Genomic DNA, 238308 nt, shown 5'->3' with positions numbered 1-238308 from the left:
ACATCTTAGCTGTATTTCATATATATGTCATAGAATCAACCAGGTTGGAAAAGACCTTTAAGATCATGAAGTCTAACCTTTATCCCAGCACTGCCAAGACCACCACCAACCCATGGCACTGAGGCCTCGTCTCCACGGTGTGAACCCTTGCAGGGCCGGTGACTCCAGCCCTGTCCTGGGCAGCCTGTTCCAATGCCTGAGCACCCTCTGGGGCAGGAATTGTTCCTCAGCTCCATCTAAACCTGCCCTGGTGCAGCTTGAGGCTGTTTCCTCTTGTTCCATCCCTTGTTCCTTGGGAGCAGAGCCCAGCACCTCCTGGCTCCATCCTCCTGTCATGCAGTTTGTAGAGACTGGTAAGGATCCCTTGAGCCTTCTCTTCTACAAACAACTGCAGTTCCTGGACCTACTAGTTGGCTTAAAACTCTCCTGAAGCAAAAGCAAGATTGATGAGAGAGGTAAGAAGCGTTTGGAGACTCGTACCATTGTGCCATGCAGTGGAACAGGTTACCTCACCACCACTGCGCTGAGGGAGGGGGATTCGCTGCACTCTTTCATGTGGAAGCATGTCTGAGCTGGAGGCTCGATGGGTACTGCAATATAGGTTTGACAGTGCGGGGTGTGAGAACGTATCTCGCCCTCTCTGGAAATGGAACAGGAGCCACGCTCTGGGAAAGGACTGGAGCCCTGGGGCTCAGCTTACAGCTGAGGTGAGGCAATGCGTCGGTCTCTCCTGAGAGGACAGCGCTGTCTGACCGCTCTATGGAGCTCTGTGTGGGGAGGGCCGGCGCCTGCAGCCGCCATGCTCCGGGGACCTCGGGTTTGTGAAGCGGTGACACCCGGTACCTCACGGCTCCCGGAGCGCTCCCGCCATCCCCCTCACGGCCTGCCCGGCGCATGCGCGGCGGCGGCGGCGGGACGTGCGCAAGTACGGCGAGCGCCATGGTGGGCGGCGCGTGCGCAGAGGCCGGAAGGCGGGAGCGGTGCGCTCCGCGCGTGCGCAGTGCGGGAGAGGCAGGGAGGGGAGGGAGGGGGGGTGGCCGGGCCTGGAGCGGAGTCCGGTGTTGTTGTTGTTGTCCCGGCCCCAGAGGCTCCTCCGCCACCTCAGCCGCCGCTGCCGCCGGTCCTGCGCCGCCATGTCCAGCCCTCAGGAACCACCGCAGCACAACAACAACAACCCGCCCGCTGAGGGCACGCACACCGAGCCGGGCCTCAACAGTGAGTGCTGCCGCCGCTCGCCTGAGGGGAGGGGTGGGGGGGGCCGTGAGGGGCAGCGCTCGGGCCGCGACCCCTTCATCCCCTTGCTTTCTTTCCGGGGCTGCGATTGGCGGAGGACGGGGCTCGAGAGCCGCCGGGGCCAATCGGCGGCGGCGGGACGGGTGTAACTGGTTCGGCTGTGCCCGCCGGGGGGCTGTGAGGAAAAGGCGGGCTGCACTGCCTGAGGGGGCCCTGGGCGGGCGGCACTGCCTGAGGTGTCCCGGCGGAGAGCGGGGCTGGGAGCGGTGTGTCTGCGGAGCTCCGAGCGCTGAGGCAGCGGGAGCGGCTGCCTGCGGGCCTGGGACAGTGGAGGGGGCTCCATAGAGGGGGCTGCGGCCACAGATGAGGTGAGGACCGTGGCTGTGCCGCTCCTCACAGGAGCGGTGGTGACTGAGGCGGCAGCCGGTGTGGCTGAGGTGAAATGGCCACGGCAGCGCAGCCTTAGGAAGGAGCTAGCGCTGTGGCTCGGTGCGAGCTGAGGAGAGCAGGAGCAGGTTTGTTTCGTGGTTAAACTGAGTTTATTCGGTGGCTGGTGTTAACAGCTAAGATGGGGATACAGCAGGGTAGGGGGAGGAGCGTGACTGTGGGAATGAGTTTATTCAGTGGCTGAGTCAATACCACTGACGTGAGCTATTTTCCTCTATATCCGGCATCTATGTCAGCTGCTCTGCTGCATCCTTTTGTTCCTAGGATAACACTGGTAGGGCTGGTTTTTATGTAGGCTCTCGTACTTACTTGGCAGATGCTTTTCTCTCGTTTTAAACAGCTACTTCAGTGTGTCCTTTCATTTGCTTGTAATTATTAAGGATACTGCAGTCGGAGAGGTGAATAAATTGCATTAATGATTAACTGTTACCTTCGTGGTTTACAGTGTAGTTTAACTGACCACGAAATATATTGGCTGGTTGATCTCCAGTAACTCAATGGGAATTGAATTGAAGAAGAATGAAGTGTGCCGATTTCGTAACACTGCTTTTGTGTTATGGTAACCCTACACCTTGTGATAAGGACAGCAGCGTACAACAATGTTAGCCTGAGTCAAATAGGTATTTTAGCAAATTATTCAGGGCTGTTAGTGTACTTAAATATCGATTACACTTAAAGTTGCGACATGCCCAGTGTCTAACTCAATACTTTAGAAATCCTGAGCTTTGATGCTTCTGTGTTTTAGTATTTCCTTTTTGTTAACTTACTCGGTGAGATGTATTGGTCTGCTGTAAGACAGGAGCAACAAGAGATGAGCGCACTGTAAGCCTGTGCTGGATCTGCTCACATAGGTCTTATTGCTGGATTGGCACGTAGAGGCTTAGCTAAATCAATGTGATTACTGAGGGTGATGAGTGCAAAGTATGAGAGGAAATACTTGATAGTCTACGCTCTGAGAACAAAACAAATGCAACCTACCAGCTCCACATAGGCTTAGTGCTTCTTTCAGATGCTTAGCTGCTGCACAGTGCTTTGGTGTTACAGGTATATTTTCTGCCATTACATAAACTTTTCAGTGAACTTTTTTCAAGCTAATGAGCTTAGACAGTCATTTGGTTCTGTATGGTATTTGTGTGTGTTTGGGGCCTTTCTTTCAACGATTCAAAGTACTTGAATCAAAGGTCAGGAGGCCTGGGAATAAAACTGGTAACTGAACCTGTGCTTGGTTGGGTCCTTAAAAAAAGAAGGCTTGTTTGCTTTGGGAATTCTAGATGCTTCCTGTATTTTAATTATTACAAAGCTCTGTTACATATTGACAAAAAGAAGAAATCCCACCTTAGGCAGGAACACATCTAACTCTGTCATGGAAAATGTGTTTAACAATTACTATTATAGGAGTCCAAATAGCTTTCTGTTCTTTCTATTTTATTATTTTTAATGGTGTACTTCATTGTCAAAGTGATATTTCTTAGTTTATTCAAGATGACCAAGGCTTAGACTTTGTGTGAGCTACTAGTTTACCTGGTTCAAACTAGTTTGAAATATGTATATGTATATATATATATATATATATATAATGTATATATAGAATTTGTGTTGGCCTTGATATCTTCACCTCAACCACCCAAGTGAAATGACAGAGTGAATAAACAAAATGAGACTGTTCTTCTTCCACCCTGCCTCCATCCCCCAACCCCTCATCTCCCCCCCCCCCCCCCCCCCCGTTTAGCTACTGTTGTTTAAACAGTCCATCAGTTATGGAAAAACATGTAATTAAAGTCATTGTGTATCAGTTCATAGTGAAATAATTAGCCTTGGAGGATGGCCAAAATTGAAACAATTTTGGAGAAAAATACCATTCATATAAACAGTTGCGGGGTTGGTTTGTTTGTTCTTCCAAAGTGTGTGTGATGTCATTTGTGAAGGGAGGAAAATGCCACCACATCTCTAAATTTTCCCACTCTTAATTCTACTATATTTCCCATTTTACTGTCAAGTAGAAATATAATTATATTTAATATAATCAAGATTTCTCATGTGGGTGGTTAATGTAACTTCCTTAGTTCTAGAAAAAGCTTGGGGCAAAAACCACTGTCTATTACTTGGGCAGTTTATTCTCACATGTATTCCTGTGCATCTTATATTCCTGTGCATCTTTTCAAAGAAGCAGAGACTTCTTCTAATCAGTCTTTGAAACTGCATGGGCTCTCTGGCTCCTTCTTCCAAACCGGTTGTGACTGCCTGTGGGAGTATGTAGCATGTTTTAGCTTGATGTCAGATTACACTTCATTGGATGTATTTTGCCTCATTAAAAGTGAGGTCAGATGGAGAACGTGCCTCTTGCCATGTAAACTGCTGCTCAACTTGCTGAGACTCTTTGCTCACAGTTTGAGTGTTCTTCCTAGTATGACCACCACATGTTTTAGATAAATGTTAAATTTTGTCAGACCAGGTAAACATTAATAAAGATTTTTATTTATTTTATTTAGAAATTAGGCACTGGCGCTTATCATAAATCTGAAATAAGACAGTCTGTGACTCGTGCTGACTGGTCTGAGCAAAGGCTGCCTTCTCCTGGTTAACACTTCGTTATCTGAGAAGTTGTGTAGTTCAGAGTTTGCATCGTGTGATTGTGCACAAGAGCTCTGTGCACACCCTAAATACCTTGTTTGTGAATATAGCTTGGGGAAACCAGACTTGTAAACCACCTGTACTCTTTAAGAGTATGATGCTTGCATGGTCATCAGTATAATGGTGTACTTAATAATTGGTACTAACTCTGTTTCAGCTTCACAAAATCAAGTTGAAAGTAGGTGAACTTGTTGTGACATACATCCCTTTTTGTGTCTCTGTGTTCCCAGACCCAAAACTTTGCTATAAAAAAAAAAGTGCAGGCACTCTAAAGTACATGTCAGAAGTCAAGAAATTACTGTCACAATTTAGAACCTGTGCAAATAATGTTTATAAAGTAGTTTCAACGTTTGTTTTTGTGTCTTTAGGCTTTCTTTTATTTGTTAGATTTTTTTACCTCTCTGGTGAAGATGTCAGAACACCAGAAAATAAACCAGTCAACCCAACACAAAAAACCTGAAAGCTTCATGAGGCATAAATTAAATTACACAGGACTTGTGATGACAATACATTTGACTGATAGTGGAAAATCATGTTGCATTGAAAACAGTATGCTTTTGAGAAGCTGGAGATCTTTCCTTCTGTAGTCATGGCTAGTAAACTGTATGGCCAAATGATTCTTGATACATGTCTTGATGAGAATATTGGAAATTGTAGTTGGATATGAAGGGCATTTAAGTGTTTGGAACAGATAGAGCAGTAGAAGTCTGTTCTATCTTTACCTCATGATATTAAATAACATGTTTACAAATTAATGTTTTTGAAACCTCTTTGTTTCCAATTGCAGCATGTCACTACTGAACATACCAGTAAATGCTGGTTTGCATTTAGTTAATGTGCACATAAAATGCAAGCAAAGACATTTAGAACCCAAAAATCAAAATCTTCAACCTAACCACAGAGTATATGAACTTCTTGGCAGCCATCTTTATCATTCAGGATACACTCTTGCTCTTTGTCAAATCTCAGTGCACACATGGAAATCCCATGGCCATAACTAAAAAAAAAAGAAAGGGTGGGGGGGGACATGCCAGTAAATCTCAACTTGTAGGCTGTAGAGCTGTCCCTGAGGAAATTAAAAGAAGGGAGGTAGGAAGAGGCTGAAGTAATGGCATTGAAATTATTAACTGTTATTGCATGTGAGAGCTCTGCATTTCTCATACTACTCAGTTCTTCATTTTGGCTTCTTAGCAGTGAAATCTTTTAATCCAGCTGTAATGAGATGTACATTAGTATGGTACTTCAGTTCTATAAGGAAACATAATGCCTGCTTCAGGCATCTGATGGTTTGAGCTGTGGTGGGATAGGAGAGGTGGGAGGTGTTTGGTAGAGGGCTGACAAAGTTGAGTGAGGGTTGAGAACGGCAGCCTGCCTGATGTGTATGAAAATCAGGGTTTGATCTGGAGCCTTTGGAAGTGGAAGGAAGAAGGAGAATATGAAATGGCAGATGGGGAGTTGTAGAGTTGGGGACTAGCACTTGAAAATGTCCTTTCAAAAAGGAATGTAGAGCAGGGAAGTGGGTGACTAGTGTCATAGCTAATACATAGCTAATTGAAGCCTCAAACTGCAAAGAGAAACATGGCCTATTGAAGTATTAATATTTGAGGAGAGAGTGGGCATATTTGGCTAGTTTTGGAGGTAAGTAGCAACAAAATACAACTTTTTAGGGGTGTTTTTGTTGATGAAAGAAGAAGAAACATGTTGCTCTTGCCTGCAGTACATGTTTATGAGTTTTCTCCCCAGTAGCAGTGTATGTTATCAGAATTCACCATGTTTGTTTCTGTGTCTAATTGATAAACTTGAGATGGGTTTTTAATTGAAATGGTGTCTGGCTGGCCCAACAGGTTCCTGGGTGGAGTTACAGATGAACGGCAATGGCAATAGCAACGATAATGGCAATGGGAAAAACGGAGGTCTGGAACATGTCCCTTCATCATCCTCCATTCATAATGGAGACATGGAAAAAATTCTCCTGGACGCCCAGCATGAATCAGGACAGAGCAGTTCGAGAGGTAGTTCCCACTGTGACAGGTAAAGAGATGTTTGCTGTCCTGCCTGCAGTTTATAGCAGGATTTTATCCTGTAGATGTTAACGGGGACATACAGCTTTTTCTCGGGTTTAAGTTTGTTATGCTCCAGGATTTGGAGTACTTGCTGGCTTGTGATAACTGGTTATTAAGTAAGACATCTGATTCGGAAAGTTGGTCGTTGCTACACAGAAAGCTGAGGAATCCAGGAGCTGGAAAGTCACCTCAACATGACAGTTAAATTTCACGTTGTCATAAATCACATGTGGTGTAAAAAATACCTAATTTTACTGGCTTTATGTTTAGTCAAATGTACTAAAATGTATCACTGGGTTTAACAGAAAAAGAGATCCTCAGAATTTGTACTCTTTTGATTTCAGTGTTCTGCTTTTTGTCCTGTGAAGGCAAAATATTTTTTACCTAACAGTATAATTCTTCAAGGCATATGTGAGCATTATGACTCTTCTGTGTTCATTATACCTTTTTCTAGGAAGTTTTGGGGCAGTTTGGAAATCCTTGAGCAATTTTTAGATAGAATTTCAGCTGTCCTGCTTGTGCCTGCCTTGGTTTTGCTGGGTGAATGTAGTTTAACTGTAATGTCTACTGGGTAGCCTACGTAAGTAGTTGGTAGATATAAACGCTATATAAAATTGGTTAGGCCCGATTTAATGACTGAATGTAGTACACTGTTTGAAAATAATCCATAGGAGTATTTAAAATAGAATGGTTACATTTATAGAAAACAAAATTTGCTGCATCTATGTTGCTAAGAAACAAGCTGTCAGAGCTGTCGCCAGTAGACTGCTTTCCAGTTCACTCAGGAACGTTGGCTAGATGATGGTTGTATAGCTTCTTTTACTAGCAGAGGATTTTCAATTATTACCCACGTTTTAAGTGAATGAGGCAGATTTCTTTTTTAAACTTATGTTTCCATTTGTTAACTTTTGGGTAATTCTTTTTCCCTTGTGACAGTTGAAGTAACATTCAAGAAATACTTTGTATTCTGTTCAGAGTAAATTGCTCTGAAATGTGGTGGTTTGGGTTCTCTTTTGCATATATCTAAAATACACCTTTTTTGTGAAAGCTTAATTCAGGTTAAAAAGGTGCCTTTATCATTTTAATGAGACACCTTTCATTGGTGCATCATGCTGCATTTTATATTGTTCATTACTTGAGTTCTCTGGGGTTTGGTCACTTGAGGTGCGATAGTTGATTAATTTCTCAAGTAGATTACTGAATGTTTAATACTCAAAGTGAGGCTAACAAGGAATGTGTATTCTTGCCAAGCATTAAAAGTTTTTTTCATGTGTGATATTTCTGCTTGGAGTTGTACAAAAAGAGGTATAATTCACAATGCTAGCAATGTTACCTAAGAGAAATAAGGGATCTGAAGGTTTTGTGTGGCAGTTTTTGGTCAATGCTCTTTGCTTTAGTGGGAGGTTGGTGAAGCTGGTTGAGAAAGGTAGGTTTATAAATGGGGGGAGAAAATGAAAGATCATAGGGTTTGGAAGACTTTATAGTACTGATACATTTGATCTGAAGGGTAGTCTGTACCTTACAGGAATAGTGTGCAAAAGTGCATGTGGAAATGATTCAGATGAGATGCTGTTAATACTAACAATTCTTTAGGTGACAGCATATTATGACAAAATGACATAACAAAATCAATTTCTCTTTAGCCCTTCACCTCAAGAAGATGGACAGATAACTTTTGATGTGGAAATGCACACAAGTAAAGACAGTAGTTCTCAGGTATTTCTTTATTAACCTTTAAAATACATGAATTAAAAATGTTTTCAGTTGTGGATATTGTATACAGATCATGTGTTTGTATAAATCCGCTGTTGTGTCAAAAGTCTTAAAATGTTATATATCTTATGTGTCAAAAAATCATTGAACAGTTTGATAGCAAATTTGTTTTTCATTCTGAGATGCTAAACTTGGCTTATGTTACTTTAAGTTATCTTTTAAGGAGTTACATTAAAACACACTTCAGAATGATTATTTTTAGCCACAGGACAGGGTTAGTAAACTTTATTTAGGCTTACATTTTGTATTGACTTGTAGAGATTAATAGGTTTGAAGTGAGGGGAAAAATGAGGCTCCATCCCTAAAGCTGAGAATTGCCCTGCTTAGTAGCAGTCATATTATTTTCTAGCACTGTTTGCACTGCATGTGTCAAACCTGTTTTCTTTGAAATGTTTATATTTCTGCACAGGATTTTAAAGGGTTCAGTTTATTGCTCTACAGATAGTCAGCTCACATGATAGTGAGTAATTGCCATAATACAAACTGAGAGGAGACTAATGCTGAACTCTTAGTTTTATCATTTAATAGAATTTGCTGTCCTCAGCAGTATAAGTAAAAAGCATTCCTGGAAGAATGAAACCTTGCATTTAATTTTGTCAAAGACCTGGCTGAACAGTAGGACTATTTCAGCTCTGCTCTGTAGAGCCGCAAGGATTTGAGTGAAGTTGATGGTCTTTTGTGACTGTTGTATTTGATGACTTCTGGGTTTGGTATGGTTTTTGCTTTAATGTTAAGCAGTATATTTTACTAGGGGTAGATCAGGAAATTGTTTTAATGCAAAGGAGGAGTTTGTACCAAAGTCAGTGGCGTTTTCTTGTCTATTTTATTTTTACCTATGTGGTAACACTTTAATAATGTAACATTAAATCTTTGGATCAAGACAACTAGTAGTTGTGTTGTGAATGCTTGCCTTTCCCTGCTCCATCTGGGATGCAGCCAGTAGAAGCTGCTAGTTGCAAGTAATATAAATTTTTAAACAGCTAATAACACATTTAAAGTTAAAATACTATTTCTAAATCCTTTTATTTGGCTTTCTGTGCTTTAGCCACACTCTGTATGCTTTAAATCAAATGCCATCAACTGCAAGTTTTTGCCATTTGTGAAAACATGCATACTTTTTACATAATGCTGGTTTATTACATTAAGATTTAAAGAATAATTTTATTTATTTATTTCAAATTTTTGTTAAAACCCAAGTATCTTGCAATGATTTGGAAGTCCTGCATATAGGAGTAACGTTTGTGGTATACTGACTTGTGCAGATTCTCCTGTTAGCATAATAAAATCTTTTCTAAATAATCAGTAGCCCAACACTTGCTCGTTTATCAGGTGCCACCATTTGGTGCTTATCATTTTAGCACTGTTGTTGTTGCTCTCAGTTTAACACCATAAGGAGGAGCTAACTGAATGTTACAAGGCTTGTCCTGTATATATTTTCAGTCTGAAGAAGAAGCAGTAGAAGGAGAGAAAGAATTGGAAGTTTTGAAGAAAAGTGCTGACTGGGTGTCAGACTGGTCAAGTAGGCCTGAAAACATTCCTCCTAAGTAAGTTAAGCACTATTTGAATGAATATTTTTATATGAAAGAGAGAACAATCATAAGTTGCATGGAATTACTCTGACTCTTCAAATAGGATCATATTGGAAAAAGATTTCTCTTTGGGGAGGCTTTACAAAGTCAAAACAATGAAGTGTGGAAATCTTAATAGCAACACAATTATATTTTTATTAAAAGTAATATCAATCCACAGCAAACTGAGTAAACTTTTTGTGAGGGTTTCTTGATAAAATTATAATTACTGGAAGAGCTGGGGACTTGGAGTTGGGATTCATGGCATTTAGTTTGGCTTATTGAATGGAATAGTGTTAAGCAAGTCTCCTAAATTCTTGTACCTTTTTTTCTTTCTATGTAAAATATGTAATGTTCATCCGTGGAAGGGGAAACATTGAGATCCTTGAGTGCAAAGCATTTTTATTAAAATAGAGGATGCTGTCTAAATCGGGCAGACTTCTGTCTCTATTTGGAACAAAAAATGAGGCTCTTGCTAACCAATCACATCCTGAAATTCTCTCCCTCGGACCTACCTCTCTCTCTTCAGTTACTGCTCCCCTTGTCTCTATACTGTCTGTGTAAGTGGTCTCTCCACAATCCCTCCTACTGTTCTCTTTGGTTCCTTACTCCACGTAAGGGATCTTTAGCTATTTGTACTTAAAAAACTGTTCCTACAGAGATCTGTGCTTTTGTGTGCAAAAAAAATAAAGAAACAAAAATCTTACTGGATTTTTTCTCCTTCTTTCCCTCTTCTTTCAGGGAATTTCATTTCAGACATCCCAAACGTTCAGTGTCTTTAAGTATGAGAAAAAGTGGAGCAATGAAAAAAGGTGGCATTTTCTCTGCAGAATTTCTTAAGGTTTTCATTCCATCTCTGTTCATATCTCATGTTTTGGCTTTGGGACTAGGGTAAGTATTAACCTAATTCTCACTTGAACTTTTGCATCTGGCTTTGCTTTGCCACTTGTATGCCAGGTACCTGCTGAAAAGGACTTTAGCTAGAATATTTGTTGTTGCACCTAGCTCAAGATAGACTTAGTACACTTTTTGGAATGCAGGAAAACATTGCAGCAATTAAAACATTTCAGCCCTTAAAATGTTTTATTTCTACAATAGATCAATTTTCTTGTATTGAAAATGCATGGATTATCATGAACTTGAAAATAACCCTTGCAGTTATAACGTGCCTTTTGATTATCCACATGTTCTACTCATATATGCTTCAGGTTATCATGTAGAGAAAGGACAGAGTAAATGGAGCACTGCTGTAACTTCTACTAACCATTGCAAAACCACATTGTATAAATACTAATGCTGAAGTTCTCGTGTGTATGGCACATACTCTGTTATTTTCAATGTATAATGCTGCAATTGTGTGATATTACTCAAAGTTAAGGTTGGGCTACTTAAAGAAAGGTACACGAAATACTGCATGTGTCCTGCAAGATCAGCTACAACTCTGCTCAGCACTGCTTTCGTTGCCTGCATAATCCAACATAATCTCTCTGTTTGCTTAATCCTTGTGTTATGTTCATTCATTTTATGTCCTTCTGTCATGGGGCAAAGACATGTTCTCAAAATGTTTTTGTATAGCTTCTTATTTGTTTTTCAGAGTCTAGTTTCAGTGTCTCTTTAAATTCCTGTAAACGTTTAAATAAATTAGGAAGGTAGAATATATGAGAATATATTGTAAAATATTTGTACTATAGCAAAATTATGTGTTTCCACAGCGAATTAATTCATTTGTTAGAGGTCAGTGTTTGCGTAGCTCCTCAGTGCTTTAAAGCTCACCCCTCCCTTTGTAAGCAGTAGTTTATTGTGTAGATCCTCAGTGCTCAGTGTTGTAAAGCTCACCTCCTCCCTTTATAGGCAGTACTTTATTTGTTTTATTGTAATAATCCAGGAGGGTTGCTCGGCTCCTCAGGAGTCCCTGTGTCAGGTACTCCACAGACACGACACAAACTTTTGGACTGGGGTTTTCAAATGAGCTTGGGACTGGAAGAAACCCGCTTTTACTGAATGTTGATAGCATCAGTGCTTCTAGGCTCATCTGTAAATCTCACTCTTCAGGTAATTTTATAGAAATGATGTCCTTGGAAAAATCTCATCAGACTTAGTGAAAGACACACTAGCTGAGTGCGTGCAAACTGTTTGGAAAACGGGGAATATCTCTGAAATACGATATGCCTTATACTTTTTATTTCAGCATCTACATTGGAAAACGACTGACCACACCTTCAGCCAGCACTTATTGAAAGATGGAGTGCAAAACCTGGAAATCCACGTGACCTGTGAAGGTGTTACTGTCTCATTTAGTACATTTGACTTGAGACCATTTTAAGCATGACCTTGACTTCACCCTTTCCTTACATATCCAGGTTTTTGCTAACTCTGGAATTCAGTATTGTGTTGGAACTCTGTTGAGGTGTTTCGCTATCTACATTCTTTCCCTCTCTTCTCCCATTCCCCTGCCTCTTGGCCTGCAAGACACGTCAGAGTTGCTGAACGGAGTTTACAACTGTCTATATGTTGCAAGGGCTTCTCTCAATGCAAAATGCCACCAGCAAGTTTAATTTTATCAGTGATGCTGTTGCCTCCTTAGTGCAACCTGACTTAAATTGCAGTTGTGCATGGTATAAATGTTGACTGTATAATGGTGATAAAATTAACAGGTTCTTTGGAAGAAAATTATTGATTGGAGTGAGAATGAATTTTTCTTTGGGAAAAGGAACCCAAGCTGGTTGTGAAATAAACTAAGAACTCACTGGCAATAAAAAACAGTTTAAATCAGCTTTTGGGGGAATTTACTTGGCCCTATGTATTGGCTAACATCATTTGATTTGCAGGAGGCAAAGACTGCATAAATTTTAAAGTAGGATAACTAAATCCATCAGCATATTTTAATATTAGGTAACTGTTGTAATCTTGTCTTTTCTATGAAGTCAGCTCCCCGTTCCTTGTAGGAAAACCTGTCTGATGCCTAGAAAATATTAGAGAAATTGCATTGTTTGCATGTGAAGAAGCTTTTCTTTACCTGTTTTCTTAAGGGAAAATCTGAAATGTGAAAATTTTCCTTTTAAAAGTAGTTTTAAATTAAGGAAAAACCCAACAGCTGTAGGTGTAGTTAGACTCTGTGTAAAAGGGTATGATTCTGTTTGTTGTGGAACCATTTACAAGTAGGATGATAGAGCAGTTTCTGAAAGCAAAGCATTTGACTGATCTTTAAGGGGGACAATCTTGCAAGAGTGTGAAGATTCAGAAGTTGTCAAACTCTGAAATGTCTTCTGCAAAGGAGTTTTCAATATTCCTCTCTCTCATTGTTTACTGTACAATCTCCTTTGGGGATACATGGAATCTGAAAGTCACTCGTGGTGTCTCATGTTAGATAGACTCTTCTCACTAATGTTGTTGAACTTTTATCTTAGGGAACATTAAGCCTTGTCCTCCTTCAGTGACACTTCTTTTCAAAATGTGAAGCTTTAGTACCAAATTGTTACAAAGCGTTGGGACAGTCACGTCCTTAAATAGATTTTATTGGATTTCAGAACATGTAGCATGACTCTGAAGGATAGAATACTCTTTTTTTATATATATATGAAATATATTAAAAATATGATATAGACTTTAATACTAAGTAGGGAACCAATGCTAATTGTAAGACTAGCAAAAATCTCATTTAAATAAAAACTTTAATAGGCTGACTTGTAGATGATAAGAAAACATAGTCAGCCAGTTTGGAGAGAACAGCTACATAGAATTATTTGCTTGCATCAGACTATAGAAAGTTGATGATTTGAACTAGCAGTGATGGCTTGAAACAGTTGATGCGTAGAAGTTAAATCCCCATTGAGACTTGGGTTTTAGTTAGCTCTCAGAAAGTAAAAAAAGTGAAGTATAAATCCACTGCTAAACTATTTATTTTTATTCTCTACTTCTGAATGCTGTTACAGAATGCTTTCAGGGTGAAAGGGGGGGCAGCCTAACAACAAATCCTCTTGAAGACATCTGCTTTTCTTCTAAGTGGCACTTGAGTTGCCTACAACTGCATATGGGTTTCAAGTGTGGATATTGGGTTTCACCCAAAGGTGGGGGAGGGAAGGGGGAAGTGGTGAAGGGTGTTTTAGTATTGAGTACATAATTTCACAGACCTAAAACCCAAGGGGATGGGAGAAAGGCTGAAACACTTTTAGTTCTAATTATAGCACCTTGTTTTGTATGGAAATTGGAGTAACAGAAAAATAGATTTTTACCAAATAGGGACTACTTTTTAATAAGAGAAAACTTTACCCCTTTCTAAATTAAAAGATAATTCTTCAGAATTTAGTATTTAGTAAATACTATTGCAAGCTTGTGGCTAGAGTATCAACACAACTTAGGCTATTTGAAGGAGCCATGAAGTCAAATTTGTGAAAACTACAGGTGAGGAATGGATACATGATCACTGTAATACTTGCTATGATACAGTGCAGTATTTATTGATACCCTACTATAAGCTTCAGCTGAAAGTCTACAACTTCTAGTTTTACAATGAACAGAAGCAGATTGCTGTATAATTTGAAAAGGGGTTTCAACTATTGCTAGTTGAAGTTTTGTTAAGACAAGTGTTGTTTAAAAAGCTTTATACCTGTTTACAGTTTTGGAAACACAGACGTAAGCTTCATTTTTCTTACATTCAGTGAAAACTGGCCTAGAATATTTGTAAATAGTATCAAGAAAAACAAATGCATAAACTCGCACATGAAAACCGCAGCAGGCAAGCGTAACTGCAGCAAATGCATCTTTACTTACTGGTTTCAAAAGTGCAAGCTGAAGATTGTTAGAAATTTGACTTTTTTAATTGACGTTTGTTGAACTATTGGAGTTAACTGAGCCAAAGTGATTATGCATTCTTCATAAATTAGTTAGCACTTTGTAACATTATATACAGTTTACAGTACATGTATAAGTTGTAGCTTATAAACATTTTGTGCCATTAAAGCTCTCACAAAACTGGTTGTCTTGAAATTACTTCATACTGCGCCTCTCTTTCTTCTGTTTTCTTGTTTTTACAGGCCTGTTCTGTGTAATGCTTTGTGGAACTGTTGTGTTCTGGGTTAAATGAACATTGAAGCTGCTGTGTATAGGCTGGACTCATTTGTTTGCAAAATTGCTTGGGGTTGGTTTTTAGTGACTCGGGCTGATGTGCTTCTTTTCCTGAAGCACTTCATACAAACATTTCCATTGTCAGCATTGTCCATCTGTGCCGAGTCCTCAGCACCTTATCCAGGAAAACTTCTAAAGCAAAGTAATGTAGCGGCATATGAAATGTAAAGTAGAATTTATGAGATTGTGTGCATAACTAGTCAGCTCTGTTGTACGCCTTGTGTTTCTCTTCTGTTTACTAATTCTGTTGCAGACTAAAGAATAAGGGAGCTCAACCCTAACTGTTAATCTGTCTCCATAGTTTTGGTTCAAGAGCACTGGTCATTTATGGGAGTACCGTGTGGAGAGTTGTTCTAAGTGTAAAATGTGAGCACTCTGATATTGTTACTGCCCATTTTCATTACCTGGTGATTGTTTTTCATGTTTTTAATATAAAAGTCCAGAACTTTATGAAAAATTGTTTTGTTTATTCAGAGACATAAGATAAAATTAGAAATCCTGCTTTTGGAGAGTGTAGATGTCTGGGAGTTACTGTGAGACCTGGGTGTGAAGCTTTGCATTATTACTACTTTGAAACTGCTTTGGGGAACATGGTTGTTGGGATTTGTTTCTCTGCGGCCCTTTGTTTCTCAACACATTTATTTAGTAGGTGTTGTGGGGGGAGAAATCATTGTGTCCTTCAAAACTCTTCTAGTTTTAATGGAATGTTTTATAAAAGAATAAATACAAGATAATATTATGTAAAACAGCATTATCTTTACACGAAGATTATTCTGGTATAAATCACATTTTGAGGACTGTCTTCAAGTTTCTTTTCATTCTTGTACAGGAGTGGTAAGAGAAGTGATTTGTTTTCATACTTACTTTAGAGCAGCTCAGTGATATTGCTTGTCTTTTCAGCTTAATGCAAAGGAACTGGACAGGTGAACTCCATGGTACCTTCCTTTCCTCTGTAATCAGCACCAAGAAATAGAGATTTAGCTAAGTTAGCTATTCACATGAGACTGATGGGAGATGGTGAGTCCTGTGTTCAAGCGTACCTGTATATATATGAAAAGATTAGGATTTACTTTGAATTCTGTATTTTATGAAGAAGTTCTATAAAAATGTTATTTAGACATTTGTGTGTGTACATACATTTAAAATCCTAATTCTGTGCAAGTGTTTGTAGAATCTTTGCCTTGTACTTAGTTATGTATGAAGACTGTGTTTTGTTTGGGTCTTGAAATACAAATAAAATGCTAGGGCTCTTGAGCTGAAACCTTAAGATACTCCTAGAAAAGTCCCTGCTGCAAACAGCATTTCCATGAAAAAAGGAAAAAGTCCATTAATTTCTCTTTCATTAAATCACTTCATGTCCTGTCCTGTTTGTTAGCTTGGCTAAGCACAGCTGACTCAGCCAAACTTCTGCTTGCAGGACCTGGAGTATGATCTGTCTTGACATTAGGGGGAGGGCGAGTGGTGGCTTTCCATTAGGGAAAGTAAACATGACTGAACTTTGAGCTGCTGCCAGAAAATAGAGAGTATGGAAACTGGCATTTTCTGTTTTAAACTCTTTCATAACACTTTTCTGATAGGACTGTTGGTTACTGAAACAAAATACTGCCTTGTTTTGGTGTGTGTTTCCTGGTTTCATGAGATCTGCAGTTTCCTCAGGTAGGGTATGTGGTGACTTACATGAGTTTAGATCTCACACTGTTAGTGTGTAGTTGATCTCTGTAATTGAAGTTGGTAAAGCCCTGGAGGCTGTCTGTTCAAGAGACTGTTTTGCTTTCACCTCAAAGGAAGCAGGTTATAAAGAAAGTATTTTGTCTTGTTTCTAGGTAAAGAGTGTGATGCAGGCTTGGTAAGTCAGCTACATTGGGAATCGGCTCCGAACTGGATTGTTTTCTACCCTTTTGTGTAAGAAGTCCTCCTGAAGACCTGGAGGATGATTGTAACAAGTGTTCACTTCCAGTGCCACTGCATAAAACACGATTGCTTACAGCTTTGAACTGGGTACAGAATGGAGCTCACAGACAGATGTTCTTGCTTGTTGGAGGTGACATAAAGCAGAACCTGCAGCTGGCAATATTTGAGCTTCAGAAAGACTGGTTAGGTGTTGGTGAGAGGGTAGTGAGTCAGGCAGGCACTGACAGATGTCCCTGGTGCTCTGCAGGCTGGTTCAGGTGGGCAGAGGTCTGCAGCAATCCCTACCTGTGCCTAGCAGTGTAGTGGAACAGCCAAGGTCTGAGTGAGCTGTGGAAACTGGCCTGGGACAGGGGCAGGGTTTGGCATGGTTGTGCTGCCACTGGGAAGGAACAGCGTTCCTTCTTCCTGGGGTTATCTGGTTGGCTCTGGTTGCAGGAAGCAGCTTTTAAGAAATACAGCTATTTTTGTAAATACTGATAAGGTAGGAACAAATGTTCTGAATGTAGTCAAAGCAGGATGGATACTGCAGTTGGATTTTTAGTTTTTGCCTTGTAGCCTGTGGGACTGTGCTGTCTGGAAGTGTAGCAGCCCTCAAATAGTTTTGCAGTGAGTGTGACATAAAATCTGTTTGTCCTTGAAGGCTTTTTAGGTTGCTGCTGAATTAGTTGGGTTTAAAGCTGTGTGCCTGGAGTACAACTGACATCTTCAGTTCTTGCAGAGGGCCTGTTTTTACCCTCTTGCATGAGTAGGCTGTACCACTACCAGAAGACTATACAGACTTGCTTACTGTATGTGCCAACTGTTCTATTTCAGAGTGAGAAGCAATGACAATTAGAGCTGCCTCTCTAAGAGCACTGACAGGTAGAAGAGATCTCTGGGGTTCCTAGCAATTATTTTAATAGCTAGCTTCATTTCAGAAGCAATATTATGTGCCCATTTCCGATTTCTTCTCCTAGATGGCAGCTGCAGTGAAGTATCTCTAGTGTACTTTCTAGCCTTAGTTTGCAGCATTGCAGCTTGCCTGGATCTGATGTTGGGCTTTGGCTCTGTGTGCTAAGAATTGGATTCTGTCTAGTTAAATTAACAGCTATCTGGGGAATGGCAGAACATGTCCAGGCCTTAAACTCTGCTATGTTTTCATAGGGTTACAGGCATGTTTGGGCTGGCTGGCTGGAGATGTATTGCTTTTAACATATTTGGGATAGAAACACAAAGAGCTGCACAGTCATAGCAATGAGTTAAAATGATCAGTGACTTAGGAGAGGAAGCTTCTTCCTCCCACTGAAACTGCTGAACAAAAATATGAACCTCCAGGACCAGCATTCTTCTGTGAATCACTGCCAAGAGCCTAATACTCGGAAACAGATTTTTACTGTGCATGGTTATGTTGCCTCCACTGTGTTCTCTGTGTATGTGCATGTGTGTGTGTGCATGCAGGCTGGAGTGGGGAAGGGGAGAGAGGAGGTGTGGCAAGAGAAGCATCCACAATGAAGGCGTGAGTCCTTTCCCAGTGCTGTAACATTTTCCTATAGGCTTCCCTGCTAGGTGAGGAAGCACGGCTGGGTAAGAAACCTCCCCAATTGGCTGGTACTGCGGTGGTACGATAAGTGATGTCACCAGATTGTATTCTGGCACTTTTCAGGCTCAGGCTTTTATTTCCTAGCAGAAATGTGTATATGAGAGAGAGAACAGTGCTAAAAAGTGCTCTGGTCCATTTCCTTCTGCAGAAGTGAGAGTTACTTGTAAATCATTGCTGTTCTTTATAGGAGTGCAGTCAGAGTGAAGTGAATGTGAGATTAGTGTGTGTGTGAATTAGATATCACTGCTTCTGCTCAGGAGTTATGGGTTTTCAAAGAGCAAGCAAAAAGCTGCTGGAAATGTGCTGATGAATGATGTGAGAAAGATGGATGCAGTGGCACTGAAAGCATTATGTTAGTTGTGAGCATTTATGAATAGGAAATCAGATGAGTATAAGAGAAAAGGAGGGGCACAATGGAAGAGATTTTCTCCTAGCCTGTGTCTCTGTCTTTGACACTTGTTTTGTGATGCTGAATTCTACAAACATGGGAAATGTCTTTTTTGCCCCAAAGTGCTTGTATGTTGTTCCTGATGTACATACCTAGTTGAGCATGCACATTTGCATGCATAATTGATAGTGTCCCTGCAATCCAAACCAGCACAAGCTGTGCAACTTACCCATTGACATCTTTCCAGTTTATTTTACTCTTTTTCACTGGGCAATTTGACTGGGTTTATTTTATGTGCAGCTTACTTTGAATTTGTTCTCCAAGCATTAAGTATTTTTATTTTTAATTGAGCTAGAAATATGAAGTGTTTTGTTTTCCAGGATGAGTAGTTGAAGGAACCACCTTCTTTGTGCCACGGACTTAATATTGGCTCTTTGTGACTAGGTCTCCCGTGTAAAATGGAAATACTAACCTACCATAGAAAGGTATTAATGACATAATTTAAAAGGAAAGGATTTCTGTCATCTTTATGTGTAAAGATCTCCAATGACAACCACGACAACCAATGATACATTTTCCAGATTCTCAGCCAGCACAGATGATTTTAGTGCCAGGAAATGGTATGCTGATGTGTGCTCTCTGACCTGTCTTGCCTTGATTAGCTTTTGAATTACATGGTGTGTCTGTCTTTGCTTATAAGGCCAGATGTGATGACCCGTGAAGCAATTACTGAAGTTATATTCCTATGGAAGAATACTCCTGAGAGACTCAAATTTGTGTGGAACTCAGTTATTTTTGGTGAGCTGTTTTTGTGAGGCCTATCTTAGAGAAGTAATGAGATGATGATCTTTAATCTTAAATTACTGAACTGGACTCACACGTTAGCATGCCAAGTCAGTAAGTGTACATTTAATCTCTGCTTTTGATAGTGTAATGTGCATATTTCACATTGATGTACAGTCCAACACTATTTGTTCAGTGTGCTCAAGCAATGTAACTGCTGTATGAGCTTTATGAGGGTCAGGATCTGGTAATTTCTTTCCTTGTTTCTGCAAAGAATGAGTACACGTGGAACCTCACTAGAGAGTGGTGAGTCTCTGTTCAGTGGCTGTGGCCATCAGCTTCTTCGTGTGACCCAAACTAGGGGGCTGTGGCTGATGCTGTGTGCAGCATGGCTGGAGCCTACAGTTGTACTTGTGCATTAGAATGTAGGTGACACAAAGTGGGATGTCATGTTGAGATCCTTTCTCTTTCAGTGTTTGCACAGAGCCTGCTAGATAACTTATTCCCTACCATTTTTTGTCGGCAAGGAAATCTGCATTGTTCCTGAGGCAGAATCCAGTGGCCTTCCCAGACCTCCTGTGGAGAGCGATGAAAACCTCCTTGGTAAGCCTGAAGTGCTTTTAGCACATGCACTGGGGCAGTGAGCCAGAAACCTAATGCTGATCTATCTCTAGAGGTTAGGGAGAGTGATTAGGAGATTGGTTGGACAGAATAATTTAAACCTTTTGAAGGCTTTTGTCCAGTGCACCACTGAATATCTTCTTCTTTTGACTTTTCAGAGGAATGAGGCTTGATTAGTGTTCAGATGTACTGTGCTGACACCACTGGTTTCTTCCTTAGAACTGTAATTATATTCAGCCATCAGCTCCTTTTTTTCTAAGTAAGTTTCTATGTCAAGCTTCTAAAAGCTGGCTAAATATATTTGATTTTATCATTTCTGCCTCGATTTGCTAGCAGCCTGGAACATCAGATCTCTGCTGTCCCATGCTGGCTTTAAGACCTGCTCTCTAGAATCTGTGACACTGCTGGGCTGTCAGAGGGCTCTGTAGGACATGTAATGTACTAGAGCTGGGACGCTCACCTGAGCTACTGGTGGAAGCCGTGGCAAAGAATTCATGTGAGGATTCTGGAGAAGCAGTGGATGCTACCCAGTGTCCTTGCCTCTTGTCAGAAGAGGACTGGTCTAAGTACTGGGAAGAGAGGCCAAGGCTTCTAGGCAGGCTTAGAGTTACAGTAACCCAAGTTTGTGCTGTGCCTTATTCTTCACTGGGAGTTGCAGATTTCAGCAGGGTAAAGCAGAGGCTTATTTTCTGAAGGATGACTGTATGAAATGCAAGCAGCTCTAATTCATCAGCTGTACTGATAAGAGACATGGGTCAAGTTCCCCATGTACAGGCCTTCTTTTGTGGGATGTAAGTGCTACCCAGGCCTTATGCCAGATCTCTGCTCAGAAGTGGACATTGCTTGGACTGCTTGTGAAGGAAATGCCGAGCCCTTTTCCAGCATTGGGACCTCCCAGGCAATTCCAGGTTGCCATGGCCACACAGCCTGATTCAAAGCCAGCTGAGTCCACTGGCTGCTGCAGGCTTCAGTGTGAGGGACAAAACCCAGGAGCCTGCCCTGACAGCTATTCCTTCTGTAATCTTGTTAGTGATCCGCATTCCGCAGCCCAAAGTGGAGGTTCAGTGGTGCTGAGTCTGATGCTCAGGAGCTGCTGTGCTTTTCTCATAGCTCTTCTGCTACACTGAGTTCAGTTCTGTCTGCAGATGCTCCCCACGCAGCACTCAAACGTGCTGTGCTGCAATTAGTCCAGCAGGTGCCAAGCACCAGGGTTTATTATTAGCCATCCCTAATACCGTGCTGCAGATGCATGTGATGCTTTGCAGAGGGAGGGATGGAGATTCCTTGCCCCAAGCACCCATTTGCCTTTTGTTCCTGAAATCCCTACTCCCTAGCAACTCCCAAGGATTTCTTCCCCACCCCATGTGTATTCTGACAGATAATTAACCTTTCAAAGCTTGATTAACCAGCAACTCCTGCAGCCTACCCTTCCCTATACAGCACCAGCTTCCCTAGAAACCCACACTTCCCTCTCCTTCCAGCTTGAGTTTTAAAACATTAAATAATTAAATCAATGGACACCAGTTCTTCATCATAAGACCTTTGTGTGTGTTGATCCTGCGTAATGTGTGAAGTAAACCCAACATCTGGCTTGTGGCTAGAGCCACAAAGGTATTAAAATAAGCCAGGTAGAACTGACAGTGTATTTTCTCACAACTCTAGAGATAATTCATTGTTACTATTTTGAACGTTTAAAAGGAAGTCTGCAGTCTTCTTTTTTTCCTCTTGAGTGTAGGTGGATGCTTCTTTGAGATAAGTTTCTCTGAATGCGTAGCTTACATCGTGTTTCATTTGGAAGGATAAGTACAAGGTTTGGCCTAAGATGAAGGGGAACAAAATGAGTAAAATCTGTATCTGATTGGTCATACAAGCAAAGAAGGTGGTGTGATACACACTGACTGTATTAGGATCATGCAGGGAAATAGGAATAGGATTTGCTTTTGTAAAGCAAGTCTAGACAGCCTTATATTTTACTTGTCAGGTTGTATTTATTCTGTTTGTATATTTTTCCTCTCTAAATGTATAGTGAGGTAACACAAATTTTTATAAGGCCATTTATACACAAGTTGAATCTAAAGCTTGGAACAGCCGTATTCTCTCTCAGAGAACTGTCAGATGCATGGTTTTGAGTGTATCTGCTGGGAAAGCAGTGGTCAGCCTGACCCCAGGCTTCAAAAGAGGTGGGCTTGCTTTAGAAACAGTCTGGTTTGTCAGCTGAATCAGATCTGAGCAGGTTCACAAAGCAGTCTGCAGAGGGAGGGCTAGCAGCTAGGAACCGCCTGGTCTGTAGGGAATGGCTGGTAACCACAGCACAAATGCACTGGAGTTTCTGTCCTGCTTGTCTGTCCACTGCAAAGGCTTTGTTTTCTTCAGGCAGTTCCTTGGTACCCATTTAAATAGAGTGACACATGTTGCCACTGCCCTCCCTTTATTTTTTGCTTGGCCAGGTAGCAATCAAGCAATGTGTTTGTATTGCAAAAGAAATTGCTTGTGTTTCTTGACTTGCAGTTGTATTTATCCTTTCAGTCCCATTGCTCCAAGCACCTGCATTGTTCTGTCCCTTCTAAGAGAGATGGAGACTTCCCCAGGTTTAAGCAATAAGCAGCTCTTCATTTATGTGCTTTCACAGATGCTTGTATCCAGCCTGAACAGCATCTTGTAACTATTTCATGTCAGTTAATGCCCTGATCTGGCTGTTCTGTCACTGGTTAACTACTAAAATATCCCTGATTCAGAAAGACAATTTTATAGAACTTTATAGGAAGAAATATGCATAGATTCCTATAGGTTAGAACCTGCCATGCCCTGGGTAATGACTTTGAGGCAGCTTGGGTTCACTGAAGAAGCTAAACTCTTTAAGGTGGCTGTTCCACAACTAGGATTGCATTGCCAGGGCATAGCCAGCACACAGCTTCCTTCTTCTTTCTGTATTAGCCAAGCAATACAGATTCTCATCACCAGTTCAGGTTGTCTCCAGGGCTTTAAAGCTCCCTGTGCAACTGAGGCCCCTGTTTAGTGCCCATCTCCTTCCTCTTCCAGAGTTTCTGTCTGACAAATGAACGGGATGGGGAAATAAATAGAAATGAAAAAGCAATACCTTCATCCTTCCCAGATTCTCATCTCCTTGTCATCCCACGTGCCAGGTTTGCTGGAGACAGGCACACTTAATAGTCTAGGCTTCTGTAAGACATCTCAAGTTGGGAATCTTAATTGCTAAGCACTTCTGAAATCCTTGCTGTAAACACTTTAGGGTTTTTCCTGTCAGGGTGGGCGTCTGGCCAGTGGATTTCTCTTGTGCATCCTTCCTCTAACATCAGGCTCTTCACAAGAGCTGTTCATGACAATGGTGTTGAGTGCTGGGCTGCTCCCAGCTGTTATTTCTGGGATCAGCTGCCTGACTTCTCTGATTCAGAAAAACAAGCACCATGGCAGGAAGTTGCTGCCCTCCAGCGCTGCAGTCTGGCTGTCAGACCCAGGGTTCCTCAAGTGTTGCACTAGATCCACCCATTCTGGTATGTGGGTGTTTGCATTGGCTCGTTCTGCTCTGCAGTCCTTTGAGCAGACTTGTGTCTGGTGCTGTGCTCTTGTTGAGTTTATTTGCACTTATGTGTTAATTCAGGGGTGAAGGAATTCTTTTGTGCAGCAATACACAGAACCCCTGGGATTACTGAGACCTGCAGGTTTCAATGCCTCTCCATCTCTTGTGGCAGGGATGAGCTGACAGAAGGCCATATCCAGCTGTGAGACTCTCTTGTGCCTTTGCCTGAGTGAGCAAAGGGAAGGAGGGCAGGACAAAATGATTCATGGACTGGATGAAGTGTTCTGGCAGGGCCTGACCCTGATGTATTCAGCTGTATCCAGGTATAGCTGAATGAAATGTAATGGTCTGAAGTTCTGTGATGATCTTTGCCTAAATTAGATGGGGATTTTTAGTGCAAGTCTGGTATTTCAAACTCCCATTTCTCTGTGCAAGGCTTGCTCTCTTCCTGTCTCCAAGTTTTAAGGTTAGATGGCCTTGCAGGAGCTGTCTTGTTCCAGGCAAACCAGATGTACCCCAAGCTGTGGAGTTCAGGAAAGAACAGTGACCCCCCGGAGTGTTTTGGAAATACATTGTAAGGAGTGTAAAGGCCTGAGTTGGCTTGAAAGGTTTGCTTGGGGTTTCTTCCCCACCACTTGAAGCGAACATTTGTTGCTAAGGTTGAAGAAATCCTTTCTTTTCCCCTCACAGATAGAGACTCCTGCAGGAGCACTAGTTTCTGTCAGTTCTATGATAAAGGAAGATACTGCTTTTTCTCAGCTCTTGGGAGTAGATGGCAAAATGTCGCCATTTACAGTAATTGCTTTTTCATGATGACTTCCAAGCCTTTTACTGGTGTGATGCTGTGGGACAGAGAGAGGCAGCTTGTGTTAAAAAGGGAATGTACAAGAAAGTTGAAGGCTTTACAAGGCTGAAGTAGGGAAGACTTGACATCTATCAAGGTCAGCATAGCAGGAGGAGATTGAAGAAAAAGCCAAGTAGAAACAGTGAAACACCTGGAGCTCTGTCAGCAGTGGTCATTTTATGTATTGAAGCAAATGACAGTTCCAGGTGATGAGCTTGGAGCAGGCTCAGTCTGACATTAAGGGTCACCCAGTGCAGGTTTGTACTGCACAACTAGAATATGAACAACTGCAGTGAAAATGTTAATACCAAACTGATAGTAAAACAGACAGTTCCAGAGGGTTCAGCTTTGGTAAAGAAGATCTAAGCTTCGTTATGGAGTGTAGTTGTACAGTTGCTTTCTCCAGCATGGTCCTGGTTGGGACTTCTAAGCAATAGTGCCTGCTTGATGGCGGTGTGGCAGGGTCAAGTGTTTGTCCACACAATAGGAGCAAAGTGTGGCCAGCAGCCGTGTTGCACCACTAGCCTCCAGCTGTCCTGGAGAACAGAGGTCCCTCCGTGTGTCTGTCGTCCAGTAGTCATCCAAAAGTGGTGATTTGTGATGTGGGGGTTGGAAGGACTCTGGCTTGTGTGATAAGTGTGTAAGAATGATCATAAACTGGGCCCTTTTGGACAATTGATTAATTACTCTCATTTTATTAAGCATTTATTAAGTAGGGGTCAGTGCACTAAAAACTCATTAACTAGGGCAATGAGGGACAGGCACAATGAGGACATGCAATTTGATTTCACAAGGGTTGCAAAACACCCTCACATACACACAAAGCCCTTTTGGAGTCCCAGGTCAGCCTGCAACCTCAAGGAGCAGGACAGCTGAACTGCTCCACCTAGTATTGTGCTTTTGAAAGCTATTGGGACTTTTGTTATGGTCAAAACTAAAAGCTTCTTGTACACTTTGCTTTAGAGCTGTAGCGAAAGGAAGCAGATGTGTATGTGAGCAGAGCTGTGAGAAGAGTTCATTGCCTGATGCACCTGCAAACTGAAATGGGAGCTGGCTCTTATTTTCCTCTTGGTAAATCTTGGGCTGTATTGTCAGTAACTGGGTTGACAGTCTCTTACCAACCTTGAATATTTTGTGGAGGTGACCACTTCTCTTACCATAATGGAACTCATAATGAAAATGTAGTTGATTTGCGTGTAGTGTGGCTCAGTGGATCACTTACCCTGGCCTCAAAGACATTAGTGCTCAAAAGTAATTTTGCTGTTATGGTGATGGATACAGTACAGTAACAAGGGTGGAAAGCTGTCTATTTATAGGCTTCTCACTGAGATATATGAACTATAGAATGAAGTATTTTCTTGGTGCAATCTAAAGAACTGTGTGAGAACTGCTGACTGCTTGGACTACAGCCTGTGGTGGTGAGGGACAGAAAAGCAGGAAAGATGGATTCAGCAGCTGCAGTTAAGGCAAAGTCAGTTGACAAATTGGCTGTTTCCTTTTTTCCATTCAGTTAGGAATGACAAATAGTTTAATTTATATTACTTCCCTGCATTAAACTCCAGCATGGCCAACTGCCTGGGGATCAATACAATACAGCCTATGGATCTTGCAGATCACATTTATTTTAATGTATTTTCTTTTTAAAGGTTCATAGGGAATTTTCCTTTGAGTTCTAGTCTGTTAGGCTCCTGAAATGTCATGTTTGCAAGAAACCTAGCTGGAAGGATTACAGTGCAATTAAAATTCCTAGTCCTTTTTCTTTCTCCTTTCTGGCAGTCCTATGTGTGGAGTGGATTGTTTCTGTCTAGAAGACCTAATGAAGCTTGCAGCACAAAGAGATGGGAAAGAGTTAGAGGTGGCCTTTTCAGTTCAATATAGGTGGGGCATGAGAGCTGCTTGATATCTTATGTTCCTATAGAATTTGCACTTGATGTGACAATTTGAAAGACCATATACACAGATTGTATGATTAACGGAGTCACATTAATTTACAGTGCTGAGAATGTTGCTTGTACTTCCCCAAAATGGGATTAACTAAATCTAAATTGCTCTCCACAAAAGAATGCAGAGACCTTGCTCAGTGTGTATTAACAGTTTAGTGGGCTCTGGAGCAGTTCTCCCAGCCAGTGCTAAAAAACAAAATCAGATTCTTTTCTTAATGGTGAAATAATGGATACAGAAAATAATTGGGTTCTAGGAACAGAATAGAAACAGTAACCATTGTTTCTATTGGATTTGGGCTTCATATTCTTCCTTAGGCTTATCCACTGACATGCTTATGCACTGACACATGAAAGTTTTTCTTCATGTATCTGTTTATTCAAAGCAGCCACTGCTTAATCTCTCTGTGTAAATCTTGGTCTGTTCTGTGCTGATGAGTATTCAGCACTAGTTTGAGTATATGTGCCAAAAACACATCCCCAGCCCTTGCCCGGGACCTCTATGTCACATTCACATGTGATTTATATGCTTTTTTGAGTAGGTTATGTCAATGTAGGCCTAAAGGTTGAAATGCATGGGCCTAAAGTCAGCTCCTCTTGAGAGACCAAGTGAGGGGTACAGGCTGTGTGAAGTGACCTGCTGAGGATCAATACCTGGCTGCTGCAGCCTTTCTCCTTCACTTTGCAAACTTTACATCCCCATCTGCTGCACTCTTCAGAAGTCCTTTCTCTGAGCTTCTATTCTTTCTCTGTAGAATGGGTATAACAGGATTTTGTTCCTTGCTTGTCTTCATTCCACTATGAAGATGTGGGCTTTGTGCAGCAGAGACTGCGGGGTACTTCAGGCACACGCAGCACCATGGATGCCCCAGTTTCAGTTCTGTCTTGCCGCTGCTCATTGACAGCAGAGCGAGTGCCAGCTCCTCGGGATGTGGGTTGAGCATAGTTTGCTGTGAAACCTCCTGGTGTAGTCTTTGTGGCTAAACTAATGCAGCAGTGCGTCTTCTGCTTTTGTTGTTTCTTACTGACCATGTGCTTTATACAAGCCCTCATCAATGATGCACATCCAAGGGCATTTACCTCAGGTTTTCTGTGTTCAGTTCATTTACTTCCATCTTGCTACTGTGCTAAGAGCAGAAACCTCTCCGTAGTACAAATACCAAGACAAAACCAAGGTGAAGGTAGATTTCAATAGAGCTTGCAAAGGCCTAGGCTTGATGAATGGTAACCAAGGCAACAAGGCCTCTTTTGAAAGAAGTGCTTGCTGCAGACCCCCATTTTGTGTGGAGAACTGGTCAGCATTTAAAACTTAGAGAAGACAAGGTAAGATCCATGAGGCAGACAAAGCTGTCCCGCAGTCAAGTGCCTGCCATCTCTGAGTAAATTAAATCAGGCACCACGTGGGGATGAATGGTCAGTGCTGGTTTGATCACTGCCTTGTGGATGTTTAAGGAGGCTGATGCTGGTAAGCAAGAAGTGAAAATACAGATTGCAGGGAGACATTTCTGTGTACAAGTGGTTGCAGTGTGCTCTTTTTTTACACTGCGGATCTGTGGCAGAACTCAAGACTGCAACTAGAGTGCAAATGTAGCCCAAAGCCTTTAATGAATGGGAAAATTCCTACAGGGCTGATTTTGGTTGCCTGATTTGACATAGGGATAAATGGGAGGGAGACACAAGTGACTGTTTTAAGCCACTTTTGTGCTCCTGTCATCTGTTAAAACATCCGAGGGTTAACAGGTATTATGGCTGCTTTAATTTACATTCATAATATAATGTTCCTTGGCTGACAGTCTCTTTCTTCTTACTTAATACCCCTTCCATGTGCTCTGCATCTCTCCTGGTCAATATTTAAGTTAGTATTTTAGTCATTCTAGAAAATGATCTGTGGTGTAGGGAAAGGATCTTGTATGGACACATTGGAACCAGACCTCTGTTGCGGGATTGCTTGCAGTTGCAGGGAGCTGGTCTCTGTCCCTGTCAGTCCTTCTGGTCCAGTATTCCCCAGGACTTTACTGTGTTTGTGTCTGGACAACTGGATCTGTTAAGAGATGAGCTTAGTTCTGCCTCAGCGCATACTGCAACTTTGATCTCTAGAGTTGAACCAATAATAATACTGCATTCATTTCAGATGAGCCACATCCAGGACATCCATAAGGCTGAAGCCTTAGTTGTGTCAAATCCCATTGCAGGTGTTAAGTCAGTCCCTTAGTCCAGCTTGGCAGGTAGCCTTATGGCAAGGTTTCGATCTGATCCACAACATCTGTGCTGCAGAATCCTTTGCAATGCACTTGTCACACTGCTGGCCAGTGTGATCACATTCATTCACCAGCAAAACCTCAGTGCATTGGAGGTGGACAGATGTGTTCCAAAGCTAAATGCAGGCTAAACTGTCTGAACAAAAGCATTAGTAGAGAGGTCTGCTTTTACTGCCCAGTGCTTTTTGTCATCTGAAGTGAGCCCAGCCTTTTTATTGTGCAGGCATGGGTTACTTTTTGGCTGCTTCAGCACCTGGTAAGTAAGTAAGTGGGTTGATGGTTGCCTTTTGTTTTCATCCGGGCTTCATTTCAGTGTTGTTTAAGCTGTTGAAGCTAAAACTGAGCTATCTGCAATGAGAATTCTGTAGAGGGGGGATGATGTATTGGTGAACTGGAGCTGATCTGTGTTTAGCAGTCCAGAGGATGAAGAGAAGCAGACCTCTGCATTTCTTGAAGAGCTCTTCCTGCCCTCTGAAGAGCACCCATTCTGCATTCTGTTGCCATTGCTATAGTAACTTTCTGCCTCCTGATTTTGTTATGAATGGCAATGGGAAAAGCCTCCATGCAGGCTCCAGCTGATTCCCTGCTGTTTCAAACATCCTCAAGGCTTGCTTTCTTTTTTAACCCATGAATGGATGGTGCTTTTTAGCTGGGGGTTCTTTGTCAGCCTGTTCTTTCTTCCTTTTGTCTCTGTGTATTCAACAGCGCACCATATGTCCACTGTGCACAAAGAGGAGAAATTTGGATCAGGCAGCTTTGCAGAGGCAAAGGTCTGGCTCTTTGGAGGAGGAGTTTTGGGGAGGTGGCAGTTTCTAGTGGTGATTTTGCAAGATGGATAAGAGCCAGTGCAGTTCAGCAACTACCAGTGCTAGGCTCTGAAGGCTGACTTTGTGTTCCTTTATCAGGATCCAGGCATCCCCTCTCGAGACACAAAGCAGCTCTTTTCCCTCTGCCAGCATGTCGTCCCTCTGGACCTGCTGCTACCATGGAAAACAGCAGAAAGCACGGGTGAATCTATTCTTTAACCAGTTGTGAGCAGCAGGTCAGTATTAGCACTGCCAGTTAATAAAAGTATAGATGGATCCCATAGAAGTGAAGTGATTTGCTCAAGTCAAAAGAATGAACAATGGAATTGGGGAAGTAGCCTCCAGAGTTTGGTGTTGCTGCACATTGACAATTTGTGTTTAGAACAGTACCAAAATGACATGACCTTGTGAATGAGCCTGTCACTAGAGGCTGTACATGTTCAGGTAGCTCCCAAAATGATAATGGAGCAGAGAGACTAAATCACTGTCTCAAATAAGGAAGCAGATTTCTAGAGACAGAGTTCCTTGTGCTCTCATACAGGAATCAAACCCAGCTTTCCAGCATACTGTTCCTAGAGACAGTGGTAACCATTTCCTCCAGTACCTTGCAGTTTATCCTCAGAGCATCTTTTCTGCATGACTGAAAACATCCCCCTGTCCTACTCAAGATACTGTTAAAGTATTTTTCAGGATTAGCCTTAACTTGAATATATTCATTATAGGGTATGAATGTATTTCAGGTTTGAGATACATTTTTGGTCCTATCTTGAGCTGAGAAAGGTCCTTTGAAAAATGGTATGCTTTCAAATCCTGCTCCTCCCAGCTGACTGGATGTAGGTTTCAGATGATGGATATAATTCCTGTGCTAAATACATGTATCTGTTCTTACTAGAAAATAACTGCTTACCTTACCACTAACATTTCTCAACCCTGCTTTTGGAGATGTTAATTGATCAGTATATAATGCAGTGGACCTTGTAAGTAATTGAATTTGTTACTGAGGTTCTTTCATCCCAACATCTGAAATGATTTCTGCTCGCTAAAGAATTTATGAATCTGTGCAGATAATCAGTAGTATTGCCATGAACAGGCACAGGTGAATGAAGTGACATTCCATGGGTCATAAAGTAAGGCAGTTGCAGAGCCAAGCAGAGAGCCTGAGTTTTCATTCCCCCTCTTGTATAGCAGAGAGGGAATACTGCTTCTCTTGACAGGCTTTGGTATGCAGAGCAGAGAAGTAAGCGTGCTAAAGCAGGCTGGTTTGCTTGTGAAGACTTACTCAAGTACATGCATTTATTTCACTGTGGTACCTAGCCAAAAACCCCTTGCAGATGACGGTCCTCTGCCTAACTCCTGCATTTGCACACATTAGCAAAGCAAACAGCAGCCAGTGCATATTTACCACTGTAATGCTAATTTGTTGGCTTCTGTTTGGGGAAAAAAACCCCTCATGAATAATTCAGGGAAAATTGATTGTTTTTCCTCTTTAATATTGGAAAAACTGATACAGATTAAAAACTAATTGGGCACTATTGGACCTGGGGAGAATTCTGCCATATTCTGGGGCTTGGACTTCAAAGTGAGGAGCATTGAATCCTGCAAAATACCTGAATAAAAGATGAAATCTCAGTGGACAAATTGCTCTACCAGTACCGCTGAGGCCATCACATGTTTCTGGAATCTGGACTGGGTTCTTGCAAGGAAAGGCACAGATCAGTTGGGAGATGTAGGTGTGATCACTTTCCCATGTGTATCAGTATTGAAGCTGCTGAAGAGTAGCATGTTTCTTCCTCAGTGTTATTGTCAGATACTGAAACCAAGCTTGCTTATACTTGCAATGGGGCAATGTTAGCAATGCTGGGATCCCAGGGGCATTCCCTGACTGTGTCTTCAAGATGCCAGCTGAGCTGAACTGCCTTGGGTCTGGGCATTGTGCATGCTGGAGATGTGGTTACAGTGTGATACCTCTATGAATAGCCTTTATCCAAATGTGTGAAGTGAATATCAAACCTACCTATTGAGCCAGAATGTTTGAGAGGATTTCTCTTTAAAGGGTTCAAGTACTCATGGGGGCTCTTGAAAAACTGCAGTTCTACGTATTGAAGTCAGAATGTCTTTCTATGCAAACATTTCCTTTGATCCTATGAAATGTACAACTCAAACTTACCAAAACCTTGTTTAGTCCCCAGATGAGGTGTTTCTTGTCAGATGGCAGGTCAGTCTGAGATTTTACATTTTGATTCACCGAAGTTTAACAGATTGTTTCATGTTGATCTCGGATTATTACACTACAGAAATCAAGGGAGAAGAAATCTTGGCATTTGTGCACAGAATGACACAGAGCCTGACCTCTGGGTGCTGCTCTTCTGGAAGAGCTAGTAATACCCTGTGTTTTCACAGGATTACAACAGGCTCTTTGGATGATTTCCCCATACACAGCCCATACTTGAGGTATGCAACTTGTTTTGAAACACGAATACCAAATTGATGTGGATGTTAAAGGAGCATCTTAGATGCTCCCATTCTCCCTTATTGTTTGAGAGTCTGGTGGGGAAAATCACCCTGTATGTTGCTTCTCATTCTGCACAGAGAAATTGGAGTGTGACACTTGTGTATGTTTCTGGCTGTTCAGGGGCACCCTGGGAGAGGAGAATGAGGGGTCTCCATGTGCTGGTGCCACACTACTGTTCCTTTCAGAAGCAGCAGCTGGCAGCTCTGATTAGTACGCTACAGATGGCAGCAAGATGGAAAGGGCCTGTCCCATCCTTTCATCAGAGCACCCTCCATGCTGTCACCTCTGTCCCTAAGTCAAGGGAACCTGCTACTCCTTGCTGGGGTTGCCCATTCTGAAAGCTGCAGTTGCAAAGCACCAAGCTGCATCTAGGGCTTTGGGGGGTGCTCTGAGCCTGCTCTGCTCCTTGGGAGCCATGCATTCGCTAGGGACGATGATGGCTGTGTCAGGATGGCCTTCTGCAAGGCATAGTCTATTCAGGAGTTAATTCTCTGGGTGATCTGGGAAGCACACAGATTTCTGAAATAAAAGCTTGTAATGCAGCTTAATAAGATTAGATTTATTTAATAAGTGCAACATGAGGACATTGGTTCACATTAGTAGCAACTGCAGCGTCCCCAGCCTTAATGGGTTCTACAGTGCAGCACAGAGAGGTCTGGTTTTTGCATTAATGTTTTTTGTCCTCTTTGTTACTACCAGTGTTGTTCCTGGATTCTGCCCCTTGCCTAGAAAGAAGGGCTGAAAACTGAGGGCAGAGTGAACAGAGCAGTGGTGGTGGCTGGGAGTATCCCCAAATAGGGCTGACTGCAGACAAACAAGAGCCTGAACCAGGGTCTTGCTATTGCTCCACATCCCAGGCTGCTTCTGCGATTTGAGGTGTGCCATTTGAATTTCTATGCCTCATTTCCCATGTGTACAGTGAGGCTGATAATGCTGCCTTTGTCTGTCCTGTCTATTCAAAATGCAATGAGATGAGATGTTCAAAAATGACAAATGATTTTCGGTGCCTTGTATGAGCGCTCAGCTGAAGGCGTCTTCAGAAGGGACTGAGCTCTCTCCTGCTGGGCCATGTAGCCTGGTGAGGTTCTCAAGCTGTGAGCAGTACAGAGACAGCCCAGTGCACATTTCTGCTTGAAGCTTTTTCTTGTTAGCTTACCATTTAAATTCACCAACACCAGTGTGTTACCAGGCAGGGTTGCTTCTCCCAGACATCACACTTGGAGAGAAGAGAAAACTTTGAGAAAACAAGAAAAAAAAATCAGAGGTTTTCTTTATTTTATTGCTTTCCAAATTGTGGAGTTTGCTTTTATTTCTGCTTTGAAATTCTCAGCATGAAATTTGTGTTTGTCTATTTGTCCTTCACGTTCTTTCTGCCATTGAATCAAATCCCAGTTCAGCATGTCCCTTGAAACAGTGCTCCTCAAGAAAACCTTTGCTTGAGACCTTTGGAAAAGATGGTTTCTTCAGTGTGTGTTTATTATATAGTGTATGACATAGAATCATAGAATGGTTTGGGTTTGAAGAGGCCTTAAAGATCATCCAGTTCCAGCCCCCTGTCATGGGCAGGGGTATTGCATATTCCATGCTGCAATAGTAATATGGAGTGTATTGGGAAGCTTTAGTTTCTCTTTGTTTCACCTGAGACTGTTGCTTTACTTGGAAATATGTTTGCCATAGTAGGATTATTCCCTTGTTTTGCAGTTGGAAATAGTATCAGCCTTTCATGGTGGCCTTGCTTAGCCCTACTGTTCATTAGCTTTCCAGTGGAGAGATTCTCTCTTCCGTATTTTTGTCTCTGTTTGACATGTTTATTGCAGAGTAAAGCATGACAATCTGTTCACCTTTATGAATGGACTCAAGATACTTTCCCTTTCTCTCCTTAAGTTCAAGCCAGTCACTGCACGTGTGTAAACGTGATTAACAATGCATTCAGAGCTGTTTTCTAACTGTCTGCCTGTGTAGACTGGTGCAGTGTGTTTAAAATAGGCTCTAAAGCCATCACCAAACACAGAGCCCATGAGGTGAAGCTGCTTAATACAGCTTAAGAGTAAGATGCTTTTGTGCTGTGAGCTGGCAGAGCTTTCATCCAGTGAAGCTGATGAACAGAATCAGTAGCATGAATAATATTTTGTGGGTTGTTTTCATCCAGCATCCCTTCTTTACCTGGATGAGCTCTCCCTCTCATTTCTTTTAACTTCTTAGCTTGGATCTCTGTAGTGAAAGATCTTAAGTCTCTGATAAGGGAAACAATTCTGTACTCATGCAGTGTGTGTGCGCACATGTCATGAATGTTGTAAGCATAGTTCTGATACAGCTGTTGATTGCATTGCTACCTGTGAGTGCAGAAAACTGAATTCAGTGCCCAAGAAGTATTTTCTGAGTCCACCATCCTATATTATGAATGTAACAGCAGATGATGTCCCAGGATATTCTGTAGAGTTAAGTATTTCCACTTAATAGGAAGTGCTACAGGAATTGCCATGAAATACCAGGGATGGGAGAGAGCAATTCTAGAACAGTTGAAAGGGAAGGTGAAGCTGGACTTTATATGTGATACAACTGCAGTGTGTTAAGCCAAGTACATTCATCCACAGTCTGGGATACTTCTGAGTTTACTGCTGACTTGTATTTTTTAGTGCTATTGTTTCCTGTCTTAAAGGAAACGAGAGCTCATTGACTCCAAGTCAAATGAGTGAATCATTCATAGAGCATGATGTGTTTTATGACCCTTACTATTATTGTTGTCATCATTATTTATTAACATAGTGCTTAGAAGGTGTGTGAAGCCACGTGGATCACAGCTCTGGCATGCTTGCAATGGAGAAATCTTAGCTGGGGAGATGGAGAGTAGTCAAGATCCCAGTGACAGGACATAAACAGTAACAGTCACCCATTCTCCTCCTTTGCTTTTTGACTGGAGCTCCATGACTGGAAGGTCTCAATTTTAAGCCATGTTGCAATAATAAAGTTTGTCATTGTCCATTTTGGGTCCTTTTGGGGAAATGCTGGCAAAATTTACAGTCATTTCCAGTGCACACATAAATCAATAGCTATTTCCTGTTGAGTCCCAGTTCCATACGGATTGGAGTGCTGGGGAGCCAGTAGCTTTCATATTCTTGGAGAGGTGTTGAGAGGATATGTTAATATTTAATGATGCCTTTTTGTGGTTAGGCGAGTGAGTTCTCTTAATGACACTGTCTAGAAGAAGCACAGCTCAGTCCTCACTGAGGATCCCATCAATCCACACAGCCTATTCACAGTGTACAGGACAGATACAGGCCTCAATGAAATCAATAGTTTTACCGGAACCTTTGTCTTAAATACTTGAATTCTTCAGAGAGATTTCTCTTGCTTCTGTCCATGATGATCATCCTCGGAATAGCTGAGAAATAGCTGGTTTCAGAGCAGGCTGGGACCTTTCACATGCATGTATTTTATAGAGACTGAATTAGTAAGAAGAGATTTTGAAGGCAGTGAGGCTCTCCGCTCCTTCTGGAAGTCAGTGGGAGTTGTGTGCCTAATTTCTATTTGTGCCTTTGGAAAATCCACTTCTAATTGACTAAGTATTTGTACTACTGGCTGTGGGCATGGTGGCACAATGTGGCTTTCAAACCATCTGTTTCCATGGACAAAAACCCACTGGCAACAAACCTTGATTGGCAGAAGCTCGCCAGGGCTGGTTTACATTAGTTGAGGTTGCTGAGGACAAAATGATAGAGGAAAAAGAGAGGTCCAGGATAACCAGAAATAACAAGGACCATGGAAAATAAATGAGCTTTGTTTCAGCACTTGAATGGACTTTACACATTTATCAAAAGACTTTCTTCTGGTCTTTAATGTTCCTGAAATAATGTGTCTCGTCTTCGAGCACTAATGCCAAGAAAAGCTGTCAACCACTCCAGCAATTATCATATCCCAAAGGGATGTTGGTTAATGATTTCTCTGTAGACAACTTGGTCTTTCAGTTTCTGTGCTGAATTCCAATCCAGTGAAGCATTTTAGGATTTGGTTTGATTCTTAATATTCAAGGAATATTCTGGAAATGGAGACCCTAATGTTTCACTTGAATTCACTTCTCAGTGTCAGCTGTGCTTCAGCTAGCCTAAGCCCATGTGTTGGCACATACACCTACTTCATTTGTATGGGTACTGCAGCTTTCTTGGTAAGGTTTTGAGCTTTTGACAGGTAAATCTCCCTGGGCAGAATGCCTCCACTATGTTTGTGATTATCTGCCAGGTATCTCTACAAACATCTAGGCATCACAAAATCCCTGGCCCTGCCTAGATCTCAGGGACCCTGTCCTACTGCAACAGAGATGTCCAGGTTCTGTGAGCCATGCCTTAAGATGTGCTAGGGCTCATACTGGTTTATCTCTTTGCTCATTTTCATTGGAGAATGTAGGTTTTGCAGAGTTCTGCTTTTGCAAATATCCCCATTTCAGTGGGGTCCTGCCTTGCATGATGAATCTCACACCCATTGGAAGGATTAATAAATAATTATTTGCAATAGGAAGAGCCCCAGATCTGGAAGTAGTTGCTGTCATGTATTTTATTAACGGCAATTTAATGGTGGAATATACTGCTGTAATTTCTAGCTGGGTTCTTAATCTCTAAGTAGTGAAGACAGTTCTGGATTGTCTCACCTAAGGATGGTAGGCAAGTAAAGCAACACGGAGCTTATATTGCAAATGAAGTTTGGTTGTTCAGCCTTACACTGCACATGGAAGTAACTATGGCAATGAAATGTAGTAAAGCACCATTCATCACTTTATGTGTGAGAAGTTGGCGTGTCCTGGCCAGATGGAATAGGAGATCAGGAATCACTAGAGCCATTCATACGACACATGTTCGTGAAGGAGTCCTATGTTCCTTGGTTTTTCTAGGGAGGCCACAGATACTAGAGCACTGTAGCCCAGAGAGAGTATTACTATGTAAGCAGAGACCTAATTTTCCACTTACTTGACAAGGAGCTTGCCTCCTTCTTAGCTTTGTTCTCCCATTTGTTCTCTATATCAGTGTCAGTCTTTTTCCTTTTGCTAAAGGATCGTTGTGCTCTCCATGCAGCCCTTTTTTTTGTCTCTGCCAGGGCAAATCCCTAGGCAGGGATTGTCTTTTGTCATGTGGTACTGCAGTGCTTAAGTGACATGAAGTCCTCACTAGCTTAGGACTTTTGTGCAGTAGCATAAAAGAATCCTAAATGAAGTTCTGCCACCACTTTCCTTTGCAGGTTCAGGCAGGCTGTTGCAAGCTCTCTATTCATTACTCTCCTATTTTGTGGTGTTGAGATATTACCACTAGAAGTCACTTGCCCAGAGTGTTAAGGAAAGATGTTAAGAGATGTCAAGAAAACCTGGTGTGTGATTCCACTCAGTTTCCCTTTTATTAGATGGTGTGTGGGTGGCATTAATTGTTAAAATGGACTAATTGGTCATGTATTGCTAACTGGTTTATCTGCAAAGAAGTGTTCAGGCTATTCTGCTCTATCTGTATCATTGTGATATTGCAAGAACCAGTTAATAGTCATTACAGGATCAGAATATGAAATCAGCTGCATGGTGACTGAAGGGTGCCAGTGTAACTCAGTGGCCTGATTCATTGCTCAGGTTGTATTTAAGTACCTTCAGTGTTTCTCCACTCTTGTTTGTCAATAGAGCTAAGTATGAGCTGTTATCTGAGGAATTTCTCTTATTGATTGGTTGATGGAATTCAGATAAGGGTCAGTGTTGTTTTCAATGTAAGGTATGTGGTTCTCAGTGAGAACAGACACCCTTATGGGATTAACAGCAAACAGATTAGCAGCTCCTAGGGATTTTTCAGCAAAATTTGGTTATTTCCATGCTTAGGGCATGGGTGTACCTAGTTGCTGGTTTCATATATTACTACTCAGGAGCTGTGCTATTCTAACTCAAACTGGAATCTTAAGTTGCATCAGTCTGTACTCTTGTTATTCTAAAGTTGGTGAGGAATCTGCTGTATCTGGCTGGGAATTCTGGGATGTTAAACAATACCTGTGTGTCAGACATTATAGAGACTCAATGGGACTCATGCAGGCAAGACATCACTCTGATTTTGGGACTTCAAGTGCCTGTGGAAAGCGGAAATACTCGTAGGTGGCTGTGCAATATGTGACTGTTGTCTGTGTTTTGAGGGTTTATTGGGAAAGAGTCAGATCTGTGTGGCAGAAACTTCAGCTTTTGGGAGTGACCTTTCTCAGGTCTGAAATGGTTGGAAGCTGCAGTGTTTGCAGGATTTCATTCTGGTCTCAGTCACTTCACCACCTCTAGGCTGGCTCATTCTCTTTCCACCCCTCTGCAGAGGCTTGTGGCTGTGGCCATCTGAGCATCTCCCAGGGATGTGCCAAGCGATGAATGAGCTTTATTTAAGGCTGGCCCTGAAAGCCACTGCCGACGTTTCAGCAAACTGCAGGACGTGTCAACACAATCACTTGGAGGCTTTCAGCTTGCAGGAGCCCCTGTCAGCACTCTGCAGCTTCTGTGAACTGCCTGATCAGCAGTGCTAGCACTATTAATATTTATAAACCTTGAATAATACAGGGCTTTGGTGTACCTGAGAGACCATATGTTGGCCTCCAATCCCCACCAAAGCACCTGAGATCAGTGTGCCTACAACCCTGGCTGATCCACTGCTGTGGTCCCAGAAGGGGAAGGAGCTGGAGCTTTTCCCCTGAAGGGCCTCTGTCGTTGGATTTCTCCCTCCTTCATTAGTTACCAGAGCACATCATCTTCATCCTTGAGGGCCAAGCTGTGGGTTTATTTCTTTCCTTTTAGGCTGGAGTCTTTTATTGCTGTGCTGTGCATTTATTACCGGGCTTGTGACCTTGGTTTGGGGTTTTTTTTCCACCCTTTGGTACAGATGCATTGATCTGGGTGTGGTTTGCAGGGAGAAAGGGCTCAGATTTTTTTCCTTTTTAATTTAATTTTTGCTTCTAGCGGTTTTCTTGAATTGTGCAAAGGTGCTTGGGAACCATTTGGACACAGATGCCTCCAAATTAACATTTAATGTATGCGTGTGCAAAGATGCACCCTGATGAATAATGCATAGGAACGAACAGCTTGGTGATTGGGTTCAGTTCAGAGCGATATTGCATATGGGCTAGCCGTGAGGACCCACATCAGCAGTGTTAATAACATGGATCAGGTGGAGACAGCCCAGCCAAACCTATTGTGTGCAGCACCGTTGGGATGAAGACGGCTCTCCATCCCCGTACACGGGCTCAGCTGGACTTGCAGAGCCACGTGAGGTCTTCTATTGAACTCAAGCCCTTTGGTTCGGACACCAGTAAGGTTAGGACACCACTAAGGTTAGGACACCCTTGCTTCACATCACGCGCTGCTGGAGCAGTTCATTTGGGTACAAACCCGAGACAATAAGTCAAAAAGGATCCCAGACACAAGCAGCTCTGGCAGCCGCGAGGAGCTGGAGGGTGTGATAGATCCCAGCAGCTCATGCGAGCCTCGGGGGGGCAGCTTTTTGGGGCTTGGGACGTTGCCCTGAGCCACCCCCCGAACCGGGTGGTGCTGAAGGGACAGCGCCCGCGGCCGGCCCGCCGGTTGGATGGGGGGGTACACCCTATGTCGTGTGTGTGTGTGTGTGTGTCCGCTCCTCTCACTCCAACCCCTCACCTCTTTGCCCCCCTGTCCCCCTGCCGCCCCCCATTCATGGGCGAGAGGGGGGTGGCAGAAGGGCTGCTGCGCTGTCTCCTCCTCTAGAAACCTGCGTTCAGCTGGAGCCGCCTCTGGCTGCCTCCCCTGATCCCCTGCAGGGAGGGCCTGGGGGCTGCTGGCGTTGCAGAGGCTTAATTGACTCCAGAGGTCACTAATTTCAGCTCCTGGAGGTAAGTCCTGGTTATCGGCTCGTTTTCCCGTCTCACTCGGTTCCCACACCCCTCGTCCATCTGCGTCTCTTTCTCATTCTCTCTCCAGTGCCATCAATCAGCCCTTTTCATCCCCCGAAGAGGGTCCACCTGAATCAAGGCACCAGCGATGCCCCGAAACCCAGAAAGATGAGTCAGCAGCTTGCCTCCCACTAGCCCACTGACCCAGCCCTCCAGCTCTGCTGCTCTGAGAAAAGTGAGGAACAAAAGGATTCCCTGAGCACTCCCTGGCTCCACCATTGCGGGGCTGGGGGGAGGAAGAACGAGCTCCTCGCTGCCCTGCTTTGGGAACACGCCTCCAGAGCAGCGGAGGTGAGGGGGGGGCTCTGTCCCCATCAGCCTCTGGGCAACTTGTAGTGATAGCAGCAGCACGCCAGGGAAGGGGAGGGGGAAAGGGAGGGTGTGATGGGCGCTACTGCTCCAACCTGATCGAGTCCATTTGCCAATTCACCACGCGCATCACTTCCGGATCAATCCTCAGCTTCTGCTGCAGAGTGAGGATTTTTTAAATTTTTTATTTTTTTTCCTCTCCTTTTCCCTCCCTCCCCATCTGGATGCTGGGAACTTGAAACCTCCTCCCTTGATTGCAGCAGGATCTGCCCCAACCTCCCCTCAACTTTGCACCGCATCACAGAAAACAGAGCAGCGAGCCACAGGCTACCTTGCACTGATGGGGGCAGGGGACCTGCCAGGCACAGCCCTTTGCAATTGATGCTGCCGTATCTCTAGGACCCTGAACAATCGCTTGCTGCTTTTTTTTTCCTCTCCTTTTTCCGTGTGTGTGCGTGTGTGTGTGTGTGAAGGATCCTCCTGGTTACTGCTGTTATTATTTCCCCTTAGCAGGGAGACCACACAAGCCATGGCTGAGAAGAAGCAGTCCGGGCGGCCGGGTGAGGAGGAAGAAGTGCCAGCCTTCTTCAAAAACCTGGGCTCGGGCAGTCCCAAGCCCCGGCAGAAATTCTGTGGCATGTTCTGCCCCGTGGAAGGCTCCCTGGAGAACAAGACCATCGACTTCGACTCCCTCTCGGTGGGCCGCGGATCTAACAAAGTGGTGGCAATGCAGAAAGATGTTGCCCACCTGGGTCCGGATGCTCAGTCCGTCTATTCCAGGCAGAGCAGGAAGGGAGGGGAACCATCTGTTGATTTTGGGAGAAAGGTGGAGATCAGGAGTGCTACTGGGAAGGAGGCGCTGCAGAACCTGAATGACAAGGTGGGTGCTTATATATATGTGTGTGTGTATGTGTGAGATACCACTTGAGCACACGATAGGCTGCAGAAGGGATCTGTCCTTTCCACCCTGCATTTTCTTGCCTTTATGTCACTTGCATGTATGTGGCTGCCAGTGTCTTCCTCTAAGAAGAAGCATCTCTCCTAGAGCTTTTTCTAATGTCACCCGTGTGCTCTCTGCAGGTGTGTGTGTATGTGCACAGGGAGCAGGGCAGAAGAAAGGAGCTGTGCTCCCACAAACACCCTTCCCTTCCCTGCACTGCTTTCCTGTGTGCTAATAGAGATGGACTTTCTTCTTTCCTAAGCGTTTCCCCATTACCACGGTAGCAGAATGCCCCACCCAGCTCAGTGACTGCAGCTCACGGGAACAGAAATGCAATTGTTAGCAAAGGAGCATCACTGAGCATCCACCTTCAGGGATCAAATCCCTGCAGGCTTCTTCCAGGGGGAACTCCTGCCCTTTCCTCCCAGGGGAGGACAGGCTCCAGAGTGACCCCTGGGAGCTCTATTTCAATACCAATTTCAATCAAGGCCTCTGGCTACAGTGGGGATTTTTGCCTGGGGATTATCTGGAACTTTCACAGGAATGTGGTGTTCTCCTAGAAACCCACTGAACTCCTCCCAGCCTTTTAAGACTCCTGAAGCTATTTTGTCACTTATGTGTCATGGTGTAATAAAGCCTGTCCTCTTCCTGAGGCAAAACCTATTTAACCCACAGGTCTAGCTGACCATGCATGTTTGCTTGCCTCAATAAATAGACTTAAACAAGCTTTATTCACATCTGAGCCTTGAAATACTCCATGGGTTCCTCTGACAATGCTGACTCCCTTGCATAGGCTGGAAGAGCAGAAATGAATGAAGCACTGACAGCAAACTGACAAACTCCCAGCATACAGGGGAAGAGTTTCTGTGAGCAGTCCCCCAGTGGTTTTACAGAGCAGTCCTTTCTTCTGGAATCTGTTTCTAGGATATGCCCCTGATTTTTACTGATGGTCTGGATTGCATGTACAGGGCAGAAATCTACCTGGCATTTAGAATATTGGTTTGTTCACCACTTTCTCCTGCTTTCAGAAATGTGCAATATTACTGAGTGTTACTGGGGGCTCATTCTCCCCAGATCAGATCTTTGCTTTTTCCTATTCTTGCTCCATCCATCTGTATTTACATGTGTGAACAGCTGCTGTTATGGTAAGATCACAAAGGTAGGCCCTGATTTTAGGAAGTGCTACTTACCAACCTTTAACTACAAGTGGGATGAGCTCCACACCACTTCAGACCTGATTTGCCAAATCCAAACACACAAATGCCTGTGGTTTGATTCGAACATGGTCAAGTGTCTACTAACTGAGTAACCTTCCATGCTGAATTAGTCTTGTTGGACTAACCAAGGTGCATCTCAAGGATGAAGGGCACGTGCCTTTTCATCTTGGTGAGTCAAAGGTTTTGCAATTCAGGACACTTTCAGGACTAAGTTGGGCAATTTGAAGCAGTGATGTCCCGCAGGACATAAATCTAAGCAGGTGATAAGTGAATTCTGCAATGATCAATTGTTTTGTGATAAAAGGGTTCTGGTATAATAAACACCTTTGAGTACAATATGGTGGGAAATGACAAGTCCACACATTGGTTTAAAAGTGTGGGGTTTTGGTTTTACTTTAAAGGTTGTCATATAAATATTAACTGAAGGTATGAAGTAATGGGATAGCGCAAACCACTTGAGTTGTTTCTCATGATCTTTTACTTAACTGATGCCAATGGATTGTGTTGTCAGGGGTTCTGGGTAAGTGAGGCCTTTTATTACAAATGCCTTGCTATGGGTTGGCACTTTATTACAAGAGTGGTTGAGCTTCAATGGCTTTTCAGCTGACTGCATCCATGGCTTGAATCAATGGTTAGATCCTCAGCAGATAAAACTGGCTTTACTTGAGTGTAGTTAATAGAAATGTGTTTATAATCAAAGCTCAACGTGTTAAAAGATAAAGAGAAAAAATGTTGCAAGAAGTGGTGTTAAAGGAAACTGCATTAAAATAATTTCAGATGGGAGTTAAAAGGCTTCTGAAGTTTTGCAGCTGAATTTGGCACCTTACTTGCAAACCTCTGTCTTAAGCATTTAATAGCACATCTGAAATAGGTTTTCCCTGGGTAGAAGGTTCACTCTTTCCTTGTGATAGGAATCTAAATTATATGCTAAATATATGCTAATTTACATGATTGTGAATTATTTCACAATAGGCTGGGAACCTTACTGCTGCTTTTTCTTTAGCCTGAGACTGACAATAGTTGCAATTTTTAGCAATGAGGTGGAACAAACAACAGCAACCAGAAGACTGTATCATGAGCTAATGGGAATGGGTGCCCGTCCACTGGAGGCAGTGGAGACAAGTTGGAAGTATTGGTGGCCATGACTGAATCCAAAGTGGGTTTAGAACCACAGCCATCCTTTCTGTCACTGTATAGAAAGGTCTTGTACTAATCTCCACTGAAGTAATTAACAAATGAAGATGGACAAGCTCTGTTTTATTTTTCTGAGGTCTTCACTGGCCAGAGGATTAAAAAAAAAGGAATGTAATTATTCCACATTAAATTGCAATGTATTGTTCTGTAGGTGAAGATAAGAGTAATAGCATCTCTTTGTGTCTATCCTGTCTAGGGTAATGTGTAGCATCTATAATGGCCACACTGTATTGCCTCTGGGCCATGCTGCCTCATCATTCAGGGTTAAGATCATCTCTAGAGGCACCAGAAAGGCTCTGTTAGCTTCTTTGAAGCAGCGCTTTGCAGTTAGGCCTCTGGAGGCAGTGTGACCTATTCAACAGGTCTGTAGCTCAGCACAGCTGAGGGAAGCTCTGACTCTTCCCAGCTGTCAGGCCTTGGAGAATTCCCTGTGCTTCTCCTTCCCATGTTAAACTTGGTCATCTTCCCTGTTTAGACCATTAATGGCCAAAACCCCTTGGTGACTGCTTGTTTGACCTAAGTCATTTCTCTGTATTTCCCATGTGCATAATTGGTGTTCCTTCTGCCTTGCTCAACTCTTTGGGAAAGAGATGGTCTCTTAGGGAACATCTGCAGGAAAGAGCAAGGTTTGATTGCAAGAGGGATCAGCAAGCCTAGGACTTGTTTTAATTGAGTTTGCATAGAGAGCCTGAGGACGTGCCAGCACTCTTCAGCACAAGTACAAGGCCTGGGATCACACATCTCTTCTGAAGTTGGTAGCTGAAGTTCCTATTGCCATTTTGTTACTGCAGTGATAAGGTGGTTCCCCTGTGCAAGTCCCAACTTTTGGACCTTTAGGAAGTGCAGAGCACTGGATGTCAACTACTATCTAAACCAACAAAGCTATGCCCTATTGTAATAAGATAAGTAACAGATATTATCAGAGACTAGGAAAATACTGTTCTTTTAGAATTGACAGGAGAGGGATCACTTGCAAAACAGTGTCGAGAAGCTTTTGACATGACTGGACTTCTTCCTAAATCTTCAGACCTCTCAGGATCATGGTTATTCATTCCTGGAGAGAAATAATGTGTAACGGGACACTGTTGAGATCTCAAAATCATAATGTTCATTCTGGAACATTAATGGAACTGTTGTGTAAAAGAAAGAAGGTGTTTGACAGCTGGAAATGCAGTTCTGAGTTTAACTTGTTACAATGTCTGCCATTTTTCTAGCTTTGCTTTAGTAATCATTGCTTGCAAAATAATCCTGCAGCAATCCCTGTCAGATCCCTTCAGAAGCCTGAAGAGGACTGTCTCTTTCCAAAGAACATGATGTGGTGGTAAATGAACTGTGGAGCAGTGGCTTGGGCTTGGTTAAGGACAGTGAAGATTGTAGTGCAGCTGAAATGCTCCGTTACTCTAACAAACACTCTATGTCAAGAACTCTGTTCTTAAAAGGTTATTCCTGAACCTTCTCAAGGTTTCCTGGGATTTTGAAGGAAACAAAATCCATTGGAAAGTGAATTTAAATTTGCAGATCATACGTACATTTCTATTGACCTGTTTGTGTGGCTGGAAAGTGAATCTCAGATTCACCCTCAGACCCTAAGACAGTCTGCATTCAAAAAAGATGAGGCTGTTTCCCTGAGCAGTTGTGTGATTTTACCTCCTCATAACAGCATGTTTGATCTCTGTTGTCATTTCCCTATCATGACACTTAATGTTTTCCTGTAAGGTATTAAAACAAAGATGTCCATTGGCAGGTAGAATTTATAGTGATTAATAATTCACAGCACTTTCATCCTCTTTGGGGAAGGACAGATGTACTCCTGCCATGTATCAGCCTGTATTTAATCCTCCCAACACTTCATACCTTGCAGGGGGTTGATGGATACATGGGAAACCCCTTTCAAGCCATTGAGACTCGGAGCTGATGCAGCAGTTGGGGCAGAATCAGGACAGAATATTAGGGTGTGATCAGGGAACTTATTAAAGCTCTTCTGGCCTTTTGGTCCTGCTGCCTCTGATTGCAGTAAGAGGAGCCTCGCTGACTTTGGCAGGGGGGGATTCTTCCACAGGGAGTAGGGATTAGGATCTGTAACAAGCCCAAAGGGAAATCTAGAGCTTGTCAATGCTGTAGTGCTAGGATTGCAGATACTTCTAGGAATGCTTTAACTCCATCTCTGATCCCTCTTTTCATGCCAGTTTTAAAATGTACATTTCCATTTGCAGGTTTTATAGCTGCATACTTGTGGATGAACCTTGAAGAAATCAGTAGGAGTAAAAGCAATTGGGTGTTGCGGAAATTCTATGGGGTTTGTTGCAATTACACTGCAATTCCTTAGAGAAGGGGTTTCTTTGTCCCAGCTTTGTCGCAGCCATCCAGTAACTCCACAGTGGGAATAAAATTTCATGCTAAGTGCATTATGGTAGTGTGTAGAATCTGTAAAGTTAAGATTCAGAGCTGTTGTAAATTGATTTCCACTGATGCCTGTGATGATTTATTTTAGCACAGACTATCAATGTGCAGAGATTCTCATATTCTTGTGCCATTTTCCCTCTAGACTTTTCCAGAAGACAAATTTAGACACAAACGCTCCGTTAATATGTGCTTCTGTTGCAAAGAGCCTGCACAAGATGTCTTACACCAGCTGGTATCTGTGCAGAGATGGCTGCTAGCAACCCTGTGTGTCCACTAGCCAAGATACCTCCAACTAAAACGAGTATCCGAAAGGCTGCTCAGGCATTGGAACAGGCTGCCCAGGGCAGTGCTGGAGTCACCGTCCCTGCAAGTGTTCACACCCGGTGTAGGTGAGGCCCTCAGTGCCATGGGTTGGTGGTGGCTCTGGCAATGCTGGGGTAAAGGTTGGACTTCATGATCTTAAAGGTCTTTTGCAGTTCTGTAATTCTAACTACCTCTAAGGCTAAGGACAGGCCAGAGACACTCAGTGTGTGCAGAGCACAGCTGTGGGTGTAGAAAGATAGAGACTGGCAGTACAGATGTGGGCATAATGCTTTGTCTTATGCACTTCCTCCCCTGTTCTGCCACTTGGGGAATGTTGTCAGGGCCCTTGGAAGTGCTTACAGAGCGTAACTGAAGGTGGTTTATGTTCTGCTGTTCCACTGCTGATGTGACTTGGCTGCAGCAGCCTTGCTGGTCCTGCAGTGGCTGCAGGCAGGAGCTGGGTTGGTTGGCCAGCCTTCCCTCATCACTTCCCTTCGTTAATGTTTGCCAGGGAAGATTTGGCAGCACTTATTCTCTAGCACCTTCTAATTTTTGCCTGCTCAGCTTGCGGTAATGGACCTATGGAAGACAAAGAGCACCAACATTATCTAGAAATCCCATCACTTCCTGCAGTGCCTTGGCAGGTGATGGCACTGCTGGATGACTGTGGCTTTACCAGAGGAAAGAACCAGCTTTTGTGAAAGCAGAGAAAGATGCAGGTGGATATCTTTGTATTTTCTGATTCTTCCCCACTTGTTCTCATCCCAGCATTGTCATTTAGGTACAGGTCTTCTCCTTCTCTCCTGGTCACCTCTCATCAAGTGTGTTTATACAGGAGCGAATATCTGTTGTTGCCTTTGTTCAGCTAGCTTGTAAATACATTAATCACTTGATTTATTTTGACACCCTTTTAGCTCATTGCTAAAAGGGAAGAAAATTGGGCCATATTGGCAATTGGTGTAATGGAGTGAGAAGATACACCTAGGAACTCAGCTCTGCTTCCTCAGGTACACGCTAAATCATACAGAAGACTATAAAATCTGGTGCTGTGTAGATGTTGAATATTAACAACCATGTTTTTCAGTCCTTTAATCTCTTAATTTATTTTATTCTGTACTACTTAGGTTCTTGCAACATGGTGATGAGAAGGAAAAGCTAAGTGGCAGCTGAAGATTCGTTATTACTTTCTGAACATAGTCACTACTGGATTCAAGTTCTGGAATGTTTCCAGAGGTCAAGAACTGCAGTTCTGAATTAGCCCCTGTGCAGTAAGGATTGTCTTTTAAAAACCAAGTATTTTAAATAGCTATCTTGGAGCAGATGAGAATAGCTTTAGAAATATTAGGGTATCATGCCCTTAAAGGTGCTTCTGTTTCTTCTACCACTACTGCAGTTCCACAGCTTTTAGCATAATGTGGAGGGATGACCTGCCCATGCTCATGGAGGCGAGTCAGTGCTGGAGCTTTTGGGTTCCTGCACACATGTTTGTGGTGGTTTCTTCGTAACCACATTACTGCTGCCAGGGCAGCTGGACTTAGCACCTCTGACCAGCTGCCCAGGGGCCTTGATGCTCTCTTTCAAGCTCTAGGCAGTTTGCTTCCTCTCTGATAGCTCAAGACACTCTTTTGCCGAGCAAGCAGAGGCAAGAAACCACTAAGATCTAAAATTGAGGAGGAAAGCTACCATTAAAGAGGGGAAAAAAGGAACAGTTGCACTGTCTAAATTTAGAAATGTGATGTAGAAGCTTTCTTCCATGTTCTGAGCAAAAACATGCTGAGGTTTCGAAACTTCTCCCAGCACAGATCAGAGAGGGGCAGGATAACCCCTTTAGTATTGTCTATTCTAATCAGTAAATCAAAATAAAGCCTTGCAGGCTAATGAATGATTTTGCTACTGTCATAATGAGCCACTCTTTCACATGCTACTAATTGGATATTAACTGATTGGCATATTAGTTACTTTAATGTTGCTTGTTGCTTTACCTGTACCCAGGAGAAGCATATTTACTCTTTTCCTTGTAGCCTCCTGTGAACTAATGTACAGAGAAGGTCCTGATAGTCATCTGTCTGAGCAGATGTGACCTTTATAATGATTTATTGCAGTAAATATACCTTAAGTTTTCACTACTTACAGGCTGTGCATGGTGTGTGGCACAAAACTAGTTTGGTTTGTAGCAATTATAACATTTTGTGATGGGAGAAGTTTGCCATTTGCTTTGTGTGATGTAAATGTGCTCCTGAGTGATGGAAGAAGGTAAGTCTTTGTGCTCACTAATTGTCTGTTATAACCTTCAAGCAGAATTGGGTTTGTGCTGTTTCGGAGCTCTCCAAAAGGTGCCTCATACCTTCCCTTGGCTGGTGTAAGAGGAACTGGGGTAAGCAGATGAATTTTGAGTGGCAGTCCCACGCTCTGGCCTTGAACCCCATCTCTCTTCATTGCACTAGGTCAAGCACACTGTAAATAACAAGGCAATATTTATGCCATTTAATGCATTTTTTCCTTGAAGTATCAGCTTAGTGAGAACAGGGACTGAGAAATTTAAGCCTCCAAGTCTGACTGAAGCATTGCACACGGTGTTTGCAACACTGGAGTAGTAGGGAATGGTCAGTGACAGGAGGACCATTATGGCTGTGTGTTCCCATCCCAGATTGCCTTGGCACTAAAGCTTCAGGTTAGTGACTAGGGGAGGAAGTCTTCACTCTGGGCTGTATTTTCTGGACAAGGAGGTGTGGGAAACGGCATTCCCAAACCGTGCCAGAAGTGGTGGCACTGCAAAGGGCCGGGAGCAGCATCAATCCTTGTTCCCCCCTACGTTTGCTAGCGCTGCTTTAGCTTTCCGCTCGGGTAGCGCCGAGAAGGGCGGGGTGGGACAAAGAAGATGGAGGGCAGCGCGTTTACCGGCTCGCCGGGCACCCGCCTCTCCGCAGCCCCGGCGGCTAATAGTACACGGTAGAAAGGAGGAGGGGGGAGGTCCGCAGCCCGCGGGGGTGCGGGCAGGTGCTGGGCTTGCTGTGGGGTGTCCCCATCCCGATCCCATCCGATCCCATCCCATCCCCGACAGCAGCCGCGCCGCAGCACTGGGGCCCGGTCCCCCCTTCTCCCGCGCCGCAGGTCCCGCCAGCAGCGCGCGGCGCCGCGCCCGCAGTGACGTCTCCTTTGTGCTAATTTGCATATAGGCTCTTTCTCCCCTGCCCATTGCACGGCGGCCGCATCTCATTTGCATCCCGCCAGGCTCACAGCCAATGGGCGGCCCGAGCTTGCGCGGCCCCTTGCTGGCGGGAGGGACGGGAGCGGCCCCGGGCGCCCCCGAGCGCATGCGCTGTGATCTTAACCCGCGCCGCCGTCGGTGTCGGCGCTGCCCCCTCCGTGGGCTGGGCTCAGGGCTGGGCTGGGGCTGGGCTGGGCTCAGGGCAGAGGGAAGAAAGGGAGACGCGCAGGGCTGGCTGCTGCTCCCTTCCTGCCATTGCGGAGTGCAGGGCTCTCCTCCCCGCCGTGCCGCGCCCTACCGGAGCAGCCCCCTCCCTTCCCCCGCTTCCCTTCCTTGGGATTGCGTCCGTTCGGGATCGGGGGTTGATTTTGGGTTTTATTCAATTGTTTTAATTTCTCTGGCGGAGGGGAGGTCGGGGAGCAGCTGCTGCACGGGAGACAATAGCGCTACAGCAGCGGCCCCGCTTCCCCATCGAAAATAATAGAGGTGTTATTGAATAACTGAATTGGGGAGCGCATTCCCAAGATGTCTTATCAGGGGAAGAAAAACATCCCACGGATCACGGTGAGTGGAGCGCACGGGGATGGGAGCGGGGGAGGGGTGTGCGGGGATTAAGCCCTTTGTGTGCGCGGGGAGCGGTGGCGGGTTCCCGGCGGGATAATGGGATCAGGCTGCAGCAGCGAGGAGGGGGGAGCGCGGAGCGGGGCGAGGCCGTCGGCAGCACCGGTGGCACCGGGGACAGCGGAGCCTCGCCGCGGGGATGGAGCCCCCGCCGCCCTCCTGCCCCCAGCGCCCGGCGGAGGCGGCTCCGAGCCCCGCGGGTGGCGCTGGGGATGGAGCGGGGTTGATTTTCCTTCCCTGAGAAGCTTCTCGCAACGCGCCCATTTCCCGGTGCGATCCTGGGGGAGAAGGAGCCGTTATATAAACCCCTCCCTTGGTTCCTGCATGGTGGGAGCTGATTTAGGGCAGGTACTGCGCTTCCAGCGATGCTAACTTACGTAAGGAAAGATCTTCGCATCTAACGGGCTGCGAGAGCCCGTTCATGTTTTTGACACAAGAGTTTTTCATTATTGGCAGCGGTTCCTTCTCCCAGCCCCACGGACACACCCATCCTCATCCTCCTTCTTCCCCAGCCTCGGAGGCAGGAAAGTGAGCTCAGAAATGGAGCTTTGATGTGTGACACTGGTGCAGGAGCTGCTGGGCTGCACAGTTGCGTTTTAAATGATGTGTAGGAGGTGCAGGGGATGCACAAAATCGCTATGTGAGAAATGGAGCATCCTCCCTTTTTGTTTGGGAGGAGGGTTAGCTCCCCTCCTCTAGCCCAATGGAAGAGAGTTTAAAAAGATGCCTCTGTTGAAACGATGGAGGTTACAGCTGAATCACTGTCATGAGCCAAAAGTAGTGTGACGCATTTTCCTTACGACTGAGCGCTCTGATTGATGCTGTGTGCACCCGATGCGATTCCGCAACGATAAGGGATAGAAAACCCATCACATTCTGGTCCAATTTGCTGTTATGGAAACCTAGAATTCATCCCCTGAGACAGATGCTTGCAGAAGAAGGCTAATCCATGCCTGGCTATCCTGTTCTTCCTGCACCAGCAGGGTAAATGCTCACAGATTCAGCAGCAGGCCCTCGCACGGGTGCGAGCTGTGAGCGCTTTTGTCTCTGAGGTGGTTGAAATGAGCAGAGGGGTTCACACTGGTTTCGGAGCCCACCACACAACTGCAGCAGGAGACAGCAGAAGCATTCCCAGCATCATTACAATGCTCCATGCTGCAGTTTCGTTGCTTATTTGCATTTATTTTCCCCTCCTTTTGTAATCATTGCCCACTGCATTAGGATGCGGGCTGTCAGTGACATCTGTGGCCAGACAACCCCATTTCAGTAGTACTTGCTGTTTCAGTAGCACAAGGCGTCTGCACTAGAGGTGGGCATCAATACTGCAGTGTTTCTGGAGATGGTAAACATGTAGGACAGTTTGCTGTAGAGACTGCCATTGAAAGACAAGCGGGTTTTTCACGTGCCAAGTGAATTCATTCAGGCTTATTGGCATTCACAGCAGATTCTATATTTAAATCTTGGGGTTTTCTTCCTTTGTTCTTTTTTCTAAATGGGTGGCATTACGCAGGGAAACTCTCCATTGCAGCAGTAGGAGGGAGGAGAAAAAGGAGGAGGAAGAAGAGACACTTAACGTCTCATAGATGTTTAACGGTTACATAAAAGGTGGATATAATGATATAAATCAGTAGCTGATGCAATTCATGTCACCCTTTTGTCATTGAAGAGCCATGTCAGCTTGTTTCAGTTGAGAACCAGGTGCTCCAACTGTTCAGTTTTATTATAAGCTCTTTAGCAAAACGCCTGATTCTCTTCTTCTGTTTGACCAGTGGAGTCCCAGCTTGAAATAAGGGCCCTGAGCACCACTGTCACTGTCTTACATGTACTTAAGAGAAGTAAATGAGCACCACTAAGTCTAAGTCCTGCTTTCCACCCCTGCCTGAAGTCAGGTTTTGGTTTCACCAGTCTTTGGCAGTGCTGTTCCGGTTCTTTGTTCTCTTACCAAGATGTTCTTGGGAGCAGAAAAGAGAATGAGAGTAAGTCTGAGTGCAGATTTCGAGGGCCATGGTGCAGTTTAAACTGAGCACTGCATAACATGTATATGTTACTAATACAGGGAAGGATGGAACCAGAGGAACACAGCAGTTGCTCTGCAGTGTATTTCACCCTGGTTTATGATTATTGCTTAAAAAGATGAGTTTGGTTTTGTCCTGAAACCTTACAAAAATGAGATGTGGCTTGGGCTGAGATACAGGCACATCTGCTGGCTGCCTGCTTGCAGTTACCTTTCTGTTCCTGTCAAACTGCTTTCTCATTTGAGGACATTTTAATAACCATTTTGTTGAATCCTTCAACTTAATCTGAGCTTATTTCCATCCGATGAGGCAGTGGTGCTCTGGAAAGGCAGCAAGAGGATCCGCTGCATCGAAACATCACTCAGTTGGCCAAAATGAATTTGTTTGTGTTGTGTAACTCGTGGCAACAGACTTTTGGTCCATCTCCCTGACAGCAGTTGACTCGCAGTGAGCCAAGCCCTGACTCCAGCGTGTGGGTGCGTATAGGAAAGTGTGCATATGACCAAGGCAGGGCAAAAAATAAGAGATGTGGCTGTTACACATCAGTCACAGTATTATTTAATGCCTTTGCTGTAGGTGATGGTTGCAAGCTGCAGGTATGGGTGAAGCTGCCAAGTGACAAGCCTGCAGGAATCCATCTCCCTTTCCATTCTCATTCTTTTTTGCATCATTAGGGTGATGAAAGGGCTTGCAGATGAAATAAGGTATTTTATCTTCCCAGTTGAAAGTGCAGCAGTTGACTTGTGTTTTGACATGTACTTCTAAATAATGCAGAGGATGCTTCCATCTCTTTTATCTCTGAGGTGACACTGCAGACTGTCAGCTTTCTCACAGCATAACCATGGCTTGTTGTATTCTTCTTTGTTGCAGAGTGATCGTCTTTTGATCAAAGGTGGTAAAATAGTGAATGACGACCAGTCTTTTTATGCAGACATTTACATGGAAGATGGGTTGATAAAGTAAGTGAAGCCTGATAACCATGTTGCAATTGAAAACGTGCAGAAATGTAGTGCAGATTAGCAAGGGATAACTCAGTGACCTATATTAAATTGCAGGGAGAAGTGAGTTTTCCATGTATCTCCTGGTGTTTGATGGAGGAACTTTTAAAACAAGATGTTGAATTAAATAAGCAAATGGGCCCAAACCCCACTGTTATTAAAGCATGGGTCAGAGGAGGTACTTGTGCTTAATTTTAGCCATGTGCGTAGCCCCGTGCTGAGGCGACACATATGTTAGAAGTTATCTGTGTTGTAACATTTTACCAGGCTATGACTTAAGGTATTTTGAAGCCGGAGTTCAGCATCTTAATACAGTTAATTCTGGTTTGGGGTAAGAGGCTGGACTTAGGTGACCTCTTGAGGTCTCCTGTGGTGCTGTCTTCTGTGGTTCAGTGATGCAAGGATTAATCCAACCCCCCTTAAAGTTAAAAGTCAACAGAATCCCAGCCTGGTTTGTGTTGGAAGAGGCCTTAAAGCTCATACAGCTCCAATGCCACAGGCAGGGACCCCTTCCACTGGAGCAGCTGCTCCAAGCCCCTGTGTCCAACCTGGCCTTGAGCACTGCCAGGGATGGGGCAGCCACAGCTTCTCTGGGCACCCTGTGCCAGCGCCTCAGCACCCTCATGGAAGAGCTTCTGCCTTAGAGCTCATCTCAGTCTCCCCTCTGTCAGGTTTAAGCCATTCCTCTTGGCCTGTCCCTGCAGGCCCTTGTCCTGTAGTTTAAGGATTGAGGTTCGGACCTCTTTCCAGTATGCTGCTGTGTTTTCAGTCCCAAAACATGCGTTTCTGGCATGTTGAAAGTATATTACATATCCCTTTAGAAAATTACTCCTAGGAAAAAAAAGGACGAGCAGAGGTTCCAAACAAGGAATGTTCCTGTTCTGGCTGAAGGGTTAGCACATATGCTTTGTTAATCAAGGTTAAAAGTTAAAGGAGCCAGCCAGAGACAGTTAATGAGTTGCAATAAATGTATTGTCCAAAAATAGGTTTGTGAAGAGCTGGACTGGAAAGACCTTTGAGGGTCTCAGCAGGGATTTGGTAACCAGTGTCCACATGGGTTTCTGTTTCTGCAAGGACTACATAATGCATGGAAGTGGACAATATAGAGGCAAAAGCTCTTCCAGTGCTCCCAAAACAATGCTAACATCAAAATTGCTGTTAGGTAGCTAGAATCAAGTGTTGAACTGGCACTTGGCAACCTCAGTCCAGCCCCAGGAAAACTGCTCACAGGCTCTTGCTGGGTTTGGTGCAGTGATCATCTGCTGGTGTGGTTTCTTGTCCTTCCTGTTAAGTCTGATATTGCCCTGAGGTCCTGAAGTTAGTTGCATGCTTTGCTCTCACTTGTACAAGTGCTTCAAGGGGAAGGGTTGGAATTTAATAATCTTAAGGACCTTTCCAACACTAACCATTCTATGATTCTGCATATGCATCATGACCCTGTAAGTTGCTTTATATGGAAAAAGAAAGCACTAGCCAGGTTAAGTAGCACAGGGGTGTATGTGTACAGGTTGTTTGCCTTGCTTGTGTCTGACTTGCTGTTTGAAACCCATTTACCCAGGCAAATAGGAGAGAATCTGATTGTGCCAGGAGGAGTGAAGACTATTGAAGCTCATGGCAGGATGGTGATTCCTGGAGGGATTGATGTTCACACCCGCTTCCAGATGCCGGAACAGGGGATGACGTCTGCTGATGACTTCTTCCAAGGGACCAAGGCTGCGCTGGCTGGGGGCACCACCATGATCAGTAAGCTGGTTGTTTTTTCTCTTCCAATTTACTTCTCTCTTTCTCAGATAAGCTCAGAAACTGCAGGCTCTACAAGTCGTGTGTATTTTGGACCAGGTTGCTGAGATGAGCTTGTATAGGGGTAGGAAAAGCAGTGGCAAAGCAGGACCCCAGGGTTTCCACATCTTACAGCCGTCAAGTCACTCCACTCATTCTCTCTGCAAGATTTACCTTGTTACTTCAGATGCAGGAGTCTGACTTAGCCATGTTCTTGGGTCTGCTCCTACTGAAACCAGTGTCACTTTGACCTCTGGCACCAGCAGCAGATTCTCCACATTGCTGTGTCCCAGTTCCTTTCTTCATGATGTCTGTGGGTAGATGTCCATCATACGGTTCACAGCCAGAAGCTTGATGTCCATGTCCTTTGTGTCTTTGAAAACTGGGCCACTTACTTGAAGATTTGCACATAGCCATGTATGTGCACAGCTCTAGCACCAGGATTTGGGTTTCCACTGTGCCTTAGGTGCTCCTGTCCTCTTTTGGAGGAAGAGAGAAATCGGGAAATGAAAATACCTCAAAATAAAACAACAGACAGACTGACTGCTCTGCTGACAGCAGGATGAGACACTCCCAGTGTTCCCTCTGGCTCTAAAATGCCTCATGAATGACTTCCAGGCTGTCTGTCCCCATTTGTGTTGGCTACAGATGCTTGGCTAGTCAGAGCCAGGATCTTGAAGCTCCATAAGTGAGTCATTGTTAACCTTGGTGGAGCTAGAGGCAAAAAATACAGCCCTATGTTGCAGTGGAGCTGATCATGGGTAAACTGTAACCCGGCGCCCTGGAGTCTGTTGCCGCATACAGGGATCAAGGATAAAGGTGTAAAGTGATACAGTAGTTGAGCATCTTGCACCCTTTCATGTGCTCTGAGGTGCTGTCACTTCATAGGAGGGGAGTTAAAGTACAGAGAAATACTGTCTGATCCATGGATATAAGGAGATCTTAGGCACAGCCAGGAATCAGCCTAACTCCTTGGTTCAAATGTAGCTCCTTATGGACTAGAAAATCCTCATCTCTTAGGGGGTGGTTATGAGTGATGCTTCAATGGGTGGGCTCTGACTGATTGACACAGAGGTTGGGAGTAGGAGCCAAGGGTCCAAACCCAGCTGGACTATTCGTGTTTCAAAAGCAGATCTTTTATTTTGGGTCTGGACTGTACAAAGAGGCTGTGTCTGGCCCATGAACTTGGTCTAATGCTTCAAACAGATAACCTTGAAATAACCCAGGAAATGATTTTTCATAATGTTATCACTTTAGAGCACTGTGTATGAAGATAACTCACACGTGCAGAGAACGCCAAGTGGGAGTGTAGCTGCGGAAGGGCTCGTTCTGCTTCTGATATCTAGTTTTTCTTCAATCTTTGCTGTCAATTGCAATTAATAAGACTGAAATGGTATTTTCTTTTCAGCTTCAGTTCACTGACTTTGTTCATTGGTTGTTCCTTTGTCATCAGTACACCTGGTTCACACTTGAATTACCACTTTATTCTTCCTTGCTAAGTTAGATCAAAATACCATTCTCTGTGTTTGCATCAGCCCTTCCAGCAGCACCATTTCCCTCAGGGACACTTAAAGCATTTGGAGCAGAAATTGCATAGGCAGAATTTTCTGTGGTGGCCCTTTGGTTGCTGCATTTTGCCTGTGCAGGGCCTTACACTTCAGAAACACGTGGGACCTTTCCCTGTAGGCATACCTCTATACTGCTTTTGTGACTGGAGGGTCTGAATAGTTCACGGTTATGGAGATGATGGAGATGGATGATGGAGAGGTATCTCTGGGTGGGTATCAGCAACTGGAGCTGAGGATAAATAATCCAGCTAGACTTCAGTGCTTCAGAGCCCCTGCTCTGTGTCAGCTCAGCTCTTCCCTTAGCAAAATGATACCATTGCAGAAAGGTTTTTCCACCATGAAGCTGCCCCAGTGAATGTGCTCTTGGTGGGTGGCCTTTGGTTTTTCCCAAAGCAGGTGGAAGTTGAGCTGTGGCTGATGGCAGCATTTTTGTGCTGTTACGATAAATGGGATAGCATTTAAGTGAACTCGACTCATAATATCACAAGCAAATTTCAGCCTGAAAATGACACACTCAGGTTTGTCATTATATATTTCTGTGGGAAAACCTCATCCATGTTTCTTCATTTATGTTTTAAGGAAACTCTTTATGATTTATTTACAGATCCCTTCATTGGGTTTTCTGTTTTATAGAGCCCTCATTTTGGGCAAGGAAACAGGTTAGTTGGCTTTCTGCTCCAGTTTGTTCCATATTTCCATGCAGAAGGGCACTTCCAGGATGTTTACAGTCACTGGAGGGAAATACTTCTTTTATGTACATTTTTCAGTGAAATGCAAACAAGAATCTTGGCCGGGGCTCTCTTGATTGTTGGATGTACAGAAACTGGGGGTGAAATCCTGACTTCAATGAGGGAGCTGAGAGCACTGTCATTGAGCTCAACAGTGCCAGGAGCTCCCCCTGTGTGTCTGCTGTGGTTTCAGTGAACTGCATTTTAAGCTCAGCTCAACTTCGATGTTGTTCCTTTCATGGCAAACACATCCAAGGGAAGCACACAGGAATTCAAGAATGTAACCTATTATTTCCAAGCCCTGTTATCGTTTGCTTCCTTTCCCCTTTAAAGTAAGTTCATTACTAGAGCATCAAAGAGAGGAGAATCTGACTCTCAAGTGGTATCAGATGGAACAGCCCCATTTTCTGTGAGGCACCAGTGGAGATCTATCCTGGTGGGATGCAGATCTCGCTCCAATCCAGTGCTTTCCAGCTCATCCTCTGGTCAGCTGGAATGAGGGAGTGCCCTACATCACCTCTGTTCCCATCGGGCTCTCCAGTCCTGGCTTTCCTGCACTCTCCTCTGCATTGCTTCGCTCACAAGTTGGGGCTGATTTGTTTTCCTAGCTGCTCATTTCACATAGGCCACCTGTCCAGAGGTTCCAGCTGCGATCCTTCAGTCTCTGCCCTCTCCAGTGCCAAAGGCAAGACTCCATCTGACTCTGCTCATGTAGGAGGAAACAGAGTTGGTTTTGCTGAGAGATGATGTATTGGGATAGGATTGGTTGTTCTTCCGAAATGGCAGTTTGCATGATCCATTTTCTGTCCCTGCCTTAAGCCAGTTTCAGTGTGGATGTTAGCTGAGGGTGAAAGGTGCTGCATGTGCTTCAGGGTAACATTTCTCTGGAAAACAAACACCCTTTTAACATGTCAGAATGCAGAGTTTGGGCAACAAGTTGAAGGGAGGATTCTGGGATGATCTGCAGAAGACTTTGCAGGAGAGAGGAGCTGATCCTGTGATGTGTTTAATGGCCTAGTGAGAGCTGCATCTCTCCAGACCAGCTCCCACGCACATTTCATCCCCCCCTCCCAAAGACCATGCTTCTTCCTGGGTATCTGCTGGCCTTGAGGGAAATGGCTTGCTGACATTGCCTGTGTTGACTCAGTCAACCACTGTTATAATCATAGAGAGAAATTACAGTGAGAGAAATTATAGCTCTTTATGGTTTGGTGACTTGGAAGACAGCTGCCTTTTGAACTTGACTAGCAGTTACCCTAATAACATGGAGAACATACACTGGGGATGTGAGCCTTAGTATCTTGGGAGGTTCAGAAAATGAAGGGGAACTTCATATAGGCTGCAGTCTGCTTCCTAATACTATACCCTGCTATTAAAGAGAGAACTCATGTGCAGCATAGCAGAGGTTTTCAGGAGTGTGTTGGCTGCTCAGCTCCAGTCAGATCTGTAGTGAGTTGACACCAGGTATCCTGGGTCGTTCTGAAAATCACTACCTTGCTAGGAGGAATGTTTCCAGTTTAGCATGCTTCCTCACCTCTTGGTTTTTGAACTGAGTGTATTCTACTCTGCTGGGTGCTGCTATTTGATATGAATGGGGTTAGTCTTAGAGAGGAGGGCAAAACTCTAAATAGTGGGCAGAGGGGAAGGATGGACACAGAGAAGGAGGTGACAGCAGTGGTCATGCGGTAACTTGTGGCTGAGCTGGCATCCAAGGGCAGCCACCACAGAGCTGCAGTGTCTGCCCAAGCTCTGTGCACACAGCGCTGCATTGTTCCGCAGACACCAGCCTGGATTTTGTCTCTCTTTGCACCCAGTCGCAGAGATAAAAGAGGAACTGTGTGGCTGGATCTGGCACTTCAGCTGGGCTGTGCTGGAGTCATGGCTGGTCTCACTTTCTAGCAGCTGCTGGTGGTGGTTCTGCAGCAAAGAAACATTTAATTCTCTAGAGATATAATGAAAATGGCCACTTGCAGAAAAGGTTATTGCTGATATACATGGGTAGGGGCTTCCTTGAGCTCAGCTACTAAGATAATGCTATAACCACACAGGAGTGCAGAGTCCCTCTGGCCCTTTCTCTTCTCTCCCTGGCTCCTCTTGGTGCTTTTTATACCCCCCTTCTCCTTGCCTCTGCACTGATTCAGGCTGAATCTTGTTTGCTTCACTGACTCCCAGCTTGCTGCTGTGATGCTGGTGGCTCTCATTCAGAGCAGGCTTAAAACCATTCATGAGAAAGTCGGTCCATCCACAAAGATGGGCACTCCCCTGGGGTGAGCTCCTCTTCCCAAGCTTTTAAACCCTTCTGAAGTCCATCAGGCGTCTCTGCCTGCAGTGGTGTGTGCAGCTACTGTTGGGCTGACAGCCTGGCTTGCCAGGGCTGGCTCTGCTTCCCTGCAGCTCTGGATGGGATTGCCTCTATTGTTCTGATGGGCTTTCTGAAGGGGTCTCACTGGAAGTGCAGGAAGCAAATCTGCCAAGTCCTTGATGTGTCTTGCCAGTTAGCACAGAGGGAAACAGCTGTTCACTCCTCAGCCTACGTTGTGTGTTATTATGTGTGGTTTATTATTTTGCTTTCCCCTTTGGGCTGCAGCTATTGTTTGTCATCTCTTTGCTGCTGAGGAACAGATTGATAGAACAGGCTCCTGTGAGGAACGCATGGGGACTTCAGGAGCTGTAGAGCTTTGCCTTAAGTTATGCAGGAGGCCTGTGGGGTGAGAGGGTCTTTAACCCTGGCTGTCAGACTTTGGGGCTGATTTCTCTGCCCACCACCTTCTTAGTGCTGAAAGGTGAAATCAGTGTCTGGTGTTGGGCTGGAGTCCTGAAGCCGCTGCAGTCCAGCACAGCTTGTCAGTCAGTTCGTTGATGTTTGGTTTTTTCCCTATTATCCCATCTTTTACCTTCCCCAGAGCTGCTCTGGATCCTGGCCCTTGCTCCTCCCCAGCCTTCTGCCTCTTTGGCAACTCCAGTTCTATTAAGGAGCAGGTGAGCAGTGCCCTTGCTCTTGTTTGTTCTGATCCGGACCAACTCCACTCCTGTCACTGCAGAGGAAGGAGTGGATGGAGGCTGTCCCACACATGCTGGAGACTGGAGACTCTGCTTTAGTTGGGAACAAATGGATCTTGGAATGGCAGCACCACTGAGTGCAGCCGTCTTCCTGCAGATGTGACTGACCTAGATTTTCCATGCATCCAAAAAGAGGGATTTGGCACTCACTCGGGGGAAATAACCAGTGCTGTCTGTTTATGCAATAGCACTTAATACCTCTTATTCCATATAATGGTTGGGATTAGTAGTGCTGCTTTCCCCCTACATGGAGAAGGTTCATGTTCTTTTGTTTGAAGAGCTGCTTTTCTTGCTTTCACACCCCCAGTGCTCTCCTCCCTGAGTCCCATGCCTTATAGATAACATGAAGAAGTAAAGAACTAATGGGTATCACCAGTGTGTTGTGTCTTACATGGCCCCTTCCATCAACAGAAAAGGCATATGGTACTTTGAAGGGTGCAGGTGTAAATTTGGGTCCTCTGCCTAAAGGCCGTCATCCGCAGATGGAAAAGCAACCCTAAAAATAAAACACAATTGCCCACCTCCATTGATGTAACACCATTTGCTGTCTGCAGTGGGTTTTCAGGGCATGTGTGTTAAACCTTGCTGGATAACCAGTCCTAATCCTTAAACCTGCAAGTTGAGACAAGGTCTTCAAAGAAACAGCAGGAAATGGTGCCTCTAGCTCTTTCCTTGGCTTGGTTTTTATTGGGCATGGATATTTGCCTTCCTGCCACTGTTCAGTCCTTTGGCTTCTTTTACCTTCCATGAGCTTGAATCAGTAGAAACCATCCTGGTCAGAGGGGAGCTTTGAACTTTCCACTTTGGGAATTAGCTTTGTGTGCCAGGGGAAGGAAGCAAGTGATGCGTGGTGGAAGTGATGGCTAAAACTAAACGGGGTATTTCTCTCTTGGGGTGGGTTTGGGCAAGTGCTGTCTTGGGTCAGTGGAGTCTTTTTCCATCTTCCCTTCAGCCACTGTGCCTTGGGTTCATAGATCCCATCTGTTTTCTTAGGAGCTGGATTTTGTTTTAGTCTTTCTGGTGAGAGGGAGAGATGTTTAAGGAATACAAATGAGCTCCTCCTGTCTAGCATGCTTCAGTCAGGCTTAGAAACTGCTGTGCCTGCATCTTTGCACAACCTTAACTCCCATGGAAGCTTTGTGCATTTAAAAGGAATGCAGTGATGGGCACAGAAGAGTTACGGCTTCTGGGAAAACTCTTTTCTTCCTTTGGGACACCAGGGTTAGTGTTAGGATTACCTCTGGGACAATGGGGATGTCACTGAATTTCTCCATGCTGGTTGCTAGCTGTCAGTAGTGGGAGGTGGCTCTGTTGCTGAGGGGTTCTAAACTTGAAGTCAAGTAAATTAAGTTCACCTAGGCCCTCAGAAGTATAAAGTGATTACATTTATGTATAGCTGCCTGGGGTTCTTCATGGATGTGAGAGGCCAGGCAGGGCTATTTCAGACCTGGAGGAAGGAAATACAACAGCTGGAGACTGTGTCACAGAATTCCCTGTTAAAACAAAGGATGATGTAGTTAGGAGCTCCTACAGCAATTATTACAGCAATCTCCATAGCTAATTTGCAAGCAATATTAGCTTTACAGAGCTGTAAAAGGAGTCCCTGCCCGTGGCAGGGGTTGGAACTAGATGATCTTTAAGGTCCCTTTCAACCTAAACCATTTTATGGCTCTATGATAGAAAACTAGCAGATGGGCAGGTGTGCTCAGGAAATAGACATGTGCAGTGCCAATGTACTTGCTTCAGCTCTGTCCTGCAATAGGTGTGTTAGAAAATAGGTTCTGCTGCATCCCCACATAAGATCCCACCACAGTTTGGTCTATGGACAAATAGACATTTGGTTCGGATTCAGTCCTTGCTTCCTTGTCTATTATTGTTTGACAACCAGCAGTGGTTTAACTGAGATCACAGTAGGGACTTTTAGTCAGTAGTGGAAATGGTCTGATGGTGATGGGTGAGAACCTCTTCCTCAAAACATGATGTCACATCAACACAGCCAGGAGAAGAGGAAGTGTCTGGTCCTTGTCCAGGGAGGGGAGATGTTTATATGCTAAATACACAGAGGGAAAGGACAGGTTCACCAAACCAGTCTTTTTTCCCCCATTTCACTTGCAACCTGTTTAAAACAAAGTGATTCTGCAGAATTGGAACTCTTTGCCTTTAATTTATCTTGTTGGGGAAAAAATGAATCTCTCTAATCCTGAAAACATAAAAGCCTCTCGGAACCATCACAGATTTCCATTGCAACCACTCACATCCTGCAGTTGTGTTCCTCTTCATCTCCAATACTCCCCTGAGACAACCACAGGCAGTGGAGCTGGGAAGCCAAGATCTGGTTTTGGATACAATGATCCAAATCCCAGAACTGTTCCAGCTTCCTGGCTAGTGGAAAAAGCCCGATGGGCAGCGTGTATCTCCACTGACCTGAGAGGGATGGAACTGGCTTACGGCACTTGATCTTTGTCCTCTTGTTTCTGGTCAAACTTTTGCCCCTTGGATGTGTTGTTATAGTTGTGTTTTGCCTGGACTTGAAATCCATGGCTACAAACAGAGGTTTTGTCAATCCCATTCCCTCAAGGTTTACAGACCAATTTATATGGAAGTCTTTGAAGTCCTCCGTGCTGCTTTTCATGAGCTTCAAGTGTGGAATATGCCTAAAAGGAAGAATAAATCTTGGAAACACTTAAATATCTCTTTTGAACTTGGCTCTCCTCCTCCTCTGTCATGATGACCTCCTGAGACACAAGCATAGCTTGGGTGTACAATAAACCTGTGCTTTAAAGAAGTGGAGCCTTTTTTGATCTCATCTTCATATGTTGTCATTCCAGCTGTTGAAGAGGTTTATGAATGGTTGTTTGGACATCCAGACCCCCTGTTCTTTACATTTGTGTCCAGCTGGCATTAGAGTATTAATCATACTTTGGACCTCATCAGCCAGAAAGACACAAGTGAAGTATCTGCATGACATCAGTGAGGGACTAACAGAACATTGCAGTCTGAAAATGTAATCAGTGCAGCACAGATATGTCTTATTCTTCTGAGCCTGCTCCAGGGCCTGATTTCTCTACATCAAGTCTAATAAATTGTATCTAACCTGACAGAAAACAACATGTAATATCATATTGCTTGCTTTTCCTCCTCTTACTTTGGCAGACCCATACAAGCAAACAGCCCCTGTGTATCTGTATTAGCATAGTAAATGCTGTTCCATGCAGAGTGTTGTTACTCTTTGGAATAATCTCTTTATTTGAGACCTTTTCTTTGAGGGAAAAAGCCAAACAATGAAATAATGTGGGAATAAATCCCCACAGAAATGCAAAGCTGAAGTCTGATTGCTGGGTCCAAGATGTTAAGAAGATTCTTCATTTGACTTCTTATTATCTTCAAGTGTATCAGCCTGGGTACGTCAGCTATGGTAACCTTAAAAGGGATCTTGTTGCTATCCTTTCTTGCCCTGGATCACAAACATGACCTGGAGTGCAGTTTAGAGGGAGAACTGGGTATGAAATCAGAACGTAGGAGATGGGAGGCTCTTGTAGGTTACTTGGTTTGGGATTTTTGAGCTCGGAAGCAATGCTGAGGTCTCTTTCTAGCCTGAATTGATGCGGAGCTGCTGAGTGGGCAGTTGTGCTTCAATACTTGAAGCAGAAGTCTTATTGCTGCAAAGCTTGACTTGTGACCAGCTTTGTTACTGGATAAGGCAGCTTTTTGGTAGCTCTACATGTAAAAGGATCATGATACATAACTAATAGTGGAAGGTACTGTGGTATTTTACCAGCTGAGAGTTTGAAGTCTCTAGATGAAATAAGGTCCATGATTATGGGATAATCTGTGAAGCTTCTTGGGTCAATCAGGGGCCTGACTTTCAGGTCATGTCTATTGATTTTATTCCGCTCACTTTCATAGCATGGTTCCCAGTTCACACCAGTTTCAGGAGAATACTGTTGCAGTCATAGAGTAGCAACAACTCCAGACTTCTAAGCAGGAGCTGTGCAATTACCAGGGCTGAATTTAATTACAACCTCTCAATAAAATGGCTTGTGACAGAATGTACAACTCAATAAATTCAGCAGATTTCATCACATGCAGTTGCTGTGGAGATTAAGTAGTATTAAACAGGCAGATGTGTTTATAGTGATCTAGCTGCTATTTAAAGTTTTGGGTAGGGAAATCTGCCTGCTAACAGTTAAGCTTAAATGCTCAGGATTTTCACCTTATAAACTCCTTTTAAACAATAGGCACATTTAATGCTAGTAGGAGCAGGAAATAATGTGCAAAACTGCAGTTTATAATAGCAACTGGAACCCTGCATGCAGGGTTTTATTGCACACACAATTTTTGTAACATCTGACCCTCATTCACATTTATATTGTCCATATCAAATAGCTTTTCTCTTCCCTGGTAGTGATGTTCATTAGCTGAAGCCCGAGAAGAATTTCATGCATGCTTTAGATGACACATAATTAAACCAGTTGAAAAAGACCTTTTAGAAGGGAAAGATGTAATCAGGGGCTATTAATAGAAGCTGCAGGAAGGGGCTGTGAGCAAGCCAAGGCCTGCTCCAATGAGACAGGATGCAAAAGAGAAAAACCTGCACATGCCACAATACCAGGAAGCTATAAACCCCATTAATCCCCACCCATGAGGACATCATCCAAAAACTAAAGGTTTGTTTTCAAGGCACGGCTAAGAGCTGAATTCACCTCTCACTGAAGCAATAATTTCTCCTGAGCTTAGTGAGATGTCAAAAATATAAAGGCATGGCTCTTCAGCTGCATTTTTGAGAGCTTCCAAGTGCCAGAAGGAGATTACATGGGATTTTTTATGGCTTCAGTCTCAAAACACCCTGCAGGCTGTTGGTTAAATTCCCCAGTCTTCTGTGTTTGGTCCCTTGTGCCCATGCAGAATAACTGCCTCCGTCCTCAAGCTGGGCACTTGTTCAGGGTCTGAGTGAGAGCCATAGCTATCTTCCTGCTTTGGACAAGCTCTCCAGGACCAGAAAGCCACAGTCTATCTGAGTTGGTAAAAGGAAGCCAAGATGTGATGCAGTGTTTTAGAAAGCCACAGTTTAGGGCTGAGATGGGCACCATTTTAAGTGTGCTCTGCAGCTGGTGAGTTGATAAGGTTTTAAAGTAAGGGAAGAGATAGAGCAGCTGAACAAAGAACAAAGATGTTTTTAAAGCCAACCTTTAATGGATGCACTGACCAGTGATGTGATCAGTAAATGCTAGTGCTTTATAAACTGATCCTTTTGCTTCTCCTACCCTACTTAGTTTTTTCATGCTCATGTTAAAACAATACTTCATTTTCCCTATACTTGCAAAGTTCTGTTTAAATCAAGTCCTCTTAAGTTTTTGCCTTCCCCTTTCATTTAACACTGTGTATCTGATGCACTGGTGGGTTTTATTTCTCTCCACCTCCCAGCATTCAGCCATTTGGGCTCACTGGACACGTACCATTTCAGTGTGGCTGGATGCCAGCTTTGGTATATTAAAGCCACACAGATAAGCTAACAGTGGTTAGTGGTGTTGTCTCACTCCAGCTTATTGTCTGCCTTTAATCTTGAGCTGATTAATCTGTCCAAGGAGGAGTGAAGGATCATGAGCAAGGCAGACTCATGGATGATGAGTGGGTGGGAGATGAAATACTTGGAAGTAAGAGCAGATGCACCTTGTAAGCAGCGTGAAGCTGTATGGAATGAAGGGAGAGCAAAACCAGACACATCAGAGGGGTAATTAAGAGTCTTAGTGTGGCTGGAACAGTGGTGGGTACACAGGTGCTCAGATCCCACTGCCTTCCAAAGGGGGAGGAGGGATCAGTTTGTCTGGGAAAAGCTAAACAGACTATGCAGTAATTCTGGACTCTTGTCAGGGTTTTACCAAGGGAAAACCTGGATGATTTGTAAAATACAAAATCCTTTCCTGGTATTTTTCTTTAGCAGCAGCTACTTTGCTTGCTCCTAAGCCACAGGCTGTTGCTTTTTTGGATTCTGCATCTCAGAAGGTTAAAAGAGAAATCCACAGAATGTTTTGTGTTCATAGCTGAGAAACCGCTGTAATCCTAACCTCGTCTCTGCCATGTAACTTGCTGGGAGTGATGTTAAATAACGAGAAACATTAGGATCAGGGCTGAAATTTAGGGAGCACTACAAGGACCACAAGCTCTTTAGTTCCTCCTTTGAAGGTTTCAGTGCTGATGAAGTGATACTGAAATGATCTTTCCCTTTCCTCTTTTTTTCTTCACTTTGTTTCTGTTTTTGGAGTCAGCTTTGAGCTTAAACTGAGCTGGCAACTTCCTTTTCAGACCTCAGCAGCTGACATCATTTGTACAGCAATAATCAGCAACAGGAAGAAAACATCTGGGCTTGGAAGCGTGAAGACATCAAGGCTGTAGTGGTCTGGAGAATAAAGGGGTGACAACAGTCTTGTTGCAACAGTTTGTCTTGAGTGTGTGTCCTGCAGACATGAGGCCACTCCAGTGGCTACAGGAAGTGAACATTCCTGGTTTCTGAGATGAAGGATGGGGCAGTAAACTGTTGGGTTCCCTAGAGAGAAATGGGTCAGTGAGGTCAGGACAGCACGCTGCTTTCTGCATGGGAAGCCTCCAGGGTAGTCTCCATGGCTGGGTTTGCTGCATGCTCCAGTGGGACAGAAGACTTGTGTCCATGGTCCTGTGGCAGATCATACCCAGGGGTCATCCTGGGAACCTAGGGCTGTGGGAATGCAGCAGATGGAGCTTTCATCGGCTGCTTTGTAGTGCTCTGAAGCACAGGGACCTTAAAGAAAAAGCTTTTTGTTTTACTCCGAGCTCATGAGCTGTGCCTGAGGACTGGAAGGAGAACTTCCTCTGAGTTGCATGTGGGTGATTCCTTTCCATACCGATAGGCAGAAGTAGTTGCAATGCTCAATTCTTTTAACAGCAGGTGAAGAATCAATCTCTGCTCCTCTCCTTTAAAGGATCTAGGCTCACTCTCACTAATTTGGGCTCCTAAAAACCCCAACCCTCACATGAAGGGATGTAGGCCATGATCTTGCAATGCAGTTGGCCCCTTCCATTGTATCAAGGGATGGTAAAATTGAGGAGACATTTGCATTTGTGTCTGAAGTGCCTCTAGACTAACACTTAGGGCTGCATCCAGCTTCCTCATGTCTCATTTCAGCATCTACTGCTTCTGCCTCACCTGTGGCAGCACAGCTTTCTTCCTGCTATGGGGTGCTCTGCATTAGGTCCAGGGGTGTCCTTCTCTGTATCTCATGGTATGCTTTATGATGTTGCTTCTTCCTGGAGTCTCTTTGGACTAGTTAAATCACAGGCTTTGGAAAACTGCTGGCTTAACTTGCACATTCAGGCCTTCTTGATGACTTCTTCTATGTAACTATAACAAAGTGGTTGATCAGTAATATGTGGCTGGCAGAAAGCTGCTATGGAAACAAACTGTATTCTGTTTTGGTGGGGATGATGGGTGATTTGGCTATCAGGGAGCTCAGGGGAGCCGCTATGAGATGTATCAGCAGCACAACTTCCATATGAGATATTCCTAATCCCCAGAGTTGATTTTCTTGCACATATGCACCACTACCTCCATCCTTATCCTTATTGTAACCAGCTGTGGTTTGACTTAGTTAAAGATCTGATAGTGTTCCCTTACCCCCTCTCCCACTCCTTCCACAAACTGCCATTAGTCATACTTGGGCAGTGCATGAAATAAGATGGTGATAAAGCTCTGATCCTAGACACCAGAGTCAATCCTAGGGGCTCCATTGTGTTAACCCCTTGGTGTCTCCAGGCAGGATTTCCTATTGCCTGTAGCCATGTATCATCTTGGGGCTAACAGAGCTCTTAGGGCACCTTTTGTCTTAAGTAGAGATGGATTTATTATTGTGATGTATTGGAGATTAAATGGGCTTTGTTTGCTTTTGAGTTAGCCAGTGAGCTGAGGAAGGCAGCTCTGGTGTTGAGGCACTGGCCATTTGTGAAAATATGGGTTTTGTGTCCCATTGGTAACACAGAGGGAATGTTATTTTTCTCCTTGGTTTTCGTACTGCTTAAACTAAAGATTAACTTTGGCAGAGTGACAAGGGGCTATGTACTGGCCAAGAAGAAACAATTCAGTCTTGGAAGTTAGTGGAAGGTTTCTGACCACTGGGGAGGAGCAGATCATGGAGCAGAAACGGGTTGGTTCTTCAGGCCAGTTTATCATCTGGTTAAATTTGGGTTGTTTCTCCTGAGGGTGGTGAAAAGCACATCCTTGAGCTGGTGCCAGTCACCAGGCACATTTCAGAGCTTTCACTCATAGCACAGATTTCTCTGGTGGGCAGGACTCTGCTGTCTGTGCACAGGAAGGCCACCAGCTGCTCCTGAGCCCCTAACCCACTGCTGCTCAAAGCTGCAGCTCTATTGCTAGGGTATCAGCAAGGAACTGCATCCCACCCTTCCATTTGCAGGCTGGCAAACACAAGGCTTCTGGAAAAGCACAGATATTTTACTGCTGTTTTGCTGTCTGTCACGTAGTCACCATTGCAAAAGGGAGAGAGGGTGGACACAGCTTTGATTCTCCACTGGGAGCAAGTAAGGTCCGAGGACTGTCTCTTATTCCAGCTGTGATGTAGAGCTAACTGCAGAGCTGATGGCAGCCCAGATACTCGCCAGTAAGGTTAAAAATAAACTGCTTGAATTTCTCTGCTGGTAATTGCAGCAATTACTTGTGTGATTTGATGTAAGATCAAACCAGGGCTCTGTCTTCCTCAGCAGTGCTGGCCCAGTTTGTGACCCCTGAAGTCCCTCAGGCTGTTCCTCCTCTCAGCAGCAGTTCAGTTTCTGAGGTGCTGGTTGGCTGCTTTTATTGCACTGAATGCTTTTCAGATTACTGGCAGGAAAACTAAACCTTCACATCCAAATCTCTTTTACCCTTTGAGGATGTTCTGCACCTGTAGCACTGGGGGAGTATCTTACAGCTGCCTGTGAACCTAGTTGCTGCTGGACTTAATGTGCTAGGCTGCAACAGGGATCACAGTAGGTAGATGCTGGAGGCAGCATCTTGTTCTCAGGGTCATCTCTCCACCCACAACAGACTGTTGGTCCTGCTTCTTCAAGTTGTCTCTTGTACACTGTTTGTGGAAGGCGGTCTTGGCTGGGATGCATATCACAAAGCAGCTCTGATCCATGTGGACATCTTGGTTGACAAGTGTGTATGTGCCAGCATCTTTACACTGTTTGGACACCTTTTCTAGCATGTCCAGAAGCACAAAGCTCCATCATCAGCTTCCTGGCTGCATTCTCAGGTGTGGGACTTAAGAAACCAAGTCTTGCAAACTCAGATATTTTAAGGGCAAGGGGATGTGTTCTTTTTGCCTCTGCAAATCATGTTCTCTGTCTTGGATATCCAGGAAAGCTGCTGCACCGGCCATTTACCAGTGCTTTGGTTGTCTTTCCCAGTTGATCACGTGGTTCCTGAGCCAGGGACCAGTTTGCTGACTGCATTTGACCAGTGGCGAGAATGGGCAGACAGCAAATCCTGCTGCGACTACTCTCTGCATGTGGACATCACCGAGTGGCATAAAGGTGTCCAGGAGGAGATGGAAGCTCTGGTTAAAGATCATGGTAAGTTCAGTTATTGAAAGTTGAGGAAAGCCTTTTTCCTCCTTACGTTTTAGGACTGCTTCCCCTGTTTTAGGGCTAGCTCTTGTGAAGTATTTCACTTTTACATCCCAATAGAGCTGATTTGGGCCCTGACATTAACCTGGCTCATTCCAGCTTCTCGTGAAGGTTTGGACAGCTGCTGGTGTAGAGGGCTCAGGGGGTACACCCTGGTGCCATGTGGTGGAGTTGATCCTGGCCTTATGCTGTGATCTGCTTGAGGGTCCGTGTGTGTGCACGCACATGTGTGTACACATTTCACAGCAAAGTAATTTATGTGCCTACCCATCATTTCTGCTCGATGGTGGGCTGATTGAGGGAGGATGTCTTCTCCCTGCGACAAGCAGTGTGGTTTATGTTGCTTTATCTGTGCCTGCAATTTGCTCTCTTTCTCCCAGGTGTGAACTCCTTCTTGGTGTACATGGCCTTCAAAGATCGCTTTCAGCTAACTGATTCTCAGGTAGGAAGGCTTAATGTTGGCATGCTTCTGTCACTGCAGGCTGGGCACTGCTTTATATAAGGGTTTAGTTTCAATACATTGGGATCTGATATACTCTTCTGGCTTCAATCTTTGTATGTGTAACAGTGCCTAAGATTTGCAGCTGTGCCCAGAGCTCTGGTTGGAAGGTTATTTTCTTAACAAAAAATACCCCAACCAACAGCAAACTTTGAAAGCAATGGCAAAACCCTCACTGGGAGGCACAGGAGGTTTCACTCCAGCTCTTTTGGTGTGGAAGCAGTGGCAGTTTTAGAAACTGCTGCTTTATGCCTAGGCACAGGGCAGGACTGGGATATCTCTGGAACAACTACTCTGTGTGTTTATCAGCTCAAACCGATCCTGGTCCAGAAGTTGGTTTCTGGCCTTAGTGTTAGAATTGTGGGTCCGTTCTTATGGAATTGCTGTTGGCTGTTCTGGTGGATACATTTGGGTACATTTAATTGTGTAGATGGGCAGTTTACATTTCTAAATGTGGGAGGAGAGGAATGCCTGGGAGTCTGGAACAGTGGAGGAGGCAGTGGTGGGTGACAGTTATCTCTAATGACTCTGGTAAGCATTTTAATGAGTGGCCATTAACGGAGCCAGCGCCTGTTGTGGGTTATTCAACCTGAGCCCTCTCAGGGTAGGAAATCACACTGCTCCTGTCCCAGGTTCTCCATGGAAATCAGTGAAGGCATGGAAAAGGTACAACCCTGTGAACTCTTAAAACCGGTCCAGCTGTAGGCATGTGCAGTTACTGTTTCTTCCTCCAGTGTGTCCCATATACCAAACCTGGCTTTTAAATAGTGCATGTTTGTCATATGTCAGTAGCATCCAATTCTATGGGTTGAGAAATTCAGTATAGGCAGGAAAATGGCTCATATCTATCCAGAAAAAAACCCCATCTTTTATTTCTTAATGCTTCTCTTTCTCTTTTCCAATCATCAAAATTCAGTATGCTGAAGGAGTCTGGAGTGTTTATAATAGGTGTGTACCTGGGTGTACACTCAAGTGTATTGTAATGTGTGTTTTCTCTCTTCCAGATATATGAGGTCCTGAGTGTGATCCGGGATATTGGCGCGACAGCTCAAGTGCATGCTGAGAACGGTGACATCATTGCAGAGGTATGGGATGTTTGTTCTGTGGGTTATTGCCTAGGATCTCACTTGTACCTCTTTCAAAGAGCTGTGTTTCCTGCAAGAAGAAATGCAGGTTGCTTTAAATCTCTTTTTCTCCCCCTCTTAGGAGCAGCAAAGAATCCTGGAACTGGGAATCACAGGCCCTGAAGGGCATGTGTTGAGCAGACCTGAGGAGGTGAGGACTTTACTGCTGTTGCATTTACATCCCTAGTTTATAACATTTCTGCATTGCCATCAAATACTTCACATTGCTATGAATGTGGCTGGAAACGTGGTTTTATCCTGGCTGTAAACATTGCTGAATGGGTAAGGGAAGAGGCAAAGACATTTCTAAGGACTAACTAGCAACTAGTCCCTTCTGAAGACTAACTGCTGTGGGTATTTATGAGGAACTGAGGGGCCCTCTCAGCACTGGAGAAGGGGATGTCTCCAGGGAGTAGTTCATCCAGCCTAAGATCTGGTTCACCCCCTGGAAAGGCTTTTCTCTTTCTGTTGGTGACCTGAGGTAGTCTATAAAGACTTTGCTCATGCATCAGGTATCTCAAGTGAGGTTTGAACCACAGAGCCCATGATAAGCAGTTGAGACACAGAAAGCTGTTGGTGCTTGGCACATCTTCAGTTTAGCCCTTTGATAGGCCAAACTAGAATCCTGCATCAGGAGATGCAGGTGTTGAACCGGAAGCACAGGTAAAGCACAGTCTGGGTTTATGAAGTCCATCTGCTACGTAGAAGCTCTTCTTTTTGTCCCTCAGAGATACTGGGGCTTTGCTGACTGCCAGATGTGGCAGCTGGAAGCTGGGTGTGTGAGATCATCCACACGTGCCCCTCATGCTCCCTCTCTGTTTCCTCCCCTTGCTTCAGACAAGCAGCATCCAGAGACATTTCAGTAGGGCTATAAATCACTCAGTTGCTTCACGCAGAAAAAAGCCGCTCAACTTGGGCAGTGTGTGAATCCTCACAGCAATTTGTGTTTGGCTCCAGGAACTGGGAGGTTTTGCTTCCTGAAGTTGGGAGCAAACACTTGCACTGAGCTTTCCACCCACCCTGCATTATTGTTTCATACATACTTGTTGGCTTGCATCAGGAGAGTGGGAACAGATGCTGACGTGACGCTTGGGGCTCATCTGTGGAGCACCCCTTAACTTCCATTAACTTCAAAGGAAGGCTGCTTCTTACCTTAAAGTGTCTGGCCATCAGACTAGCCAAGTCTTGTCTGGCTACTTCAAAGCTCATCCTTAGTGGAGTGGGAGCTTTGAGGTGGTTCCCTAGCTCGGTTGGGTCGTTACATCTGTGTAGAAATGGGTTCTTTCTCAGTGCAGCAGGGAAGGCTGCCTGAGGACACATGGCTGCCTCAGCTGGGGATCAGTGTCACTGGGCAGGCTGTGTGCAGCTGAGCTCAGCTGTGCTGTCTGACCCGAGTGGAACCATTTGCTCCAAAATTCTCCTCCTTGAAAGTCATAGGGAACAGGGCAGGAAGCGATGTCAGCTGGTTCCCTCCCTCCTTCTCCACTGCGGGAGTAACTATTAAAACCATACAACTCCCTTTAAGCTGGCTGCTGATAAAGGCCAGATTCTGAGGGAGGCAGCAGACCCTTAATTCCTGTTGACTCCCAATAGAATCATAGAATGCTTCAGGTTGGTACAGACCTTAAAGCTCTTCCAGTTCCAACGCTGTGCCATGGGCAGCAGGGACACCTCACACTAGAGCAGGTTGCTCCAAGCCTTGTCCAATATGGCCTTAAATACTGCCAGGGATGGGGCAGTAGGAGCGGATGTTTCTTGATGTTCCTCCAGGATGCTGTTAAAAGTAGAATTGGCTTTTCATGCTGCCCTTTATGGAGCATAAAGCCTGTCCTAAGGACTTTATGATGGTTGTCACTGTACTGAAGGGCCGCTTATTTCAGACTTCCACCTACAGCAAACTAGCAGGAGTTGTTGAACAAGTCTAAAGTATTCATTAAATCCAACCTCCCACTCAATGCAGTGAGACTGAGGTCAGAGTGAAGCACTCAGGGTCTGGCCGTGTGTGTTCGTGTCTTGGAGCATTCACATCTGAATTCCCAGGTTGAATTAAGGCTTAAGTTTCACTGCTGACTCATGGGCTTGGCTCGCTCACCTCAGTAACCTGTGTTGAGCCAAGGTGACAGGATTCAGCACATTATTCCAGCCAGCAAAGGGAGCCTTAATTCAGACCCCACTATCTCAGGTCAGCATCACCCATCAGTTTGTGGAAAGCTCTCTCCTCATAGCTCAGATCATTCTGTGATGCCTTTTCGGAGCCATCCATCATTCCTTGTTTTTATTTCAGCCACAAAAACGCTGGAAGCACAAGCAGTCCCAGTGCTCCAGGAAATGTCTGTCTCTTTTTTCCAAGAGAACTGCTGTGCTAGGGCTTCTGCTGCATACTGGTAATTGCAAACATTCCCCTTTGGAATAGTCCTTGGGTTATTGTTATGTGCTTGTCACCATAGCATCTGGGCACAAGGCACGAGTTCAGCAGCCTTGCCCTCTTCTGTGCAGAAAATGTTCTTCTCGTGCTCCTCAATTGCTCAGATGCCTTTTGGTCAGAAGTCTGGAGGTGTGTGTTGTTTCATCCCTGCTTTGCAAGTGGGGAAACTAAGGCACAAGATGGAAGCAGTGACAGAGCTGTGCACAGCCTGGCTTTAAATGGGCACTTTGCAAACAGATGCCATTGCCTGGAAGCATTGGTCTGCTTGAGTTCTCTCCTTGTCTCTCAGGAGGGACAAGAATGCTTTTCTTGGCTTTTCCTTTCAGCCTCTGTCTTCCCTGCAAGTGCTGCTGGCTGTGGCATATTTGAATCAAATGGCCTGGAAGAAACACCCTTGCATCCTTTTCCTTTTGCATAGGGCAGCTGGGCTAAAAAATGTCCCCTTGTGTCCATCATCTGGCCTGGGGCGGGTTGTTCACCAGCTCTGGCATGGTGATGGGAGCCTCTTGCATTTGGGAATCATTGAGTCTAATTGTCTGGGTTTAAGTTCCTCTGTTGTTCACCTGGAAAACGTCATTGGTATTGCAGGCTCAGTTCTCTATGGCAGTAGGCACTGTGAGCATTACCCTGCTGTTACATCTGTCATCTGGGCTGCTTTGATGAGGATGCGTGATCCATAAAAGCCTGCAGAGTGATGACGTTCATTCTGAGGCTGCAGTTATAAAGTGACCCTCAGTCTCACTGAGGTTATCTCTCTACACATGCAAGAAAAAGTACTTGATTTATGGGGTGGTTCACACTCTGTCAGATCCCAAGCCAGTTATTGTAGTGCAGGGTACAATTTAGGAGGCTTGTTTTGCAAACGTGGCTTACCAGAGTATGTGGCACAGGATCCCTCTTCCGTGTGGGCTGGAGCATGAACAGTTCCGTTGAGTCAACAGTTGCTTATTTTTGTCTAGGCTAAAGAAGGGGCTTAATCATTCTAACCTTGAGCACCTGGAGTGTTACCTTAGGACTTAAGTCTGCTTGAAACAGCCTGGGAGAAAAGCTAGTAATGACAGAGGACTCCAGCTTGATGTCATTGTGATTGTCGTGGTTACACTGTCTCAGAATTGGAGAGGTAGAAAAGGAGAGAGGAAAGTCTCTCATCCCAGCCCTGCACACCCTGTTTTCCCATGAAAGCAGAGGCTGTGACCCTTGGAAGGTGACTGGGATATGCTAACACATGGGATGGTACTAACCTGCTGCTGACTTGGTTTCTCAGGTGGAAGCAGAGGCTGTGAACCGGGCAATAACCATCGCCAACCAAACCAACTGCCCCCTTTATATCACCAAGGTGATGAGCAAAAGTGCTGCTGATGTCATTGCTCAAGCCAGGAAAAAGGGTAAGTTATTTCCCTTGGATGGAAGTGCCCTATTAGCTCATGCAGTTCAACTCCTTGCCAACATCAGCTTCATCCCTACAGGAAAGGATTCTTTTTCCAGTGTTATCGTCCAGGCTCTTTTTTAACAGTCCCAAGCAACTGGTTATGTCTCATCTCCCACAGATGTGTATTCAGTGGTTGTATCAGTGCCAGGAGCTGTTTCATCTGTTCAGCCTAGAACTTCTCTCTTCACACTCATCCTAGCACATTGAGCCATGGGCCTTCGTTATCACAGAGCAATTCCATGCTGTCTCCATTTAATGAATCCCCCTAGAGGCTGCAAGCTGTGTCTTCCTTCCAGCTGCTGTGGTCTTTTGAGCTGCTTCCTGGGATCAGAAGTGATTCCAAAACTCCTGATGGAGGTCTTGACTCACAAGCCCTGCTGGATTCAGCTGGAGTAGTGTCGTGGTAACCAAAGAGGTTACTGATTCCAGCTGCTCACTGTGAGATAGATACTCCTCATGTGCTGTAATTCACAGCCTGGCATCCAAACATTAATTGGGATCAGTAGTCTGAGTTAGGCTGGGAATTGCAGTCACCTCTGATAACTCTGCCTGAGGATGCTGGAGGTTGCAAGACTCAGATGTGCCGTGGATGCTGCTGCCTTGTGTCTCTTCTCTGACTGATGTCTCTGAGGGAGCTGTGCTTCTCTGAGTGATGCAGTAGCTTCTCCAGGGTCCTCACCCTGCTGTGCTGCCCCAAGGAGCAAGGGTTATAGAGCCCAGTGAGCGCCTGTCTCCCTACTTTATTCTGTGACTAACCCCTTCATTTCTATTTAAAGCAGCTCTGAGTGGGTGAGTAAGCAGGAGGGATTATTTTCCCCCTTCTTCCCTCTGAAGGATTGGGTTTAATTTTATGCAGTCTGAATAAGCCTGAATGGATATACAAATGACATCAGTTTCCATCTGGGTGTTTGGTGCGAGAAGAGCTTATTTCCTACCACACAAACACATTTGTGTTTGTGTATCGGCTCAGAAGTATTTTGGTCCCATGATTCTTGTTGTATGAGTTCAGAGTTGATGAGGGTGACTGATTTCCAAGGCATCTCTTTCTGTTCATGGCATGAAAGCAGCTCAAGCTGTTTGGGATAAACCTTTCTCTCCCAGCTCCATTAGTGGGGGTCATGATGAAATGAGAAGATGTGTTGACACAGCAAAGTGGCTGCCTGTTGCATTACCCCCGAAAACAGCTTGATGTCGTTGTGCAGCTCAATCCTGTAAGCCAGGGAAGCATCCCTTCTTTTTCTAAGTAATGCACTGGAGAGACATGCATCATAGGGATGGATCATCAACAAAACCACCCTCTTGCTATGCTTGTTGTCCCTTGAAACCACTAGCAGGTAAGCAGAGAGGGGCATTGGGATAACACACCATACACTTACATTGCAGAAGCCATGAAACACAACCTGACTTGGGTGGATGTTACCACAGAATGATCCCAGATGAATGATCCACAGAACTCACTTCATCTCCTAAGTGAATTAGAACAGACAGTTTTCAGTCAGATTGTGTTTTCTCCTTATAAGGAGAATTTGGGGTATCAATGGCATACCATTCTCTCTTCCTTTTACTTAAATAATTCAATTTAAATGCTGTGCCAACAGCAGGAGGAGTTACCCTCCAGGGTAACCCAGGAGGCCCACACACACTGACTTTGCCCTCCCAAGCAACAGAGGAAACATAACAGAAGACAACCCAAGGCGAAAACAAAACAGAATTGACTTGCTAAATGGAAAGGAGCGAACATTATTTAAAGCCAGATGTTCCCAGTGGTGTCTGTATAGAGGAGGTTCCCTACAGACTGTGTCACTGGCAGATCTGGGAGCTCAAAACATCACTCCCTGCAGAACAATCTTCCCAGTGTATTGGCCCACAACAGGCTTCCCATTAATAGCCAGCGTGTGCTTTGCCTTGTTCTGATTTTGTAACCCTATTTGTGGCAAGTGATGTCAGACATCCTCTTCCTCTGGTGGATCCCCTCAGACAAAGGCTGTTCTTGCACCTCCTGTTCCAGTGTGGTCCTGGAAGCAGTGTGAAGGCAGTTAATGCATCATTCTGCCTTAGCTAATGTGCTCTTTTGCAGCTAGCTTGAGAGCCTACAGAGCTAAGAGTAGCTCAGGCAATATGATGAAAGAAAGATCATACTTTTTCACTCTGCATGGTGAGGTAAGACCCTGCTGACCAGTTCTGGGGTTGTCTGTGCCAATCTTTTCTGATTGAAGTATTTAGGGTTAATGTTTTAACTACCCAAGTGTTTCACAGACAGGTACAAATACGTGAAGTGCTTGGACTCGAGATCCAGATGGATAGGCACTTGGAGCTTTCAGGAAGGTTGCATTTGGTGAGCAGATCTGTGAGGCTACCAGCTTGCACTGCTTTTGAAGTTGCAGCATCTTGCATCTGCTTGGTGTGCAGATGTCACTGGTGCATTCCAGCTAGTGAAGTATCGTGGCTGTTCCTTCATGTGGTTCCAAAAATGTTAATGAAGAGGAAGGATGCACTGGTGGTTAGTGCACTGGCCAGGGAGTCAGAAGATCCAATTTCATTCCCTAGGTCTGCCACAGATACACCAAGTACCCTTAGGGGAATCACTCAGTTTCCCTGATGCTTCCTCTCTGATGAGTTTTTTTTGTAGGCAGGAAGCTTCCCTGATAGTTTTGTCTTATCTGATCTGCACACAGAGCTTGCTTCAAGAAACCCAGCCTTGTTAGAGCTTTAAAGCATACACATGTATAAAAGTACTTATTCATCCACATCCCTTGTAGATCAGGCTGGATCTCCTCACACTTACAGTTCCCTTTAGCCTCTTTCACAAGGTTCTTGGCTCAGGGTACAGTACAATGGTTCTTTACAGTCACCATGTCAAGCACAGTTAATCAATGCCAACCTCACCAGTTGTGTAAAGGCACTGTGCATGTTTTGCTGCTCCAGGCTCTTAGCAGTAATGGTATATTTATAAGTAACTCAGGTATTTAGTTGTTTGGATACTTGGTCTGAGGGACTGATTTTTGCAATATGCTCAATGTGTCTTTAGAGGCCTCTAGATGCTTGTGAGAACAGCCCCTCTTTAACATAACACAGTTTCTGAGGAGCCTTGAACAACCTAGCAGTTTAGTTATGTCTGATCATCTGTCATCACTGAATTCAGTCCAAATTTATATCTCTGATCACATACTTAAGAGGAAGTACCAAGAAACTGCAGTGTGTGGTGGTGGCATAACTTACCCAACTTGTCCTTTTTCAGAAGCATGCTTTCTGCCTGGAAGCCAGGCTGCAGATGCACATTGCTTGATGCTCACAGTGGATTTGTCCGTATTCCTTGTCCTGTAGGCACTGTGGTGTATGGAGAGCCCATCACAGCCAGCTTGGGTACCGATGGATCTCATTACTGGAGCAAGAATTGGGCTAAGGCAGCAGCTTTTGTTACTTCCCCACCACTGAGTCCTGACCCAACCACTCCTGATTTTCTCAACTCACTACTGTCCTGGTGAGTAGAGCTCTTTGTGTTCACACAACGTGTGCTTCAGCGTGAGACAAGTGGGTAATAAAGATAATAGCTGTTGTTCTAGCAAGCAAAAAGCTGTTTTACCTTCAGGAGTAAACCTGTGACAATAACAGATCTTAAATCCTTGTCATTGTCTTCTCCAGCGGAGACCTCCAAGTTACTGGCAGTGCCCACTGCACCTTCAACACTGCTCAGAAAGCTGTTGGGAAGGACAACTTCACCCTGATCCCTGAAGGGACCAATGGAACTGAAGAAAGAATGTCCATCATCTGGGATAAGGCTGTGGTATGTCACGTGTGTCATAGACTTAGGCTGTAACTAGACATTCAGAACTGAAAGAACCACATAGTATATTGTTATCTCACCCCAGATGGTTGTTATGGTCTTTGTGCTCAAGGTTTTTGCCCCTATTCAGATCATTTGTAACCTATTGTGTGGTGAGTTACTTGCTTTTTGGAGTGGTCCCCACCTGGCTAATGCAGTGACTCCTTTTGTCTTTGCCCAGGTGACTGGCAAGATGGATGAGAACCAGTTTGTTGCTGTGACCAGCACAAATGCAGCTAAAATCTTTAACCTGTACCCACGGAAGGGCCGTATTGCAGTGGGCTCGGATGCTGATCTGGTTATTTGGGATCCCGACAGTGTCAAGACAATCTCTGCCAAGACTCACAACATAGTAAGGATATTTTCTGCTATGTGAGCTCTGCTGCTCATTTCCTCCTCTTATCTTTCAGTGCCAGACTGTGCTGCCAAGAACTAGAGCTCTAGACAACTCAGGGCTTTGTTTTCCTGATGCCCCAAGCCCTCCCTGGTCTTAAACCCAGCAGGGCTCAGTTGTGTGAGCAGAAGGGAAGATGATTTGAGTCGCAGTCTGAAGTCACATGGATACTCAGAGATTCCCTTCAGAGCAAAGAGATTGTCTGCTCTTTCTGAGCTGTGGATGCTTGGATCTGAGCACAAAGAAAGCCCTTTAAAGTATCAAAAGACCTCTTATCATGATGTGCCATTTATGACCTGGCTGGCTAGTAGCGGGCATGTGAGCTGCCCCTTTTCTAGTTGGGCTCAGTAAAGCTTGTCAGCTTGTGGGCACCTTCCTGGGAGATCTGATCCAGATTATTGAGTCTGAGTGAGTCTGCACCATGATCTGGCACATGTGTGTGTAGGCATACTTCAACATGGTTTTATTGCCAATCATCCCAATGTTAGCTGGCACAAGGCAGAACCCAGACTGACCAGACCTTCCCCTTGTTTCTTGGGTGCCTCTGTGGTGGCACTGTTAGAGGCACTGTTTGCTTGTGTCCCACAGCTATGTGTCCTGTATCTTGTGCCCAGCTCCTACAACAGAAAAGCTGTCCCACCCTGTGGGAAGCTGCAGCATGGTCTCAGTGCACAGGGCTGGTTGGAGTCTCCCTGTGACATTCAAGCACTGTCTCGGAGAAAGCAACCACTGTTTGCATTTGTTGACGATTTGTTTCACTGCTGGCGATGAACCTATGGAATGTTTCCCTGGAAAAACCCTCCTTTTTTCCATGAATGCTTTCATTCACTGGAGCTGAAGGAGCAAAATTTCCTTCCACACTTGGATCCCTGGGCACAGGCACAAAGGAACGTTTTTTAAAGGTTTGCTTCACTTCCCTGTGACTTCATTTGGTGTCAGGATTGGTCACAGATGGCCTTGATTTATCCTGCCTATGCTTAGGTCTCTGACAGAGGCATCCAGACTCAGAAGTCTGGTCACTTCAATCACCTTAGAGGTGCTTCTAGACTCATCACATCTCCAGTCTGAAGAAGAATGGATTAGAGGCAGGAGCCCAGGGACATGCTGCTATTAGGTGCCAAATTTAGTGGTCTAAACTTGGGTTTGTGCTTATGAATGGCTCAGAAAGAGATGAAAGTAGCTTGCTGGTTGGATTATTTGAAAGTCATTGCCATTAAATGGATTAGGAAATGAATTAGAGTCTTCAAGTTTGCTAACATGTAACTCATAGACTTCATCTTTTGTGGATAAGCTCCAGTCCAATCAGGTTTTGCCCTAGATCTGGGCTACAGATTGAAGGAGAACCATCTCCACAGTAGAACAGCCATTCAGGAATACCTTATACACTAAGGACTGCAGATCCCCCTGAATCTCTGGCACCATGTAAGAGGCCTCAGCACCCAATGAGCTATTGTCAAAGGCTGCATTTTAAATTGTGCCAAGACTATGGAGGATGAAGCGCTCTCATTTTCAAGTGGTTTGGTTAGGGCTTGAAGGGCTGTCTAGGAAATTGCATATTTTTACCTTCCACATCCAGCTCTGTTCTCTTCCCCCATCACTGTATCATCTGTTACACCTGGTGTAACATCTGCTGGGGTACTTTTTCATGTCTCACACTACACGTGGGCCTTGTGTTAGAGTAGAAATGGGTACGAGTGATGCCTTTAGAGTCAAGGCATCCTAGTTTGGTCAAGTATAAAACAAAAGCTCCTTTGAAAGCCAGGCACAGCGGTTGCTGCAACACAAGGAAACATAGTGATTATGTGGCATCAGATGATTGTTCCTGTTTTAAATGCTAGAGCAACATACAGATATTTTCCAAGAATTCACACTGCTCTTGCCACTGCCTGGCATGGAAACATTAGGAGCTAGAGAGGAAGATAGTGTTGTTCTTGGCACCAGCCTAATTCATAACCTTCTGACCAAGCCTCCTCCTTTGCCACAACGTTTTGCAGACTGGACTCGGTTCAGCATCGGTTTAACCACCATTCTAGCTAACTGTAAATCTGCAGTCACCCCTCCCCATACTTACAACACACTCCAAGAGCAAACTCCATCATTAACTCAGTAAAAAAGGCCTGAATTTGCCTCCCAAGATGATCACTGGAGTAGCAGTCCCCAGTTAACGTGGTTGTAATGCATCTCGATCCAGAAGGCCTCATGGATGGGACCATTTAGCAGTGATTCCTTTGAAACTTGTTTCTTTCCTTGGTGTAATGTTTCCACTCCTGTTAATTGAGGATGTGGAATTGCATTAGAGTAAAACAAGATTGTCCTTATGGTCCCTGACCCATCAAAACAATGGTGTGAAATACAGCTTTTCAATGATTATTTTTAGTATGAAACTTAGATAAAACTTGATTTGATTCCAAAATCCCCATCAATTCAGAAGAGATAGGTGCCTGCATGCATTTAAAGAGGTAGGCTTTGAGATACTCTCATTTGAAAATACTTCCTATTAATGAATCTTGTTGCAATGGAAATTGTTCATGAGTGAATCCTTAGTCACTGTAGACTGATAATAAGGACCAGCCTTTCTATTAAACCACAGCACACACACAGCTCAGGTAAATGCTGTTGAGTTTGCTGCTATCCTTCACATTTTGGCCCTTAGCAGGACTGGTGACTTCATTCAAGCACAGCAGACTTTGGTGGCGCGAATACATTTGCCTCATACTGTCTTTTTGTTCTAGTCTCTGGAGTACAACATCTTCGAAGGCATGGAATGCCGTGGGTCTCCCCTGGTGGTTATCAGCCAGGGGAAGATTGTGCTGGAGGATGGGAATCTCCATGTCACCGAGGGATCCGGGCGGTATATCCCCAGGAAACCATTCCCTGACTTCGTTTACAAGCGCATCAAAGCGAGGAGCAGGGTGAGTGTAAATGCTTGGATGCACATTTGTTCCCTCACTGCAGCTCCTGAGTTAAAGTGGGTGGAAAACAGATGCTGTCCCCTGGCTCACAGGCAAACACTTCTGCAACAGAAAATGTTCCTTGGATAGGGGCCATATTTATCTCATTCCTCTTTCATTTTTGCTATTCACTTGAGTCACTACAGGAATATGCTTTGGCTTGAGCTTAGGTTTCTGCAAATTGTATTTTTCTACTCTTTTAAATCTTCTCTGTCTGGGACCCCTCGAGAGAGCATGTGTTAGGAACTGTCCAGTTTGGACAGGAGTCAGTCTGCAGATAACCCATCAGGCTTCCTCTGTCCCAGAAGTACCAAGAGAAGTTACTGATGGCATTTATCTACCAAACCTTTCAGCAACAATTTAGGGTTCTAATCTATTGTTACAGATACATTATGCTGCTTTCCCTTCTGTCAGATAGGATCAGATGGTCTTGTCTGGTGACTAGTGAGTCACAGGCACAGCCTACTGCCTGATTAAAAGTGAGAATTGTCTATTTTTAAGAGGCTAAAATGGATGGGAAAGTGTTTTTATAAAATACACCCATTCAGAATAGAAACTGCCTTTTGAGATGACTTTACTTGGTAAAAACCAGCAGAGGAGATGACTCTGAACTCAGCTGCAGCTTAGTTGCTGAGAACTGAAGGTTATTTCTGGATGAAGTCTTGTTTCTGGGGAGTCTTTTGATGTTTGAAGTGTTACCCTGTCTTGGACAAAAGCAGAACTGTGTTAGTTCCTCTGGCCATAGGGAATCTTCATGTTCCTTGCAAGTGATCTTTTCTGAATTGCTCTGTTGAAGAAATGCCAAGTTATCCAAATTACAACCTCAGATAACTTAGCTCTGCAGAGAACAGATGTGTGGGTTCTGTTGTGTTCTGCTCTCCCACAGAAATATGTGTCTGACCTATAAATCCAATTGGGCAGCATCTCAACTGGAATAATTGCATTTAACCCAAACTAAAGCTCCCAGGCTGATGGTGTGAAGGTGGCCTGGCTCCTTTCTGCAGACCTGCCTCTCTCTCAGCATTGTTTGGCTTTTTGAGAATGAGTAATAAGTTGTGTTTTAGAGTTGTCAGGAGCCTTTAATACAACAGCAGGTAGGTTGAGATCATTAAAGGACAGAACTTGCAGAGCAGAGAACAGACTGGCTCTCTTCTGTAAGCTGCTCACACCAGTTAACAACTAGCTGGAGCCACAGGACTGCAGAGCACCTTTCCTTGCTGCTTCAGAGCCCAGTTACCGCCCGAGGATCAGCACGGGAGAGATGATGTTCTCTTTCAAATCCTCTTACCAAAGACAAATCTTTGACATGTGTGTCTTTGTCATAACAACATCTGGCCAGATGTTTAGTTCTGGTTTGACCCTGTGTTTTGCAGCTGGCTGAGCTGCGGGGAGTGCCTCGAGGCCTCTACGATGGACCCGTCTGTGAAGTGTCAGTGACACCGAAGACCGTCACACCAGCGTCTTCAGCCAAGACATCTCCTGCCAAACAGCAGGCTCCACCTGTGAGGAACCTGCACCAGTCTGGATTCAGCTTGTCTGGTACATACTTTTACAGGGCTAAAATATGTATTGCTTTGAAATGCATCCATACTCTGCATTAATTCTGGAGGGCAATGAGAGAGGCCGTGGGGTGGTTTTAGCTTGGAGGTGATGCTTTTATCGTAGAATCCTAGAATGGTTTGGGTTTGAAGGGACCTTAAAGCTCATCAAGTTCCAACCCCCTGCCGTGGGCAGGGACACACTCAATGTGAAGAAGCTCTTCCTCATGTTGAGGTGAAACTTCTTGTGGTTTAATTTATGGCCATTGCTCCTTGTCCTGTTACTGGGCACCACTGGAAGGAGTCTGGCACCATCCTCCTGGCACCTGCCTTTAGGCTACTGATCTACATTAATGAGATCAATGAAGGCACTGGAGGCCAGTGAGGGCTTTTCCTGTAAAGGAAGGGACACAGTTGGAGCCTGGCCTAAGAGGTCTCAGTGGGTTCCAGCACAGCAGAGTGCTGTTCCAACTCCATTGTCATGCAGCTCACTCCTTCCAAGCTCTCAGTGGCCTGGGGGTGACCCTGACATTGCTTCTCTCTGCTGCAGGGGCACAGATCGATGACAACATCCCACGCCGCACGACCCAGCGCATCGTGGCACCGCCGGGTGGACGTGCCAACATCACCAGCTTGGGCTAAGGAGCGAGCCCTCTGCGCCCGCACAGCGCACCGGGGCCGGGGGCACCTCGACACCCTTCTTGATTCTTTTAGAGCCTGTGACGGTTACTGCGGGCAACCAGTGAGGGGGGGCTGAAGTAAGGCGCCTGTTTCAGTCCCCTCAGATTCCCTCCTCATCTTCACCAACCCCTCTCACTTCCCCCTTCAGCCCCTACACGTTTAAAGGAATAAACCCTATTTTGACACCTCTGACATGCAAAAGTAAATGTAAAAGAGGATGTTTGAGATACGTGGCCTCTGTCCCATTCAGCATCTTTCTTTTAATAAAGGAAGGATAAAGTGAATTTCCCGGGAGCTGCCTTTAAGACACACACAAAAAAAAAAAAGAATCAATAATAAATGTTAAAGCATTTTTTTATTTTATTTTATTTTTGTTAATGTCAAGCAGAAGAGTAGTTTAAGGGTGTTAAACTGGATATTCTGTAGGGTTCTGTGTTCCAGCAGAATAGCTAGGCAAACATGGAGGGACACGAATCCCAGCCTGTCTGTAACCATTCCCCACCACCACCTTTGAGGTTGCTGTCTGCTGCCGAGAGAGAAGCAGGACCCAGCACTAGGAATTGACAGAGCACATCGCACCCAGCCATCGGGTGAGCTAGAATCCTTGGGGACTTTGGTTCTCTTGGTTTATTTTTCTTCTCTTTCTCTTTTTTCCTTCTGGATTTTGCTGCAAATCAGGTCCTTGAGGAAACATTTGGGTTGTTTTTTTATGTTTGTGTGTGTGTTTTTAATGTGTTTGTTTCATTGTGTTTACGAAGCCTTATCTAAGAATGGGGGATTCCCCTTTCTTCCCGGTCCTTCCTGAACCTCATTCAAGTTACAGACTCCCACCAGTGTCACTGCCACCCTGGTACTTCAGGTATTCCTAGGTTGCATCATTCCAGCCAACGCTTGCCACTTAGCTGCAATAGGAGGGCGCAGAGCAGGTTCATAAGCTATGATCTTCACTTTAGTGTACTAGGTCTTGAGCTGGTGCAGAGGGGCTGGCCACCAGCTGAGGAACTAGGATGGGGTCTCTTGAGAAGCTTTTAGCAGTTAGTTTGTCTTCTGTTCCTGGAGATAGATGGAAATCAATAAGCATGGGCGAAGAGCAACATGTCACTTGCAAGGTTTCTGTAGCAGCCACATTCCCCCTTCCTGGCCATTGATGAATGGTTATCCAAACCCAGTCAGTTGAGTGTGTGCCCGAGCATCTGTGGCAATTCAGTTCGAGTCCAGATGCCCAGCTGTTGTAACTTGGAGTCTCGATGGGTCAACAGCAGCTGAGAATCTCTCGTACATGGTACGAATTTCACAGTCGCTCATTCCTTTAGGAATCTGCCTTTGTGCAAATACTCATGAGGCCTGGTGGTTCCCCACCCTTCCTCAGATGCCTGCTGCCTTGGCTCTGAGAAACCAGAGGCCATGAGTAGTTGTTAAGTGACTTTAGGAGCCCCAGTTCGTGTGGCAGTCAGCATGATCTGGCTTTAGTTATCTTCTGGGATTGAAGGTCTTTTAGCCCTGGTATTGGAGGCTTAATATTTTCAGGACATGGAGTATCAATCTGCACCGTTAGATTCGCACTTAAACTTAGCTGGAGGGCTCAGCAGTCCCAAGGACTTGGGCTGTCTCAGCACAGAGAGCTTTTCCACCCACAGCTAACACAGCATTACCTCCACTGTCTGTCTGCCCTGGCACTTGGCTGCATCTTCTGCTTTCTCTTCTATCTGTACTTGGCCACGTACACTGACCTTGTTTTTCCATAGTTGTATTTTCTTAAATGGTGTTTACAGGTTCTTTTAGGGAAAAAACTGTATATGAAGGCTTTTAAGAAACAAGTACCAAATTTGTTGTTGCGAAGTAGCAATGCTGGGATTTGCAAAGGATCTGGAAGCTATTTAGGTACCCAAACCCTCCCAGCTTCAGCACCTAATTCCTTCAGGCCCCTTTGAACACGAAAGTTAGGAAAACCATCGCCATATTCATCCGTGTATTTTTGCATTTAGGTTTCACTCCTGGGTCTTTTAGTTTTGCATAAAAGAGTTTGCACTTTGTTTGTTAAAATAATCCATGAACGTAATATATATTGCAGCTATTTCATTTTAGTTTTCACCTGTATGTTAAAATCAAATTGGAACAAGTTGGGGAGGAAAAGGATTGCAGATCCGTTTGAATTCTGCGAAACACTTGCGGCTCTTCAGTATTCACTTAAGTCTTCCTTAGTTTTGGTTTTCTTTCACTGCCTCATGATGAGTTTTTAGTTTGAATTTGTTCTTCAAAAAGAGGAAAAAAAATCACAAAAAAAAGATATTTTGCAGGCTGTGTTAAGCATGTTTTTTCCTGTGAGAGCTCGTCTGCTTTGTGTCTGTTTAATGAATGTCATATGTAAATGCTTAAAGAAAAAGAAAAGATGATGACTTAAGTAATTAACCGCAGTGACTTGAAGCTCTAAAAGTAAAGAAAAAGTAGGATTTAATACTAGCTGGATTTAACCCTTGGATTTGTGATTGTGAACCATGAGTGGAGGAGCTGTAAGTGCTAAAGCTGGTCATGTGTGTAGACAAAAAGAAGTACTGATATTTGACCATTGTCTCAATGGCAAAAAAAAACAAACCACCCCAACCCCAAGTCTTGTGTTTTATTCCTTAAGAACTCTGTGTTATATTACCATGGGAACTCCTAATAAAGACAAAATGTTGTTGTTTCACTTAGGTGCATCTGTGTCTCAAGGCGATACGTGTTCTGTGTAACTGTGTACCTTGACTGAGCTGTGAATGGTCCTGTGTAAGAGTGAGATGTACAGCAGCAAAGGTGAAGATAAGGTCCCAGAGTTCCTTGGAAGATGGTAAAGAGGAACCAGTGGTCTACAGTGTAATTTCCTTTAGAGAAAAGGGAGCCTCTTCAGGGCAGTTGTCTGTTTGAAACCATGTTTGGCAAAGCAGAGACATTTGCCTCTGCATTGCAGAGATCACTGATGAAATGCCAACAAACAAAGCTAAAACTATTGGCATAGCCCTCAGCCCTCCAATGTGTTTCTACTTGGACCCTCCTAAAAGTGATGGAGGAGGGGAGAGAAAGTACAGCTGTAAATAGAAGCCACACACAGATAACTGTATGGGGAGTGTTAGAGCTGGCTGGAATAGTGCCAGTGAAACTGGTGGTGGTTGGGTTTTACTGTGTTGCAGGGATGCTGTGAGATGGCAGCAGATCCTGGGAGGGCTTAGACAGAGCCAGCATCACTCCCAGCAGCTCAGACTGTTGCTGCATCCCTACATCCACCCTCTCGGTGGTCTTCCCCCAGATGCAAACACAGCTGGAGTTTGCAATGCACTTTGCGGTGATGCTTCGCTCTCGTTCCTCATCGGAACAAACCCAAGTGTTGAAGTGCTCTGGGAAATGCAATTAGCTTTAAGCCTGGCATCCATATCCAGTGGGAAGTTTTAAGAGGGTTTCCTTTTACCTGTTGAGAAGGGGCAATGGTCATTCACTAATAAAAAGACTTAAGGTTAATGTGGGGATCCTGGCTTTGTCACCACATGTGCAGTTACTTGGCTACTGGCAGCTTAAATTAGATATTAGCATATATATAATGAAATCTCAAAGCACAGGGTTGGTGGGAAACTGTGAATAAGATTAATTAGCTCGTCCCAATGTTAATATCCCAGTGAAAGATCCATTCAGCCTAAAGCACTGATGTTAACACACATCTGCAGAGCCTCCATTTGTTTTTATTTTATCATCATTTCTTCTTGCAGCTCCTCAGTTGGAAAGGATGAATCCTCTTCCCCAGGAAATAGATTCCAGAGACTCAGTGAACCTAATCCATATTGGAACAGGTCAAAAAGTGTCAACTGAAGGGTAGAGAAGCTTTTGAGGTCAGGAAGAAGTCATCAACAGCCAGATCTAAGCCTAATGTGTACTGAGGAGCCAAGCAGTGAGAAATCTCAGGAAGATGCTCAGGTCAGTGGTGCAGTGCTGGTTTGCTGCAGCAGAAGAGCACAGGTGTAGCTGTATTTTGTCAACACATTAATCCAGGTAATTCCTTATACTGGCAGCAATGAGGCCTAGCTCATTGCTTTTAAAGTATGTGCTGATTTGGTTCTCTGCAGGCATCCCATGGACTGGTCTGCAGCCACATGTGTAAAACTCAATGTAGATCCATCTGATCCTAACATTGATGCAAAATTAGTGACTAAAAGGAGAAGACAGAAAGTAGACAATGATTTTGGCTCAGTGACCTGGAACACTGGCTGTCAGCTCATGAGGAGAGGTAGGTTATCAGAGCTGAGGACAGCATGGTTTGATTTATTCCTTAGTGGCAGGGTGTTGGGAGCAATAATTGTCACTGGTCCTTACATCAGCCGTCCTGCTTCAGTGTGTGCTGAGACCTAGTGCAGCATTTTCAAAGCCAAGGCTTCTCTGAGCTAGGTCTCATTCATAGCTATATCTACATTGTATATATAAAAACATATATATATATATATGCCTCTCTCCTACCCAACTGGTTCTGCAGCAGACAGGGTTAATTTGTACTGTTCCTACCGGTTAAATCCAGTGTTTTTTGCAGCTGAATACCTTCAATCACAGTAATTTGAGGGTGTCTGAGTGCATACCCCCCAGGCTCCTTGGCAATAGGGACCTGGTTGCTTTGCACTTCAGAACGCTGCACTGTTGGGTAACTTTTGCTGTGGGTTACCATAACTGGCACTTTTCATGGGCTGGGAACGTGGTATCGTGCCCCTAAGATACTCTATATGACTCCAGATTGCTTGTGCAGGACAAAATCCTACCAACTAATGTTAATTTTAATTAACCTAAATTTCCCAAGATGTTTATGACTAAAAATTGAAACATTTAGTGCTTTTAGCTTCTTGCTGTATATGGATAGCAACTTCAGGACCAGTTTCCCACCCGATTTTAGCAGGGATGGTGAAGGTTGAGCTCCCTGCCATGAGGTGGCAGTAGGACATGCAGAAATGAAGATGACAAAACTCCCTGGAGGCACATGGATCATCTGAAGAATGATGTAGGATGTAATAAATGTAAAACATGCAAAGGGCTTATGATTACTGTGACAGAGAGATGACGTACACATATATCCTATTATATGAATATATTGGTAGTATTTCAATGTTAAAAAGTATGAATCATCTGAGTGTATTCTATTATAGTTTAAGCCTAACAACACACCCTTCTATAATGAAATACAGAGCAAGCCATGAATATTATCTATCAATGTAGTTACAGAGAAAAAAACCACACTTAAATATTCTTTTTTAAAACAGATTTTGGCTTTTCTTCACAGAAGTCTGATGTCCACGAGCAGAGGTAAGGAAGATTTGAATCAATGGCAGGGGTTTCTTCCCCTGAAATGCTTCTCTTTCTTCGGTCCCATTTCCTGCCCGTGTGGTTAATGACTTTTTTGGCTTTGTGCAGCCATTCCCTGCATAAGAAGCTGTTGGTGGAAGGGGAAAAAGAGGGAAAGAATGAACAATTGTTTGGTTTATCGTATTAATTTTCTCACTTATGTCTCATTGAGAAAATAGTAACAAAGTGAAGTCCAAACCCCGCAATGACTTTTCCTCTCTAACCTAGAAAGTAACTGCTCGCTTCCACAGGAGGGCACCAGATACACGGGTTTAAGCTCCATTTCTATGTTTCTTCCTCCTGTTCATATTCCCACACAAACAGATGTGGACCTACTTAAATCCAAAATACACAGGCCTTGGCATTTCTATATCTATTACGCTTTCCAACACCAGAATCTGCCACATCTTGTTTTATCCTGCATTAGATAGGTTGCTGGTTCATACACAACTGACATAGACTCTTTTCTCCCAATCAAAACTGACTGTAAGTGTAAGGATTCAGCTGTTTTGCACTGCATTTTTGAATTCACAGACAAAATTCTACATCAAAGCTTTAGTTTTACAAGTGGTTTTCCAATAGCCCCTTCAGAGTCCTAGAATCCTAGAATGGGTTGGGTTGGAAGTGACCTTAAAGATTATCTAGTTCATCCCACAGGCTTCTTCTACAGCTTCTTGCAAGATTTTGGTGACAAGATAGTCAAAGCATGCTGAAAACTCCTGCATCTCTTTCCTTTAATGGCATCAACAAACAGGAAAAGGTCCTCTTCTATTTATGCCTTGCTTTGTAGCTTCTTCCTCTAGGACAAAGGCAAACATAGGCAAAGGTAGAGAGGTTTGGAGGTGGATGTCACCTTGGTGGAGCATTGCGTTTCTGGGACAAGGAAGGGAACCCAGTTACCAGGTCAAGCAGCAACTGGAGGTTGGACTGGGACTATGTGACATTCAAATGTCAGAGCTCATCAGCTGCACTCAGGCTCCTGGCTTCAAATTCTGGCAGTTCACAGGAACAGCTTGCTTTGTGTGATACTGTAAAGAGCAGACACATCATGAGGTTTCACGTGGCCTGCCTTCCTGGCCTGTTTCATGGTACCTCTTAGAGAGAAATGTGAAGCCCCAGAGGATGCAGCCCAGCTGGACATTTCAGTGCTGACACCTCGATTATCTGTGAGTTGGCCAAAGCTCTACAGAAGACCCTGTGGTTTGCTTCCCTTTGCTCTCCTACCCTCTTGGAAGCTTGTCTGGTGATAGGACCAAGGTTTCCCAGGCTCTGGGCCAATTCTGTCCTGAACTACCATCCCACAGTTTTGCTTTAAGCCACTTGAATTTTGTCCTTTCCTTTAGGAAACTTACAGCAGCCGCACTGATTGAATGCAGGAAAGACCCTACAGAGGCTCAGGAGGCTGAACTGTGACCAAGAGTCAGCTTGAAGCCTCCTGAGTTTTTCTGTTTTAAGGAACAGTGAAAAACCTCTGTCTCTCATAGGATATCAGGCAAGGAAATGAGCTCTTCCTGACTCTGCTAGCATGGAGGCTTGGAGGAATCAGCCTCCAACTTTCCAGCCTCCTATGAACCTAACTGCTGTAATTAGATCCACATATTGTGCCCATGTAGAGACATGACTGGGGCTGGAATGTTTCTCCTGTTCCTCTCCAGATGTGCCTTCTGCATCAGCCAAGGTAAATGCTAGGATTAACAGCTCCTAACAGTCAAAGTCACTCAAGACATTTGCAGTCCCAAACAGCCACAGCAATGGTGCCATTGCTTAGCCTCATTTGTGGGTATTGCTGAGATTGTATTCATGCAGATGTCACTCTTCATCCTTCCAGTATGCTAAGGAGGAATTTGTTTGCAATACACTATTTTTACTGCACCTGAACTCATTAATCTCTCCAAAAATAACATTGAAAGCACATGCATAAAAAAGCATGCTTTCAGCTTGCCATGGTGAGGACTGAGCACCCCCAGTGAGTGCTTTACTGATGGCATTGATTTAGTGGTTTTGCAAGCATGCAAAATCAAGTGCCAGAAAAGCACAAGTGAGGAAACTTTCTCTGAAAGGAGGGAGGGAAAGGACCTCTTTTCCCTGAGCTACCATTGATTTACTATGATGAGAGTTTTAATCAAGCCCTTGTACCTTTAAGGCAGAAGTCATTAGAGGAGAGAGGGGACAGGGTGAGGACTTGCTGACACTGTGAGCTTTCAAGAGTATTAATCAAAAATGTGGCATTGGAGGAGGGTATTTTTAGGGGATTTAGGGTATTTTTGTGTTGCAGGCACTGCTCAACTGCCAAATAATGTCAGATGGTGGAGAACAATGCAAATCCCCCAGAGAGACCTATAAATAACAGCAATAAATGTGCCTCATAAATTACTCAAAGGGTTATTTTCTCCTACCCATGTTCCCTCCCTCACGTTTAAATGCAGTTTCACTCATCCGGGTCCTCACCCTGCACTGCTGTGTGGGAAGCTTGGGTAGAAATACCTGAATAGACAAGGCTGGAGCTCTGCAGGGGAGGTTTCTACTGCAAGAGTGCTGCAGGGAGACTCCCAACCTAATGCCAGAGGTTTCCCCCCACATGCCACACAGCCTCTGAGGTCACCACTGAGGTTTTGTACCTGAGATGAGACACAAACCCTAATGGGTTTTTGTTAAACAGTGTTGTTTCGAGAGGCATAAACCAGTCCAATGAAGGGAGCAAGATGCAGATGGTAAGACACTGTGTATGTCTGTGTGTATGAATAATACATCAGGAAGGGCACTTACTATTGTCCACCTATGCCTAAGCCAAGGGAAACACTGGTGTAGCCAGTGCAAAGAATATACTTTGGCATTCACATTATTGCACAAACAACTTATCCAGCATCTCCTTGCCTCAATAGAAAGAATAAGGAAAACAGTCCCAAAGGTGCTACCTAGAGCTCAAATAAAGCCCTTGTGTCCCTTTCTGATTCTGCATGTTTAATCACCATTTAAAACCTGCTCCCTCCAAACTGGGCAAGGAGGAAAGGCTTAGGATAAGCTGCAACAAGCCTATGAGTGTTTCTTTCCCTGTACTGAGTAGGAGGATTCTCTACTCTTCTAACTGAGCTGGGGATACCTGCACTGAAGATGCTTGAAATTGGTGCCATGCTTATGTCCATTTCTGGTTTTGGGCTGGCTTCGTGCCTCAGTTTACCTTCTGTATAATAGAAACACGATTCTGACCACCTCTGTAAGCAGCCTGGAGTTCTTCTGGTGAAAGCTGTCACACAGAAACTACATTATAGAACTAAATATACTTCAGTTCATTCTTATGCCAGAGTAATAAATCAGATTCTCAGAAGCAAAACAAACTCCTGGGCTCCAAAGTTTTCAGCTTAGATCCTTTTTCCCCCTCTCTTCCCACAGTCCAATGTTGATTTCAACAACAAAGGCTGTGTCCTTCGCAACCCAACTGCTCTGCCTTTCACCACCATTGAAAAATCACTGCGTAGAACAGTCCCCTTAACACTGACAAGATCTAGCAAGCCCTCAGAGCATCCCTGAGCAAATCCCAAGGCTGCAGTGGGAGGAACCCAGCTGCAACACAGGCCCTGTGGGGCACCCACCGTTGTGGTTTACTGGCAATAGGTCCACATTAAACATATGGATGGAAGGTGCTGAGTTTTATTGGGCAGTGTCTTCCAATCTGATGAACAATGGAGAACTCATTGGCACAGCTCTGAAAAATCCTCCTCCAGCCTCCCTCTGTGTGAAACAGGCACAAATCTGGAAGCAGCAGAGGGGAAAAAAACCACGAACCAGTTTTTGTCCTTTTTGCTTTTGTGCAGCCATTCTCAAGTTAACAGACATTCATTCTCTGTTATTCTTCACCCTTTCCAGCACAGCAAGGCGAGCTGCTGGATTCTTTCCTAATCCAGCTCTAAAGCAGCTTTTCCTGATGGCTTGTTGGTATTTATTATTAGTGAGCAACAGCCACAAGAGGGCAAGATTCCCCCATCCTGACTGGAGAAATCTCCCCATGCTGATCTAAACTCACTTAATTCAATGGGAGTATTTGCATCCATTTCAGTGGCCTTTGGATTGGGTCCTAGAGGTCTTTTAGTGTTAAAAAAAACCCAACAAAACCAGCAAGATGTTTTATATAAACTTAGAAACAAGGTTTTGTAAACTCAAAAAGCCCCTGGCATTGGTACACTTTGGGTTTTGCTGTAACTTGTCACTTGGCTGTTAAATGGTCCTTTTTATTTATGACAAGTTTATTTTTTAAATACCCATGTTATGAAGCACAGCAACAGAGGGGATGTAATCCAAAACCCTGCGAATTTTGTTGTAAATCTCCTTTGAAAAGCTGTGTCTGGCTGCTGGTGTAGCAGGGTTGGCAGTGCTCATTTATGCTTGCATGCAAAGGTAAGTGCCTGTAAGACAGTTCTAGGCCATAACTTAGCAGAGTATGTTGGCGTGTGCTTGGCACCAACAAGCTTGTCCTTTCCAACCCAACCATTCTATGATTACACGATTCTATCATTCTATGATCTGTGTCGAAGCCATTTCTTCAATAAGGTTCTCCTGTGAGCCCTGCTGGCCTCCCCACTGCTTGATCCCGCTGACCAACATAGGTATGGTGGTCACCAAAAGGAAAGGGTTGGAAACATTGGTTATCCAACCACACTCATTTCCATCTTCAGGTCTGATAAAACTTACAATAGCACCAAACCCACTTCATTTGTGCACCAAAACAGCTTAGGAGAAGGCTCAGGGACATCTCAGAAGATAATATTAGCACGTCTCCCAGTTTGGAAGTGCAGTTTGCTACCCAATATCAGCACAGAGTGGAAACTCCTATTTTGAGTAAAACCTCTTGGCATGAGGCCTGCCCTATGAGTTCAGTTTAGAAATAAAGCTAACTGCAGATGCCATAGTCATAGGTCTGTGTTTGCTCTGGCCCAGGAGTTATTCACCCACTGGCTTTGTGTTGCAGGAAAGTATTCCCAGTGACAAGCACTCAGGATGGAAGGATGCAAGAATGACTTCAGCCTGACATCCAAAGGGAAGAGAAAACAGTGTAAGCCCCAAGAGAGGAAGGCAAGTGCTTCCTTTCTGGCTTGAACATGAGATTTAATGAGGTAAATGTGACTAAGACTAAGGATGTTTCATTGGGTATCCTTCAATGGAGACAGCGAGGACAGAAGTGTCAGTCTGACAGCACAAGGAGATACTAGCAGGATAATGTCTTTCTTGTGCTTCCTTCCTTCTCCAAAGAGTTTTAATTCATTAGGTACAAGTAACAAGTTGTCAGACTACATTCAGTCCCATTTCTGGTTGCTGCTCTTCTCTCTGTAGCAATCTGCAGTTTAAGAATCAAGAGAAAAATAAAATGATGTTTCTCATTAGAAGAGAAACTCTGAAATGATGAAATAACTGCCAGAAAAAATGATCTGTGCCTTTGTGCACATAGAAAGAAGACAAGCAATTGCAGTTTTGTAGCTGTCAAAGATGCTTAGCTTCCTAAATATTAAGTCTTTTTTAAACTATGATTCTTTGGATAATTCCCTGATTTGTTCTGCACTCAGACCCAAGAGTTTGAGGCTGAACTATCACATTCTTCAGATACTCATTTAATCTTATTAAGTCTTTCAGAGATGAAGAATTTGTCATGTTGATTGGTAATGTGTCTTGATGGCATTTTGCTCTCATCAACAGAAAAATGCATCCAATTTCTAATTTTTAAATGAAGCAAAAAGATAGAAATTGACTCAGTTTCTTCAAAGAGATCCTAGTGGTCCCAAAAAGAATGGAAATCCCATTGCTGCAGGGATGCAACCCAAGTGCTGTGTAATAGACCGGTTGAGATCTGAAAGAGGCAGCTTCCTTTTGCTTTGGTTATCTTAAAAAGATGACTCTGATTTTATTTTAAACATTAATTATTTTTTCCTGTGGTTTGATTCTTTTGTCTTTGAATAATTCCAGCCATTTACTGAGATCTCGCTTCTAAATTTAGATCAGTGTTCCTCCCTTTCACAAGAAGCACTAATATCCCTTAGGTTAAGAATAATTAGATGTTAATTTTCAAAGCCTGAAAGGAAATTATACCCCTAATTCATCATTTGGAGTAAAAGAGCTGGTTTGAAAGGCATCCATAGTTACATTAAACAGAGCTCCAGCAATTTTTTTCCTAAACAAAAATTAACCTCAATACAAATTAAGATTATATTACTCTGATTAGATTAATGACAGCAATTAGGCTAATGCATTTCTCAATGCTCCTGTAGTTTATGGAAGAAGGTGGCAGAAGACAAGCAGCAGCAAAGCACTGTAACAACTCCATCTGCACATCGCTTTACTGGTTCTCACGTCTCCAGCATTAACCAGTCCCAGGAGCTGGACCTGGACCCCACTGACAAGTTGCTCACAACCTACTCTTCACCAGAAAACCTTAGGAGCAGGGTTTGTTCTGTTGGAGCAAACAGGATTTATCCAAAAGGAACTGGGGATCCTTGGCTGTATAAAACAAAGGTAAGAAGACCACACTGTTAGCTCACTGTGCTGATCAAAAGGCTTCATGTGAGAGGTTAGTTTTGCCATGTCAATCTTAGTATTTCCTTGGTCTTCCCAGTTATTTGCAAGCATTTTCTGCTGGTGTTTCTGAGACTGATGGGGCTATGGCAGCTGCCTTCCAGAATGCCCAGCAGGCTTTGGCAGGCTTTGCCAGAGCTCCCTTTGTAAATCAAAGAAAACAATAATTCAGCACTGTTTTCCCCAAAGATTATTTACATACTTGGGTTGACAGGAGTTGTCTCTTTAGTATTTGTTTATAAAGAATACAGCAAAATGGGCTGGATTTTGTTTGGGACATGATGTTTTACTGTAAGCAAATGGAATAAACATGAGCATGATCTGGAGACCAAATGGATTTTTCAACCTCCTTTTAGAAATTGTTAAGAGCTTTAAGGGTTTCTTAGTAGAAGTACAAATTTGATTCCTTGATTCTCCATCCCTGGCAGTGTTCAAGGCCAGGCTTGACAGAGCCTAGGGTGACACGGTCTAGTGTGAGGCATCCCTGCCCATGGCAGGGGGTTGGAACTGGATGACCTTAAGGTCCTTTCCAACCCAGACCATTCCATGATTCTATGATTCTCCTTGGAGCTCCCACTAAAATCCACCAAGTATCAGCAGTATTGGTATCTCTGCCTGCAGGAATCTCTACCCAAACCTCTAAATCTTTGTTGAAGGGAAGAAGTCACATTTGTGTAAATACTTGTGGGGAAGAAAACCCAACTAAAGTTGCGAACAGAACTGAAGCCCACATGTCACAAAGTGCACATTTCCCCCAATAATTTATTTGTTCACCAGCAATATTTCATATACATTCAGTTTTGTTCAAGAAGATGACCAGCATGACTGTTCGAACATGTTGCGCAATAAGCAGCGGGCCTTTAAAACCAGCACATTTTCCATGACACCAGAATACCATGTTCAGAAAATGCAGTGGCCATTCCAAGAAACACCTTTAAAAACCACTGGCAGCCAAACTTGTACAACATGCAGGCAAAATGCTGCAGCAGACAGAAGGAAAATACAACATTTTTGGAACCAGAGACTGACAAGTGCCTATGACCCTGCTTGCAATAAGGGAACAGGGCAGTTTTCATGCAGAAATTCTCTGAGTGAGCCAAACAAATTGTGTTTGTTTTTGCTGGCAAATGTGACAGAAGCAGTGGTGTGGCTGGGACCAGCCTTGCCCGATGCTGAGCTCTGGGGGCTTTTTAGTGTCACTGCACAGAGAGAGGTCCTTTAGCATCTGTTTGGTGACAGAAAGGATGAAGATGACACCAGGACTTCATTATTCTAACCTTTGTCTCTCACAGGCAGGAGTACTGGGCTCTAAAGGTGACTATCATGTCTAGCCAGACACTGCCACCAGCATGCTGACTTACTTCTCTTCATCTTTCAGATTCTGATTATATTGCTACATCAGGATTTATTGGGAATTGGACAACTAATACATTTGTGCCAGCCTATGCACAGCTTCACAACAACCCCTTACCTGACACCACGAAACCTCAACAGATCTAAAATGACTGAAGAGACCCTTGTAATTCTCCCAGCCCCAAAGGAGAGATGGCACAAATGACCCTGTTGGTTCAAGTTATAAAGTAAGTGTACAGATAGGGCTGGGCAGCAAGCATGTGCAGTGAAGATCTTCAATCTTGCTGGTCCTGCTCAATTTAATGGGTGTTTTTCCAAAGGTTTCAGAGTTCAGGTTTTGTTGCAACAAACGTCCCACGTATTTGAACCTCAGGAGACTGAAAACCTCGGCCACCAGTCTCATGTGACTTTCTTATGAGATTTCCAGCTTTTCTGCTGCTGGTCTTGGCTGGAAGTACCATGAGAAGATTTTTTTCATGGTGTTTCAACACTTTTAGTTTCAAATTCTAGACTTTACTTAAAAGAAAATCTGAGAAGAGCTTGAAGAGTGGGGTGGGTTCCTTACTTAAACTAAAAATAGGATGAGGCTATAGATTTACTGTCCATAAGTGCATGCTTTTGGAAATAAATAAGGTTTTGGTTCCAGGGATTTGATTTGTATTCTTCTCTAATTTTACCCTGTTTGGGACATTCTGTACCTTTCTTATGCAGCATTCATGAGGCAGAATGAAGAACTGTTTTCTTCAGCTGAAGTGTTCTTAGTTATTACAGCAGAAAAAAAGATGCTGATTTAGCAGGTCTTTTACATCTTTCTTGTTTTCTTGTATAGATCCATCAAGCTGGCATTGTCTGAGTCCCTACTGCCAAAATATGGCCAAATACATGCTTCTTATTTTTACAGGTTTTACTTTTCATCCTGCAAGGTAGCAGGGTCTGGAAATGGGCACTTTGGATTCCAGGTGTACTGATATTACATGATAATGTTAATGCATTGTGAACAGGGCCAAATGCAGGGGGAAATGAGGTGGCTTGTTCTGCCTCACAAAACACAGACTTAGGTTCATCTGTTCTCTTCTTTCACTTTGAGCTCCACATGTATTTACAGTGGTACTGCTTGATTAGTATCCTGGCCATGTATAGATGCGAAGTGCATTTACTCTCTGAGGTTGCTTTTTGCTTCCAGGACTGTGCAAAGCAACAGTATTGCAAGAGCTCCAAGGATCAGATTTTACTTTGACAATTTTCTGATAATGTTCCAGCTGCAGATAAGGGCTTGCAGGAGGAGAGAAACCTCATTCATGCAGAAATAACAGACACAGAAGACTGAAATTCTCTTGACACTGGGGACTTAATACTGAATGAGAGATGACTAAACAGTGAGTTCCCATCAATAAACAAGGTGTCCTTTCAAGGCCCTACTCTATAAAAGCTAACCTTATCTCAAGCCATTTCCCTTTGCAAGCCAGCAGGTACTCCGCACAGGAGCTGACACTGAGACATGAATAAAGGGTTATGTGTTGTTTCAAGAAGCTGCATTCTTACTTGGCAGGCTCAGGAGGAGTTATGTCAAGAGCTGCTTATTTCTAATATTGTACAGAGAATTCCTCCCACTGTTTCTTCCAGATGCTGCACAGCTCATTTATTTATTTATTTGGATTAGCTGTATTAAAATATAACATGCTTCCAAATGCTTTCCTCCCAAATTCCCAAAGGATGGCCCTTTCTCATGGGGATGTACATCATTAAGACATTTAACTTGCTTAACTCCCACTGCTCAGAAGGAGGGTAAAGTTCCTGACTCCAGGGTGCCCAGGATCTCATAGAAAGCTTAGAGCACTTGGTATTGAAGGAATCAGAAAAGGAATGTAGCATAACACTGGGCAGGGAGACAGCAAAATGTCTGCAGTTTTTCCAGTGACTGTGGCACTGATCTGACTAGCAAGCACCTGAGCAAGGAATTATTGAGTCCCTGCTGGACCCAGAACAAGGAAAACAAATGGATGAGTCAAAGTGACCTCTTTGAGCTTTATTTGATGATGCTTCCCTAGTTTTGAATGTTATTAGACCTGCATCTGAGCACAGAGACCTTCCAAACAAACCTGGGATGCATGCAAGTTTCCATTTCAGTTTTGTTTGGAGATTTGGGAAGTTGGTTGCACAAAAAAGCAAAGTTCTGCTTGGGCTTTGAGGGGAGGTGGAGTGCATCCACTTGGATCAAGTTTCCCTTGGCAATGGAGTTTACCAAAACCCACAGCACAAAGGGAAACTCAGAGCCACTCCAAGCAGGGCAAGAGCCAAGAGAGGGGTTTTGCTATGCCCTGTGCGCTGAAGTGACTGTTCTTTCCAGACAGGTTGAGGACAAGCAACCTCATGGGCATTATAGGAGACCAGTTCCCCACCTGGTGCAGCCCAGGAATGAGGACCTAAGAGGCCACCCAGCTGAAGATGCAAATCCAAAGAGCTGCCTGTTGTCTTCAGCAAGGCGTGTGGGACATCACCAACAGCCTTACTAAGAAGCAAGACATGGTAGGAAAACATTGTTGTCCACAGTCCCTTAATGTAAGCATTACATTAAGAGATCTGTAATAATAGAGATCTTAAGTAAGCAGAGAGCTGTAAACACTGTCCCAAGACCTGAGCTTAACACCCAACCTCAGCTATGCCAGCTGGTGAATTGAGGTTTAGCCTGGGGGTGTGTGGCAGAATCACAAAATGACTCTAAACTTGGAGCTGTCTGAAAGTATCAGCACGGGCTCTTTGTAGTTTGCTCTTTCTCCCCCATCACACTTAAATCATAGCAGTAGGAACTTTGAAACAGGGGAATACAGTGAAAAATAAAGCCTTTAAATGCCTGGCAAGTGACTTGCAGGGGCCAGTCTCTCGGAAGACTGAGGAGTGCTCACCATCCACTGAAGCCATTCACTATCTTTAAGGGCCTTCATTCAGGATAACAGCACTCAAAGACATCACTCCTCAAAAGATTTGGTCCTGTTTTACAGTATGCTATTTGTTTCCCCTGTATCCTTTCAACTGTAGCATTTACTTCTACTTCCCAGTAAAAAGAGCAACATGGCATTAGCAGAAACACAAGTTGGCAGCCTGTGCTGCTGGGCACGTTCCGTCCTTTAGACGTCCTCCCCGTTTTCACTGAGGGACATGGTGTGTATTTTAATGGTTGGCACTTTACAGTTTTCATGGACAAGGTTCCTTGAAGTGCCTGCACAGCAGCATTCCTGGAGGAAACCTTTGCTTTTCACTTTGGCAACAGTACAGTCTTTAGAAACTGCATTTTTGGCAGGCATGCTTTGCACAGCCGAGAAGAGCTTCCATTCACAGACCCCATCCGACTTGGAAATCTTATAGAAGGTTTCTCCTGAGCCAGCAGGGATCCGGACCACACCTTTGCCACTTTCTGTGCTTTGGCCAGTGGGATGGTTGAGGTTGAAGCTTGGGGATTGCTTCCTTGTTGCTTGCTTCCTCTGGAGGCACTGTGCTCTCAGGACGTTTTGGAAGGCTTTCTTAAACTCTTGACTGGAGCAGGGATAGATGATGGGGTTGATGCAGCTGTTTAAATAGCCAAGCCAAAATGTTATTTTAAAAAGTGTGTCCGGGGGTTTGATTGCAGGAAAGAAAGAACCTAAAATGGAAAATACACAGAGTGTTAAGGCAGAGGCAGTGAGAAACTGCAGGTAACCAAAGAAACACTGGGAAAAAATAAATAAGGATCTCTTCTGGCTTGGAAAATTTATGACTCAAAGGCCAGTTCCTGCAGGAATAAGTCTTTCAGAATATAGTGTCATACAATTACATGGATGTCCTGTCAGAAATCAATTCATCTAATTTATTATACAGGCACTGTATTCCCAGTTACAGCCAGAGAGGCAGGCAAGAGGACTGATAACAACTCACAGAGGAAAATTGCTTCCTCTGGGACTCTCTAATTCAAGATTAGCTAGCCAAATAACAGTCATATCTAGGAGGTCATCGAAAGGGGTTGCAAATGGCAAGAAAATCACACCATTTCACAGACTAAGTGATAACAGCAATTCTAAGACCAGTTTTGCAAAATTAATCTAGAACCAGGGAAAGAGAAGAATATTTGCCATATGTTGTCAAGGGGAAAGGCTGTTTCTTGCCTCCTTTAAGAAAAGGGGGAAAAAAAGAAGTGTTTTGATCATCCCAATGTCAGGATTAGTTTGGGCACAGGAAGGAAAATAATTTCTCAGGAAATATAATTGGCTTGGTTTAGATTTATAGTCAAGTTTATAATAAGCAGGACTTTTAACACTGACAAATGCTTTTCTTCCTGCTTTCCCCTGGAAAATGTAAGCGTGTGCATGTTGCAAGAAATCCTGTGGAAGCTTCGTGCATCAATACATTTATCACCCTCTGCAGTGTAACTACAGCTCCTAAACTTTACAGAGATTGATCTGCTTGTTGGACCTCCCCTGACTGAGGAAAAGCTGATAATGCAATCAGAGGGTGTTCTAATTGAATTCTGAGAGCAGGCGAACTTCGGTTTGAATCTTTCTCTTCCCAGCTTTATCAGCCAAAGCTCCAGCAAGTGCAGCAAATGCTGTCAAGTGGTAAAAGGCAGCGAGGAATTCCCAGGCTGGTTTTGCTTGTGTGAGAATGTATCAAAATATTGCCTGCACCAGAGACACAAATAGTGCAGTGTGATTTATGACTCGCTCATTTTGCTGAACACGGTCTCCCTGTGAAATGTGAAGCAATGTCTGCTTACCATGGCTCTGTGAGTGGAGCTGGTGGGCACAGAGGGTATGCTGCTGTCAGGGAAGAAATAGGAGATGTGGTGGGGTGAGAGGTATTTCAGTTATCTCTGGCTTGGGAGAGGTCCTCTAATACCTAGGCCATCTTGTGTGTGGTAGAACAGAGGTCCCTGTAGACACAGGTATATGGTGGAGCAGCAGAGAAGTGAGACAGGGTCAGAATACCCCAAGGCAGAGCACAACACGCCACAGTTTTTGTCTTAGAAGCTCCTATTCCAAAGCCAGTTACAACCTGGACATGAAGCATGAGTCTCATTCCCCCTGTGATTGCTCCTGTGCTGCTCTGAGTAGCTAAGTAGACCAGTTTCACTATTGGTTTTGATATCAACCAGTTCTTAAGACCAAAACTCTTGTGCTGAAGAAAGCAAATGCTGTTTTGCCGTTAAGCACGAGTGAGCAGGCTTAGTTCACAGCAAACTAGATTGGGTTTTGCAGCAAATAAATGCTGCTTTCCTTTAGTGAAAAACAACTAAACAGCCTTCTCAGAGAACTTTCTGGCTGAAGTCATTGGCAGATGAAAAATAGTGAAAGACTTCTAAATACCCAAATCATGCTCCTTTTTTTCTTTACTTCCTCATTTAATTGCAGCGTATCCACCACTTTCCCATTCTGTGCTAAGACAAAAGGTGGAACAAATCTCAGTTTAGGGAATCAGCTGTGTGAGGCTGAGTGTAAACAATAACAATTCCTGTTTGCTGCAACTTGTGTCTCACTAAATGGAATGCTAGTGCCTTGCCAACCTCTGTTATAAATAGAAAATAGCCAGTGTCAGAGTCTGTCTCTTGGTCTCTTTTTGGGGTGGGGATCTGCATGCTAATTTATTGATGTAACCTTTTTTGGTTCATCAGAGTAGAGAGCTGTTGCCTTGGAACAACACACAGTGAGAAGAAAAGCAAGTAGCTTTAACAGCATAAAACCAAGTAGCTTTAACAGCATACAAACGTTGCTGTCTGTAGACCCCATCATGCTGTCTTTAACACTTCCTTTCAGTGGTGGGTATGCTGGGCTTTAGGACAGTAGTTTTGGTTTGCTTTGCATTTGGTTGTGATGTTTCACATCAGCTAAAGCTCTGTCTGCAGGCTTCATTACACCTGTGTGTTATCCCATGAATTAAACAATACAAATGTTAATAGAAAGAAATACTGTCTGTAGCATCTTGGGAGGGCTGAGGCCAGAACTGACAGTCAATGAAAGCAACAGGTAACAGAGCTAGAAATCAAAGCAGAAATAATTTGGACCCTCTTCTTACTTATGCCAAGAGTTTAGTCAGCTTCCAGAGCAATGTAAGTCACAATCAGTGTGTCTAAACCTTGAGCAACTGAAATATTGTGTAGGGTGTAAAAAACCTGCATGTTCTCTGAGTCCTTGCTGAATCATGTTCCTCCCCACGGAATACTACGAATGTATTCTTTTCTTCTAGGCTTTCAGTATTCAGTGATGTTGCTGTCATGATTAATACCAGTGGTTGATGTGTCTGGTAGCAAGTGGGAGCTGTTTTCTAACAGGCCTGCTAAGCCTGGTGACAAAGTGTTTTGTTGAATGTGCTGAAACTTTGCACCAGGCAAACTCGAGTCTGATTTGTTCAAAGTAGAAATGAAAGACAGGATTTTGGGTTGTTTTTAAGCAATGCCCATAGTTAACCATGAGATTCAACCATGAAGCAGTGTGTTGAACTCTCTCTTCTTTGAGGTATATGGTATAAGACTGTTTCCTGCGTAAAGCTACTTATTCTTTATCCTATTCAAAGGCCTTAATGCCTTCCCCAGCACACTGTCAGGATAAAGCTGGTAAATAGTGGCAAAACTGATTACAGTTTTGAGGCTTCATCTTATGTTGGCTCCCTGCAGTCTGTGCTGGAGGAACAGTAAAGAAAACTTCAATTGATATTTGAATACCTTTGAATTGCAGATTGTCTAAATGATGCTTGAATCCCTGCTTTGTTTTCAAAAGGTTGAGGACTCTCCAGTGTCAGCAGCACAATTCAGTTGCTTGTTATATGAAAATTAAGTAAACCAAAATATACTGTTAACCTCCTGAGGTCTTTTGCTATTAAGTATTTCATCACTCACCCCTGAAAATGTCAGGAACTGCATTCCCATCCCTCAGCATTTGTTTTCCTGTTTGTTAACTCAGAGTTTCTTCAGATGTGAGTTCTCCATCTACCTCCTGGTGAGTAAATGCCAATTCAGTCACAAAGATGTAATTTGACTTTGTCATTTGACAAAAGTTACAGAGCTGCTTGATTATAGGTTGTATAAAACCCAGTACTGATGTCATGTGTTGTTTAACTGATGGACAGCAAGGAGGGATTTACAAGCTGCCAGACTACAGAAACTTGTGTTGTTTAACCTGTATCATCTCTGTCAGCACCATGGGAATCAGATCCAATACATTTTTGTGCCCCATGGACCCACAGTGGTGTTAAAATCCATCTCTTGCAGCTCTGTTTATGTTTGCTACTGTTTTTCCCCTTTTGATGTTGTATTGACCAAATGTGGTGATTGAGTCAGAGCACAGGAAAAGGCAAGCAGGGGAGTATGGTGCATGGGTGAGATCAGGACTGCATCCGTATGTGATGAGAGGCCAGCAATAACCTGGAAAGCAGTCACACCTGTGCATTCAGAGCTTGCAATGAGTAGCTGCCTGCAATATCTAGAAATCAACAGCTGGAGACTCCACTCAGGAGATAACAGCAGTGTCTTTTGTTATGTTATCAGGGCTTGAAGTGTCATTGGGAATGAGAAGTGCCCATTTTAAACCTTGTACAGAAGTAAAACAAAAATCCTAGCATCCCTTGTCTCTGACATATAGGAAATACACCTTTGTACTCCCATCAGACTGGAAGCAGTGGTCTGGTTTAGAGGGAGGCAAAGCTTAAAACTCAGGTCCTGGGATCTTCCTAATGGGGTCAAGCTAGAGAGCAGCAGCTATTCCAGAGTAATTGCCCCAAAGACCCAGAGAATGGAGCACAGAAGTAGCACTGATGTCCCCACAGAGGTTAACACTGTACCGGAGCATCCTGGCTCTCACGAGGCACTCTGCTCTACAAACATTGATGAACGTGTTACATTTTGTGTTCCCAAGCTCAAGTGTTAGCACTGAACTTTATTCCATAAGACTGGCATTCTACACTGTGTTTTGGGTCAAACCAGAAACCACCCTCTGGAAACTATATTTATATATATTCTTATAAATACATATGTATTGGTTCAGACATTCAACAGCTGCACTCTGTACATATACGCTCTCCCAGCACGTCTTACCCTGCTGCTCCCTTATGGAAAGTATTTTCTGTGGGAACAAGAAATGGGATCAAAGAATCCTTGAACAGTAGGAAACGCCTCAGGGTTTTGTACAATCAAATCAAGGCAGCAAATGCAGAACAGTGGTTCATAGATGTGAGCAAGGACAAAAGCCTGCATCTGGCAAGGCTTGAACACTTACAAATGTTCCTGTCCCAGGGCCTGGAATACTATGGGGGGAATATTCAGGGGAAAAATGAGAATGACTTTGCGATGGACATCCCTTATCCGTAATAAATGGATGTAGAAGGAGGAGAGAGTTTGTTTCAGTTCACAAGGGCCTGAATTCAGATGTCTGGGGCATCAGGAGGGTGCGGGTGTTTGGACACAGGTGAGAGGTGGAAAGGGCAACAGGAATGGGTCAGTCTGGGAATGGTGCTCCTAATCCCAGCCCTAATTTATGCTCTGTTTCATATTGTACCACTGACAAGGGATGATATTTCTGGCAAGGAGCAAAGATGTCAGCAAGCAACTATTTCCAGATTCACTGAGGGCAGCTGCAGATTTAGAAAGCTGATAAAAACCCCTGGGAAGGTAAACTGAGGTTTTGTTACCCACTTAAAACCAAGTAATCATGTTGTTTTACAAACCAGCTCCATTGTCATTGAAATTCCAGCTCCCATGCTGTTACTGCATGGAATGATTCTGGATCTCTCATTGCTCACATTTTTAAGATAGTTGATATTCATCCCGAAGCCCTCATTCTTACAGTCATGCACTTATAGCAAAATCTGAGCTTTCCTTGAAAAAGTAAACCAAAAATCCAGCAAGTTCAGAGAATAAGAAGATGAGTCTGCCTCAGCCTGTCTCACCACATTGTCACTATGTGGTTGTCGTGATTTTGGAATCCTTGGGGTTAGCAATACAGGAATTATCTTCAGCAAAAACAGTCTCTCACCCTTCTGTCTCCAATTAAAGACAAATCCTGACCTTTGCTGGGTTGGGTTGGAGGATCCCTCCTCACCTTTCAATCACTAATGAATCCTAAGTGGTGCCATGACATTTGAGAATGAAAAATTACATTCTTGGTTCATTTATTCCAGGGATTTGAAAGTGGTGACTGCACAAAACAGGAATATTCTGAAGACAAGGACAAGCCTGTGACAGGTGATGCATGCAGGACACCACAGGAGTGAATCATGAAGCACAGCACAACTGACTCCACTTTCTCTCTCTTGTTTGCAGTGTAAATGGCTATAAATATCACCAATTCCTTCCGTTGCTCTGCTGTGTTATGAGTCAGTGGGACACAACGTTTCAGGACTCGGTAATGGTGGAGAAATGTTGGCCACAAGGATGTCAGTGGGATCTTTGCCATTGGCTTCAGTGTAGCTGAGTTATCAGCCTAGACCAACAAAGCCTTTCCAGTCTGGGTTTATGAAAAAAAGCCCCTTGTGATTGGCAAAAAAAAAGGGGAATATCTTTTCTGTTTATCTTCATGGTTTATTTTCTCTTCATTCAATGGCTTAACACACACACTTGTGCTCCAAGACTCAGGGAGTGCAAACATCCTTCTGCTCCCTGACTTGTGCTCCAAAGAACAAGCTGGGGCTTTATTCTGGGTTTGGTGTACCCCCCCCCCCACCTTATTTCTTTTTTGTCTCTGAAATACTGACATGGGGAATCTATACATGAGCTCTGAACATTTCCTCCATGGCTGGAGTTTGGCATTTTCTGATATGAAAGCTGAGCCGAGTATTAGGTTGTCACAGCTTTTATTAATTTGATTTTATTATATTAGTATCAGATGAGCAATGGAAAGACAAAGGATTCAGGTCCTTGTTTCCCTGAGTATCTGGACAACCCAGCCATGACTATGCTGAGGGAACTACATCTACAGCCAGACAGATTTAAGATAGCTCGCCACAGAAAGTAGACAACAAGCAAAGCTCTGGGTTTGCTTCTGAGGGTTTGTTAAGATCCCGATTGATTCTGAGGCTTTGTTAAGATCCTAGGAGCAGATCTCCTGCTTATCTCTAAAGAAGGAAAGAAAGTGCATTCTGAAATGAAAAAGTGACTTCTTTAAGGGGAAATCAGCTGTTTTGACACTGTTATGTTACAGAAGCTTTGTAAAGGGTGGGTTGAGTGAGGGTCTAATCTTGACCTCACTTATTTTCATGCAACAGGATTGGCATCCCCTGGCTCACTCCACAGACATCAAAGCAAAGTGAGAAGAAGGTGTATTGGACTATTGGACTGACTGAAAGCCTTTGCACAGACCCTTTGCCTGGAATGAGACTCCATCCAAGAAGGTAAGAAAGGCATTATTTATACAGATTGCAATTGGCACCTTTACACACCAGTTTTAATTAAGATATTGTATTGTGGTAGGGATATTCAAGTTTTCTCTCAAGTTATTGGCAGATGCTGTTGGAAATATGGATATCATGCCTTTATTCCTCTCTTGATATCCTTCTATCATTCTTGCTCTTCCCACACCTACTCCTCAGAATTTTCTATCCCCTTTTATTATATGCCTTAGCAAGCCTGGTGTTTTCTTGTCATAATGTGGTTCTTGTCTGGTAGAGCTGATATTAATAGATGTGAGGATCTTGAAGATGCTGTGGATCACAGTAACATAAACCTATGTTCTGGGAACTTTTGCTGTATAGACTGGTAAGCACCTGGCAGTGTATGAAGTGGTTTGTGTAGCATGGTTTGAGAATGTCTCATGGGCAAGCTTCATTGAGAGTGGCCTGCTTGATGGGACCATTTATAGGTCTGCCCTGTGGCTGTGAAGCTGCAGAGTTGGTCTTCTGCACAACAAAGGGCTCGTTGCCCACAGTGCCATATGCAGTCATCTCTGTGTGAGTCTCTGGCTCTGGGTGGGACAGCCTGCCTCAAGGTGTGTTCTCTTGGTTCTTTCTAAAGAGGTGTTCTTTTGGGGCAATTGTCTGCTTGATAGTTTAGACAAAAGCAGTAAAAATAGGTTTTGAAAAACTATATAACCCAATAACCCCACAAAGATAGGGGAACTAACGTCAAGAAAGCTTCCTTATAAGTGAACAAAGAAAGATGCAAAACCACTCTTGAGTCCAGAAAATTTGTGAATCCCAAAGCAAATCAAATAACAACAGCTCAGTGTGGGCAACCACATTTGCAGATGAAAAGAAGTGTGTTAAATGCGTTCTCACAAACCCTTTTTGGGTATGTTTCAGACATCTTGGCAACCAGCATTCCAACATGCTGACATCCTGGACAGCATGAGCCAGGCCTTTCAGAGCTCCCTCTTACAAAACGTCTACCTCTCATCTTCCAGCACTTCCCAGTATTGACCAACAGAAAAGCTTCTGTATTTTGGGGTTTTTCACATGGCAATATTAGCAGCAGGTTTTTGTGGGGCAACCAGGTAATCCTGGTCAATCCAGTAGAGGTTAATTGAAAACAAACAGCTTTTTAATAAGATGAAAAGAAAATCCCCAGATCTTTCTTTCCATGTTTAGGTAAGGCTGGTTTTATTTTGGCTTAATTGTACACATTATTCTGTACTAGCTAAAACTTCCACACAATCTTACTTCATTTTTCCTATGCAGCATAAGCCCTTTCAATAAGAAAACTGAGCAAGTCACAGATTTAAGGTTCCACGTTTCAAAACCTAATACTTAGCAGAGCTGTTGCAGAGCAAACCATGGTGGATGTGCCACAGACATCACACTCAGCCATAGGTGTGGCATTAGGATTCTGCTTATAAATCCTGAAATGGCGTTAAAGGTGACTGAGCCAGGTTTAATTAAAGTCCTAATTACTATTCTGTATTTCAGCAAAGCAGAACAAATCCCTGACTTCCTTCTCCTTTAGAATTACAACTAGTGCATAAATATTCACGCTCAGCATGATGGTTGAAGACAGTGTTTGGGTATATTCGTTTGGAATATGGTATCTCACAGTGTGGGTTTCCTGGTAGGAAACTCATTTTTTTTCCTTATAGTGGGAATTATTAGGCCCTGAGCACTCCAGGAGATCTGGGTCCAAGCTACTTTGTCCCTGAATGGGTTTATATCTTGACCTTTTACATATTCATATCCCCTGAAGAAGTGGTTGCAAACTTAGATATAAACACACAGATATCTAAAGATATTGCTCCTATAACAGAGCTGGTTAGAATCACAGTTGGAGCTCTGAAATAGTATTTTCTATATGGAAAAAGAGTACTAAATCGTTCCCATTATTTTTGGAATTCTGTGCTTCTCACCAGAGAAATCTTGTTTCTTTTGAGACTTCCATTTTTTACGTTCAGTGCTTTGTGAAGGTGCATGTTTTGATTCTGACAGCTCTGCAATAGCAAATGGTTCCCTGAGAGCTTTTCAATCAGTATCATTGTACACAGGCACAAACACAGCCCTCCCTCCACGGAAGGTGCTGAAAAAAGGCAGAGGGTTTTGCTTTACTTACCAAGAGGCATTACTACAAAAAATGGAAGCCAGCAGAGCACGAAGCATCCCACCACTATTCCCAGGGTCTTGGCAGCCTTCTTTTCCCTGGAGAACTTGAGGAGACGCACTGAGAAGTGATGCTTGCTCTTGGGGTGGGATGCTGATCCGCTTGCTTCAGGAGCATTTTTGCGATGGATCCGTAGGGTGACTTCTTCAGAATGAGATCTCTCTGTCTTCAGACCAGAAGTGAGACCTTTGTTTTCCCTTTTGGCCACTACATACACTCGGCAATACATCACCAAGATAATAGTCAGGGGGAGGTAGAAGGAGCCTAGAGCAGAGAACAGCACGTAGCCAGGCTCCTCAGTGATTTGACAGATGGTCTCATCTTCTGGTGCTGGTTCCTTCCAGCCAAAAAGAGGTCCAATCGATATCACCAGGGACAATGCCCAAACACACAGTAGTGCCAGGAGACCCCTCTTCTCTGTCACTATACTTGGGTATCTCAGTGGGTAGCTCACCCCGATGTATCTGTCTATCGAGATGATACAGAGGCTCATAATGGAAGCAGTGCAGCAAAGGACATCAACAGCTGCCCAGATGTTGCAGAAGATCCTCCCAAAGACCCAGTAGCCCAAAATCTCCATAGTAGCTGAGAAGGGCAGGACAGTGGAAGTCAAGAGGAGGTCAGCTATAGCCAGGTTAATGATATAATAGTGGGTAACACTGTGAAGGTGTCTGTGACAGGCTACAGAGAGAATCACCAGAATATTACCCAAAACCCCAAAAACAATCAGCCCCCCTAGAATAACACCTAGTAAAATGGCCTTTGTAACGTTCACAGGCCCCACAGAGTGGGTGCAGTTGGAGCAGTCCGAGGAGTTTCCAGGGAGGAAAGCCATAGTAAGTGGTTGATAACGTTCATACGAGGCTGTTGTACTTCACTCCCTTTTCAGGTAGAAAGAGTGGTGAGATCAGTTCTCAGAAGGTCCCACGAGCAACATTTGCTTGGCTTTGCAGAGGAAAAGGGTTTTTAAGAACATCTTAGAAGTGCAGCACCAGGAATGATGAGAAGGATCCAGAAACATGTTAGAAAATCTTTCTCCCTCAGTTTTTACCATTATAGCACAGTTAATAGCCACCATTTCCAAGTCAAATTGAACTCCTTTTTCATTTTCATGGAGGTGCAGAAGTGAGGCTACACAAAGCTGTTTATCCCACTTTCCAGGATTATGTGAGAAGAAATATCGGAATGGCAGGTTGAAATCATTCCTGTCTTATTGGGAAGATTCACTATTAAAGTAACATAAATATTCCAAAGGCGCTCAAAGTTTCAAGAGGAAATCACTGATGCTTTTAATTGCCTTCTGTTAGTCCTAATTCTGCCTTACAATCAGCTTAGGAACCTGGCTAGGTGGAGGCTTCTGCTGCTGTGTCTGCTCAGCAGTGTTGTTTGAGATACCTGCCACTACCCATCTTCAGGGTCTGAAGCATCAATCAAAGCTTCTCTATGCTGTAGAGCACTTGTCACTTGAGGTCCTGGGCTGTGAATTAAAGTTTATGTCACCTTCTGGCTTGCTCTGAAGGGGAGAGTGAAGTTTGCTGTGTCAAGGATGCAGATCATAACCTCCCTAAAGGAGACAAAGACACAAACAATGTGATTCCCAGAAGCAACAGTCACTGTTATGGTTCCCATATAAGAATAGAGCGGGAGGCTATTTTAGGGAGCCTTCTCGGGCTGGCTCCAGCTAGCTGAACCAACCTTTTTCAGCCCAGTATTGTTAAAGAACAACTAAGCCCAATGTCAATTGTATTGCCTGAATTTTCTCACCACATTCCCAGCAGCAGCCCCTTCTCCTTTAGGGATAGCAGTCAATGCTGATTATCAGTTCACCTGCAGAGATCAGTTCTAGGAGAGACAGAAACCTGCGGGACACAATTCAGGGCTTACAAACTGTGAAGCAGATGTAGGAGTCCAGAATTTAGTCTACAGTTTCTTTATTAAGTGACTCCTTTCCCCACTGAACTGCTCATTACTGCAGCTAAACTGCCCATTTTAGAGATCTATAGGGAAAAGCAATTCCTGCCGAGCAGAAGATGTTACAGGAAACAAGTTTCCTACTGAGTGACACGTTTCAGAGTATCTGGAAGCCACACTCAGCCTTAGCTGACTAAATATGGAGAAAAGGTAGATCAGTTGGAAAAGTGAGGATAAGCCTGGGAACTGAGACACCGGGGACACAAAGGGAAAGCCACAAGTGTGAGCTGAAAAGCCCACCTATATGTGCGTATAGTATTCCCATCCCAGATATTGACCAGACATGTGAAAAACCACCACTCAGACTACCCCTGAGTAGTCTTAAATCTGAGATAAGGTGAGACTTGAAATGTCCTAATATTTGGTCTTTCAGATGAGTCCCTCAGATGGCACTTTACACAAATAGAGCAGCAATAACTCACATTTCTGAACCTCAAACCTGAACTTCCCTGAAGGCAAAGGCATTGAAAACTGAATCCCTGCAATTCCCAGCTCCCAAGCAGGGCAGGTGGGGGAGGGGAGATGAAAAGGTATTGCACTGTGGGAATTTGCCTTCCGTGCAGTGAAACAGAATTGGATCTGATGTTCTCGAGATGGAGCAAGCTGAAGAATTATTCCAAGAAAGAAAAGGACAGATTTGACTAAGCACATCAGTGAAAGTGACTGTAGCGTGGAGCATTTCCAACCATTATAACTGTGGTCACTATAGAGTTGATGGTGGACTAAAAATTAAGAAATTATCACATTTGTTTTTTAAGCAGATGAAGCAAAACTTCCTGGGAAGTCAAGGAGATGCAGCAGAAAGCACTGACAGAGATATTCATGCTCAAAACCCAACTAGGTAATACTCAACCTGTGCCAGATGGTCTGGGGAAGAGCATGCCCTGGGTTCCCATGCCTGCCCCAGTCCTCACTCACCTCTTTAGTCTCTAGAAGGCAGCACAGCTTCTCTGAGCATCTGGAAATTCACAGCATATCACAGCCAGCTCCTCTCTTCATGCAGGGAGAGGACTCTGTGCCTGGAAATCCATTGCTTTTCTCCTGTTATTTCCCCACTAGCATTTTGATAGCTTACAGTTGCATCCAATGGTTGGGGGGGCTTGACTCCAGCATCCCTCAAGGCATCCCTCCCCCGTTGCAGTGCTCAGCTCCACGCTGTCAAGGAGCAGCAGTAACTTTACTGCTCTGCTGATGTAGCAGGCAGTATCCTTGCCATTACCGTAATCCCCTGCCAGTCCCGTATTGCTCAGAAAGCAAGAGCACTCCATTTCATCCCAAGTAGTGGTTTATGTTTTGTTCTTTCCATGCTGATCACCAGTTCCTGCAGGGATCAGGAGGTGGAAGCCAGCTAACAAGCTCTTGTTTATAGGCTGACAAGTGATTCTTGTGATATAAAATGAGAATTGCCTGCCAGGCAAACTGAGCATGGAGAAAACAAGGAGAGACAAGGCACGCTGACCATGCATACTCATGGCAGGTTCAGCTACTGTGTCATTTGCAGTCTTTGTTTTAGAGCAAATGACCCCATAAGAGGAAATCGCAAGGTGAGGGGGGAGAGAGATGAAAATTCCAACTGATTTTGAGATCCTATTGCAGAAACAAGAGGTGATTTGGTAGTGCCCTGCTTCCTTTTCTCCACATGTTCTTGGCACCCCTGCTACTCCCTCTGTAGATGTAACCCTTGGTTTTGAAGGCTACTTGGAGATTTTGAGCTAACACTGAGCCCTGCAGAGACAGGTTGTACCATGGCCCTTCCCTAAGTAACAAAGGATGTTGGAAGAGAGTGAAGTCTAAATGAATAAAGGAAGTATTTTGTTACTAAAGACCCTTAAAGACCATGATTCAGCAGACTTATTTTAGACGTCTAAGGATGAGGCAACTCTATTTCACTCGATCAATAGGAAAATCAGTTTGAGATGAACTCTGCCCAGGGTTTTGTTTCTACGGTGAAGTAGAGGAAAGGATGCTTTTCTGTCCCTTCTGTTAGTTGCCTGGACTGTAATCCTTCTGGAGTAGGGCTGTTTCATAGCAAGATCCTACACTTTGTGTTGTAAATTATACTCACTAGCATGAGAAGGTCCTCAAGGGAGGCCTCCAGTCAATGCACATCTGCTGAGCTGCTTCTATGCTTCTGCCCCTTTCTTTCTTTGCTCAAATCAGAGCCTTAAATCCTGGCTTTTGGCCAACATTGTATTTTCATTATTAGTATGTCATAAAGAAGCTCACATCCCATTGCATGCCATTTAATAAAGTGCCATTATTAACCTGCTTAGCTCAGTGCCAGACCATGCAGACAACCTGTCTGGGACCAGGTGTGGAATAACTTCTTCAATGTGCTCTAGGCTTTGATGTGATTAGTTATTTACCTCTTCAGAAAGAAGTGAAAAGTATTGCTTTGAGAAGTCATTCCTCAGGGTTTAGCCTCTGCTTGGGTAAGAAAGAAAACCCACCCAAAGGCAAGACATATGAAATGTTGTCTATTAAACTTGAAGCTAGAAGTAGACTCATTCTTTTGTCTTTTAAGATTTGGACAGCCTGAAGCTTATAGCTATAGATGAGTGGAAGATAAATTGCAAACTTGAGTGCTTGACAAGAAGAAACCCAGCATAGCTACTGTTGGGAAGACAATAAGTTTGCATTGAGAGTAGGGACCTTGGAGGACACGGCTACATTTGGTCTGAGTTTTGGAAGGGAGCAGTATATGTTCAGTATTGATGATCTACTTTTCCTAAACAGCTTCATTTGTAAGTACAAGGGTGTTTAAAGCTGGGGGTGATATGTTGATGGGAAGATCTATATGTACTAGATAAATGAAGTAAAGCTGAAAATTACCCAAGTCATTTAACAAGCCGTGAGTTAAAGTGAAGATTTGGGCTGTTAGATTTTGTGTGCAGCTGCAGGTCTGAAAGCTGCTTAATTACATAGAGAAGCTGTTAAAGGTTTATTTCTATGTAAGTCAAGAAGAGTTTCCTGATTCAATTTATTACCTGGATGATCTGATAAAGTCTGACCACATACAGAGGACAGTGCTATTTTTTAGCTCAGGAAGTTAGATTTTTACCTATTGCTGAAACAAATCTATATAAAGATGAGTGCCTGCCTCAGCTTTCATCCCCCCTGCTTCTCTAGTGTTTACCTCCTGTGTCTAGCTTAGTTCTTTCCCCTGCTGCTTCCCTCTAGTGAGAGTTTATGCCACTTTTCTCTGCTTTAGCTTGACGTTAATCTTTAATATGTATAGCTTGGGGGATAGAATAGTTTTGGGGAAGCAAAGGTTTGTCTAAATCCCACCTATCTTGGACTGTCTTGTTTAAAGTCTTCATTCAGCTTTTATCTGCTGCCTGCCCACATGTGAGAAACAATGAAACCCAGTGCACTGAAACACCTGCCTTCGTGCTACTGATGTGATTTTCTCCCCAGAGCATTTCCCCTTATCTCCCTTTCTCCTTCTAGCTTTTGCCTGGCAAGGCAGAACTCTCCTTAGGGCCAGAGCTTTGTGCATCCAGCTCTTTGTAAAACAGTCCTGATTGCAATCCCTATAACATCACCGTGACAGAAATAAAACCAGTATGCTGCTTTATCTTTCCCACATCTGAGCTAGATTTAGGTCTGGTCTTGTGCCTCAGCATTCACTAAGTGCCTCCAAGCTTTCCTTTCCATCCAAAGCACACAGTACAGCAAATTCCTTGACTACTTTAGAGAATCGTGGCTCCGAAAAATCCTGGGGAAGAAATTCTGTCTTTATTCAGAAATGTTCTCTTATTCCAGCAGGGCTAGAAGCCTGTGAGCTTTATTTGTCCCCTTGTGTTGGCTGATTGTCCAAGCCTAGGGCATCTTGCATGGTCATGCTAGATTTCTCTTGCCATATGATTCTGTAATTCTGTCATCTCTGTTATGCCTCCACCTCCTTTTGTCCAAGTAATCTTCCAAGCAGCTTGGAGCATAATGGTAAGTTGCATTTGATATATGGAGTCTCTCATCTACAAGGTGCCTGTGGTTCTTCAGGACTGTGAACACAAAGCTCATGTCACCTACTGCCATTTCCAGGCAGCAACTGTTTGCTACAAGTGTTAAATTGTTTAGGAAAGGATGTACTAAGCTGGTGGTGTATCTGCCTTTCTATAGGCATGTGTTCACCCTTTACTTGCTGTCATTGCATCTTGTCTGAGATCCCCTTAAACTGCAAGGGGCCCAAGCTGATGACAGCAGCAGCTGTCAGCTTTAGAAGCAGTGTGCTTTTGGCAGTGTGTTACAGGGAGCAGCTTTCTGATGGCAGTACCAGCATGGGCAGATAGACCTGAAGCCCCCTCAAGTCAAAGGCAATAGCTGGAGCTCCAGAAACTTGTCTGTTCAGGTTACTGAGCCCTTTTTCTGAGGGATAGAAATTACCATGCCAGGAGAAATCAGTGCTTAAGCTAATTCAGGAGCCTGTCATATAGTGGCCAGCACAGAATATTCCAGAAGAGACATTTGTAGTGTAAGTAAGTCCAGAAATCTACAAATGATCAGACATACCTATGCAAGATGACTTCAGCCACTGCTTTAACCTTTCCCAAGCCAACCTATTGCCCAGCCAGCCCATCTCTTCAGCTGATGCTTTTGGCCAGATGGATGTCATCTTCTGCCTGCACTAAGCTCACTCCTCCTGATGTACCTGTCTGCTCTTTTACCCATCTGCTGTTTTATGTCTTAAGCAACATGAGGCTGGAACTGCCTTTTAGCTGAGACCTGAGCAGAACTGAGCACACTGTGTTCCTAATTGAGATAGCAAGGTATTGCTATAACACCACCACCAAGGAACTGTGCTTTAGTTTTCCTCTCAAATGAGTCTTTCTCTTAAGAACCTGAAATCACAAAAAGAGTTAACAGCTTCCATGCATGTAGAAATCACTGCCTATTTCTTCTTTCATTTCCATTAATTGCCTCAATGTTGCCTGTAGAAATGTACAGGTTGTACCACCAGACATAGGTGTTTGGGAGATACTAGGCAGAATTGTATTCCAGTAAAGCCACAAGCTGTAGTTTCCTTCCCAAGGACGTGAGCATTTTAGTAATATGTTCTTTCTCCTGTCTCATTTTTGTTCCCTGGCTCTCTAATTGTTATTACTAAAATATACACACCAATAATTACCTTCCTCTGAGCCAGGCTTTTCTGACTGCATAACACAATTACTGCAACTGAGCATCTCGTGGAAAACAAAGAAACAACACAAAGCCCAAAGCCCCGAACAAACCCTGCCAACTGCATGACATGTTTAAGCTCTGCTTCAACCACCACCAGTCAAGAATGGTAATTAGATACACAAAGCAAAATGGTTTTACATGTCAAGGACTTTAATTTAAGAGTACGATATGTTTTGACTTCATATTACGATGTCAGAGATCTGTGGGAAGCTGCATTCTCACATCTTTCCATAAAGCACCATTGGACATTAGGAAAAGGCTCTTCACTGGTGGTCAGTCACTGGAACAGGCTCCCCAGGGTGGTCACAGCACCAAACCTGCCAGAGTTCAAGGAGCATCTGGGTGATGCCTTTAGTCAGATGGTTTAGTTTTAGGTAATACTGTGAGGAACGGGGAGGTTGGACTTGATGATCCTTATGGATCCCTTCCAATTTGAGATATCCCATGATCCCTACGAGTTTATTTATGCTCAATCTGTGTCACTGGAAGACTTGTATGTGCAGTAGAAAGGTCTTTTCTATTATGTGGCCTGGGCCTGTAGTGGGGAAGGAAAGATGCATTGTACTATTTACTGCCCTCCAGACCCCTGGAGATGAGGCAGGTGAGGAATGGGGCCTCCAGAGTATCTTTGAGAGTAGCCACAGACAGTTGTGATGGTGGAACATCAGCTTGTAGACGACTTGGAAGGTCAGACTCTTTCTTCCATGCTGATGAAGTCTGAAAGAGCAGAGATTTATTAGGCATCTTTCACTGTAGCAGAAATTAGTGAATAACTAAAATGGGACATGACAAAGAATTTTGGTGAAAGCAGAATAAAAAGGAATGGGTTGTTTATTACACTGTAAAACCATTTTGCAGAGATTGATTGATGTGTTGCACTGTTCATTGTTCTTCAGACCCAAGGATAACTGCAAGCTGTAGGTTTTCCAAGAAACTGAGTGCAGCCACAAGAAAAAACTTTGTTTTTCTCACTGATGCTTTCTAGGGAATAATCTGGCTACATATTAAATACTAATTAAGAATGTGAAGGGAATCAGAGCCTGTTCTGCTTGTACAGATAGGTTATTATCTAGAGGTATAGAGTGTTCTGTGGTTGAGGCAGTAGAAGTGCACTTGTGCCTACTGATGCCATGTGAAATAAAGTGAAAGGAGCAGTGCTGCTCCCACAGTGATGCTGTCACATCACTGTCAGATGCCTGGCAATGGAGAGTCAGCCTTCAGAGTTGTCTTCTGAGTTCTGATCATAGTTCTGACACTTATGTTGCCTGTCTTGAGAGAGTGAAAATTTATCATTACTGAATACACTGTTTCTTAGCGTTATATGGGGTTAATGACCTAATAAATACAGTCTTATTTCTGAGACTTAGCAACTCCCTTGATATCTTTTACCCTCTCCCCATGTCCTATGGTGTTTATCATAGTCCTTATATATATATATATATATATATATATATATATATTCAAGTCCTTGTCTCAGACTGGAAAATCCCACGCAAAGAACAATAATCTGGGGGAGATCTGAATTTAGGAAGTATGTGTGTGGTTTTGTGAGTGTGTGTAGGGAGTAGTGCTCCTTTTGCTGCTTATTTGACTCTTTAGTAGAGCCTAAGGGGAAAAAATGGCCATCTTGCCTAATACTTGAGCCTGGTTTATGCAGGAGAAGAATGATAATACTAGAGGTTTCCAGTATTTGACACACACTGTTACTGAACCTTATCTTCACAGTGGTCCAACGTGCTGGGTCTCAAATGGTGATTCATTTCAGTAAAGAAATGAAGGTGAGAAAGGAGAAGTAGTTAAATGGAGGAAAAAAAAGATTGCTGATTAATTCAGTTCATCAGATAAAGCATCAGTAGTATCTCACCATATGCTTTTCTGCAGATAAGCTTCCTTACAAAACCGATACTTAAGATAATAAAAAGAGGCCATGGTGATTTCCCAGTGTTAACACTAACCTTAGAATACATCAAAAATCATGTTAAGCAATCCACCTCTCAGAGGCTGGAACAGTGTTCATTTGCTCCTATCAGCTGAGGTTAATTGCTTACTGCAAGGGGAGGTTTCTTCTATCACAGTAAAAATACACCTTAAACATTAGTTGTGAAAGCTCCGTTTAAATGAGAGGATCTGTGTAACTGGATTTTCCACCTTTTGTTCAGTGTGATGTGGGAGACAGTGAACTGCACTAGAAATGCTGAGGTGATGGAGAAATCAGAAACGAATTGCTGTTCCTTGCAATTTTTCCTTCCCACGCACTACAGCACAAAACTCTCAAGTCATCAGAACTGTCCAGACCTGTAGCATTTCTCTTGGAGATGGAGTGTGTGGAGTGATGCACAGTTGAAAAAGTGAATACAAGGCAGCAAACACAGGGATTTTGCATGATGCGTAGATTAGTTAAGGTTGGAAAGGACCTTAAGATCATCTAGTGCAGGATGTAGATGTTACGTCAAGGGGAATTCAGCCAGAAAGGCTCTTGCTGTGCTAACTTCTAGCAGCTTCTCTCGGTCAAAAAGTACATTGAAGGCTTTGTATTGGGACCTGGTAGATACTAACAGCAGAAGAAGCACGAGTTCTCTCTTCAAAGATTTCAAATGGACCTGTGCACATACGTAATCCCCTCCCTAACCTCTGTCCAAAAACATTCTCGTTAGAGCCAAGTGGGGGAAGATAAATCCATCTTGTCATAACCTCTGAACTTTCCTATTTAATTTCCTCCCACAGCAGAGGCAAAATCTTTCTCCAAAAGGGAATGGCATCAATCCATCTACTTTGGCATTGCAAGAGTTTTCTTGCAGGCCTAGACTTGCTCTTCTCCTTTAATGCAGGTCTACCAGCTTGCTTGGAAACAGCAAAAAACTTGTGCTTGACAAAAACCAGCACATCACTGCGAGAGAATTCACTTTCAAACTTCCATTGAGCCAAAAATGTTCTGATCAGCTGCAATTCACACTCCTCTGGTTTCATTCTCCTTTTGTGCTTTACTGCTGCCCAGTGGATTGCATAAACTCAGAAGCTAATTCTAAGCAGATGGACCTGATTTTAGTTGCTTTTTTTTTGCCAGCCTCTCCATTTCTGTGCCAGCAAGAAATCCAGCCACACTGGGAAACATCCTCTTTTTACTTCTATACAAGGCAAACCAAAGCGATTCTGCTGTAGCGTTAACTTTTTGGCTCCTGATGCTTTCAACCAACAGCCACAGCTCTCACTTTGGGTCAGTGTTCAAATGGTTCCCAAGCTTTTATGGCTTTTCTCATTGAGCAAACAGTGGATTCATATTTCCATGCTTTCCCTGTTTACTGGCACTCAATATGCCTGTAGTATTGAGCTCTTTAAGGGCAGACCAGCCTGTACTGGTCATCTGGAAATACCTAATACACTGAGCTGTGAGGTTGAAGTATGAAGAGCAGCACAGATCCAAACATTTGTATTGGAAAGGAGGGTTTCTATGGAAATTGCCAGGTTTGACACATTAAAATAACAATGCCAGCAAAATCAATAGAATGTAGTTTAAAAATGATGAAAAAAGGGTTATTTCAAACTACTTGGCTGCAGAATGTATTTAAAGTAGCAGTTAACATGTTTAAAGTAAAAAGGAAAGTATAGCATAAGGAAAGGAAATGTTTCAGCTAATGCCAGGTAGTTATTTTCTTCCATGATCAATTCCCCAAATCTCACGTAATTTAGGCTTTTTGGTCACCTGGATCTGGGACGACAAGAGTTAACTTCATCTCATCCTTACTGGCTACTGACTGCTTATATATTTATACTCAAATAGTCCTGATGATTCATTGTTCTCCTTTGCAGAAATGATAAAGTATCTGGGAATAAAGAACCACTGGTTTTAAAGCAGAGGTCCAACTTAAGGGGTTAAAAGATACAGGGAACTGATGGTGCAATATGTAGCCATTCATATGCCTTAATTCTAGCTCATGTTTCAAAAGAGTAAAAGTCACATCTATCATTCAGCTATCCTGTGTCTTACAGGGAAGTAACATATGTTATCAGAACACTGGAGGCAGCTCCAACTTTGCCATACTGGAATATTAAGCACTATATTAGAATATTAAGCAAAACAGCCCCAGTGAAATGGGAAAGTGTTATTTTACTGGGGGGGAACCTGAGACAGAGATTAAATATTGTCTTCTGGGAGCACAGGATTGATTGCAGACATTCCAAATAACCTTCTGCTCTACCCCTGTGGCTTTCTCTTTCTTGTTGGTGCCACATGTCTGCAGCCAGCTATAAAACTGCTGCTGCTTTGGGTACTTGGCAAGACTTAGAGCAGCTGGTCCATGCAGACTAATGACCCTGTCACAGTCAAACATAGTGCCTTTAAATTCAGTGCTGAGGAACGCTGGCAAGGTAACTTGCTGCTAGCCTTACTCTTTGGATATGTACGTGTATTTATTTCTCCCCATATGCTAGAACACATTTCACACACATGACATTTATTAGAGATCCAGATTTTAAAAAAGAAGTATAGCAGTATGGGAATAAAAGGATTTCTGGTTTAGGTACAGGGATGGGGAGAGCAAAGCTCTCTATTTTGAGTAAGGTCTCTGCTTCGGTTGTAAAATGGAGATAAAATTATCTTTCTTTAGGGCTATTCCTAAACTAGACTAAGTGTCTGTGTGACGTTATCATAACAAAGCTGACAATTTAGTACTCAGGACTTTATTTTTAACATCCATCTTGCTGTTGGCTCCTTCATCCTCACATCCCAGCAGCTGCTTTTATGGCTCTTCAGCCACAAAGGAGCAGTTGCTGCGTGGGTCTGAAGGTCTGTGCTCAGGAGGTGTGAGGCAGGATGTGTCTGTGAGCATTCACTCAGGCTGAGGATTTGAATTCACTGTGGTGAAAAGAGCAGGAGCAAAGAATGAAGTGACTGTTGTTCTGAAATATCTATAGTTTTAGCAAGCTGACTTGTTACATATAACATGGTGTATTGTGCATCTTTGCTTTAAACAAAGTTATGCTCTTGCATTTAGCTGGTAGGCAATTCCAAGGCTTTAACATTATAAAAGCTGGTCAGTTGTGGTTAGCTAAAATTTCACTCTAAGTCCATTAGGAAAATAACAAAACAGAGAAGTAGAAACAGTATATATAGAATCATAGACTGATTTGGGTTGAAAGGGACCTTAAAGCTCATCCAGTTCCAACCCTCCAGGGATACCCTCCGCTAGACCAGGTTCTCCAAGCCCTTTCCAACCATCTGTAAGAATGCTCCTTGCCTGCTTTGTAGCAGCATTTGGATATTGCAGCAAATATCTCTCGAGGTGAAAAACACTGCTTAGGCAGGGAGATAAGCAAAATGATTAACTCTGCAGTCAAACAAGGGCTCATCCATCCATTTCCTTTGAATTCCTCTGGTTTTGTAATGCAGGTTTCACTGTAGGAAATGGACTAAACAATGTCCATGGGGCATATAAGAGAGAAAAGTAATGTATCTATTTTCCATTTTCATGAATTCATTGCTACTCTAAAGATGCTCTAGGGGCACTGGTCTATTTGGGAGTGATGGTTTTGCTGGTTAGCAGCCAGGCACAGCAGTGAACTCAGACCAGCTTGGTTTACCAGAAAAGCAGTGTTTTATGGTTGCCCCAGTTTTTTCTTCTGCATTCAGAGATATTCCTGACATGAACTCATCTGGCTCAGAGTATGGCCATGACTCAAAACATCAAGGTCAGGAAAGCACATGATCATGATGCTTATCAAGACCTCCTGCCTGCACTGAATTTGGCCAGAAACCCCATAAAGAAAGCAGTGAGATAGCTTGTGAAAGAGTGACAATGACTGATTTCAACTTGCTCAGGACGGGCTCACGCACTGCAATTGATGCCTTGAAACCAAACTGGGGCTCTGCTGACAGGCAAGGGGAGAGTGGATAGTCAAAGCAAAATGCAGTCAACTGTAGTTATCTATATTTAGACCTTAGGGAAAATAACTGGTTATAGTTTAACTGAGGCATATGTCACTGGCCTGACTATCATTTACTCTGAGGATTCCCACCTTGGAAGGAGCAGGGAGTGGTTCAGTTTTTGTCGATGTGAGACAGTGGGAAAGGATAACAGGGCACAGGGTAAGTGAGGACCAGTCAGTTGGCAACTGGAAGAATTCTGAAATGCCTGTGGTTTAACCCAGGGTAAATTCAATTTCTGCCTATTCTTCAAAAGCAAAGCTCATGCCATGCAGCAGCAGAGCTCACAAATCCCAGCAGACCCATAGCAGTGATTACTGACCAGCTCTGCCTCCAGCCACATCCTTCCAGCCTACCTCAAGGCAAGGAACCTTTGTTTTGTGAGAAAATGACAAAATCCAGGCAGCCTTGAGAATCCCGGAGGGGGAGAGGATCAGGTTTGATGGGCAAAGTAAGGAACAATTAACAAAATATAGCCGTGGATTTCTAAAGTAACACGACTCATCACTTGCTTCTCCGACTTGAAGTCGTGGGTTTAGACAGTGCTATTAAGGGGAACAGAGTTGTGGAACTCTAAAGCTTTTCCTGCCTGCAGTATGATTTGTAGCAAAATATATGGTAGGTACATTGAAGCTAAGGATCCTGCCTTGACTTAACTTGTTGGCAAAGTACACAAATGCGGCTTCAGCAAGAGCTGGCTTCTCTGCAAATGAAGTTGGCCAATGTACGAACCTGCCACTCAGTTAAAGTGTTCCTGCCATCCCCCAGAATACTAGAAATAAAAGGGTTTTGGATTGTGCTGCTAGACTGGGGTCCAGAAAAAAGCTTCATATTCTGAGTAATGTTTATCTGAGCTCTCAAGGGAAGGTTTGGCTGGGTCACGTCTCAGATCTTTAAATCTTCCTGGGATTGACCTGATTTTGCCTTTGCTGTCTTGGTGCTCTGATGTACTGCATGTGCATGGTGCTGTGGTATCAGTCCTAAACCTCTGTCTAAGGGAGTCTTTACTGTGTCAAAACCCTTTCATGCAGTTTTCCCAGGCAGAAGGAAGACCTTCCTATCTGAGCTCCAGATCTGGGAAATGGCCATTCAGTAACACAGAGCCTGAGGTATAGTAATGCAACCATGCTGCAGTAGCATGAGTTGTCAATTTAAAGAGAGGAAAGATGTGCTGAATTATTAATGTTGATTGAGAATGGATAAAAATACCTTGAGAAAGGGGGAAAGTGTTTAATTGTTCATGTAATGTATGTAAATGTACATATGACATCAGAAATCTGATGAGGGAGAAACCATACAAGAAATCTGTACACACTTTGCTGTTGCATCTTCCCTGATCCACTTAAAACTAGACTGGACAGGGTACATCAGAAGGTAGAGAACAGCACCCTCTAAATTTCTCCATTACTGAATTCTTGCATGCTCTGAAATGCATTAACCCATCAACCAGGGAAAGGACTTGAACAGAAAGCAAACCCAGTCATTTCTGTATTTTCCTTAATAGGATTTCTGGAACAGGAATCTTTGAAGGGGGCAGGGGTTAGGAACCTGCTCCTATGTAATTCAGTTGCAAAACAAGCCTTTTTTCAGGTCTGAAAGGACATTCCTTTTGAATTATCTCATGGTAAACAGCAGTAAGATCCTTAGCCCATCCCTGCCCTCAGCATCACTTCCCACCCTTCTCTGTTGTGATCTGATTCCAGATCCCTATTTGCTGGTGGTGCCTGTCTTTGCATCCTCATTGTTACAGTGGCAAGAATATTAATTAGTGTTCTTCTCTGTTCTACCCCTGTATGTCCTGTACCCACAGATACTTTTAGTCTGGTCTCTCTTTTTCTTTAGCCCATGGCATAGCTAAGTGGACAATGCAGCTCTGAGATAGGGAATGAGTTCTGTGATGCACATGATTATAATTATGGGAGCTTTTTCTTTCCCAAGGTACCAGATATCAGCAATCTGTTCATATTCAGGTTCTAATTAGCAGTACAGCTTAGGAGAGGTCTTAAAATGGCTGTGTGGTGATTTCAGCCCATCTATATGTTTAAGATTGGATCAGACTCCCAGGAGGTGCAGGAGGGACAAATTGGCTCCTGTTTCTAATAACTTCTAATAACTTCTTCATTTGTAAAAGCAAAGGGAATTGTGTTTCTTTTGGGCTCTTTCCATCAATACATATTGATCACTTAACAAAGCCAGTCTTTGAGCTATGAAAGGCCTTTGATTAAAATTTCACTTGACAGCTTCTTGGATTAGACATCTTCATGAACACTGGAACCCCATGATATGAAAAAGGAAAGGAAATGAGGAGGCAGTAACCTAAAGTGTAAGAAGTGGAAAATTATGTATTAAATGCCAGACACGTAGTCTTAGATACTACTGTGTCACTTCACATATTGTACAGTCAATTAGGTTCATAGGGATGGAGGTAATGACTGCAGAAAAAAATCTCTGCTATTTTTAGGGGCTAAAAATATTCTGTTTAAAGCATTCAGAGCAGTACTTGTAAATCTCACTGTGTTTGTTAAGAAGCTGTAGGTTTTCTGCTGCATTCTTGTGGTAATTGGAATTCTCTCTGCCTTAGCAAACTGAGTTTGTTTTGAATGGGAAGCAAACTTTCTGCTACAAAATCTGTTCTGGTATAGCTGAAGCTTCTCCATACCACATAGGGAGATAGCTGATATTACAAATAAACGCTACTGTGGATGAGTCAGCTGCAGAGGAGGGGAGAACTGTTCAAGTAACTGTCTGTAGAAAGAAAAACTCTTGAGATTCACCAAAAAGGAAGAAGGCAGCACTTTATTTAGCTGTAAAGCAGCAGTTGTGATCAGAGGTGACAAGGGAAGATAGGTTTTCTTAATGCAAGTGATCCATTGTGGCAATAAGAGGCTGCTAAGAATACCTAGGTGGATGATTTAACCCTTTCTTATGTGGTTATTTAAGATGTTTCAGTAAGGAAGTCTTTAGGGGACAGTACAGTTAATGCCACGTTGAGCTGTATAATGAATTTGATCAAGTGTGTTTCTCCAAAACATCATCCATTTTTTAGTGATAAACAGTTGTGATCACAGTCATTCAGAGAGAATGAAGTGGTAAAACCAGATCTTCTGCCATTTCCCTCAGTAATGGGACTTCTTTGGGGATCTCCATTATCAAAGCACTAGAGGCTTGAAAATTACTCAGGAGAAATGTGATCTTGTCTCACAGCAGAATGAAGCTGGTGTAGAGGAGGACACAAAAGAAAGCAGAAATGACAGAATGTACTTAAAGTTATTAACAAACTATAAATTATTTAGTTTCGTGTGCTGCTTCCAAGTGCTGACACTAAGTCAGCAAATCCACCAGAAAAGGTTTGCTTTGACAAAAGGTAATAAATGCCACTTGCTACTCTGTCCTAGGTGTGCAAATTAGGATATTCATCTAAGTCACTGCACGTATCTCTGCATGCACATGATTATATCTGATCTAAATACTTTGCTAGTGTTTATAATCAATAGATACACACAGATAAAATGCAAAGAACTCTGATTTTTATCAAGAAATGGAAGGTCCTACTTATATTATCTTTCCTACTCTGTGAGAAGGTAATTAAGCAAACCCAACTGTTTCCTGACTGGGGGATCTCTTATGACCTCAATTAGTGCATGGGAAGGATGGAAACATTTTTGTTCTATTTTAACCTAATTCTCTTGCCAGGCCTCTTCTTCAAAGGCTGCAGATTGATTTTTCTAATGGTTATTAGATCTTTATCTGTGGGTAAGACAAATAGCACAACATCTGCAAAGGTTAATGCTAACTTGACCAATCCCCTCCTTTAAAAGGCAAAGCTATATTTCTGTGACCTGGAGCTACCAGTACTGCAGATACCGTGCAGTTACAGGATACAGACACCACCTCATGGAGATGGGATTCTGGGCAGGACAGGAGAGCATGTTGCTGCACATGGGCCAGTAGAAGTTCAATATCCTGTATGTATGGGCAGGATAGAAGGAGTTCAGCACTTTGGGGAGATGTTTCTAACCTCAGCTGTGAGTCAGAAGCTCTGTCACCCTGAACTCCCACTGCAGGCAATGGGGACACACATTCACCTCCAGGTTTGGTAGAAGTCCTTGTGTGGAAGCAGACAACTCTGTTGCCTGTGAAGGAAGCCTTTGGTGACAGCTTCTAGTCTGAGTGTCTTCAGTGGGTGACAAGAATCTCACAATTAGATCACGAGCCTCAGACTCCCCTGTTCTCTAAGTTGTTTCAACTAATCAAGGTGAATGGTTGTATGGCTGGAAGGCAGGTTGTTATATGTGTAACTAAACCTCAACTCACACAAGAGTTCATGCTCATAAGACAGGCAGACTTAAGGCTTTTTTTTCCTATCAGATAGGGATGAAGTTAATTTACTTTATTAGCATAAACCCCAAGGCTCTGTAGATGGCTACAGTGACTGAATTTGGACTAATGTCTGAAATGCAGCCATTCCAGCCCTCTACAGTCTGAGGTTGTCACAGCCACTGTGTTTTATAGCCTTGCTTCCAATCTGTTCCTCCCATGGCAAGGTCCCAATCATCCAATTATCACAAGTGCCAATTTCTCTGAGACCCTGTGCTAATAATCCCCAGTATTAACAGAGCCAGTGGCACTAAAATATGAGAGGATTGGTACTTCTCTGCATAAAATTATCTTGATAAACTCAAGATCAAGACTGGGTAATCAATGGATTCCAGTTGCAATTGAACAACTTAGAAGTATTTATTAATAGTATATATATTGAACTAGGCTGAATAGGTTGTATGTGGGTTGTAGTCTATAAAGAACAGCAGACAGTACTGTGTCCCACAATCCTTACAAGCTTTACATTACTTTGCATTAGGTAAACCCCTCTTGCATTTTAGCTCCAGAATAAATCACCCCATTTTTGTTGCTGCTACTCCTGTATTCCAGCCAGAAGTAAATGTCAGTGAAGAACCTCAAGCAGCCAAGCAAGAAGGAAGATAGTAGATAAAGGCACAAAAGTATGTAGACACCAAAGCTAACAGGCAGGCAAGTCATACTTAACAATTCAGTTTCCTATACCTGGATTCCAAAGCTGATTGTATGCAGCCCCCAAATGTAACAGTTTGAAATTAATCTATGACATTTTCCCCTTTATTGCCTTATTGGTTTGGAAACAAAGATATCACTGTTGGATGGCTACTGAAAGCCCTGAACAGTTCTCCCTCTGGGCTTTAATGATTAAATCCATTAAGTGAAGTGAATTCATTGCAATGCTAAGACAAGGTGGCTTCAAAACCACTAGATTTAATGTTGATTAGAGTATTTCCCTAGGCAGTCATAAGCACCCATCAGCTGACTCAGTTTCTTGCTAAGTAGGATTCAAGTGTCTTATTCTCTTATCTGTGGAAAATAACCCCAACGTTGTTATAAAGAAAAAGGTCAAAGGATGCACAAGCCAGAATTTGCTATTTGGTTCTACCCTAAGGCAAGCTTTAAGTATAGCTGTGTCTGCAAAGTAGTTGTAGTTAAAGGCAGGATATTTTTGACACCCAAAGTGCCTACTCTTAGCAAAATCACTCTCACTGAGTTTGAAAGACAGATGGATAGAGAGCCTGGCAGAATTATATCCCCAAAAGGCTAAGCCTGTCAGAAACCAACCTGAACCACACTGCATTAACTTTGCCCTATACTGAGGCAAATATTGGCCACTGAAACAGAAACCTGCACATTCACTGCAGGGTGCTCCCAAATTCATGCAAAAGGCTGTGGAAGAAGCAACAAATCCAGGAGCACAAGCTGCCCAAACCTCCATTTGTTTCTCTTCCCCTTGCAATTCACAGCTTACAATGTCTTTATGAGAGCAGAGCTACAAATAAGCTGGCTGTTCATCCACCGTGAAATGATTTCTAAATTCCTATCCATTATCTGAGCAGGAAGAGGCACTGCTGTTCTTGTTTATTGTGCTAGCAAAAGAGCTTCTAGTGACACAAAGACTATTGAAGAGGATAGCTGGATGTCTTCTTGTTTGCTAACTCTGTTGAGCTAGTTTGCAATTCAATGCCAGCTTCTTGCGAATGTTTGTTGGCTTCATCTTCTTTCAGCTGATTAGTTGGATTGAATGATCTTCTTGCCTGAAGCATCAGTTAAGAGTAGAGATTTTGTTAACGACTGGCATTCAATTTGACTGATTCCCTAGTAAGAAAACTTGAGATACTATAGGAACCCAACTCCTATTTTCTTCCATGTTTTCCAGACTTTTGCTTCAATATTTTGAGACAGCAGATGCTGCAATTCCTCCAGTCCCATTCCAGCTCAAGCCAAAACTGGCAGATATTTGCATATTTTACTAAGCTTGAGTGATTCCAATCTACACTTCTAGCAAAGATAGCTCTTCCATTACTGATTACTGCTTATAGAAGTACTTAGAAAGTTTTTAGCTCCTGTAGTACCATCTTTATAACAGTGAGAATATTTACTAATCCCTGTTTGAATCATTTAACCATTTTCAGCTGTGATTCATAACGAGACCTCTCACTGTCATTTCTCATGTGGAGGAGATCTACTCTTTATGTTGCCAACAGGAACTTCATTTCACTTCCACGGCCCCTGTCAGCAGCAGGAAGGTATTTCATATCTGTAGAAATTCCCAGGGGAAGTTAGTGACACAAACAGCGGGAGCTGGAGCAGCAGCAAGAGCAGGGGAGCAGCGTGCTCTTCCCATGTCCTGTTGGTGGTTCTGATGACAAGTTCTTGGCAGCACAGGACGCTCGCTGGAGCCAAGAGAGCAATGGGCAAATTTCACTGTTTCTGTTTCTGTGGTTTGGAGGGATTTTTTAATCATTTCATGCTCCCTTTTCTGCTAGAGCAATCCTGCGGTGCCTTTGTAGTCAGACCTTTCCTTGCCGGCTTTCCAGAGTATTGTATTGTTCAGGCAGATCTAAGTGCTTACAAGGATGTGAGCTGTGTTATTTACCATAAAACAAGAGGAAAAGTGTATGGAATGCCCCCATTCCCCTGGCAGGGGGGACTGGAGATTAATTAGGAGTCCTGCTGGTTTCTTGACAGTAAAATGCTCAAGAATTAACTTCAGTAAATTACTGAAATGTGAAAATAATTTGGTACAATCTAGGAATGTCTTGGCATTGCTGGGTCAGATTTAATAGTAATTCCTTGCACTTTCTGCTCTCTGGACAAGAGGTGCTTTATAAATAGAGGATGTTTATTTCATGAGAGCTCAACTTGATGGGTGCAAAGCACCTATAAGACTGTAGGACTGTAGCACTTTGCCTTCTGTGGCCAACACACGTTCAGATTCGCATGTTCCCAGTTTCACAATTATTGCCATTTCCATAACACTCAGTTGTGTTGATTCATCTGATCACACAGCCACACATTAAACCTGATTCTGTGGACAGCTCTGTTTTAAATAGTCAGATCTTCTCCATGGTGGGAGCATGGAGTGCTGGAGTGGCATTGCTGTGGGAAGAGCCTTTTCTCTCCAAGGGGAGGGGATGACAGGCAGGAGACATAGAGACCAGACCTCCACCCCAAGGAGGAGCAGTGCAGAAACAGCCAAGGGGGACAACCAGGTGCATTATGTGCTTAAAACCTGTTGTTTGTTTAGTCCCTTAACTGGCACCAGGGAGATGTTGGCTTATAAAGATACAAATTAGGGATTTTGAAGAGCACCTTAGCATAAGAGATGCCTAATTCCTGTTCCTCTCAAGGCATTAAACACCTCTGATGACCTTTCTCTTTTGCAAGCCCCAGGTTCCAAATGCATCCCCTACTCTATTTGCCTAATTAGTTTTAGTGGCTTTTTCCCCCCTGCATTTGCCTACCACCTCTGTCTCAGTCTTTGTGTGTGCTGCTAGTAGTGTGTGCAACATGAATGCTAAAGAAAGTTAATACATTAACAACTGATGGAAAAATGCTGGATCACACCGGTAATAGCTTTTATTTGCTTTCCAAACATGTTTGCACAAAAGTGTTTTGCCAAGAAAGACAGTACAAAGGAAAAAGAGACCATGAGTGTTAAATATAGAGTGTATTTCTACATTGTGCTAATATCATCATGAGGACGTGGGTCATCCAGGCAACAGAAACAATCTGAAGATCTCTGAGTTGAAGCATGTGATGTGAATAGCAAGGCCTTGAAGCAATGGTTGCAGTAACTGGTTTATCACTGGCCTATTGCCAGGGCTGACTTACTGAAGGAATGGGTTGTGAATATATCATTTCAAAGCAGCTACATTGCTAAAAATCAAAGCCTGTACATGGCCATTTGGAAAGAGGTAAGGCAGTGACATAGACCTGCTTGTTCCCCACAGGCTCACTCAGTGCTTTAAGCCTTTTCCATACTATACAGCTGGACAGAGGAAGAACATGGCAATTAAATGATTTCTCACTAGAGGGTGACAGAATCATGTGAGGGAAGCAGACACTACCTGCCTAACAGCACTTCTGGTCCTAACTCATAGCTAGTGAGTTAGTAGTAGGTTGTGAACAAAAAATCACATCATTAAATTAAGTAAACCATTTCAATGAAAGAGATTGAGGTTCAGCCCTGACAGGAAGAAATCTCTTCTCTGCCTGCAAGGGCAATTTCTGTAATTACACGTGTCAATGAAATGAGGTGAAGAATGGATCAGTGTCAGGGTGGTAAAGCACAGCTCATTTCTTCCAGCAACATGGAATATTGTATCAACATTCTTTATGTTTATTGATATCTTCTAGTTCTCAAATCTCCTGCCTTGTCCATAGGGTTGAAATTCCTGTGGTTTGGTTTGTTTTCTAAACCCTCATTTTCCCATCTATTACAGAAAATAACCCCTCTGTCCCCTCTGAGAATATTGCTGTCTGATGCAACATTCAGGCTCCAGGATGGGAAGATGAGAACCACTGCACCCTTAACCCTCTTCTACCAAGGCATGTGATAGCAGTCAGGTATGTCTGTGCTCATATAGCCTGTAAGTCCTTATTTCTGTAGGCAAAGAGCCAGTTGGACCCAAGACAATTGTTATTCTTAAATATAACCAGTGTACAAGGTTTGAAGTACTTAGAATAACTAAACATTGTAAAATGCAGGCTTACTGAGACTGCATCTTAGAGAAGGCTTTGTAAATAGCCGTCTTCTGCTCACCTTCCTTTAGATATCTGTGCCATACTGATAATGCCAAGACTGAAAAACGCTTTTAGCTACAAACTGGGCAGGACTGGTGTTTTTTCTAGGATCTAGCAATGGATCCTGGTTTAATTTGGTGTTTCTGGATTATACTATATTGAAAATAACTGTATAACCACCATAACAATTGCAATAGTAATGTTCTGATTGCTGTAGAGCTCTAAACCATCATCACTGCAGGGTTTTAGAGGCAGATCTGGTACAGTCAATAATGACTTTTAAGGCATGATGTTTGATTCTCAGCATAGTAGTCAAGGGAAAGCTTTCCATCTGTTTTTATTAGGTTTGATGGAGTCACTGTCCATCACCATTTGAGTGCTGCTTTTAGAAAACAGACTGAACAAACACTGCAGTTTATACCTTGTGCTTAATTGCAGTATGCAGTAGTGTGCAGGGTTTCACACCCAATTTGCTCTTTGCTCTCTGATAGGCAAAGGTACAAAGTTATTAGCAGATTTAGGGGAGGTAAAAGAACATAAAAAGCTGAAAATGGATAGACAGTATTAAAGAGTAGCATAAAACCAGGTTGGATGGCTTAACCCTTTTAACAGGGTGATTAGCAGGAGATGTAGGACAGTGAACTTCAGTCTGTACAGAGGAGTGAGTGCCATCCAGGCACAGCTGGGAATTGTCTATCATTTCCTTTGCTGTACTCTCACACAGGAGGAAAGCACACAAATGGTAATGCCTACTTCTTACAATTCTATAGCTCCAACAGAGGAATACACAAGTAAGCAATCTAAGAAGTAACTTGTAAGAGAATTATAAGAATGCAGTAGTGGTTTCTAGTCTAGGAAGGAGAAGAAAATATTCATGACTTCAGAGGATAATTTTATGCCTCATCACAAAAGATCACCAAGGCCATTGAGGGGGGTGAGGAAAAAGCAGCAGGCATTTTGAGAAAGAAACATGCTGTATTATAATAATGAGGGTTTGTTGGTTTGTGGATTGGGTTTGTTCTAAATAAAACAAGCATTCAACTGAAGTTCAAAGCCCAAAAAAGGCTTATTTTCCTCCAGTAACTGACCACTGGTGCTCCTTACACCTTCCCCTGTGGTATACATTCTAGCTGTTGCAGGTTTGAGCAGTGTACTTGACTTCTCATGGCAGTGTGTAAGGTCCTGCTTACTTGCTGTGTGTTAAATGCACCACTCTGCTAAAGAGCAGCAGAAGTGCTCTGTGCTTCACTCTTTAAAGTGCATCTTTGGACTTGTCTTTACTGCTGCATAGTCTACCTGCATAAAGGGTGAATTCTATGCTGAGAAGACAGCATGCTGTTCTATAGACTACACAGCTATGCTGCATAGTCTGTTCACATAAAGTGTGTGAAACAAATCCCTCTGGGTTTAATTCTAACATATTTGCACCTAGAAAAAGGATTTGTGAAGCTTTTCTTGGGTCTGTTTTCTGATCAGCTGCTGTGAGAGCTTGTGCAAAGCCTGACCAGATGACTCTTCATGCCAGAAAACAGCTCAGAAACATAAAACACCACATCCTCCTAGATTTCCTGATATCCTCTGAACAATTCTAGCCTTAACTGGGGTGTTGGATATTTGTAATGAAACAAATTCAAACAAATCTATGATTTCCTCATTTATCTCCCTCTCTGTAGTGTTCTAATAGGTGTGAAGAAGAGCTGTTGGCAGAGGTTGAAGTTTGCAAATGCTCTGATTGTCTACAAATGAGGCACAGTGTGGCACTCACAAGACTTAAATAAAACTTTTCACTGATGACACTGAGAGCATTTGACCAAAATAGTCAGTAACAGTTCAAAGGCCTGCAAGGAGCAAAGCACTGGTATTTATACTTCAAAGTCTGTCTAAACTGAGGAACAGACCTAACTCTCTTGCTGAGTGGTGCTCCTGTGTAGTATATTTCACTCCTCTGATGTCTGCATCTCTCCTTAGCAAGTTCAGAAATGGGTGAAACAGAACTCTGTTCTGGCTGGTACACGATAGAAACCCCTTAGAGCTGATGCACAAAAGTAACCTGGTCCTGCTTTACTGAACTTAGCTGAAGACTTTTGCAGCTGGTCTGGTGAAGCTTGCTAAAGTAAAGCAGAAAGCTTAGGAATTGCTGGAAAGGCAGCTTAGCTTCATGAAACAAAAGCGATGTAGAGTTTAGCAGTAAAGAAGGCCATATTCTAAAGAACCTGAATTCATTTTAATGCATGCAATGGCTTTCAGTGGGAGCAGAAGTTGGCTCAATATAGACTCATTTAATTAAACACTAATGATATTTTGGCAGACTCCTCCTAAGCCACAGAGGAAGAGTCTATGCAATTAACTTGCAAAATCATCATCGATATTTGGCTGCATTTGTTATATTAAATAAAATGTCTATAGAAAGCTCTAATGGATTGAGTGAGCAATTTGTGTAGAAGAGGGCCCATGATTAAGCACCATAGTGCCATGGAGAAGAAACATGACTTCACAGAAATCCGTAGCAAAACTCCCACAGACATCAGTAGGATGAGACTTCACTTTGAGTGTTTGTGAAGATGGGAACATTTGCCTAATGCTAGCTTTGTGCCAGCGTGCTATCAGCTCTATGAAAAACTGGCATCTGTTCCAGCTTGCCCAGACCTTTGGCTAAAAGCATCTGCTGCTTTCTGAACTGAATTTCCACATCCCTCCTTATCCCAGGTCTGATTGAAATTCTGTGAGTGTGTGACTCAGTTTTCACTTGCAGCCTGGGAGAAAAACAGTAGGAAAACCAAAGGTGAGTACTGAATGTGAAGTGATGGGAGGGGGGTTGGCTAAGAAAGTTTTTGGTTTCCTTTATTGAACAGCCTGCTAAAGGGTTATTTATCAGGCTTCTTAATAACACAAACCACTTCTAGGCTTAGAATTAAACACCTACTTAGAACTAGATAATTAGGTGTGTATCTTGTGATCTACATTGTGTTCCCTATAATGAACATACTGAGGTTGTCTCATTGAACAGGTAGAAATGGATAAAGCAGAACTCCTCACTTTACTGCCCTCAATCCAGTTAGTCCTAACAGAATGAGAACCAACACATCCTTGGCGCATGTAGTAGCAGAATGTCCAGGAACATCTCACCCTGCTGTTTCCCAAAATCCAGGTTAGTCTCCTACATCAGGGTGTGCATCTTTTAGAAGCACTAATTTCGGTGGGTTGGATGATGCTGTTAATCTTCATTGAGAAGATAAAGGACTCATTTATTTCCTATCTCATTGGCACTGAGGGATAATTGAGACACAGTCTTGCAGTTTGGCTCTTTATAACTAACAGAGTGGAGACTTTTGTCTTTTGAGTTATACTTATGCTCATCTCCAAACTATATTTTACTAACAGTATTTTATTACCCTTGCAGTGTATAACTGCCGTAGTGGGGACCTGCCAACGGTGGTGTTCACTGACTGACATGTGGTTTTCTACTGTGTGATTAAACTGGAGACAGTCCAATATTCCCAAGACTAGCACCTTCAGAATACTCCTGGAGTCCCTTTTAGCTGACTGGAGAGAATAATGCCTTGAATCATGGTTATTGGTGTGCTATGTAATAAAAGCACGAAAACGCTTATCAAGGATGGTGACAGTGTCAAGCTAGTCTTGGTTACTGCAGTTATTGTTATATCTACCCAAAAAAATGATGAAGACTTCTAGCAAATCCTGCTGAGAAGGTAAGAATTTGCTATCTGGTATTTATATAACCATGTCATACTCTCAGCATTTAGACCTATGTATATGCTCTCATCATGGTGATATGTCTTCTGGTTCTAAAATGAGCAAGATCCTATTAGCAGTGGGAACTGAGTGTGATTGGCTGGAGAACTGGAGATGTTCCAGTTGTGCTAATAATACTTCTTGCTTGGAGGCAATAATAAGCCAGTTCTGTTAATTTTTTGCTGGCACTTACAGTGTGTGATGTACAAGAATGTCCATAAGTGGGTTTTATGAGTGCTTAATGCACACACTTAAGTTTTGCAAAAGCAGCTGTCAGAATTAACTGCATAAGGACTCAGATGGTTAATCAGCATGTGAATACGTCAGGAACTGTGTCTGCAAAGAGATGTGCTATTTATAAACCCCTGGGGAGCTCTGCCACCAGATGGCCTTTTCTGAGCTATGAGTAGTCCTTAAACCAGTTTGGATTTGGTGTTTTACAGGATCAGGTAACTCTGAAATACCTTTCTGAAATGGCTCATTCTGTCTCCTAGAGATGCAGCTGAGGTGGGCATCCTCATCTCCCTAATGGGAACACCTGTTTCAGGCCATTTATGCCTTGTTTTCCTGTGGTATTAATGGTTGCAGGTGGATGTTTTTGCACGTAGGACCATGTTCTTTTCATTCGTGTTCTACATAGCACGTGTTGTAACCAGGTCACCTAATACATTCAACAGGGATCAATCAAAACTAAGGAAGTTAAGATCAAACCTGCAAGTATTTAAAGATGCAAACTCTACTGATTTTAGCAGTTAAGCTCCTAGATAGGAATGAAGTTCATAGAATCCCAGAATGGTTTGGGTGGAAGGAACTTAAAGCTGCTTCAGCTGCAACCCTCTGCCATGGGCAGGGACCCCTTCCACTGGAGCAGCTGCTCCAAGCCCCTGTGTCCAACCTGGCCTTGAGCACTGCCAGGGATGGGGCAGCCACAGCTTCTCTGGGCACCCTGTGCCAGCACCTCAGCACCCTCACAGAAGAGCTTCTGCCTAAGAGCTCAGCTCAGTCTGCCCTCTGTCAGATGATACAGAAATATGAACATAACCAACACAAAACTGATTTTTCAAGTTTAGTCAAGAACTGGAGGCTCATCTTGCATCTGTTAAATACTCAAAATACACCACAGCATCCTCTCAGTTATTTCTTTTTGCATTGAGATGATTTCAGCATCTCACATAAATCTCATTAGCACTCATAGTTCTAATTCTGGGACACTGAAGAATTTTCTTCCCTCCTTTCCTTGCTTTAATTTGTTTCCCCTTTCTCCCACTGTGACCAGGAATACCATTTGGGTTTTTGCATGTGGTATATACATTCCCACAGAAAGCCTGGGTTTGGAGAAGCTGACATTTTCCAAGAGAAATCCATTTCATGAGAAAATCTCCAAGCAGCCCCTTCTCTAACTACATCCTTTTGCTTTTTGTGGGCACAGATCCAGCAGTAATCACACAAGTATCAGCAAAGCTCATTCCACAGAACCCACAAGAGACATCCTGACAGCAGAATCTGGCCCTCTGGAGGGATGTTCCTTGGTTCTGGAAGCATATTGCTTCCAGCTCTTTTCAACTGGGCATCACCTGTGTAGGTCACACACATTGCATCAAGTTCTGATTAAGCAAGTAGTACTCAGAATCCAGCTTAGGCTTTGGTGGTGGCCTTCACAAACTGTTCCAGCTCAGCCTCTCCTATAGAGAGTTATTATATGAATAGCTACCTTATTCTGGGATGCTACAATGCTCTCCCTGTGCAGCGAGAGAGGACTCCTTGATTTAAGTCTCCTCTTTCCCAGTGGATACAGGGATAAAGAAACCACAATGGAAGCACAACATGGAAAAGGGTTATTTGTGTTTTACTGACAGTTCCTGCTTGCTTTCTTCTCCTGAGGAATGTGGGGTCCCAGATTTGACTCCCAGCTCTGAGTCAGGTGCAGCAGATTCCTTTGAAGTCCTCCTGAAGGTAACTTGGCTTCCTATAGAACTAAATCAATTCCACCATTAGGAAGGCTGGCAGAACTTTGCCACAGAGAAGGCAATGTTACTGCTGAATACAAACCATGTACACAAGTCACACTTAGCCAGCTATCACTCCTTGCATTTTTAAGCTTGTTTGGTGACTTTGAGCAAGGAGAAGGGACTCAAGCACTGCAGGCATCTGTGGCTCATTCTGAGCTAAAGGACAGAAGAAAAAGAATGGGTGGTAGTAAAAAACCCTGCATGGCTTTGGGAAGACAATATTTCATCTGAATTAAATTAAGTGGGATGAATTTCAAGTTGGTGTTTGTGGCACTACTGACTTTATTGATGGCAGTCTGCTTTACAGATTGCATTGATTCTTCAGTTTCCCAGAACATGCTTTACTTTCTAATTGGGGGTGTGCACTGTAGCAAAACCAGACTTCAGCTTGCTCTTCATCAGCAGACCCACACATCACAGGAAGGAAGGAGAAGGCAGAAATTCCCTTTATGCATAGCAAATGCTTTCCTCTGTGCTTGCAAAAACAAAAGTCATTGTCTAGAAACTTACAGCACAGGATTCAGAGGAAGAATTGTTCCATATCCAAAAGCCTGCAGAGTGACAGGAGCTTTTGCTAAATTCATTATTTCTGAATGTTGTCAGAAAACAAAGTCTGATTTGCCTCAGTATTTGGCTACAGAGTGAAACCCAGGTATCAAAGGGGTATTTTAGAGTTGTAAGATAACTATAGTGAAAGGTACTTAACGTGGGTTGATTGATCTGTGTTGTGTTTCTCTTGTATTATTCACATTTCATTTTCTTCTGCTGCTTGTCAGTGGGATTCTTGATGCCCAAGGGAAAACTTCCCTCCTCTACATTTGCCAGAACACAGTTCCCTTCTAGTGAAACCTAATGATCACTTCAGACCTATTCATCCAGCCTCTAGTTTGGGCACATATTCAGATCCGAAGTAGACTACAAGTATGTGGAAGTCACAGTCAAACACAAGTCTAAGTACTTTGCTGTACGAAGACAGCTTTGGTATATACAGCAAGCAAACTTCAGCAAAGCCTGGGGTGACTCCATGCTACTGCATTAAAAATAGGAGCACTTCTGTTTCAAACATGTCTTTAGTTGTTCCTAGCCCAGGGAAAGAGCAGTATTATCTATCATTCATAGAGCTCTCAGCTTTAGGAACAGCACATGTTGTGCACTATGTATATTTATCCATTAAAAAAGTCTGTAGGTTCATTTTTTTTCTGTGACATGAAAAATGTGGATGGAAGCACTAAAGGCTTAGAGTGTCTCTGTGATCTGCTTGTGAAAGTAAACATGAGCCTATACTGTAACCAGATCCCATACTTGTAGTGGAGTAAAGGGACTAATTTCATTTTCAGCCATCCTGAGAAGAAGCAGAAAGCGCACCAGGAAATAGACTGAGCTTTCTTTAGTGTGGGAATGAAGACACATGTGGGACCAGTGGGCCTGATGGGGATTTTTGGCCTCATTTTACCTGTCTTGGCCCTTGGGATACACTGAGAAGAATAGCTCAGAGTGAGATCAGAAGGATCCTTCAGAAAAGTAATAAAATGGATTCCTGTTTCTTCCTCATAGAGCAGGTACCACAGAATCGTTAGTGTTACACTGGAGGTGGCTTGGTCCAGTTATGTATCAGCTGTCATTTACTTGCCCATCTGCTCTTGTGTTTGCAGCAAGGGATATAGGATTTGTTGGGGTTGCTCTTACTGTGAATTCAGCATTCAGATCCGGCTTTGACTCAGCTGCCAGGGATGGAGAAAGGCTTCCAAGTCATCCTCCAGCCTGTTAGGTCTGAGCTCCAGCTACAGGCAGAGGTAGTGGACTCCCATTCCCATAAATGATGCTTAGCATTTTAGCAAAACACATAGTACCTTTGCTTCTGCTGACTGAAGGAGTCACAAGCAGTCTTGAAAGACATCCCTTGCTTAATATGATTAGCAGTAAACACTAATGCTGGGCTTGAAGTCCTGTTTAAGCATGCAAATGACTTAGTGGTTCTTCATGGCTCTGTGAGCAGCACATTGGGGTTTGAGGGGTAGGGGTTTATTTGCAGTGTTGTGGTCAGATTATACAAACTGATCTTCAATAATTTCCATTAGAAATGACTGTTAGCATCTATTTTTGCTGTGGTAGCATCTGGGCAACCAAAATAGCCTACCACCCTGCTGTTGTACAAGTACCGAGCAACAATCACTGCATGTACTTACTGTAAGAGCCCAACCTCCATTTAGTTTAGAAAGGGATGTTTCAAGGTCAAAGCTGTGGTCACATAAATAAAACCTTTCTATCCTTGGATGCAATTGTGCCATTTTGGATCCATTTGTGGAACGGATAACGTGTATCTGGGAAGATGCTTTAAAAGAATTTGAGAGGCTCTTGCCAACCTGAATCACTCATGCTAGTCACAGAGCTTATTGTAGCCTGGGATAGGTTGGGGGGATACAATCTGTTTCTGACTCCTGAAATCTGGCTCGTGGCCATCAGGAGGATGCTCCAGAAGGAATTTGTTCTGATTAAGAAGGAGAGGAGCTCAGCATGAAGCCATTTGACAAAGATGACCTCAGTTATCATCTCCCTGCGCCAAGGAGGAAAAGAGAACCTGGTGCCTAAAGATGAGTTAATGTTTTCTGGGTGTGGGTAGATGCAATGCATGAAGGTGAGAGACCTAGAGCAGCGCCATCCTGCTCAAGCAGCCTTTGCTTTGCCCCTTCATTGTGTGAGTGCTATGGCCCTGCCAGACAGGACTGGGGCTCCAGTGCTGCACAAACACATGGCAAGAGACCCTTCCACTCCAAAAGGGCTTGAGCAGTTCCAGTGCAGAAGGAAAGGACAGAGCTATCAGTCCCACTGCACTGCCTCAAGTGTGAAGGGCAGGAATGTCCCATAGCCTGGCTAAGGTCGTGCAGGCAGCTTTCAGCAGACACGTCCCTTGAGCCCAGACGTTTTTACTTCGAAGTCACAGGAGGTCAAGCTATAAACCACACTCTGTTCCGCACCAGGAGCTCAGTCCTGCCTTCAGGCACTGCTCTCTGCATACACTGCAGGGCAGTTAATGGTAACAGGCAGAAAAATGCAGTAATGAGGAGAAATGCAAGCTGCAAGTGGCACTTACCAGCTTACTCTGTGTAAAGGCAAGCACAGGCACAAGTAAATGGGCTTACAAATCCAGGCTAGGGGAACACATGGATTTAAGGCAGATGGAAGACATTATTCTTCTTCTTACCAAGGAAAATACACAAATGGGAGGTTAGGGCTTCCCCAGCCACCCAGCAGTGTCCTCCCTAAGTAAGTTCATTGTTCTGTTATGTCATTATGAAGAAAGTCCATAGTGCAATGGCAGGGGCAGGTGTGGGAAGTTGTAGTTTCTCTATGTTGTGACCCATCTACCCTTATATTCTGATCTCCTAAAGCACAGAGGCTTCCCTCTGAAAGAAGGATCTAGTTTGGCTTGAAGTTCATGGAACAAAAGCTTCCTTATTGCAGTCCCATCAGCTTAAGACCTGCAAGAAATTCACTGCATCACTGGGAAATGAAATGAAAGAAAACCTGACATTCTTCAGTGAAAACATCAGTTTGTATTCCCACATTTACTCTGGGTACCAGGTTTGACATACATCAGAGATGCTCTCAGGGCCTGCAGACAGACAGCATCAAGAAACCAGTGCACGTGCAGATGATTTATTTGCTCTGAGTTGGTTTTGCTTCCTTTCTGTTGGCCTTGCAAATGAAAAGGAGGAAATAGGGGTAGATTTTAGCAAAGAGCAATGATGTGTGAAAGCAATGAGGTGGGAACCATGGGCCAGATCCCATGTAAACACCAACACTAACGTGAGCTGTGAGTGATGAGGGCTCTGTAACTGAAACCAGTTTTGCTTTGCTGTCTGTGTAGATAAAAGACATTCGTGGTGAGTTGAATCCTGGCATATCCATCCACACATAGCAAGGGGAGCTGGCACTGGTGCTCTGACCCTACCCAGGATCCAATAAAATGCCTCAAGTCCTTGACATATGAAGATCTCATTCCAGATTTTATGGAGTTCTCCCTTTGGTAGCTTATAGAGATCTCTTCACTGATGGATTTAATGGAGTCTTCCCCTGCTTACCCACTAGAGCTCATTTATCCTTGCTGCAAGGACCAGTGTCTTCATTACACTGTCAGGAGGTTGTGCACAGGGAGGTGAAGTAGCACAACCCAGGATGTGCTGGAAAACAACTCACATTCACTGGGCACAGAGCGAGCATCCGGCTGTGTGCTCCTGGTGATGCAGGAGAGCATCTGAGGCACAGGATGCAAATCCCCGTTCCTGAAAGGGTTTTGTCTCATTGGACTCCGAAGGGAAGGGTGGCTCTTGACAGGGGTCACAGATCCAGAAGCATAAAGCCCCAGTTCCCACAGTGTCTGTCTGCTGGGGACATGAAACTGCTTTATCATAACTGGGATGTTTAATGCAGTCAGAAACTGAATCCTCAGCACAAGAGCTTGAGCTTTAGGTTCCTCCTGTACATTCCCAGGTGATTTTGGTGCAGATGCTTTGTGATGCTCAATAGATACCCCCCGGGGGCCCCCCTTTGCTTAGGGATGTGTGTGCACCTGTGGCAGTTATTAAAGTGAAGAACTGCTCCTTGGAGTAGTTTATACTCATTTTTGTGTGTGTTTTTTTCATTGGAAGGATGGAACAAAGAGGGGGGATGTGGGGGGAGATGATGTCATTGGGGTACCCCAGTGTCACTGGGGGGGGCGATGATTCGGTGAAGGAGCTGGAGGAGTAGAGGATGGGGGTTCCTCTGAAGAAAAGGGGGTAACAGCTTCGTTTGGGGCTCATTCCCCCAAAAGATCTTTCCATTATGGGCTTTGCTTGTGTAGCCGGAGGCTCTGTGGTGGCCCCAAAATGGTCCAAACCCCCTGATTTTGGGTCTGCAAGGGTTGGGGGGGGCGCGGTGTGGTTCCGGGAGCTGCTCACTGCTGCCATCCTGTGTCCAAGTTGCGGAGCTGCAGGTGGGGGGGGCGCTGTGTGGTTTCTGGTGTTGCTCTCTGCTGCCATCCCGTGTCTGAAGTGCGGTACTGCAGGTGGGGGAGCGCTGTGCAGCGCCGAGTTCGTCTCGCTGCTGCCCTCCTGTGTTCAAAGTGCGGTACTGCAACCAGGGCTCCATGCAAGCGCTATTGTATCCGCTGAACGGTTCGCGAACGAGGTGGGAGGCAGAGAGAACCCCGCGGCGGCGCCTCACGATGCTCCGTAGATACCTCGGGGCCGTGGTGCCCTGGGGCCCCCCTCCCAGCACTGGAATTGAAGGGGGACGTCTAACAGCAGAGCCTGAGCAAGGGATATGGCACCATTTCCTGCACGCTGCGGGACAGGAGCTGCGGGTTCTGTCCCCCTTGTCCCTGTGGTGGCCCAAAAATACCCCAAACCCCCATTCTGGGTGTGCAAGGGCTGGGGAGGGGGGATACCCTCACAGAACTCAGTACTGCAGGTGGGGGGGGGCGCGGTGCGACGCTGGGGGCTCTCTCTGCTGCCATCCTGTGTTCAAAGTGCGGTACTGCAAGCGGAGGAGCGCATTGGGGCGCTGTGTTCCTCTCTCTGCTGCCCTCCTGTGTTCAAAGTGCGGTACTGCAAGCGGAGGAGCGCATTGGGGCGCTGTGTTCCTCTCTCTGCTGCCATCCTGTGTTCAAAGTGCGGTACTGCAACCAGGGCTCCACGCAAGCGCTATTGTATGCGCTGAACGGCTCGCGAACGAGATGGGAGGCAGAGAGAAGTCCGCGGCGGCGCCTCACGGTGCTCAGTAGATACCTCGGGGCCATGGTGCGCCCGAGAACGGGAATTGAAGGGGGACGTGGAGCAGCAGAGCCTGAGCAAGGGATGTGGCACCATCCCCTGCGTGCTGCGGGACAGGAGCTGCGGGTTCTGTCCCCCTTGTCCCTGTGATGTCCCAAAAATACCCCCAAACTCCCATTCTGGGTGTGCAAGGGCTGGGGAGGGGGGGATACCCTCACAGAACTCAGTACTGCAGGTGGGAGGGGGCGCGGTGCGCCGCCGGGGGCTCTCTCTGCTGCCATCCTGTGCTCAAAGTGCGGTACTGCAAGCGGAGGAGCGCATTGGGGCGCTGTGTTCTTCTCTCTGCTGCCACCCTGTGTTCAAAGTGCGGTACTGCAACCAGGGCTCAATGCAAGCCGCATTGTACGCAATGAGCGGTCCGTGGGTAGGCAGCAGGTAAAGCAGAGCCCCCCCTAAGGAGCCCAGTGCGCGCTGCCGAACTGCAGTACCGCGTTGTGTCCACGAGGCGGCAGCACTGAGCACGGTTCGGAGCGTGCAGCGCTGCAGGGCACCGGGCCCCAGGGAGGGGGTTTGGGGGTTGAACAACCGGGGTCTGTGTGGGCTGGAAGCTGGGCAGGAACTGTGATGGCTGCAGGTAAAGAGGCAGGACCTAAAGGCATGAACAGCGGGGGGAGGGCACTGCAGCGGCAGCGCCATGCTCGCTGCCAGCCCTGCACGGAGGCTCTGCCCGTTGTGTGCGGCAGCAGCCGCCGGTAACCGGTAACTGCATCCCGTGTTCCCCTATGGAGGTGCTCGGCCGCTCTCCGCAAGGCCGCGGATCCGCACCGGCAGCACAGACCGGTACCGGTCACGCATGCGCGATCAGCACGGACTGGTACTAATCACGCATGCGCGATCAACACGGACCGGTACCGGTCACACATGCGCGCTCAGCACACACCGGTACCGGTCACGCATGCGCACTCAGCACACACCGGTAAAAGTCACGCATGCGCACTCAGCACACACCGGTACCGGTCACGCATGCGCGCTCAGCACACACCGGTACAAGTCACGCATGCGCGCTCAGCACACACCGGTACAAGTCACGCATGCGCGCTCAGCACACACCGGTACAAGTCACGCATGCGCGCTCAGCACACACCGGTACCGGTCACGCATGCGCACTCAGCACACACCGGTAAAAGTCACGCATGCGCACTCAGCACACACCGGTACCGGTCACGCATGCGCGCTCAGCACACACCGGTACAAGTCACGCATGCGCACTCAGCACACACCGGTACCGGTCACGCATGCGTGCTCAGCACACACCGGCACAAGTCACGCATGCGCGCTCAGCATACACCGGTACAAGTCACGCATGCGCGCAGGACTCGGTCCCACTCTGTGATGTCACCTCCGGAAGCGTCTCCCTGCCTTGAGTTCCGCCGTCATCCCGGTACCGGTGCCGCCGCCGGCCATGAGCAAGCGGAAGGCGCCGCAGGAGAGCCCCAATGAGGGCATCACCGACTTCCTCACGGGTAGGGGAGCGGGCGGCGGTGCCGTGGGGTGAGCTGTGGGCAGGCCCTGGGTCCGGCGGCGGTGCCCCGGTTCCGCCGGTGGTGCCCCGGCCCGGCCGCTCTCACCGCCGTTCTCCCCTCAGAACTGGCCAACTACGAGCGCAACGTGAACCGGGCCATCCACAAGTACAACGCGTACAGGTACCGCCGCCCTCCTCCCGTCCCGGGGCCCACCCGCCCGGTGCGAGCCGGGCCCGGCGGACCCGGGGCTGACGGGCTGTGTTCCGCAGGAAGGCGGCCTCGGTCATCTCCCGGTACCCCGGCAAGATCCAGAGCGGGGCCGAAGCCAAGAAGCTGGTATGTGCCCGGGGGGGAACGGTGCTGGGGGCAACCGGGAAGCGATCCCGGATGTGCCGGAGTCAGGGCTTGGGGCGGGGGGAGCCGTAATAACCAGAGCCATGTTCAGCACTGTTGCTGTGGGGAGGCTTCAATACAGCCCTTGAACCACAGCATTTACACTGCTCCTGTTGTACCCTTGAAGCCTTGTTCCCTATCGGATCATGGTCCTTTTCTTCCAGGTGTAATGTCTTTAAAGTCATCTTGGAGTTAACCCATTTGTCCTCCCCTTGCCCCGCATTTAGGATGGAGTAGGTGCTAAAATAGCTGAGAAGATAGATGAGTTCCTATCCACGGGGAAGCTGCGCAAGCTGGAAAAGGTGGGTTCCTTCCCCTGTGCTCTGCTTCTCCAGTTGCTGTTCTTTGTCACTTGCCCAATAGCCTGCATGCTTTGTGCTGTTTCTGTTGTCACTGGGGAGGCTGATGTCAAACCCAAGAGCAGTGGGCATGGAGTCCATGGTGAGCAGAAAGCAGGGAGCAAGCAGCTCATCCGAAACCTCAAAACTGCCCCTGTGAAGAGAGTGTCACTTATGTAGTCAGCACTTGGATGTCTTCTGTGAGGAGGGGAAGTGGGACACCAGGAGGCTGTGGAGCAATGCTGCTCACCTCGGCATGGGTGGTTGTTGGGCTTGGCATATATGGCATTATTGTGCTACACAGGACTACCTCTGATAGGGCTTTGCACTGATTTATAGCAAGGCTCCAAAGCAGATCCTGTCTAAGCTGTTTTATCTCCCTAAGGTTTCTCTGATTGTTGCAAATGGAGTAAATAAGGGTTTGGTTTGTTGTTTTCTTTCTGCAGATTCGACAAGATGATACAAGCTCATCTATCAGTCTCCTGACACGAGTTACTGGCATTGGGTAATGCTGTTTCCCTTGTTTAGTGGAGCTAGGAACAGAATTTGGATGGGCTGCTTTGCTCTATTGTAGGCTGCAAACTGAAGCCTTGGGTTTTTTGAAGAGCTGTTCTGAAACCTAATGACACCTTTGTGCTGCTGTTGCCTTAAGTGGGTTAGAGACTGTGGTTAAAGTAGTTCTTATTGTGCATTCAGCATTGATATCTGAAGTAATATTGCCTGTTTGGTGAGATCTGTTTATTTTTTAGATTGTTATTATACATTAGTATACATTAGTATACATTACTATTACATTTATTATACATTACCATATGATTATACCCATGCTTAAAAATGTGCAGGCCAAGGCCTGGATAAGCCACCTCAGCTGATCAAGAGTACAAACTGCAAATGTGGGTGCTGATTTTCAGAGGGTGAGCATCAGAAGCTACTTCAGTTATGGCCTTGAAGAGCCTAGGCAGTGACAGTGAACTCTAGTGTACTTTTCAGACCTCTTGGTGTTCCTGATGGCTGATTGTCCTGTCTCTTTGCAGTCCTGCTGCTGCCAGGAAGTTTGTTGAGGAAGGGATTAAGACTTTAGAAGGTAAGTGTGACTTTGGGTCCTTGGTTCACACTCCACACCCCACCCAAACTGCCTGTTTCACAGTGGTACTGTGATACCAGATATGCCATAGTTGTGCAAGATGCTAGAGTTAGTGTACAGACTATAGACAGCACATATATGTCAGATCACATGGACAGCAACAAGGAGTTTGGCTTTGAGGGGAATGGGTTATTGAACTCTTTATGAGGAGATGCTCTGTGCATTTGTGCTCATTCTGTTGGCTGTGAGTAGTCAGTTTAAAATCACTTTGTGTTTGAGGTCTTCTTGTTCATGCTCTTTGCATTCATCATCTTTGCGTTGGTGGAAACTCACTCAAAGGGTTTATCCTCAAGTAACTTTTATGTTTTTCTCAATTACTCTAGATCTCAGGAAAAATGAGCACAAGCTGACCCATCACCAGCGAATTGGGCTGAAGTAAGCTTTCTGGGGTGCAAGTACTTGGGTTTTCTGACTCTTTCAGCTGCTACCATGTAATGTAAGGTTACACAGGCCAAATAAGGTTCTGTTCTGTCTGTTGTGCTCTACATGCTATTCAGCAGCTCTTCAGAGCTTTTGTTTCCTCAGGGCTGTATTTGACTTGTGAGCTTCCCTTTAGCTCTTCCCAACATAGATAGCTCTGGCCATGGTTAAGGGACCTCACTGCTTGCTGGTGAACTGAGGTTCAAGAACCTGTTGTATTTTCAGAGAGCTATGTAAATAGAAACCAGTTGGTTATACAGTACTGTTACTCTCACCTTATACATACAGTGGGAATAATGTGCAGCTAAACCATCTAAGCACTGTCAAACTTGCAGTTGTGAGTTTTAACTGTTGCTTAGCAAAATGCTTTCTAAGATACTCGGTCAGAATGGGGAGCTTCTTGTGATGTGACAGTAATGTAAGTTGTATTCTTCCCTCTGACACACATTTAATTGACTAAAATTTGAAGATGCTGCTCTGGCCACTCTTATATATTTCTATGTGCAGATACTTTGAAGATTTTGAGAAAAGAATCCCAAGAGAAGAAATGCTGCAAATGCAGGTAAGGAAGTGTTCATCGAGGTTGTGAGGCGCTGATGGCTAATGAATGACACCTCTAAACATCCCTCTTTTGTTTTTATATAGGAGATTGTGCTGAAAGAGGTAAAGAAGCTGGACCCAAACTATATTGCTACAGTCTGTGGCAGTTTTAGACGAGGTTGGTAGTCTGTGATCTCATGTTTCCTTTGGGCTAATAAGCAAGACTCATTACAATATATGTTGTTCTTCTAGAAAGTCTGTGCTGGAACCTGGCTTTAGTATTGCCTTGACTGGTTAGTTCAGTGATGAAACACCCACATGAATCATTGCTTCTCCACCCTGCACCCATAAAGAGTAGTGTATTGTAACACATGAATTGTTCCTTTGCTTTTTTGTTAACGTTTCTGCTTCATTGCTGTAGAGTACAGCAAGAAATTCTTGGGTATTCTCCAAGACAGGTGGGGATATAAACTTCTTGATGGAAGAATAAGGGGTTTTTTTCCAAATATCTTAAATAGTGACTATTTTCTCCCAGAAAAACATGTTTAGAGGGAGAGGTTAGAGAGATGTTCACCAGGGTTACTACACTTTGTCATACATTGAGGGATTGTTCTTCTCACTTGCCCAGGTGCAGAGTCAAGTGGTGATATGGATGTTCTCCTGACCCACCCGAGTTTCACATCTGAATCATCCAAACAGGTATGTTTCTTTGCTACTGTGGGTCAGTATTGTGCATTACTTCCATAAGAGTATGTTTAAATTCAGAGGATGGGTAATCTGAGACTTGTAGTGCAGCTTCTTGCATCTTTTTATTGCTCTTCTCTTGGATTACCGTGTTTATTTTGAGGAGCTATGATCATTTCTCAAGTCTGTGTATTATCTTGTGTTCTTCATGAACTATTCAGTATGTTTACTCTTAGCCTTCTGTCTCTTCTCTTTGCTTCACAAAAATTCACCCCTCCTTTGAATTCATGGGCTTTTACAATGTGATTTTATAATGCAATGTGACATGGGGGTTTTGGTGGAAATTCTTCTATATTGCACAACTGTAATTCTATCAGCTTTCCGTATCATTGTTGTCTTTTTTCCCCTCTGCATCAGACTTCATATACAGTGATAATTATAGTAATGTCCCTTACTTAGGTGGGCCATTGTATGGTAAATGGGGAAGATATTCTTGTTAGTTGTAAAATGATTTCTTCTGTCTTGTCACTGTTCCTAGTCGAAACTTCTGCATCAAGTTGTAGAACAACTGGAGAAAGTCCACTTTGTGACAGATGTGCTGTCTAAGGGAGACACAAAGTTCATGGTAAGGCTTTTTGGGTGGTTGAGAGATGGAATGAAAATTGGCAGAGGATTTATCAAGAGAAATTTGGTATTAGTTCTGTTAGCTTGAGCTTCATCTGCCTTTTTCTTAACCTGCTGCTGTTTGTGCCTACTAAAGAGCATGATAATAATTAGGGCAGAAGAATGGGACATGAGAAGTGATCTTTCCTGCTGTAGTAAGTAGGAAGCAATTAGACACTACATTGGATTACAGTCTCTTAGCAGTGTAAAATAGTGCTTCAGGTTACTGTTACATCCAGCTCTTATAGTAAAATCCTTCTTCAGCTCATTGGGAATTTAAGTTTACTCTCCAGGATGCCTGAGGGTTACTGGGAGGTTGTTAAGGGGTAGGGAGGTGAAAACTGACCTCAAATCTGTTTAATTTTAATTTCTTGCTTTCCTTACTTTCTCACAGGGTGTCTGTCAGCTGCCAGACAAAGAAGATGGAACAGCCTATCCACACAGGAGAATTGATATCCGGTAACATGCCAGAATATCCCCAGATCAGACCCCTGACTTTAGCTGTCTGCATAGTAGGCATTTGCATCAAGTTCCGCATTCAGATCTCTACTTCCATGTTCAGAACATGGCATTTACTAGGTTTCTAATTCCTCTAGTATGAAAGCCAGTGTGCAACTGCCAGAATCTACAATAGGTTATTAGCAAGAATGCTCTATTTTACATCCTGACTTTGAGTCCAATTCCAGAATTGTGATCTGCTTTGACATTAATTCTTGGCAGGAGTGCAAGCTCCATAACCTTGTAGTAGCTGGACACCAGTAACTTCTGAGTCAGGGTAGATGAGCTGAACCTTCCTTTGGGATGCTTTTAGTTCCATTCTTGCATCTGGCTTGTGGGAAAATCGAATGTATAGAGTTGCAGTATATGTGCACATAAATAGGAAGTAACTCCAGAACAGCATCTGGATGGCTGAACGCCAAATGGCTTGTAAGTGTTATGTTATATATTTGTTCTAAATCTGTACTTCCACTTTTATTCTAGGCTTATCCCCAAAGATCAGTATTACTGTGGTGTACTGTACTTCACAGGAAGTGATATATTCAATAAGAACATGAGAACTCATGCTCTGGAAATGGGCTTCACCATCAATGAGTATACAATCCGTCGCTTGGGTGTCACTGGTCAGTCTTTGCACAGTGTTATTTCTAGTTACACACTTTGTGTGATCATAAATTGGTTTTTTGGTGTACTGGAAATACTTCTGATAACTACTCTGGTTCATGCAGTTTTTCACTATGTCCTTCCTGCTATTAGCCATCATTACAGCAGGAGGAGGCAGTTTATGTATGAGCAGTGCTGTAGCCAAAGTTACCTCTTTGGGCCACCTAATCTGCTTAAAGTCTTACTGATCTAAAGATTATTTATTCAGTGTCATGTACAGCACATATGTGGTTTCCAACTCTTTTAACAGGACATGATATATCCTTTATTGTTTCACTTTGGAGGGGGCTGACTATATACACACATGAGTATTGGTGTGTTTAACTGCATAACCACATGGCCCAGAGTTAATTCATTACCTTCCTTCCTTTGACACTAATGAGAATCAGTAGCTAAACACTCTGTGAAAAGGTCTGTGGGGGGTGTTTTGGTTTGGGTCTTTAAGTCTGTTTTACTTACAGCAGTTTTGTCTTAATCTTGCAGTGCATTTAGCATTTCAGGATTGTACAGACCTTCCACCTTTTAAATAGCATCTCTAATTTGCTTGCAGGAGTTGCTGGGGAGGCCCTACCAGTCGAAAGTGAAGAAGACATCTTTGATTATATCCAGTGGAAGTACCGAGAGCCAAAGGATCGGAGTGAATAACTGCTTGTTTAGGTTTGTAATGTGGGCAGATGTTTTCATAACTAAACTGTCTAAGGTAGGCTTACTGTTTAGCAGCAACAGTCCTGCTTCTGAAGACAGACTGCAACTCTCCTGGTGATTAAACAGCCTTCTGGTTAAGATATCGGCATCTTGAACTGTAGGCATGTCCTTGCTCAGAACTGTGTATTGGTATGCTAGGTCTTCCTTCCAAGCTGTTTCTAACTTTCTGTATCTTGTGTGGTAGACACCAGAATGAGAATCCTGAAGTACTTCTAAAGAATACCATTTCCAGCTACTGTCTGTATCTCCTTATATTTGCATTAAGTGTCCTGATGTGGTGCTGAATGAAGCTCATGTTAAGCTGTTTCCACATCCGTCCTTCAAAAACCTTTTCAGTATGGCCATATCCTAATGTGACCATTCTCCTGTCACATATGACCCCTATTCTTTGTTCCTATGTTGTAGTACTATTAGTTGCAGTGATGTGTGTTTTGTTTGCCATTACCCAGAAGACTGGTCTGAGTAATTGAGGCATTTCTACCACTCACACAGAGTCGATTTGCCTTCTTTTTTATGCACACCAGTCAGCTCTGATTTTCACAGCCCCTCTTAAAGCACTGTGAAAGGTAATGATTATTTTGGATGTGAGAGGAGGGCTCATTAAGATTGCATTACTAGTTGTATCTGGGACTAGGATTCTGTTGGTTAACTTAAAGAACTTAATATTAAGTAAAACTTAATAAAAGTAAGTTTTAAGTAGCAAACTACTACTTTGATGTATTACAAAGTATCAACATGGAATGTATTGCTGCTATTGTGTTTGAATACCTTGTAGGGATATAAGACTAATGTATTACAGAATTGCAAGCCTGAAAAGGCAAGACTTTTCTACATAGCCAAACTGAGTATTGCTAATTATATGTAATACTTCTTGATTCTTTAATGATTAGGTTTGCTATCTGCCTTTATATGGGGGCAGAGAGGAGTTTGCATCTGTATTGTCAGACTACATAACCTGACCTGAATCATGAAACATACAGATTTAATACCTCTTCTTATTTTTATCTGACTTAAGCCCACAGAACAACTATTACTTGTTCTTATATAGTTAGTGTTGAACAGTCTTAGTAATGGAGATTATATCCTGATGGTCTTTCTTATCCCTTTATTTTCTTCTCTTTTTCCTATGGGGAATTCAATTATTTTCAGGGAAAAAGGCATGTAGTGGTGTGTATGGTGACCAGCAGGTAACGCGGTATCATGTGAAGTCTTCTGATGCCTCATGATGAAAGTAGATGTAGCTGTGATGTATTCCATGTTTTCTTCAGTAACTGGTGGGAATAAACAAAATGATAATTCCATCACGAATGTGTCATCTTTTCCTTCTTTTTAGCTGTAACTTTAGGAGCAACAGCAGGCAGTAGGTAGTTAGGGTTAGTAGGTTATGGATGGTTCCTAGGCAGCACAGTTACGTTGGTGAGCTCTATCATCCTCAGCAGGTAGCACAGAAGACTGCTTGAGGCAGAATTTGTTGGCCACTCCAGAACACTGAATCCTTCACGTGGCATGTTCAGAGTGTTCACTTCTTTATCTTAATGCACACAGAGACCTTTTCCTCCGCCTCTCCGGTACCCCATTCTCTGTGCTGCTCTGTGTTACTCTGGTCCTGCAGAACAGGCCTGCAGCGGCCTCTGCCCATCACGGTGCTTACCGCAGGGGCTCTGTGCAGACGGGCACGTACCGGAGCTCGTCCGTGCGCAGCTGCAGCCCTACCCTGGGTTCATCACTGACACCGTAAGGACCGAGGCTCGCCGGTGGAGCCGGTACCGGGCCCGGGGCGGGGCCGCACGGCGCCCACCGCCCTGCCGGGAGGGGCAAGGTGCGGGGCGCATGCGCGGAGCAGTTGGCTCGGGGGTGCCGGGATCGGTGCTGGAGGCAGCGCGGCCGCAGGTACCGGAGGGGCCGCCCGGTGCTGGCCTCGGGGGCCGGACCTGAGGTCACCTTGAGCGGCGGGGCTGGGCCGGAGCCCCGGAGGGGACGGGGGGAGGCGGGGTCCGGCCGGAGCTTCCGCGGCCTCGGGTGCGGCGGCGCGGCCGGGGCTGTCGCGGTGCTGGCCTCGGCCCCGGGGCCTTGCGGCCGCCCCGGAACGGGTTCGTGGCCTCGGCGGTGACGGTAACGGAGCCGGCGGCGGGGGCTCGGCGGACCAAGCTCCGTTACCCGTTGCGTAACGCGCGTCCGTAGTGGCCGGGGCGGAGGCCGCCCCGCTCGGGAGCGCGCCCGGGTGCTCGCGGCTCCGCTGTCCGCGGTGGGTTTGGGGTCGTGCAGCCGCTCCGGAGGCCGTTGGTCGTGTTCCTCACTGCAGTGTCCCGTTGGGTGTCAGCTCCGAGCAGCTCCGGTCATTGCGCACCGCATCCGGACATGGCAGCGTTAAGCATCGTTTGCTCCCAGCCTTTTACTCCTTGATGGAATTTGCCCCGTGGTTGTTCTGGAAGGGAGAATCAAAGCACAAGATTAAGGAGCCTTTGTTTAAAACCAATGAGTGCTGCGGCTTAGTCGATGGCAAAACTGTTGCTGTTCCCACATTATATCGTGTTTTGTCTCCACTGTTACCGCATCTGGTTGATGGAGACCAAATTCAGTGTTAACAGTTGTAGAACTGCGAGCTCAGTTACTCTGAATTCAGGCTTGCAGGTAGCTGTTGGTATTACTTTTCCAGTAACAAATGAGGGATTTCTGGTGTCAGGTATTGTGGATAATAGCAACAAATGCATCAGCTGTAAGAAAAAGAGTTATCTTTAAAGTCAATCAATCAAAAGCATCATCTTTGGCCGATTTTATGCTGTTAAACCTAAGATTCTTACAGCTTCCAATGTGTTTCAGATCCAATGGCTGTCCCACCAGCATACAGTGACCTGGGGAAGTCTGCCAGGGATGTATTCAACAAGGGGTATGGTAAGTAACATGGCTGTGGTGGGAATTCAGCAGAGGCCTGGAGCATCCAGGCCCTTCTGATTTGAATGTTAGAGGTGTATCATGACAGTGCTGCAGCAGGCAGAGAGTTAGAGGGGAAGGTTATGAGTTTGACCTGAAGATGCACTCCAGAACAGTCTCTGAAGAATGCTGCAGGTTTTTATCTTCTAGTTTTTGTACTTGGAGACACTGAATCAGTTCAGCACATGTAGGTCACCATAGGAGACCGTATGTGCCACCAGACAGGTTTGAGATAGTGTTAATCAGAGCAGCCTATTGTCTTAGTGACAGTGGCAATAATTGCACAATATTTGCATTCCTCCTCAAAGAATTTAAATGGAGAAATTCTCATATCAGTCCCTTCTTTTGGAGCAATATGTTGATGTTTTTATCTGTACTCTTCTATTTTCAGGATTTGGAATGGTCAAGTTAGAGTTCAAGACCAAGTCTTCCAGTGGGGTGGTAAGTATTGGAGGCTTCCAACATCACCAGCACTCACTTTAAAACCTGTAGCTGACTACAGTAACTGCTACCAGTTGCTGACATGTCACAATATTTGTAGTTTTCCTGGCTGGAAGTTTTTATTCTCAAATAATATGCTAATGGTTAATTCTGCCGTCTTCTGAATGTGATGGAGCATGACCAACTGTATGAAGTTCTAAAATGGGCTTTTTCTTTTCCATGCAACCTTCCTGTTGGATGTTTATCCAGCTGGTAAGAATAGTGACTGTTTTGGCATGTTGGTTCTTCATTGCTTTGTCTAGCAAGGTTTTCTGTGGTGCCTGTTGTTGGTCATAAACTGTTCCATTGTTTTTAGTCCTGTTATCATCCGTGTCATTAAGTTTGACTGTGTTGATAGCTCTTAATCTGCTCTGTGATCTATGTATGTAAAGTGATTTAGTCTTTGTCCAGTAGCCCACAATAAGAACACTAAAAAAACAGTAGGAGGGAAAACAAGATAGAGTATTGATACTATTGCTGTTGCTTCACATTTTGTGCTTGTTGGAGTTCCTAGTGAGCATTCTGCAGCCACAGAATGGGATTTGGGGGATGGAGGTGAGGTTAGGAACAAAACAAGAGATCTATTTTCTATTTGGGTACTAATATTGCCTCTGATTGTTATGATACAGAAATATTTTGTGTGTTTTGCTTGTGGAGTTGGAACAAAACAGAGGTAGTGTCCATTGATTGTAACTCTTTCACAGATTGCAAGTGGTTTGGCCTAGTAAGTGCGTAGTGTTCCTGAGGATGCCAGCCAACATATCCTAGAAGGTTATAGACTGATGGCAGCAGATGATGACTGTGTGCCTTCTGCTTCCAGAAGCAGATCTGGTTCTGACACTTGGCCAACAGCATAGGACAACATGTTACAAAATACATATTATACAAAACTCAAAGTTATTGGTTCAATTGCACTACAATGGTCAATGAAGGACCAGCCTGCTGGGGAGGGTTCTGTTAAAAGGCTGAGGGGTAGGAAGTCTGAGTGCTGGTACATGACAAGGGGAAAAACTGAATGTGATTAAATATCTGAGTGCTGAAACTCATGTTATGCTCTTGGCAGGAATTCACTGCAACTGGTACTTCCAACACAGACACAGGCAAAGCTTCAGGCAACCTAGAGACCAAATACAAGTTCAAGGACTATGGACTTTCATTCACACAGAAGTGGAACACAGACAACACGTTGGGAACAGAAGTTTCCATGGAGGATCAGGTAAGAGGAAGTAGATACTCTGAAAATGTTTCAGCAGCTGGTATGAGAAAGTAGTGAGCAGAGAACAGTGAATAGTTTTGCTTGCACAAAACTACCTGGAGTACTAAAAGAAGTTATTTATATGTGCAGAATGCACAGGCTTGGGGTGGCAGGGTGCAGGCATTCATTGTGCTGCTATGTAATGATCCAAAGATAGTTACTGGCATGTGGAATCAGGTGGCTGGTGGAAATAACATCACTATCATCCACTCCAGATAGTTTTTGTCTATAAAGATGCATGCTAGCTATGTAGAACTGTCACCACTGCAGTCATGCAGGGAAATCAAAAGAGGGGTCTCATAGCTGAAATGTTCTAATAGGTAAGGACTTGAGTTTGGCTGCCTTGAATATATTTTGTGAGGGGTAAGAGAAAGTTTATGGCTTGCAGCTTGTCAGTGCTTCCACAAAGGCTTGCTGGTACACACAGTTCCTTTTCAAACAGCTTTATGCTTCTCACTTAGTGCCTGAAGCATAAGGTAGTGAAGCCAAGACCAGTTTCTCAGTCTTTTTGTTCTCAACACTGGATTTGAAATCTTCCTGCAATAACAGATACACAGAATGTGCTCTGTTACAGGCCTCACTGTGTGGACAAAAAGTCCCAGTTTTAATCCCTTATCATACAGCATCTTTAGATGTTTGTTGTAAAACATGGGAGACATCACGGTTGTGTTATGTCATCTCTTTAGACACTAAGTAGAGCTCTAGCAATGGACTATAACAAATGATGTTTCAGCAGTTTTGAGCAGACCTGTTTCTCTTTGCAGTTGATTGAAGGATTGAAGGTGGCTCTTGACACTACATTTGTACCAAACACAGGGTGAGTAATTTTTGTTACCTTTGTCTAAGGAGTGCTGCAATTTCCTATGACTTTTAACTATAAATGCTTATTCTGGTCATTGTGTGAATGCTCCCAATCTGCTGTAGAATATTCTGCAGGCACTGTGGAGTATTTTGAAGGCAATGGTTAATATCAGGCTCACAAGGACAGTGGTTGCTAAAAATGGATCTTCAGCTTTTTGGCCTGGGGAGAACTGAGCAGGCAAGAAGTCACTGAAGGGAAGAAAGAAGTGGGATGTCATGGGTGCTCCTCAGATAAACTAATGATGCCCTAACACATTGCTCTCACTGGTGGAGAACACAATTTGAAACCACATGGGTTTGTCAGAGCATTAAGCAGAAACACTTTTGTCTCTTTTGCTTCTTGAAACTTTTAAGGAGTTTGAGATGGTGGAGGACATAGTGGCACCACATACATGTATGTACATGATACCAGTACTACCCTTATCCCGTGCATTCTTCAGCAGCTGTTAAGTTTTGAGTAGGCATTACAGTTATTTAATTAAGTGGCTTTAAGGGACATATATGTGTGAATAAAACTACATGTGTATGCTACCAAGGATAAACCAACATGTTTCTCTCTGCAGGAAGAAGGGTGGAAAGTTGAAGACCTCCTACAAAAGAGATTATGTAAATCTAGGCTGCAACATAGACATTGATCTCTCTGGACCAACCATCTGTGGCTGGGCAGTGTTGGGCTATGAAGGCTGGCTTGCTGGCTACCAAATGGCTTTTGATACAGCCAAATCTAAGCTTTCACAAAATAACTTTGCCTTGGGATATAGGGCAGGAGACTTTCAGCTGCACACTAATGTGTAAGTATTATCTGAGCCTAGCAAAACATGATCAGAGGAGCCAAACTAGATGAAAGGTGGGTGTATTTATCTATCTATGTATGTATCTATACATAAATCAAGGTATACATATATAGATACCTATAGATAGAGATACAATAACCACAATGCACTAACATTATTTTCAGTCTTACTGTTCCCATAACCAACTGAAGTTTCCTGGAATTGTCCCTTTAACAATTGCTTTCTTAAATCTAGGTTTTGATTGGGTTTTTTTGTCAGAATCTCCAGCTGTTGGAAAGTTTTATTCCACAAGTAAAACTTAGGTTTTGGGTAATAAACATGAACAGGAGCCTGCCTGCCAGCTCCATGTAGGAAGAGGATGAGCATGGGTCCAGGGAAGTATATGAGCTCTTGGTTAATTTTAAGAGCTATGATTGTGAAGTCTTGACACACTTGCATTTATTATAAACAGGAATGATGGCACCGAGTTTGGTGGGTCTATTTATCAGAAGGTTAATGATAAGATTGAGACATCAGTCAATCTTGCATGGACTGCTGGCAGTAACAACACACGTTTTGGTATTGCTACGAAGTACCAAATGGATGAGAAGACTTCCCTTGTGGTAAGAATTTTGTTATAGGAATGAGTATTTCAAGCTATTTAAATACTGAAAATGGCTGGCATGAAGCAGTGGCATTAAATAGAAAGCATGGTACATGGTTAAAATCTAAATCAGGTGTTCAGAGGCTGTATTTGAGATGATGGGAAACCAATGCTAAAGCTTTTTATGCTAAATACTAAAGGTGTTCATGGTGAAAGTCACTAATCTTGACTAGTGTGCTTGGAGCCTGTACCAGATATGTTTTCTAAAGGTAATAAGAGGATGTAGCATTTGACTAGTGCCAGTAACTGTAAGTAATTGTGTATATATGCTGCCACTAGGGACTGAAATAGCATTTGGGACACTTTAAACCCAAAAATTCAGCCAAAAATTATAATTGGGAAATACTTTTGTAAACTGCTCAAAACTTGGGAATGTGAAAATGGGTTTGGGTATTCCTGTGTTTACTGCTCATTCAAAAACACTATCGCTACTAAGAGAACAGGAATCTGAACAAGACAGATTTCATTAGCTATTCGGGGACTAGTAACTAGCTCCTCTCAAACTCTAAAGAGATAGTTGGAGGGTGGGCATAAGGGCTCACAATTTGAGGCAAAGATTGGAACTATTAAGCTATAACAGGCTTAAGCTGGTATCTGTGGAGGAGAAATGGAAAATGTTGGAAGACACCTCTGCTAAAGGTTAGTCTACAACGAGCTGAAAGATTTAATGCATAAGCTCAGGTACTGGGACAATTCTGTCTGGGTATTTATAGAGAGTGTGTAAAATATATTTCTCTTTTTCCTGCAGGCTAAAGTGAATAATGCCAGCCTGATTGGAGTTGGTTACTCTCATGCCCTCCGACCAGGTATGAAATCTAACTGGTAGCAGAAAATAGCATTACTGCTATGTCATGTCCAACATACAATATATAAATCAGCTAGAAATATTCCCGAGGCTCAAAAAAGTAACCTATGTGCATGTACAGAAGTTCTTACATTATCAGTGTATAAAGGGTCTTGTTACTTGTTTTTTCAGGCATAAAGCTGACCGTCTCAGGCTTGATTGATGGCAAGAATTTCAGTGCTGGAGGTCACAAAATTGGGCTGGGATTTGAGCTGGAAGCTTAATACAGCTTAAAGTGAAGCTGCAGGTGGTGCTCTGAAGGATAAAGGAGAAGTGTACCCGGTATGTTTCAGCCTTAATATTACCCAGATATTCCAAGAAGTGTGAACTTTCTATTCTTCCAAAGAGTCATTTCAGCCCAACACTGAAGTCCAGAAACTGCCAGCATATTAAAGATAGTTGAAGGCATGCATGGAAGTTGTGATGTTTGTGCCACATTTCACTTCAGTTTCCCACATGTTCCTAAAACCAGAAGAAAGTCCCACATCTCCCCGTTATTGTAGTGCATCCTGCATGTCTCGCACTTCCCCACCTTTATCAAAGGTGGGCTCGGTGCTGTAGCGGCAACTTGGATTTACATCAGAATGAAATAAATTGGTCCCAGTTAGAACATTATCTTGGTGTGTCCTGTCTCTCAGTAAGCACAAAAGCTATGTCCATCCAGCTCTCCTACTTTCCTTTGGTGCAACTTTAAGCATGGTTAATAGGTAACCTGCAAATACTTTGTTAAGCTGTGTGTACACTGAGGATGTGGTCTCTGGGGGTAACATCCTTCCACCATTCATGGTTCAGAAACCTGCACAGTGAAAGCAGCTTTTTCATCAAAATGTTATTGAGGGTATCAAAAAAAGCAAACCAAAAGTTTACATGTTTTAGATCATTTCGTTCCCATATAGGAAACAAGTACCAGGTAAGTACAACCATTACACTTAAGGAAAAAAGTGCAAATCAGCAAAGATAAGAAATAAAGTTCACAGTTCAAGTATATTAGGAAGGTGACATCTACCAGTGACTGTGCAAGCTGACTGCACGCAGTGTCCGTTGTTCATCAGAAAGCCTAAAAGGCAGCAAAACAACCACATGTGATGCTTAAGGGAAGATACATCAGGACAAAGAGTAAGAATACCTGCTGTCTTAAGGCACGATTCAGAACTTTTCCAAGCACTTAGAACAGGCATTTCCTACTGTGTCTTTGTAGAAAAAAGGCCCAAGAGGTGGTTACTAAAAGCTAGGCCACGTGTATCACATAAGCAGCAGGTGAAAGTAGGAGGGACTTGAACTTCCCTTCTCAGAGGCAGCAGCTTTTCACAGTTGCCTTCCTGAAATAGCATGTCTTCAAAAGGCAGCCGAAGTCATTTTACATCTGGGTTTGTTCTGGACTGTTTATTTCCTCTACCTGAAGCTGCAGCCAGCTCCAATCTAGAGCCTAAAAGGAACAAACAGAAGTACAACATTGAACACAGTTGAGATTGCTCCTGCATAAAAGCAAAGTAAGTTAAAAGATTTATACTGTGAACAAGTTGGTCAATACAGTTTCATGATGAACCATGAGACTGCTGTAAAGGAAACCCTTAAGCTTCTTATTTTCTTTAGTATTTAACTTTCTTTTTAAGATTCTGCTTCATTAAATAAGCATCTCTGCCCACCAGTGTATTGCCACCAACAGACCAGCCCCATTTTAAGGTGTTTGTCACAGCCCAGGTCCCCACCACATGGCTTCCCTTCTCATCAAGCAGGGAATGTGTCAGTCAGTTCAAGTGGGGAAATGGGTGCTTTCTATCTCCTGCAACAACTACTTTCTCCTTACCCAAGAGCAACATACAGATTTCTATTAGCTGTATTACTTACTACAAGCAATTACTTATTACTGTATTACTTATTACAAACAATTATTTATTACTGTATTACTTATTACAAGTGTGAAGCCATGAGCTCCACCAGTCCATTTACAGAAGAATATCAAATATGTTACCAAGAAGCTCTGCTCCTGATCCTTCATTGTGTCATGCATCACATTTTCTAGTTGGCTACAGAGTTTCTGTGATTCCAGCAGTAGCTCCTCACTGAAAGGGACAATTATTACAGTTACTTTCCATAGCATTTTTGTTTGAAGACATGCTGCCTCTACCTTTAAGAAACCTTTTTGGCAGGTATGCTGAATATTAACCTTTATCAGTCAGTCCATAAGCTAGTAATTCATATTGCAACTGTGAAAGTCAGTGGCACCCCCAGATATACAGGACAGGGGAAAGGAAGCATTTCCAAGCTGGAGTTAGGTTCTTATTATCCAGAGTCAATATTAGAAAGTTACAGAACAGCCCCTAAAGGATAACATACAAATAAATCAACAAACCAAAGCCTGTCATTCCAAATGCTGACCTTGTTCATTTAAGCAAACCAGAGCTACACATGCTTGGTTATAGCAGTGTCTCCTTTATGATACAGCTCAGCTACCATCACCTTACATGATGATGCTCCAACAACTGCTGTTGGCAGTGTACTTCAAGTGAGCCCAACCACTCCAGATAAAACGAACCCTTTATTACTGAGGTAGGGGGAAAGTTAAGCTATACATTATTCCCCATTTTTTATAAAGAAGGTTCAGAACCCCAGGAAGCCAAGCTATAGGCAGAAAAGACTGCTGACAATGGAAGCTGAATACACAGTGTAAAATAGAAAGCTTGTGTGTCATTTGACAAAGGGGGAACCCCAGCATTGTAGTGCTGGCATTAGCAACTACAGAGCTCCAAGCTGCCTCACCTTTTCCTGACAGATTCTGGTAAGTTGTAGGTTCCAGAAGGGACCTGCAGTAGCAGGTGACCGGGACTACCAGGACGTGATGTGTTCATGCTCTCTGGACTGCCAGTAACAGGACCACGTACTTTACTCTGAAGAAAAAACAGGAGATTCACATTGGAATTACTACCACTAAATTCCAGCAGCTTTGACTTTAATATGAACTCAACAGAAGAACCATACTAAAGGTACTATTAATGTCAATAACCTGTACTACAAACCAAATGAAACTGGAGGTTTTATTTCACTTACACAAGCAATTTTCAGCAAGTTCCACAATTCTTTCTGGCGTTTCTCCTGAAGCCGAACAACTGTTTCCTCATCTTCATTCATCAGATTCATCACTTTCTCCACTCTGGGGAACAACTCCAGTGCCTTCTGCTTGCAGACTACAGTTTTACTATCACAAAAGTAAAATCAGATCACAAATGAGCCACTGCTTTAAGGGAACATTCCTGAAGTGTCTTCTTTCCTGGAACACTGAGATCTCATTAGCTGGACACACAACTCTTTTTTAAACCTCTAGAACAAAACCTCTTGCTGAAAATGCTTTTAACCCTCAATGAAAGCTGATTCTACAAAGCTCACCTCAGCTGAGCATAAATGACTCGGACTTTCTTTTCAAAGCTCTGGATTGCCTGTAGGAGCAGTCGTACTATTTCTTGGCTGTCACCGCTTGTCCTCTGATCTAGAATGAGAGTCAGAGTATTACACAGAAAGGCTGGCTTACAGGACGGAGTGAGAAGATTCTTAGTGGTTTGTTTCTACCATTTCTTCAATCCTGAAACATCCCAAGTTCAGGGCATGCAAGTTTAAGGGGGATGGATTACACTGGATTTTTGCCACTTTCTTCAGAATGATGAGGATTGAAACAGAGAGTTGGTAGGCTGGGTATAATACCCAAAAGGTCTAATGTTCCCAAAGGAAACTTCTCATCTTTCCTATACAGAAGCAGCACCATATGCTTGCAGCAATAACTTGCTCTGAGAAGTGCTTCAGAGGAATTAAGAGCTCAAAAGGTGCCAAGAAAGCAAGGCTGACCTAATTTAAAACTGACTTCTTGACTCCAAAACAAGGGGAGTCCAGTAGAGTCCATGTGCAGCTAGCACCCAGGCAGGCTACAGTGCAGAGGAAGTTTTCTCAGTGCTCACTACTGCATCTCCAAAGTTACTATCCACACAAAGCAAGCTGACTTTTGAGCTAAAATGTCTCTTACCTCTTGGCTTCTCTCTCAATCTCCGATACAGCTCTCTGGCTTGTTCTTCTCTAGAAGAAAAAGGCACAAGAACACATAGGACTTTCTCTAGAACCTAAATTACAAAGTACTTCAAGAACTCAAATCTTTTATACAGCAGTCTGTAAGGAGTCAAAAGCTGTCTTCTAGTGTCAAAGTCCACCCAGTCCCCCACAGTTTGGGCTGAAGAGACAGCACTTTCATTGTCTTGCAGTGAATAAGCTTAGCTAGCGATACTTGTGCATCTGAAATTCAAGGTAGTCCAACTCACAAATCCTCCAGTGTTCCTCCTTGTTTACGACCTAGTGGGCTTCTCTGTAGGTCCACAATGTCTGTCTGCAGGGCCATCATCTTCTTCACTAGCTGATCTACATCATCCTCCTGAAAGCAGGGAGGAACATAAGCAATGGGATAGTTTTATCCCAAGAGACATCACCACTCACACTGGCTCGTTCTTTCTCATTTGCATGTCTAACACACCTCCCATTCATCACTGCTTTTCCCTTTTTCTCTCAGCACACAATCACTTCCACTCCTGGCACCCCAAATTCTGGCTTTTCACTTGGAACTCATTCCCATGCAGAAGCTGCTGCTTGTAGACAGTCATTCTGCCCTCTGCATCCTCCCAGTAGAGGAGGACCAAGTGCTGGAAAAGAATAAGGTATCAACTAGTCACCTCTCATTCCTCATCCTTGGCCCTACTTAGAGGGATTACATTTTCTTGTGTAAGAAGGCTGGATGCTTTGGATGCTACCAAGAAAGGGAAATTACTGCCTTTTCAAAACTCAAAGCTGATGCTTCTAAGGCTTGTGTTCAATCCTCTAATGGTTCACTTTCCCATTTGGTTTAACCTGTTCCACACCTCTTTCAGCTATCCTGGCTCTAGGACTGGGTTAGCAGACAGCCAAGTGCAACTGTTGCCACGCCTCCTTTCACATTCCCTAAGACTTCCCTTTTTCCCCTAAGCCTTACAAACACAGTAAGTACTGGTAATGGACAAAGATGGTGCCACCTAAACCAAGGCAACATGACATCTGGAACCAGCCCAGACACAAGAAGTTTCTATTTAAGGGATGACAATAAAGAAAGGATAAGCAGTCAGATTTTAAAACATACCCTCCCACAGAGTTCCACAGCTTGCTCCATCTCCTTCCAGGCAAACAGCAGTTTCTCAGAAGCTATAGGAAGGAAAGAAAAGTGATTGCTTTTGTCAGGTTCATACAGGAAAAAGGCAGATATTCTGTGAGGATAAAAGGCATAAAAAGAGCTCTGTTTGTCAGATGCTATACTCACTAATTCCAAATTCAATCTGCTCTTTATACTTCTCCAGATCGATCTGAATGCTTGTTTTAAAGAAGTCCAGCTTTGCTTTCAGCTGCTGAGAAAGGGATGCCATAGAATTCTTCATCTTCGAGAGAGTACTATTGTAACGCAACAAATTCATCCTACATGGACAAAAAGAAGGCCCTATTACCTTCTGAAACTAAAAGTGCAGACTTCCCCTTATATCAAAAGTAGATACTTCAGAGTGCAGCCATGAGCACAAAAGCAGCTGTGCAGACGTCAAAACTCTCAGCTTTTCATTCATGGCTCCACTCATGGGCTTCCCCACTGCAATGGTCACATTCCTGTCCTTTCCCTTTCACCCAGGAGCAAAGGCAGAGATTTAAGTATAGTAGACAAACTGCCACCGTACATGGCTGCTCGCTGTCCCTGCTGAAGCCGGTTACAGTCCTCCTTCAGCATCCGGATCGTGTGCCAGATCTGACCCCAGACCTTCCTCAACTGGAAAAAGTGGAGATTCTTCTTTGGATCCTGAACTGGAAACAGAGGGGGGGAAGAGAAACATCCGTATCAGTGAGAAACCCAAAAGTAGTGTTATCCCATGACAAAACAAAATGTCACTCCATTGAGGGGCATGCTACACCTTGCAAAGCCTATGGTTGGCTAATCCCTATGCAGCTTCCCCAGTATATCTTATATATATTTATATATATTTTGGGGAAATGGAACACTTCCTTTCCTCAGTTATTCTGACAAACTGGATGAATGCTATGCCAGTCCATTTTACTGCTTCTTCAGCCCAATATGCAAAAGTTCCCTCTACTCTTTGCACATGAATCACACCACAGAACACAGGCAACCCTCTCAAGGCTGAGAACCTCTCACATTCATGCTAGAGAAAGTCCTTACGGATGCAGTCAACGCTTTCTGGATGAGGACGCAAGGCAACCTGAGCCTCGTAGGTAACTTTCTGGTTATCGAAGAGGAAGAGGAGGTCTGTGTCTGCAGCTGCAGTGTCATTCACCTGCAGAAGACAAACAACCCAACTAGGTTCTCTCAGAAAAAGCAAACCTCAGTACCACCATAAACAGAATGCTCCTCCTCAGTCAAAGACTGAACACCAAAGGTAAGAGGGTGGCATTTGGTCTTTGTGGTTACTGTGACAAAAGCTTGCTAGAGTACCAGGGAGTGCTGTGTTGCCAACATCAGAGCAGTGCCTGCTGATTCACTCAGCAGAAAGGGAGGGAGTATCCAGCTCACCTTGCCATCAGCTGTATGTTTAGTGGTCAGCTTCTGGGACAACAATGCAAGTCCAGCTTCCTGCAGCAGCTCCTGGTCCTGTTCTGGGATACCCGTATCTAACTCGATTCTGGCCTTCACACTCTGCAGAGTATCCTCCTCTGTCACAGGGTAGGTGTGGACAGTTCCCGTAACCATGTTCAAAACATGAAGCAACTACAAGAGTGGTGTGACATGAGAAGGGCTGAAGATGCAATCTCTGCTCAGACACGACTGATGTAAGACTGAGACACTGGGCACTGCTAAACTGTTCAAAGCACTTGCATTGCTCAAGAAGTCACCTCAGAGCTACTTCATAACACTATGCCACAGTTCTTGTCCTCCATCAATCAGAAGAGAGGCCACATGGCAATTAAACAGTTTCAGTCACAGAATCCCCTACCAGAATATGGAAGCAAGAACACACAGAAGCTATTTGCTACTCCCATCAAGCTCGGGGAATATCTGTCCTCAGGTAAGCAAGATAAAACTGTCACTATCTGTCAGAAGACAGCTAAATCAAATTCTGTGCTGCTCCTCCTCCTAGGTCTACGATTTATGCCTCTTCTCTCATGGGCTAAAAGCTCTCTGGAAAGCTTTTCAGGCTACACAGACCCGTTGCTCACCTTCAAGTTCAAAATGTCATCCAAAGCTTTGAAACACCCATTGGGTCCATATGTAGGATCTGTACCTCTCTGCCGTGGGTGCCACATTAACATGAGTTGCAGCCATTTCTCCAGCCTCCCAGCCAAAACACTGAAGGACCAAAACAAGGAGATTAGAAGAGGTGAAAGTGCATTTGTAGTTACTCTATGGCCTTGTTGCAGCAGGACCAATGAACAACTCCCCCCACCCATCACAAATGCAATGTTTAGAAGGCAGAAATACACTCACAACTACACAAGTCTGCAAGGGACACAAGCATTGTGTCATGCACCCAATTTATTCACACATTAACAGAGTAAGGTATATAATATAAACCTTTTGCAACAGTTTATCCCAGTGTGGCAAAACAGATTTCCAGTGCTCACCTGTTTAGATTGTTTGGGCAGGGTAAACTGCTAGAAAATTTGACTTCTCCAGATAAGTCTTCGTAAACGACAATATCCAGCTCACTCTTCTGTCGTACTTTTGTATGCCTGATGAATTCAAGCAAGTACAGTGGTGAAATCATAGAATAGTCTGGGTTGGAAGGGACCTTAAAGATCTTCTAATTCAACCCCCCGCCATGGGCAGGAACACCTTCCATCACTATCACTACATGCCCTTGTAAAAAATCCTTCTCCAGATTTCCTGTAGACCCTCGTTAGGTACTAGAAGCTGCTATAAGGTCTCCCTGGAGCCTTCTCTTCTCCAGGTTGAGGAAGCCCAGCTCTTTCAGCCTGTCTCCATAGGAGGAGGAGCTCCAGCCCTCTGAGCATCTTTGTGGCCCTCCAACAGATCTACATCCTTCTTATGGTGTAATCCTTCTTATGTTATAATCACCTACTTCTCCCAGCTTCATGTTAGTAGGCTCTTAAAGCTCTTCTCAACAGATTGAATACAGATGCTGCTTTGGCTTCTGCTACCTATCCTGCAGAAGCCAGTCCTGATCCCAAAGAGTGAGGATCAGGAATGCTGAACTTGCTTAGGTGGGTCAACTCCTCTGAAGGGAGTCAGCCTTTATAAAGGCAAGGAACATAGGGATACTACCCTAAGAATCAAGGGACCACACTTCTAGTTCCTGTAAACAGGACAGTTGCATTGCATGCCCTCTTATCACCCGGTCCCAGCTCACTCACCATTGCACTGGCTGCCAGTTGGGTAGGAATGGCCGGAATCCTGTGATGCACTCAAAGGCCAGTGTGCCAAAGCTCCAGTAATCCACTGTCACTGTGTATTTCTGCTGTTCCAGCAGCTCTGGAGCCTGAGACAGGTTACACAAATAAGACAAAATCACCCATCTCTTAGCTCTCCCTATCCCTTAAGACCTCATTAACATTTGTATAACAGATTAAAGGCTGTGCTGAATGCTTTGTCTCATGAGGTTTTGGGATCCATTCAAGGAGGACAAGCAGAGGTTATTGGCACCTAAGGTTTCCTGTGAAAAGCCAATGTCAGCAAAAAACCCCAGTCACCTTTGCTAGCTGCAGCACCCCAATGCACTTCATCCCAGCCCAAAGCCTGATAACAGTTAACAATATCCGACTGCAAAAAGGTAGCTGCTCTTCTGGCTTAACTCCTTCCTTACCAAGTACTGTAGAGTCCCAACAAAGGATGTGCATAGGCTACCTTGATCCAACTCCTTAGCGTAGCCAAGGTCAATGATTTTGTGTATTAACTGAAACACATAACAGAGAATATTAACACTGGAGAGAAGTCCTGTTAAAAGCACACCATAGAACAGAGAAAGAACTTGTCTGTGCAGGCAGAGACACCTGGCTCCTGCTTACCCTTTGCTCTCCCTGCTGCAGCACAATGTTCTCTGGTTTCAAGTCTCTGTGGATAATCCTGTTCTCATGAAGGTACCTGAGAGCAGAAGCTGAGACAGAAAAAGCCACTTTTAAGAGTGTAACTTAAAGTGCCTAGCATGAGCTCAGTCAGGATTCATTTCTACCTAGTATAAGCACGGCTCTTGGGTCAAACCTTGTATCATCAAACACACAATGAAACTCCAAGTGCAATAGGAAAAATCAGTGTCAAACACCTCCGGACACAGACAGTTTGCTCTCTGGGCATCATTTCCTGGTCACTACAGAGTACAAGGATGAGGCAGCAGAATACAAATGCTCTGGGAGCACAAAGGATAGGAGATAATGCCTAACAGCCACACCTGCAGTAAAAGTAATGACAAATGCTCATTTATTCTCTTGCCAAAATCTCACTTTCTAAGCGTACGCCTGTCCTAAATACACTTCTTAAGTATCTTCTCTCTAAGGCCTTAGAGCCTGTCCAGTTCTGCCTCAGCTGCTACTCTGTAAGATTACAACATAGCTTGACCAAAACACTGCACCCCAAAAGCATCTGGACAGCACCAGGCAAATGGCACCAGAACTGTCTAAAATTCCACATAGTGGCTGCCCAAGTGCTAATGGAAACCCACTGATCACACATGCTCCAAAGGCCTGATGGTCAGCTGTTAAGCTAAGGGTGAAATCTGATGTGCAATGTAAACTAGAGTCACTTGGCCAGTGTTCAGCTATTCAGAACCTCCCAGAAAATCCCAAGTGGCATTTCTGCTGGCCAAGAAAACCCATCTCTACATTTGCAAGAACACAAAACTGCAGAGCAAGACAGGAAACAAGTATACTCTTTAAAGGTCAGCCTAAGGTGGAGTCATTAAGCTCACTGCTTAATAGACTTCGAGTGGATTCAGCACTGAAAGGGCTTTCATACTTGAGACAACTGAAGGTACTGCTACCACTTACCAATATCAGATAACAAGATGAGAATAGCTTCTTCCCGCAAGCCACAGCAATTCTCCAGCTGATTCAGGTACTGCAAGAAAACAGCACAGAATAGTCTTTCCCTCCTGTATCCCAAGTGAAGTTCAGTCTCACAGACTCTCACAGATGCAGGAAGTTCCAGTAACAGCAATGACACTCTACAGAAACACAAAACTCTATGGGGTTTGACTGTCAGCAGTAGCAATTACAGCTTCAGACCTTGGTCTAAGCACACAGGTGAAACAAGTGGGTGAAAGAAGCAAGTGTCATCCCCACTTCCTTCTACTTACTCCATCCTTTACAGACATTTCCCCTGTGCCTGACAGTATCAGCTCAAATCTCAGCTCTAAGCTCTGGGTTTTATCTAGGAGTAAATTATGCCGAAGGTTAGAAAACCAGTAAGGTTACAATTAACCTCCTATGGCAAATAAGAGTTAATCACTTTCTGTAAGGGTACAGCCCACAGAGGTACCTGGCCCTGTGATGGTCTTGGCCATACACCCTGTTCCACATCGCTCACAGATGTTCTCATGCTCTACGTGCGAAGTGTCACTTGCAGCCAAGCAAACACAGAAAGCTTCCAAAAGCACTTAAGTTTTCAAAAGCAGAACCTGATATCAAGGACCAACCCACCAAAACCTGTTGGTGCCATGGCAAGAATCAGGCAGCATCAAGATGTGCAAACAGGTTTTACAGGGAAGCTTCAAGAGAAACCCTAGGATCAGCTGAGAAGCTGATGATGTGGCTTTTCATCACCATCGCAGGGAGCTCACCTTGCGGAGGTCTCCGCCTTGGCAGTACTCCATGGCCAGCAATGGCAAGTCATTTGGTGCAAGCTTCTGCATTCCTTCAGGGACATCACGGGCAGCCACCACATTGGGATGGTTCAGCCTGAGGAGCAGAAATGAGGCAAGTGCGCACAGTGAATGGAACAGAGTAGCACCTGAAAAGTGTTCTGCAAGAGCTTTGCAGTATCGTGTGCTCACAGTCATCACATACATGCCTACAAAGGCTTTAGTCCTTTTATAACTTGAAGTTTTCTAACTTTTATAACTTTATAACTTAATTCTGAAGGCCTGTGATTCATCCATCCTTCATGGACCCAGACTCATCCCAACTCCTTTAGCTTCACTTCCTTCAAGGTCCTGAGAGCTACAGGTACACGTCTCGCAACGGAGCGTGACACAGTCCATCAGGAAAGGTGGACTTTCACTTACTGACACACAGCCTCCAGGAGAGACCCAAGCCACGATCAGAACTCTGCATCCAACAAAACCAACCCAACACCAGGACAACCTTCAATGGACAGCAAGCCAAGCGGCCTAACGCCCGTGCTTCAGGAGCAGCTCGGAACGGAGCCCACGGCCCGATCTGCGGCCGCAACCTCAACGCAGGGCTCTTTACCGCGGCCCCGTCGGGACCGGAGCGGAACCGAACGGGCTCCCCCGGAAGCGCCGCCGTTAGAGCCGCGCTCGAAGGCCGCGCCCGCCCGCCCCGCCGGTGATGGGCACCGGGAGCGCCAGGCCGAGGCCCGGCCGCGGTGCCGTCCGCTCACCTCTTCATGATCTGTATCTCCAGCGCCCAGCGGTCCCGGTTGCGCGGACTCAGCTCCTGCCGGCACTGCTTGATGGCCACTTGCTCGCCGGTCTCCTGCGGACACAGCACGGGCTGGGCTGAAGGCGGCCGCCGGGCCGGGGAGGGGAAGGGGAGCGGCCGCTGCCTACCTTGTTGTGCCAGCGGATCACGTTCCCGAAGCCGCCGGTGCCCAGGCGCTCCTTCATCTCCCAGGGGCCGCAGGTCTGCGCCTGCAGGGCCGGCGGCCGGCTCATGACGGGCCCGCACCGTTCCGGCTCCACGGGGCCTGGGCCGCCTCCGCCAGCGCTTCCGGCTCCGGCGCAAGCGCCCGCCCGCCCGGCCTTAAAGGAGCCGCACGGAGCCGGAGCTGCCACCTCCGCCGCTCCCGGGGACGGAGCCTCGGGGCACGGGGCCGGTTGTCTCCGGGGTACGCTGCGTTCGGAGCCGCTGCACGGATGGATACGTGGGCTCGGCACGGAGGTGCCCCCGTCCCCCCGGGGGACGCGAGGCTGTGGCACACTGCGCCCCGACCGTGGAGCAGCCCTGCTGGAACCCCTCCTGAAACGGGATCGAACTAGAGGTAAGCCTGTAGATGGTGCTTGAGAGGAGATGCTGGTACTGATGGTTTCCCTACAGGATGTAAAGCACCACGAATAGCACCCACACCACTCTCTGGACAGCTATAGTGGTCCTTAAGCTGTGAAAAGCTGGGAAATAGTAGCTTCTGAAATCGTCCCCCATGGCCATTACTTTGTTAGCATCTTTAACCCAGAAGTCTAGTAGCAACTAGCTGTTATCTTTAAAAATGATATGAATTAACTTCTGCTCACTCAGCAGTGTCCAGTCATCCTTTTCTCAACAACTGGAAGCAATCAAACACAGCTGCCCTGAAATCAGATTTATTTCTGGCTGTAATGCTCAGCACCAGCACTGGGACTCGCAGAGAAAAATACGTGATAATATTGTTGGGTTTCCATACATAAAAGAGCTAAACGTGCAGAGTAACCAGGGATTCACCTTTGCCAATATGCAAAATGCCCATTGCCATGCTTCCCAACCGAGGATGCTGTGCAGCTGCTTCCTGAAGATGGAGATCCCTCACACACTATTTCTTATGTCTGTGTTTATGCTAAATTGTATCAGGAACCTGAGTTTTAGTGAATCAGTTCGTAAAAGTTAGAACACATCCATTACTGTAACAACTGCATCACTGCTTGTTTTCATAACCCTGAGTTTACTTTGCCTCCCACACTGATAACCATGACCACACACTGGTGAGTAGATCTTATTTTTCTAGGATGCACAGTATCAATGAACATTTAACTCTTTGGTCCCCAACATGCGATTCCTTATTCCTATCTAAGGGTCCTTAGAAGTTCTGCTCATTGTCCCCACTTTACCTGGGAGCTCCTCTGACCATTTTGCCCCCATGGCACTGTCCATGGCACGCGCCTGTCTGCCATTCCCAGTGGATTCCCAGCACACTGCGCTCTTCCTTGAAATAGGAGTTTCTCAGTACTAGCCCCAAGCTACAGGCTGCAGCTCCTCTGATCGTGTTGGAGGTAACACATCTCCTACAGTCCCACGAGCACGTTGCACAGCTCCGTGTGAGGGATACCGTTTAGAAGACTGACCCTGCTCCACTGAATGGGAGAGACAAAGAACAATATTAAACCAGCGTCCGCCGCCCGCCCCGTCCCGGAGCCTCTCCGGGGGGGACGTGGGCTCCTGCCCCCGAGTCTCCACCCCCTGCATGGGGCTCGGGCAGGAGCCGCGGGAGCGCGCAGAGCAGCGGCGGACAGCAGGAACCCGCTGCTCTGCAGAGAGCTCCATCCTCGGATACAGCAGGGAGAACGCAAAGGTAGGTCCGGCTCTGCACCTGCCTCACGAAGTGCAATGGCCGCGTTCAGCATCAGTGGCATTGTCATTGAATGCTATTAACTGTTGTTATTTAATGCATCCCGCTGAAGCACCGCGGTGGTTAACTAACTGAGCTATTGCCTTTCAGCTTTGGAGGAGGTTCCTAACGCTGGCTACAGCTGATAGCTTTCAGTTATGCCAAGAAAGCTTCAGCTCTTGCAGGCTGGTAAGCTGCAGCTGGCTGGGGGGAGGTCTCCCATTGAAAGAACACAGAGAGAACTTAAAGCAAAAGAAGAGTTATGGACAAATACCTTAATGGTAAGGAGAGACCCAGAGAGCTAGCTGTGAAAGGAGAATGCATCATCTGCCTGGGAAATCAGGCTGTGTGCGCATCCCAGGCTCCCAACCAGGGTAATGGAGGGACAGAGAGCAGGAGGGCGGATCTTCAGATCACGCTTTGTAAATGCAGCCAAAACCACAGGAAAATATTGAGAATGAGTCTCAAAACAAAGCCAGAGTTTGAAATATCCATTTCCTCCAATGCCATCAGAGACTGCAGAAGCTTTTTCTTGTGGGGTTTTTTACGCACTTCTTTTCCCCAAAGGCACAGATCTGTCTGCTGTTACATCTTAAATAGAAATAGTTCAAGTCTGATATTCATCTGCTCAGTTTAGCAAAGGGATACAGAAGCACTTTCTCCAGAAGGCAGGAAAGGTCAGCAAGGATCTGTAGTCTTTCACTTAAACTAGATCAATATAGCTGTTCATCAGCAAGAACCCTCTTAGTGCTATAGATTCAGAATCAAAGCATTCTGAAATGCACATACTAAGTGACTGGAAGGCATACAGGGGTTTGGAGGATGCTACTTTGATTTCAGTTAATGACTTTTTGTGCAATCTTGATACATTCTTATGGTCTTATTCCACACTGGTAAGATAATACTCACACTCTTACTGCTTAGAAGGGCTGTTATTATCAACAAATTAATACATGGGATCTCAGGTATTCCTGCCGATGATGCTTCATCAAAGAGTGATACATTTGGGGTATCGTATATCTTCACATCCTAATATACCTTAAAGTGTAGAATCAAACTATCAGAGCACCACATCTAAGCCTCTGGCTTACTGCTAGAGGATTTTTGGTCAGAGAGGAAGCAAAGGGTGAGAGCAGAAGGCAGGAGCTGTTGAGGGGAGCCCTCCAGAAAGCACACTGCTAGTGAAGTCTTGTAAACATGGTATTCTTCAAACAGCCATATGGTTTCAATTTGATAGGGCTTATCATTCAGAACATTCCAATTGCCTGCCCTAAGTTTTACCTTTCCCGAAACTGAAAACAAACATCTGGCAACATCTGTTGTCAGTTTTCCATGCATAACAGCCACCAATGGGTGGACAGGCATCTCCCACGGACAGGGGGAAAGCTGGAGGGGAGAGCCTGCACAGAGGCAGCAGGAATAAGAGCAAGTCCAGACCACTGCTGATTTAGCTCAGATTCCACTGAAGTAAATGCCTATTTTGAAGCCACTCTTGCAGCTTTTGAAAAGACTTACTATGCAATGCAAGATACTTCCTAAGCAGTGAGAAAGGGCTTGAAAGTATATTAAAAAGTACACTACAAAATCTGCATAGTAATACAAATCCCCAGGAGATGCTCTGAATTACAAGGATCTCATTGTCAAGATAAGCCTTGGAGTAACTCAGGTTCTTGGAAGCTGTTCCTGTGGATCTTTTTAGTCTGACTTGCAACTTAAGTCTCCTCTTTGTGTGGTCTAATGATGAGAAGTTGAAGGCTAAATTATCTTGCTGCACTCCCAGTCCTGCTTCAGAGACTGAGATATTTGTGCCTTTTGCCTTTTCTTTGAACAAGTATTTAAAAGAAACCAACACAACCCACAAAGAAACTCCCTCCCTTTTCTAGCCTTGAATCCCAATTTATGACTCATTCGGCTGTTATACTCCAATTTCAGCAGCTATTATCCAGCTGCCTTCTCTGGATTCATTTAAACAGAGTCTGAGCTCCTAATTTCTGGAAGTAATTTCTCAAACAATTGGGTTAGCTTTCTACTTGCTCAGAGATCTTATGGAGATGATAAAGAGGTGATAGTGTGGGAGACAGTGCCTGAATATTACTGCAAATATTTGGAACTGCAGAGCAATCCTAGAGATTGGGAATGAAATTCTATCTTCTTGCCTGCTGCTCTGCCTCACTCCCAGCTCTTGGTCTGTATAGGAGGCATTATACTTTTAAAGAGAGAAAATGGAACTGTGGTGCTGGACGTGGTCAAAGCAGGCGGATTTCCATCCACATCACACTCTAGCCATCGTTTCAGCCATCTAAGCTGACTGCTATAGCAGTCTTGGTGAGTACAGAGGATCAAGCTAAATCTGTTCACACTGGTGATTACTTGTGTCTTGTTCAATTGTAAAAAAGAGCTACTGTTATGCATGCAGGAGTAACTATTACTTTTAGGAAGAAAATTATGGGTTCAAGCCAGAAAACCTGTGTTAAAAGTTATTTATCTTATTGTAAGGGTTCAGATTGCACAGCTTTTAAGGACTGGAGTTGTCATTATTACTCAACTGTGAAAACTGGTAATACTTTCACAGTTTTCAAAAGACATATTGGACCTTGCTAGTTAATGCCATAAACACTGTATCTAAACCTCTGACACTGTACAATCAGCTGTATTCATTATGCCATGAACAACAGCCTCCTCCCCCCACCAATGTCCTGTGGGTGTACCAATAAATCCTCATTTAAAGTCCTCAAGTTCAGCAGTGTTTCTAAATATAACATAGGACTTTGCTAGCTACCATACTGGTTCTGCTGAGATCAGGCTTTACTGGAGTTCTTTTACATACACACATGTACATAGGTATATACACATATGGGCAACTTCTATAGTTAGTACAAGATCACGTAGATAAAAGAATTGGCAAAATAAATCCTCCAGGATTTTTCCTCCAGGGATTAACAGAGGAGCTGGAAGCCCACAGCAAAGCACATTGCCTTCCTCAGGAAGCAGACCACCTTAGAAACCTTTCACTGCCTTTATCAGCAAAAGGTTTCTAAGGTTTCTTTGTCAGCAAAAGGAGTTTGAAGTGTAAAGATGCTGAAGGGATTAGCAGAAGTAAGAAGCAGTTGTGACTGCATAGGAGTGCAGTGGATAAATGAGGGCACCAGCCCAAAAGCCAGCCTGCCTTCCAGTTGGCATACTCTCCGTTTTCAGCAAAAGCATAACAACAGTAGTAGAAACTAAAGGCTCAGCTTGTATTTCAAACTTGTATTTAAACTTATGCCCTTGAACTCCATTCACATTGTAAAATGCCTTTGTTCAACATCTTGTTTTTTGTCTCTGTAGGTAACTTGAGATTTGGACATGATGTGGAAAACACTCAGGATGGAAGGCAAAGTCCCATGTCTGCTCCTGCTGGTGGGAGCAATTGTGACTGCCCAGTGCCAGGTAAGAGGCTAATGCATCAAATAATGCTCTTGCCATCCTCCTGTGTTTTCAGCAGCACTTCCTTACCATTGGCTCCAGCTGTCTCCATCGGACAGAATGAGAATCTGCTTAGATCTGTGGCAACTCCATGGTTTATACCCATGCTGAGACACTAAAGGCACTTTTCACTGTACTGTCCAACAAGGAGGGCAGAGAGTTGCTCAGAGCTCTCCTGATTTACAAGGCCTCAAGAAGAGGATGGAGGCACTTGTTCTCTCTGTTTTCTTAAGAGAGCAGTTACTCACAGAATTAACCTTCTTTGCTTGCAGGGCTTACGCACACGTTTCAAACGGGGAGCCAGGTCCAGAGGTAAGCCATGCAAACTACAACTGTGTTACCTGGAGCTTTGTGAACACAGGAGGGGAAAGCAGGTGATGCTGAGGGAACAGAGCCTGAAAGCTGTTTGTCACGGTTATCTGGATGAGAGATTCAGAAGACGAAAGAGCAGACCATCAATACAATGCACAACTCAATGAATAAAGTTTTCCCCTCCTTCTGTTCTTCCTCAGAGAAAGAGAGGCTGTCGATAGCAGAGCTTTTCTCCTGGGAAGAGAAGGGAGTTCTTTCGCTCAGCCAGGTCTTTTCCCTGACTCTCTAAAAGAGGATTTTCCTTTCTCCAATTACAGCCATTTGCACAGAAAAATCATCTGGAGAAATCTACCAGCACAGGGGGACCTGGCTGAGGCTTTCAGGGAGCAGAGTAGAGTACTGTAGGTGCGACAGCGGTTGGAGTCGCTGCCACACTGTGCCTGTCAGAGGTGAGTATGAGGAAGAAAAAGAGAAAGGAAGTGGTGGGGGATGAGAGATTTTCCATCTAAGCATTCTAAAGAACTCCACTCTCAGGAAAGGAGTTATCACACAGAAAATTTGGCTTGAAATAGACTAGGATAGAAACGAAAATACTAATATGTACTGACTTAGGCAGGACTAAGCGGGAGTGGGCAAGAGGATGAGGAAGGCTCCTAATAGCACGTGGAGAGAACGGAGCAAAGGAAGAATGTGAGCACTACACAAAAAGACTGTAAGCACATGATAGAACAGCCTAAAGGAGACTGACAGGAGAGGAATGATGGGTATGCATTGATGCTTCTTACTTCTGTGAAATATAACAGTATTCTGGCTTTTGCTTGTTCCACAGCCTGCACTAGAATTAAATGCTACAATGGGGGCCACTGCTCACAGGCGTATTATTCCCCACAGCTCTTCGTCTGCCAGTGCCACCAAGGTTTCTCTGGGAAGCAGTGTGAAATAGGTGAGTATACCAATGCTACTGGCTTTAGTTATGCAGTGTGGAAGGATGAGATACCCAGAAGATGTACATTTTATTCCCTTTTGTTCAGATACTACAGTTAAGTGCTACAAAGATGCTGGAGTAACATACAGGGGTACATGGAGCACGACAGAGAGCGGAGCTGAATGTTTAAATTGGAATAGCAATGGCTTGATGGACAGGAAGTACAGCAGCCGAAGAGAGGATGCTGCTGAGCTGGGACTGGGCAATCACAACTATTGCAGGTGAGGGGCTGATGGCACCCAGGTCAGAGCCACAGGAATCAGCCTAAAGGCTTGGAGCAAAGGAATAGCTGTTTGCAATAGCCTCATCTCAAGGGGAGAAATAAAGTGCAGCCTATGAGCAGCAATTGCAATTTCTGTAGATATATCTCAGCTTCAGATCTACCTAGACTGGATGCTTATGGCAGACTACAAAATGCATGCATCTCTCATGCCATAGTCTTTCCCTTGTCCCTTTTCAGTGCCTAAAACTCCCTTTGTAGGCCAGTTTCCTGCAGCTCCATATCCTGCTCATAAACTAAACTTCACAAACAAGCTGTCCACTCCTGCCAGCTGCTGGCTGTTTCCTCCTCACTTACATGTACTCTGCAATTAACATAGGAATCCAAATGACTTCTGAAGGTTTAGTCCATGTCTTCACTGCAGAGCAGGATTAAGTTACCAAACTAGATGGCAGACATGGGACTAATAACAATAGCTTCATAATGATGCATAATATCATAACTCTTTCAGAAACCCAGATGAGGATTCCAGACCTTGGTGCTATATCTATAAAGGGGGAAAGTACATCTGGGAACACTGCAGTGTGCCCTCCTGTTCAAAAGGTACATGCAGGGGGACAGGGAATGGACTTTACAGCTTCCATGATTCACTACATATCTAATGGTTCTCTGTGGACTTGTGCTATTTCTGCAGCCTGAAAAGTTGAACCTCTAACATTAATAATGGTTAAGCTTTTAATATTTATGACACTGAGAGACTTAGATAAGTATAGCTAGTATACAGCCTTGACAGAAATCAGTTAGGAAGAGCTAACAGATTCACATCCATTAGTTAATATACAGCTTTCTTATTGAAGCTGCTAACAGCAACTGCAAATCTGGAAGAGGCACAGATTACCGAGGCAGCCACAGTGTTACCAGCTCTGGAGCTACCTGTTTGAGGTGGAATTCCCTAATGCTTGTCAACAAGTTATATACTGCTTGGAGAAGAGATGCTTACCAGCTGGACCTTGGTACTCACAACTTTTGCCGGTAGGTACTCACAGAATTAAAGTCCCACCAAACTTCCTTCTGGTGCTCTTAAGGCCAGGCTCTTTCATGTGGGTTATTTAAGCATGGGAAGTACATTACTGTTGGGAATGAAGCTCACTGATAATAGTAATTTTATTCCACCTGACCTATCTATGCTTTTGTAATATCAGACTCTATAAATCCAAGTGCCACATGGTCCTAGGGCCCTGTTATCTCTAGAACACTCAGGTCACAGGCTGCCACATTTAGGTCTCCCCATACTCTCTTCACATCTGATAATACAAATAGTTTTTCTCTTTCCTGTGTTGCAGGAATCCTGACAATGACAGCAGGCCCTGGTGCCATGTTCTGAAAGGAAATCAGCTCACATGGGAGTACTGCAATGTGCCTACTTGCTGTAAGGATCTGGCACTCCTGTGTCTTCTCTTTCTATGCAGCATTACCGTTCTGCATGTCATTTGTATTGAGTTCGAGCCTCTTATAGTAAAATAAGAGCTGGAGGGGGAACCTCCCCCCTACAAAAAAAGAATGAACCCCAGAACCAAACTAAAACCCTCTTCAGCAGGTCCTTGTTAGAGTAGAAAGAGATTCTGTGGTTCCAGCCTCACAGAAGTGCCTTTTTCTCTGCCAGAAGGAAAGGGAGGACAGAAAAGGCAGGGTTTCCTTACTGTATTTTTCACATCAGAATACAAGTTTCCTAGGAAACAGGAATGAGTCAGTTACTACACAGTTCATGCCAGGCTGCCTCAACATGCACTGGCAGCTCACAGGCTCTTAACCCAAACTCCAAGCAAGAAGGCCTGAACAAAAAGCCTGTCTCTGGGTTTGTCACCCACAGCCATCTGCGGCTTGCGGCAGCGCCGAGGACGCCAGTACAGGATTAAGGGTGGCTCCTATGCAGACATTGCAGCTCACCCGTGGCAAGCTGCCATCTTCGTGAAGTACCGCCGGGCACCTGGAGAGCACTTCCTCTGTGGAGGAATCCTCATCAGTTCCTGCTGGGTTCTGTCAGCTGCTCACTGCTTTGAGGAAGGGTAAGTTGAGGATCCAGTACTGTTGCGGGGACCAAAACCAACCAAACCCCAACACAACCAGACTGAAATTGGAAGCATCCAGTCTTGCCTTACTACAAAAGGCTTGGAATAAAGCTTGTCATTGTACACTAAAGAGTGTAAAGTTAGTTGTTGCAGAGCATGACAGACAGGCAATTGTTGGGCCAACTAACAGCATGGTATTAAGGTATCACTGTAGAATAGCAAGCAGGTGAAGAACAAAGCAGATCCATCTGATATTTGAGAGCAGCAAGGGGCTGGCCCAGGAGCTTTGCCATGATGGCTATAAGCAATGAGTGCAAAACCAAAGGCAAATCGGATACTTCAGGTCAAACTGCCTGGGTAATGAAGTAGTAGTAGTGCTAAAATACGAAGAGCAGAAGCTCCAGCAGCACATCTTCCAGAGAAGGGTGCACTCAACATGAGAAGAAAGTTAAGATTCTTGTTCTTCAGCTTTAGTGCCAATCAGCTGAAGATTGTGCTGGGGAGAACATCCCGAGCCAGTCCTGAGGAAAATGAACAGAACTTTCAAGTGAAGAGCTACACTGTGCACCAGAGATTTAACTCAGAAAACTTTGACAATGACATTGGTAAGAACTTTGCTGACCTAGTGACTCTGCAAAGGTTGTGCTTGGCTCCAGTTTGTGCTTAATGAAGTTGCTTCTCCTCTTCAGCTCTGTTGCAGTTGAACTCGGATGCAGAGGACTGTGCTATTGAGACAGACACGGTCCGTGCTGCCTGCCTCCCAACACCAGCACTACACCTTCCTGCCTGGACCGAATGTGAGATCTCTGGTTATGGCAAAAACGACGAATGTAAGTAGAAGGTATTAAAGTTTGTGTCCCCTGCCTTCAAAGAATTCAAGCCTTTAGCACTGTGTAATGTGTGGCCCCTGAATTATCATAGGGGCTTAGATCAGCACTACAAAACATATGCATAGTAGGAGATAAACAAGTTTGGTTTTTTGTAAGTTATTTCATTGATCTTAGTTCTCTCAGATGCATGGGCTCAGAGTGTTTTCATATATATATATCTGGGGTTATCTGCTAATCACATGCAACTACCTGCAACTGTATAGTGTATTAGCAGATAATCCCAAATATATATCTGAAAAGGCTGGCTAAATGGTTTCTAAAGTGAGCTACAACAAACAGGAATAAAACATGCCTGAAGGTATAACAGGCTGACTTGTATTTAAAACAAACAAAATCCCCCAGCTTGGATTTTACTGGTTCTTTCTTCTAATTTTCATTTCATTTGCTAACTTGTAGCCTCTGTGAGACAGAGACTGTGAAGAAACTACCATAAAAAGACCTAATAATGATTTGAGGCCATAGTAGTTTTGGAGCAGACTTCTTAACATACAAGTGTGGCATAAAGTGCTCTTAAAGCCAGTCCCCAGCATTGCTTCCAGGGAGTGCAGGGTACACCCTTTGAGAGGGAAAGGATGCTGGAATTGTAATTCAAAACTAGACTGAAAAACAACAACCCTGCCAGCTTTCAGCTTTGTGCAGTCGCAGCTATGCAGAAGAATAAAAGCAACACCAAATCCCTTCCATTCCAGCATAACACAAGCGTACATTCCTATCCAGTTTCTCAGTATTGTGTACAACAAGGCATCCGCTTTTTGTTAGTGCAAGCCTAACACTAAAAAGTCAGGATCCTGTTTTGTACAGTTAGTGATTTTCATAAGCACTTGCTGTGACTTCATTTTGGTTGATGTAACTGTGCAAGGATGACTTACCCATCCATTAAACCCAGCAGTTTTTAGAACTTAAGCTTGTTAAAGAAGCAATATTCTCTCTCAACTAGATTGAAGCAGTTCTCACTCTCAAAGCAGAACCCCCAAGAACTAAAACTAGACCCTTTGGCAAAGGAATAATAGTTCAGCCCCCTCTGCCCCCAAATACTTCCATTTACTCTCCTCTGAACTACAGAAGCTGAACTGCTTTAGGGCTTTTTAAATATATATACACCTACACAGACATATTTATGTATTTATATTGTATTTTTTCTTCCAGTTTCTCCATTCTATTCAGAGCACCTGAAGGAAGGCCATGTGAGACTGTTTCCAGCCAGTCAGTGCACAACACAGCATCTAGGCAACCGGACAGTTACAGCCAACATGTTATGCGCAGGAGACACAAGGAACCTTGATGATGCCTGCAAGGTAAACTCAGTTCTGTCCTTGAGAGTCTGAGCTAAGCAAAGAGAAAGCTTCAGAAAATGGTTTAAAGTTCTGTACTTGGCTGCATGGAAGTTCTAGTAGACTTTTGTCAAACACAACAGAACTGTTGGCTCCTCTTTGCTTCCCCTGGCCCTCATAGCTGGAAAAGCAGGCCACACTTGACCAGAACACCACAGACTGAAAATCCCAAATATAGGAAGTGGCACAAATCCGAGCAGGAAACTCCACCTCAGCAACATTTCCTAATATTTTCTCTTATGTGAGCAATGCAAAACACTCAGCAGGGTTTTTGTAAGAGAATGCAAATGCTGCTCTACTGAGAGGTGCAGAAAATATAGTGACAAGAACCAAAGATGGTGGGGAATGAGGAAAAAGGAGGGTATTCAGTCCACATCCTTTCCATTTAAACAGCTTTTTAAGACACACAGCAGTATAAGTCACCCTGGATCAGTGAACACAAAAGGGCTTATGAGAAAGTGCTGTTATTAAGAGCTGTTGATTTGTTAGCATACTACATAGAGTATTTCTGTGGACACCACTAAAGCCAGTGAGTGGGGGTAAAAGCAACACAAACCCAACCAAAAAGGGGATAGTTATTAACCTCCTGCTTCTCTGCAGGGTGACTCTGGAGGGCCTCTGGTCTGTATGAAGGATGATCGGATGTATCTCATTGGAATCATCAGCTGGGGAATAGGCTGTGGCCGCAAAGACATACCTGGTGTTTATACAAATGTGAATCGTTATCTGGACTGGATTCAGAACAACATGAATCCTTGAGAAAGGAAAATTAACTATCCACAACCCTGTGGCCATGCCCTCGCAGCTTCCTTCTTGGTGTTTTAAGGATACTGACAGTGCTTCCCTTTGTTCTATGGCTTTTCATACCACAGGAATGTGTGGGAAGGGCAGATTCTCAAGTTCCTCTCCTTTCCTTGTTACAGGTTATTGGAAGTTAACACTCCTTTCTCCCCACATCCCTAGGCTTTCTCCTTGCATCAAATCACAAGTACTATCAAATTTAATTTATAAAGAGAGTAAACCAAAAGACAACATTGTGCATCCTATGAGCAGCTATGTTGGTTTGGGAAGGGGTATGAAATGAAGGCAAAGGGGAATTAAATTTCCTGAAAACTTAAAACTTCTTTGACTTTAAATTTGGAATATATTCCAGTCAGGCTGAAGCTCTATCCTTATGCCACTTTACTTTGGTTATGTAAGTTGGTTTCAGCTTGATTCTCTGTCCTCAGAGAAATGGTGGTTAAGTCCAGTTAATCTTCATAACTGAAGCACAGTCCTTAGCCTGCTACTCAAAACCCTACTAGTAAACAGAAATGGTTTAGCTGTCCTAAAGGCAGTTTCAGTGAGGTTCCAGGAAGTGCTCAGTGCTCCTTGCAGGAAACACCAGGAAAAAAGACCAAGAGATAAATTCATTTTAGCTTTTCAGACGGTGGCTTAGTCCCAAGCTCACAATCCCAACTGCATAATGACATTTACCCCCTAAGGCACTCACTATCTACAATCCAACTGGCATAATTCACCTTCCTCCTCAAATACCCACTGTATTTTTTGTACAGCCCACACAAGCCACTCTGGAATGACACGTATGAGATGTAAAACTGAACTTTATTGATGCCCTTGCTGAAGGTTATATTTGCACTGAACATGCTCGGCAGTAAGGCCACCTGCTATGGCTTCCATCAGCTGCACTGAAACTTGCAATTCCACATGCAAGGTGCCACTCATCCATTGCAAGTATTCATCACACACAACCAGAATGTGTGTTACCCTTTGCTTAGAGTCACCTTGATCTGTTCACAAGCATGAACTGTACATGCTGCACTCCACAGCCAGGGACAAGTTCTGCTACCACAGAGAAAACACATTGGCATCTAGTGGCCAAAGAGCACATTACAGACAATATAGAACACTGCAGATGCCTCTCAGTTCATATTTATGCTGTAGAGAGATGCAGCTCAGACTGGAATGAGCTCCTAAAGAAGAAATGGTCCCAGCGAAAAATCCAGTGTAGGCTTGAATCCACCTGCAGAGCAGCTGATTGGTACAGGAACTGGAATGAGGTAGGACAGCAAGAAATACTACAAAGGTACCAGGACACAATTACCTCAAAGACAGACATCAGTGAGCAGAAGGTCAGCAGTATCACCTTCATTTGTACTAGGCAGGTAAGAAGACAAGAAGAGGTTCCAACAAGTTACTAGGAGAGTGGTTGTCTTCATTTAACCACAGCTTCAATTTCCATCACTGTGCTTATGCCTGCCTGTCTCTTTCCTGACTCCCCAGAGAAACCAGGAGAATCCCTACCTTCAAATACTGATGAAATAAGAGAAGGAGAGTTACATTCAGATGTCACCACCCATCAATTACAAGACCATATGTGCTGTGTCAGCCTTTTGTAGGATACCATCCTAAGATCTGGATGGGTTTCCAGTGCATCTCCAGAGATTCAAGACACCTGATGACCAAAAGAGCTTATGAAATATGTAGAAAAAGCATATACTTCTTCTCCTCTTCCCTCTGTAACACCATCCCCAATCTCAGGCTTCTTAACTTCTCATGCTGGGTGGGACAATCTACTTTACCACTTCTCTCAGTCCCTTCCAGGCAGAATGGCTGGATGATCTCTCTGCTGCCAAGAACTATAGATCTCTTCACCCTAATGCCCAGTGATGGAGAAGGGCAAATGCTGGACCATCACACTGGAGTTGAAGTTTGGGGAAATTAAACTTTGTGTCATCTATGAGGGCTAAAAGCCAACCAAAACATAAGGAAGAGGAGTTACAAAAGGCAATAAAACCCTAGAATTTCCTTGAAGACAGCAAAATGAAGGTGATACAAGCATACATAGCTGACTCACTAATCCCAAGAGACCTGAACACATCTCGCATCTGCCATTATTCCAAATGCTTCAGACTCAGCTAGGGATGAGATGGTTTCAGGTTGACCTTACCTTTCCCCGTTCCCTAGCACCCTAAGCACTGACTCTCCTGCTCACGCTACTACAGGCAAGGGAGCAACCCTGGACAGATGGATGGGGTAAGAGGCTGCATCCAACAGCCGGGGACAGAAAAAACAGGAAAGTGCTCTTCCTTGCCATCAGGATCCTCTAGGTTCGTACTTGGAACTTCCCAGCCTTAGTCATGTATTTTATCCCCTTGAAGGGCTTGTACTTCTCCCCATACATGTCCAAGCGATTCACCTTCAGTCCTAAAGGCAAACAAACACAGCATAAGACTGACTGCTGCCACAAGCAAAGCAGACAGGCCTTCAAGATAAAGGACCAGCAGATCATGCCAGCAGTGCAGAAAGCACAGGGAAAGTTTTAGGAAGCAGTAAAAAGAATGTAGAAAAGCTGACAAATGCTAGTTGTCAGAATCACTTTTTACCAACACATCTATATCCTAGAATTGTTTATAGGTCTCTAAGCATGACATGCAAGGAAATGTAGATAGGCTGTTTCAGAGCATCAGAGAGAACAAACCCATGTATCCGTAGTCAAAGCACACCATTTTTTTGACTTGAAGACCATGTTTCAGATAGAATGTACTTCAGAAGGCCTGCAGAGCTAGTTCAGCTACATGCAGAGAGAGCAAGACACAGCAGAGAATATTCAGACAATCACTTACCAGATATAGCCAGCTGCTGGATTTTAAACTGCAGGTTAATGGTGGGGTTTTCATCTGGTTTTGACGTCCCAGCTTGCAGGCTCATGGTCCCCTTCAGGCTTGGCAGCTTCTGGGGGTTTATTTTCCCCACATCCCATGACAGCAACTTCAAGAGGAAAAAAAATGCATCAGTGAAACAGAAATGCTGGAACAGCCCCTGAAGAACAGTCCCCCTCCTACGATAGCTTGAAATGTTTCTTTATGGAAAAAGTCTTAGTATCTTGCCCTTCATATTGGACAGGCACAGTACAGGCTTGTTGTCCCTCTCTCTGCATGAGGTTCCTCAAAAGCCTACCACAAATGGCATTTCCACTACTTGCCTCATCATACAATACCAGTTCTTGGATTTTCTGCATACACCAAGCAACCAGGACCATAATCCACTTGGACACTGAGCTATTTGTTGTGGGGATTAAGACAACTTATAGTATGCAATTGTGCAGAGAAAGTTCTCACCCCAACAAAAGAGACAGCCTTCAGAAAAGCAATGCTCAAGGAAATGTGCTTATAACCATGGACCACTCAACTTAATCTGCTGAAAGGTAATAATAAATAACAACATAATAATAACAAAGAAGTTAGTTCTCTCTTTCCTCTCACCTTTGTAACTGGATCGAAAACATGTGTTCCCTGAGAGGGTGTGAGGGTCATATTTAAGACACCTTTTGGCATCTGGCTGGTGACAATCACTCCCTCTACAGTCTTCCCCATAGTCTGCTTCGGCCCCACTGTGATCTCAAAACGTCCCAGTGAGCTGCTATCACGGAAACTGATGTTGTGCTTAACGTAGACAGGAATTGCCACAAGACTAGAAGAAAGACATGAACAGAAAATCATTGTCAATCTCTCACCTCCACCTTTGCTTTACCTGATGCAGTCCTTGCCTTCTACACTGAAAACACTGGAAACCAATCTGCTTAAAAGAGAAGGAAATCCTACACTTTTTGATCCCTTCCAACCCAAACCATTCTATGATTCTGTGTATTTCTACTTCATTTAGCACTTGCCACCTGATCTTTAAAAACAATTCCTTGGGTATTTTTCCCTTCTACTAGCTAGGAAGATCCTAATTTTGTAATTCACAGCACTACATTCATCACCTACTTCTGAGCACTGACATGGTAGGAGAGCAAGCGAAAATTCCCATCAGGTGGAATGAAGGAGAGTATTCTCTCTGACTCCCAGCGCTTAAAACGCACACAGGGATGGAAGCTGACATCATCCAACAACCGAGGGTTCTGAAATAAAAGGAAGACACCAGGTTAAGGAAGGCAGTTCTATTTAATATAACCCCATCTTCTCAATCTTCCGTCCGTGAAGATGCACCTCCCATTTGATGCACTCTTCCCACTTAACAGTATCTACATTCAGACACGTTAAACTACTTGATGCTGTTATATCTGCATAATAGCAGTACTTATTAATCTCTATCCTATGTTAGGAAGCTTAGTCACGTCAAATAATTACCTTGATGCACACCATTACAAAGACAACCTTTAGGTTATCTGCCTAAAACACTGCAGTATCTCAAAAACTTAGTCACAACAAACACTAACAATGCTTTAAAAAAAGCCAAACCTCTTTAAATTTAAACACCTTTAGGCTCAAAGTTGCTGAAGTTCATGATGAGCTTCCATTGTCAGTTCTTTCTCTTTTTGTCTGGCATACCTGGGTTCTGATGTACTGAAATCCATCAGTGTGAGATTGAGATCCTAGCAGCAGAGCTGGAAAACCCTTTTCAAATACACTTAAGAAAAGATACACCCTTGAGCTTTACCATAAAGGAGAGGGTAAGGTCTGGCATCCCAGTCAGCTTGACACAAGCATCAATCACCCCTTGGATTTCAGCAGTAATCGTGGAACCTGCAACAATAAAGTAAATGCAAGAGGTTATGTCAATCTGATCCAAAAAGTCCCCATATAGAAAAATTATCAATAGGCAGGAACTGACACCAGCAATGTCCATTTTAATGGTCAATGACAATAGCTCCCAACTCTAACAAGACTAAGATGCACAAAAACTGAGGAGAAAGTGCTATGCACTATTTTCATGCATGATTTTCACTCACCTCTTATTTTCCTAATACCGAATTGCTTACAAGAACTCAGGAACAAGGACAACTGAAAGGCTTGGTACCCCTCTAAAATAACCCCTATGAATTGTCAAGATTCCAGCGTAATAATAGGAATAGAGCTTCCCAAACTTATATGAGGCACCTCCTCTTTGAAGACCTAAATCTCTCCTGAAGCACTATCAGGACAAGTTACCCTCATCTTAGCCAGAAGCAACTTCCATACCTGATTTGTCAATGATTGCATCTATCTCCTCAATCACATCAAAGTATGCTTCATTGTTGGTATATTTGACACCAGTGCGTCTCCAAGGCACCACTGACAGCTGTCCAGTAGGGAGCTGGTCACCCACATTAGTGCTTCCTGGAAGAAGAAAGGCAATCACAACCACCACAGAAGTTAGACAGTGTTCCAGAACAAGTCCTTGGCATTATGTAACTTAACTGTAATTAATCTCTATCTCTTTGGAGAAGAGCAATTAGTCTTCCAGAGTCACTTTTTGTAATCTACAACTTACATCTCTCTCATATCCAACTCTAAAACATGCCACAGGAAGGCACACAGAAGTGAAAGAGAGAGCCACCCCAACAAAAAGCCCACAGCAAACTGACTCATCCAGGAAGTCAGGTCATGGTGGAACTGGAAATGTCATCTGCATGGTTTGGATAAATAAAAGAATGCAGTGTCCTAATTCACTTCTTCAGGAATATTGCCACATGGTCTCCCCAGTTTATCTCCTTGTTTCTCTGTACCTGTAATGGTGTTGACGACTGTTCGCAGGATAGTGGGTGGTTTTATCAGTTCCTTAAGAATATTAGACTCTGTTGCCAGTGGAAAGCCATTGTCCAGCATCTCCTCCAGGACCTCATAAACGACCACCACATTGTCCTTGATCATCACCTCTGAACAGACACCAAAATAATCCTGTGCAAAAGAAATAATGGTTCAACAGTCTCTGAAGAGTCTTCGTGATCATTCAGTTCAGCATCCTCCTACACAGAAATACATCAAGCCTCTTGGAAATAACACTGAAACTCCAGGTAGCAGTACATCAGTCTGATCACTCCAACAGACACACACAGCTCCAATCATACCTCTGCCACTGCTGCAGCAAGCTGGCAAACCAACACATCACCACATGCTCTTATTTCCTTTCTATGTAGCAAGATCACATTTGATAGCTGAGATTAGTGCTTGGAAGTGGCTCAGCTGCAACCAAGTGAGCAGCAATATCAATAAAGCCAACTTACTTCCTGCAGCCACTTGCACACAGTGATGCTTTTCACCAGACTCCAGTGCCATAAATCCTTCCTGGCTGCCTTCACCTCTTCCTGCAGTGCTCTCTGTATTATAACTGCTGTTTAATGAATTCAAGCCCCTCAAAGCTTTTAATTTCCTTTTGTTAGAATGTTTGCATGTAAAAACACAATGATGCAATTATTAACTTCAATTCTGTAAGGTTTGTTAGGATTTATTTTGATGTGGAATAGAAGGGAAGCCCAGCTTCTATGCTTAGTCTGTCCAGGCCCATGTTTGTCCTATAGAAGAATGTTTCTGAAGTCCATCTAACATGCTACCTGTGCTTTTGTCATTCTGAGACCACCTGGGGTGTGCAGACTGCTTACACATCCTAAAATGCATGAAACTAACAGCAGAAGCCCAGTATTCTGTTTCTCCAGCTCCTAATCAGTGAACAAACACAACTCACCCCATCACGAAAACCAAGATCCAAGTGACTGACACAGGACGTTTATGACCTGAACAGCCAACCTGCGCCCTGGCCTCAGTGAAACACAATCCAGCCCACTCTCGTGGCCTGACTGGTGCCTGAAAGCAGGAGCTCACATGATACTTGTTGGACCAAGTACCCACATGTCCTGTATTCTGGCAGGATGCTGGTCACAAGACAATCGGAATCCAGACTCCACAACAAAAGGTTTTACTGTTTCCCTAAGCTGACCAGCAGTTATGTCAGCACAGAGGGAACATGGTGCAGTTCCTGGTGTCCTCAGCGTAAGAAGGATGTGGAGCTGTTGGAGCAAGTCCAGAGGAGGCCACAAGGATACTCGGGGCTGGAGCAGCTCCCATATGGAGACAGGCTGAGAACACTGGGGCTGTTCAGCCTGGAGAAGCTGTGTGGACACCTCAAAGCCACTTCCAGTATCTGAAGGGGGCTACAAGGATGCTGGGGAGGGGCTCTTCATCAGGGACTGTAGAGACAGGACAAGGGATGATGGGTTCAAACTGAAACAGGGGAAGTTCAAGTTAGGTATAAGGAAGAAGTTCTCTACTGTGCGGGTGGTGAGGCCTGGAACAGATTGCCCAGAGAAGTGGTGAATACTCCATCCTTGGCAGTGTTCAAGGCCAGGCTGGACGTAGCCTTGGGTGACATGGTCTAGTGTGAGGTGTCCCTGCCCATAGGAGATAATCAGCTGGATGATCTTAAGGTCCTTTTCAACCCAATCCATTCTATCATTCTATGGCTGCTCTGGGGAACCTCCTGTGACTCAGTTCTTTAGGAACCAAATATGCTTTCAAGAAGCCTTGCTAGACACAAGCACACAGGTAACTAGTCACTAATTGACTAAAGCTACAAATCCCAAAGCTCCTTGTGAGGACAAGGCCTTCCCGGGCTCGGTTCCCAGCTCCTCTAACACACAGGGCTGCAAACCAGAAACATCAATCTTGATTGCTAAAAGCTCCTTCCTCACACAGGCTCATCTCGAATCAATCCATCATCACCCTGGGCTGCATGCACCCACCGCAAGCCCTAGAGACCCTCTGGGGGGGGTTTGAGGGGTACGGGGGGTGCAGCCGAGGGACCAACCTTACCTGGAAGGTGTCGACGACGCGGTGCAGGAACTCGATGACGAAGAGAGGCGGCACCTCGCTCTGGATAACGGCCACGAAGAAGATCTTGTGTCGGTAGACGCTGAGGAGGTAATGGTGCGGCGTGGGGATCACCGGCGGCACGTTCTCCGCCTCCGAGGCCCTCTCCTGCGCCTCGAAGAAGTAGTCGCAGACGGAGCGGCTCACGACACTCTTCCAGTGCTTCTCCAGGAAGATGTCCCCGGCGGCGTTGATCAGGAACAGGCTGTGGATCATGGCTGCGGCCCACGGCCCGCACCCCCGGGCCCACCGCAGCAGCGCCCACCGGCCCCTGCCTCACGCGAAGCTCCGCCCCCCTGCGTGCGGATTGGCGGAGAGAAAGACTCCCCTCCAACCCTAACCCCTCTCGTGGGCGGGGCTGGCAGAGAGCGTTCTGATTGGTGGGGTCCGCTCAAAGCCACGCCTGATAGGCCGAGAGGAGGCGGGGAGGTGATGACGTGCCAGAACGGCTCGCTGTGATTGGGCAGTAGCTTGCCATAACGGCAGCCCGGACGGGAGCGCGCACACTCACGCCCCGCCGGCGGAGGCGCCGGAAGAGGCAGGGCTCTCCCGGAGCGCGCGTAGCGGGTCCAGACTGTGTGGGACCGAGCAGCACGGGCCGGTTTGTGTCTACGGGGCAAGCATCGTTGTAGGCCAAGCATCGGTGCAGGCCACCGGACACGCTACCGGACGCGTCAGGGAGCAGCGAGCCCCTGGACTTCGAACCGGGCAGATGCCAGCACCGGTAATTTTCCAGTTTTACGCCTCTGCTGGACCCAAGAGCGATGCCAAAGCCCCCGGCGCCCCGTTAGGTAACTGGATAAGCAGATAACCCTCATTACCGGGGCTAGCGGCGATGCCCGTGGTCAGGGCTCCTGCCCCAGCACCGCAGGACTCGGGACCGAACCCTCACACCCAACTGAGCCTTATGACTGCGGGCAAATACCTCCGAGTGTGGAAGATGAGTAACCTGAATGGATGGACCAGTGATGTCAGTGCAAAACATGGTCCTGCTCAGAGCTTATAATAGATCTTATTTTATCTTCATACAGTGTAGCTATTTCCCTCCCAAAAGGGGTGGAGATCAGTGTATTTGCTCTGATATTACTTTTCAATGCACCTTTACTTAAGGTATCAGGTAATTCACTAAGCACTAATTGAGCTTTCTGCCATAGCAGAAAATAATGAAGGAGAAATGGTCTTTATATTAATTTCTTAGCTATGATAATGATTTCTAACAAATGCTTTTTTAAAAACATCAAATAATGCTTTTGAGAAAAATGCCTAATTTAATGTGTAATTAATTACACATGTGAGAGCAACAAAGGGGAATAATTTATCATTCAATTACAGTGCTACTAAATTTAAAATAATTTAATATATCTCTAGTTTTAACTTAAAGGTATTGTACTGATTATTTTATCAGTGTATGGGAATATTGGAGACTATTAATGGGAGTCATACAGATTCCACAAATGGAAAGCAACAGCACATATGTAAATTGACATAAAGCCTTTATACATTTAGTTTTCTGACTTTTCTGTTCTTAACTTGGACCTTAAAATCAGCAGTCATATGTCTTTTCAATACAGGCAGCTTGGTTTTGTCTCACTTTTGACTGTATCATACACTGTTTAAAACCTGCCATCTCCCTCTGACTGCTTGCTCCCATCATCAAAACTGCTAATTTTTCACCCAGTTTATGATGTTGTCACTTCTGTATTTTTTCCCCAGTTACTTCAGTTTCTTTTGCCATCAAGAACATTGGTGTCAATACAAAAGCAACCTGAGGGTAATTATTTCTGCACGCCAAAGGAAAAGGTTGTTGAGAGAAAAGGGGTTTATTATAGTATCTTGCTGGCACCAGCAGAGAACAATCTGTAGTTACACCAGTGTTTGCTGCTGCAGAAGTGCTGCCTGGCTGCTTCCAGGCTGTCAGCACAAAGATCATGTTTTGTTCTAAAAGTGAGATCCCACAGTGGCTCAGGAGCTAATATAAACTGGAACCTAAAAGGAGAACATGGCAGAAGATGCTGCCAGAAGAGAATTTTGTTGTGTTTACTGGTAGCTTGAAAACTCCCCATTGAAGGGCCTTATACTTCTGTGTTGTGTATGCCCTCAGAGAAACCTAAGCACAGTTGCAGACAGGGCTACAGAGTGGTGTTGCCAAATTATGCACTGTCTTTATCATAAACCAATTCCTCCCATCTCCAGTTTGTCAGATGCAAGAATTCTGATGATTTAACCTGTTACCCTGTGCTGTGAAAATAAAGAAAGTAGAAGAAACCAGACCAATTTTAACATTTATAATAGTGAACAATCCCAATTTATTTTCCAAGGGAACTAAAGATAACCTACTCTCTATTTTGAAACAGAATACAGTCTACTGTGTGTTGTAGGAATATAATTGGGTTTCACTGTTATGTACTGTATCCTCTTAGTCTTTACTTTTGTAACTGGAAACTATGTTTATATCTCAATTAGCTTTTGTGGATATTGCTTTGTAATTTATGGCTCTGGAAGCCATAAACCACCTGAAAACTCAGGAAGAGGTGGGAGAAGACATTGCTAGGGGGAATCCAAGCCAATCCTGACAAGACAAGGCCATACATCTATAACCTACATGGCAGAAACAGAACTCTTTATACACTTCCTTGTATAACAGCATCTCAGGCTCCATTTGCTTCAAGAAATAAGTATTTTGCACTGAAAAAGCTTGTTAAAACATCAAAAGAGCCCCTCCTGCTCAAAAGAGAAGTATCTCACCTCAAGACACTAAATGAAGCCATTCAGAACACATCACAAGTTTGTTTTACCAGCTCCTGTCTCCACAATGTTAATTAAGATTTTCTCTTTTGGGAAGCTCACATTAAACTCACACAATAGCTGTCCTTTAAGGCTAAAGAACACACGTGGTAAACTGCTCATGCTTTGGAGTGTGTTTTACTCCACAAAGTAGAAGGTATCAGATGCGCGTCACATACATTTACCTCACCAAGATGCCTTCAGCCGTGCACGGCGCTCCCCGGCCTCGTTACTCCAGGCCTCTCCATCGCTTCGGTACCTTTAAATCAGGAAAAACCCCGTCACTGTTCCAGGCCCGAGCTCAGTTAAACCCCAGAGATGGATTTCCCTGCTCACAGCCTCCAACCACCCGTTACCCCAGCGCGGCCTCCCCCGGTGCCCGTACCCTCGGTGGCGGCTCCGGGGTTCCCCTCATGGCGGCCCCGCTGCCCGCGGCTCTTCCCCGGCGGCTGCGGCCGCTCCCGCCCCGCCGCGCTGTTCCCCGCGCGCGCCCCCGCCCGCCGCGGGCTGTTCCCCTCCCACGCCCCCTCCCCCCGCCGCAGAGCTCCGGACCCAAGATGGCCGCCGTGTCAGTTTCGGGCTTCGCCGCCGTCCGGCCTTTGCCTCTCGGTTCCCGTCTCTCGCAGGCCTCGGTGAGTAGCGCCGGTGGGACCGGCCCGGCTCCAGCGGTTGGTGCCGGCGAGCTCGGGGCAGGCGGCCGGCGAGAGCCGTGCGCCTGGGGAGAGGGAAGGCCCACCGGGCGCTCCAGGCTCGCGGCCTGTTCCGGCCCCGCCGCCGCTCTGCGCCAGGCCCGGACCCGGCCGCCCGCTCCCCTGGGCCCGCCGGGCCTACACCCTGGGGAGGCAGCGGCCGCAGCGCGGCGCGGATGAGGCGAGCGGCGGAGGCCGGAGGGCTGCGGGCTGAGCTCCTGCCGGGCTCTGGCGACAGAGAGCGCGGCTGAGGCGGGCGAGGGCCCGGCCGAACCGGTACGAGGAGCCCGGCTGCGCTGCCCGTTCCGGTGGGGATGGAGAGCGGCGCAGCGCCCGGCGGGCTGCCGGTGCTGCGGCCTGCACCCCGCTGCTCCCGATCCCGCTGCTGCGAGCCCCTCGGCTTGAGGCAGTTGCACCCCTCTGGGCGCCGTGCTCGGGGCCCGCCCGGGGCTCGGGGTCGGGATGGGGACGGGCGGTAGCAGGTGCAGGGGCCGCTTGTCACGCAGATCGGAGCCAACGAGCGCCCCGGCGCCGGGGCCGTCCCGGTGTCGCCCCGGCCTGGCCGGGCGGTTACGTAACGCCCTGAGCGCGGAGCCCCGCGGGGCCGGGGCGCTGCCTCCTCCTTGGCCCGAAGTCCCGGGCGCAGCGTGGGTCTGTCCGCGGGGCGAGCTCCGCGGCCTCGCTGCTCTAAGCGGTAGTTGTGGAGTGTTCCCAGCGTGGAGCTGTGCGGTGGGGTCCGGTGTCTGCATGCGGATGTGTTCTGCGCCGTGATAGATTCTTCGGTACTTGCTAGAAAGCAGAATGAGGGGACTGTGCTGCTGTGGCTGAAACTTCCCTTGCAGAAAATCGCTATTCCTTGTGATGAGCAGTTTGTGTATCCTCGTTTAGTGTACTTCTGCAGTAGAACTTCAGCACAGCGTACTGTTATCACACTTGGAAAAAGTCTTTGTCAAAGACAACTCAAGGCTGTGAAGAGCTTTGCATCCTTCATCTGCATGCTTAATTAGCAGTGTCATAAGCATCCCTTCTTCATTGTGTATGGTCACCTGTTACTTAGTTCTCGAGTGTTTTCAGTGTGCCTCATCTATACTGAAGATTATAATGTTGTACTCTTCTTTTCTATGGTCTCTGAAAGTGGAACATTTAATTACAATCTCTAGTTGCATTTCTTCACTTTTTTTTCCTTGATGGAACATCTCTCGTTGCTTTTCTTAGCAGGAGGGAATCAGACCTATGATTATGCTTCTGCAAGAGCTCTGAAAGTTTCTTGCTGTTTTCTCAAGCTTCTTGGGTATTCCTACTGCTTTCTATTGAAGTTTCAGGCAGTGTCTTCCATGTGTTAAAATGAAGAGAGCTGCTGCTTTTTTAAGATCTTTGTTGTGTGCCTCCCCCGGCCCCCAAATGTTCATTTATGTTGTGCTGAGCAACGATATAAAACTTGGTATAGAATTTATACTTACTTACAGATGAAACTAAAAAGGACAGACTTTTTTCTCTAGGTTGTATGAATTATTTCAGTGTTAACACATGCTTTTATTAGTAGTGAAGATAAAACCTTAGGTATTACTTCAGTGTTTCAGAACTGTAGTAGTAGATTAAAAGTCTGCTTTGTGTGCAAGAATATTGGCTGCTAATTTGTTTTCCTCTGTTTCTTGTTTTCATTGGCAATACCTCTCTCCTTGTTTTCTTCCAGGCCTGATGTTACAGTTCTTCCGAGTGTGAGTGTGCAGACCAGAAGCTGAGGTGAGATATGATGAAATCTTTATGCGTTTATGGAAAAATTTTATCTGAAGTTGTTATGGGATTTATTGGGAAGAATGAGGAAATTTCTAATTGTTTTGCTATTCTGTCTTCAGTGTGAAAACAAAGAATGTTTGAGCAAGGAGGAGTAATTCAGAACAGAAAACGTGTATGCTATGGTTAGCTGGTTCCTGTCACTCGAGAATCTGTTTTCTCATCGTGTGAGACTTGTTCAGCATCGGGATAAAGGATAACGACTCTATGGATATACAGAATCCTTCACCATGGTAAAACTCGCCAACCCGCTGTATACAGAGTGGATTTTGGAGGCAATCAAAAAGGTAAAGAAGCAAAAACAGCGTCCTTCAGAGGAGAGGATATGCAATGCGGTGTCGTCTTCACACGGTTTGGACCGCAAAACTGTTCTCGAACAGTTAGAGTTGAGTGTTAAAGATGGAACTATTTTAAAAGTCTCCAACAAGGGTCTCAACTCCTACAAGGATCCTGATAATCCTGGGAGAATAGCACTTCCGAAGCCTCGGAACCATGGCAAGTTGGATGGTAAACCAAATGTGGACTGGAATAAACTTATCAAACGGGCAATTGAGGGCTTGGCTGAGTCTAGTGGCTCATCCTTGAAGAACATCGAGCGCTTTCTGAAAGGGCAGAAAGATGTGTCTGCGTTATTCGGAGGTAGTGCTGCCTCCATTTTTCACCAGCAATTACGATTAGCTGTCAAACGTGCTGTTGGCCATGGAAGGCTTCTTAAAGATGGACCTCTGTACCAACTCAACACTAAAGCAACCACTAATGCTGATGGGAGGGAGAGCTTCGACTCTCTTTCCTGTCTCCCTCCAGTGTGTCTCCTTCCCCATGAAAAGGATAAGGTAAGACCCAGTTTGCATGTTTTCTTGTCATCGATGAAATGTGTCAATACAGGGTCACAACTTGAGGTCAATGATTTGTTTAACTTGCATCTTGTAAGTTAGAAATCATTAATATGCTTTTAGGATTCTACTGTGACTGAAATTCTGAGTGTGATCAGAGGAAGCATAGTGGATTTGTACATGTACCTCAAAACTGTGCGTGAACTATTGTCGGTGATTTACCTCTTAATACATACAGTGGGGTTGAATATATGGGGATAGGCTCAATCTGGTTATGTTTATAAAGCATAGGATGTGAGCCTTCTCACTGTAAGGTGAGGTGGGTTTGCAGAGCAAAGTTGAGATCATCTCTAATTTTCATGTTTTCATTTGACTGCCAGTTAAACTTATTGGAACAAAACTGATATAGCGACGTGCTGATTAGCAGTTGTCATAGAGGCTTTCTTTGTTCACAATCGAAAAAGCACTTTCTGTCCCAGGACAGCTTTGCTGGGAAGTAAGAAGAAAAGGTATATGGGATATAGCAGTTGAAAAGTGCAGTCAGAGGATGCAGAGAGTAGAAATGCTGGAATGAGCACTCATGGACTTCTCTTTCCTTCTGTGTGCCTGCCCTCACCTGTCTTAAATATAGTTCATTATACAAACCAAAGTATTTTTCTGTTGTTTTCTTGTATGCTTTTTCTCTCTCCTTTTTTCCATCCTTCTGCATGCCAAAGGTCTTTGACCCTCCATTCCTAATGATGAAGTTGTTGGAGTAAAATTCATACCCAGGCAGTATCTCACCTGTCCTTGTGTTGCTGTAGAGGCAGTGTAAAACAGAAGTCTCTCTTGGTTTATTGAAGGCCAGTCTGCCAATAATTCATAACTTTGTACTGCTGGTCTCCAGGGCTTCTAGAATGTGAAATTACTTTTCCTATCTATAATAAGTACATTTTTCAGCAGTGTCGAATCTTTGTTGTTGTTGTAAATATCCACTTCAGGAATGAGTTGAGTGTGTGATGCTCCTGGTATTCCAGGTGAGCTTCACTCTCTGGTGAGAGGGCTGCTTTATGGTCTATTAGACTTAAAACTACAGAAGTTCTGATTAAACTGTGGGAGCTCTACTGTGAACACAATACTTGGCTAGTTAAAGTATGGTATTGTGAGCTGGTGGAACATAGGAAATAGGTATTACAGTGCTGGAAATCCCAGCAGCTTCCTCTATCCTTTTTTCAAGTGTTCTGTCTACAAGTGTTTCCTATGTACTTTAGTGATACCTGTAAGGAAATCAGTGTAGCTGTAAAATGTTATGAAAACTGGATGTGAAGAGGCCTAGCACATGAAGCACCTGACTTGAGAGTGGTAGAAACAGTAGAAAACGTGAACTGGGCATATTACTATTAATGCAGCATGTTTTGCAGCCTATTTGGTCATCTTCTAATGTGCCAAAACCAGGGACTAGCTTGATACTCTTTCAGATGAACTGTTTCCTGGGGTTTTCTTAAAATAGGATATATCACAGAGTGGTGAGTGATTAATATGGGCTACTATAAATACTGAATTTGGTCTGTGGTTTGTTTTTTGTCCCCTGGAAGAACAACTCATTGAGTTCTTGGGTGCATAAACCCATGCACATGTGTGCGTATGTGCATTTTGGGGTGTTAGATATGCTCCCTGATTCCACCTGCTCAGGTCTGAGCAGCTTGAGCACTCAAAGTATTGTTACTAACATTAGGATGCACAGTAGCTATAGCAGAAATTTTACAAGGCATTTCCTCAATAAATTCTTTTAGGCTTGTGCTTTTTGGGGTATTTTTGTTGATTTGGTTGCTAGTTTTTATTTAGTTATGGGTTTGTGTGTGTTTGTTTTCAACGAGCATCTTCGATTCCTGCTCTTTATGTTCTCTCTGTGCTGTGTAACCCGTGTTGAGTTTTGTGGGAGTTTAAAGCATTTTGAAGATAAGCTATTAAAGAAACATCTATGTAGATTCTGCCAGCATTAATTGACTGACAAGTCAGTGGAAGCCAAAACTTCAGCTCCTGTTCTACAGGAATTTTAAGGCAGTTTTGCTGGTCTTGTTTGGGGTTTGTGTGTGTGTGTTTTTGGGGGGGTTTGTGCAGACATGTAAGATTTTCCTTCACTGTTTTGTGTTAAATCTCAACCAATTACACAGATGCAAAAGGCTTACTGTGCTGTAGTCATTTTCTTGACTTACTGGGAGCTTGAGAGTGGAGAGGGTTTTTGTTTTGTTGGTGAGTTTCTCTTGTGTGTTTGGTTTGGGTTTCGGTTTGTTTTCCTTTCTTTAATGGGATTATTCAGTACAGATCCTTCTGCAGTATGTGACAGTGTTTCTTGTGATTCTTACAAGAGCCTTGGCAATGAAACATGAGAAAAAACTCAACCTCCCAAACCTGAGAAATCCTCATGACCTGTGTCTTTGCTGCTGTTAGTCTTTTATCTTTGCACTGTTTGGTCTTTAACATCTGTTTCAGAACTCACCATGTAGCTCATGATCCAAGTTTATGAATCTTAAAGGTGTGATAATTCTTCCTTTCATTTGTTCAAGTAGCTTCCACTGAGCTGTAAGTGTTTACCTGTCTGTTTGATAGTAGTGTCACTTTGCCTAGAAGTGAACATTCAGTTCTGGCTGTTTCCCTGTGTACTGTGAACCTGATGAGTACCTTGCAGGAGGTCTATGAGAGTTGAGGCTTACATGGTTTAAATGAAGTAAAGATAAAGCTGCACTACAGAAGCTATGGTTAGGAAACACTGTTTGCCTTTTTTCAGCTCATTTTTGTTCTCTGGGTGTTCTGTAAGTGCCACATTCTAGCGTTCAAGGGCAAAACCAATGGCAAGTTGTTATGGTTTACCAGGTAGTAATGACATGCTGCTTCCATGATGGTTTTGAAATCCTTGGCCTACAAGCACAACTTTGATGAAAACAAGCAAACAGGAGAAAACCCTGCTGATGGGCAGAGCTCAGTGCTGAAACTTGCTTATCTGTTAGTGAGAATGGCTGACAAAAGAAGAGTTGTCTTTCATTTCAGTTTTAATCACAATGTGTGCCTTGGTGTAGGATTCACAAGTACCTACTTCTGTCGTGGAAAGAGGGGGGGGATGGTGGCAAATTATTGCAGTACCTAAAACTAAAGGGAATTCATGCTGAAACTGTAATGAAAGAGAAGATGGTTGAGTTGCTGCCTCCTGAGTATCATGCAAGCAGTATCACTTCCACACAGCTGGAAGTAAGGAAATGCAGATGTTAGGGCTCCCACATCAGGTTACCCAAAGAGGTAATAGGTGTGGAGCAATATATGTTCAGCGTGGAGTCCACCATCCATCGATCCTGTTAAGGCTAGACTCTTAAATAAGTAATCCTACTGCTACAGTGCAGTTGTTACAGGAAATTTCTGGTTAAATATGCATGAAAGATTTCTTTAAAGCATAAGCATCACTTATGTTTCATTGTGTAATTAGTGTACTTGCTATAATATATATAGTAAAAATGTATATAGTATATATACTATATATGTTCTATATATATATTTAGTAAAACTCAGGATGTTTACTTTTGAAACTATTTTGTTTCTTGTGTGAAATTTGCTCTATGCCAGTATTTGTTAAGAGGAACAGTTTTATTCCATGAAACTTCCTCCTAATTGCTTTTAGAAATGCTTTTTCTGAGCTGGGAGAAGAAAATCTTTAGTGCTGCTTTGGAAACCATAATTTACCTTTAAATGAATCCCAGATTTGGTTTTGTCACCTTTATAAATGCTAAACAGAATAAACAATGGTATTTAACATATACTGGCTATTGAGGTGCTATTGGGATTAGAAGGGATGATACAAGTATGCAGGAAAAGCTTTGAGAGTATCTTGATGAAGTTTTCTGGGCTATTTCCCCACCACTTCATTGGGTTTTTAGTCGTGGAGGTTTTGCTGTTGGTTGGTTTTGGTTATGATTGATGCAGGTGATGTAGAGAGGATTTAGGAAGTTAATCTTCCTCAAGCGGACACCTTGTGGCTTTGCCAGAGGTTACCACAGTCATTGTAAAGATAGAACAAGTGGTGTTTTGCTCCTCAACTGCTACGGTTTGCAGCCGAGTTTATTACTATTAAATGAAATTGTTGGTTTAAGTTAATGTTCTGTGTTGTGAAATTGAGCTGCTGCTGGAGGGCAGAGAGGGCAGCGCAGGGCAGGAGGGAGCCTCTGCTCTCCTCTCAGTGTGCCTCGGTTGTGTGCTGTTGTGTCAGCCCTGCAACCTGCCAGACCTTGTTTTAGCTGGACCACGAATGTGTTCATTTCTTTGCTGACCTTTTGGCACAAGAGGTGTGTTTCATTGCCAGACAAGAAAGACTGATTTCTCTCTCCTGCAGGCACTTAGTCTGAAATACTCTTATTTATGTGTTTGAAGCCTGAAAAGTAGCAAGTATCTGATGCTTACATATGGCTATCAAATGCATATTTATGTCTTTACTTGTGAGAAACTCCTTATGCAGTAGCATGTCGCATCTTCAGAATGCTGGGGAGGATTGTGACTGGCAATATTTTAGGTCTTTTTTGATTAGAAACTTTGAAATAAATAAATTTGTGCCTTTTTTTGTCTGCTATTTTGTTGAATCAGAAGAGCTCACTGAATCTGTGCTGGTCTAGAAAGCCCTGGATCATCTTACTGAGCAGTTCGCATTGGTGCAGTAGTCTTTATAGGGCTCTAGTACCTAATAGTTAAGTCATACCGTGTTGGTACTGTACAAAAGTGTAACTGAAGTGTCTTGTTTTAGGAAGTTGGCATTTAGTGTGAAATAAGACAACACTCGAGAGCAAAGCATAACATTATCTGTGTAACAAATAAAGGTCATGGTATACTAGCTACAGGCTGAAAATCTCAGTTGTGTCTTTTAGTCATTCCTAAACAAATACATTTATGGGTTTGAGATTACAGAAAGTCATGACTATGATGGCAGCACTTACTACAGGGTGTATCTGCCTTTGGAGGCAAGCACCATGATTTTAAAATTGCATAGTATGATGGTGAAGTTCAAAGGAGGAACCCAGCCACAGCTTGAATACTAGCTGTATTGAAACCCCTGCTAGCTCAGAAAACAGTGCTTGTACAGAAGTCCAGGCAGACTGGGTTACCTTGATAAATGCTAACACTGTTATGGTATGCACTACTCTGCATGTCTTGGGTATCCTTTCATTGTCAACAAAACCAGTAATAATGTATTTAACAAGTAAGAATGAAACTTATCACTTGTGTAGTCTGTGCATGAGGGTTTTGCAGTAGGACTACAATTAACAAGGGGTGTTGTTGTGGTTTAAGCCAGCAGGTAGCTGCCAAATCTCACCAGTGCGTTGGGATGGAGGAGAGATGGCAGGGGGGAGGAAGTGAAATTTGTGAGTTGAGCTAAAGGCAGTTTAATAGGACAGACAGGGAAGGGAAAGTGAATAATAGTGATGATAAAATAATTATAATAACCAAAACAAGTGATGTCCAATACAGTTGCTCACTGCCTGCTGAGCGATGGCCAGGAACTTCCTGAGCTGCGGTCCCTGACCAGCTTTCCCCCTAGTTTATATATGGAGCATGACGTCCTATAGTCTGGAATATCCCTTGGCCAGCTGGGGTAGTTGTCCTGGCTGGCTCCCAGCTCCTTGTGCTCCACAGCCTGCTCACTGATGAGAAGCTGAAAAGTGGTAGAATCAGAATGGTTTGGGTTGCAAAGGACCTTTAAGATCATGCATTTCCAACCCCCCTGCCATGGGGGTCCTTGACTTGGTGTAAACGCTGCTGAGCAGCAACATTATTCTCATTCTAAATCCAAAACATGGCACTGTACTGACTACTAGGAAGAAAATTAACTCTGTCCCAACTGAAACCAAGTCGACTATTTAGTAGTTAATATAGTACTATTACAGTGCAAGGATTACTGCACTATTACAAGGCTGCTACAATGCAGTAATTAGTGCAGTTGAAGAGGAAAGAGCTCTTTCTAGGTACACTGTTGTGAGGAACCAAGCTATAGTAAGATACAGGTGTTAAGGCTGGAAGTTCTTGGTAAAGACAGCTTGTTCTTCTTCTGTTGATGCTTGTTTTCCAAGCAAGAATATGGATAGTAATAACTGATCTTCATTGCACTCTCCTTGAAACTCCTTTATGTCAGTTAAACCTGGGCATGGCTATAGCAACCTTTAAGTAAATATCTTCCTATTGTCCTGCAGTAGAGCTCATGGTATAAAAACACTATTCTGAAAGTGCTTCCTGAGAAAAAAAAAGGGAAACTTCTGAGGCTGAAAAAGAGGAGGAATATTTACAGCAGATTGCCTGTGCTGCTCTCACGTGTTCCTTATGGCCCGTTTCCTGCTTTTGTGGTGTTATTTATATCTGGTGGTGCTTATCAATCACTTTAACTATGGGTTATTATACATGCAGCATCCGTTAGGCTTTCTCTCTTGCAATTAATAGTTCTAGATCCCAATGTGCACTCATGCGTAGCACATGAAGACAAACTTCTTTTATCTGTTTAGAGAGATCCTATGCTTTGAGGGCATTATAGTTGTTTTGGAGGCCTTTAAGCATGCAACAGCTATTGCTGTATTGTGCCCGTTTTAGGTTAATAACTGTTAATTCCATGTCTTAAAGCAAAGAACTGTCTGTTGCTGGTAAGGAAGCTATTTGTGGATTGGTTTGTTTTGGGTGGAGTACATAAATGATCTGCAACCAGAACATTGTAATTACATTTTGAGAGCTCACCCTTACACTCCAAGGGTGCTCTTCAAGCTTTGGCTCTCGGCTGGAGGAGGATTAGGATTCCCTCTCTTCCAGCTGGTTCTGGAGAAGGCTATAGTTGTCTGAAACAAGTCGTTGTTGATAACAGATGGCCTCCATCTGCACTCCCTGTAACTCTGGAAACTCAAATGCTGAAGGATTTCTTTGGACTTGATTAGGGAACAGGTAAAGTAGTTCTTAGTAATGGAGCAAACATAAGCAAGTCATGAAAGCTGTGGAGGATGCTGTGAGACCATGGCCGTGAACTTAAGGTGAAATGGTATGGAATGATATCAAGAGGGTCTCTGACAGTGTTCAGAGTAATGGCAACTTAAAGGCAATGTTTGTGAGTGTGAGAAGACATAAGGGTTGTGATGGATACCTACATCAATGGCATACTGCTGTGGAGGAAGTGGTTTATACTGGCATTCTCTGAAATAGTTTCAGCAAATCTGAGGATAGGATAGGTGGTTAAGAAGAAGGAGACTAATCCAGTGTGCTGGCTGGTTCCCCATTGTTAGTACTTTCTGTTCTGGAGACTGTTGACAGATAGGGAATGGCACATCTCTGAAGTTTGGTTAATAAAGGAACCTTATTTATTACAGAGCTTTAAAGTGTAGTCAGGTAGGGAGGAAGGTGGAAGCTGGAAAACATCACTAAATAAACAACTTGATTTCAGTGTTAGCTTTCTTATGTACTGAGGGAAGTAACAACAGAGGTATGTTTGCTATACACGGAATCATAGGGTTGGAAACCTGCCATGGGCAGGGACACCTTACACAAGACCTGTCCCCCAAGGCTCTGTCCAGCCTGGCCTTGAACACTGCCAGGGATGGAATATTCACCATTTTTCTGGGCAACCTATGCCAGGGCCTCAGCACCCTCCCAGTAAAGAACTTCTTCCTTATCTCCAACCTGAACTTTCCCTGTTTTAGGGGAAAGATAATTCTGGTGCTCTTAGTCACTGTGTTGCACTGACTGAGCTTCAGAAGCTGCTGATCATGAAGGTGCATGTAAAATCTTGAGCATGATCTCGTGCAAAGCAGCTGCACTCCCTTTGTACAGCTACCAGGTTCTTATTCTCTTTTAAATATGCATTCATAAAAATACAGTGCCTGACTGCCTCACTTCACCTGGGTTTGCTAAATCTGGGTATCTTTGTATGGGTGGCTTCCAGAATACAGCTTTGGGTAGAGAAGACTTCAGGAACTCCAGCTGCAGAGCTCCTGAATCAGTGTCAAAAGAAGGGAGTTCCTTTATACTGCAGAGAAAGAAGCTGGAGCCTCCCTTCCCTCCTGCCCCCCCCTTCAGGCAGGAAGTCCTGGCATGTGATTCTGATTGTGACGTACAGATCTCAAATTGTTTTAATCCTCTGATTAAAGGACTTCTTAGCTCTGGGAAGGTTATTTAACAACTGACTGTCTAAATATTGCCAGCTGACATTCTCTGAAGTTCTTAGCATGTGCATGTTTAATAGTAAGACAGTTTGAGTGTCAGCTCCAAGTAGTAGTCCTTTTTTTGGTAGCTTTTTAGATGTCATAACAGCTGCATAGAATTCAGCCTTTATATACTGTACTAATATCTAAGCTATTACCTGTAACACCACTTTACTCCTGTAGCAGCATTTCAGATGCTTCCTCCATTGTAATAGTCCTTCATATATTTCTTTTCATCAGGGACTGTAGTGACAGGACAAGGGGTGACGGGCTCAAAATAAAACAGGGGAAGGTCAGGTTAGATATAAAAGGAGGAAGTTCTTTACTGTGAGGGTGGTGAGGCGGTGGAATAGGAGTTTCCTACCTCACTTTCCTGAATTAAGAAGACTACAAAGCAGATGGATTGACCAAAACTAAGCTTTAAACATTCTTGCCTGCCTCCTCTCCATAGGCACTTCTCTGTAGCCATCTTTAGGAGGGGGTACAGCCTCTGAATCCATAGGGAGCACGGTTGGTTTCTAGACATCCTTTGTATAGTAACACCATGTGCCGAGAGGCTGGCAGGCTGCGGCGCACTGTCAGTCCAATTTGTTCTGGCTCCCTCCCTCGCTGAATCTGGTGACATCACACACAGAGATGTGCTTGCGAGAAAAACAGCAGAAGGAGTTGAATGGCTGCCAAAAATGTGCAGTATGAAAGTGAGCTGGCTGCTCCCAGGCTTGTTTTCACGACTCCCTCATTGTGTGCTTGCGTTTTCCACTTGCCAGGATGTTCTTTGCTGAACAAACAGAGCAGCAGTGAAATCGCTCCGTACTTAGCGCAGCCTCATGCAGCAGCCTTGGAGGAGCAGCCTCATCTCCATGTTCAAAGTCATTCGTATTTAATAAGTTATTCTAAAGCATCATCTGTGAGTTGGTTCTTCCAAAGCTTAACAGTTTTTACATGGGGACATCCACATTTGAAGGACTGGGGCAATGGTTTACATCTACCCTGAAAAGTTGCATGAATGTTCCAGCTTTGCTTTCCCAAAGGATGCAGGATGGCCACTGAGATGAGGCTAGCTCCATTTAGGGCCACTTTCTGGTACTTTCTGGTCCTCCTGTTCGTTTTATTCAAGGCAGAATAAATTGCAAGACAGGCAATGGGATTCACTGCTGAACTTTGCTAGTCAATGACTTAGAGAAAAATAAGACAGAGAGAGGACCATAACAAATACAATTGTTCGTGTCTTCTAATGTTTCATGAGGAATAGGCAGCTATTATGAAGCATTTTAGAAGTACCTCAGTCACATAGTTGTGTGTTAACTGTATGAAGCTATCATTGAATCTAAACCAATTTAGATGGGAACTGCTCATACAATGAATTCCCCATTACTTGGATACAAGTCTGCAGGGGCTGCTTTTTTAATGCAAGAAGTACATTAGAACTAGTGAAACAGTCATAGAAGACTCCTTCAAAGCAGAGACCAGTGGAGAGTATTGTTCCAAGAGCCATGGTAGTTTCTTACAACCAATATCTGACCACATCCAAAGGATGGCTAAACATGCCAAATTACATTCAAAAGGATTCTAAACCTTTTTACTGCAACTTTGTGGTGAATCCAGGTCGTTGCATTTGTTTCAGAGAGGACCAGGAGATGCCAGACGGGTCACTGTGTGCTTTAGTCCTCATGCCAATCTGCTTGTTGACATTACTCAAGGAGTTTTCTCTGAGCATTTCCTTATCTGAAAATAAGCCAGGGTGTTCTGATTGTTTCCAACTAGTGTGGAACACACCTTGGTCTGTGAATACACTGGGCTGGTACACCAAGTAAATATAGAGCTTGAAACTTCCAGTTTGTATTTTACTGTACTATAAACCAACCTGTTTTCTGCAAGAAACTCTTCTGAGTGTAGCTTTTGCTTTGGCTTAGCCACAGTAAAGATTCCTTTTAAGTTCTTCTGGCATATGCTTCCATACAGTAATTATGTGCATATGTAACTGCATAATATACTCTGAAAAAGGTTTGTGTGAAATCACACATTCACATGGTACAGCTATACAAAGAATGTGTCTCAAAACTTACCATAATCTATCATATTTTGTGCTTCCAATGTTTTAAATGTGATTTTTAGCAGATTTTTTTTACACTTGTAAATGAAATTTTGCTTACAAAATTGGAGTAGAAAGAATCTGGTAGATTATGAAATCTAGCACTTGATGTTACTGAAGACTCTCCTTTTGCTCTCATTAGTTGATCAAGTGCCACTTTAAACCAACCAGTTATTGTACTTGCTACTTCTTTGAGGAGGCTGTTCTAGATGTCAGTCATTTGATTCAAAACCTCCAGCTTATTTGAGGCCAAAGGTATTGTTGGCTACTTAGTACCTATTTTTGCTTCATCTTTACATCTTTTTCCCATCTTTTTAACCCTCCTGTACTTTTTTGAGAGAGCAAACCTTTCGGTCTGCAGCATACTGACATCATTTCTTATGAGAATAGTTAATAGTGGCACAGTTGTTGCACTTGCTCTAGAATACATTTTATTCCAGGTAATGTATTGCAAATGCTTTTGACAACTGCACTACCACTTTTTGGGTACCTGATGGGAATGTCATAAGACAGCTGTGCTCTGGGGTCATCTGTGCCTTTTTTCCACCACTGCATCACCTCATTTGTTGCCAGATTAAGGCACCAGCTCTCTCTATCTTTGCATTGGGTTATATATTAATTTTGAGTTCTCTTTCCAAGCTTGTATTTCTAAGTTTTCCCTAGCCCTGGAATTCCATTCTTTTTTCGTTTGTACCTGGGTGTATGTGTCTTGTCTTTAACTTGAATAGAAATCAAATCTCTGCAGTTAATACTGTGTGGTGAGGACCAACTGAAATCTGTGAGGCAATATCACACACTGTTTACCTGTTATATAAACGTGTCTGTGATTTTGTGTGTTATGATTTGCTCCCTTGTTACACTCAGTGCTTTTCTTGTCTGTTTCCCTCTTCAGCCGGTTGCTGAACCAATTCCAATCTGCAGTTTCTGCCTTGGTACAAAAGAGCAAAATCGGGAGAAGAAACCTGAAGAACTCATCTCTTGTGCTGACTGTGGCAACAGTGGTAAGTGCCCATTCACAGTGCTGCTGGTAATAAGCCATCCTCTTGAGACAGAAGAGCTTGCTATAATGACTGCTACTGACCCAATACATATGAGGAGTATACATCTGATAATAACCTGGCCACTTGAGACAAGTGGCAAGTATAGAAGTCTAGTATAGTGACTACTGCTGACCCAGAAGTATGAGTAGTATGCATCTATGGCATATAATATGATTAGCTCAGCTGAATCATGTGCTCCCAGAGGGGAGGCTGTTAAGTTAAGCTAACACAAATAGTTCGTGTGGCTGCTGGAGGTTTCTCTGAAAATGTGGTAATGATGACCAGTTTTATCATGTTTCTCCATTCAGTTCTGAAAAATGAGATGCTGTTCTTTGTGGGCCTAATACTTGCTATCTAATGTATTGGTTTTGTATTTGTAAGTGGGTAAGAATAGAAGCATTTAACAATAGGAGTATCTGGATAACCAAAATGATGCATGGGACTATGTAATAACTAAAGTAATTTGTGAGCTTTCTGTGGTTTTACAGGTAGGATTTTCTCCTCTTTCTCTAGGTCATCCGTCCTGTTTAAAGTTCTCTCCAGAGTTGACAGTTCGAGTGAAAGCCTTGCGATGGCAGTGTATTGAGTGCAAAACATGCAGTTCCTGTCGAGATCAGGGCAAAAATGCTGTGAGTACAGTGGAATATGGACTGAATAAAGAGGACATTGGGCTTGTGGATGTCCTATTAAACTACAAAATAAAATAATTCTAGAGTCAAATAATTGCAGCTTTTGTGAGAGTCCTGTAGTCTTTGATACCTGTGAAATACCATGATACGTCTGTAGTTAGAAACTATGTATGTGTTCTCTGAGATGGTGACAAATTAATTGAGGGCTTAATGCTGATGCACATCTAAAGAGAGATTAACTTTATCTGTCTTCAACAGGATAACATGCTATTTTGCGACTCATGTGACCGTGGCTTTCACATGGAGTGCTGTGACCCGCCTCTTACCAGGATGCCAAAAGGTGAGGACTTTGTGATGAAAAGAGTTTACATATATATGTGATAACTGGGGCCTTTGTTACCATTCCTCCCCTTTTTGTACTCTTTCTGGGCCTGTTTTCTCCTTCATGTTCTCTATATAAGTCACTTGCATTCAGTGAGGGGGATTTGTGTCTTGTAGGTATGTGGATATGTCAAATATGTCGGCCACGGAAGAAAGGAAGGAAACTCTTACACAAGAAGGCAGCCCAGATAAAACGACGCTATGCTAACCCAATAGGACGTCCCAAAAACAGGTTAAAGAATCAAAATACAACGTAAGTCTCTAAGGAGGAGTAAGGAGTGAGATTCAGTAGGGCAGTGGGTATTCCTGGTCTACTCTGAGAAGATCTCTTGCACAATTTCATTATTCTTTAATACAGGATTTCTCTAAAGTGCTGTGAAATAATAGAATTCATCTCAGTGCTTCTTTTTTTTCCAGGTTTTTTGTTTTTTACCACGTTAGCAAATCTTCTGACAATATCTTTCCCCTTCTCATTCTGTAGATCAAAAGGTCCTTTCAGCAAAGTTCGGACTGGCCCTGGTCGGGGTAGGAAGCGTAAGATCACCCTGTCCAGCCAGTCAGCATCATCAGAGGGAGGATACCTGGAGCAGGGAGATGTCTTGGACTTCTGCAGAGATGGCAGCACCACCCTGAAGTTTAACAAGAAAACCAAAGGGCTTATAGATGGCCTTACTAAATTCTTCACTCCCTCCCCTGATGGACGAAAAGCTCGAGGGGAAGTGGTAGACTATTCTCAGCAGTATAGGATCAGGAAGAAGGGTGCCAGGAAATCTAGCACTTCAGAATGGCCCACAGGTAAAGATTTTTCACCCTGCCAATGTAAGTATCCTGTACACCAAGAACATGTTCAAAGGCTAGGATGCTGAAATTGCTAGAATAAAAACTTTGAGCTGAAAGTTAATGCAGTCAGTTACGTTTGATGCACTGAGGTCCTTATAGTCTTGTTGAGGAGTTTCATAGCTTGAATTGTTCCTGAAGAAGCAGTGGAAAATATTTCACAATAATCTATGAGGTTTAAAGCTTTAGAGTAGTTGCATGCATTAGCTTGGCTGGTGCTGCAAGAACAATGGTGTATCTTAATGCTTTGGGGGTGAGGTGAAATATCTTGTGGGTTCAGTTTGCGTGTTTTGTGGAAAGGATATTTCTTGATCAGTTTGGTCACAAATCCAGAACTGGTTCTTCCTTAATGGTTTATCTGAATAGAAAATCCAATAAGAAAAAAACTTGGCAAAGTGCCTGAATGCAGCCAGATGCTATTTGTTGCTGCACTAAAAGCCAGGTACTCCTTGGTAAATGTAGGTGAAGACAATTTTCCTTCTCGTCTACAGACAATCAGGATGGCTGGGATGGAAAACAGGAAAATGAAGACCGTTTTTTTGGGACCCAGGATGTCTTAACTGAAAAGGACATGGAGCTGTTTAGAGATATTCAGGAACAAGCACTGCAGGTAAAGGGAAACTTTCAGTATCTGGCAGTAGGTACCAAATCTCACCACAGCCCAAGAACAAACCCAAGAAATAGGTGAATCGGTCTGTCAGAGAAGCCAGTGTGCTTGGTTTCTGCTGCTTCCCAGTCATGGGGACTTGACCTCAGGAGAGCTGAAGGACAATATAAAAGTGAGCACAAGAGGTTAAGGTGGAAATAGAAAATGCCTGGAGAACTATGGCTTTAGTTGTGTCAAAACATAGATAAATTGCTGCTAAAATGTGTGGGCTATTGATAAAATACTGGATACTTTACTAACAGCAAACTCTCTAGGCTTGTTCTAGTAGGTAGCCTAAGATGAAAGGAGATAAGGAATAAATCTGTAAACTGATGAGGGAGAAAAAAAAAGTAGTAAATGGTTGTGGATTATATGCAGGTAGTGCTGTAAGATCTTATTTGGCTGACTAGTGAAACATTCTGTTTAGCTTGAGTAAAACAGAAGGAAACATGAATCAGTTACTGTTGAAATAACAAGAAAGGAAACAGGAATATGACTGAAAAAGATTGTATTCAGTTTTGCTGTGTACCATGCAACAGTGTGGAAGGTAGTGGAGATACATGGTATGACAATGCTTACTGATTCTTTCTTCTTGTGAATCACATGCTTGAAGTGTCACTGGTACTGAGTTGTAGTGTCACCTCATTCTTTGTGTGGATGGGCTGTTGAATTCAGCTTAGAAGCCTTTCCTGGGGAAATTCATGGCAACTTGTTTTTTCCCCTTGCATAGAAAGTAGGGGTGACTGGGCCTCCTGATCCACAAGTCCGATGCCCTTCTGTCATCGAATTTGGCAAGTATGAAATCCAGACGTGGTACTCCTCCCCATATCCACAGGAATACTCAAGGTAAAGAGTATGGCTGAACATACTTCTCCTTTGTTCTGCTTCAGTGTTTGTGGCAAAGCTGTGCCCCAGCTGGTATAGAAATCTGAAGAAGATTCTATCTGAACATAGCCAGAAGCAAAGTACACGTAATCCCAATACTTCTCATGGCAGTTAATAGATGTTTGAAGGTGGTTTTAGGCTGAGTCAAAAGTCGATCAGCTCTCTGCAACAATCTGCATCTGCTGTGAGCGTTTGAATTGCCATGGGAATATAGAGATTGATTCCTAAAAACTATTTTAATACTGTATGTAGTTCAGCACAGCTAAAGAAGAAATGTTTAATGTTGCAAGTTTTGGCATCTGAAAGATTGTTCTGCTGTGGTGTACATATAATTGGTTTGATGTTCTCTTGCTTAAGAACTTGCAAACTGTCTGCACTGCAAACTCTCCAAACTTCAGCTTGATTCAGAAAAAGGAATAACTTCTAAGGGCTATAAATACAAAGAGAAAATGAAATAAAACTCTTTGTCATTTAATATGAGCATGTGGTCTGTCATGAGGAATTATTGTAGCTCTACTAGAGGCATTGAAGGTAACTGGAAACAGCATCCCTATCCAAGCTAGAGTATGTAAATGAACTTAAATCACAATAGTGGGACACTTGCATTCAAATTGTTCATGTCAATGCAGTATGTAAAATAGCTTTAAAGCAAACAGATGGTGGTGTGACCCGTTGCTCAGGGGTACATACAGCTGTCTGTTACCAGGAGGGAAGGGAGAGAATAGGAACTATTTATCTAATCCATCCTAATGTCACTAGTGCAAAACTGGAGGGGGTTTTGTTGTTTTTTCTAGAATTTTAATCCCTGCAGATGTTTCTTCTGACATAATAATGAAAAAGTGATTTTTCAGGACGTTGAGTACCTATTTTTAATATACATTTCTTATAGGACAAATGAGTGCCATGACTTTAAGTGTGGTAAGGTGGTTTTGGCCCAATTAGCACATGCACTAGATCAGTATTTACTGGTTTTGTTTTCATCAAGGTCTCTGCAGGAGTGAAGAGTTTTATACTAAAGTCTATATATTCAGTCTCTAATCTTTCTTTATCATTGCTTACAGGTTACCCAAGTTGTACCTTTGTGAGTTCTGTCTAAAGTATATGAAAAGCAGAACTATCCTCCAACAGCATATGAAAAAATGTGGTTGGTTTCATCCTCCAGCCAATGAAATTTACAGAAAAAACAATATTTCAGTCTTTGAGGTAAGTAAGAAGACTAAGCCACTCCCTTTTATCTGTAGCATAGTGTCTTTAGCACCCAGTCGTGTGATGAGTTTTCCATAGCCCTAAAGATCTTGATTCTTGAAAGGTTCAGTTGCAAAGAGTGAACTACAAGCAGCCAGTGGGAGCTGACCTCGTGAATGGATTATTTATCCACAAAACCCAGGAGAAGGCTCACTGTGTCAAAATGCTTTTTCATTTTAGGAAAATGAGTGTTTTCTCTTAAACTAATGAATGTAACAGTGGCTTAGCCACAGCATTTTAATGCTGTGGAAGTTTTAAGTCTTTTGAGACACTATCTGTGCTGGAGAAGTCTTCTCATATTAGACATTTAAAATGTATAGGTATAGCCAGATGAAGCACGTCCTTGTATGACAGCAAATGGAGTGACAACCTTTTCCTCCTTTCTGTAAGGTTGATGGCAATGTCAGCACTATCTACTGCCAGAATTTATGCTTGCTAGCCAAACTCTTCCTGGACCATAAGACACTCTATTACGATGTGGAGCCATTTCTTTTCTACGTGTTGACACAGAATGATGTCAAGGGCTGTCATCTTGTTGGCTACTTTTCCAAGGTAAGTATTCGGTTTGAACCCATTACCTCTTGTCCTAAACCTTTTAGGTTTTTTGACAGAACAGGACCAAGATTTCAGACAGGTTTTCTCAAGGTTTTTGTCTGTGTTTTACTTATTTTCAAATAGCTTTAGTTGAAGCTTTTCCTTCCAGTCTTCAGAACAGGACGTTTGAGGTTGGATTTTAGGATGTTCTGGTTATCCCATTTGAAGGTTCACTGCAATACAGCAATTTTTTTCAGTGAATTTAGCTGATTCAGATTTCTGCTTTGAACTTTCTCTGCTATGAACTCGACATATGACCTTGACTCATGTACCTTGTCGTTCCCAAGAAACTCTTGTTTTCTGTCTCAGTTTTTGCCATAACCATAATTAGGGTCTTGTACAGAACAGCTTTGATTTCTCACTTATCTCTTTTGTTTTGTCCTAATTTGCTGTTTTTCCAACAGGAGAAACACTGCCAACAGAAGTACAATGTGTCCTGTATAATGATTCTTCCTCAATACCAGCGTAAGGGCTATGGCAGGTTCCTAATTGACTTCAGTAAGGAACTTTTTCTTCACTTTTTTTAGTGCATGTAGTTCTTTCTACAGAAATCCAGCCCTAAAACTGCACAATCTGTTGAAACCTTTGACATCTTGATTCAGTGAAAGAGTGTCTTAAGCAAAAGGTAGTCATAGTTGTGTTTTAATTTAGCTTTGAGAATAATAAGACCAGATATACTGAGGCTCTGAATACTGAAACAATTCTCACATTCGTACATGGATCTCAGCAAGTTCATAGGGAAACTTGCCTCTGTAACTGTGTCTCTGTCGTTATGCTAAATGCAGTCCAGTGTAGCCCATGCTCTCCAGTATGGCCCTGAAGTTTGGCAGGAGAAAATACTCAAGTAAATGGTTTTAAATGGCTAAAATATGCTTTCCCTCTGTCATCTTCAAATTCGTTGTTGTAGTTGCAGGATACTCAGCAGCCTGGTTGTATACTTAGGTAGAGAGCTGCTGCCATCTCGTGGCGTTGCCCCATAGTCAGTGAGTGATGGTGATGCAGTTTAGGAATCTCCATCACTGTCATTGAACAGGACTTCGAACCACAAAAACCCAACCTGTTTATCCCTCAGAATTAGAATCTGGACCTTGTAGGCAACAGTCAGCTACTTTCTGGACAAAAATGTCTTTCTTGGGAAGGAAACAGAAGCTGTACATGCTAACTTCTTGTATTTCATTTCTTGTGTATCTTCAGGCTATTTGCTTTCAAAGCGTGAGGGTCAAGCAGGATCACCAGAGAAGCCCCTCTCAGACCTGGGGCGCCTCTCCTATATGGCTTATTGGAAAAGTGTAATATTGGAGTGCCTTTATCATCAACATGACAAGCAATTAAGCATCAAGAAATTGAGTAAGCTGACTGGGATCTGCCCTCAAGATATCACTTCCACTTTACATCACCTACGAATGCTTGACTTCCGTAGTGATCAGTGAGTACAGGAGTCCTGTTGTATTTCCAAATAGCTTCCAATGTATTAGAATGAAATTTAATGGCATTTGGAGACAAATCTCATGTAATAAGCTTGCTTTTATTTAAGACTTAAGTATCCAAATGAGTGTACAATTCAAGTGAAATACTTGGAATTATTCTTGATTCAGACCATAGCAGTTTGAGGAGTGGGGTTGTATCCTGTCATATTTTGTGTTAAACCTGGAACTTACTTGGAAAACTTTAAAGTTATTTGAGAACAGTTTTATATCCTCACTTCACAGTATGTTTTAATCAGTGATAACTACTCCCAGCCACTGAATAAAACATACTCTGGTAGTAGGGCTATAACTTCTTAAAGCAGTCCTCTTACTACCATTCAGTGTCTTTCACCTTATGTTGCCTGTTCTCCAAATGGCATGCCCTCTGTCCATTTGACACATAATGATAGCCTGCAGCTGAATATTACCTGCAGAAGGATAATGGCTTCACCATTAACAAGAAGTGGAAGGAGTTTAACATTTTCACAGTTCTCAGATGCTTTCTCTGGTAGTCTGGTACTGCAAACTGTAGTTTTAAGGAGCTTTCTGTCATCTCTCTGTATGGCAGCACTGATTGAGAGCATACAGCTTTACCTGTAATACCTTGTGTCTGTTTCACATGACAGCACATACTGTGTGTAGCCTGTTGTTGATGACAGTGTTATTGTTCTTTAGATTTGTGATCATTCGTCGGGAGAAGCTTATCCAGGAACATATGGCAAAGCTCAGAACTAATGTCCGGCCTATAGATGTGGATGCAGAATGTCTGCGTTGGACGCCTGTTATAGTTTCCAACTCAGTTGTCTCTGAAGATGAAGAAGACGAGACAGAGGATGGGGAAAATGAAGAGCAACAGCAGCAGAAAGAAAAAGATTCAGAGACCAGTGTAAGAGTGAATCTGTTACTTCTTTGTGGTACCTACGTTACACTCGGTGCCTTTGCAGGCAGTGCAAACAAGATTGCAGATGCCAAGCATGGGCGTTTGGTGTAATTGTAAAAACCAGTACAGTTGTGATTAGTTCATGGGTCTTTATAGAACCTAAAAATAGGGAAAACATTGAGTCTGGAGAGAGGTTAAAGGGTATTGCTGAAAATAGTAGAAAGGCTTTTTCTGCCCTTAATGACTTTGGCAGTTTGGGGGAGAGGCAATGTTTAAAACCCCAAACAACCACAAAATCTGCCTCTCACTCTCAAGAAGCCTTGTCTTTAATCAGGTTATTGAAACAGATTTAGGTTTGAAGGACCTAGTATTTGACAAACAGCATAAATAGAAATGAATGAACCAAAAGTGTTAATGGTTCTCACCAAAGGTTTTTGCTTCACAAAATAGCTTCGAGTTTGTCTCGCTTTTAACATGAAAATGAAACAGATCTTGTGATTGAATGTAGCAAAATGATGTTTGCATTCCATCAGGCTGCAGCTGACTGAAGTCACTATTTAAGGCACATTATCACTTGGGAGGGAAGGAGCAGCAGTTAGCACTATTAGAATCACAAAAAGGTCAACTGCTTTTTTTGTTCTCAGCTTCTTAAAAGCCATTCTTATGCAAGTTTTTCTGACTTCTTCTCAAAAAGCTTTTGTGGATTCAAATTCAGGATAGACTTGCATGTTTAAATAGGAAGTGTGAAATCTCTTTATCTTTGTTTAAATCAGATGGTAAAATCTGTGTCCTGGGAGAAGAAAGAGCAAGAGCCTTACTCACCTATAGAGAGTGAAAAAAAGCCAGACATTGTTGCTCCAGCCAATTCTGCACGGCCAAACAAGCACATTTTCCCCCTGGATAGTCTTCCTGCAAACAGCCAGCCATCACGAAGAGGGCGCTGGAACCGCAAGAGCAAGAAACTTCGGGAGCCCTTTTGTGACAAGGAGCCAATGTTGCCCATTGAGGACAAACCACCAGTTCCCAGTGGGCGATGCAGTGAATGTGAGGAGAAGTCAGCAGCCTCCCAAGGCCGGTGCAGTGACTGTGAGGAGAAGTCAGCAGCCTTGCAAGGAAGGTGTGGTGAATGTGAGGAGAAGTCCCCAGCCCCAAGAAGCCGATACATTGAGGAGGAGGAAAAATGTGCAGTTTCCCAGGGACAGTATGGCAAAGGGGAAGAATGTGCAGTTCCCCGTCGGCGGTACAGCGAAAGTATGGAAGGGTGGAGAGGGCAGTTGAAAAAGAACACGGAGCCACTGAAGAGCAGATTCCCAGAGGACTGTGACAGGTTACCCCGCCGCTACAGTGATAGTGACAGGGCACTTCTGAGGTGTTTTAGTGAGAGCAGTGAAGAGGAAGATGATGAACCTGTGAGTCCTCGATCGAGCTCTCCGCCTGTTCTCACCAAGCCAACATTGAAAAGAAAGGTGTGTGCTGTTTCTTGTTGTCTCTGACTGTACCATGCGATCTGTTTTGTCATTATGTTGGTGCTTTCTGAAGGACTGTGCAATTCGTGGTGGGTGTATTAAGCATACAGATAGCATCTGCTCAGTTTTCCAGAGCTCTGGAGGGTGCTTTCTGCTACCTGTTTGTAGTGGTGGTTTTGGCTGAATCAGAGATAAGTGTGTTGATGTGGGGTCTGATTTTGGTTTTATTTTTTTTAACAAAAGCCTTATGCTTTTGATTTTTCCACCTTAAAAAGTGGTTATTAAAGTTTTAGTCATGCAAAATAGAAAACAGATATAGTCTAAAAGAAGCTGACAAAATACAAATGCTATCTAAACAGCTAAAATCACAGCATAAAGTCTTTGGAATGGTTTACCAGAGATGTGAATGCTGTCAATGTACCAAGAAGATACTCTCTTCATGGAATGCTGCACTGAGAAGTTCTCTTCTGTACCATCTTTGCAGTTTTATTCACATCTATGTTGTAGTGTTAATGAGCTTTCAGCTGTAATGGATGAGCTGTTAATGTCAGCTGTTTAAATGGTTTATACTATTACACAAATAGTATTTCACATCTGTCTAACCGAAGGCAGGTCCCCATCAGTATTTCTAGTGTAGTCTGGCCTCCAGAAGGGAATCTTCTGCTCCTGCTTAGGCTGTTAAACTCTGCTGCTCATTTTCTATTTATCAGTGTCTTATTCCTACTGGATGTGTTAAAATGTCTTCTCCTGACTTCCACTCTCAGAAACCAATTCTTCATCGGAAGAGGCGAGTCCGCAAGCGTAAGCACCACAATAGCAGTGTTGTCACTGAAACCATCTCAGAGACTACAGAAGTGCTGGATGAACCATTTGAGGACTCAGACTCCGAACGACCAATGCCCCGATTAGAGCCTACATTTGAGATTGAGGAGGAGGAAGAGGAGGAGGAGGATGATGAGGAGGAGAATGAACTTTTGCCCAGTGGTTACTTTCGGCATTTAACCCCACCAGATACACTCAGGCATAGACCCTCTTCTAAGAGGAAGTCCAAAGATGAGGAGGAGTCTGATGACACTAATGGTATGTTTGATGGTATGCAGTTGGAAGTTTGATCTAGGTGCTGTGCCAGTGGGTGTCAGATGGTACTAGCTCATGACAAAAGAAGCTGCTTCCCTTGTCTTGTAACTTCTAAGCAAAATGTAGGGTTAGGCATAAATTACTAGTCAAACCAGCATGAAACATTCCCAAGTCTTATGAAAATGCGGTGCATGCATTTAACTGTCTTATTAGCAATGACCTGATCAGAGGTCATTGAATCCTTTTGATTCAGCTTTCCTACTGAAATTGATGTCTATGAAAAAACCTCTGTGGCAGGGTCACTTACAGAAACAGACCAGAAATGAACTGGAGAGCCCTCAGTTTTCCAGAACAAGAGGAATAATAAGTTGTTCTCTAGTGTGACATAGAGAAATGTGGGAAAAGGGGAAGGGAAATAGTAGATTATTTTTTTTATCTTTTTAAGTGGAATTACCCATTTTTTGGAGGGCTTTAGTGCTAATGTTTTACCAAACACTGTGAAACCAGCACTTCCTTTTTCCTGCCCAGTGATACACTGAGTGTGGCAGATCCTTTCTTTCCTTTATTCACATTCCAAATATTTGTTTTATGGATGAAATTGTTCAATTTTGAATTCAGTATCTGTTTTAAATTAACTTTTTAATACGCAGCATTTTTTCAGAACACTTCTCATTAGAGATACTTGGAGTAAATGCCTGTCCGAGCAATGGTGGTGGAAGGGGCAGAAATGTGAATAAATGTACTCTGAATACTGGGGAAAATTAATCCATCTATGGATAGATTAAAATATAACATAATAGCTGCCAGGAAAAGAGGGGGATTTGGTAAATGAAGTGAAGGGCAACTCACTGCTGAAGTCTGTGACAGTGTTTGAAGCTCATGTCCAGTAATTAGCATGGGTTTCTAGCCTAGGGGCCAGAGAGATTCAGATGATGCTAAATACATGAACCAGGGAATCTCAAGTGAAGTAGAGACATTCTGTCATCTCTTTATTTAGTCTTGGTGAAACTGCAAACAACCATCTTTACTCTGTTATTCACACTTGATAGACTGGAATAGTTCACAAGAACAGTCGTGGGCTGATTAAGAGATTAGAACAAATGTTCTATAATAGATTCAAAGAAAGCGGAGGCAAAAGAGTGACTTGATCAAGTTGCAAATTGCTTTGGTGAGTAAGGAGATTTACTTATTTGATAAGAGAGATTTTCTGCCTAGCAGATAAAAGGAGAATTAATACAAAAGCAGATTAAGTAAATCCAGTGTCTGAAGACAGAAATTCAGATGGTAAAGGGTGAGTATCAGCTAGTGTCAGTGATTAACTGTTGCAGCAGTTTACCAGCAGTTGTGCAAAATAAATCTGGCCCAATTCACTTATCTGTGTCTCTCTTTAAAAGCATTTAAAAGCATAAAGCCCCCCAAAAAGTGAAAATACATCCTTTCTTCAGCAGATGCACAGGGTATGGATCTAAATAGAAACAGGGTTTTAATTCACCTTCATGTGTTTCCCTACACTGGAACACTTTCATTTGTGAACTATTGTATAAGTAACATTTGTCAAGTGTGGGGAGTTTTTCCAGGACTGTATCATACAGCCTGATGTTTCCCCTGCATTGTGTGTTAAAGGCTCAGGGCTTTGACCGTGCATGTGCTCGAAAGCACTGGTGGTCTTTGAGAATGTAATGGGATTGCTGACAAGCAGCCCTTGATCTTTCTTGTTAACCCTTCACAGTAAATCTCTAAGCTGGTATTGATGCAAAAAGTTGATAAATGTGATGGGAATGCTCGGGTCAAACAAATATGTTTGAACAATGTCTTTCAATTTGTATTTTCAGGTAACCCCCCTTTGAAACCATTATCTATGCTGAGAAAATGTGAAGATAAGGATTCTTCACTTGAGCCAGATACTTCTACACCCATGAAAAAGAAGAAGGGATGGCCAAAAGGGAAAAGCCGAAAACCAGTCCACTGGAAGAAAAGACCTGGTCGAAAACCAGGGTTTAAACTGAACCGGGAAAAGGAGCCACCATCGGTTGAGGATGAAGGAGATGGTGCAGTGGTAGCTAATTCAAAAGCAGGGCGTAAGTCCAGACTTTCAGATCAAGAGGAAGGTGTTGAGCAGAAAGAAGAGCTGCCTTTTACTGAGGAAAGGAAAGAGGAAGATGTGAATGTGGAAGGAGAAGAGGTAGGAGAGGGAGAAGAGGAAGATACAGCCAGCAGTGAAGTAAGAGCAGTTTCTCCTGTGGACAGCAACAGCAGTCCAGTGCCAGAAGTAAAAGAGCCTGAGATAGAAGAGGAGGTAGAGGAGAAGCCACGGGTTTTAGAAGAGCAAAGGCAATCAGAAGAAGAACAGCAAGAACTAGACGAACCTGAGCATGATCATGAAGAAGAAGAGGAAGTTGCAGTAGTAACAAATCAAAATGAAGATCATGATGCTGATGATGAAGATGACGGTCATCTGGAGTCTGTAAAGAAAAAAGAGCTGGAGGAGCAGCCTGTTAGAGAAGGGGTGAAGGAGGAGCCTCAGGTGCAAGAGTGTTTTTTAGAAACAAGCATACCAAGCAGTAGAGAAGATACAAAAGAAAAAGATGAAACGGAGGCAGATTCTGAGGAAGAGCAGGCTTCCAATGAGACATCAGTAGGCTCAGAGCACGTCCCTGGGTCTGAAGATGACCACGAAGAAGAGCAGAGTAATAAAGAAGGGTTAATTGAGTTAAAGGAAGAAGAAGAGATTCCTCATAGTGAACTAGATCTTGAAACTGTTCAAGCAGTCCAGTCCTTGACACAGGAGGAGAGCAATGAGCATGATGTAGCTTACCAGGACTGTGAAGAAACTCTCGCAGCTTGTCAGACTTTGCAGAGTTACACCCAGACTGAGGAGGATCCTCAGATATCCATGGTTGAAGATTGCCAGGCCTCAGAACACAACAGTCCAATATCCTCTGTTCAGTCCCACCCCAGCCAGTCTGTACGTTCTGTCAACAGCCCAAATGTGCCTGCTCTGGAGAGCAGTTACACCCAGATAAGTCCTGAACAAGGATCCCTGTCCGCACCCTCTATGCAGAACATGGAGACCAGCCCCATGATGGATGTGCCTTCAGTATCGGACCACTCCCAGCAGGTGGTGGATAGTGGCTTCAGTGACCTTGGCAGCATTGAGAGCACTACAGAGAATTATGAGAACCCCAGCAGCTACGACTCCACTATGGGAGGCAGCATCTGTGGAAATAACTCTTCCCAGAGCAGCTGTTCCTATGGAGGACTGTCCTCTTCTAGCAGCCTCACTCAGAACAGTTGTGTTGTCACTCAGCAAATGGCAAACATTGGCAGCAGTTGCAGCATGATGCAGCAAAACACTGTCCAGCCTGCAGCAAACTGCAATATCAAGTCACCTCAGAGCTGTGTAGTAGAAAGGCCTCCGAGTAACCAGCAACCAACAACGCAGCCACAACAGCAACAGCCTCAGTCACAGCAGCCACAGCCACCACCTCCACCCCAGCAGCAACCTCCGCTGTCGCAGTGTAGCATGAACAACAGCTTCACCCCAGCACCTATGATCATGGAAATACCCGAATCAGGAAGCACTGGTAACATAAGTATCTATGAGAGGATCCCAGGGGATTTTGGTGCTGGGAGCTATTCACAACCGTCAGCCACGTTCAGTTTAGCCAAGTTGCAGCAGCTGACAAACACCATTATGGACCCTCATGCCATGCCTTACAGCCATTCTCCTGCTGTGACTTCCTATGCAACCAGCGTTTCTCTCTCCAACACAGGGTTGGCTCAGCTAGCTCCCTCTCATCCCTTAGCAGGCACGCCACAAGCACAAGCCACCATGACACCTCCACCGAACCTGGCATCCACCACCATGAACCTCACGTCACCTCTGCTCCAGTGTAATATGTCTGCCACCAACATAGGGATTCCACACACCCAGAGGCTGCAGGGGCAGATGCCAGTCAAGGGGCACATCTCCATCCGCTCCAAGTCAGCCCCACTGCCCTCTGCGACCGCACACCAGCAGCAGCTCTACGGGCGCAGTCCCCCTGCGGTTGCCATGCAGGCCGGGCCCCGGGCATTGGCTGTCCAGCGGGGCATGAACATGGGGGTCAACCTAATGCCAACCACCCCGTACAATGTTAACTCCATGAATATGAACACTCTGAATGCCATGAACAGCTACAGAATGACACAGCCCATGATGAACAGCAGTTACCATAGTAACCCTGCCTACATGAACCAGACAGCACAGTATCCTATGCAGATGCAGATGGGAATGATGGGGAGCCAGGCCTACACCCAGCAGCCTATGCAGCCCAATCCTCATGGAAACATGATGTACACTGGCCCCTCCCATCACAGCTACATGAACGCTGCTGGGGTGCCCAAGCAGTCTCTCAATGGACCATACATGAGAAGATGAGCAAGATGAACTTGCATCCTAAAAACTGAAATATATATAAATAAAGGAACCTTTTATACTGACGAACCAGAGAAAATGGACCTTTTTCCAGTTAAAATATTGCTGTAGATTTAGAGGGATTTTCTTTGGTTTATTTTATTTTTTAGGAAGCCTGGTCTTTATTTTTTGGAGGTTCTTTTCGTTTTGTTTTGTTTTTTGTTTTGCGTTTTTGTTTTCTTCACAATCCTGAAGCATTTTACAGCTAAAAAAAATCATTTACAGATGTTTTTTAGAGGGGAAAACATGCACAAAATCTTTCATAATTTAAAAAGAGCCTTACTTTGCTGACAATGTGGACAGAATACGTGTAACAGTGACATCATCTTCCTAAATTTGTTTTATCTCAATGTACGTCCTTTCCCCTCCCCTGTGCCCCTCTGTATTGCAGTTTCTAGTGCTGCAGTCATGTAACGTTTGACATCTCAAAGAATAACAACCCTTCCCTCTAAAAACCCACCTGGCATTTCCTAGCAGGAGGCACTTATTGGGAGACGTGGAAGGGGACACAGAGGGTAAAAGAAGCTCTTGATTTCTGCAGGTCAGGGGAAATCTTTCATCTGGGATTTCCCCTGCCTCCCTCACCCGCAGTGGAATTTGGAGTTACGTGTAAACAATAAACTCTTCACATTTGGTGTTTTTGTAGGTGAATTAACTGAAATTGTATGTTTCACGCTGAAAAGTGTAATGTGACTTAAAACTGATCCCATTCGCCACCCAGACATGCATGTTGCACACCTGTGCGTGCATGCACACATGTTCTGTCACTGAACTACTGGAAGCATCTCGAGGGAGAATGTTGCATCCCTTGTGCAAGTCACAAGGAAAGGGGGATAGGGTGGGACATGGGTTTTAGGACAAGCAAACGGCTGCAGGTTCTCCTGGTGAACTGCAAGTCAGCCACAAGGCTGAGGTCCCAAACTCCTCTAGTGTGTCCTAGGAAGTGCTGAGGGTCTTGGTTTGAGCCTTTTAGTCAGGCTGAGCCCAGAAGGAGCTGTTTCCAGTGGTCTGCCTCTTAGTCTCTTTACTTGAGTCATCTTGGAAGATAACGTGTATGTTGTGACTTGACAAAGAGCCCTGTGGTGTCCTTGTCCCTTTTCCATTCCTGGCATGGGGTAGGAAGTTGCTGAATGTGCCGCGCTCTGGGGGAGTCAGGGATGTTCTTCCCCGATTCTGCCACTATGTTGGAGACCCATTTTATAGGAGTAGCCACACTTTGGATCTAGTGTGAGAAAAGAAGGGAAATGGGCCTGTTTTACTGGAGTGAAACAGTCCAAACACCATAGCAGGATGCAGGCAGCAGGATTTTGCTGTTTATTACTGCGTAATCCAATTGACTTTCTCTTTGGCTACACTGCTGGCATGTCACCCAATACAAAAAGGGACACCCCTTAATGTAAAGTTCTTTTTTTATTGTATATGAAGTAGAAATACAGACACCTTAATAAGACTAATTTCTTTTGTTTTTAAACCAAAAGAGTATAAAAAGAAAGTTGGGGTTTTCTTCAGATGCACTAAACCAGACTTTCCTCCAGTAGCTGCTTAACCAGAAAAGGCAGAATTCAAAGGACTTCCACTTTTTACTTCTGTTTAGTTTTGAGCATGTACAAGGCTGTGTAGGACCCCATTTCTCTGTATATACTATTCCAGTCCCAAATAACCCATGTAGAAAGCGCACTGTGCTGCCCTCTCCTTCCTAGATCTTCAGCTGGGTCACTGCTTCCTGATTTGGGGTGGGTGGGGGGGGTCTGAGACAGGAGGAGGAGAAGCTGTGGGAATGAGGGCAGTGGATTGAGTTTGGTTTGGTTTTTGTATGTTTTTTTTACCAATCGGGCAGCTCCCTTTTCCACAAGCCTTTGTGACTGTAGAACTATTGTAGAGAGGAAAAGAAAAAAGCTAAAAAAATAATGTTCTTTTCTATATATATAAAAAAAGGAAAAAAAAAGGAATTATCCAGCGCAGTAATCTTGGTACCTACCATTTTTTTCACTTCTGTTTAAGATAAAAAAAAATATGTATTTTTAGCAAGATAACTTGGGTAATCTTCTAAAAGAAATTAAAAATCTCACTGTTAGTGACTTCGATGCCTTTTAAAAGAAATAAGAGCTTTTTCATTTCATTCCATCTTTAAAGTTTTTTATCTTTGTTGTAGAATATTAAAAACTATTTTAAGAAAGATAAAAAAATTCTCTTTAAAGAGATCTCTAGAGTGTGTGAATAGGAGCTCCAGATGCCTCTAAAAGCCGCATGTACAAATGAAGCTGAGTCTATTCCTGTCTGTTTATATTTGCTTTTCCTGTTTTGTAACCTCTTTGTACTTTGTTCATGGTGACTTGTAAGCTAAGGGGAAGGGGTGCCTAGATGCCTTTGTAATTCTCCATGTCATACGCTCCTGGCTGGATGGTCTCCCTTCCTCTCCTTGTATGTAATATCACTTTTTTTTCCCCTTTCTAGCAAGTACTTTCAAAAGAACTCTGTACATTTTAACATAAAAAATAAATTATGTTGAGCCATTTTGGATGTCAGTTGTGCATGTGGGTTTTTTGTCTTTTATTGCCATTGGAGCAGTGAACTGCTCCTCGGGCCTGGGAATGGGATCATTCCCTTTTGATCTGGGTGCGAGGTGGATCGTGAGATCTCCATCCGTGTTAATCTTTATCTATAGCTTCTATGTGAAAAAGATGAAGAAAAAACACTTGAAGGCATCTCCAGAAATCATCATGTTTAAACTCGTCGCTACCCAAAGCTGAAGCAAAACACGTTAAGCTGCTTTTTGCCTGCTTGTTTGCACAATGGCTTGAGAAGCCATTGTGTGTTTGAAGTCCCCCCTTCACTTGCTCTCATCTGTGTCATTACCACTTGGGGTAGGAGAAGTGGAGATTTTACCCAGCAGAATGCACCCTGCAGCTTCAAGGCAGAACTGGATCCATCGGCAGCTCTGGTTTTGTCCCACTGTGCTCCTGCAAGCTGATGGCTCACACATCACTAGATGGAAGCAACGTTCCGCAATCACTGCCCGCATTCCATGTGATAGATGCTGTAGCATTGGCTCAGCCTCCTCTGGAGGTTCAAGGGCAGGCTGCCTGGTGGCTGTCACAAGTATGTCTTCAAGTGTGTTTGTCTGTCACAGGGGATAAGTGAAAAGGAGCTTGAGAATGAGTAAAATTAAGTTTCGAATTGCTTTTCCTATCTCCAGTTCCTCACCAAGATGAAATGTAAGTTGATGATGATGATGATGATTGTGAGGATGATGCTGCATCTTCCTTCAACCTGGTACAATCTTCCTTGTTTCATTCAGGCACCTGAATTTTCATATCAAGCTTGTCAAGATACAGGTAACAGTTAATTGTACAGGGGTGCTCCTGGCTGTTTGGTTCATCTACTCTCACAACAGTTCCCATGTTATTCAAGCCTGCAGGAGAGAGAAACGGGCTGACCTGTGAGTAAGGTTGTCACTGCTTTAATCACTTGTGAATTGCAGCATGATGTGGGTGCATCAGCAATGCTACAGGTAAGAGTCATCAGGATCTCTGCAGATCTGCATCCTGTGTGTATTGTTTTCCCATAGTCAGGGCTGGAGTTAAGACTTTCTGGGCCAGAAAGCTGTGTTCAGTCACAGCCAACCTTGATGCTTTTAGAGCTGTTTAGAACTGTCCAGTAGCACAGTTCCAAGGTGGATGCCACCCCAATGTGTGCTGCTTTCCCCATACCTGTGGTTTGAGGTCTCGGGTTTTGGTTGCTATTTTCTGTGTACCCTGAATTTAGCAGATTTCATTTGAACATTAACACGTACTTGGGTTGAATTGTTACCTATCAGTGATGCTGTTGGAGTCAGCTTTGATGTATTACCAGTTCTCAGAAACAGCTCTCATGTTTGGGATACACTATGGGGTTTGAAAGTAAAATACCAATTGAGGTGTGTGTCCTTCAGTTCAAACTGGCTCTGACTCCCACAATTAATGTGCTGGGTGATTATATTGGAGTATAGTTCTGCTTTTAATTAACTCCAGAATTAGAAATGGTCAAGGCAAATCAATGAAATACCAGCAGAGTTATGTTCTACTAAAATCCTTGTATCCTACAGTAGCAAGTAGGGGCAATCCGAAGTCTTTATCTGATGCCCTGGCACCAGGTTATGGTTACACATGCTGGTATGTTTGACATCTTCATGGTGCTCAATTACAAGCTCGGGGTGAGCAGGGTCAGTGCCAATAAGAATTAAGCTTCTTGTGCCTTTCTCAGTTCTTTAGGCAGCAAGTTGGAACTCTTTTAAGAAGCAAAACAAACTGCCTTGATAGGAACATGACTTCTAAGCATTTATAACAACTTTCTAGCTTTGTCAGCCAAGGAACAAGGTGAGTGGTTATGGAAACCTCTCAAGAAGATCATGGGAATGTGATTCTGGAGTTAATGTTTATAAACAGGAACTGCTACTTAAGAAATGTTCATTCAGAACATTATTTAATCACATAGGCTGCACTGTTAATGGCCTCTGCTTGTTTAAAAACAAGAAGAGCCCCTGTTTGTGTGGGTTAACTTGATGATAACCACATTCCGGAGCTGTGAACGAGGTGACCTCTTTTTTAGCATCTTCTTGTGCAAGCTGTCAAATCCTGCTTTAGGGAATGACCAAATAGGGGAGGGGAAGGGGGAGAGAGACACTTCCCAGTCCAGAGTAGGGTTGAAATCAAACTGTCCTGAAGCACAAGAACCATCAGTGCCTCAGAGCAAGGTGTGAGCAGCCGCTGCTGCAGGCTCTGCATTGCCATGGGCAGGTACCACCCAGCACTGCCAGGTTTGCTCTAAATCAATTGCTAATATGGACCAAAACGTTTGTTACCAACCCTTAACACCCAGGCAAGAGTCTGAATGCAGCCCACAGCAATAACCCACTGTCTGGAAGCTGAGGGTGATGTAAAGATGCTCGCTGAGAGGAGGGTGATCTTCAGGGGGGTTGACAGTTCTGGGAGCTCATCGGGGAGATGAGTAACAAAGTGCTAAAAAGAGCAGAACCATCTTCATTAATTCCCAAGCCGGGGAGTGAGCTGCTTGCTGAGATCTTCCCTCTGCAGTAGCACAGGAATGCAGATAGACAGAGGCAGACCAAGTTTACAGCAGCCAAGGTGGGGCCTGCAGCATCTTTTATCTTTGCAGCTTGTCAGCTGGAATAATTCACCTATATATAGCTGCCTGAAACTGAGCCTGGAATGTGAAATCCTCCGGCCCCGAGCATCGAATCCCAGCAACTTCCCAAGCACCCAGAGCAGGGCCGAGCTCCAGGGATGTGTTTAACCTCTGGAAGCAGCTGCAGTGCCTTGCAGACAGTCAGGAACTTGTCTCTGTGCTTCCTTCCTGATGGAGGCTCTGTTCTGAGGACAGCACATGATGACTGTTCGTTCTGTGGGGTTGTTTTCCTAAGGGTTCCCTGTCAGGATCTGTTTGCTCTCCCTTGCTGATCCTTTGCCCTGTGAACCCAAGGTCTCCATTGCTATGTCTGTCATTTGTGTCATGTAGAATGGTTTGGGTTGGAAAAGACCTTAAGCTCATCCGGTTCCAACCCCCTGCCATGGACAGGGATGGCTTACACCAGACCATGTCACTCAATGTCCCGTCTGGCCTTGACACTGGAAGGGATGGAGCATATGGTAGAATCCCAGTCTGAGACTGAGGTATGAAAGAGTTATCATAGAACAAACAATGTATTTTCAAGGTAAAAGTGATAAACGTGGTGCTTTGTGCTAAGTCATTAGATAAGGTTCTTGACAAGTTTCTTTTTCCCTAACATGTGGCTATTGCATACACACGGTACCCTTCAGCTGAAGGAGGGGGTCTGCTTAGTGCAGTTCTGTCATCCTCTGTTTCCCTGCTTTATCCAACAGGAACAAGCAGCAACAAGACAGGACACATCTCCTGAACCAGATACTTCCCAAACAACTTCTCCAAACAAGAGAAAAATCACAGCTGGACAAAGAGAAACGTGGTGAGTTCAGTGAAATTACTCCCGAGTCCATTTCCCACTCGTGCTGTCCTGAGTCCTTCTGAGCTAGCAGGTATGATGCAGAAGATGAGCTTCTCTTCATGCACAGCACATCTCTAGGTCCCTTTCTACCAGCCCTGTGCTGCTCCACAAACCTTCATGATGGTCCTCACTGGTAAAGACTGGTCTGAAGATTGTGCTTATGGGGCCTTGAGCTGACTTTTGCCTGAAGCAGAGAATAAAGCTGGAACACAAGGTGAGCAGTGTTTCTGAGCCTGAGTGGAGGGACAGGGGGTGAGAGCATCTGTGTCCTTCCCTGTCTGCCTGGGATCTGTGTGGTAGACTTATCCACCAGCTTTGGAGAATCAGGGCATCCATAAGGACTCCTGCAGCAAAACAGTAGGGAAGATGTAAGGGGAACACAAGGTGAGCAGTGTTTCTGAGCCTGAGTGGAGGGACAGGGGGTGAGAGCATCTGTGTCCTTCCCTGTCTGCCTGGGATCTGTGTGGTAGACTTATCCACCAGCTTTGGAGAATCAGGGCATCCATAAGGACTCCTGCAGCAAAACAGTAGGGAAGATGTAAGGGGAACACTAGGTAGGATGTAAGAGTAGGTAGGATGTAAGGGGATCCACAGTGGATTGGCTTGGCTCTGCTTACTGCCTGGAGGGGCTCAGCCTGTGGGCTGTGATATGTCAGGCCGAAATCCTGAATTCAGAATTGAGGAGCTCATGAGAACATTCTCATTGCTCCTCTGTGGCTGCATCTCCCCCCTCCTGTGTAAGGGTTTCAGTTCCTTCCCCTGGAGCACCAAACGTGTGGCTGACTCCAGTCCCTCCCGCATCTTCTTCCCCATATCCCGGTTCTCCCACAGTGATCACTGCTCGTTTTGTGCTTGCTCTGTTCTGGCTTACAAGCAGTTAAGAGGTGGGATCTCTTTGTAGGAGGAGGCAGTGCCCTACAGGCAAACAGAGTCTGAGTGTGCTGCCATTGCCTGATGCCATTTGGCTGTGTCTGTAGCAGATGCTTTGCTGACATCAGGGTTACAAAAGGATGCCTGTGGCTGCAGCAGCTCTGCCCTGGGTGCAGCAGTGCAGGCCCTGCCATGGAGCAGGCTGCAGTCTGACCCAGCTTAAGCCTTGGAACCTGAACGGCAGGACCCGAGTTAGGGATGCAGGGATGCACGGATGCCTCCCTAGAGCCTTGCTGCTATGCTCAGTGCTCCTGAACCCCCCAGCACTGGAAGGTTGTGCCCAAACACCAATCAGTCCATGTGGTGGGAGCTGATGCTGTCGGATGTGAGTTGATTTCACCCCTGAGCTCCCTGTTTTGGAAAATAGGGAATTCTTCAGCATTCCAAATTAGTGCAGAGCTGGGTCAGGATGTGAAGCCAAACACACAGAAGTGAGGAGTGTCACAGCCAGCAACTGCTCTGCCTCCTGTGTGCCTATTGTTGAGCACAGGTCAGTCTTGTGTCCCTTGTCCTGCTTATGTGAGAGGTGCCATTAGGTCCTGGCACCTCCTGCCATTCACTGACAGCTTCAATCGCATTTTGTGATCTCTTTCTGCATGGGCGTTCATAGGATGTTGCTATATAAAGATGTGCAGCTGTATCTAGACTTGAGTGTATTATTTATCCATGTGGGTGCAGTACACAGAGCTAAAGCTGTCCTTGAAAAGCCTGGTAAAATGTGATGATTTCCTATTCTTCATATCTTATTAGGACCTTCTCTCTATATTCTCAGTCATCATATTCTTTAACAGCTATGTGATACACCAGTGTTTTCCCTGGGTTTAGCACCCTCCTTGGTCTGTGGCTGAGGCAACAGAACTGGGGGAATTTTAAAGGGAAAGAAATGCAGGAAAACTGATTTGGACAGGAAAGTGACCTACAAGAGTCTGTGCAGCTCAGCCTGCATCTCATCTCCTTGCCAGGCTAAATAACCTGTAAGTATGCTGTAAGACTGACAAGTAGAAGTGGTCATTATTCCCTGCTTCATCATCTCTTGACACCAAAGGGACCTTTTCTGAGTAGAACTGGGGGGAACTGTGCCAGGGGAGTGCAGTGCTTCTACCTGGACAGGTAATCCAGTGCTGTGCCCATGGGTTTACACACAGTTTTCTGGGGGACCAGAACTGAGCTGATCAATCTGTGCTGCTCAGAAGTGCCTGAAGAGTGAAGCCTCTTTGCTGCAGGTCACACTGTCATATTGTGGTCACCAGCAAAGAGCCCACCCGGGTTTTACCCTGATCCTCCCATACTAATGCCATATACAGGAACCAAAGCTGCACCTCCAGGCCTGACCCTGGCTGCCAACATGGGATTGTTTGTGCTTTTGGAAGGCAGCTTCAGGGGGAATACACAGATGTGTGTGTGGCAAAGGGGTAGTGACTCCCGAGAAGCCTTGGCTGAAAGGACTCGAGCTCTGCTGATGCCTGGATGGGCAGGAGCTGGTGGCTCTGGTTTACCTTGCTGGTGCTGCGTAGTCAAAGAGCAGCCTGAGCCCTTGGTTTCTGTCTCCCATTCACAGCCAAGATCCCTCCCCTCCCCTTGCTGCTCACTCAGTGGAGAGATGCGAGGAGGAAAGGATGCTGTTAAGCTGCACTTTGCTCCAGTACTTGGCACATCCTTTGCAATACCGGCTGTGTTCTGAGCAGAGATGCTGCCTGCCTCCGAGCCGATGCAGTGATTCCCGACTGCTCCCCTTGAAAGGAATCATAACCCGGGGAGTGAGCGACTGATGCGGCTGCTGCACAGAGAGTGACTGAGAGGAAGGGAATTGGAGAGACTGGAATATGTGCCTGCCTCAGCAGCACTGACTGCAGTGGTGAAGCCACTGACGGACAACATGCAGGTTACTGTTCTTTATGCATTGCTACAGAGAACCCAGAAGTGGGGATGAAAGGCACCAGCCTCCTTTCTCATTGCTCCTCTATTGTCAACATGCATTAATTGCCGAGAGTTGTTTTCCTCCCTGTGGCTGCCTGCCTGCATCTCCTCTCGTCCTGCAGGAAGAGACAGTGAGGGAGAGAAGAGCACAGCACCAGCCCGGTGTCCTGTCCCACAGGGGGGATGCTGCAGGATGTGCCAGTGCAGCCAGGGGCTGCTGCAATGGAGCACAGAACCTCTGGAACAGCTGGATTTAGGATTACTAATGCTTTATAAAGGTGTCCCAGACTCCATCTAGCAACTAGCTGGAGACATCGGCTGCCCTTTGGGGCTTTGCTGCCTGCTTTCTCTTTGCCTCTCATTCACTGGGCTCACACTCATCTGGGTCGGCAGCGTTTGCGCTAAGGGAAGGGACTGGTTTTGGCCAGGAACCGGAGGGTTCTGCGTGTGGAGGTGCAGGTGTGACTCTGGAGGGACCTGCAGCCTGACCGGCCATGGCTCAAGCAGCGAAGCAGCTGAAGAAAATCAAAGACATTGAGGCTCAGGCTCTGCAGGAGCAGAAGGAGAAGGAAGAGTCCATCCGCAAGCGCAGGAACCGCTCTCGGGACCGCAAGAAAAAGGTCAGTGGCACTGGGGCGAGCAGCCCTATATCCATCTGCCCATGCCCACGAGCGCTGTTGGTGTCTATGGGGATGGGGGAGTGGGGTGGAGGTGGCAGAGGGGCAGCTCGGTCCCTGTACAAACCTATGTGCAGTCAGCTCGAGGAGCAGTTTGCTCAGCAGAGGACAACTTTTGGGGCCAGGAATGTGCCCTGACAGCTTGATGGGGGGTAGTGGGAAAAGGAAGGGAGTGAGGGGATTGTCAAGGCAGCTGAAGAGCCTCATTCTGCTCAATAACAACATTGATCTCTAAGGTAAAGCTGCTGCTTCCAGCTCCATGCAGCTTCCCAGAGTTGCTCCGTGTCTGCAGAGCAAGGGGGCAAGGGCCCCCTACCCCTTTAATGCCTGCTCCATGCCCTGCTTGATCCCTGCCAGAGCCTGGATGCAGGCACAGCAGGAGCAGAGGTATGTGTGTGAGCTGGGCTCTGCTCAGAGCAGGCTGCATCCTGAGTGGGACACACATCATCCCTCCCGGCACAGCCACGCTCCGTCAGGAGCAAGGAGAGGGTCTTTCCCCTCTGCTGACAGCACCATGCTGGAGCCTGGGGTCTGTTCCTCTCTGGCAAGTCAGTGCCACTGGTTCCTTGCCACCAGGAGCAGGTTTGGTGCCGAGAGAGCCTTGCTGCCCCTTAAAGACCTCTTGACCTGAATGCTCTCCTGACAGCAGGGCCCAAGGGTGTCTGTGCTATGCACCAGCACAGGGAAGCAGTGAGGAGGGAGGTGACACCAAGGGTAATCAAGGATATCCATGAGAGGAGGCACTGTTACAGGGATGACTTAGTTGGGCTTCTCTGCCTATAGCAAAAGACTTGGAGACTCCCATGTCCCCCTGTGAGCAGGAGCCTCGAGCAGAGCTCTGCTGCTTGGAGCATCTCAAGAGCTGTGTCCTGGGAAGCATCTTGCTGAGATGCTGGGGTCAGGCAGCACCAAGCAGCCCTCAGCTTCCTGCCACAGTGCTGGGCAAGTGCTGGGTCAGGCTGCCTGGGCTGGTCCTGGCCTCTGGAATTCCTGGATCCCATTCAGCCTTGTTTCTGGTGAAGGTTTTCTCTGTGGTTCTTTGGAAGAACCCTCCTCCTCCTTCTCCCCTCGCACCCCAAAGCAGTGTCCGTGTGTCCTGTTGATGGTTTGGGAGATCCAGAGATACCTGCACAATGTCTGGACTTCCTCATGCGGAAGGTACCGGAGAGGGCACCTTCCCACCAGCTCCTTATGGGAGACCCAAGCTGTGGTGCAAGCAAGGGAGCTGGAGAAGCACCACTCAGTACACCCAGAGGTGTCTGGTATCCTTTACAGTGATGAACTAGGATCCTCTCTGGGATGGGGAGCATGGAGCAAGGTCTCCTTGCAGGAATCAGGAGGCTCTGGTGCACTGAGGAGCTGATCTTCAGCTCTCCCTTTGCAAGTGGGGAACCAGAGCCCCTGGTTACCTCCTGCTCCTCTTGGGACCAAAGCTGGGTGTGAGGATGTTTGCTTCTCTTCATGCCAGGGCAACCAAGGAGGGGTCTGTGTCTGCAGGGGTCATCCATGGACACACTCAGGAGGGATGTGGAGCCTGCAGACAGATAGGAAGTTGAGTGTGGGGTCTCTCAGGTGCCACACTCACACTGAGTGCTGCCTTCTCCAATGGGAACTGCAAGGCTTTTCCCTGTAGGGCCACTCTTACTCGAGGTTGACCATCTCTTGTGTTGCCAAAGGGCAGTCGAGGGGGTCTGGGGTGAAGAACCATAAAACCTGGACAGTTTGGATCCAGCCATCTCTCCCTGTCCTCAAAGCCTGAGCATCACCGGTGGTAGTGCTTTACTGTTGAAGTCTCCTTGGGGCCAGTCTGGAGGCAGTCCCAATGTGCTGTAGTTTCTCATTCTGCTTTGCTGCAGGGGTTGGGGGGTTTAACCCCTGTTAGTGCCCTGTGAGCCTGCATGGGAGCCATGGCATGGTGATGCAAAAGGCTCCTGGTCCCTGGAATAGCTTGAGACCACAGACTTGTCACTGGATCCTTGGGCTCCTCCACCCCTGCCTGTTGTTGTCTCTTGCTCCACATACAAATACAGGTTCTTTGGGGCAGAGGCTGTTGATTTGCTCTGTGTTTGGACACTGCAGCATGTCTTGGTTTATGACTGAGCCCACCATGCACCGCTGCAATGCAAGGTGCTAGCAAGGATGTAACCTATGGGTTACATGTGTGGGTTACAGCCAAGGAAGGGCTGGCATCACAGCACACAGTGGAGGTGTCCAGAGGAAGGAGATGCTTGCCCCAGAGCAAGTTTCTTCTCAGTGCATGCAAGTTGAGGTTATGTCTTGGGGCATGAGAGCTTTGCACCCTTCAGTGTTCCCAGCCATTCTGTGCGGCTCTGTGTGCTCCCATGGTTGAATCCTGCAAGGACCTTGTGTCCTGTGATACCTGGAGGCAGTGAGTGCTGTTAGTTAATGCTGTGCTGCCCAAAAGCCTTCTCCTTGGACCATAATTGTATTTATTGCTTCTTAGTTTCCACGACACTTTCTTGGCTTCTGGATCAAGTGCATGTAACAATGACTGACCTTGTACTGTCCATTTCCATGCTGTGTGCCTCTCATTTGTCCCTCAGCACAGGGACAGCCCAGCTTTATCACCTCCAGTATTCCCTGCCCCTAACCTTGGTAACTCAGATGGTCAGAGCTGGTGTTTCATTCAAGAGGGGCTGCACAAGGATTGAAGGGATGGGATCTTGTCATTCACCCTGGGACAAGTGCAGCCGCACTTGTGTTTTGGGCTGAGCTGCCCATTAAACAGCCAGACATGTCCTAAAGTGTTCCTGCTCCATGGGCTCTGCAGCATGGCTGGAGGTTGCCTCAGCCTAAGGATGACAGCAGGGAGCAAGCTTTCAATAGCCCAGTCTGTTCCCACATTAAGTGCTATGCTGAATGAGGAGGATTTATGAGGTCCTGCATAAGGTGCTGGTAGATTCTCAGGGTGCTCTATAGCCAAAGGTTAGGGAAGCAGCCCCAGAGCAAAGGAAGGTGTCAGCAGAACAATACAAGTTCAGTGCCAGGAGGGAATTTGCCAAGCATCATCCAGGTTGGCTTCTTGCTATTCCTGCCGCAGTACCCCAGCTTCAAATCACTGCATTTCACTCCAGTGGCCAGTTCACAGGGACCAGAACCAGTCCAGTACAGCTGCTGGGCTGCGTGTGGGGCCTCTGCTGTGCTGCACTGCCAGGCAAGAGGGGACAGGTAGTAGCAATGGCTGCTTTGGCTGCAGCTCTCTGGCCCCTTATCTGCAGTCCTGGGAGGCAGTGATGGTCAAGAGCCCGTGTGCTGTGGTCAGGAGGCAGAGAACCCTCACTTGGAAGGCACCCAGAGCACTTAAAGGTCCTGCCTTCTGCAGGGTGAGCACAAAACACTGTGAGTGTGATGTTTGGATGCAGTTTGTGAGGCAGGTCTGTAACTTGGGATGTGAACACACTGTCACTGAGCCCTTCCTGAGCTGCACGTGGATTGTCATTGTGGTTATTTACTAAAGGTAGGAAATGGACCAAAGCCTTTTCCAGGAATTCTGGAAGCATCAGCAGTTGTTACAAAGGGCCCTAAAGGTCTAAACCCCAAATGGGGCCCTTGGTGCTTGGCTTCCATTTGCTGGCATCTACAAGCAGTGTGCAGCTGTACCAAAGTGCCTCAGGACAGGTTGTGGTGCCTGTGGTGCAACCTGACCAGCTTGGACTGAGGCTAATGACAAAAACCAGGTTCAGACATTCATGGCAATCTTTCTTCCCATTGAAATACACTTCCTGTGGTACCAAAGTCAGCCAAATAGCCAGTGAAGCCTGAAGAGGGGCAGAGAGCTTCATCTGAGGAGTACAAAGAGGCAGATCCCCCTCTGTTGGCATGTGGAATTCATGGAGCAGGAAGCTGGAACCTCTAAACCATCTATGACGAGCCTGCTATGTGGTAAATAGGAGAAACAGCACTTCAGTAACAGCAGCAATGCCAATAATGTCCAAAGAGCTCCTCGAGTGCTCATAGGAGTGCAGTCTGTGCAGCATAACTGTGGCTGCTGGATTAAATAACAGCCTAATCAAAAGCTCAGAAGGAAATTCCTATGATAATGCTATCAATGTTTAAATGATACATTAATAGTGTGAAAGATGTGGTGCTCTCAGTGTAGTGAGAGGATGTAGGTTTTGCCTGGGCATCTGATAGGACAGAATAGAGCAGAGTAGAAGACAAAGCTGCCTGAATTTACCACTTCTTTTGTGGGGGTTAATGAGGAACAAACTGCTTTTCTCTTCCCACTTCTCTCTAGTTTCTTTTGCAAGTGTCCAAGACAAGTCTTTTTCTATGGATTCGTGAGCATCTCACCCAGTGCAGTCTGGAATGGTGAAAGAAAAGGATTCCTGATAAGAAACTCTCTCAATAAGGCTCCTTGCCTTTTTTCCACCCCCTAATTTCCCATTCCCTGTAAACAGCACCCAGATCAGTGTGAGGTTGGGACCCTCCACAGTACAGGCTGGCACCATGCTTGGTGCAGCGCTGCTTCTGCACGCTGCAGCATGGAATCTTGTAGTGCCCGTTGTTCTGCACTGAACTGCATCCCAGCAGGAGAGGGAAAAGGAGACAAGGAATGTGTGCAAAAGGGTTTGGGATAGGTGGGAAGGGGAATAGGTGGGAAGGTGACAGGAGCTGTGGAAGAGAAAGCTCTTCCACCAGCTGGAATGACATGGTGGGAAAGGGAGCACAAAGGATTCAGTGTGACCCAAGCATGGGTGATGATAGGCAGCTGACATGGGCTGTCAGAAGAGACCCGAAGCTGCAATGTATGGTTTGGGAGAGGGGCTGGATCCCGGATGGGCAGCTCTGAGGATACCAAGGTGATGTGAAGGATGCTTTCCACATGAAGGAACATCTGTGTGTTAGGAAGCAAAGGGAATGTGGGAGCTGGAACCAGTCAAGTCGCATTTGGAACAGCAGCCACAAGCTCAGCCAGGCAGAGGATTCCATGGAAGGACAATGGAACAGTCACATAGGGTGACCACACTTGTGCTTGTTGTGTGACAAGCAGAAGAGCTCGCTCGCCTGCTGTTTGCTGTGTCAGGGTGGGACTGAAGTCCAAGCTTGGGATCTCTGAGGTGGAAAATCCAGGCACCTCTGTTGGAATTATGCAATCAGCACAAGAGAAACTGGGGTGAGAAATTGCTGCTGGAGTGTGGCCAAGGAGCCACTGGGGCTGTTCCCTTATTCCCTCTGCTTGTTGCCATCCTTTCCAAGGGCTGCCCCAGAGCAGGAGCTGTCAGCTTGCACTGGATGTAGTGGGGCTGCAGAGAAGAGAGCAATGGACAGGAGGAGAGGGAAGGGTTTCAGCAGCATCCCCAGGATAACCAGGCTCCTGAGCACCGTTGTGTTCTCCTTCCCTGGATGTCAGACCTGGTACCATGACTGCATTGGGGTACCTGTATTTCTGCATTCAGTGGCTGTATGTCCTGAGGATGTGATATGGCCTTCATCCACCCAGGACTTCACCAGCTGCTGGGTATCTAACCTGCAGGCTGGAGCTCATCAGCACAATACAGGACCATGCCACTGCAGAGTCTGAGCTGCTTTGTCCCTTCCTCTGCCTGTAACTTCTGTTGTCTCCCAGTGCAAGTTTTGTTGGTCCCATCAGCCTGAATTCCTCCTGCATCTCCTTGCATTGCAAGAGCAGTGAATGTGCAGACACCTTCCCTGAGGAGCCGGCTGGCTCGTGGTGCAGGACGTCATCTAGGAAGGCACCTTCATGAGGATACCGGATGCT

The 238308-nt window shown here is 44.3% G+C and overlaps 9 protein-coding genes and 1 long non-coding RNA gene across 17 annotated transcripts; 7 read left to right on the top strand and 3 right to left on the bottom strand.

Moving 5' to 3' along the window:
* The first annotated feature begins 1029 nt into the window (after window positions 1-1029).
* On the top strand, window positions 1030-14689 carry BNIP3L (BCL2 interacting protein 3 like). The gene is made up of 6 exons (XM_034070463.1): window positions 1030-1215; window positions 6156-6342; window positions 8018-8090; window positions 9588-9691; window positions 10457-10606; window positions 11904-14689. Exons 1-6 carry the CDS (start codon window positions 1134-1136, stop codon window positions 11950-11952), a joined length of 645 nt encoding a protein of 214 aa, XP_033926354.1. The 5' UTR covers window positions 1030-1133; the 3' UTR covers window positions 11953-14689.
* A 25052-nt stretch (window positions 14690-39741) lies between these two features.
* On the top strand, window positions 39742-87480 carry DPYSL2 (dihydropyrimidinase like 2). Of its 3 annotated transcripts, none has more exons than XM_031043282.2 (15): window positions 39742-40224; window positions 40756-41122; window positions 53014-53102; window positions 54700-54884; window positions 69712-69876; window positions 70311-70372; window positions 71434-71514; window positions 71636-71704; window positions 75243-75363; window positions 78732-78888; window positions 79050-79191; window positions 79412-79582; window positions 82357-82536; window positions 83949-84114; window positions 84664-87480. In XM_031043282.2, the coding sequence occupies exons 2-15, from the start codon at window positions 40772-40774 to the stop codon at window positions 84753-84755; spliced, it is 2031 nt and encodes a 676-aa protein (XP_030899142.1). In that variant the 5' UTR covers window positions 39742-40224; window positions 40756-40771; the 3' UTR covers window positions 84756-87480. The 3 variants fall into 3 exon arrangements, with proteins under 3 accessions (XP_030899142.1, XP_030899141.1, XP_005142670.1); XM_031043281.2 differs by having other exon boundaries at window positions 39743-40224; window positions 40753-41122; XM_005142613.3 differs by lacking the exons at window positions 39742-40224; window positions 40756-41122 and adding an exon at window positions 49715-50071.
* A 9960-nt stretch (window positions 87481-97440) lies between these two features.
* Window positions 97441-111529, bottom strand: ADRA1A (adrenoceptor alpha 1A). 2 transcript variants are annotated; one of them, XM_005142614.3, is made up of 2 exons: window positions 110536-111529; window positions 97441-101688 (listed from the first exon to the last, which is right to left on the bottom strand). In XM_005142614.3, the coding sequence occupies exons 1-2, from the start codon at window positions 111416-111418 to the stop codon at window positions 101177-101179; spliced, it is 1395 nt and encodes a 464-aa protein (XP_005142671.1). In that variant the 5' UTR covers window positions 111419-111529; the 3' UTR covers window positions 97441-101176. The 2 variants fall into 2 exon arrangements, with proteins under 2 accessions (XP_005142671.1, XP_030899157.1); XM_031043297.2 differs by lacking the exon at window positions 97441-101688 and adding an exon at window positions 104941-105007.
* Window positions 107020-139362, top strand: LOC115945429 (uncharacterized). Its single transcript, XR_004079763.2, has 8 exons — window positions 107020-107250; window positions 107329-107410; window positions 108270-108395; window positions 132460-132583; window positions 135467-135542; window positions 135768-135908; window positions 136161-136470; window positions 139299-139362. It is a non-coding gene; the product is annotated as an uncharacterized lncRNA (long non-coding RNA).
* A 6266-nt stretch (window positions 139363-145628) lies between these two features.
* Window positions 145629-155213, top strand: POLB (DNA polymerase beta). Of its 2 annotated transcripts, XR_004550374.1 has the most exons (16): window positions 145629-145798; window positions 145921-145978; window positions 146068-146134; window positions 146419-146493; window positions 146976-147034; window positions 147564-147613; window positions 147997-148048; window positions 148601-148655; window positions 148739-148811; window positions 149262-149332; window positions 149856-149942; window positions 150375-150439; window positions 150962-151101; window positions 151692-151798; window positions 154667-154738; window positions 155169-155213. XR_004550374.1 is itself a non-coding variant. In XM_034070537.1 (14 exons), the coding sequence occupies exons 1-14, from the start codon at window positions 145738-145740 to the stop codon at window positions 151784-151786; spliced, it is 1008 nt and encodes a 335-aa protein (XP_033926428.1). In that variant the 5' UTR covers window positions 145629-145737; the 3' UTR covers window positions 151787-153154. The 2 variants fall into 2 exon arrangements, 1 of the variants encoding a protein (XP_033926428.1); XM_034070537.1 differs by lacking the exons at window positions 154667-154738; window positions 155169-155213 and having other exon boundaries at window positions 151692-153154.
* On the top strand, window positions 151691-160269 carry VDAC3 (voltage dependent anion channel 3). Of its 2 annotated transcripts, none has more exons than XM_034070539.1 (9): window positions 151691-151798; window positions 154667-154738; window positions 155169-155218; window positions 156321-156473; window positions 157277-157329; window positions 157937-158164; window positions 158619-158769; window positions 159559-159616; window positions 159787-160269. In XM_034070539.1, the coding sequence occupies exons 2-9, from the start codon at window positions 154672-154674 to the stop codon at window positions 159876-159878; spliced, it is 852 nt and encodes a 283-aa protein (XP_033926430.1). In that variant the 5' UTR covers window positions 151691-151798; window positions 154667-154671; the 3' UTR covers window positions 159879-160269. The 2 variants fall into 2 exon arrangements, with proteins under 2 accessions (XP_033926430.1, XP_033926429.1); XM_034070538.1 differs by lacking the exon at window positions 151691-151798 and adding an exon at window positions 153665-153736.
* Window positions 159955-171500, bottom strand: IKBKB (inhibitor of nuclear factor kappa B kinase subunit beta). Its single transcript, XM_034070536.1, has 21 exons — window positions 171396-171500; window positions 171227-171321; window positions 170445-170562; window positions 169654-169723; window positions 168679-168767; window positions 168477-168566; window positions 168028-168152; window positions 167278-167385; window positions 166873-167002; window positions 166229-166423; window positions 165878-165992; window positions 165381-165504; window positions 164978-165129; window positions 164801-164862; window positions 163956-164065; window positions 163667-163716; window positions 163039-163138; window positions 162703-162850; window positions 162415-162542; window positions 161627-161717; window positions 159955-161080 (listed from the first exon to the last, which is right to left on the bottom strand). Exons 1-21 carry the CDS (start codon window positions 171498-171500, stop codon window positions 161012-161014), a joined length of 2274 nt encoding a protein of 757 aa, XP_033926427.1. The 3' UTR covers window positions 159955-161011.
* Window positions 171501-171695: 195 nt separating this feature from the next.
* Window positions 171696-183535, top strand: PLAT (plasminogen activator, tissue type). Of its 3 annotated transcripts, none has more exons than XM_031043290.2 (14): window positions 171696-171826; window positions 176471-176572; window positions 176881-176920; window positions 177238-177369; window positions 177750-177863; window positions 177952-178126; window positions 178637-178728; window positions 178983-179157; window positions 179469-179554; window positions 179996-180191; window positions 180663-180799; window positions 180884-181024; window positions 182231-182379; window positions 183016-183535. In XM_031043290.2, the coding sequence occupies exons 2-14, from the start codon at window positions 176489-176491 to the stop codon at window positions 183172-183174; spliced, it is 1680 nt and encodes a 559-aa protein (XP_030899150.2). In that variant the 5' UTR covers window positions 171696-171826; window positions 176471-176488; the 3' UTR covers window positions 183175-183535. The 3 variants fall into 3 exon arrangements, with proteins under 3 accessions (XP_030899150.2, XP_030899151.2, XP_005142674.2); XM_031043291.2 differs by lacking the exon at window positions 171696-171826 and adding an exon at window positions 173042-173107; XM_005142617.4 differs by lacking the exon at window positions 171696-171826 and adding an exon at window positions 174670-175468.
* A 466-nt stretch (window positions 183536-184001) lies between these two features.
* AP3M2 (adaptor related protein complex 3 subunit mu 2) lies at window positions 184002-191541 on the bottom strand. Its single transcript, XM_005142618.3, has 8 exons — window positions 190986-191541; window positions 188906-189077; window positions 188379-188516; window positions 187858-187943; window positions 187185-187318; window positions 186681-186888; window positions 186042-186186; window positions 184002-185622 (listed from the first exon to the last, which is right to left on the bottom strand). The coding sequence occupies exons 1-8, from the start codon at window positions 191256-191258 to the stop codon at window positions 185522-185524; spliced, it is 1257 nt and encodes a 418-aa protein (XP_005142675.1). The 5' UTR covers window positions 191259-191541; the 3' UTR covers window positions 184002-185521.
* A 2837-nt stretch (window positions 191542-194378) lies between these two features.
* KAT6A (lysine acetyltransferase 6A) lies at window positions 194379-225542 on the top strand. The gene is made up of 18 exons (XM_034070535.1): window positions 194379-194458; window positions 196209-196258; window positions 196372-197142; window positions 208313-208421; window positions 208974-209089; window positions 209348-209429; window positions 209588-209723; window positions 209952-210265; window positions 210799-210917; window positions 211684-211799; window positions 212900-213041; window positions 213474-213635; window positions 214082-214175; window positions 214872-215103; window positions 215819-216029; window positions 216797-217489; window positions 218254-218569; window positions 220399-225542. The coding sequence occupies exons 3-18, from the start codon at window positions 196540-196542 to the stop codon at window positions 222984-222986; spliced, it is 6033 nt and encodes a 2010-aa protein (XP_033926426.1). The 5' UTR covers window positions 194379-194458; window positions 196209-196258; window positions 196372-196539; the 3' UTR covers window positions 222987-225542.
* The last annotated feature ends 12766 nt before the right edge of the window (window positions 225543-238308 follow it).

Source organism: Melopsittacus undulatus, chromosome 18 (genome assembly GCF_012275295.1).
Source record: "Melopsittacus undulatus isolate bMelUnd1 chromosome 18, bMelUnd1.mat.Z, whole genome shotgun sequence".
NCBI classification, from domain to species: Eukaryota; Metazoa; Chordata; class Aves; order Psittaciformes; family Psittaculidae; genus Melopsittacus; species Melopsittacus undulatus.
This window is presented reverse-complemented; position numbering and strand designations above follow the sequence as displayed.

Excerpts from the sequence above, each read along its gene's own strand:
- POLB (XM_034070537.1), top strand. The coding sequence starts at position 145,738 with ATGAGCAAGCGGAAGGCGCCGCAGGAGAGCCCCAATGAGGGCATCACC. Across the intron at positions 146,494-146,975 it reads AGCTGCGCAAGCTGGAAAAG|ATTCGACAAGATGATACAAG; the intron begins GTGGGTTCCTTC and ends TTCTTTCTGCAG. Across the intron at positions 147,035-147,563 it reads ACACGAGTTACTGGCATTGG|TCCTGCTGCTGCCAGGAAGT; the intron begins GTAATGCTGTTT and ends GTCTCTTTGCAG.
- BNIP3L (XM_034070463.1), top strand. The coding sequence starts at position 1,134 with ATGTCCAGCCCTCAGGAACCACCGCAGCACAACAACAACAACCCGCCC. Across the intron at positions 1,216-6,155 it reads CACCGAGCCGGGCCTCAACA|GTTCCTGGGTGGAGTTACAG; the intron begins GTGAGTGCTGCC and ends CTGGCCCAACAG. Across the intron at positions 8,091-9,587 it reads GTAAAGACAGTAGTTCTCAG|TCTGAAGAAGAAGCAGTAGA; the intron begins GTATTTCTTTAT and ends ATATATTTTCAG.
- VDAC3 (XM_034070539.1), top strand. The coding sequence starts at position 154,672 with ATGGCTGTCCCACCAGCATACAGTGACCTGGGGAAGTCTGCCAGGGAT. Across the intron at positions 158,770-159,558 it reads ATGAGAAGACTTCCCTTGTG|GCTAAAGTGAATAATGCCAG; the intron begins GTAAGAATTTTG and ends TTTTTCCTGCAG. Across the intron at positions 159,617-159,786 it reads CTCTCATGCCCTCCGACCAG|GCATAAAGCTGACCGTCTCA; the intron begins GTATGAAATCTA and ends TTGTTTTTTCAG.
- AP3M2 (XM_005142618.3), bottom strand. The coding sequence starts at position 191,258 with ATGATCCACAGCCTGTTCCTGATCAACGCCGCCGGGGACATCTTCCTG. Across the intron at positions 187,944-188,378 it reads TGCAATCATTGACAAATCAG|GTTCCACGATTACTGCTGAA; the intron begins GTATGGAAGTTG and ends TTATTGTTGCAG. Across the intron at positions 185,623-186,041 it reads CCAGCAGCTGGCTATATCTG|GACTGAAGGTGAATCGCTTG; the intron begins GTAAGTGATTGT and ends GTTTGCCTTTAG.
- IKBKB (XM_034070536.1), bottom strand. The coding sequence starts at position 171,500 with ATGAGCCGGCCGCCGGCCCTGCAGGCGCAGACCTGCGGCCCCTGGGAG. Across the intron at positions 166,424-166,872 it reads ATGACATTTTGAACTTGAAG|TTGCTTCATGTTTTGAACAT; the intron begins GTGAGCAACGGG and ends CCACTCTTGTAG. Across the intron at positions 165,993-166,228 it reads AACATACAGCTGATGGCAAG|GTGAATGACACTGCAGCTGC; the intron begins GTGAGCTGGATA and ends TGTCTTCTGCAG.
- KAT6A (XM_034070535.1), top strand. The coding sequence starts at position 196,540 with ATGGTAAAACTCGCCAACCCGCTGTATACAGAGTGGATTTTGGAGGCA. Across the intron at positions 208,422-208,973 it reads TGCTGACTGTGGCAACAGTG|GTCATCCGTCCTGTTTAAAG; the intron begins GTAAGTGCCCAT and ends CTCTTTCTCTAG. Across the intron at positions 217,490-218,253 it reads AGCCAACATTGAAAAGAAAG|AAACCAATTCTTCATCGGAA; the intron begins GTGTGTGCTGTT and ends TTCCACTCTCAG.
- DPYSL2 (XM_031043282.2), top strand. The coding sequence starts at position 40,772 with ATGGCTGAGAAGAAGCAGTCCGGGCGGCCGGGTGAGGAGGAAGAAGTG. Across the intron at positions 75,364-78,731 it reads TGCTCAAGCCAGGAAAAAGG|GCACTGTGGTGTATGGAGAG; the intron begins GTAAGTTATTTC and ends CTTGTCCTGTAG. Across the intron at positions 82,537-83,948 it reads GCATCAAAGCGAGGAGCAGG|CTGGCTGAGCTGCGGGGAGT; the intron begins GTGAGTGTAAAT and ends TGTGTTTTGCAG.
- ADRA1A (XM_005142614.3), bottom strand. The coding sequence starts at position 111,418 with ATGGCTTTCCTCCCTGGAAACTCCTCGGACTGCTCCAACTGCACCCAC. Across the intron at positions 101,689-110,535 it reads TTTTGTAGTAATGCCTCTTG|GTTCTTTCTTTCCTGCAATC; the intron begins GTAAGTAAAGCA and ends TTTCCATTTTAG.
- PLAT (XM_031043290.2), top strand. The coding sequence starts at position 176,489 with ATGATGTGGAAAACACTCAGGATGGAAGGCAAAGTCCCATGTCTGCTC. Across the intron at positions 179,555-179,995 it reads CTGCAATGTGCCTACTTGCT|CCATCTGCGGCTTGCGGCAG; the intron begins GTAAGGATCTGG and ends TGTCACCCACAG. Across the intron at positions 180,192-180,662 it reads GCTCACTGCTTTGAGGAAGG|CTTTAGTGCCAATCAGCTGA; the intron begins GTAAGTTGAGGA and ends CTTGTTCTTCAG.